Source organism: Sciurus carolinensis, chromosome 2 (genome assembly GCF_902686445.1).
Source record: "Sciurus carolinensis chromosome 2, mSciCar1.2, whole genome shotgun sequence".
NCBI classification, from domain to species: Eukaryota; Metazoa; Chordata; class Mammalia; order Rodentia; family Sciuridae; genus Sciurus; species Sciurus carolinensis.
Window position 1 is genome coordinate 20,922,021 of NC_062214.1, and position 246,242 is coordinate 21,168,262.

The window sequence follows — 246,242 nt, forward strand, 5'->3', positions numbered from 1 at the left end:
TTATTTTATGGTTTCAAAACTTACTATAAAACTATGATAATCAAAAAGCATGGTAGTGACAGGAAAAGACATTTGGACCAATGGAATAAGAGTTCAGAAATAGGGCTGGGGATATAGCTCAGTTGGTAGAGTGCTTGTCTTGCAAGCACAAGGCCCTGGGTTCAACCCCCAGCACCGCAAAAAAAAAAAAAAAAAAAAAAAAAAAAAAAAAAGAGTTCAGAAATAAACATTCACATGATCAAATGACTTTCTTTTCTTCCTTCCTTCCCTTCCTTTCTCCCTCCCTCCCTCTTCCTTTCTGTTTTCCTTGCAATACTGGGGATGGAACCCAGGAACACTCTACCACTGAGCTATATTTCCTGTTTTTCATTTTTCATTTACAATTTATTAGTTCATTTTAGGTACACATAACATTAGGGATCATTTTGAATAATTATACAAGCATGGAATATAATTTGCCCTAATTCAGTTCCCAGATACTTCTCCTTTTCTTCCTTTCCTCCCTCCCCCATTTTCCTTTTCTCTATTCTATTGATCTTTTCTTCTATTTATTTATAGTTTCTTTTTTTTTTTTTTTTTTTTTTTTGCAGTGCTGGGGATATAGTTATTTTTTAATTAGTTTCCTGTGGATACACATTAAAGGTGAGATTCACTGTGGTATATTCACATATTTTTTATTAGAGATAGGGTCTCACCAAGTTGCTCAGCTGGCCTCAAACTTACAATCCTCCTGCCTCACCCTTGAGTAACTACAATTACAAGTTCAACTAATTTCCAAAGAAGGGAGGAAAGATCCTTTCCTTTGAGTATGGACGAGATGATCTTTTCAAAAAATGGTGCTAGGAAATTGGATACCCAAGTGCGCAAGAATAAAGTTGGACCCTTACCTTGCACCATTTAGAAAAGTTAACTCTACCTGGATCAAAGAGTTAAATGTAAGATGCTAAAACTCAAACTGCTGGAAGAAAACAGGGAAATTTCTATGACACTGAATTTGGCAATGATTTCTCAGATGTGACATCAAAAGCTAACACAAGAAAAAAAAACCAGGCACAGTGAATCGCACCTGCGATGCCAGTAACTTGGGAGGCTGAAGCAAGTGTTGAGGACAGCCATCACAACTTCCTTGCTTCAAAAAAAGGCTAGGATGTAGCTCAGTGGTTACAGTGTCCCTGGGTTCAATCCCCAGTACTGAAGAAAAAGGTAAAAAAATTGAACTTCACATCAAAATTGAAATTTCAGAGCACGAGAGGCCATCATCCAAGAGAATGACAAAGACAACCTGCCAAATGGGATTATATATCTGTAAGTCCTGTATGTCAAAAGGGTCTAGTATTCAGAATACATAAACAACTTTCACAATGCAACATCACCACCAACACAACCCAATTTAAAATGGGCCAAAGGACTTGACTAGACATTTCTCGAAAAAAAGATATACAAAGACCAATAAGCACATGCAAGACGCTCAACGGTACTGGTTGTCATGGAAATGCACATCAAAACCACAAGACACGACTGTTTACCCATTAACATGGTTATTATTAAGAAACAAGGTAGGGGGATAACAAGGTCTGGTAAGGATGTGGAGAAACTGGAATCTTTATGCAATGCTGGTGGGAATGTAAATGGTACAGCTGCTGTGGAAGACAGCTTGGTCAATTCTTCTATAAGTTAAACAAAGAATTATCATATGATCCAACAATTCCACTCCTAGGTCTATACCCACATGAACTAAAAGCAAACACTCAGATACCAATATTCACAGCACCATTAGTCACAATAGCCAAAAATAGAAACAACCAAGAGTTCAACTGATGAACAAATAAACAAATGTGCTATACACATGTAATGGAATATTATTCAGCCACAAAAAGGAACAAACCTTGGACATGTGCTACAATATGGATAAATCTTGAAAACATCATGAAATGTGAATAAATGTATGTGAAATAAGTCAGACACAAATGGGCAATTACTGTATGATTCTATTTATATGAGGTTCCTATGATGGGGAAATCATAGGGACAAAGTAGAATAGAGGTTACCAGGGGCTTGCGTGAGGGAGGATGGGGTTTTGTTATTTTGCAGTGCTGGGAATAAGCCTGGGACCTTGCACATGCTAGGCAAATGCTCTACATCCCCAACCCAGCAGTTCTTCTGTAACAGGTATGGAGTTTTTGTTTGGGGGGATGAAGAACTTCTGGAACTAGATAGTGGCAATGGTTATACAACACTGCCAATACCACTGCATTTTATACTTAAAAATGGCTGAAATGACAAATTTATATACATTTACCAGGGTAAAATAAATAATTTTACCTATTTATTTTTAGTACTGGGGATTTAAACCCAGGGGCACTGAACTACATCTCCAGTTCTTTTTATTTTTTATTTTGAAACAGTGTCTTTTTAAGGTCACTAAGGCTGGCCTTGCCTTTACAATCCTGCTGGCCTCTGCCTCCCAGTAGCTGGGATTATCGATGTGTGCCACCATACCTGGCCTTCTATTACATTCCTGTGGGACAGCTGGGGGCCCAAGAGACTGTGTGAAAGACCTTCATTCCCCTTGGCTCTGCTGTGCTCTGCTTTGCCATGTTTTCCCAGCATGAAGAATGGCTGAAGGATAATAGAGTGGCCTACTAAGGTAAACGAGTGGGACTTACACAACTGTGTATTGCTTCCCTTTTAACCTGGTCACTTCAAAGGTTTGCTGTGTGGCCAGCAGGGTTAGCTACTTTGCACATCAGTTCTGTCTACTTTGAGAATGGCCTTCAAAGTCTGAGACTCATTTAGTTTTTTCCCCAGAATCCTCAGAGCTGGCAGACCTTCATCCTCCCAGGAAAGGATCTGACTTCTGGAAAGAGGCCAAAACCATCGGGTTCCAAATGTGGTGAATCAGGTGGGGCATCATGCTCAGGAATACCATTTTTGGTCAAATACAAGGTATCACACTCAGACTCCAGGCAGATTGTTTGGAGTGGCTCATAAACTGGCCCTGAAGTGAATTCCAAAGCAGCTGCCAGAACTTCACTGGGAGAACAGCACAGCCCCTCTGGGGCACCAGCACATGGATCCCAAAGTTTAAGAAAGTGGTCTCATTTCTCCAGTTGCACCTCATAAGTAAACTGTCCTTGGCCCCCAAGCTTTATTCTAAGGCTGTAACAGGTCTGGGCTTATCGATACTCAGTTTTATTAGTGTTACTAACAAGCAACATTATTATCGATATTTGGGGTGGGTCTACAGAAAGACAGAGCAGGCAACAGGAAATTGGAGGCACAGAGTTTGACTCTATCAGCAACAAGCTACACTTTGGGTGATCTCTTGACCTCTTAGAGACTGTTCTCATGAGCCAAGAAACATTATCTATTCAAAATATAATACATTAGGCTTTTTTTTTTTTAATGGCAACTAGGTAATATATAACAAGAGTCATAAGTGATATATCCTTTGACCTGAATAAACTTACTTCCTAGAATTTACAGAAAGGAAACCAATTCAAAAGAAGAAAAAGCCTTCAGGTACAAAAAAATTCATGGCTAGTGCTATTCATAATACTGGAAAACAGGAAGCCACAAAGTGCCCAACAGTAAGGAAGCAGTTGACCCAATTACGGCATATCATTGTAGTCCACTCTGCTAAAGTGACAATCTACTGGGGATTAAAACACTGTGTTAGCAGGTCAGTGAATCTCTGCAATATAATACTCATTGATGAAAGCAAACAATTGTATAAATAATGTAATTGCAATCACATCTAAACTGATTTTCCTGGCTAAGATCAAGAAACACAGGAAAATGTAAATAGTTGTTGCTAAGGTGAAGTACTCCTGAGCTTGAATTTTTTGGAATGTTACTGAAACAATGAATCAGTTTAAAGAAACACTTGCCTACCTACTTCCAGGACTTTTTGCTATGGTTGGTTCAATTATGTACTGCTCAATAAAACTTTCTGCAAGGATGGAAAAGTTGTATATTTGTTTTTCTCCAAATGGCAGCACACAGCCACATGTGGCTACTGAGTACCTGATGTGGTTAAAAAGAGGAACAGAATTTTTAATCCTGAATTTTATTACTTTTAATGAACTTAACTACAGTCAAACGTGGCTAAAAGTGCCCTACTGGGAAGCAGAGGTGCACCAGAGTTCAAAGGTCCGCAAAACAAAGGGCTCTAGTCATAATGCATGTGCTTCAAAGCTCTCACCAGCTTCTCTCCTCGTCTTCTTGGCACCTTGTGTTTTACTTCCCAGCCTGCCCACCATACTTCTGAGTTTTCTTTTCCTGATTACAGAAATCGAATGCGTCCTACTCAATCTTCAGATCTCATCTAGGAGTCGCTTACCCACCCCTGAGACTCTACTACCTGGGACGGGCTGTGATCCCCTGGAGCCACTGCAAATCGTTCGCCGGGTATTATGCACAGCACTTTATGAATCAGCTTCTCATTACCTCCACAACCACTCTGAGAGGTGGGAATTACTACCAAGGATGAGAAAACTGAGGCTTGGAGAGGTCAGGTGGCTTCCCGGGGGATCACTAAGCCATGAGGCAAAGTCAGGATTCAAACGGGCCAGCTCCTCCACAGCCAGAGCTCTTACCGCAAGGTCAAGGAGTGGCCCATCAGTGAGCCAAGGAAACCATTTGGAAGGCAACAACCAGCACTTTCTCTTTTTAACTTATTAGCCAGCATTTGATTTTATAAAATAAATGGCCAATAGGAAATATAAGAGTATCACATTGGTTAAGGGCCAGTATGGAATGTCTCAGATCAGAATTTTTTTTTTTTCTTTTTGTCCTAATTTTTTTATTATTATTATTTTTTTTATTGTAAACAAATGGGAACATGTTGATTCTCTGTTTGTACATGGCGTATCAGATCAGAATTTAAAATGTATTTTCTGTGTTTTAAGAAATCTTAGGGAACCATTCATCATTCTAAGGACTGGGGCTTCATCTCTGAGTGAAAGGGGAGCCACTGGAAGGTTCACTGCAAAGAAATTAGATGAATCCCTCTGGCTACTGTGTTGAGAATCGAATACAGAGGGAAAGAGTGGAAGCAGAGACCAGATGGGAGCCCATCGTAACAGTCAAAAGACAAGGCCAGAGCAGTGGGGATGGAAATGCTTGGTTATAGATATATTCTGAAAGAAAACCAACAGGACTGCTCAGGTGAAATCTGAAAGAAGTTAAAACAATCCCTGATGAAGGGGAAATGATCTGCATGGTACTGTAATGGTGGCTAACAGACATTAACATTTGTCAAAACCTATAAAATTGTCAGGTGCGGTTGGTGCACGCCTGTAATACTTGTGACTCAGGAGGCTGAGGCAGGACGATCATGAGTTCAAGGCCAGCCTGGGCAACTTAGTGAGACTCTGTCTTGAAACAAAAAATAAAAAGGCTGGGGATATAGCTCAGTGGTAAAGCAACACTGGGTTCAAACCCCAGTACTTGGTGGGTAAAAAAGCTGTACAATTTGTAAATTTTACAGCACAAAGAGCAATTTAATGTATTAAAATGCTTTAAAAACATTTTTAAAAAGGACAGGTCCAGAAATCTTAGGATGGAATGCAGATGGTGCCACTCTGAATCCAAATGTATTATAAACAACTTCACTGAAAGTGTGGAGGGAATAAGATGCTGACCTACATAACTTTAGAAATGAGAGCGGTCTATAAACTGAAGGCAAAGAAACATACATATGAATTATACTCTAGCTGATAAAGTTGCTTCCCACAAGGTTACGCAGGTAAACAAGTCTGAAACCACTATACATCTCTACCAGAGAAGCAAAGGGATGGTGGCAGTCAGGTATGTCATAGATGGAATGGAAGGTTACAGTTAAGAAAAGGAAACTAGAATAATCCATGTGGTAATAAAGATGAGAACTGGGGAATCAATATGCATAGATACAGTTACATATAGAAATATTTATAGACGTGTTAAACACATATGTCTCCTGTTCTGTCCATTTATAGGGCTTAGAAGCATGGCCAATAGCAATGAGCACAATTCAAGCCCACATATTAGTTTCCGGGCCATTTTCCAATAAAAGGAACCAAGACTCCTTGGAAATGGCTAATTCCAAGACTGGGGCAGAAATATACAGGATTGACCCTGAAGCACAAAAGTATGTACCGTGCTTAACCAAAACTAAAAAAACAAATGAACATTTAGGAGGTTACATCAGGAGAGCTCCCAATAGCAATACTTGAAACAATCAGAGCAACAAAAAGTAGTAATGGGTTATAACCCAAAATACAAATAAATACCCATGAGTCCATTACTGATATGAGTAAATGTTTCAATAAGTAAATAAATGGTGGAGCATAGAAAAATCACCCATGAAAGCCAGGCACGGTGGTGCACATCTGTAATTCTAGCTACTTAGAGGCTGAGACAGGAGGATCACAAGTTTGAGACCAGTCTCAGCAACTTAGCAAGACCCTGTCTCAAAATAAAAAATAAATAGGGCTGGGGTTATAACCCAGTTGTAAAGTGCTCCTGGGTTCAATCCCCATTACCAAAATAAAATAAAATCTCCATGGAGAAGCCCACATAATTTATGTAGATACTCCACTTTTAAGTGCATAATTCCACACTTCTGAGTGTGGGCTGTAGATAATTACTTTCTTCCAAGAGCATACATACAGTATGAAGATGGGGTGAGAGGAGTAACTTTACAGTAGAAAAATAAAACCCTGACTCCCGCCTCTAACCAAATGACTTGGATTAACTTCAACAGTGATAACTCACACTGGTTCTCTGCACTCTTGAGCACTTTCTCTCTGTGATCTTCCTCCCTAAAACCCATAACCCAGTCTAAACAGGAGAACTGACAAATCCCAACTGGTGAGTTACTCAGCAAAGTATCTAACCAGTAAACTGCCAGGATCACTCAACTAGGGAAAATCTGAGAAACCATTACAGCCAAAAAGAGAGAAAGGGGACAAGACTATTAAAGGTACTGTGAGAACCTAGATGGGATCCTGGTAAGAAGGGCATTAGGAAAAAACTGAAAATCTCAATAAAGTAGGGAGTTTAGTTAATAATGTATCAACATTTGTTTAATAATTTGGCAAATATACCATTTGAGAACTCCCTTCAGTATAGTTAGAATAATTTTGCAAATCTAAATGGCACACACATGTAATCCCTGTGACTCCAGAGGCTGAGATAGGAGAATGGCAAGTTGAAGTCAGCCTGAGTAACTTGGCATGACCCCCTCAAAAATAAAAAGTAAAAGGACTGGGGATGTAGCTCAGTGGTAAAGCACACCTGGGTTTAATTCCCAGCACTCACAAAAAAATTGGCAAATTATACTATAATACAAGCTTTACGAATGTGGTCTTTTTCTCAAAATATCATTTTTTTCCACACTCTTCTTGTGGTGAGGACACGACGCCTACATGATGAGATTAAGTGAGGTGAATGATGTAGGCACTGGGATGTAATGTTAGGCTACTATGAACTGTCATTTGCTTAAGTTGATCCTGATCCACAGGCCCATGACAATTGTGGATGGCTGGATGTCAGGAACAGGTAATGCTGATGGCTGGCTAGGGATTCTTGATAGTTTGTTTTTTGTTTGCAAAAACATTTCAAAGAACACTATAATCAGAAGTTATCTCTCTCTTTTTTTTTAATTAATCAGTGTGTAACCTCAGATGCTGTAATCCTTTGGTAATCATATAAGTGGTTTAATGCTGTATTCATCTAAGGACCATATTCATAATTTTGTTCTTTAGTGAAAACTCAAAACACTTTGGCAAACTTTGATAACATCCACATTGCTGGTTCTGCTTCAGTTTCTTCTTCCCCTTCCTTACTTGTCAACTTGATGGCCTTCAAAGTTCTCCCACATCTACTGGAAAGGTGGCAGTTGCAACCTCTTCAATAATTTTTATATTTTTCAGTTCAAATCTATCCCTGAGTCTGTGTCCCTGACCTGCACTAAATGACTTCATGTTTCAGGGGATCCCTTGCAGAAGTCTTCACACAGGCTCAATGCTTTCTGGTGCAACACACTGTGGACAATAGGAACATTTTCTCTTCACCTCTTCCACCCACAAATGCAATGCCTTTCCATCTTCACTAAGCAGTTATCACACACTGTGGCTGTAACTTTTGCAAGCTCGGTGTGACAGCATGACTTTCTTCTTTCTTCTTCACAATTTCATGGATAGGAGATTCATTCCTATCATAGATTTTAGCAATCTCGCCTTTTTTTTTTTTTTTTTTTTTTCTTTTCTTATTAAATTAGCTTAAAGGAAGCACTTTTTGGCTTGTCTTTGGCATATTCAAATTGCCAGGATCACTAATCTTGGGTTTGGAGCCTACTATTAAGTAAAATGAGAGGTGCCTAAACACAAGTACTGCAGTGCCCCATCTGATAACTGAGATGGCTGTTAAGTGACCACTGAGAAGGCAGCATGTACAGCATGGATTCATTGAACAAAAAGATGATTCACATTTAGGACAGGAAGGAGCGGGGTGGCGCGAGATCTCAGCACGCTACTCAGAACACACGATTTAAAACTTATGAATTGTTTACTTCTCAAGAGTTTTCCACTTGATATTTTCAGACCCCAGGTAAATGAAACTGCGGATAGGTGACAGAATACTGTATTCACCTCCCCCTTTCCTTAGAGAATTAATGCATCCTCAGACACCAGGCAGGGCATTCATGGTCTCCTGTAATCCTAGAACAAGCCTATGTGCCCCATTTACAGAGGAGCAAACAGAACCAGAGCGGAAACACGACTTGCCCACTGTTGCACAGCGATGCTAGGCACACTCGGGATCCGAACACCGGACAGACTTACTCCAGAGCTGAGGCTCCACCTGTTGGGGGAACGGCTGGACTTGAGGAGCCCGGCGTCCCGGCCCAGGCTCTGAACTTAAGCCCTCCCTGGAACTCCGATTCCCCACTGCCAGTCACTGGCCACCGCCCGCCCTGGGAGTTGTCGCGCCAGCACCCGCCTCCTCCCCCCGGCCGGGAGCCCCGGCCCGCCGCCGCTCCTCCGCACTCACCTCCCGCGCCGCCGCGCCGCCGCGCCGCTGCCCCGGAAGTAGCTCCCCGTGACCCCGGGTCCCGGAAGTGACGCGGCCGGAGCAACCCGCGGGCTCAGCTCCGCCGGCGTGCCCAGCGTGGTGGGGGGAGCATGGCCGCTGTTTTTCGTAGGGCTCTTCTCCATTGCTCCGTGAGCCTCGCAGAGGGGCTTGGGGAAGGAAGACCCAGACCCTCCCGATTCTCCGAGCCCTTTATCCCCTGGCACGTTTCAGGAAACGCTTAAAGAAGCCTTCATTCCGTGCCAGGCCCTGAGCTAGGAGCCCGCAGCGCCGACGGAGACGAACAGAAACACATCATTGACAGAAGCAAATCATAATTCATTGGAAAAACGTGCACCGGGCGTCTCTGCCCTCGGGGATCTCACAGTGTGTCGAGGGAGATGGAGTGAAATAATTAAATGAACGTGGGATCATAATACGCGTTTGGAAGGCAAAGGACATTCTGATTGGAAGGGGCGGGCCACATGGTTGGGGAAAAGGAGGCCTAGTTCATTAGACAGAGTGCAGTACCCAATCTGCCCCGAGGACCGGGAAGACTGACTCCGGATGCCCGTGCCCTTTGTCTTCTCCCACACGAAATAGGGCCGACCGTGTGACCCATAGGGCGTGGTGGAAATCATGGAGTAGACTGTGATGAAGTCAGAAAAGGCATTGCGAATTCCTCTTTGCTCTCTTTGATTACTCATGGGAAATCCCATATTGTGAGGACACTAGGGCAGCCCTATGGAGAGGTTCTCGTGGGTAGTCATCAGACCTGCCTACAGCCAGCTCCAACTCAAGTCAACTCAGCCAAAGGTATGAGCCCCCTTGGAAGCTGAGTCTTCAGTCCCAGTTAGATGACTGTAAGTAACCCTAAGAAAGATCTTGAGTATAATCTCATGACAGACTTTGAGCTGGAAACACCCAGCAAAACCACTTGGATTCCTGACCTACAGAAATTACAAAAATTGTTCAGGAATTATAAATCCTAAATTATTTCTAAGTTCTGGTTTCAGAATAATTTATCATGCCTCATATTTAACCAATACCCAGAGGATAGAGGAGGGGTTAGATGCTAGATATTCAAAGTAGAATGAGACCTATTTTACCTTCAAAAATATCTCTATTCATGACCTGTAATCCCAGCTATTCTGGAAGCTGAGGCTGCAAGTTCAAAACCAGTCTCAGAAATTTAGCAAGGCCCCAAGCAAATTAGTGAGACCCTGTCTTAAGATAAAAAGAAATATAAAAAGGGCTGGGATTGTGGTTCAGTGGTAAAGTGCCCCTGGGTTCAATCTCCAGTATCAAAAAATAATAATAATAATAATAATAATATTGAGCTGGGCCCAGTGGAACACACCAGTAATTCCAGCAATTTAGGAGGCAGAGACAGGAGGATCACAAGTTCAAGGCCAGCCTCAGCAATTTAGCAAGGCCTTCAGTGTCTCAAAATTTTTAAAAATAACTGGGGTTGTAACTAAAAAAATAAAGCGCCCTGGGTTTAATCCCCAGTATCAAAAGAAGACTCAATCTCCCCTGCCTCTCCCTCTGTCCAGTGTTGGGGATGGAACCCAGGGCCTCATCTACCACTAAGCTACACCCCCAACCCTAGGAGTTTGCTCTCTCTTGGAGGACACTGCAGAAATAAGTATAATTCATTCAAAATTCCCCACACTATGTGAGGTACTATGGGGAATACAAAGATGCAAATTTGTTTAACAAATTCCTATGGAGTTTCTGCTCCAGATCCTGCATGATAACACTAGGAACACAATGGTGGGCAGGTGGGCCTCTACCCTCACTGTGCTTTCAGACTGGGGAGTAACGTCAACCACCCCCCGGCTAGTCAATCCCACAGATAAATGTAGACTTACAAACCATGACATGAATTAGGAAGAAAGAAAAGAAACCATAAGAATAAATAAAATGAGAGATACAATCTAGATAGGGTAATCAGGGAAGGCCTCTGAGAAAGTAATGTTTAAGGTAAAAAAGAAGAATGAGTCAGAATTTGCCAGGCAAAGAGAGGGAGGAAGGAACATGGTGGGGTAGCAGGCGGAGGTTGGGCAGGAATAGATGGAGCAGGGAGATCTGAGGCTTGAAGGGAACAGATATTTACGATAGGACCTAATACTTGCCCTAAAGGAACCCTCTATGAGGTATGAATGAGAAGGGTGATTTCTAGATTGAATTATGTCCCCTCAAAAGGATATGTTGGAATCCTCACCTCAGGTACCTCAGGATATGGTCTTAGTTGAAGACAGGCTTTTTACAAAGATGATCAAGTTACAAGGAGGTCATTAGGATGGACCCTAATCTCACATAAAAAAAAGAAGCTTGGACACAGATGCACTTGTAAAGGAGGATGTCAAGTGACAACCAAGGCAGGTTTTGGGGTGATACTTCTGCAGCCAAGAAACACCAAAGATGGCCAACGAACTGCCAGAAACTAGGGGAGAGCAAGGAAAAGATTCCTTGCAGCCCTCAGACTGCCATGTAATCTCTCTAAAGCTCTGGGAAAGCTGCTTAACTTTTCCAGCCTCAGACTCCTCGCCTCCCAGAACTGTAAGAAAATAAATACCTGTCGTTTAAGCTGCCCAGCTCATGGTATGTGCTCTGCGCCATGGTGGCCCTGGTATATAGTTACGCAGATGCTGCTCTCTGTATCCAAATATAAAAGATCCCTGGTGTGACTGCTGCAGGCACAGCTACTTTCTCACCTTCCAGAAGTTTCTTGAGGTCTCCAGCTGCATTGTGCTCATCTCTGTGCCCTGCACAGCTCCATTAGCACCACAGCATGGTAGAGAGCTTTGTGGCATGTGCATTCCTATCCATAATATCTGGGCGAGGAGTGTTTCATTATGAAGGAGATAATGTTGAAAAAGAAATTATCTCCGCTCTGAAAAGAAAGTCTGAAGTAGCTGGTTTATAAGTATTAATTTTAGGTGTCATTTTTTATATATTCACTACACGCCATGCAGGTTACACATGTGACTGTTCTCCTCCCAGCAACCCTACAGGGTAGGTACAATTGTTCCTACCTCATAGGTAAAGGCTGGAAAAGTTAAGCAGCTTTCCCAGAGCTTTAGAGAGATTGCATGCTTGCAGAACCCAGCCAACCTGTGCAAGCCAGATGTGAGTCCCTAGGAAGAGGGGAAGGAAGGACAGACACTGAGGCATCTGGGACAACTTCATGATTGCTGTCCTCTAGGCAGTGGGGACAACTTCCATGTACAGCAATGCCAGGAACTTATCCATCTCAGAATCATTGGAGCCCAGTAGCAGTGGGGACTCACCAAATTCTGACTTTCTCTAGGTCTCTAGGAGCCTCTCAGTAAATAATGAACTTTGGTTGCTCAAAGCCTGTTCTGCTTTCTACTACTGGTGGGTCTGGGATGCTGGGCTGGATTTGAATATGGGAAATGGAAAGAGAGGTGCAAGACTTACTTTCCGCCTCCCAACCTTTGCCTTTGTTGGTCTCTCTGCCTGGAACACTGTCTTCTGGCTCTTCACAAAATAAGCTCATTCTCATTCCTTAGGGCTCAGACCAAATATCAACGCTTTTAGAAAAGGCTTCCCTGGTCACCAACATAACTGACTGTGTTTTCCAAAGATAGCTGCAGCAGTAGCTCTCATCCCATGTAGCTTGTCTGCCCCATGATAGCTTTGAGCCCCCATTTGTGGGAATCCCAGAGAAGCAAGGAAAGGTAGCTCCCCTCCCATAATGGCAGACAAGTGGGGTGGTCCCACTCTATTCTCAGTTCTCAATAGAGAACGGATGCTGTTTTGACCATGACCTGTTGGGAGTCCCTATCCTGGACTCTGAATCCAGGGGCAGAAATGCCTGCTGCAAGGGTCAGACTGTGCTGAGGCCAGAGCCTTGGGCCTTGTTCAGAGTAGGTGGCTCTTGGAACAGGTTTTGGCCACGCCTGGCCTTGGTGGTTCCTGCCTGAGCCTTACTGCAGTGTTCCCATCCGCTCCAGAGTGAAGCTAAGAACGTCAGCTATGGTAGATCCTGATCAATCCAGATTCTGAAAAAAACCAGAGACTGCTGTCCTCTAGGCAGTGGGGACATCTTCCGTATACAGCAATGCCAGGGACATCCATCCCAGAATCCGTGGGGCCCAGCAGCAGTGGGGTCTCACCACATTCTGACTCTCTAGGTCTCCAGGAGCCTCTCAGCAAATAATGAACTTTGGTTCCTCAAGGCCTGTTCTCCTGCTTTCTACAAGGTGTGAAGTCAGGACCATATCCCATTCCTGAGCTCTAGAACCTTCCAGTAGGTCTGCTACAAAGGAGGACAGGTCACATTTGAATGTTGGGTCATTAGAAGGGGCATTAAACAGAATTTCTTTCAGAAGATAAATCAACATCACAGAGGGTCAGCCCTTCCTAAGAAAATCCCAACACCTGCCCTATACTTGAGACCCAGGTTTTACAGTTCTGATACCCGTAAAGCTGCCTGAGCACTGACTGTATTTCTGATAGATACTGGGGATAAGACCTTGGGCTGTGGTGTGCAGAAACAGACATAGCAACAAACTAACACAGTACAATGTTTTGAGTTCAGAGTGATGTTAGTTTGGCAACTGCAGAAGGCTTCCTGGAGGAGAGGAAAGCCAATCCCCAAGAGAAGGGTATGACAGAGGCAAAGACCCAGCCCATGATTGCACCCCCACCACCACACCCATGCAGAGTCCAGAACTTCATCTCTCTGAAATGTTCAGTCATGGAAGCAGCACAAACTTCTCGCGTCCTGCATCTGGTTGGTATTAATTACCTCCACATTTATTAAGTGCCCCATTAAACTTGGCTCTGACAGCACAGTTGGCTCCCTGGGTTAAATCCACACTAAATATTCAATTATACACAGCACAAGCAGAATCATATCTGGCAGGGATTAGCTCACTTGTCCCAGGAAGGCGCTTTTCCAGCTGAATAACAATGGCGCCTTTTAATCATGTAGTGTTTTCCTCTTGAGGGACTTTAAGCTCTCCCAAGAGAGACAGAAACTGGGTGTCATCATCTCCATTTGTAGTTGATGAACTCCCTAAAGAGAACTGGTTCTTGCTGCATAAGCTGGAATTGTACTCCTCCTTCAGGGCCCAGCTCAAATAACCTCAGCCTTGAAGAATTCTTGGTTCCCCCATCAGAACTCCAGGCAGCGTCTGACCACAAAAGAAGCTCTGGCCTAAGAAAAATGGCTGGGCCCTCACTGCACACAGAACCTGACCTGTATTTGCTCTTTTGATCCTCCCAGCAATCCTAAGGGGGTGTTTCCATTTCACAGCTGAAGAAACAGAGGCACAGAGAAGTTGAGTGGTGGGTCTAGGATTAGTTGTACATGTTACAATCAGGCCTCAAAGCCAGGTCTCCAAGCCCGCACACAAGCCTGCTCCATTCACTCAGTAAATATGTATTTATTGAGCACTTACTATAAATACTCAGGGCTAGGTAGGAGTAAAATACTTTCCAGGGAAGCAGGAGTGGGGAAAATATGATCCCTCCCCTACCAAAATTATCATCTAGCAAGGAAGACAGATTTAAAATACTTCCACAAAGGATTTTTTAATTACTTGTCAGGCACTGTTAGCAGAAGTTTAACTGAAGATGCTAGTAGGGCCAGAAAAAAAATCAGGTGTCTAGTTGGCTCTTTCTTTTCTGTAATTTAGAAAGCAGTAACTCTTCCTTTTTTCTTATAACTTATAATCAAGCTATGCCTAAGGATGCCTACATTTGTTTTAAGTATGTCCACAACTCTCTTCCTTCTAAGAATCACAGTTTTTCCAGCTAGAAAGTGGGAATTGAAAATAGCAAAAGACTAGAAGCAACTCAAATATCCATCAATGGGACTGTTCAAATAGAAGATGGTACACAGATCTATGCCAGGGGATATGCTATTCAGGCTGCCAGCTCAGCTATTAAGAAGCTTGAGGGCCGGGTGCCGTGGCTCATCTTGTGATCCCAGCAGCTCAGGAGGCTGAGGCAGGAGGATCAGAAGTTCAAGCCCAGCCTCAGCAACTTAGCAAGACCCTGTCTCAAAAAATGAAAAGGACTGGGGATAAAACTCAGTGGTGGAGCACCCCTGCCTGGGTTTGATCCCAGGACAGAAAAAGAAAAGAAGAAGAAGCATGAGGCAACCCTAAATGCTAAAGGATCCCTAAGACGTATGAGTGAAAGAAACAAGGTATGGAAAGGCGAGGGTGGAGAGCTGCTGTTTCTGTATATAATAAAAGGGAAAGGAGGAAAGGGACATCCTTACGTGTGCACAGCCTGTCTCCGTAGGATGCACAAGAAACAGGCAAGGGCTGCCCAGGGAGGAGGCCTGGGCACCTGGAGTTGTGAAGAAACTTAATATGTGCCATTTTGTGCAAAACTTTTAAAAAATTATTATATATATATATATATTTTTAGTTGTTAATGGACCCTTATTTTATTCATTTCTTTGTATGTGGTACTGAGAATTGAACCCAGTGCCTCACGCATGCTAGGCAAGCGCTCTACCACTGAGCCACAACCCCAGTCCCAGGTGCAAAATCTCTCTTTTTTTTTTTTTTTTTTTTTTTTTTTTTTTTTTTTTTGCTGCTGGGGATTGAACCCAGGGCCTTGTGCACAACTTCTAAGTTTTGCATTCTGTGCACATATTTTCCCCCAAAATATAAATTAACACACCATTCTGAGGAGGATAAAACTGCAGTCCAATTGCTCGCATCGGCCTCCCTCTCAGTACTACTGTTAGTTTCCAAGGAGAGGTCAACTGGGAAGTCTCTTGGAAAATCTAAAACCTTTGGAATACATGTTGCTCATAATGAGATGAGAGAGGAATGAGGGGCCAAACAGAAAAGAGGAGAGAGGAGAAGGAAAAGACAGAAGAAGCAAAGAGGCCATGCTTAGGTAGACTGACCCGAAAAATAAAAATCCACAATCCACAATTACTTCAGTGCCACAGAGACTCCCAGGCAGTTATGCTACCTGCCTCTTTCTAGCCAGCTGCCAGGTTGCCATGGTAATGCAGTAGCCTGTGTTAAACTGATTTTTGATTCTGAAAACATTTAAAAAAAAAACCAGAAAGCTGCAGATGGACAATGAGCAGAGAAGGTGCCCGGGTAAGAGAAGGCATCAGGGTGACCTTGAGCTTCATATTTATTCCTCTTTGAAAACTGGTAGGGTGCAAACCTGGGAGTGCACCTGAATCACGTGGAGGCTAGACCAAACACAGGTTTCTGGGTCCTTCCCCCAGTCCCTGGTTCACACAGGCTTCTGGGTCCTGCCCCCAGTCCCTGGTTCACACAGGCTTCTGGGTCCTGCCCCCAGTCCCTGGTTCACACAGGCTTCTGGGTCCTGCCCCCAGTTCCCGATTCACTAGGTCTGGGGTGGGCCATTTCCACCGCGTCTCCAGGAGGTGTGGATGCTGCTGGTTGGAGGCCACGTTTTGAAACCACCGTCCTAAATACCTCTAAAGGGCTCTCCAACTGAGGAAGCTGCGAGCAGCGATCCAGCTCCATTCATCCCAGACACGTCTGTCCCTTCCATTGGCCTCCTTTATCAATCAAGTAGCTGCAGTGTCCTAACAGAAGGGCCCAGCATGGGTTGTCAGGTAGGCAAAGAACCTGGTGAGCCAAAGGCTCCACGGGCAGTTTCCAGGCAGAGACCAGTGCCTCATATAAGCAAGTGCGTGGGAAATTGACCAGCTTTCCAGCAGCCTTTGCCAGAACTCTCTCATGGCACCAATTAGTGGAGTGTGATGGTCAACAGGTGCTGCTGGGACAGAGGAAAGGTAACTGCCCAACAGGAATGAAGCAGAGCAAGGGCCAGGGCAGGTGAGAGAGGACTTGAAAATGACAGAAGCCAAGACTTCAGGCACTGTAGGGACCTCAGTGGGATCCTGATTCTCCCCTGCAATGGAGATGGGCAGACAAATCCAGACCCCAGTCCCATCCAACACACACAGCCTGCTGAACAAGAATGCAGTTAGCTGGGTAGAGTGTAATATCAATGACAAGATCCCCCAAGTTCAAGATTTCTTGTGCATTCGACATGTATGTGCCAGGTGATATGCTAGCTAATGCACTGGGTGTTGAGTAACATGGCCCAGTCCTCATGGGCCTGCCCTTTAAGGAAAAGGTGTTATTAAAAGAATCATGGAATTCAGTTGTGCTAAGGTTCTATAAGTGAATGATCTTATTCTTAGAAAATAATGTTTAAATGTTTAGGGGTAAAGGGATGAGCTGTCTGGAAATTGTTTTTAACTGGTTCAGGGAAAAATAACAATTTTATATAATATAGTATCTATATGTGTGTGATTGTAGCTATCACCATATATTTATACGTATGTATGTATTCATATAGGCAGAGTGACAAATATGACAAAATGTTAACAATTGTTGAATCCAGGCAAAGAGCATATGGGTTGTTTTTTTGTATTAATCTTGCAAACTTTCTGAGAGGTTGACATTATTTAAAAATTAAATAAGAATCACAGTAGTACATGAAGAGTTATAGTACTGGTGAGCACTAATTTTTGTTTGTTTGTTTGTTTTGTTTTATTTTGTTGTATCAGGGATTGAACTTAGGGGCCTTTAACCACTGAGCCACATCCCTAGCCCTTTTTTGTATTTTATCTAGAGACGGTCTCACTGAGTTGTTTAGCGCCTCATTAAGTTGCTGAGGCTGGCTTGTAACTCTCCATCCTCCTGCCTCGGCCTCCTGAGCCGTTAGGATTATAGGCATTTGCTGCCAGGCCCAACCACCAGTTTTTAAAAGCACACAATTGTAGAAGGACCTAGAATGCAGTGGTTTGTCTAAAACAGGGAAGTCAAGGAGGGCTTCCTGCAGGTGGCAGGTTTGTAGGAAGGTCTGAGCAGAAATTGATCAGGGAGAAGGAGCTGCCTTCCAGGAAGGAATTCAGTCCAACAAAGGCCGTGTCAGGGGAGACAGCAGGGCACACTGGAGGAACTGAAAACCAAAGTCCCAAAGTCCGAGCAGCTGGAGCTGAAAGCCTCCACGTCTTCTCCTCCATGCCTGATGGTGGAGCCTGATGGTGCAGCCGGTCAGAGGCAGGACTTCTGCCAGGGCTTCTCTTCTGACCAAGGGTGGAATCTACTCCGCTTCTCCCCTACCCAGTCTGGTTCCTCTCCAACCTCAGTTCTTAAGGCTCAGCTCTAATGCAGCTCTAGGCTAAGGTCCCAGGATCCCAGCAACATGTGACAACTTGATCTGAAGCCTTCTCACAGCCCCTTCCTTTAGCTCCATCTCAGCCCCAAATCCCTTGTCACCATCCACCAGTCAAACCCTTTACCTGGCAGAGGGAGGTGGGGAGAAAGTTGGACTGTCATTTCAACTTATTGGTACAATTTGCTTCCTGGGCTTCAGGCAACTGGCTCCATCTGTGGATGGCTCAGCGCAGCTTCCATGTGCTCTGCCTCCATTGCTGATTTCCTGAGAGCTCAATAGGGCTATCTTTCAATTTCCTGCAGGGGGTCGATGGAGCCTGCATAACGGAGACATGGTGTCTCCATGGCATCCTTCATCTAGGTTATCCAAAGCATTTTGCAGATGTAGAGTAACATTGAACCAAATCCTGGTAACACTTTCAAAACCATTTAGAAATGGAGATAAGTGCCATTTTATTAGGTCTTCTTTGAATCAGAGGACTCAGAACTCAGAGGGAAATTTGAGGTCTTGTAGTCATTTTATAGCGATGTGAACTAACTTGCCCAAGTTCACAGAGCAAGTGCAGGTTTCCTGATGCCCAGTAGGACAGTGTCTGTGTAACCAGTTAATACACAAGATACGTCATCCCAGGAAGCTAGCATTCTGGACAATGGCAGTATAATTCCTTACCTACGAAGTGAGCGATTTGTATAGCCTCGGTGGGAAGTGAGCCCCGTGAATCTGTCTTCTTGTATTTAACCACTCCCTGTTCTGTTATTTTTATCTGTTTGGTTTCACTTTAGACCTGGTTCCTATTTCACATTTATGACTAAAGTCCCTCGGGTTTGGAAAAGGGAAGTCAGAAAGGAGAATATTTTCTTTTATACTCTGTAAACCTTCCCATATTTCTCCCCCTTCTTCATAATATTTCCTTTCCTGGGCCAGAAAAGCTTTTCAAATCTCTTGCATTTCTAATCTCCTGTTCGCCTTGGCTGTAATTATCTTGGGAAAATTTAAATTCCTTATCACAGCTCTGTGACAGTATCAGCTCAAGTTAAACACGCCTCACTTCCATTCTGAGGTCTTGTCAAATTGCCCTCAATAGGTTCCCTTAATAGGAATTATTGTTAGATATTTTTAAAGGGACAATAATAGGATTGTGGCTATGTTAAAAAAGAGTCCTTATCTTTTTTTGAGATACATATTGAAATATTTGTGAACAAAATGATATGAAGTCTGGGGTTTGCTTCAAAATAATCTAGTGGGAGATATAATGGAAAAGAAATTTTTTTATAGTGCTGGGGATGGAACCCAGGGCCTCAGACATGCCAGGCAAGCACTCTACCACTGACTTCACCCGTCTCCCAGGTTCTTTTTTTGTATTTCACTCATCTCTATCTTCTCGGCCCCAGTCTTTGTAGGTTTTGGACCTCAGGATAGGATTTGCCTCCCAGAGATTCGGCAGAGAAGGAAGTGTGGGCCCTGGAGCCAAAGAGGCTGAGATTCAGATCCCACCCCCACCCTGGTGATCACAGGGACTTTTACTTGTCTAAGTTCCGATTTCCCCATCTGCAAAGTGGAAATAATAAACTGACAGCAAACACCCTAGTTTCCTAGCATTCTTCTTATAACGGGAAAGGGAAAAAAAGAGGTTAAAAAAAGGTAAAGAGGCAAGCTTTCTGAGGTTCCCCACTCCACATGCCCCTCTGCTCCTCAAGGGATCCTCCCCAGAGCCTTTCCAAGCTCCAAGCTCAGGACCAAGTTCAACCGTGTGTTACCCACGGCCTCCTAGAGGTGCAGTGAGTCCTGAGAATTCAATGTGTGCACATCAGAGCTCATCGCTCCTTCTCTCAGCCTGCTCCACCCAAGCATCCTGATCACCCCGCAGGAGCTCCCAGCTCATTTTCAACATCCCCTCCCTCACCTCCCCCATCCGGATACTCCAGGCCATGCTCCCCTCTTCCAGAGCCCACCCCAGGTTCTTCCCACCACTTCCCTGGTCAGGGCCTGGGCATCACAGGCCTGGACAGCTGTAAAAGCTTGCTAACAGGGCTCCCTCCTCCTACCTCTCGGCTCCCCATTTCTCCTTCCAGGTTGCCAACAAACACTCTCCTTCCAAAATCATTCCTTGGAGCTTTGAACACCTCCTATGGATTCTCTCCACTAGAACTGGAAAGACCCAGATAGATTTCTTAATATGACATTTGACACCCTGCCCAGCTTGGCCTTAATGTGTTGTTCCAGAATCATCCACATTTTCTGCTGATGAAGCCAGAGGTCTGGGCTTCTCAGTCAATAGTCCCTCACACCTGGGTCAGAATCACTTGGGTCTCAGTTAAAATTCCAGGACCCTGAACCCAACCCCCCAACACACACAACTGAACCTGGGGTCCAGGTCCAAAGCATACAAAGATCTGAGACCCTTCACTCCAGCCAACCCAAATGTCTTTGCTCATCTAGGACCTGCGCATGCTGGACTGATTTTTCCTCTTTCTGCAAGGCCCTGCCTAAATGCTCTGTAGAGCCAATTCCCCACCCACTCTTCTCCCAAGGCACCCTGTGCTCACTTCTAATATAGACCGCGCATCTCACTGTGTGTAATTATCTGCTTGCCCACCTGCCCGCTGAGCTAGAATGAAATCTTCGCCCGAGCAAGTCCACAGATGCCAGAAGTCCCCAACAGAGCGAACAGCACAGCGCGGGCACTTGAGGGGCATCGATTCATTTGACTGTGTCTTGCTTTTTCTTTTCCCTGAACAAGCACAACGCTTGGCACTGGCGGTGTTGCTACACCCATGTCTGGTGGATGGATTATCCACAGCGGGTTGCAGGCATGGATGAATGATGAAATATGCAAATAAAATGAGAATGACTTTTCATCCTCCATGAATATTGGAACCCTCTCTGAAGTGAAGGACGTGAAAATTGGAGCAGAGGTCAGACAGGAACCTGGGACTTTGGGATCCAGGTTTACCAGGGATACCGCTATACCAGTCACAAAGGTCACCGTCACCATGATGAGTGCATGAACAGTACTATGGTATTTTCCATCACAGCCTCCCTGTTATTGGCTGCAGGAAATCCTCACTTGTCACTCCACCTTGTAGGATTCGCGGAGACCCTACTGAGACTACTCAGTGGCAAATGTGACGTTGTAGGGCTGGCAGAAAAACCAGCCTTAGGTTGCTGAGGCAGGGGGTAGATGCTCCAGGGTAGGAGAGCTCGACTTGCTCCTCTGGCCTGGACATAGGCGAGCATCCCCTGTGATCATGGCTACCTCACTTATGGTCTGTGTGAGATTAAACACGTTACCCAGTATCTACAACTTTCAGCTTCTTCCACCACGCGTTAAGAGCACTCTGTGTTCCTAACCCTTACGGATGCTGAATGAGATCGTGTGTGTTGTACAACTAGCACACAGATGCTGTTATGCTGCTATAATTCAGGATAACAGGATTCCTGTAAGCACCTGGGTGCTGCAGTTCGGTGCTGATCCAGAATAACAGAAGTGGATTTCAGATTCTGGAGTTTAGACATGGGTTCTGGCTGCAACTGGGCTCAGTCCTTAGGGAACCAGAAGCTGGGCAGGGCTGGGCACGGGGGCTGTGTGACCTGGGTGTTCATGGACTAAATGGTGCGGGATGGGGGAAGGTCAGGAGGTTGGGAGCTTGGGGGCCTGGAGGAAAACCCCAGCAACCCTGCTTCTGGTCTCAGGGTGGGGGAACTCCTTGGCCCCGAGTCTGGAGCCCAGGTTTTCTGCAACTGGGGCTATTTGGGTTCCTCTAACTGTTCCTCTAACAGAGGGGAAGTAAGGCCATAACCCAGCCCTGACATTTCCTTGTCATTTCAGATGGGAAACTGGAAACTTGAGTCCCAGATAGGCCTTGAGTTTGCTCTGTAGTGAGAAAATACTCTCTGTGCAGGTCCCCTACTAAGATCCTCCAACTAAAGATTCAAAGTATAGGGACGTGGCGCCTTCCAGGACCTGCCCGCTCCTTGCTGGAGCGTGTCAAGGCCAGGAGGATGGGCTTTCTCCTTGGGTCTTTCACACAGCCTCTGCTAACTGGCAGAGGAAAGGATGGCATGACAGACCTGACCTAGACCACTTGGTAGTCCCTAGATTTCACAAAGAACAAAGCCTGTGTGTGGGGCCTCAGGTGTCGATAGCAATTCCGACAACGCCAACAACTGGGGAACAGCGACATCTCCTGGCCACCAGCAGCCATGACCCCCTCCCTGGTCAGACCCACAGGGCGTTTTGAGACCCCTGTGTGCTGGATAACCTTCAGAATCCTAGAACAAAGAGGTTTCAGCACCCGATTCCATTGCCGAGTGGCGCCCAAGCGCATTCCCTTCTGACCAGTCCTGGGTGCTACAGCCTCTGCTGCTCTGTGATCACACTCTGATTAGAATGCTTTGTGGGCTCCAGGGTAATCAGGTTTGGCCCCAAGCTATTCCAGGATTTTGAGGAAGGAGACGATTTTCCACATATAAAATCACACAAATTGCCTGTCGTGGTGGCGCAGGCCTGTAATCCCAGGGCCTCCGGAAGCTGAGGCAGGATTGCAAGTTCAAGGTCAGTCTTATTGACTTAGGCCCTGTCTCAAAACAAAAAATAAAAGCTGGTATAGAGCTCAGTGATTGAGTGGCCCTGGGTTCAGTCCTCAGGGGTTGGGAGGGTCACACAGTCGCAAATAAAGGTCAGAGAGGAGAATGCTTTTTGGAAGGTAAAGGTCAGAGAGGAGAATGCTTTTTGGAAGGGGTTTTTGAAGGGTGGTCAGCGGTGCAGTTTCTCCAGGAAGAGGTCGCCTGACAGGAATGCTCCCGAGAGAGCATGCCTGGCACCTGCGTCAAACTTATCTACCCAAAAACCAACCTGGTGAACATCCATAATTCACTTGTATCAGGCCCAGAGATTCCAAGCAAGGAGAATGGTGGAATGTCACCCACGGGGCAGTGTCTCCAAACCACCCAGAGTCGTTTCATGGATTGACTAAGAACAGTCCACTGCACCTCCTCATTAAGGAGCTCTTGTAATGACCTTCCCAATGCAGACTTTTCCAGAAAGAGTCGAGGAGGAATAGGAGAAAGGACCAGACCAATCCTGTTTCACAGAAGAGGAAACTGAGGTTCAGGGAAACCTAGTGACTTTGCCTAAGGCCACCCGGCAAGGCCACACCACCGAACCATGGTCTGCGGCCTCACTCTGACATAGCTCACATGTCACTCACTCCTGTGGCGTCTGCTGCAGATGACTCCATCGACAAGGGCCTGGAAGGGCAAGGGGAAGGTCAAGGGAACGTAGGAGTCTAGGGTCCAGGCCTCCCTTTCCCCACACAGTGGCCTGGGGCTGGGAACCCTGCCACGTCCAGCGGGCGGGGCAGTGATGAAAACAGCTATTACAAAGCAGGGTCTGAGGCCCTCAGACAGGCCCCTTTGTGGACTTCTCTTCCTCCCGCCCCCAGGCCGGCGCCCTCTTTGAATGGCTGGCTCACACACACGAAATTTGCAACACAAATGTCTGGCTTGTCTCCCTCACCGGGGAGTCTCACTGCCCCAGCCTTTTGGAGCCTTTTAAAACTTGCATTCTCTGGGGCGCTTTCTTCCCTCAGCTCAAAACCCCAGCCCCTCGACACAGCCACGATGGCTAATTAACGCTGGGTTAAAACACGTCCTGGGAAAGAGAGCCCGGCAGCAAGCTGGGGGTTCTCACCGCCGATCAGGACAAGGCCCAGGCGAGGCTGGCGGTGGGAATCGGTAGAGGGGGCTGGGCTCTCGTTCTCAGGACCCTTTCTGGTGTTCTCCCCACATCCTCTTTCTCAGTGGGCTTCCGAAATCCCCCACTCCCAGCTCTCCCCAACATCGCTGCCTGGCTTCCAGAGCTCAGCTCTGGACACCAACTATAATAACAGCTACCACCTGCCAAGACATTAGGTATCGGACGCAAATCGATTTCTGCTTCTTTCAACTACCTGGGAGGTAGGCATTATCACCCTCACTGAACAGAAGTGATAACTCAGACTCAGAGATATTAAGTGCCCTGCGCGGAATCACATAGCCTGCTGGTGGCTGAGCTGGGTTTCAAGTCCAAATCCATTCACCAGCCAGGGGCCTGTTTTAGGCTCCTGTCTGACGATGCACTCCCAGTTTTATGTGACTTCTCCCTTCCCCAGATGCTTAGAGCGCTTACGATGTGCTCCCTCTGGATCTACCTGCTGCGGATAATTCCTCAGCTTCTTCCCAGCCTCTGCCTCCAGCAGCTCTTTGAAGACAAGCACTGTGTCCACACATTCTAGGGCCCAGAAAAATGCCACCCACTCCCCTAGTGGCAGAAATGGGACCTGGGCACTCAGAGGTGGATAGCTAATCCAGCCAGTTCCACGCCTGTGAGCCTAATGAGGTATGTAACAGGAAATTTGCAGGATGAGGAAATAAATGTTTATTTCAGAACTGTCCAGGCAGCTCTCTACCACCGCTGGTGGCAATATAAATGGCACAATCCTGTTGGAAGAGAGTGTGGCAGTTTCTTAAAAAGGTGAACATTCACTTACCATAAAACCCAGCAATTCCCCTCCTAGTACCCACACCAGAGCCGTGAAATGAAAGTGTATATTCTCACAAAATCTTATAGACATTTTTATAGTTGTACTTTTGGGGGTGGCAGTTACCAGGGATTGAACTAAGGGGCACTCAACCACTGAACCACATCCCCAGCCTTATTTTGTATTTTATTTAAAAACAGGGACTCACTGAGTTGCTTAGTGTCTCACTTTTGCTGAGACTGGCTTTGAACTCACAATCCTCCTGCCTCAGCATCCTGAGCCCCTGGGATTACAGGGGTGTGCCATCATGTCATAGCTGTATGATTCCCTCTCTGGAATTAACCTAAATGTCCATCAAGGTGAATGGGTAAACAAACCGTGGCACACTCATACAATGGAATTCAAAGGAAGAAACAATGGAGAGGTGAATCAGTCAACTTGGGTGGGTCTCAACAACATGGTGCTGAGTCAAAGAAGCCTGACACCAAATGTTCACGTGGTCTGATTTCTTCCATGTGAGTTCCCAGCAAAGGGAAGACTCTAGAGACAGAAGGCGGAGGAGTAGTTGCCTGGGTCATTGGGTGGGAGTGGAGATGGACAGCAAAGGAGCTGGAAGAACCAGGCACTGTGGTCACACCTGTAATCACAGTGGCTCAGGAGGCTGAGGCAGGAGGATCACAAGTTCAAGGCCAGCCTCAGCAACTTAGCAAGGCCCTTAAGCAATTTAGAGAGACCTTGTCTCAAAATAAAAAATAAAAAGGGCTGAGGATATGGCTCAGTGGTGAAGATCCCTGAGTTTAATTCCTGGACAAAAAAAAAAAAAGTGGGGGGTGGGGCGCTAGAGGAAACTTTGTGGGTAATGGAAGCAGCCCAAATATAGGACTGTGGTTATGGTGGCTCATCTGCACATGTTCATGAGAACCCATGGGACCGTAGACTTAAAACAAGTGAGCTAGGACTGGGAGTGTGGCGCAGGGGCAGAGAACTTGCCTAACCTGCCAAGGCCCTGAGTTCAGTGCCTAGCACTGTGAGGGAAAAAAATGAGCCTTATGAGCCAGGCACAGTGGCACACACCTATGACCCCATCTACTCAGAAGGCTGAGGCGGGAGAATCACAAGCTCAAGGCCAGCCTGGGCAATTTATCAAGGCTCTGTCTCAAAATTTAAAAATAAAAAGGGTTGGGGACATAGCTCAGTGATAGAGCAGCCCTAGGTTCAACCCCCAGTATTGAAAAATAAAGTTAGCTTTATGATATGCAAACAATACATCCATAACATGTAAACATTGTTATGAAGGTGCTGAAAGAATTGACAGGTCAAGGAACATCCTCAGGAGAACCTTAGCTTGGTGTGGGGCACTGAACTTGGAAGTCAGGCTTGGGGTCCTGGTCACTGACCAGCTCTGTGACCCTGCTAGGCTTATGGAACCCCCACCCCCGTGCCTCATTTATTGCAATAAGAATAGCAATGGTGAACGTCAACTTGTGAGGCTTACTCGGTGCCACACCTATTTTGGGGAATTGTCAAAATAAGTCTCACCCAACAGCCTCATGAGGTGAGCCTACGGTTCCCATTCTACAGAGGAGGAAGCGGAGGTCAGACATGGGGTCTAGAACAGTGCCTGGCACAGAGCTACTGCTGCAGCTGATTCTGAATCTCATGGATTCTCAAGCCAACTGCCCTCCGGCCCAGCATTCGTTCTCGATGCCAGCTCTCCAGGGCCCCCGACACATCCAGTGCAGTGATCCCATACCTCCAACTGTACAGAGCCGGGGCCTGTGATTGCAGCCACACCATCTCCGGCCTGTGACCCGTCAGCCTGCTGTTTTGTTTTGTTCTTAGTAATATTTATTTTAAAGTCATCGTCCCATTCTTAATTGTTGGGGAATTGACCTGCCTGCCCACTGTGTCCAGACCAGCAGGGCGACGTTCCCCTTAGTCCTTGCTTCTGTGAGGAACACACCACATTTGCTCTGACTCTGTGCAGGCTAAGAAGCAAGATCACCGTATGTCTTTGCTTGGAAGGTCCTCAGAAACTACTGGCTTCTCATGGAGACCTGTAGAGATAACTCAGGGGCAGGCCAAGGGGGTCTCCATTGCCCCCTCTTCAACCAGAGAAGCCCCACTTCTTTTTCCAGTTGGACGGGGGCTGTCTCAGGACACAGGCCAGGCTGGTCTTGAACTCTTGGCCTCAACCTCTTGAGTAACTGGGACCATGGGCATGAGACACCTCTCCCAGCTAGCCCCATTTTAAAATCTGTGTTATATACTGTAGTTATATAGATTTCCAAAGAAAGGAATCTTTTTTAAAATAAAAGTTTGTAAGTTTCTGTTCTGTGCCAATACCCGAGTTTCCAAGTATAGACTTGAGGCCTGGAGTGTAGAAGGAACTTGCCGAGGGTCACAGAGGTAGTGACTGACAGGCATAGGAGAGGTGGCAGGCCTCTGTACTCAGGCTTAGAGCTCTTTCCACACCTCCACCAGAGCCACCTGGGGAACAAGAGCCTGGTACACTTTAATGCCATTCTTGAGGATTCCTTAGTTATGGACTAGAAAAATCTGGAACATAACAACTCTCCCCAGGTCTTCCATCTCTTTCCTCTCGTCTCACACTTCTCAGAGGCAAATGCACATTCTGCCGCCTTAACATGTGACTCCGGCTGCTCCCTGGGCTGCTCCCTGGGCTGGCTTTGGAAATGGGCCTGCGAAGGCTGCGGGTGCAAATCAAAGAGAGGAAAATTCTGATAATTGGACGACAAGGGAGGTAGCAACCGATTTTCCTCACTAAGGGAGACAGACACTTATTGATAATGTTGTCTAACCCAAAAGTGAAATAAAGTCACCCACAGACAAAACAGACACGGAACTTTTCCAAAGGCACATTTATCTCCGAGAATAAATGAACCCTTGGAGTCTCGCTGTTACGAGTCCCTCAATTATTAGAGTGGCAGTATTGTGCTCTCTGTTCCTCTCAGAAAAACACCACAACTTCATACTCTGCTCACCCCCGCCCCCAAAGATAAAGGGCAAGTTTGCTCTAAGTCCTGATTTGTAAGGGGCAACACCTCATCCCCCTGTTAGGGCATCCATGTGATGCTAAAAATGGTGCTCGGGTTGACTTGTGGGTAATTGATTCCGTGACGCTGACAACGCTCAGGAAAATGAAGGTATAAATAAATGAGGGAGCGCCACACAGCCGCCGGAGCGAACGCACAGCCCGAGGTCCGTGGAACTGGAACAGCACCTCACAGCAGAGGAAGGCCTGCCACCTGGAAGGTGAGAGCGGTGGCCCTGGGGGCTGGGCGGGATGTGGGCCAGAAAAGTTGACAATCTCACCAACTAAGAGACACTGAGTCAAAGAGGGCCATCGCCATCATCACTGAGGACTGGTGAGTACATCAGGTTCCAGTCTGGGGAAAATGACCCTCATTAGGGGTTCTGGAACATGCCTTCCATAGTTGGCACCATTTGGGGATTGGCTTGGATGTGTGGTACCTTGGCCCATGGAGAAGTGCAGACAAACGTGTTGCAGGAGTCTGTCGGAGGCAAGGGAGGTCTCCATGCGCCTTCCAGGGTGTGGGGCAGATTCTGGGGCAAGGCATGAGCTGGATGCATTCTTGTCCATAATGGGGCTCTGCCATGGATCAGAGAGGAGCCAAGTGGCTGTGCAAATCAATACTGTCCATTGATCGCTTGGAACCAATTCAAAACAATTGCTTGGAAATTGATAACATTTCCCTCTCTTGTTCAATAGCAGTCATGCGCCTTAGTCTAGTTTTTGGACACAATTATCTGCCTGTGGAGTCCTCTATTATCCCACGCCTGACCCTTGATCCTGGCTTGAATTGTCCTAAGTGTGTTTTGTTTGTTCGTGTTTCACCTTAAATCCTTTCCAGAAGGCAGTGGGTGTCATTCTTTTGAATGACAGTTCAAGGTGCTTCCTCATTAAAAGCTTAGATTTGGGATGCAGCTCAGTGGTAGAGCACTTGCCAAGCATGTGCAACACCCTGGGTTCCCTTCCCAGCACTGCAAAAACAAATTTAGATTTTTAACTTGGAACACTGTTGGTGGCGTGTGGTTATAAACTGGGTCAAGAGATCAATGCTTTGGGGTTCTCAATTCCAAAGCAGATATTTAAGAAAAGTAAAAAATAAAAATAAAAATAAAAAAATTCCCTAGGTTTTCAAAAGTGACTTTGCTAATTTGGGTATTTTAACTGTGAGCTAAAGGTATCTGCAAAATTCTCACGGCATCCATAGCAGGAAGGCTGGAAAACGTATCAGCCAGTGAGGATCAAGCACCTGAATTCTGAGGACCTCAGATACATGGAGTCACAGAATTAGCACTGCAGAAAGTTATTGATACGCAGAACGCAGAAGGGAAGTTTCAAACTCTACAATGGCCTTGAAGCATCCTTGTCCTGTCAGCGTGGTTGTTGGGTTCAGGTTACAGTCATTCAGTGAATTTTATCTCCTTAGATTGTGCTGTGGGGTGTGTCTGCCAACAGCTATTTTATCCTTTGTGATGCAACCTGTCTTTATTTGACTGGAGGCTAGATCATTCTTGTTGTTCCCATCTCTGTGCAGTGGAATTTGGCAAGCCCATGGATTAGGACTAGGCTTGCAGAGCCCAGGGGTTACTGCCTGTCTGGAAGGCCTCCTGCCTGGGCACATGGTTTATGGAAAATGTCGAGCTTCTTGCTTGACCAGAATGTGCGGTTCCTCAGCCTTGTTTTGAACAAGTGGGGTGTTCTTTACATTCTATGACTGGCTCCCCCAAAATCTGCCTTATCACGAGGTTATTTTCAACTCTGTGAAACCAGTGGGTATGCATAGGGAGGTGCCAAACAAGCAGGTGTCCCGTTTGATCGCCTTTTGACTTCCTCAGAGGCCCAGTGACAAAGAGCAAAAGATTTCCATTTCTTCAGACCCTTTCCCATGTGCAGGTGATGAGTCTGAAGGGCCCATGAATAGGGAGCTCTGTGAATAGGGTATTGTATATGCGAAGGCCTCGAGGAGCAGGAGGAAGTCTGCTGGCCTGGGAATTAGGGGGCCGATTCTGTAGTGCCCACTCCAAAGCTAATTGTGATGGAGGACCATGGAAAAAGGCCCTTCTCCTCTCTGGGTTTGTTTCTTCCGCTGTAAAATGAGGGTGGCAATACCCACTCCAGAGTCGGTGTGAGGGGCTGTGCAGGACAGCGGGGAGGGGGGCTGGGATCACTTGTGTCAGCCCTAGGCTAGGAGGCAGGGGCTCCAAGAGCAGGGGCCTGGGCTTTACCTGGGAAGGAGTCTGAGCAGGAAAAGTAGTGATCAGCCCAAAGCTTTACAAGATGGGCAGTAAAACACCAAGAAAGCCGGTTGTTCTGGGGGCAGAAAACTCGGTGGTTTTGTGAAGGGGGCCTCCGTGCTTAGAAATTCCACTTCTTGAGAGGCGGCCCAGACCAGGTGGGGAAAAGAGGTGTGATATGGTGTGAGGAGGAGGACAGAAGGCTGCAGGCCCTTGAACCCAGGAGCAAAGGCCTCGGTCAACTGCATGTGTATTCAAAGGGCTCAGCACATGGGTGCAGGTGCGGAATCTCTGGGTGGCACAGCAGGCAGATATGAAAGAGGCAGCCCTGGGGCAGAGATACCAGGTTCTCCTTTTCTCTAGCTTTAGTTCTGACCCATATAGCAAATGTCTAACAAGCAGTTATGAATCAGTGACAGGGATGTGTTCTGAGAATGCACCTTTGGGCAATCTCATCAGGGTGCAGACGTGATAGACTGCTTATATGATCCCAGATAGCGAAGATTCGATCACTAGGTGGTGTAATCTTGTGGGACCACCATTGTATATGTGGGCTGTTGTTGACCAAAACATGGCACATGACTGTACTGGGAGGCTAGCCACAAAGAGAAAAACATCCTCACAATAAGAACTGCCTGGAAACAAACAGACGGGAGGTAGTGAGTTCCCTGCTGATCACTGACGGTGAGTGCTCCCCGGCAGGAACTGGAGGCTCCCTGGAGAGGAGGGGTGCACCTCGAGGTTGGGTCTGACCACTGATGCCTGATGGCTGCTTCCTTTGGCTCTGGAGTGCAGGGGTCTTGGGTCACAGTGAGAAGTCTCCATGGGCTCTCCTCCAGAGCCCAAGGCGTCCCTGGCTTAGTGGAGACCACAGAGTCTGCAGAAAGTGGGGACAAGTGAGCCCAGGACTGGGGAGAGGGGAGGAAAGGAGCCATGTGAGGCCACTGTGGGAGTGGAAGGCTTGCTTCCAGACGGGGCTGCATCACCCTGAAGCAGATATCCTGCTGGGAGAGAGGGCTCCCGTGGGAGATGAGAAGACCCAGCTCTGTGGTGGCTGAGTCCCCGAGGTCGGCTCTTCTGGACCAGGGCAGGTCTGAGTTGAGAGCAGTGAGCCTTCCCCAGCTGGGGCGGCTCTGTGTCCTGCCAACTATTCTTCCCCTAATTGAAGAGCACCACGTCAGCAGGCTCCAATTAAGGGTAATTACGCCACCTATGTGAAGATTCTGCCACACTGGCTTTCTGGACTCTTAAGATCCTTTCCAGGACTAAAACTCCTTCCGGGAAATCTAAGCATCTGGAGAGAGATTTGTAAGTTTTCTCCCATCCCTCTGACCCCACCAAAAAAAAATAAACAGGTTGAGCTTGTCCTCCAAGTGGGTCAATATTAGGTGACCACAGCAAATGTTTCTAGAGAGTTCCTTATGTGCCACATTACTCCCTCGGGTGCCTCAATTCACCTGATCCTCACACAAACCTTATATAGGTGATAGTTATCATCTCCATTTTGTGGTTAGGGAAACTGAGGCCCAGACAGGTGAAGCCACTCATCTTGGGACACAGGTAAGTGACAGCAAAGCTAGGATTTGAATTCAAATTTGTCTGTCTCACAGCTGAGCTCTTACCCCTGCTTGCTGCTGTCACAGCCACACTGAACAGTGGCACAGTGGCACTCAGGGAAGGCGTTTTCTCCTCTGCCCTCCCTCAGGAGGCTGGGTTTTACCTCCTGTGCCTGAACAGCAGCGTGGATTTCAGCACTGTCTTTGGTTTTTCTGTTCTCCCTGGTGAGGTGGCCAGGGTGGCTTTATCATGCCCATTTGCCAGATGGAGAAGTCAAAGCTGGTGACTGGCAGAGGCAGAACTTGAACCCAGGTCTGTCTGACTTTCAGTGTCTGGGTCTCCTTCTTGAAGCTTCCAAAGGACGAAGACCAAGACGTGTCATGGCAAAGGGCATCCCGTGGCTGCTGCTGCTGTCCCCTGACTGTCCCCTCCTGCTCTTTGCAGGTGCCTCCCCAGGGTACAAGGATGCCACTCTGGGTGTTCTTCTTTGTGATCCTGACCCTCAGCATCAGCGCCCACTGCTCCCCGTCCCCCTCTCTGCCCCTCAGGTAAGCCGCTCCCGAATCTCCGCACCTCTGAGCCATCCCTGCCCATCTCAAGGAGGGGACCAGACAGAGTACCAGAGGTCATGCAGCCGGGTGTGTCTGTGGGTGAGCAAGACAGGGGCAACAGAAGGACCTTGCAGAGACGTGGTGAGTACAGCTCCCATTGTCCACTCTTCTGCCCCCACACCGACCTCCAACTCCTTCACTTAGGATGCGTCGCTATGCAGATGCCATCTTCACCAACAGCTACCGGAAGATTCTGGGCCAGCTGTCTGCCCGCAAGCTGCTGCAGGACATCATGAGCAGGCAGCAGGGGTAAGCAGAAAATTGTTCCCACACCGTTGTGCATCAGAGTTTGGGAGGCCTGATGTAGGAGACCAGGGACCAAGATTGGTCTCTTCCCTGAGTTAGCATCTGTCATTGCTGGACTTTGCGCAGCAGAGGGACCCCAATGTCAAGCCTCAAACTACCCCCGTGTGCTTCTCCCAATGCAAGGCTCCATCGGTACCTGCTGATGGTAGGCACCATTTGATCATGGCTCTGTGCCAGAAACAAGACTGCACAGGACATGTACGCCAGCACTGTACCAGGCGCAAGGGAAGCCCTGGTAGTGTAAGTCACTATTCTTAGTTTCTCTGATTATTGGAACAACCCAACAAAGTAGGGACTCAGATCCACTAATCTGTACCCACTGTACAGATCCACTAAAGATCTCTAAAGGACACAGAACCAAATCGCAGCAGAACTGGGATCCAAACAGTTGGATTCCACATCTTGTATATTTTTTTACATTTCATTTTGAAAATCTCAAACTTCCAAAAAGTCTCAGCAATATTACAATGGACTTCCATCTGCCCTTCCCTATATTCAACAATTACTAACATTTTTCCACATTTGCTTTTTATATGTCTATAGCTAGGTATAGATTTATACAAACACATACACATGTTTATTATTATTATTTATCATTTTTGCTGAACCATTTGAGAGCACAGTGCTGTCCTCATGACCCTTACCCTCGACCACTTCTGCACATGCCTCGAGCACTTATCACAGAATAATTTTCACTTACACTCCATATTCATATTTCACAGGTCATCCCAAATGCCCTTTATAATTATTTCTTTTTCTGATCTAGGATCCTGTCCAGGATCATAGGTTTCATTTAGTCATCAGGTCTCATTAGTTACTCTTAATCTGGAAGAGTTCCAAAGACTTTTGTGGCACTGAAATTTTTGACTAGTAAAAGTCGATGCTCTATATAGACCATCCCTCACAGTGAACCAGACAAAGGAGCTTCATAATTAGATTCAGGTTATGCACCCGCACAGGTGGTGGGTGTCCTTCTTAGTGCCCGGTATCAGGAGGCATTGTCCATTATTCATGGGTTATAGTGGATGGCAAATTTGATCATTTGGTTAACATAGTATCTGCCATTGGTGTCTGCCAGATGAGTTAATAATCGTGAGGGATTTTTGCAACTGTGTACATTTACATATCAAGTCAGTCATATATATATAGGTAGTATAGCTCATACTGTGGCTCCCTAAATGCTGAATTCAGTTGTGTGTAAGAATTCATATCAGATATTGAATTAGGCATAGGGATGCCTGCCCGCATGTCCCCATCCTACGTAATACCAACCTTAACTCTTTCTCCTTTCTAACCACAAAGAGAGAGAGAGAGGAACCAGGAACAAGGAGCAAGGGTTCGGCTTGGCCGCCAGGTGGACGGCATGTGGGCAGACCAAAAGCAGACAGCTCTAGAGAGCATCCTGGTGGCACTGCTGCAGAAGCACAGGTAGGGGTGTGTACGTGTGTGTGTGTGTGTGTGTGTGTGTGTGTGTGTGTGTGACCGCAGAGGCTCCTTCCCTGGGGTTACCAGGTAAAAGGAAAGAATCCCATTCTCTCCAAAGGTGAGGGGCTCAGCTTAGTAAACAAGCGCTTTCCTTACACACATTAAGAAGAGAAGAAGGACTGTAGTTCCAGCTGTTTGGGAGGTTGAGATGGGAGGATCCCTTAACCTATAAGTTTGAGACAAATGTGGATAGCATAGACTCTGTCTCAAAAAAGAACAGAGGAAGGAGAGGAAGGGTGTGACAGGTGACAGAGACTGCTGTATGTCCAGTGTATATCAGAGGCTAAGCTGGGCTGGGGAAATAGCTCAGCTGGTAGAGTGCTCGCCTCGTAAGCATAAGGCCCTGAGTTCGATGCCCAGTACCGCAAAAAAAACCAAAAAAACAAAAAAAGAGAGGCTAAGCTCAGTGTCTGTGCCCTAAAATGTCACTCACCAACAGGTTCCGAGCCAGGTCCCAGAAATCTGAGTTCAAACAAATGTCCTAGGTGATTCCCACATAGGTGACCTGAGACGTATGCCCAGGCTTCTCTGTCAAGCTCACAAGACTATAAAGTCAAAGGCAGGCCAGCCTCCCCACGCCCTGTGGTGTATAAGCGAGTGTGTACCAGCACACTGTCCTCAGTGGGAGAGACAGTCACAACAGTCACGACCCATCTCACTGACTCACATATTCCCACGGGGAGTCAGGGAAGATCAGGAATGAGTTATCCCATTTTACAGAAGAGGAAAAAGTGAGGCAAAAAAGAGGCTGCAGTTGGCCTCAAGTCAGAGTCTGGCAGGCCTACATCTGCTGTCCTCCCTGGAATGTCTTTACACAAAACTGCCATTTTGTGTGTGTATTTGGAGAATAACTGCTATCTTTTAGAGTCTGATTTTATTTTATTTATTCATTTATTTTTGTGATCCTGGGGATTGAATCCAGGGATGCTCTCTCCTGGCCCATCCTTTAAACTTTTATTTTGAGATGCTGAGGGCCCCGCTAAGTTGCTGGGTGCCCCTGGCTCCTGAGTAGCTAGGATTATAGGCCTGTGCCACCACACCCGGCCCTCAGAACCCGATTTTAAACGGGGAGCATAAGTGTGTCCCAGCATGACTCTGCCCAGGCACTGCCACGCCAGCCTCTTCAGCAGATCCGGTTCTGCAAGTCCTCCCACACCTTCTTCCCAAGCTATTGGACACTGAGCACCCAGAGATGGCACCAGCTACAGCCTGTGGAGATCCAGCAGCAGCAGGCCACAGGCAGACCTAGGGGCTAGAGACCAGCTCCCGGCCCACAGCAATAGGCGACGTCCTAATTTCTTCCTCCAAGGAAGGAGCAGGTTAGCGCGGTCCTAAAATCCTAAAGGCTGGGTTCTAAACCACTGATTCTAAGAAGGATGCTCTCCTAGGCCTCTCAGGTATCACTTACCTTCTGTCTCCTACTAGACCCCCTGGCAGGTCACAAGCCAGAGGCTTCATAGAGCTCTTGGAAGGCACAATTTTTGCCCCCGACCCCGTGTCCTCACGGCTGGAGGGAAGCTGAGGTTCAGGGCTGCACCCTCCACCTCTGCAAGGGCCATCCAGTGACTACCGCGTGCCAGGCTCCTGGCTGGGGATCCACAGTGAGCAGGACAGAGGTGACCCCTCTGGCATTCATAACACCGAGGCAGCAGGGCTTACCCAAGGGCTGCACAGTGGGTTATTCAACCGTGGCGGATGGACAGAGAGGTGGGGGCGAGGTGAATGTTTGGCTGGGAGAAGCTCTGGGGATTAGAAGTGGCTTTTTCAAGGGGAAGTGACCAGTCCAGGGTCTCCTTGAGAGCCAGTTGGTGGGGCAGAGGCTAAGAATGGGGTCTGCTTTGCTGACACGCGTGAGCATCCTCCTTTCTACCCTGTGCTGCCCGGGGCAGCGAGACAGCCAGCTCCTGGCCAGCAGCCCCACGGCCCTGGTTCCGGGTGTCCCTTCCTGCAGTCTCCAGACTGAGCAGCCTCTTTCTTTCTGCAGCAGGAATTCCCAAGGATGAAGACTGCCCCTGAGGCTTGGACCACCTGCAGCCCCAAACACAACTGGATCCAGTTAATCCTATTTCACTTCTGACCTACTTTTTCCTTTGTAAATATAATAAAGTTCCCCCATACTGGTCTGCATTTCAATTTTCTTTTATCTACAGCCTATTTTTTATGTCTTATATAGTTACATTTCCTAAAGTGGCATTATAAGGTATAACCAAAAAAAAAAAAAAAAAAAAACTAGGGCTGGGAATGTAGTTCAATGGTATAGTGCTTGCCTAGCTGTGTGCAGCCCTGGGTTCAAGTTCCAGTACTGCAAAAAACAAAAAAACAAACAAACAAACAACAAACTGAGAGGCCAGCTGAGCAGCTTCATGAACAGAACCACAGAACCTCTGCTCCTCACACAGCCTCATGGCAGGCAAGTTGGCAAGTACTGGGATCCTCCTCACTCCTAGACCAGGAACTGAGGGGCCGAACTGCCCATGGTCTCATCTGGCAAGTCAGAGAGCCTGGAAACAAACCCCAGGCTGTCTAGCCCAGTACCACACGCTCAGCCATAGGCAGCTACCCTGTGTCAAATCATCCTTCATCCACTGGTGACTGGCTCATCCATTTATTCATTCCACAAATATTTATAAGCCAGGTGTAATGGTGTGCATCTGTAATCCCAGTGACTCTGGAGGCTGAGGTAGGAGGATCGAAAGTTCAAGGCCAGCCTCAGCAACTGAGACCCAAAGCAACTTAACAAGACACTGTCTCAAAAATACAAAGGGTTGGGGATTTAGGTCAGTGACAAAGTGACCTGGGTTCAACCCCAAATACCAAAAAATAAAAAAATGAAAAACATTTATGCATACACCGTGGCACTGGGAAGACTCCTGTGAGCACAGCCTCCGACCTCACAGAACGTTATTCTAAGGAGGGAGGGGAAAGAAAACAAGGAAACACTTGGTGGCAAGTACAAAGGACAAGCCTTGCATGGGGTGGGAGTGTTAGAGGGTGTTAGTTTATCTCCACTGCACATATGTGAGGGCCTCATTGATGATGTGACCTTTGAGTAAAGACCTGAAGGAAGAGGGGGAATTGGCTTTGCAAATATCTAGGCAGGATGAAAAAAGCCACACCAAGGCCCCAGGCAAGATCCTGGAAGAAGGAATATCCAGGTCGAGGTCAGCGTGACTGCAGGGCTGCGAAGGGAGACTGAGCGAGTAGGAGGCAGCTCGTGGGGACCATAGGGGGGTTCAAATGTTACCAAACCAAGTTTTAAAGCTCGAATGGTGATTCTTCACAGCGACTCATGGATTGGGTGGCAGCCTGCAAGGACCTCCGATGAACTGAGTAGTGGTAGCCTGATGGGCCAGCCCGAAAAGGAAGAAAAAAGCAGGCTGGTCATTTCAAAGATACTTTCTTTATAGGGTTAAAGCACAGGGGACTTCCTTATGCCATCTCTAGTTGATTGGGCCCCTTTTATTGGTTACTGTGAATCTCCTGCTTTTTAAGGAAAACCACCCCTTTGGAAAGTTGCTTGATTACTGTTCTGGTTGGTCTGATCTGTTGAAGCCTAGTGTAGGAGCTTAGTCCCACACATTTTGATTAATATGGTCATTGTGGGAACTTGGATCTCACCCTGGGTGAGATGGAAGTTCTCATGGGAGTTTAAGCAGAAGAATATTATCTGACCTATGTTTAAAGTCACTCTCAGGGACCGACTGAAGAAGTGTTTCAAAAAGAAGGGAGTGGGGCTGGAACTGTGGCTCAGTACTGGAGGTCAAAGTCTGATTGAGTGGGTCAAGAGAAAATGGAAGAAGAGGAAGCAGAACTGGGAATCTAGACCTGGCTTTCGAATACGGTGGTCGTTACACACGTGGCTATGGAACCCTTGAAATGTTGCTACCACAAACTGAGATGTGCTTTACGTATAAAATAAACACTGGATTTCAAAGACTTAGTATGGAAGAATAATGCAAATATCTTAATAATATTCCTATATTGATCACACATTAAAATGATAACATGGCTAGACACGGTGGCGCACACCTGGAATCCCAGGGACTCGGGAGGCTGAGACAGGAAGATCAAAAGTTCAAAGTCAGCCTCGGCAACTCAGAGAGGCCATAAGCAACTCAGTGAGACCCTGTTTCAAAATAGAATACAAAATAGTACTGAGAATGTGGCTCAGTGGTTGAGTGCCTCTGAGTTCAATCCCCAAAACCCCATCCCCCCAAAAAAAGATATATTTTGGATATATTAAGTCAAATAAAATATATTAAAATTAGTTTTGCCTGGTGTTTTTGTTTTGGAGTACCGAGAGTAAACCCGGGGTCCATACATGCTAAGCAAGCACTCTCCCACTGAGCTCCATGACCCGCCTCTCTTTTTTTTTTTGGTGGACATTACAATATGTACCATCACCTTTGTGGCTTATATTATATTGCCATGGACAGCTCTGACAGAGGTAATTTCTGAAAGAAGTATAGCTAAAAAGGATGCTCATCCCGGAGACAGATGTTAGTGGTTACCCAGCTTTTTCTACTGACGAACCATTTCGTTTGGGCCATGTATCTGCACGCGTCACTTACCCTCAGAATCTGTGGGTTTTCCAGTGTGATAAAAATGTTCTATATTCTGATTTGGGTAGCAGTTTTCCCGGTGTTACACATAAAAATTCATTGAGTTGTACATTTATGATTTATGCATTTTACTGCAAGTAAATCAAACCTTTAAAAAATGATAACTATGAATTCTGGATGATGGGCTGTGTTTTGATGAGAAGGGCAAAAAGAATCACAGCAGCTTCAAGTTGATGGGACTCAGTGATGAGCAACTGTACACCCTTCATTTTCCAGTCTAGGGCGCTGTCACCAGGGAAGGGAAGGGCTGGACCCAAGTCCTGAGGGGCTGGCAGCCAGGTCGCCTGTCTCCCAGCACCAGAACAGAGCACAGAGCACAGGGTTCAGCCACCTGCTGTTCCTGGGAAAGAATATGAAGCGTGGGAAATGCTCGGCAGGGGGCCACTCAGGAGGGCAGCTCAGCTGAGGAGACAATAAGGACAATGGGAAACAAAAGTGCCCCCCAGAGGAGAAGGCCAGCCATTGAGGGCAGGCGGTCCACTTCAACCAAGAGAGGCACAGGCCTGGAACCTGCCAAAGCAGAACAAAGAGAGACTGGCTGAATGGGAGAGTGACAGCGGCGACCCAAGACCCCTTCTCCCTCCCAGGCCCACCTGCTCATCTCTTTCCCTGGCCTGTCCCAACAAAAACAAAAACCCGGGACCCTCTTAACTTCCAATTAGGTTTTCAAATGAAATAATGACTGCTGGGACCTGCTGCTACTTGTGGTTTCGAGGGAAAAACCGTGATGGCAACAACTCCAGCACTTTATCTCCATTAACTGTAACACTAATGGCGGCTGAAAAGACTTAACCTCTCTCCACAGAGATGCTGGAGCTTCCCACTCCCGCGGGGGTCCTACTTAAGACTGAGTGCTATTTTTTCTCCCTAAAGAAATGCTCTAATCAATGGGGGACTTGTCACTTTTAATGATAATCCCTTATGTTTGTATTAACTTAGAGTTCACAAAGAGGCTCCCTAGGACAGCCCTCTGGAGAAGGCAGTGCTGGCCTCACTGGCCAGTTTCCCAGGGAGGTCAGAAGTGGGTCTCAGGTCACACAACTAGGAGGCCAAATTGCTGGGGACCCTTGGGGTGGGGGTGGGGGACCCTGTGGCTCCAAGACTCCAGGCCCCTCAGGAAACACAAGCTGGGAATAAGAGAATGTGAACCCAGCTCTATTTTTCTGAGTGCTGTTAGGATCCTGCTAAGGGCACTCAGAAAAGAGCGTGAAAACAACACAGATGCTCTCTGACTTACAATGGGGACAGTGAAAGTAAAGAATGCATTTAATGCTTCTACAAACATCACAGCTTAGCCTAGCTGAACTTAAATGTGAGCAGAACCCTCAGATTACACTGGAGCAAAATCATTTAACACAAAGCTGATTTTATAATGAAGTGTTGAATATCTCATGAATTTATCGGATACTATTGTGATTTGAATCCAATCTCATCTGGTCCTTAGAAACCTCTCAGAGATACTATCTCCATTTTTACTGATGGGAAACTAAGGCTAAGAGGGTAAAAGAAAGGTGTACAAGAATAATCATTGCATTGGAAGCAGGTGCATTCAACTCTAAAACTGATGTGCTCTGCACTCCTTAGAAAAGGCCAGGCCCAGGCACCAGTGGGGTGAAATACTTGAGCCATACATTCAGTGAACTTTCTGTTATAGGAGCTAGGAATGCTGCCAACCCTGCCTTCCAGACCCACTCGGCCACAGCAACCAGCCTCTTCCCCGGCAGCCTCACTCAAGAGCTGAGAGCCCACAGTCCCAGCTCCCAGGGGGGAATTAGATGCTCAGCCACATTGCAACACAAGACCCAAGTTGCTTAAAATTCGCCATTAGTCCAAAAGAAAATTTGCCCCCTTTACCACAGCGCTTAAAGGTCGAGTTTGTTCTGGTTTCTCCTGCCTCATCCCAGGATGCTCTCCTTGCTATGACAGCCTGCCATCAAATCAGAACGCAGGGGCTGCCAGCTCTTGCCTCGGAGCCTGGAGGCCCCTCCCTGTTCTTCAGGTCTCAGCTTAGCCTCCCAATACCTCCCCCTGCCCGGGGAAACTGCTCCTGTTGAAGGCCTTCACACATTTGCAACCTCTCTGCTCCTTTGCCCCCACCTGTCTCCTTTGGGCTGCACTGAACCAAGGGCCGGATGGAAGCCACCTTGCCCACTGAACATAGCAGACAGCATGGCACAGGGCAAAGGTGGCCGGCTCTGAACCAGCGGTGGTGCCCTTAGCTCTGCCAGCCTCTTCTCGTTCTCATTATTGGCCCCTTCCCTTCGGTCACAGGCTGCTCTTTCCCAGTGGACACTCAGCATGCTTCACACTTCTATTTGCAGGCCCTTCTACCAGGCTTACTGCTCTATCTTCCAGGCCCGTCCAGGTCTCGTAGCAGATGTGGAAGTGACAGCTGACCAGGGGCCCTGCTATCATCCCACACACTGCTGGCTCTTACTACCTCACCGTGACTCACAGCTGCTGAGGCCTCAGTACACCTTAGTAGGGACTCTAGGAGCCATCTAAGAGCAATGGAGACCAACACTGCCCTTTCCCCTCAGGATGGGATGAGAAACTAAGATTAAAAGCAGGGGTCCCAAAGGCAGGAATCAAAGGAACAAAGATGACAGGCACAGTGGCACATGCCTGTAATCCCAGTGACTCAGAAGGCTGAGGCAGGAAGATCATAAAGGTTCAAGACTGGCCTCAGCTATTTAGTGAGGCTCTAGGAAACTCAGTGAGGACCTGTCTCAAAAAATGAAAAGGGCTAGGGATGTGGCTCAGTGGTAAAGTGCACCTGGGTTCAATCCCTGGTACCAAAACCAAAACCAAAACCAAACCAAACCAGCTGGGGATGTAGTTCAGCAGTTCAGTGGTAGAATGCCCTGGGTTTAAGCCTTAGTACCCCCCACCCCAAAAAAGGGAGCAAAGTTGGCAGGTGGATGAGCAGGAAGGAACTGTGAGGGGAGGGACTATAACAATCAGGTGAGTGCAGACCCATCCAAAGGGAGGAGCAGTTGGTCAGCTCCGGTCATTGTGGCCATTCAGTAATGGGGCTCTGATCCTCAAAAGGATCCAGATCCCAAACTCAAATCCAGATTTTTTTTATATAAAATCTCATTTTCAAATGCTAGCAACTGATTCAACTATTTAAACTCTACAGGTCAAATAAAACATATCTACAGGCCACTAGTTTGAAATCTCTTGGAGAGGAGAGGCCTGCTCCCCATCCCAGGGGCTGCCCTAATTGCCCATATTTTGTTTTCTCACCTATAGGATTCTTTTCAGAACTAGCTCAGAATTCTAGAATCTCCTTTCCCTATATCCAGTAAAAGCTCCCAATTTCCTTACTGTAGTAAAGTTCAGTTAGGTTGGAAAGCCATCCAATTAAAATGACGTAACTTCTGTACCCTGAATTCAGCAAACTCTGTGAGGACTACCTGCATCCGGAAAGGTAAATGAATGAGCCAGCTGTGGTGATGCACACCAGTAATCCCACAGACTCAGGAGGCTGAGGGCAGAAGGATAAGTTCAAGGCTACCTTGGGCTATTTAGGGAGACCCCATCTCAAAATAAAATTTAAAAAAGCGACTAGGATTATAGCTCAGTGGCAGAGCACCCCTGGGGTAACCCACCCCCACAACACACACACACACACACACACACACACACACACACACACACACAAGGGAAGAAAAAGAGGTGGGGCCTTCAAGAGGTGACTAGATCAGGAGGGCTGAGCCCTCACCAATAGATGAGTACCTTATAAAAGGGCTGAGGGAACTGGCCAGCTCAGTTTTTTATCTTTTTGCCCCTTTTGCCACACGAGGACAAAACATTTGTCCCTTTCTGCCACATGTGGATACTGACCCCAATAGACACCAAATCTGCTGATGCCTTGAACTTGGACTTCCCAGGTCCCAGAACCATAAGAAATAAACTTATATATTTATAAATTACCCAGTTTGTGGTGTTTTGTCACAGCAGCAGGAATGAACTGATGCAGTCAGCTCCCTCACTATGGGCTGACACCAAACTTTGAGGGCAAGAGCCTCGAGCAGGTCCTAGTTGTGGACCAAGGGGAGTCTTGAAACCAAAGGGGCTCCTCTGCAGTGCTCACTGCTGGAGAAGCAGAAAGGAAGCTGGCAACTTCTGCCCTGTTGGGAAAGGAGTAAGAAACACCTGGCCCAACCCAACAACCAAGCCTCAAGAAGTCCTCATGTTACACACTCCAAAAGTACCACAGAAAGTGCTCAGTCAGGCCTTTGCTCCTATTATCATCCTTTTTATTCCAAAACAAATTAATCACAGATTTCAGATTTCCAGTGCAGTCCCTGGGTAACTACGGGCACCCAGAGCACCTTGCTAGGGCATCGTGTCAGAGAAACAGGCCATCTGACTCAAGGCATCTGCTTTGTGTGGGGGAAACTGGGAAACAACAAGCAACAGTACAACCACATCTCAATTTTTTTCTTTTTAAATAAAGTTTGTTTTTTAATTCCTTTTTTCATATTGTGAATTGTTCTTGACTCCTTTTCTTGACATTCACTTCAGTTTTCAAAATTTCCATCCTTTTTCTGGAACTAATGTGCTGTTCTGAAAGAAAAATGAAGAGAAACCCAAAAATTACTGAAGGTTCTGACTTATTGTTATAGTTCCTAACTGGTGACAACAGAGATCAAGGTACTCTCCCACTGCAAGGTCCCATTTATAAGGGAATAATCATCGGTTCTAGTCATTTATGCCTCGTCTCATCTCACAATAGAAATGTGAGACAGTTAATTCATAACTGAAGCTGATGACAACTTAGAAACAATGAAACAAACTTCAGAACTAAGAAATTTTATGTGAAAATACAGGAGATGAGGTAATTCCAGGCACACCTCTCACAGTATAAGGCCAAAAAGTGCAAGTTCCAACTAGCAGAACAGAGGAAAGTTCAAAGAATATTCATTGCCAATCTCCCAGACTCCACATCTGCCAACCAACACGTGGCCCTTCTGCAGCTAGGAAGACGGCATCCTGTACCACATTCCTGACACGTGGCTGTGTTCTTACCTATAGTCAGACCCAGCATCTAAACACAGAGTAATTCTCAAAAATGGGACTTAGCTCACAGAAACATTTTAAGACAGGATAAAAATCTCTCTACATCTTTATTCCCTCTTTCTCCTTGGCTTTCCCTGGACTAGAAGTGATGGGGAAACACAGAAGTAAAAAGGGTAATCTAGACAGACCTGCAACCAGGCACTGATAGCAACAAGAAACCAATTGGTTTAGGCAGGTTCCAGGGAGGAACGCTGGGCACAGACACACCCACCACCCTTAGCAGGCAACCAGACCCCATGGTGAAGACTACAGTGATGTCACCGTCTTGTAGAATGGAGACTCCAAGTCAATCACCAAAGCAGTTCCGAAGGATAATCACAGGCATGAAAACTGATCCTGGGGGCCAGATTGTGTGCTCCTCACTCCTTAACAATGTTCAGAGGTTCCCAGGTACATTAAAATGTGTGTGCTTAGAAAAGTTTGCACAGAAGGGACAGCATGAGGAAGAAATAAGAACAGAAGAAGGGTAGTGGCTCACTAGCCTCAATCTCGGCTAAGAAATGATGCCCTGTGTTATGGTCACTCACATCAGTTGTCTGTCTTTAGATCAATCACAAGCCCTCAGCTACCAGGGGCTAAACCTTAACACCAGGTCCCAATCTCAGAAAGTCCTATATTCAAATCATCAAATGACTTTCCTCTCCCTCAAGCTATATGATTTGAGGATAACAGGTAGGAGTGGACTATTAAAAATCAAGGGAGAAATATCAATCCAGGGTAAAGAATTAAAGAACTCAACATATAGCAGGAAGGACTAGTTCTGAAAGCAAACTGCAGACAGAACAGATATAATTTAGGACAAAACCAAATGAGTAAGGCCAGGGGATAGTGGTGGAGATTGTGGCGGGGTTGCCTATAAAAGGGGCCAAAGGGAACTTCCAGAAGTGTAGAAAAGTATCTTGATTGAGGTGGTAGTTGTATAGCCATATATGCTTTATAAGAGTCATAGAATTACATACACACACAAAAGTGAATTTTACTCTATGTAAATTACACCTCAGTTAAACTTCGGGGGGAAAAAGCCAAAACAAATGCAGTTTCTTTCTATGTTGAGGACTACATAGAGGTGACCCAGCTTATGTTCACACTTCAGTGAAAGGGCTCTAAATCCTATCCTTTTGTTGATCTCTCCTATATTTAGAGGATTAAAAATTAGATGGCTTTGTTGCTTTGGCATAGAAAGCCATTTCCAAGGCAAGGGATAAGAGGGCATGATTCAGAAACCCAAATACCTCCCTATCCTTTGTTGGTCTGGAGTAGTGGGTAGCCACCTACGACACAGACCAAATCCAGCCCAGCACCAGTTTTGGTAAATAAAGTTTTATTGAGATAGAGCCACATCCACTTATTTACATGGTCTATAGCTGCTTTCACGTGACAGTGCCAGGACGAAGGAGTTATGACAGAGACCATCTGACCTGCAAAGCCTGACATACCACCTGCCCCTTCATGGAAACCTCTTGTCCACCCCTGATCCAGAGGATCAGATCATGAAGCAGCAGGCACCCTGTCCTTCCTTCCCTACACCTCGCCTCCACTGCGTCCCCATCCTAGGACCAACCCCTGGAGGGAGTCAGCACGGTCAGTCACATGGGGAGCAGCCCTGAACTACACTCTGAACTCTAAGAACTGGAACACTGCTGCTGGCTTTGATTTGTGGCCCTCAGTCCTTCGTAATTCAGAGTCTTACCAAACCACACTGTTTGGCTCAACTAGAGATCAGGGTTATGGAAAGGCCTAGAAATAGTGACAAGGTGTGCCAGGATTTGCCATATGACCCCCATTTAATAAATTTAAGAGTCTTGGATGGGGTCCCTTTTAAGAGTCCAAGGTTGGACTTGTTTTATCCTCGATTCTGCTCTGCTGAGAACACAGAGGGGCTGTTACATATAATCAATACCCCACGGGATATAAGGAAGGATGGCATCTCGTGCAGTGAGAGCCGGGTCAGACTTGCTCCACTGCAAAGTTAACCCACCAGTTGGGCTTCCTCAGGCAGCTTCTGCCATGGTCCAGTCACAACCTCTTCTAGCGGATTATAAAATGGCCTCAGAATTGGCTTTGGCATGGGGAGGGGAAGGGAGGAATGAGTGGGCTGAAAACTCGACTGAATAACTGACATGCATGAGGAAGGCAAGACAGGAAAGGGACCCTAGTCCTGGGAGGCATCCACCCTTCATCTTTACCGTAGTGTCCTATATTTTGCCAATCTACTGCTCTGCTCTGCAGCGATCCTGCCAAAGGAAAGAGGGTTTGAGAATCAAGAAAGGACAGTGAGAGGAGAAATAAGCTGAAGCAGAAAACGGCAAACACCCGACGAGAGTTTCTATTAAGGTCACTGATTTTTCAGGACTTATGGGATGCGAGTGTGTCTGTGTGGGGGAGTCACTGATCCTCTTGGGAGTCTGATAAAAACCATGGACTCGCTCTCCAGAAAATGCATACAAATTTAGGATTTCAGATTAGGAACTTGTAAGCAGCATCTAAATCAAATGGTTTCCATCCTGCTCTCCCCTGATTCTGTCTTGCGGGCAAATTCCACAAAAGAAAAGTTAGCAGAGCACAGTTGGCTCCCTGGAGGCCCAGACTGGTTGCTGCAAAGGAACAGAGCTCTGCTCTGGAAAATTTCGGAGACTCAGGCTCTTTCTAGCTGTACTGCATAGCCACCAAGTAAAGGCTGTGAAGGGGTCAAACAATGAACCAGCCGCCACTGCTGGTGCTAAGGGGAGTTCTGGGGGACCTGGATAACTGTGAGGAAGTCAAGGAGCATGCTTGTACCATTTGGTCTCTAGAGTGAGGCCCTCAAAAAGCTCACAGTGGAGACTGAGGGGAGAGGAGACCTTTCCTTCTCCCACCCACAAATGGTCTCCTTGAGAAAACCTCTCTCAGATCTGACCAACCTAATTGGCAGCCGTGTTGGAGGGCATGATATTGAGTTACAGTCTGCCAGCAGAAGTCTCAGAGAGGAGAAAGCAGGGCACGTCTGAAAATGATTTCTTCCAAAGGTGAAAGCAATTCTGACCTTTTCCTATTGGCCTTTGCGTGGTTGAAATCACCCAGGTTCTAATAAAGCCAAATCAATGAGAAACACCTATGTGACATTTAAATTTGCCTCCAATTCTGTTCTGAAAGTTGGGCTGCCAGCAAGCTGTGATCATGTCAAGGTCTGACTCTCGGGCTGTCTGGTTCTTGGGGCAGTGGTGTGGGCTCCTGGGTGGATGCTCCCTGCTGGGAGCCCCCTGCAAAACCTGGGGGGAGAATGCAGCCCTCACACACTGGAGAGGCTCCAGGTGTCACCCTTAGGGGTGTGAGGGAGGGGCAGGGCAGAATACTGTTATTAGAGAGAAGGATTTTTATACACCCAGATAGACTCTAGTCCATTTTAATCTACATAAAGCAAATATTTTCCTCTCTCATTCTAATGAGTAGAGATATAAATTATAGTGCTTTTAATATATCTATTGCTGGTCATCAAAGGCCCTTTACTGATTTAAATGTTCTTATGGCTTCTGTATTGAGCTGGATTAAGGAGTCAGAATTGCCCTTAAGGAAATGAATCTTGTTGCCACATACCCTTGGTCTAGATATGGACTAGCAGAGCTGACACCAATATGTCTAATCCTACCCTGGAGCCCAGGCCTGCCCTGGCCTTACCTCTTGACTGCCTGCTGGGCCAACATCCGATTGCCAGCCAGAAATGTCACACTGCCCAGGATGGCTAGGTACTTCAAGGTCTGGAACATGTTGAGCTGAGTCCAATAGACATACATGAGCCCCAGCATAGCTACAAGAGGAGTCAGGATAGCCAATTAATTAAAGCTGATAGTGCTCTGGGTGGAAGAGACTTGGAAACAGTGACTGCTGGGTCAGGAAAAGGACTGCTTGTTGACCAGCTTGTTTCATCCCTTTTATCTAATGCCAGAAAGTGGGAACTTTCTCAGCCCTGGCTAGCAAGAAATTCAGAAGTAAAAATCAGACTTTAACTATTTTATCTCAATCCACAGTCCTAGTCACATCTATTTCTCTTCTTCTTTAACACAGGTTTTTTTTTTTTTTTTTTTTTTTCTTTTCGTTTCCTTTAAAACTTTACCATTGCCTGGCACGGTGGTGCACTCCTGTAAACCCAGAAACTCAGGATACTGAGCAGGAGGATCACAAGTTCAAGGTCAGCTTTAGCGACTTAGTGAAGCCCTCAGCAACTTAGCGAGACCCAGTCTCAAAATAAAAAATAGGGCTGGGATTGTGGCTCAGTGGTAGAGAGCACTTGTTGTTTTGTTCTTTAATTTTATTTCAAGACAGGGTCGTCTTGCTAAATTGCACAGGCTGACCTCGAACTTGTGATCCTCCTATCTCAGCCTCCCAAGTAGTTGGGAATATAGGCATGAGCCACTGCCTTTATTTTAAATTCCGAATGAAAGTCTGCAGGATATAAACAAATGAATAATTCCTTCTTTTTAAACACATGTTAAGGAAGCTGGGCATGGTGGAACATGCCAGTACTTGGAAGACAGAGGTAGGAGGATCCTCTGAGGCCAGGAATTCAAGAGCACTGAGACCCCATCTCAAAAAAAGAACTTTAAGGATGATTTGCTACTGTGACTAGGAAGGAACAAAGAGCACTGGTCCAGGCTCCGCCCTCACCAGTCACTTAATTTCTCTGCATCCAAATTCTCTCACCCGTCAAACGGGATTATAATTCCTGTCCCATCACTCCCACCAGGGTTGCGACGAAAATCAAACAAGGAAATGTGCACACAAAGCATACTGGTAAGAAAAGCCATGGCTCTCAACAAATTTATATGCAGGTTTTGTTCTGAGACTGACCCAGGAGGACTATCATTCAAATTCAGTAGCTAAGCTGGAGAGAAAGGTCATTCTGTCAATTTTGCCCAGAAGGATGACAGATAACTACAGCAAGGATTCTTAACCATATCTGAGGTCATGCCACTGTGAGAATCTGATCAAAGTTATGGACTCTCTTTCCCCAGAAAAATATAGACACACATTTGTCTGGAATTTCAAGGGATTCATTCATGGACCCCTCCAGAAGCCATATATTATGGATATAGAGATGATGACTCCCAAAAGAGGCAAAGGAATTAAAAAATATTGAAAGTCTCAGTGAGATGCAAGGCAACACTGATCCAATAGTGTCAAAGTCTCGGAAATGCTTAACTGATTTGTGAATTTACTGTCTCATTATGTTCGAGCTGTTTAGGTCCCAAGTTCTCAAGAGAACAATGCAGGACAGCGTGTCTGACTACAGAAGAGACTGTTTTCTATTACTGTCCAGACAGAGCCGCCAGCAAATGTAAAGATCGATGTGGTGGGGAAAGATAACCTTTGGAAACTGCATTAATGCTCTTCATCCAGGAAGATGGCTCAGTGTAAAGATACGATAAGTGAGTAATCTCTGGAAATGAACAGGGCTATTAAATGAGGGTAAATGGCCTGCCAACAGCCTCCTAGTACAATGAAGCCCAATATAATGACAGCTGTTCTAAGCTGATGGGCCAAACAGGTTTATCATCATATTAACTGTCTTAAAAGGCCAGGAGGAAGAGGGAAATGTTATGCTATTAAGTCATTATAGTTAATAGGTTGTGGGTCTACTTAACAGGGGTTTGCGTGGGCAGGCAAAATGTCAGAGGAGGTTAAATGGAATTAGCAGCCTGGGGCACTTACCAGCATGTCCCAGGTGAAAGATAATCGTGCTAGGAGCAAAAGTGAAGTTGGAGACATTGGCACCAATCCGGATCCACTGAAGGATGGGGAAATAAATTAAAAAGACATTAGAACCTGAAAGAAAGGCTATACCTGCCATGCCAATGCAAATCCAATGAACAGTCCTCAGATCTTAAAAGTTCATGCATACTGGAAAGACAGGGAATTTTTCCAAGTGACAGCCACCCTATTATAAACCCTCAGGAAAAATGTTTCCTTTTTTGGTAGAAAGGCATCTCAGCACCTGCTCTCAACTGTGCCTGAACATCATTTTTAAAGCCAGCAAACCCTTCTGTTTTAAAACAGGTGGAACCATGAAGCTGGAAGGTCAGAGTTGCTTTATGATAAAGTAACTGACGCTTCCACCAAGTTCTGTGAGAACTGGAAAGATGAACCCGCTGACAGCTGGCAGCTGCATGCTCTTGCCTGTGGGTTCTGTGTCTTCTGAAATCCTGATGCTCAGATACAAGAACAGGTGCCCACACCTCAGGTCTGATTTTTGGAAGCTTGAGGCATGCTTCTAGATTTAGATTAACCAATAATTCTTTTGTTAAAATCAAAATTAATTAGGAACACAGGCAACTTTCCAAAAGTAAGATCTAATGAGTTTTTTTCCTCAAAATTCTCTGAACCCTGAGGATATGTACTATATTTATGATTTTAAAAGAGAAATAAAGAAGGCTGGAATGTAGCTCAGTGGCAAATCGTCTGCCTCACATTCGCAAAGCCCTGGGTTCAACCTCCAGTTCCCCAAAAAAAGGACAAAAAAAGAGAAACAAAGAAACACCAATGAATTTGTATATTAAAAATATACAAACATTATAATAGAGTAAAAAAGCTACAGGTTCATTCCTTTATATTCTCCACAATGTTCTCTCCTCAGGTGACCAAAATTTACATATATTTTTAAAAATTTTCCATAAAGAGCATCACATAAGATGCTATCCTATTCTTTGCCTTCCACACTCAACAGTCCACTTGCAGTATGAGTGTAAATGTATCCTTTCTGTTACTGAGCTGTGTTATTCTGTTGTATGGGCTAATTAACACCTGCTTTCATGAGAACCTTAGGCTGTTTCCAGTTTTACGCTCCAAACAGAGCTGGAATGCACAGCCTGTTCTCGATTCTTCACAGCTATGGGCACTGGGCCTTGCTTTTCCCACACTTGATCTCATCTGCACACCCGATGCAGCATCACAGTCCACACACTCGCTTTTCGTGGCTGTTAGGAACTTTCTCATGCCCCCTTATTAATGGATCAATTTATCTGGCCACTCTCCCACAGTGGGGAATTTGGGTTATTCTAAAATTTTTTGACCATCAGTTCAGGTCACAGCTGCTGGACCCCTCTGGAGCTGTGCTGAGGCCAGAGCACAAAGCCTCCTTTGGAACGGCTACATCTGCCGAGTCTGGCGCCAGACGCATGCTGCTCATGCTAATTATGGAGACTCACCAGAGCAAAGAGCAGGAGCAAGGGTGAGAGGATGAGGGCTGTGAAAGTATTGGACACCACGGTGGGAGGTCTCTTCTCAGGCTCTCGGAACAGGTGCTGCCAAGAGAAGACACACCAAAGAGACTTCAGAATGTGCTCTTCCCAGCAAGGGCTGCCATGTGCATCAGGGACCAAAGCATCACTGACCATGAGTAAGAGGAAATGCCTTCCACAGGCTAAAACCTCCTGACAACAAGTGGCCACTTGGCCTTTTGCCTCTTCTCGACGCTGGCTTCTGATTCTAGAGGAGTTCCTTCCCAAGACACTCTGTGGGCTCACTGCTTGGCCAACCCCTTTCCTGCCTCCAAATCTGACTGCCATTTATAGAATGGAGAATGCAACCCATAAAGTGGCATTTGGCTGTGTTAAAAAGAGTGTCCAGGTCTGTGGATGCTTAGGTGTCACATCCAAGTCAGGACTCTGGGTTTCTAGGTGGCACCTGGGTCCATAAGTCATATACTACTGCCTCACTTCAGGTGGCTAACTGCTGACAACTTCACCCCTTTTTAATGTTTCACACACCTCACTTTAGGAGGTTCCAACCCACCTCACCAGCCTCTCCCCTATCCCTGGCTCTGAGGATTCTCTCAAAAAAACTTCTCCTTCACTTGATTTCCAATGTTAAACCAGAAGGCTGAGCAAGCATTCCTCTGATATTTGTTTTGCCTGAGAAAATCAAAATGAATTCTTTGGCAAGTTCACCTAACTACATGACCTAACGGAAGTCGTGATGGACTGGGAGTCCAGAGGACCTTTACTTATGTCCAAATTGATATGTATGGTTGAGAGACCAGGGGCAAGTCACTTTACCACTCTTTGCTTCCATTTCCAGCAGAAAATTAAGGGTGGCTTATAGAAGTACTGTGAGGATCAAATGGAAAAGGGCTTTTGACTATGCTTCCTGAGCTGCAACACCTGTATACAAACTGAATTATTTTCTTTCTTTGAAAAATTTTTATCCAGTGAGTAAACTATGGCAGTCTTTTCTACTTATCTATGCTTAGCCAACCCAGCTCCGTGGTGAGTAGCCCACGAGAAGCTCCTGTTCCAAAATTTTTACCTCAGCTCCTCTTTTCATGCCACTGCCATTAAGGGGTTTCAAACACTACTTGCTGCCACCTCCTCCACTTTTAATATCACAGCTGTATCTTCTGTTAGCCAAGCTTCACATTCTTGAAATTGTGTCCTTTCAAGTTTTAGAAAGAATTCTACTACTCTACTCTTGTCTTTTTTTCAATAGTGAAATGAGGGAAAGTTGTCTGCTTTTAACACTTTGTGCTAATTCATATGTAGGTTTCCATGTTGGGCCATTTCTCCTGACTACAAAATATAGTCCACTGAGTGGATCCACCTATTTCCTTAACTGGTACCTAAATTGTTTAACTGTTTAATTGCTCAAGTTTGTACCGAAAGGAAGGGGTGCCCTGGAAGAGAAGGACTTGCCTGGAAGAAGCTGCTCCCCAGTGAGCTTTCCCACCTGCCAGTCTTGATTTCTGCAGAAGCAGAGAGGATGATGCTAAACCCATCTGTGCCTGCCCAGCGGTAGTCTAAGGGGCTGAGCCCCCTGCATGTCAGGAAACAGACTCAGGTTCTGATATCATCTCCAACTTTCTGGGAGCTGCACACTGTTCTCTGAACCTCTGCAGCTTGAGGATGAGACTGGTATTTGCCCTGCCTAATTCACAGGTGGTGAGGTTCAAGCTACTGAACACATCTAAACAGGTTAAAGGAGAGCCGAGGCAGAATCCAGGCATTTGTGGCCTATCTCACTGTGCTCATTTCTCCTCAGTGTCAGTGGAGAAGGTCTTTGGGATGTACCTGAATTTCCTGTTTCGGAGTGAAAAGATTCTGGGATAGGACAGTTGAGGGAGCTTCTTCTTCAGGGAACTTGATGACAATGTCAGCCTAAAAAATAAAGGCAGTCTTTAGAGGCACAGGGTGGAGAAGGAGGTGAAACAAGGAGGTCTAGCAAGGCCCTGACGAGGACCGAACTGAAAAAAGCTCAAGAAATCCAATCACTCCTGTTCCATTAATCAACAAAATGAGGCAGTGAAATTTTCAAGAACAAAACAAATATGTGTTGAAAACGCTTTTTAGAGCACAAGTTCTAATTTTCTACCAATATGGTAGAGAAAGTCCCATAGAGCCGCTTAATACAAAAATCCCAGCTGGTACACTGGGTGTTAGTTGCCATCAGAAGCTGCTTGGCATCCCTGGGAAGTGTGATTTAGAACACACACGCACACAAGAAATGAAAATATGCTCTCATACAAAATGCAGCCCAAAGTCAAAGAGAAGGAGGCTTGAACATAACACAAGAAAATACAGCTGTCCCTTTGTACTACATATGGATCAGGCACCAACTGAGGCTACGATCTGGCTTCTGTCACCTTTCCACTCTCTTCCTGACTGCTCTCTTCAGGGTTCAGGAGCTCTAAAAGCAGAACTGCTCACAAGCTTCTCTAGTAGCTATTCCCCATCAACCCACAACCCCCAGGCTCCATCCCAATAAGCCCTTGCCTTTCTTCGACCCCACGTTCTGTTACGACACCAAACAAAGTGAGGCATGCTAGGGACGAGGAGCACCGTGGAAGCCCTAATATCCTACACCACGGCTGCCCATCATTTACCAGCATCCTCCAATCCTACAGCGCATTACCTCGCACCTTTCTGAACTGTTATCAGAATTCAAATCTTCTCCTTCCCGTCAGGCTACACCCTATTTCGAAGGCCAGGGCCTCATCTTTGACATCTGTGTATTTCTCCTACCGCATTGCTGTAACCTTCTTCCAGGATCGACATTTATAGAAATTTTCAAATCACTAAAACTCATGAGGGCAAATTTACATTTCATTCATTCACTGAGACTATATTAAACACCTACCACTGCCAACCCATGTGCACAACCCTAGAACAATTTAGAAAGCCAGGACACAGTGCTTCCTCTTGTGATGCTTACTGTGCCCACCATAGGAGGCACAGGCGAGGCCAGGAAGAAGAGCCCTGTGCCCCTGAAAGGCGCTGTTTATGTCTGGCGCAGCCTCTCTCATGTGGGTTGGGGTGCATTCGGGCACATACCACATTCCAGAGGATTGGGTTCTTCAAAGTGGCATCTCCAATGATTAAGTAGAGAGTGTAGGTGCCCGAGGCAGAGTCAAACTCGATCTTTCTTTCAGAGGTGTCCAGTTCGAACTTGTACACATTCTTGTTGTCTGGCTCAGCAACAAACACCACTTCCTGGCCAGTCTTCTGGTTATGGAGTCGGACAAACGTCTAGAGGGAACAATAAAACCACTTTTCATCTGATCTTTTCAAAACTCTCTGGGGGTTCAACATCAAATCGGCCAGGCAGCAGAGTTAGCTCTTTTGTCACAGGGAGAGCCCTGGGACCTGCCAGATCTGCTAGACCTGCCTAGTAGAGTAAAAGAACTGGCCATCCCAACCTAGTTACTAGCTCAGGGAAAACTTTCTGGTATGAGGAAAGAATTAAACTTAGGAGTCCAGCCAATTCGTGATGACTTGGAGGCTGAATGCCCAGTTTGCGAATGATTAAGCCCTTTGCTATTGCAGCAATTTCTTCTTCCTGCAGTCTTTGGCCACTCTGCTGCCCAATTAACTCCTTCACCAGAGGGTGAAAAGAAGGGAAATGAGGTGGAACTGTAAGAGGCCCATTTTCAATTTCCTAGTGCCTCCAGCTAAAGATTTAGTAGAGGAGGCTCGGGTGTCAATGGCAAGGCAGAGTTCTAATCGAGTGAGCAACCTGGTGTCCTGAGAGTGCCCGGACTCTGAAGACAGACACATCTGGCTCCACTGCTTATCAGCTGAGTAGGTTACTTAACTTCCTTGCACCTTGATTTATTCCTCTTAAGGCAGAAAGATTAAGTTCTACATGTATTATCTGTGTGAAGATTTTCAATAATGAAAGCAAAGCATATAGCACAGGGTCCAGTATATACCAGCTGGTCACCAAACAAAAGCCAGTCATGTTCTTAGCATAATGATACTGAGTTTAATCACTTTATCCTCCCAATGGCACAAGACACTAAGGGTTTTTTTCCACTTTAGAATGGCAGCAAATTTTGATATTCACTCAAAACCTTTCATTCAAGGGTTTCAACATAAAGAATTCAACGGGGCAGGTAGGATGGTTCCAATGTGCAGATCAGAAGCCTAAGCATTAAATGAGTTGCCATGGTCACACAGCTAGTACTAGATCTAAAGAAAAGATAACTCTCATTTGTTACTCTACACCTGGGCAACAAAGAATAACCCTTGAATTATTTAGGGAAAGGAACCCAGTAATGTGAAGCATCCTGGCTGCAGTGATTAGTCTTGGCCAGGATTCCTGATCTTCCTCTTACTACAGTTAATAAGTACAAGTGGCTGTCAAGCTCATCTGCAAAATACCACCTCTACCTGGGAGGTCTCTGAGCCATAGCTCCTCAAACAGAACCATGAGGAAACTAGTACTCTGTTAAAAAGTCATGTTTCCTAACCAACTCTCCCTGTCCTAACCCTAACCTACCACTTTATCTTATAATTTCTTCTTTTTATACTCTCTCTTCTATTGTGCTGTTTGGATGGCACATGTCAATCTGGGAGAGAACTGGGAAATGCTAAGAGGTTGAAGTGACAATGTGTAGGGAGTTTAAAGATGGAACACAGAGGAGCAGAGAATTGCCAGGACCCTGGTCCTAAGGGCAGGTGCTCTGGGGCATATGTGCTGTGGCTGCAGTTATGAGAAATAGCAAGAATGTTTGCAAGTAAATCCACTCACTTCAGTGGTCTGCTCTGGTTTCCTCTCAGCATGGACACAAGTCTGCTGTTTTTGCTAAAGCACTGGTATAGAGCACCCAAGTCAAGCCTGAGGGGTCTCATTCTTTGTCTTTACGCACTCCAAGTATTTTCCTTTGTAACCATGCACATGGCAGGGCCAAGAATTCTTTTCAATCCAGGGGATGACGTATAGGGAAGTGCCTGAGGACAAGGGGGCTTTTTAAGTTCCTGGGGAAGGGCATATGGTTTGAAAATCTTTCAAATAATAATTTTCATTTTATATATGAAAAAAACAAAACCTACTGCTTTTATTATATTTTATTTTAGAACTGGAGAATGAACCCAGAGGTGCTTTACCACTGAGATATATCCCCAGTTCTGAGATAGGGTCTTGCTAAGTTGCTGAGGGGGCCTGAAACTTGTGATCCTTCTCTCAGCCTCCTGAGTCACTGGGACTATGGATATGCAGCACTAAGCCTGGCCTACTGCTTTTATAAGAAGAAGTAGGCAGAAGTTAAAATGGGCCATTCTTCAAAGTCCCATAATAGAAAATTTGCTTTGGCCAGAACACAAAAATGCTTTAGGACCTATGCCTAGGTTTTCTTTCTGTAAAATTATTTCTAAAAAAAAAAAAAAAAAAAAATCAAGCATTTAAAAGCCTCAATTAAATACTAATCTGCCTTCTTCATACCAGTTAATCTTTTTTCAAAAAGTGTATAAACTGGGTGCAGTGGTGCACACTAGCCATCTCAGCTACTGGGGAGGCTGAGGCAGGAGGACCCCAATTGAAACTAGTTGGGCAATTAACCTAACGAGACTCTGTCTCAAAATAAAAACTAAAAAGGGCTGGGGGGTGTAGCTCAGTGGTAGCGGACCCCTGGGTTCAATCCCTAGTACTAGAAACAAACAAACAAAAAAAAGTGCGTGTTCCAGGTGAAAGGTCATAATTCTCTTGCAGGAGAACTTGATGGACTATCAGGGCTCAGAGCCAAGAGCGAAAAGCAGGAAGATGGCATTTCTCTCCTCCAAGTCACACACTACATCAGTGCTCCAGTGTGCACACATGTTTCAGGCTGCAAGAGTGGTCTGGGCTTCTGTCTGACCTGGTGAGGGGTGAGTTCAGCACCAGTGTTCACATCCACCAGCTGGAAGAACAAAGCGAAGTTCTGGTGGCTGTCCGCGATGAATGTGCCCTTGGCTTTGGCTGGGTAGGTCACCCTGAAAGACATTACACAGCAGGTCTTCAGACAGGCTCTGCACATCTGAGAACAAAGAATGCACTCCTCCCTTCACGGTTGAACCCTCCCTCCCCCGTTGTCCCACTTCTGCAGTGGACAGATGTAGAGAAGTGTCTGTGGCTGGGGGTGGAGTGGACTGGTAAAGTCACGGCTTTCTATTGCTGTTTATCCTTTTGCCTTGCAGGGGACCAACCCAGGACTTTGCACACACCAGGCAAGTGCTCTGTCACTAGGCTATACCCCGGCCCCCAAGCTAGGACTGAGAAAAGCACAGAGAAAACTTCCATCAGGGTCTGGAGCAAATGCTCTGTGAAGATGTCTGGAGGTTTTTACCTTAAGGACTGAGCTCAAACACAACCAAGCCTGGTGCTGGTGGAGCCCATGTGTACCTCTGCAGGCACACAGGCAGACTGCGAGCTGGCTGCCAGAAGTGCAGGAGAAATAATTCCAGGATCGAGGCCAAAAGTGTGTGAGCGAGGTCGGAAGACAAGGGGGAGGAAGTGGGGTAAAGGAGAGGCGGGACTTGGAGTTTTTTCATTCTTTTTTTGCTGTAATTTTTCCTGGATACTGTTTCAATTTATTTTTCTGCCCTGAAACTGGGTTTTATTTCATTTTTAATTTTTTTTTTTTGGGTGCTGGGGATCGAACTCAGGGCCTTGTGCTTACAAGGCAAGCACTCTACCGTCTGAGCTATCTCCCCAGCCCCTGAAACTGGGTTTTAAAAAGTCACTTTCTCAAAAGGCAGAATTAATGAGGAAAACTGTTCAGATTTATCTCCTGGGATTTTAGGATAAGATGGTCAGCAGATAAACAAGCCTAATGGTTATGGAGCTCATACGTAGCTTTATTTTATTCTCTGGACTTGTATTTACTCATGAAGACAAATTTTTCATTTACATAGAGAATTAAATTTTGCAAATTACACTCACAGATGTTATTCTGTGAAGAATTCTGAAGTAGAATTCTTACCTTCTATACCACTATAAGGATAACTTAGCCAGACCCTGCCTCAAAAGAAAAAGGTTGGGCATGGTGGCACATGCCTGTAATCCCAGTGGCTCAGGAGGCTGACACAGAAGAAAGTCAAGTTCAAAGCCAGCCTCAGCAAAATTGAGGCATTAAGCAACTTGGTGAGACCCTGTCTCTAAATAAAATACAAAACAGGGCTGGGGTGTGGCTCAGTGATTGAGTGCTCCTGAGTTTAATCCTTGGTATACTCCCCAAAAAAAAGAAAAAGAAAAAGGATCTCAGGGTTCACTTACTCTTTTCTCACCCCAGCTGAGTCAAGTTGGGATCTGAACTATTCCCAGAGGTTCTGATCGCTACCTCCTAAGGATTTAGGGACGGCTGCCACAGGCTTCACACAGCACTCTGACCCAACTCTGATCAATTGTTAACGGTTCCCTGAGGCTGTGTCTGAGCTCAGTAGAAACAAGTGCTGCAGCACGGTGATACCTGTCATGGAGGGGAAGGAAAGTGGTGGCCCTGGTGCTGGATGGGGCTGAAAGCTCAGTTCTAAGGACCTAAGGAGGCTCCCACTGATTTTAGACCCACCACAGGCCGGAGAAAGTTGTCATGAGGCCACTAAAAGCAAATTCATTCCTGTGTAAAGACAAGATGATTGTACCAGAAGGTAAATGGATACAGCGCCTCCTTCACCGAGGAAGCTGTAGTGACATAGGCAACAGACTTACACTTTCATCCCGAGGTAATGCCCTTTGTCTCCTGGTGGACTGGCAAGAACAATTTGCTTATAAACAGAACACTGTTGTAGACAACACCCAAATCTGCTTAGGAGCTAATCAGATCCCTGGACCAGGACCGTTAGCATACAGCCTCTTGAATTTGGGATATAGGTGGATCACTACTGACACAGAAAAGCCACCAGAATGGTAAAGTGCCCAGGCACATTCTCAGCTCGGGAGCTTGGAGTTCCCCTGTGCCCACATGGCATCCTACCTACCGGGTGGTTTTGGGTGCAATGCTCTGATCCTTATCCACAGTGGACAGATCGACATTTGTGATGCCAACTTCAGTGGAGATCTTGACTCTGAGCTGGAATAAAATACAGAAGAAAATAGTCAAGTGGTGGGTATACAAAAAAATCAACTGTATATCCTATGTTTTCTACTCTTAAAAAGGTAAAGGCATAAAAAAAAAAATTCTAGGGTGGAGTCCTTTTTGCTTGCCTTTTTCTTTTCTTTTTTTTTTTTTTTTTTTGGTGGGGGCTGTGGGTGGGTTGGTTCTGGGATCTGGAGAGCAGCATCAAGGATCATACTAAAATGGGCTCAGCAAGGAAGTTTTTCCCACCTCTCCTATCCTGAGGCCTAAAAAGCAACTCCTATTTCTTCTTTACTTCTCTGGCTTTGGTTGGATGGAACATATTAAAAAAGGAAAAGAAAATAAGAGATCTTTTGTATACTTTAAAATAAAATAAAAAGGCAAAAATCTCTAAGCAATAACTTTTAAGTAATCAATAAGTACTCAATTCTATTAACAGCTAAGATTTATTGAGTGTTTACTACGTGAAAGGCATTGGTTCTGTAAGGACAATCTCATTTAATCTTCATGAGATTTCTGTAAAGTTGAGCTAATTCAGATGAGGAAATTAAGATTAGAGAGTTTAAGCTGCTTACTCAAGATTAGATCACTACTAAATGATGGTCAGAATTCAAGCTCAGGCACTCAAAACCCACCTGCTTAGGAGCCTTGTCATACGGCTTTGCGCCAGCATCACTCTGCACCGAGCAGCACTGTAACTGCCATGGAGACCTAGGAAGCTTGGTAGTCATCTGTACTGTTTACTAAGTACTTCTCATTCTCCTGCACATGGGGTAGAATCCTACCCCATGGAGTCAGGGAGGGTCATGTGACTCTCTTTGGTCAATGAATGTGAGCAGAAGTGATCTCTGCTGCTTCCGGGTGGAAGCTTTGAGTTCATGAGTGATTCTTTTCCTCTGACATGGACAGGGACAATACATAGGCTGAGGTATGTCCCTTTAGCCAGGGTCTCAGAGGAAGGACAACATGAAGCAGAGTCTCCAACTGACTAAAGACACAGTGTGGACAAAAAGTAAGCCTTTGTTTTAGGCCACTGTGATCTGGAGTTTGTGATAAGCACAAACTAGTCCATCCCAACTCCTAGTTTCTGAATTCTATATCTCCTTTATAAACATTTCCACAAAGAGCTACACAAGAAACTTAAAAATTAGATTGAAATAAACGTAAGTATCCAAAAGTGACAGGAAACATGTTAAAAGTCTATCTGTGGAAATTTTTTGACTTAAAATCTAAGTTTGAATGTGTAAATTAGACAAACCCAAGGCACTTTTATGCGCAAACATATCTGTGAGTCTTCTAAATATTTGATAGGTTTGAGTGTAACACTTAAGGAAATCCTTGCCAATTCCATGGTCTAAGTCAGGATCAAGGAACAAAGATAGAGGGCTGGGCAAATAAGTGAAGGACAGCTGCAGCATTTTCCTAAAATGCCTTATCGAGGCATAATAGTCTCAAATCAAGGGCAAAGAAGAAAATTTAAAAAGGGATAAAGATAGCTATCAATTAATTCTTTTGAACAGTTTTCCCTCCTGCCTTCATAATAACTATTTTGTGACAAGAGCCTCAATTATTAGGTTGAAGAGGGTGTTCTGTTTTGCTTTAAAAAACTGAATGTAAAACATGTATCACAGAAGCTGTAAAGTATTACCATCTACTTTTGAATATGTAGCCAGTTATCCGTTGGATTTTATTTAGCAGCACTGGCTGTCATTAAGCCTAGGAAGTGGTGATATGGCAGAGGAAGGGGCCGGAGTCCGCCATCAGGTTGAATAGTCCTCCCAGGGAGAGAGCTCGCAAGCCTCCACCTCGTTCTTGGGGTTCTCTAAAACAGCCTCCCAACTCACAGGACTCAGAGCTTTGCAGCACGAAGCTCAGCAGAAAGAAAAGGAAAAGTCAAGCATTTCCATTTGAAGACGGATGAAGAGTCAAGCAAAACACAGCCAAAGAGCTCTAATTAGGTTACCAGTTTTGGGCAAGACAGTCGCTGAGACCACTTTTGCCCTCCCTCCTTCTATCCTAGTGAAGCACCTAGGTACATGGGATGCAGGGGGAAGGGAACATGCATTTCCTGTCCCATGTGCGAACCATAACTGTGTGTTATGGTTATGTGTGACCCAGTGTTGCTTTAATAGAGGGGCATACAAAGTGCTATGGAAGCACGGGAGAAGGACCCAAGCCTGCCTGGGGGTGAGCCCGACTGGAAAGTAGGAAGCAGTGGATAGTAGGAAGACTGGAGGAGCATAGGCAGAGAGAGGGAGGAAATGAACAATACTCCGTGCTATAAAAATAATGTTTTCACAGTTAATTACCCTACAGTCTTCATCAACGTTAACCAGATAATTCCCTCTTCATCTTGTGAATCATCCTCTTAAGGACTCATTCACTGAATCTGTAAGCGTGATCATGAAATCATCATCTCATCTAAATGCCCATAAATAGGAGACTAGTTAAATAATGGTAATGCACTCTAGGAATTACCGTGGAGCAGTTAAAAGAACAAGGCAGATGCCTATGGACAGTTAGGGAGCTGTTACCTCTTGCTTTTGATTACACAACCTGTCTAGTAGCAGAATTCTATTTAGCATCACTGCCTGTCACTGAGTCTAGGTAACAGGGTGAATTAAGGCAGGAGTGTCAGTGGATGAAGCATGGTGTAGCCCTCGAGTTAACAGACCCCCCAAGGGTAAGTAGGGAACCTTGACTTTGTGACAAAAGTGAAGAATTCAGTTCTTTATGGAAGAAAGGACGCACCCATGTTCACTATTACATGCATCCTTTTGTTAAAAAGTACACAGGAAACTGTTAAGAATGGACTCCACTAAGGAAAACTGAATTGACAGGATGGCAGCAAGCCCTTATATTTCATTATATACCTTTCTGCACCTTGAAAAAAATTTAACCACTTGTATATTTCACTTCTGTTTTGAAAATATAGGGATTGCCTAGGCAATGAGACTGTAGATCACATATTGTCTTCCAAATATACTCTTCTGTATTAAAAAAGTATCGCCCAATAAATGTGATGTTACAATTGCTTTTCCTTTAGGCAGATGGATACACAAAAACAGCTGTTCGAAGAACTGCATTAAGCTCCTCGGTGTATCCTAATCATAGTGATAAGGAGGCCATCAACTTTTGGGTTTTCATTAGACTCCTATCTACTTTCAGTACTAACACAGCCACCAAGGCCTGCTAATTGACTCTGTGAGTGTGTTTTCCTAAAGACACGGAGACCATTCCTAGACTATACAGACACATAGCACAAGCACTGAACTGCAGTCATATGGGGTTTATTCTCACTCCAGTTTTAAAAGGCTCCCTAAGTAACGGCTTTCTTTGCTGCAGAGAAACACTGTAGGGCTGTTTGTGAAAAGGAAACAGTTTAAAACAAATCCTTCTGCTCCTAAAATCTCACTACAACCAGATCTCTGGAAACAAATGAAAAATGTTTTTATGCCACTCTTAAAGCAAACCGAGCAATAAAAGTCATCATAACTTCTTTCTTTTTTTTCCCTTTCTTGGATTGAACCCAAGGGTGCTTTACCACTGAGCTTCTCACACCTTTTTATAGTTTAGTTTGAGGCAGGGTCTTACTAAGTTTTGCGGGCTGGCCTTGAACTTGCAATCCTCTTGGCTCAGCTTCCCCAAATAGCTGGGATTACAGGCAAGTGCCAATATACCTGGCGCATCATAACTTTTTCAAAGGCCTGTCTTAAGAGTTCAGTTTATTCAGGTGTGGTGGCGCATGCCTATAATCCCAGTGACTTGGGAGGCTGAGGCAGGAGGATTACAAGTTCAAAGCCAGCCTCAGCAACTTAGCAAGGATCTAAGCAATTTAGTGAGAGCCTGTCTTAAAAAATTATAAAGGGCTGGGGATATGGCTCAGTGGTTAAGCACCCCTGAGTTCAATCCCCAGTCCCTCCTCCCCCAAATAAAGAGTTCAGTTTAGAGGCAGGTGTGGTGGTACACACCTGTAATACCAGCTACTCAGGAGACGGAGGCAGGAGCAGAGCAAATTCGAGGTCAGTTTTGGCAACTTAGCAAGAACCTGTCTCGAAATTGAAAAATAAAGATGGCTGTGAGTGTGGCTCAGTGGTGAAGCATCCCTAGGTTAAATCCCCAATACTCACCCCCCACAGAGTTCAGTGTAGGATCCTTGGCAGGATCCCTGTTGGTTAGTTGCTTCCTCCTTCAAACCCAGACTGCAGGATTAGTTTTCCTAAAAGGCAAAAGACTTATTTCTCCACTTTAAATGCTGCTAAGCCTGCTTCACGTGGGATCACACTAGTCCTTTCTTTATCCTATATGCCATGCATATCTCAAAAAATGTTTTAACACCAGGAATTGCAGTCTTTCTGCTCAGAGTAACAAACCTGGGTTTAGCTTATTACTGTCAAAAATGATGGCGCATTAGGGGCAATTAATGCTAATGAAAGCTTCCAAACCCACGCTTCCCCTGACAGTCCCATGTCAATGAGTGCCATTACAGCCTTCCCCACCAAACCACCATTAATGCACTCGGACCAACGTCAGGCATCTCTAGGGAGAGCAAACAGGACCCACTGACTCACTGAGGCTCTAAATGTGACTATTACAAAATTATCAAGTAAAGTTGCAAATATGGCAGGGTCAGGAGGGTGCATGTGCACGTGTGGGGGGACACGTATACACACACACACACACACACACACACACACAAGCTCTAATGTGATAGAGGGGGAGAAAGATTTTGTAATGCTTACTCCGTCACTGGAAAGGAAAAGGGCAGCAAATGGCCTTGATAAGGGCCTATTATCACTGCATGAACAACAGCCATTATCCATCTCTGCTATTTTGTACTTAGATAATTTTCCCAACAACCACAGAAACACTTGGACAAACACCAGATTTGATGTTACAAAAAGCCAAGCTGTTACAGTAATCAAGCAGTGTGGTATTGGCAGAAGGACAAAAATACAGATTAATGGGATAGAATTTTGAGTCAAGAAATTAACCCTTATGCTTATGGTCAATGGAGTTCTGACAAGAACACAGACAATCCAGTGTGAGCTGGTGTGGTGGGCGCTCGCCTGTAATCCCACCTACCTGGAGGCTGAGGCAGGAAGCTTGCACATTCCAGGTAGGCCTGGGCAATTAAGTGAGACCATGTCTCAAAATTTTTAAAAAAGGGGGGGATGGTGCCAGAGACACAGCCTGGGTTTAATACTCAGTACCACCAAAAATCAGTAGGGAAAGAACAGCCTTCAACACATGGGGCTGAGACAACATGCAGAAGGAGGCTGGACCCCTATCACACACAAAAATTAACTTAAAATAGATCAGAAACCTAAGTGTAAGAGCAAAAACTAGAAACTCTTATAACCACCTTGGTGTAGGCAATGGTTTCTTAAAAATATCACTGAAGAGGGCTGGGGAGATAGCCCAGCTGGTAGAGTGCTTGCTTCGCAAGTGCAAGGCCCCGAGTTCGATCCCCAGTACCGCAAAAAAAAAAAAAAAAAAAAAAAAAAAAAAAAATCACTGAATGCACACGCAACAAAAGAAAAAATAATCTTTTGTCTCAGAATTAAAACCTTGAGGGCTGGGGTTGTGGCTCAGTGACAGAGCGCTTGCCACACACACGTGAGGCACTGGGTTCAATCCTCAGCACCACATACGAAACCAAATAAAGTTAAAACAAAACTACTTAAAAAAAAAAAAAATTAAAACCTTGAAGAGCACAGTGGTGTATACCTGTAAGCTCAGAGAATCAGGAGGTAGGAGGATGGCAAGTTCAAGGCCAGCCTGGGCAACTTAGAAAGAACCTGTCTCAACAAATAAAAAGGGGAGAGGACATAGTTCAGTGGTAAAGTGTCCCTGGGTTTAATTCCTGGTTCCACAAAATAAGAAGAATAAAAAATTAAAACTTCGCCAGGCACATGCTTGTAATCTCAGCTACTGGGGAGGCTATGGAAGGAAGATCACAAGTTTGAGGCCAGCCTGGGCAACTTAGCATGACCCTGTCTCAAAATAAAAAACAAAAAGAGGGGTGACTGGGGTTGTAGCTCAGTGGTGAGCGCTTGCCTAGCACATGTGAGGCCCTGGGTTCCGATCAGCAGCGCCACATACAAATAAACAAATAAATAAGATAAAACCTTTTAGAAAGGGCTGGGGATGTAGCTTAATGGTAGTGCACCCCTGGGCTTAATCCCTAGTACCAAAAGGAAAACAAAACAAAATGCTTTGTACTTCAAAAGACAACATTAAGAAAGTAAAAAGACAACCTCCTCTGAGAAAATATTTATAAACCATATATCTGATAAGAACTGGTAGCCAGAATGTATAAAGAACTCACATAGGTCAATGATAGAGTAAGATAAATAAAAGGAAATAAGAGGTAGAGATTGGGAAAAAAATAAATAAAAAGGCTGAAATAGTTATTTTTTAAAAATGGGTAAATGATCCAAATAGATATTTTTCCAAAGAAGATACAGAACTGATCAACAGTACACAAAAAGATGCTCATCATCATTAGCTGTCAGGGATGTGCAAGCCAAAACCACAACAAGACACCTCTTCACCCCTGCTAGGATGGTTATAATCAAAAGACAGACAATAACAGGTGTTAAAGATGCAGAGAAATTACAAGCCTCACAAACACCTGGGAAGAATGTAAAATGAGACAAGCTATTTTGAAAAACACCTTATTATTTTCTCTAAAAAGTTACAATGACCATATGATCCAGAAATTCTATTCCTAAACATGTGCCTTCAAGAATTGAAAACAAGTGTTCAAACAAAAACTTATACACAAATGGCTACAGCAATATTATTCATGAGAGCCCCAAAATGGAAATACCCTTTCTCAGCACATGTGAGACCCTGGGTTCAATTCCTAGCATCAGATAGACACATGCAAAAGTGGAGAGAAGTTCAAATATCCAACAGCTGATGAATGGATCAACAAAATTTGATATAGTCACACAATAGAATATTATTCAGTCATAAAAAAGAACAAAGAACTGAAACATGCTACAACATGAATGAACTTTAAAAGTACTATGCTAAATGGGAAAACAAGCCAGACATAAAAGGCAATATATTATATGATTCCTTTTATATGAAATGTCCTGAACAAGAAAACCATAGAGATGAAGAGTAAATTAAGAGAGAATGCATAGGAACTGCTAACAGATGGTAGGGTTGCTTTTTAGGGTGATAAAACAGTTCTAGAATTAGATACTGGTCGGGGTGGCACAATTCTGTGAACACATTAAAAACACTGAATCAATTACTTTGAAAGGGAAATTTTATGGCATGTAAATTATCTCAATAAAGCTGTATTTAATAAATAAACAATAAAAGCTAATATTTACCCCTGGAAGCCCATTCTAAGGACCATGGAACATGGAAAAACATCTTTAGACTACTGCATCCTTTTCTTCTTCTAACACCCAAACTAAACAATAAAGTAAGATTCAGTCTCTACCAAAAGGGAGTCCCAGTCCAGTGAAACAGCAAAGCACACAACCAAGGATGGTCAGACCCACAACAAGCACAACCACAGTGGTGTAAACTCCAGGTAAGACCATAGACTTTAAGGAGACCCAAACCCTAAACATAAGGAGAAAAAATGCCTTAAAGAAAACAGAAAACAACCAGAGGACTTTTTTTTTTTTTTTTGGGTGCTGGGGATCAAACCCAGGGCCTTGTGCTTACAAGGCAAGCACTCTACCGACTGAGCTATCTCCCCAGCCCCCAGAGGACTTTCTTGACCTTGAGGTACCAAAGAAAATTTTTTAAAAACTTGTTTTTAGTTGTCAATGGATCTTTTATTTATTTATGTGGTGCTGAGGATCAAACCCAGGGCCTCACACATGCCACGCAAGTGCTCTACCACCGAGCCACAGCTCCAGCCCCACAAAGAAATTTTTAAAGATACTGAAAACAAAACCATCTTCGGAACAGTCTTCTAAGTTATGCTTCATTAAAATTAACTTTTGTGGATCAAAAGACACCATAAATTAATGTCAGAAGACAGCGGATACTCATAATTAAGGATAAGTATCTAGAATATATATCACTCTTAAAAAGCAATGATAAAAAGACTAACAAATGAAAAGAAAAACAAAGATGTATTATGACTTAGAAGAAAAAAACCTAAATGGACAATGAAAACAAGAATGTTCAACTTCACTAGGAACCAAGGAAAAACATTAAAACCAGTCAGGCATGGTGGTGCATGCCTGTGATTCCAGCAGCTCAGGAGGATCCAGAGTTCAAAGCCAGCCTTAGCAACTTAGCAGGACTCTAAGCAACTCAACAAGACACTGTCTCTAAATAAAATATGAAAAAGGGCTGGGGATGTGGCTCAGTGGTTAAGTGCCCCTAGGTTCAATCCCAGGTACCAAAAAAAACAAAAACAAAAAACAAAAAACAAAGAAGATACCATTTCATTGCCATCAGATTTTTAAAAACTGATAATACCAACTATTGCTAAGAATATGAAGACGAAAAGGGCAATTTGGCAATACCTAACAAAAAAACAACAAAAGACTTGGAAAAAACATTCAGAGCGGGGGATGAATAGGTCTTGGGGAAACCAACTAGAATTTAGAGTTGAAAAGAAAGGAAGTAGGTAGGAGTGACTGGGAGGAAGGAGCCTGTCACTGAAGCTGGACAGGGGCTTCCAAGATGAGGAAGGTGTAAGGAAGAGGTGCAGGGGAGAAAAGAGCTCTCTTTAATGTGTGAGGTTGCAAGTTAAGATCTCTTAATGCAGAACACTCACACTCAAAAAATCTGGATTTTAAAGGTTCAAGGCAAACACTAAAGTAGTTCCATTCAGACTGAGTGCTAGTGAGTGGACTAGGATCGTCGAACGTCTCAGGCCCAGAAGGTCAGATATGAGGCAATGACAAGAATTCCAGAAAACATCTCCCTTCCTGCCAAGTTTTAAAACAAGTGCTTAATCTACCTGTGTTAAGTAATGTCTTATTTTTGAAAAGGTCAAAACTGCCTACTCTTTTCACTAAAAGAAAGTGTCAAAGGAGCCATGCTGAGGAGCTCTTCGAAATGCCAAACTAGCAATAAAATAAATGACAGTAATGGATCCTAACCTCGATGGGCAAAATATATACCCACAATGTAAACAAGTTAAATAAACTACACATTACAAATATAGTAAATAGTTATATTTACTATATTATTATTATAATAAATTATTATAAATATTATTATTTATATATTATTATAAATAGTTGCATAAATAAACAAAAGGGACAGTTTTTCTTATAGTATAATTCCAATAAATAAATGCAGAAAGAATAAAAGGAAAAATTGCCTTCTGACAAACACCACAATGAAAACTGCTAATGGTAAGATCGTCAGGATATTTGCAGTGTCAAAGTATCACCCAAGACATGTCATTACAAAGCAGAAAGACAGCGTTAGTTGAGAAACCTAGCACATACCAACTTACCCAAAGATCCAGGTTAACAAGATCAGTAAGGAGACATAGCAACACCATATACTTCTTGTTCTTGTTTTTGTTGTTGTTGTTTGTTTGTTTTGGTACTGGGATTGAACACAGGGCTTTGTGCATGCTCAGCACATACTCTACCATCTCCAGCCTCCAAGATGTATACCCCCTGATATGATAAACTGAGAAGGACACAAGGTTGCTTTTGGAGTATTCGTGCCAAAAACACATGACTTGAATTCAATCATGAGGAAACATCAAACTCCAATTGAAGGACATTCTACAAAGTAATTGGCCAGGACTCTTCAAGAGTCAAGGTCATGAAAAAAAAAGCAATATCTTAAACTAGAAGAGACTGAAGGGAAGTGACAGCTAAAGAAATATGTGACTCTGGATTGAATCCTGCACCAGAATAGGGACACTAGAGGGACAGTGGCAAAATATGTATTAATGTCTATAGATTAGTTAATAGTATTGTGTCAATGTAATTTCCTGATACTGACAATTCTATTATAGTTTCTTATGATGTTAATGTTTGGGTTAGCTGAATGAAGTATATTTATAGAGAGAGGCATTCTACATTTAACATTCTTAATTTGCATATTAAGAATGAAATTATTTCAAAATTCTAGTCTTTTTCTTTTTCTTTTTCTTTTTTTTTTTGGTGGTGTTGAGGACTGAAGCCAGGGTCTTGTGCTTGGGAGGCAAGCACTCCACCAACTGAGCTATCTCCCCAGCCCTGAAATTATTTCAAAATGAAAAATAAAAAAAATGAATTAAAAGAAGAAAGATGAGTGGAAAATGACATCTGAATTAAAAAGAACACAAACAACACACATTTAATATCTCAGGAAAGACACAGTACCACACCAAGGTTATTATTCAACAAAGCTGAAAAACATGAAGATATCTTAGAACAGATGCAGCAATGACAGTAGCAGAAACACTGAGAAATGACAGGCGCAAAGGGTGGAAGAGGAAGGAAAAGGGGCATCCCAGAAAGGGAACGCGGGCTGCTGTGGCACATGCCATAGTCCAGTTAGTTACTCAGAGGCCAAGGCAGGAAGGATGGCCTGAGTCCAGGAGTTTGAGGCCAGCCTGGGCGACACAGTGAGACCATATCTCAAAAACAGATAAAGAAATGGGTCACATGCTGGCTCTATGTTCACCAGGATGCACAAAACTGATACCGTGTGGGGATCCACCCATCCATAATCCAGATGACCTGGGACACGTTAATCTACCCCCTTGAGCCTCACGTACAAAATGAAGATGAACCGCCCATCTCTCAGGGTTGCTGCAAGAGTGAAGTAACGCAAGCAGAAGCACAAAGGACTAAGCTTCTCAGGTGACAGATGTTCACTAAAGGGTTCCTGCTGATGATTCTCAGAGTAGGAAAGGATTCAACCACTCCGCAGCTTAAGAAGGCAGGAAAACGTGTAATTCAGCTTCAGTACTTTCACACCTACGACTGTAAATGGAAAGCCACGGGGCCTGCGGGTGCTAACTTCAATTAGCTGGGGAAGCACCAACATGAAATACCCCATTCCCACACAGCATCAGATAAATGAGAACTAGCTTTGTCTTTAAAGCTACTTGGGTCTTCCACCCAGATGGAGTTAGCTACGCATCTGAAACACAGTTCATCATGAAGGGTCACAGATTTCCTTCTAGCCTTTTACAGACAGCCTCATTACAGTGTCACGTGTGTCATGTGATGCTTTGCATCAACTAGTCAGCACCAAGCACTTTTCTAAACCTACCAAACAAAACACCTTAAGATTATTTATGTCTCAACAGCATAATGGGTGATTTTATTTTCTACTTCCTAGATTTTACGTAAGTCAGTAATGCAGGGATTGAGGGTGTGCCTCAGCAGACATGTATGAGGCTCTAGGGTTCAATCCTCAGCATAGGAAAGAAAAAACAGTCATGTAAAATTATAATGGAAAATAACTAACAAGAACAACAACAAAAAAAATTTGCTCTGATCAAATTCCTGATGTTTTGCTTTGGCTAGGTCTACCAAACAACATAATTCAAACCCGTTCCTCTCTTAACAGTCACATTAGCACAGTCCCAAAGAGAAGCCAACAAACACACCAGATGATAATGCTGTGCGCCTGGTCAATTCTTTGGCTGTACTAAAACTGCAAGGGGGGGCGACAAGAAAAGCACCTACCTCGACAGTGTTTGCAACATAACGGTTGTCACCTTCAACCTTGACGGAGAAGTCATAATAACCACTGGAAAATTTGACATTCACGAAGTTCAGTTCAAAAACATCCCTGTTAAGAACGACAGCAGGGTTAGAAGAACTCACATGGCAAAATCATGAACATGACAAAAAGGGGCTATAAAGGGTCTCCTTGAGACAGTTCAGGGCTAGCCCACGCCTGCTCACCACCCACTCATCCTGGGCAACCTGCTCACTCACAGATGACAGTGTGTGGAAAATGGAAAAACTATCTACCATCACCTCTTCTCCCAAGTTTCTGAAGTTTCTTTCCTTTGCGCCACCACCGCTTCTAAAATCCTTCCTCCCTCTGGTAGCATCGCACAATTTAATGCAAAACAGGTTAAGTCTACTACATGACCCCAATTATGTTTTATTTGTTTGTTTTTGCAGTATTGGGGATCCAACCCAGAGCCTCAAGTTTGCTAGATGAGTTCTCTACCATTGAGCTATGTCCCCAGCCCCAATTATGTTTAACAACAAACAAACACATAAAACTTTATGAGGGGACTGGGGTTGTAGCTCAGTGGTAGAGCCCTTGCTTAGCACATATAAGGTACTGGGTTCAATCCTCAGCACCACATAAAAATCAATAAAAAAAAAAAAGGTACTGTGTCTATCTACAACTAAAAATATATATATTAGAAAAAAAATGAGGAAACAATCCAAAATGTTCAAAGATGTTAGCATGCAATAGTACAACTGTGGGTAACTTGCTGGCATTATTTCTATATTTTCATGTTCTTGAATTTCCCCAAAAGGATATATGTATAGCTCTTATAAAAAAATATAAATAATTTTTGTTTTTATTTTTTTGGTACTGGGGATTGAACCCAGAGGACTGAGTCATATTCCCAGCTCTTTTTATTTTTTAAAATTTTATTATTTATTTATATATTTATTTGCAGTGCTAGGGATTGAACTCAGGGTCTCATGCTTGCAAGGCAAGCACTCTACCAACTGAGCCATATTCCCAGACCCAGATCTTTCTATTTTTAAAGACAGGTTCTCACTAAGTTATTTAGAGCCTCAATAAGTTGCTGAGGCTGACCTCAAACTTGGGATCCTCCTGCCTCAGCCTCCTGAGCTGCTAGAATTACAAGTTTGTGTCACTGTGCCCAGCTATGAATTACTTCTGTTTCAAAGAGAAAAAAAAGTAGAGAATCCCTAACTGCATAGAAAATCCCAATGTCTTTTACTAGTTCACTGATCATTCCTAAAAAATGATTTTGCTTTTTATTTTCACATGTTACCTAAGAAAATCCATTTTCACTTTAATATTCTAACCTCTTATTCTCAAATACTTACTAATTTAACACTTAACAAAGTTTCATTCAAAAATGGACCCTTGGGCTGGGGCTGTAGCTCAGTGGCGGAGCATTTGCCTAGCATGTATGCAGCACTGGGTTTGATCCTTAGCACCACATAAAATTAAACAAATAAAATAAAAAGTATGCTTGTCATCTACAAAAAACAAATTTTTTTTTTAAAAAGGGAATCCTTCATTTTTAAGTTTACACAGCAATAGTATGCAGTCATTACAAATGAGTGTAGAATACTTAATCCTGTGGACATGTTCATGTTATATACTGTAACAGAAAGTAAAATCCTAATTTAATTTTAAATATATGTTTATATGCATAGAAAAAAGTCCAACAAAAAAGACTATAAAATGTTGGCAATAGTTATCCCTGGGTGGTAGAATTGTGGGTGACTCATACACTTTTTTTCTCTGATTACTCTTACAAACATTCAGTACCCACACATCAGGAAAAAAATGAAATTTTAAAATAGTCATTTACACTACAATGACAAGACAGAGTCAACTAGAAATCAGGAAACAGTAAAATCAAAATTGTTTTAGTTTTTAAAATCCTTTTTTTATATTGAACTACAAGATTTTATCAAATTTAGGCAAATTCAATTTTGTGATCTTGGTAATACCCTTATTAATCTGTTACACTAGCTGCAGGCTAATTTCCCAAAACAAATAAGCTGATGCCCTACATAAATATTTATGCTCAGGACTTACCCTACAAGGGTGAAAAACGTCCTTTGGAGGACAACGGCTCTGGAAGCAACAGACTTGGCATGTTCTAGCTTAACAGTGGCCTGAGTCAGAGGCTGCGACAGAACATTGGTGACTTGCAACTGGAAATAAATAAGCAAATAAATAAACAAACAGCAACAAACACTGAGGAGTACAGAATTTTGCTTCAAGATTGCTTTATCTATAGGAAGCAAACTCTGCAGATGAATGTCTGACTTCAGGAATCTTCCCTGACCTTTGGTCTGCTACCTATTAGAGATCAAATACAGGAAAAACACAATCCAGTCAGGAATGGGATGGATTAGAGAATGCTAGAACTGGGCAAGATGACCTTGCCCAACTATCTCAGTTTTCAGAGAAGGAAACTAGACCCAGGGAAAGAAAAGGCAAATTTGAAATTGGTTCCAAATTAGTTATATTTCCTTTCTAATCTCCTATTCTATCCACTCTATTACAGTATCTTTAAAATATAAATATTTTTCTGATATATATCATATATGTGCATATATACATACACACATATATACACAAATGTATATGTGTATGTATTAAGAAAAATATTTTAGGTAGGGATCAGCAATGGTAAAATTGAAGAAACATGGGCAACACTAAACACTATCATTTGCTGAAAGCCAACTATATGGCAGATACTAGTCTAGGACCTTAACATATAAACTCTTGACAATTGAATTTGATTGGTAGTATGATTCCTATGTTACAGATGAAGAACCTGAGGCTTAGGGATGTGACCAGTTAAGTGGTTTAAGCCAGGACTCACACTCCAGTCTCATTCACCTTCAGCACCAATACTTTTTCCATGTTGTTCTCCTAGCCACAACACCCCCTCCAATAAACTATGTTAATCAAGTTATTTCTTATCACACTGTTGAGGGGATATGAGTTATATGCAGAGTGAGGATAGACGATTTTGAAATAGAGGGCGTTTCTTCAGGAGACTATCTGTAGAGGTCGCCAAAGAACTCATGGGACATACAGGACTACCCTACATGGAAGAACCCCAATATTTAGACATAAACAAAATGCTAATTTCTATAAAGATCTTATTTTATCTGTGGTTTCCAAACAACAGCAACAAATGCCTTGTTTGAAGTGAAATTGCTAGGTGTATTCAAGATTTGTGCACTTGTTCTGTTTAGAGATTAGCACAAAAGATCAATACTGATGCTGCCGGGAGCAGTGGTGCACACCTGTAATCCCAGCAGCTCAGGAGGCTAAGGCAGGAGGATCTCAAGTTCCAAGCCAGCCTCAGCAACCTCTCAAGGTGCTAAGCAACTCAGTGAGACCCTGTCTCTAAATAAAATACAAAAAAGAGCTGGGGATGTGGCTCAGTGGCTGAGTGCCCCCGAGTTCAATCCCTGATACAAAAAAAAAAAAGAAAAAAAAAGAGAGAGAGATTAATACTGAGGAGGGAGAGGGAATACTATGCTAGAAGAGGCAAAGAGACCCTCCATTAGCACAGAAGAGGCCTATGCTTATTTTAACAACAGTGAACACCAGAAGTACTTGGGAATTAAAACAGCTATCTTATAACAATGTATCTGGAAAATTCTGGCACTGGGAAATGTATTTTAGAAGCAAGACTTTTCTTTATATCTGGAGTCAAGGGTCCAGAAATGCAATTTTCTTATACTTAATTTATTGAAAGCCTGTACTATTTAAAATCTTCTAGGGAAACAAATGTTTTGTGATAGATTGGCAAGGTTCTATTACTAAGTCCCCAGGGGTAATGACCATTTCTAGGCTAAGGGAAATGAGCCTTGCCCTATTTTCCATGGGTATGTCCTCACAGGGGCTACAACTGGCTTTCTGAAATCTCTACACTAGAAATGGTACCAGAGTAGCACATCTTGGCATGGGGTCATACCCGCAGGATAGCCTGTTCGTGAGTGGCAGAAGCTGGGCCCTCAGGCACAACCACAACTGGTACATGGTAGCGATTCTGGGAGAGTGCAGCAGCAGCACAGGCCACACTGAAAGCTTCCGAGAGTGACTCAAAGTTCTTCTTGCTAAAGATTGTGTTCATCAGTTGGATGACCTGGTCCTGAAAGGAAAGGGAAAGGCAGTTCAGATCTCTCCCTGCAGGAAATAGCCTCTCCTTCCTCCCCACAAGATTTTAGTCATTTCTTATGTGTCAGGCATTCACATGAAAGTGCATCCAACTATTAAGCCAAAGCAGTAGGGGAGAAAGCAAATATGCTGATTTAAACTTAAAACTCTAAATCCACCCCCCACTCCCCACCCCCCCCTCCCAAGAACCAAACTCAGGGCCTTGAGCATGCTAGGCAAGTACCCTGCAACTGAGCTAATTTCCCAACCCCTTTAGTTTAATTTTTTTCCTATTTTCTATTATAAACTGAAATTGATGCATTTATTTATCAATCCTTTAATGAATATTACTATATAAACACAAAGTACTTCCAGATAACTCCTGAGATATGCCAAGTATACTATAAAATTTATATTAACAGTAACCATTTGTTAAATGCCCACATGTGCCAGGCATTATGATGAAGCACTACATGAAGTCTTGGGAAAAACCCTGAAAGATGGCTATTATCAATGTTTTCCAAATGAGGACACTGAGGCTAAAGCAGGTAAGTAACTGTGACAAGTTATAACAGAAAAAAGGAAAAAATAAAAAGAAAGGAAGGAAGAAGGAAGAAAGGATGGAAACAAATACCAAGACCAACACTCTAAAGCAGGCTTGTCTCCAGAGTCCTGCCACAAGAAAATCTGTACTTTGCTGATTTCCATTTCCCTCCGAGCTCAACTTCCTCCCCTCCAAACCAACCTCTAAGCAACAAATTAGGGTTAAGTCTGTTTCAGAAGACCAAACTTTATAGCAAAATGTACAGTAGAAAGAAACTAAAATAACTCTCCATTAAGTACTAATGGGCTGCTTAAAGGAGAAAACTAAAAGCAATTTTTAAAACAAGTGGAACCCAAAAAGCATGATTAAAATTCTGCAGGTTGTTTGCTTAGGAGGAAACATTTTCCACTTCAATCAGTTTTGTTTTTTTACATCTACCATCTAACAAAAGAGCTCCCTTGTTCCTGACAGTGTTATTCACAGTCGACATGAAATAATTTTCTTTAATTGTACCAATTACATTTTTCCATACTAGGCTGTTGACATGTTAAAATGGGTGACTGTTCACTAGAATTGTTGTGTCAAAAGCAGTGACAGCAAAATTACTCCAGCAACCTGGCTAGTAGAAGTTTGGAAATAAAGCAAGAAAAAGTTTCAGTTGTATATGTAGAATGTCACCAATTCATCTGCATTACTATGTATAGGAGAATCCCCCCAGAATTTGCATCTTAAGACCTTGCTTTCCTGCCCTTTTACACATAACTGGAATTAAAAGGAGTGTGATACTTCACACTTACGAGGAAGGAACTGAAACACTAAGAATGTAAATACATGAATGAACTATTAGATCATATCCTCTGGAGAAAATATGAAATTAATTCAAATCATCCAAGAAATATTTACTGTTTACTTAAAAGAAACTTGCCACAAAACTCAATAATGCATATAAAAAAAAGTAAGTTCTAGCTTCAAACCCAAACCACTTCTCTGAAAATTTAAATAATGGCAGTTATATTTAAGTACTTAAGATTAAGGGTTGGTAACCTCACACACAAGTGGTACAAAAAAGGTCCTACTCAAAAAGACTTTCCACGTACATTTCAACTAAAGGCTTATTCAGCTTAACAAGCTTCTGGGGGGTGGGGTGGGGGGTGAATAAACTCTTGAAGCATCTGGTAGACACACATGCCTCTCCATGAGCCATGTCAATCAGCCAGATTAGCTCAGATTCGGTCACCGCCAAGTAGGAGGGGAGAGAAGGGAACAGGCAGTTTTGAAGTCCAGGGTACTTCTCAGAGGAAGATTTGCAGGGGTGGCCAAAGTGGAAAACATTGAGGAGACAAGCTGGAAGGGGTTATCAGGAGGAAAAGGAAGGCGAGGCAAGTATAACACGCTTGGCCTTCTTGCCACTACTTCATGACAGGTGTGTATACCATTTAAAGCAGGTGTGACAATTTGTTTACATGTCTGTCACACTGAAAACCAGTTTCTTAGTTCAGGCATCCGTCTTTCTATTTCTCATCCTTAAGGCCCCAAGGTGTCATCTGAACATTCCTCTCTGAGAACATCTATCCTTAGCAGCTCAACTTGACAATGCCATTTGTTTCAAGCCTGCAATTGGCACCTCCTTAATGGATGGCGCAGTCCCCACGTGGTCCATGAGCCTGTAGGTGGCAGCAACAAATAACGCTGTGGTTTCCAATCCTTCTTCAAACTGGAGATACACACCTCCCAGTTCATCCAGGCGAGCAACGAGGTCCTGTGACAACAAAATGAAAGCATACTGGAAGCCACGTAATCTCGGAGATGAAAAACACAAACCACTGTCACCCAGCGCAGACAGTTTTGAGAAATCTTTCCTTCTAAATCTGAAGACCACCTCAGTCACTTAATATTTTATCAGAAATGGTGCTTAGGCAGAGGGTCAGATATATCAGATGGGATGGAGTCTTTGGCAGCTCTGAGAATGCACCTTCCCTGCCCCCTGTATTCCTACCCAAGCCCAGGAGTTGTGGTACTGATGACACCAGCCACTCTGGGTAGAAGGCCAGCAGGCCAGGCTGCAGTGCACCCAGGAAGCATTCCCACCGAGATGAATTCCATGGCCACCCATCCACCCACAACAACCTGTGAAGCACAGAACTTCCCTTTCTTGGTCAAGGCTCCCAATGAGACCTACTGCTCTCCTGGGCAACACATCTAGGCTGTTAATATGCCTGTGAAGCACCCAGTCATGACAGTGCCAGTAATAAATGTCATTGCTGCCTCTGCAGTCCAGGAGGGAGGGCCCTAGGAGCAAGACATTCTTACCAGAGCACAGAATAATAAAAACCATAGTGGTCACTTACTGTACTAGGCTCTATTTTTTTTTTTTCTTTCAATACTGGGGATTGAACCCAGGGCTACTCCAGCACTAAGCTACATCTTCAACCCCTTTTATTTTTATATTTTTAAATGTTGATATAGGATCTCACTAAGTTGTCAGGTCAGCCTTGAAATTATAGTCCTCCTGCCTCAGCCTCCCAAGTAACTGGGATTACGGGTGTGCTACATGCCTGGCTGTATGAGACTCTTTAGAACCTCACCTGTTCCTGCAATGACCACATATAGAAAGGAAGCTCAGAGTTATTAAACAACTTGCCATAGATTACAAAGTGGTAAGCGGTAGGAAAAAAGAATTTGAATTTTAGGTTTGCTGGGCTCCAAAACCTGGGACTATTAGATTATCTCTACAAAAGGCTAGAAAAAACAATTTGTTACCTGCTTTTGTTGTAACTATATCAGCTTAACAAATATTCCCTTGGACATACTGCTCCAAATCGAATAACATAAGCGTGCCATGGATTTAAAACGTAAGTGGCTATAACAAACCAGGCATGTATATGTGCAAAATTCTTTTTGTAAAGGGTGTCAAAGACAGGAGCCATTTGGAAAAACAGTTCTGACCTCAATCTCCTCCACAATGTTCCTCAGGTCAGCTTGCTGGGACAGATAGGATGCTGTCTGCAGAGCCTGGATTGTTCTGGAAGGTAAAGAATAGAACACTAAAATTAGCTAAGTTTATAAGGGATATCTCTTAGGGAGACCAGCACTCGACCAAGGTGTATCTGGCATCCCCAGTGTTGTACACGGCCCACACTGTCTGTCTGTTAAATCTTTTACTCTTCCTACTCAAGACCAAAGAGAGATTGTGGAATCTATTTGTGACTGTTGAGTAGAATCTGGGTCAACTATTCTGAAACAAGAATAATGCAAACTAAAGATGCATTCAGTAAATATGTGCTAAATGGTTAACACTTGTGCTACCATCATCCTGCTGGGAGACCCAAATGCCACTAATCCCTCAGGAATTAAATAAGAGCAAAGGCACAAAAGATCTGTTCCTATACTCGAGTTCATTCTTATTTTCTTTTTCTACCATTTATTTTTTATTATAAAAGTACATTATTTGTCAAAAATTCAAACAATACATTACAAAAAAGTTAAAATTCCTGTAACAGCTACCCTTAAAAGATAACTATTCCCCAATTTAGTTTTAATAATTTATGTATGCATTATTCCTTATGAATACATATAAATGTACCTCATTTTTACTAACAATAATATTATGGTTTGGATATGAGGCATCCTCCCCACCCAAAAAACTTATGTGTCAATGCAGATGGTAAAATGATGAGATTGTGGGACAATTAACCCAATTGGTGGATTACTGGGTGGTAACTGTAGGCAAGTGGAGCATGGAGGAAGTAGGTCACTGCAAGGATGCCCTGGGATCATAGATTTTTGCCCCTGGCTCCTTGTGCTCTCTCTCTGCTTCCCACCTGTCATGAGCTAGGAAGCTTTCCTCTGCCACACCCTTCAATCATTACCACACCCTTCCGTCTATCTCACCTCAGGTTCAGAGTAATGGAGTAGCTGACCATGGACTGAACCTCCAAAACCTTGAGCCCAAATAACCTTTCCTCCTCTAAGCTGTTATTATCAGGTATTTTGGTCACAGTGATAAAAAGCTGATTAACACATTTACACAACACAGCATTATATTGCCTAACATACCATAATTCACTCACTTAATTTCCAATTGATAAGTTGTTGTTTTGGTTTTTTTGTACCAAGGATTGAACCCAGGGGACTTAACTACTGAACCACATCCCCAGTCCTTTTTTTGGTTTTATTTTTTTGTTTTATTTTGAGGTTTTGCTAAGTGCTTAGGACCTCTTTAAGTTGCTGAGGCTGACTTTGAACTCTCAATTCTCCTGCCTCAGCCTCCCAAGCTGCTGGGATTACAGTGTGTGCCACCATGCCTGGCCTGATGTTTTGTAAACTAGGTCTCATAATTCATAACTTTTATTCACACATAAATTTTAAAAATTTATTGTGGTGAAATTCACACAACAAAATTAACCATTTAAAGTGAATAATTCAGTGGAACTTGCAACATTCACAGTATTACGTAACTACTACCTCTGCCTAGACCCAAACATTTCTATCTGTCCAAAATAAAACCCTATCATTAAGCAACTTTCCGGTTCTGGCTTCTCCAGCCTCTGGTAACCTCTAGCCTATGCTGTCTCTATGAATTTACCTATTCTGGATATTTCAGACAAATGGTATCATACAAATATGTGACCTTTTATGTCTGATGTCTTTGCTCAGTGTGTTTTTGAGGTCTATCCATGTTGTAGCAAGCATCAGTGCCTCACTCTTTTTTATGGCTTATTCATATATTTTTGTTGATTTGTGAGTATATTCCTGGAAGATAAACTTTCTTAGGTGGACGGTGACAGGTGTATATATACATGATTTTTTATTATACTATTCTCTTCATACAAATAGTTTGGAAAAATTAAATGGAGCTTCCAGGGTCAAAGGAGGAAAGCTGAGGCCCCCTGGTGGTCAGACAGACAGCTGCTCATAAAGTAGAGACAATTCTCTGGGTTTTACTTGTGAAAGTACTAAGGATTAGGTTTACGGGTGTTAAACAGCCCACTTGTGATGAAAGAGGTATAGAGTAGAAGGGTCTGGATTTGAACAAGTTCTATTTGATCCAAAGCATATGTTCTTTCTTCCTATAATTCCAAAAGGAATTATGAGCAGTGATCAAAATGTGTGGCCTGAAATCAAAGGACCACAAAGGCCAAGCATCAGGCAAATTGTGTATAAAATACCAGCCCAGGAAAGTATCAGCCTGAAGCCACTGAGTACTGACCATATGAATGTGAGTGGAATGTGGGAGTGACAGAGAATGCCAACAGACTGCCAACTCGGTCCTCAACAAAGCTTCGAGTTTAGAGACAATCTGGTTGTTAGCAAAAACTCTGGGAAATAATTTCGCTGTCCTGAAAGTGAGAACTGGTGTCACCAACCTCTTCCTATACAATTAACAGGACACCAGGCACTCCATGCACTCTTTTGGGGTTGCCATTAAATGGGACACATAGAAAACAACAAAATATTATTTTAAATGAGAAGTTTAGTCAGAGAAAAAAATTACACATCATTACTTTTAAGTTTAACAAATATCTTGAAGTCAGTGACCAGATACTATTTTAATAAACATGAGAGTTGCTCCAAGTACTTTTCCTATGAGGGGCTTCCTCTTCACCTTTGCTCTTGCAGAGTAGCAGAGTCTTAGTTCCTAGAGTACTCAACCCTCTGCACCCTCCAGGTGCCATCTCTCAAAACTTCAAAGGACACCTACCACAAGCCCAGCTGTCTCCCAGAGCTCCCATTGCCAATATCTCCTGTGCCCTGGCTGAAGCCCAAGAGAAGATTTCTGAGCTCACTGGCTCACTCTCAGTTTCTACCCAACTAACCTAAAGAGCAGGCAATGTCTCTGTGTAGCAGTGGGTTTATGCTCAGTTCTTGCCTTCTGCCTGAGCAGCGTGCACAAGACCATGTCTTTGTTAGCTCCACCAAGGACAGGCACCTGACTACTTAATTCAGTGTTGTGTCTGACATGTATAGCAGAACACAAGGCACAGAGCAGGTGCCCAGGAAATATCTGTTGAACCAAGAATGATCCCTTCTTGGTTCAGGGATAGGAAGCCTGAGAAGGCTTAAACTGACAACTCACGCCAGCACGGTCTCTTCCTTGCCTAGGCGAGCAGTGAGGGCCCCGAGTGCTTCCTGGGATGCCAAGGGAAGGCCAAAGCCACTGAGGGCTGCGACTGCATGGTAGATCTGGGCAACAGACGAGTCTTCGCTGACAGCTGCCAGAAGCAGATCTTTGGTCTCATTTGAAATAGAAATCTAGGAAAGGATCAGCAGACCCAGAGGTTTAGAACAGGTCCTGAATTTGTGGGAACTGCCAGAGTCACACCCACTTTGCACATGCTCACCACCCCCAATCCCCAGATGTCAGAATGCTTGTAAACCCTCAGCACAACCCCTTCTAAAAGGGGCTGACAAGTGACTGTGGTCTTGTTTAGTTATATAGTTTAGTGAACTATATTTAGCAAAATGATCTAGACATCTGGGGTTACACTGTGATTTTTTTTTAACTGGGAATTGAACTCGGTATACTTTACCACTGAGCTACATCCCCTCCCTGCTTCCTTCCTTTCTTTTTGGTACAGGGAATTGAACCCAGGGGTGATTAACCACTGAGCCACATCCCCACCCCTTTTGGTTTTGAGGTAGGGTCTCATTAAGTTGCTGAGGCTAGCCTCAAACTTGCAATCCTCCTGCCCCGACCTCTGAAGTTGCTGGGATTACAGGTGTGCACCCAGCCTCTTCAAATGTTTTAGATGTTAAAGGAAAATGGAAAGAAAAACTCAAAGCCTCCTAGAAGAAAGGCAACAACTGCAAGAAAAACTTACTTGAAACCCATGAAAAGTGAAAACTAAGGGGAAAAATAAACTATACATTTTTTTAAAGTTGTAGATGGACACAGTGCCCTTATTTTATTTGTTTTTATATGATGCTGAGGATCAAACCCAGTGCCTCATATGTGCAAGGCAAGCACTCTACCACTAAGTCCCAGCCCCAGCCCAAATTATACTTTCTTTAAAAAAAAAAAAAAAAAAAAAAAAAAAATCATAGAAAGAATTCCCTTCACATCACTAGAGTCTCATTGTTTACAAACAAACAATAAACTAGTGCAGTGGTACACATATGTAATCCCAACTATTAAGGAGGCTGAGGCAGGATTATCACAAGTTCAAGGCCAGCCTGGGTAACTTAGTGAGACCCTGCCTCAAAATAAAAAATAAAAAGGGCTAGGGTGAGTTCAATCGCCAGCAACAAACACACAGACACACATATTCACACACAGATTAATAATCTGACAAGACTCTCCCCTTTAAAAATGTGATTTACTGTTTAAAGCAATGTCAGTGTAAGAAGACCTGGACTCACCTCACACCCTGAGAGGGCCTGGCTGGACTGGGCAGCATAGAAGAGGGAATCCACGTTGCTGGGATCGAGGTTAGATTTGATGAAGGTGCACGCTTTCTAAATGAGAAAATCAATGTTAAGTGATGACATGCGCTGACCAGGAAAAGCAAAGATATTTGTGATAGTAAACAAATAAGATTCTAAGTTATCTATAGTAGCTTGCAGTATGAGCTACACAATTAAGATTCTTTTTTTTTTGGTGTTGGGAATTGAACCCAGGGCCTTGTGCTTGCGAGGCAGACACTCTACCAACTGAGCTATCTCCCCAGCCCACAATTAAGATTCTTAAATACTTTTTTCCATAAGACTCTGCATTACCCCAAACTGCCTACTTCACTCAAAACACAACAAGTCGGAAGGCACGCTAGTCCTTCTGAACCCCAAAGGAAGGAGAAGTCACTGCTCTGGCTATAACCTGTGCTGGGTGTCATGATGAGCCTCCCATCAATGACTATAAGACCCCTTCAGAGATATCACCATCACTCCCCTTTAACAGAATAAGAAACCTAGGCTTGCAGCTGATAAGTCAAAAGGTGACAAAGATAGTAAGCACAGTCTCCCCTGATTCCAGCTGCACTGAGGCCTCCCCTGAGATGTCTCAGTCAACTAAGACTCCACAAATCTGAAATGACCTTAAAACCTTCTCTTTCTTCCCTGGACTTCTGGTGTCACTGCCCATCAACCGCCAAACCAGAAATTAGGGCATCAGCCTTGATTCCTCCTTTCCCTCCAAGCCTGTCAAGCCCACCTCCTTCTCGCTTCTCAACCCAGTCCCACCCCAGGGCTCCTGTCACTGCCTTGGGGCAGGCTGTTGCCACTTCTTGCCTTGGTTGCTCAATCCTTTCCTAAGTAGTCTCAAGCTCTGCGATCCATTCCATGCACTGCTTTGAAACTGATCTTAACAACATACAAGCGTACCCATGGTGCTTTGCTATTAAAATCCTTCAGTGGCTCCCTATTATTCTCAGACAAGATCTAAATTTTCTGACACAGCATGCAGCACCCTCCACAAAGGACCCTCGCTCTCTCTGCCACACCCCATCTACAACTCCAAAACGTTACCCTCCATCTGTGCCATGCCCCTATCACTTGATGTTTTGGTCCTGCTACTGCCAGGGTCCCCTCTCTCTGTACCCTCTTGCCTGCCAAACCAGGTCCTACCTTCATCTCTGCTCAGATGTACCTTCCCCACAAAGTCCTCCCTGATGCCCACCCCAGGACAGGACAGGTGCCCTCTCTCTCCAGCACTCCCCAAAGCACTCACCAGGCTATACTACCTCCCTACCCATCACAGTGACTGGCACAGAGGGAACACATAACAAAACCCTGGCAACTTCTACTCCACTGAACTCCAGGAGAGATTATTTAATAGTTAGTTATACTGCTAAATGTTTTGGTCAAAGTAATATAAAATCCAGATATTTAAAATTATATTACAATAAAACCAGTCAGAAGTGGCTGCTTCTGGAAAACAGGATGGGGAACAGGGCAGGGTGGGCTGTTGCCTGGTTGGCTGCTTTTCCCCAGTGGCTATTCTACCTTATATGAAGTTTCTTTGCATGCATGTTACTTAAACCAAAATGCTTTTTAAAAATTGTATGAATAAAATTTAAATAAGTCTCAAAACGAACTAGTTTCAATCAGAAGTTTGAAAGAAGTCTGAAGGCGAAAGGAAGGAAACAAAATACTTCACCTTATATAAATATAATTAAGGTTCTGAAGAAGAAAACAGATAAATCCAGGAGTTGGTTCTTTTGGTAGAAGGTGGGTAAGCTACTACATGCTCTGTCGCCCTCTGGTGCTTTAACAACGGAATGACAACCAGAGACCCCACAGTGATGACACGGATTGTTATGTAGTGTGTCAGGGCTCTAAATGCTTCCTGTGCATTTCTCATCGATCCCCAACAGTCCTGTGCATTAGGCATTCTTATTATCCCCCTAAGTTTATAGACAAGAAAATGAGGCATCAGAGTCCTTCTCAGCTCACACCTGGGGGAACTCAAATTCAAACACAGGCGTTCTGGCTCCAGACTCAGCTGCACAACCACTACCTCAAAAGCCGAGGAAAATGGTCTGTTCTGGCTTAAAACTAGCTTAGGCCTACTCGAAAGTTTTATAAAGACAAACCAAGTCAATAGTGATAGTGTTCAATGACTTCAAAGCCTACAATGCTCAGAGCAGTTTTAAGAGCAGCAGGAGTGGGTGGACCTCACAAAATATGCTCCAGACTCTCTCAGCTCTCCGGGTCTGAGGCTGCGGTCTTCCCTTTTGGAGGGCATGTGGCTTTGACTCGGCCATCCCCCAGTGTTTGAGACCCACCTTCCCAACACAAGGTTGAGAACCATTCCCTGAATGTCCATCCCCATCTGCTCACTTACAGCTTTCTGTGCCCCGTGCTGATACTCCAACTGATCCAGCACCCTCCGAGCAAAGCACCTCCAGGCTTCCCTCTCCTCCTCTTCCCGACAACTCCTTGAACCTTATGAGGGACCAGGTCCACCAGGGAAAAAAGCTGGACAGCTGCCAGTTGCTGTCTTCTCTCAGATGTGCTTCACAACACCCTGGCTAGCACCCTACACCAGGCCCTTCATCACAGAGCCCGTTTCCATGCACACTGCTTACCGCGCTCCCATACCTCTGCGCCAGCAGCCCTAGACACCCGCTCCCAGTCCCAACAGCACCACAGCACTCTTCAGCCTCCAGGTTTTATATAGGACACGCTCTTCATCAGAAAGTCCCTTACCTCATCAGGTAAACTTCTCCCTCTCAATGAGTATCTGGTATATTAAGAAACTTCAGGATTTATTTAAAAATAAGATTTCCCAGGCTGGGGAGATAGCTCAGTCAGTAAAGTGCTTGCCTTGTAAGCATAAGGCCATGGGTTCGATTCCCAGCACCACAAAAAAAAAAAAAAAAAAAAAAAAAAAAAGATTTCCCTAGTCCTTCTTCCCCCCACAGTTGCTGCCTTCTCTCTTTCCAGAGCCACACTTTCTCTGCAGTTACCTCTACTTATTAAGTCTTCATTTCCTCACTTCCACTCATTCCAATATGGCTTCTGTCCCCATCATGCCACTCCAAATTGTCAAAGCCAAAGATGTTTTCCAGGGTTCATGCCCTCAAGCCTGGACAGATCGATTACCTCCTTATTCTGAAGTTAGTTCCTGTGGGTGTCCAGGATCCCATGCCCCCACCCCCACCCCGTTCTCTCTCCACTTCTCCAGCAGCTCCTTCAGTCTCAAGCCCTTGTGTAGATCCATCCAAAAATGGGGTGTCTCAGTTCCCAGGCCCACTTCTTGTCCCACCTTCTCTCTCTCCCCACGCAATTTCATTCATGCCCATGACTGCAACCAGAACCTCCACGAAGACAACTCTCAGGTTTGTACCTCCAACCCAGACTTCACCCAACGGCTGCAAACATGACTCAAAGGCACTTCAAAGCTCAGCATACTGAAGGCCAAATTCATGCTTTTTCCTGAACAAACCAGATTCTTTCCCAGTGATCCTGTCTTACAGAATGGCCAACCCTCCACCCATGCAGCCAAAGCTGGAGATCTGGGTGTCTTCCTCTGTACTCTGTCATCTGTCTTGCCCACAGCCCCTTGCCATAGTCTGTCCTCCACAAAGCAGGAGAGAAATTTTTCTAAAATGCACATCAAACAATGATACTATTTAAAATCAACTGCTCTTTGGATAAAGATCAAAACAATTCCTGTGGCAGCCAAGGCCCCGTGGCCTGGCTCCAACCTGCTTCCCAAGGCCCCCTCTCTCCCCGACACCGTGTGATATGCAGCCTCCCAAGTCTCTCCAATGCAACCTGCCCCCTCCCCACAGAGGCTCTCAGCTATTTCCTCTGCGTGCTGTCCCTTCCCTTTCTTCCCTCCCAGCTAACTCTTACTTTCCTTTATAATTTAGGTCCATCATGCCTTCCTTCCTTCCCTTAGAGTGCCCAACACATGGCACATACTGTGCTGGGCACCAGGGACACACAACAAATAAAATGGACATGTTGCTGCCCTCAGGGAGCTATCGTCGAGGGTGACACACAGTGGGATTTAAACTCAAGAGACTTCCTTGGGAGAGTCTGCCCTGACTGGATCAAAGTCTCCTCTTTCACACCTACAGAAGCCCTGTATTTATAAAAGACCGTACCCCACTTTTAGCCTACCTCCGCTTTCAGACTCCACATCCCGAGGGCACAGGGACTCTGTTTTGTTCAACACTGCATCTCCAGTGTGAGGCACCACACCAGTGCAGAGCAGAAACACACTATGTGTCCGCTGCCTGACTGAAGAACGGTGCAGCAGGACCCAGCAGATGGGACCCTGTGTAAGGCACTGGGCCTTGCAGTTTGAGGGCCAGTTTGAGGGACAGCTTCCTCTGCTGGGCTCCTGCGGCACTTTCCACAAACTACAATGTGCCTCTGCTCCACACAGTACCTGGCTCTCCCTAGATAAGCTCTATTGTCTTCTCTGCACTCAGCACAGTGCCTGGCACACAGCACGTGCTCCAAAGTGCTCACACGCCTCATGTGCAGCCATCCCCAGCAACCACCTCAGTACCTGGCCCACCCACACAGTGCTGCGGACTGACCCCAGGGGCTCACATGTGTGTGCAAGTCCTCTCCCACCAAGAACATCCCCCGCCCTGACACATTTCTACACGCACCCAACACATGCCAGGCACTATGCTAATTACTTTATAGTTACTCTATTATTTAATCTTCAAAATGCTTTGTAACGTAGGTATTATGCTCAGTCTACAGATAAAATGCTTGATATAACCTGTGAGCACTGTCTAATGTTTCCTGATTTCAGTTATCTGAATACTATCATCACTTTTTGCCATAATATGTATCCCATGTACTTTGTATTTTTATTAAAATGAATATAAAAAAAACTCACATTGTTCTTATGTTCTCAATCTTGTAAAAAGCTAAATGGTATCTATAAAAACCACCTTTTTGACATGCTTATATTTTATACACTTACACGGTACCCAACTATCAAAACAAAAGATGCCCCAAAACCAACTCTCACTTTCTACTGCTGTTGCCAGCGCTGCTTTCAAGTCTCTTATTCCCATTAAACCCCATTTCTTCCAGTTTTGTTGCTAAAACTTCTTGTGATGAAAACTCCAAAAACTCCCCTAAGGATCCATCTCTGAGAGAACCACAGCCCAGAGCATGCAGCAGGTCTAAGGGGATTCTGCTCAGCTAAAAGCAACAACAGCTGAGCAGGACAAACACCATGACATACAGTGACAATAACGAGGTGCTTGCTCTTGACAGATTTATGTAGCGTGCACATCTGAGGAGGAACTTAACAGCACCGAACCACCCACGCAGCTGCCTGCCTCCCATCACTCATAATCACTGCTGCACATTTCATAAGCGACTGGAAAAATGAAGTATGCAATTAACCCATTTGCTTCTGATTAGGATGCATATTTAGAGAGCCCTCATTTCTGTTAAGCTAAAGTTTAAAATTCATTCGTTCAACAAATATTTTGTTGAACACTCTGTGTGTCAGGTGTATGCTAGGCGTGGGAATGACATCTGTCAGTGGATACTAACTGCTACCACATGTAATCACATGTCACAGTTTGGATCTTAAATGTCCCCCAAAGGTCCACATGCTAAAGACTTGGTCACCAGCCAGTGGAGTTACCAGGAGGTGATGGGACCTTTAGAAGGTGGGGCCTAGTGGAGGGAAGTGGGATCCCTGGGGTGTGCTCTTGAAGGGGATTGTGGGCCCCAGCCCCCCGCCCCCGCTTCCTAGCCCTAATGAGGTAAGCAGCTCTGCACCATCATACACTCCCAGCCACCATGTTCTGACTCACAGGCCCAGGAGCAACGGAGACAATCAGCCGTGGACCAAAACAGTGCGAGCCAAAACAAATCTTTCCTATTTTAAGTTGTTTATCTCAGGTATTTTGTCCCAGTGACAGAAATATGACTAACAACCAATTCTGAAAGGTTTTAGGTAAGGTGCAAGGGTTACTCACTGTTTTTTAAGTCAACATCTTGAAGTCACACAGTCTGGACGATAAACCTAAAGGCACTGCTGGCCTAGTCATATGAGCATCCCAGGCAACCGCAGTACAGTTGCCTGGATAGCTCTTCAATCTACCTCTTCAGCCCTGACCAATATCCCCTCAAACTAACAACATCAGCAAAGAATGCCTTTAGGGGTATGCGTGCAACCAGAATCCTGTGTGAAACTCCATATCACGACACAGATAACAAGTCACTGCTCCGGAGGAAGTGAAAGTGCCTATTTCCCCTTCAAGCCCCTGGAACCAAATCCAACAGCTCCACGAAAGTTTTAAAAATCCCCAGGAGAAACCTTTCATCCTATATTCAAATCCCACCTAAATTTAATATGACTCTAATATTCCAATCTTAACTTTTGCAATTTACAATTAAAAAAAACCTCAACTAGCCAAGACTGTTCTACTCCATGTTTCTCAAGTTGTTCTTTGTCTCCCCCTCACAGGGCCTCTACAATAATGGAGAAAACCACAGCAGGGCTGAGGTACCGCCACAAAGGGCACCAGAAATACAGAACCTGTGCCAGGCATTGTTCGAACTCACCTGAGTGAGTCATAAACATAAGCAAAATGTTTTAATGATAAGAACGACAGCATTAGCTACCGTGTGAAGGGCTTTTGTGGGTATGACACAATTTCACTTGAGTTTTGTGATGGTGCACCGAGGGAGGCATCACAACCACCTTTTTACAGAGGGGAAACCATAGTTAAGAGCGTGGGGAAACTGACTCTGAAGTCTATGTTCTTACTTTTGAGCTAATTTTATTAGAAGGTACATTTACACTGAGGGTTCACAAGTATAATAATGAGGGAAAGTATTCTCCTTAATATGGTCACGCAGGAAGAAAAATTGGGCAGAAACAAGAAATGGTTGCGAGGAAAAAAACTAAATAAGTTGGGTCCCATAGAACAGTAGCAAATTTCATCAGTGAAGAGTCAGTTAGTAAATGTTTCAGGCTCTCAGGCCATTCTGTTTAACTACCACAGTTTTATTGTTAAAACACAAAAGCAGCCATAGACAACATGTATGTGAAGAGATGTAGCTGTATTCCAATAAAAATTTATTTACAAAAACACCTTCAATGGGGCTGAGGTTTTAGCTCAGTGGTAGAGCACTTGCCTAGCATATGTGAGGCACTGGATTCGATCCTCAGCACCACATAAAAATAAAGGTATTATGTTCATCTACAACTAAAAAAGAAAAAACTTTAACCCAGATTTGGCCATGGGAGCCAGAGTTTGTCAACCCCTCTGCCACCTGGAATTCACATAATGGTTGGCAGACATTAGGCAATTTAATTAACCTCTGAGGTTCACTTCCTTCTGTATCACGGGATAATGTTTCTGACCATACATACGTAAGAACATTAACTTACATATAAGGTACTCGATAAATAATACTGATTGCTGATCCAATCTGGGGCAGAAAATATAAAAGATATCATGCTAGTAAGTAAAAAAACTCTTAATTTTTACATACTAGATCGCACACTTACACGCACAAGATGTTGTGGCCTACTGGAGAAGATGGAACATTTTGTGCACTAAGAAGACTACAGCTGAAATAGTCTCAATGAAATCAACAGGGATTACCAGTTCTGGTTATAACAGAATTAAAAGAATTGAATTTACTCCTTCTACCATAAGTTACTATATGATAAGACAAATATGTGACATCAAGACATTGGACAACAAACAGCATAAGGCTGTGATCCTTGAAAGAAAGTTAACTCAAACTATACTGTGATAAATTAAGATGCATATTATAATAATATATAGAGCTAAGCACCAGGAAATAAAACAGAATACTAAGAAAAGAGGTAAGAAGAGGAAAAAACAAATAGAAAACTATGAGATACTAGATTTCAACCCAACAGTATAATTATATTAAGAGTTAGTGGAATAAACTCCCCAACTAAAAGGTAGAAATTGCCAGTCTGGATTTTTATAAAAGTCAGTCCCTACCAAGCACTGCATGTGTATACACATAGATTAGCTGGACATCTTTACCCATTCATTGGTCCAACTTTATCACTAAGAGATAAACAACCAGATATTTGTCTATTGACAGAAGTACACAGAAACACCTCTGAAATATTTTTGCTAAGAAAACTGACTCTGAATATAATTAAGCCGCAAGAGGTAACTCTCAAGGTAAAGGAATACAAGGAATAGGGTAATATGTTCAAAAACGTCATGACGATGCAAAGGCAGAATGTGGAAAATTCTCCAAGAAAAGTGACCAGCTTTCTCCACAAATGGAATGGGGCAGCAGGTGAGGTGGCTCACACTTATAATCCTAGCTACTTGGGAGGCTGAGGCAGGAGCACTGAAAGTTTGATACCAGCCTGGGCAATTTAAAAAGAACTGGGGACATAGCTCAGAAGTGCTCAGATGTGCGAGCCTAGCGTGGGTGAGACCCTGGGTTCAATCACCAGTACAACAAAAAAGAAAAAGAAAGAAATGTTATGGAGGAACAGAGGGAACAAGAACTATTATAGGTGAAAAGAGCCTTCAGAGACATCAACAAAATGCAATGTGTGGACGTTGTTTAGATGCTGACTTAAACCAACTAACTCTTCAAGACACTTTTGGGATAATTTGAGATAAATGAACATAGACTGAGAATTAAATGACATAAAAAAAAAACTACTGTTAATAGTTGATAGATAAGATCTTGATAGATAAAATAAAAAGACTGCTATTATTATTAAAATGAAAGTTCCCATGAAGGGACACAAGTACATCAAATATCTGCTTTAAAATATTCCAGTTGCTGGGCATGGTGCCCAGGCTGGCCTCAGACAAGTAGCTGGGATCACAGGCATGCAAGATCTTATCTTGAAAACAAATAAGACATTCCAGCAAAAATAAAGGAGAAAAAGAGTAATTATAATCAAAATGGCAAAATGTGAACAACTGTTGAAGCTAGCATATGGCACAAGGAGTTTCATATGTTCGCCCCACTTTTGTGAATGTTTGAAAACTTCCTTAACAAAAGGCTGAAACAAAAGAGTTGCTATTTGTATTAGTTGGGTTTCTGTTACTTCAACAAAATACCTGAGATAATTGACTTGCAAAAAGAAAAGGTTTACAGCAGTTTGTAGTTTAAGAGGTTTCAGTCTATGATTGGTTGGCCACGTTGCTTTGAGCTGATGGTGGCACATTATAGTGCACTGGCACTGTATGTAGGCCAGGGAGCAAGAGAAGGACAGGGCCCAAGAAGCAAATAGGAAGAGACCAGGGTCCCACAATCCCCTTCAAGGGCATACCCCAATGGCCTAAAGACCTCCCACTAGGTCCCCTCTTATAGTTCCCACCACCTCTATAGCACCATGGGGTGAGGACCAAGCTTTAACACATGGACCTTTGGAGAACACATCCAAATCACAGGCCTATTTTTTTTTGGGGGGGGGGTCGGTGGGGGGGGACCCAGGGTGGGAGTGTTGGGGGAGCTTGCTGGGGATTGAACCCAGAGGCACCTTACAGCTGAGCTACATCCCTAGCCTTTTTTTTTTTTTTTTTAAAACAGGGTCTTGCTAAGTTGCTAAGGGCCTAAGTTGCTGAGTCTGGCCTCAAACTTGCAATCTTTCTGTCTTAGCCTCTCAAGTCACTAGGACTACAGGTGTGCACTAATGCACCTGGCCCAGCACTACTCTTAACTTCCAGCTTACCATAAGTTCTCTGAGTGCAGTGATTATGACTGATTCACCACTGTATGCTCAGGGCCCAACACAAGTGCTCAGTGAACAACTGCTCAATGAATGAGTTCAGACTAACATGGCTACACTGTCCATCCAGTGGGTCAGGGTGCTTCCCACTCTCCTCAGAAAAAGAACTGTTAGACGAGAGCAAAGGAGGCCCATAGGATAGCACTGAGACAAAAGGATCTAGTTGGATGAGCTCCACTCACCAAAATGCACTGTCTCTCTACTTCCCTGACTTATTGAATCCAGGCAGGACCATGTAATTGGCATTAGACAACGAAATAAGAAAAATGAAAAGAAGAGACATGTGATGTATCTCTTCTAGGCAGAAGCTTTGGTTATTGTTGTTTTTCTTTTCTCTTTTTTTTTTTTTGGTACCAGAGATTGAACCAATGGATACTTTACCCCTGAGCCACATCCCCAGCCCTTTTTATTTTGTTTCATTTGAGATAGGGTCTCACTAAGTTGCTGATGCTGGCCTTGAACCTGCGATACTCCTACTTCAGTCTGCCAAGCTGCTGAGATTACAGGCATGCGACACTGTACTCAGCCTGAGCAGAAGTTTTAAGAACCATATACTCCATTTGCCTTCTGCAAATGGTTCAGATAGACTACTCCATCAGTTAAATCCTGGGCTGAAGAAGTATAAAGTGAAGTCTCAAGTGACCCAGGATGGCCATACAGTATAAGCAAAAAACAAACTTTTGTCACTGAGATTTGGAATCATTTCAATGCCAATATTAGATCTGGAAGGCAGAAATCTAAAGATGTTCACCCACCCGCAAGATTTCCATCCAGTAATTATTCACTTAAACACAAATCTAGAAACTGCTATGAAGGGATTTTTGCAGGTATATTTAAAACTTCAAGTCAGAACCTTAAAATTCAGAAATTATGCAGGTGGGCCTGACCTAAACAGGTAAACCCTTTAAGAGCAGTTTTCTCTGACTCATGGCAGAAAGGAAGTCCAGAGAGACCTGATGCTGGGGACTCAACATACTACTGCTGGTTTAAAGGCGGAGGAGTCCCAGGAGAATAAAGTTGGGTATCCTTGATGAGCAGAGAGCAGCCAGTGGCTAATAACCAATAGGAAAGTAAGGACCTCAGACTTACAATGATTAAGGAACTGAATTCTGCCAACATGAATGAGCTTGGAAGCAGATTCTTCATCAGAGCCCATAAGAGCTCAGCCTGGTGAATACTTTTTTCTTGACTTTAGAAGACACTACGAAGAAAGCCCAGGAAAACAGCCTGGATGACTTCTGACCTTCAGAATATCAGCTAAGAAATGGATGGTATCTTAAATCCCTAAATTTACAGCAATTTGTTATGTAATCATAGAAAACAAAGGTACATATGAAAAAACTGGCATAGGAAAATTTTAGACTAGCTATCCATTCTATTGTGATTAATAAAATGTAAAATTCCCTTACCACTGTTCCTGAATTCAGAAAAGGTTTAAATAATGATCCATTCACCTCATCACAGGTCCACAAAGTACACCGGAGTGGCCTGATGCAGTGACTGTCACTGCTTAGCAAATGGGAGTGCCCCGCCCCCACCTGGAACTCCTTAATCACTGACGAGCCACACACCCAGGCACCTTACAAGTGTATGTGGTACTGAGAGGAGCCACACACCCAGGCACTTTACAAGTGTATGTGGTACTGAACGGTCTCACTCACAGGGCCACAGTACCCATTTCTAGGGGACTGAAAACTTGTTCTTCTTTCTACTCCGCTAAGAACAACTGGCATGGTCCTAAACATACATTAGGCACTCAAAAAGAAAATCTGTCAGATTGAAATAAGTATTTCTTATGTTGGATTGACCTTGGTTATCCTCAAACGAGCAAGAGTTTGTTCTGAAGTACTCAAAAGGAACACAGGGAGGAGATAAGGTTCCCCTGAATCACTCTGGTCACCAAGACAAAAGTCATACCTTTACATCTGGCACCTGGGCCCCAAGGCTGCTGAGTCCCACAATGGAGTAGAAGGCAGATTCCAAACTTGTGAAGGGGCGGTCCAGCGAAGCTTTCAGTCTCTCCACGTCATGCTTGGTGAGGTAGTGAGTGGGCGTCAGAGCCTGGGTGCTGGCTATGATTGTCAGGGCCAACAGGAAGACAGTGCTTGAACCTTGGGGGGAAATGAATATTAAACACACTGCACACAACTCCAGAGTTTTATATGTAGTCCCAACAATGATGTGCATCAACATCTGGGAACCAAACCAAGTGAGGAAGAGTGAGAAACTAGGAGTAGGGGTTAGATCTGAGTGGTGAGCCAGGTCTTCAACTGTTGGAAGAAAAGTTCTCCCAGCAGGCTCTGGGCTTCTAAGGCACAGGATGCATCACACCACTTCATTTATTAGCAATGTGACTATGGCAAAGTGACTCAGTCAGGGCCTCAGCTTCCTCAGGACTAAAGTGGGATAATATCAATATCACCCACAGAGTTATTATGAGTTAACATAGATCTTAGAATGATGACTGGCACATAACAAGGGTTATATAATTGTCAGCTTCTACCTCTACTTCCATTATTATGGCTGTCATTATATCTACTCACAGTCATCTGTACTTCTATTTTTCTCAACCATGTTACTGAGGGGTCTGTTTTCTCTGCTAAACCACAAGTTCCATGAGGATAAAGACTGTTTCTCATGTTTGTTCCAGTATTTCCTTGTCTTGCAAACTGCCTGGCACAAGGTAGGTACTGAATAATTATTTCTCAAATAAAACGAAGAAAAATTAACCCACATCTATGATGCCCCAGGAAGAAGTTGTAGGAGTGGTATATTTCTACTTTTCATTTAAAAAACAAAACACATTGGCCAAACTATATTGTCATATTGTGTGCATGGACGAATATATAACAACAAATTCCATCATTATGTATAACTATAATGCACCAATAAAGAATGTGGAAAAAAATAAAGTGCAAGTATATATTTTAAAAGATATCAAAAAACAAAGCCAGGCACAGTGGCACATGCCTGTAATCCCAGCAACTTGGAGGCTGAGGTAGGAGGATTGTAAGTTCAAGGCCAGGCTTAGTAACTTAGCAAGGCCCGAGCAACTCAGCAAGACCCTATCTCAAAATAAAAAATATAAAGCACTGGAGATGTAGTTCAGGGGTTAAGCATCCCTGGGTTCAACCCCCAGTTTAAAAAAAAAAAAATAAGCAAAGAAAAACAAAAAGACAAAAACAAAAACCCACTTTTGAATGGACTGCTTCATGGTGAAATGAACTCTCTGCCACCCAAGTAAAAAGCGATAACAAGCAATCACGAGGCTAGCATTAATGGTCTTAAATCCTTTCCCCATAGCGTCAAATTTAGTTGGAACTAAAATTAAGAAAAAGACATTATATGCATTTTACAAGAAAACTGAGGACCAGAGTAGCTTGCACATAGTTTTAGATTCAAACCTGGATCTAACACTGGAGTTCACTCTTCACTGTTTTTTGGAGAACGATATAAAAGGGATGCTATATTTGGGGTAGGCAGAGAACTATTCTATGAACAGTCATTCCATTTAAGTATGTGTGTATTAACCTAAAAAACATGAAAGAAAATTCATTAAAACAAAACAAAACAAAAAAAACACAAACAGAGGACTGGGACGTAGCTCAGTGGTATGACGCTTGCCTAGCATAGAGAAAAATACAGTTAGACACCATGGCATATGGATATAATCCCAGTGACTCAGGAGGCTGAGAAAGGAGGAAAGTAAGCTCAAGGCCAGCCTCAGCAACTTGATGAGACAGTGTCTCAAAATAAAAACCAAAAAGGGACGGGGATATATCTCAGAGATAAAAGGACCCTGGGTTCAAACAAACAACAACAACAAAACCACAGAGATCTATAATGTGGAATATTCATCAAATATATATTGAATGCTACTATGTGACAAGCACTATTTTAAGTGTTAATATATAGGAGGAAACCCCCCACCCTCAGAGAACTTGTATTCTATTGGGAAAAGATTTCACATAAAATAATTAAGAAACATGATTTGTCACGTTAAAAGGTAAAGAGTGCTAGGGAGAAAACTAAGACACAGAAGGAATACGTGGGAAGGGCTGCATTTTAAATATGAAGTCTATGAAGAACCAAGAAAGAAAAAGCTATTGAACTTAGACCTCAAAAAGAAGGAGCAAGTCATTATGGTATTTGGGGAGAAAGTATTGCAAGAAGAAAAACAAGTACAAAATCTGAATCAGGAGTATACATGGTGTTTTTTGAGATCAGCAAGGTCAATATGGCCAGAGTGAGGTAAAGATGAAGTGATTGTTGGCAGAGGCAACTACAGAGAGCCTTGAACACCTCACAAGACTGACCGACACTGAACAACATGGGAGCCACTGTAAAGTTCTGAGCAGAGGAGTGATTTGACTTACATTCCAACAGGACTGCTGTGCTGACAACACTCAATACTGTGTTGAAAACAGAGTATGCAGGAGCAAGAACAGAAAGAGGGGGGAAAGTTACTGCCATAATTCAAGTAAATAGATCAGGGTGATCCAAACCTGGGCAACAGCAGTGGAGGTGGTAACAAGTGGCGAGTGTCTAGCTAGAATTCAAAGCTAAAGCCTATCAGATCGCTATTGGACAAAAAGATGCAAAAGAGAAGTCGAGGTACTACTGCTCAGTCTCCAAAGCCTAGTGTACATGCAGGTACTCTATACTGCAATCTACAGTGAATGACCATCACTAGCATTTTCCCAGCTAGACTGTAAATCCTCTAGCACAGCATCTGTGTCAGATCCTCATGTCCCATCTTGATAGCAGTAACTATTTTGGATAAGATTTGACACTGTAATGCATCAGGTAAGTTCAAACTATGCTAAGTACCCTGTGTGAATTGAGTCATTAAATCCTCACAACATCCAAGTAAGATGGCTATTTTCTGCCTTTTACAAACCAAGAAATTGAGGTCCAGAAGTGCTTACCTGCACGTGCCCTAAGTCACATAAATAACTGAGAATCATACCACAGGCAGTTTGAATCCAAATTATGACTTTAACGGCTACAGTACCCACTACTTCTCAATCAGTGAAGCTGTAGGCCGGTTAATGTTACCTTGGGTAAGTTACTTCCCTTCTCTGGGATTCCAGCCTCTTATCTGTCCCTCGGGAATAACAAGAGTTGTGAAGAGTCCATCTTGCAGTATCCACTCAGTAACCACCAATGCAGTGAACTTTACTGAGTGCTAACCAATGAGCTGTTCTAAAATACACATTATCTCACTTAATGCAGCAACTCTATGAAGCAACTCTATTTTACAGATGAGAAACTGAGGTGCAGTGTAGTTAAGTAACTGGCTTTAGGTCATATAAAGAAGACGTGGCAGACTACAAGTTTGCGCCCAGAGTATAACTTCAGAACTTAGACTCTAAACTCCCAGAGAGAGCGGAGGAGTGATTCTCTTGTCCCTGTCACTTAAGAGCAAACTATGGCCCAAAGGATGGACAGTTTGGCCAAAGGCTCAGACGAAATAGGAGGTGGCTCGGGGGAAGCGGGGACAGATCTTAGGCCGCCTGCACTTGTCAAATGAATGGAGGAAGCCAGGCCTGGGTTAAGCGCGGCCGCAGTTCGCCCACCCACTGGCTGGTCTTCGCGGGGACCCGTAGTTCCGCGTTGCACCCCACCCCACCCCCACCAACCCCCCGCTAGTCGCGGGCACTCGCACCAGCTCGCAGCCCTCGGTCAGACCCCCGACACCGCAAGAGCTGGAGCCCATGCCCCTGCCCCGCAGGGGAAGGGGCTCCCGCCTGGCCGGCTCCCGAGTGGCCGGCACTAGCCTCCCGCGGGCCAGAGCCCGCTCCCCAAGGCGTGCCGGCCGCGGGACCCAGTTGTTAAGCCATGCGCAACGCCTCACCCGGCGGCGCCATTCCTCCGAGCAGGTCACACCGGAGCCCGAGCAGCAGGCTGACTTCCGCTCGGAAAAGTGGCTCCAAGAGCGCGCCGGAGGGGACGCCAGGGACTCGCGGCAGGCTTTGCTTGCCGGGATGGGCTCTAGGCGCAGGTCAGTCTCCGCGGACCCGCTGGGCCCTGCCGCTCGTAGCACCCGCGCTGCGGATTCCAGCCCTCGCGCGCAGAGGGCCTCTGGGTTCCGGCGTGCGGGCCTGCCTCCCCCCCCGCGCCCCGGCGCACTTGGAACCGGCCGTCTCGCAACGGTCTTACTCAGGGCGCTACCCGGACGCGGTTGGACCAGGCCTCCGGGTGGGCCCAAGACGGGGCCGCCTCGGATTGGCCAATCGCCGTGATTGGTCAGCTGCTCTGTCACTCACCGGTCTGTCTGCAGCCCGGCCAACTTTAAAGGAACGGAAGGGTCCGGTGGGAGAGCAATATTCTAAGGATTTCTGTTTCTTTAGAAAATTATGCATTTTCTTTCAAAGATGGCCACTTTGCTTGTTAATAACTGATCCCCGTGAAGTTTTATTGATTTGCACAGCCGATCAGTGACTCCTCTCAGCAACTCTGCGGAGCTTATTAGCCTAATTTTGAAGATTTGACCCACTCAAACGTGGAAGTGACTCATTCAAGAACAGTACTGATACCTAGCTCCAATTATCAGCGTTTACAATACAGTCAGGAGGTGTACTAAGCACTCTACATACATTATTTCATTTATTCCTTGTCACCTCTCTGTGGAGTATACACTGTTACTGTTTACAATTTTAAAGAGAGAGAACCAGGCGCTAAGACTCCCAAATCTGCTTTTAACTTATGAATATTTAGCAGCATGCCACTGAAATAACCCCATAAAAAACATGTGCAAAAGATTTTAAGAGGGCCTTCATCAAAGAAGATATACAAATAGGAAATAGGAAATAAGTGCCTGGTCAACATAACCGCAAAGAGGTATCATTAGAATGGTTAATATAAAAAAAAAACTACAATATCAAATGTTGGCAAGAATGTAGAGCAACTGGAACATATACTGCTGGTGGAAATAGGAATTTGTACTGCCATTTTGGAAACAGATTGGCAGCTTCTTAAAATGTCATTTATACAACCTACAATACAACCCAACTACTCTACTAGAGGATTGGTTTGGTTTTAACTAGTTGTTTTTGAAGAAATATATATGCACACAATAAAGCTAAAACTTTATTAGTTTGGGCTTTTCACAAAATTGTTTTAATATTGACTAAATATAAAACATACATAGGGAAGAAAGAATAATGATACAGTGAAACAGCACACCAGTAATTCTGTTCCAAACTTACAGGACCATGACTCCATCCCCTCCCCTCTTCTCTAAGAAATTCCCATCCTGCAGTTTACCTTGTTTCCTTGCTTTTCTTTGTAGTTTTGCCAAATATAATGCCAAGAAGCATTTGTTTAGTTTTACATATTTCTCATTTGTTAAAAATTTTTTTAGTTATAGCTGGACACAATATCTTTATTTTTCTATGTGGTGTTGAGGATTGAACCCAGTGCCTCACACATTCGAGGCAAATGCTCTACCACTGAGCTACAGCCCCAGCCCCACATATTTCTTGTATGAATATAATTTATTGCATATTTTCCCTGTGATTCTTTTTTCTGTCAACATTAGGAGATTTATCTGTTTTGTTGCACATAATTAGAACTCTTTCATTGTCACTGCTATGTTGAACTTCATTGGGTAAACATACCACAGTTTATCTGTTCTACTCTCTCTTGCTGGGCCATTGGATATCTCCTGTTGTTTTTTTGTTTGTTTGTTTGTTTGTTTTTACCATAATAACTACTACTGTAAAAAAATTTATACATATTCCTGGTACAGATGTGTAAGAGTTTCTTTGAAATAATCAGCAAGGTTTTTGCTACACATCTTTGTCAACATTTAATATTCATGCCAATATAAAAAACAACAACAAAAAAAGGCAACTTGCTTTTTCATTCATTCATCTGTGTTAAGCATTCAGCCATTCGCTGTACCTGTATTTATTGAGCATTACCACATGCCAGGCACTGTTCTAGGATACTTTCAAAGCAGCCAAAGATCCTTGTCCTCATGAAGCTTTTTTTTTTTCTTTTTTTCTTTCTTTCTTTCTTTTTTTTTTTTTTTGTATTGGGGATTGAACACAGAGGTACTTTACCACTGAGTCACATCCCTAACCCTTTTATTTTTTATTTTTAGACAGGGTCTCACTAAGTCACTTAGGACCTCACTTAGTAGCTAAGGCTGGCTTCAAACTTGCAATCCTCCTGCCTCACCCTCCCAGTCACTGGGATTACAGACCAGCACCACTGCACCAGGCGTTGAAGCTTACATTGTAACAGGAAGAAATAGATGACAAACAATGAACATCATAACTAACTGAATTGGGCTGGGGATATAGCTCCATGGTGGGGCATATGCTTAGCATGTGCCAGACCTGGGTTTGATCCCTAATACCATAAATGATAGAATAGAGGTATTACTGTATTATGGAAAAGAGGAAAAGTATACAAGGGTAAGGGGGATTGAGGCAGCTTCTCACAGCGGGGTAGTGATTCTCACCTATCCCTTCAGTCCCCATGAGACTCACAGTATTGTAGTTGCTAGGGACACAAGTATGACCATGTAGACAAGGTTTCTCTGCTAATACAGCTTATAGTCTGATAGGATACAAACAAAATGAACAAGATAATTGTTGATGATAATTAAATATTGTAATAAAAAGATCGACTATGGACTGGGGTGGGGAGAGGCTACTTAATCTAGATTGATGATCAATAAGTGCCTCTCTGGAAGGGGATATTTAGGCTTCGGATTGAAGGATAAAATAAAAGCAGTTCTGAAAAAACTTAATTTTTCTTATCTCCTCTTCATTCCTAGGTTCTTCAGTCAAGAAGAGGTAGTGATCCCTTGTGCTTCTGACAATGACTCAGGAAGTGTGGATTTGCAGCTGAGCAACTTAGAGGATATTAAAAAAGGCGAAAGTAGCATTGAATTTACAGGTGAAAGGGGATAGGATTTTATAAGGGCAGGATTGGGGGAGGGAGTCAATCAATGTCTTTCCCTCTCCCTCTCGCTCCCTCTGTTTTGAAGAGCTAAGGGTCAAACCCAGAACCTCATTCATGCTAAACAAGCACTCTGTCACTGAGCTATACCCCAGCCTTCTCTCCATTTAAGTTATTCCAAGAGGTAGTGTTGAATACTTGCTGGGCAATCATAGCTTGACTAGACTTTCACAACAAATGGGATCCCTGACTTTGAGACTTTGGAATGTGGTTGGCAAAATAAAATAAGATACATTATTCTAGACACACAGAACACTAAACTTGGTCCTGACCCAGAGAGTCTTTCAGACTCTGAAGCACAGTGTGAGTTCTAGAAAGATTCTGGAAAGGGAAACGTAGGTCTGGGTCGACATAGAGTGGGAAGATCATGCAGAAGGTAGAACCTGCAGCATTACTGTATTTATCCTGCAGACATTTATTGAGCATTAGGTACTGGGCATACAACAGTGACCCTACCTGATGTGGTCCTGCCCTCATAGAACTGTGACAGTGCAGAAGAGAGACCCAGAAAAGTAAATAGACAGTAATTAACATGATTAAAAGTTGTAATAAACACTATGGAACAATTAAGCAAGAGGCTGAGAAAAAGTAAGGGAGATGGGGACCTGCTTTAAACTGTGGTTTTTGTCAGACACCACTAGGAGGTGGTGTTTTCAACCTGAAGGAGGCCTTAAGGTACATGACAGGGCATTTTTAGTAGATGGAGTTGCATGTGCATGAGCCCAGAAAGACCTTGACGTGTTTGGGGAAATACATCCACTTATTCACACTTTTAGATAAACAGGGAATTGGAACCCAGTGTCATCCATGTGATGGGACCTGGGGGTCAGATTGGATACAGAGAGGGTTATTAGTGGCTAGGAGGATACTTGGCCAACATGGGCAAAGAAGGGATTTAGGACAGGCATCCTGGAGCTGAGACCTGAGGAGTGATTAGGAGTTAGCAAGGCAGAGAGAGGTAAGGGAAGGGACAGAAATGAAGGCAGAAGAAACAGCCTAGGCAAAGATAGGGGTGAAAGAAAGCATGGTTTAATCATTGCAGGTAGCAGAAGAAACAAATGTGGCAGGGAGTGGGAGGAACTTTCAGAAGAGGCATTCAGCAGAGCAAAAAGAATACACAAATAGGAACCTGGGTGGTGGTGCCCGCCTGTAATCCAAGCTACAACTGTATTCCAAGTTACTCTGGAGGCTGAGGAAGGAGGATAGTAAGTTTGAGGCCAGCCTCAGCAACTTAACAAATCCCTGTCTCAAAATTAAAAAATTAAATAAGAAAGGGTGGGGTTATAGCTCAGTGACACAGTAGCCCTGGGTTCAATCCCCAATACTGCAAAAAAACAAAACAAAACATAAAACACAAGTAAAGTGATAGATATGTTAGAGGGGAAATAGGAAGACTTTTAGCCCAGTAAGAATAAGAGAATTTTTTGTTGGATATAGAGGATGTAAAGATGTAAAGAAACATGAATAGGAAAATGATGCCATTATCATCATTGTCACTTAGGGAGCAAAGGAATTGTATTTGCTGATACTTCTTGGTTCTAACTCTGTATGGGCCAGATGAGGTAGGTTCTATTATCCTCATTTTGGGAATGATGAAATCAGGGTAGAGAAACAAAGGTCACAGAGATCAGAATGGTAGAAACAGTCAGGATCTGAGCCTAGGCAAACCAGCTCTGGAGCCCATGACCTTACCAGGTGGAGAAGGAGACACCCCAGTGTTCAGTGCAGCCTGACCCAGTGGGAAGAAATGAGTGTCAACAAAAGGGCCACCACTGAACGTTACACTCTTGTCACTTCAGAGTGATAGATTTTTTTTAGTTTGAATAATAGCTCAGTGGTAGAGTTTGAGCTTAGCATGTGCAGGGCCCTGGATTCAATCCCCAGAGCGCATGCATGCGCACACACACAAAACCTACCATTAAGTGCTCACCTTGTGTCAGATGCTAGGATCTGTTCTTTGCATGTATTGCCTCTTTTAATTCTTATAATAATCCCATTTTACAGATGAGGAAACTAGTTCCCAGAGGCAAACTAAGTTGATAAAGGTCATGTGACCAATTCATTGTAGAGCCAGTATTCACACTAGTCTCAAACAGATTCAAATTCATGGTCTTCACTACTCTGCTGAGCTGATTCCCAGAGGTCCTTGTAGCTTAGGAGTCCTTGGAGAACATTAAATTTGCAATTGAAGAGTGAGACTTGGAGAAGGGAATATATTTGGTCTGGGTCACAGAGCAAGCAGGAAAACTGTCTATCCTGATGCCCGGTGATTCTCCCTACTAAGCCATATCACTTGACATGATATGGAAGTGTCATCTGGTATCTTTCTTTTGGTATTAGACTTGGACATCTCTGATATTCCTGGACTCCCTTTGGAGTCCTTCACAGATAACCTCAGACATCTGACCTACGAGGGGCCCCTCAATGAGGCCAGCATTCAGAGACTGATCCAGTCCATCCAAGAGGTGTTTGGTGGTCAGCTGAAGGTATGCACAACAATTTGTACAAGTTAGCCAATGAATTCCTCCATGTTAACAGATATTTTGAACATCTATTGTCTCTTATTCTATAAAGATTTATGAGTTACAAAATTTAGTTATGCTTTTGTATTTTATAACTTATTTACATATATTTATAATTTTGTCCTTTTAAGATTATAAAATTCATATAAAAACAAAGGAAACCATAACAAAAATTAAAAGTTAATCTTCCCTAATCTTATATGCTGGGAAGAAAAAAAATTCTAAGTCAATAACTACAGATCTGCTTTATCCTATTTACTGGCTACATGGTATGCAGGGCTTGGGTGATGTCCATTTATTCCTTCATGCATCCCATGAGAACAGGTGACAGACTTAAAGGAAGGACTAAAGGAAGGCGCCTCTGTGGAAGGAACCAGGAGCTCAGATCTGAGCAATAAGTAAGAGAAACTAGAGGTTAGATGGGGGACTGTTCCAGAAATAGGAAATGACATGCTTAACTACCTTGTGGCTGAAAAAGCAGAGCGTGTTTGAGGAACTTGAGCCTTAGTCTGTGTTTAAATCATGCTAAGGGGAGAGCGGTGCAAGGTGAGGCGGAAGGCATGGGCAGACAGTGTTGGGCCTTGCAAACCAGGGTAAAGAATTTCCATATTTAGCCTAATGATTAAATGAATTAGAAATACATAAGGAAATAATGTCCTAATTTACTGTAAGGTACCCCATTGTTAGTCATTTAGGTTATTGCCATTTCTTTATTATTGTAGTTCTTTGACAATTCTTCTTGTATTGTGGGTTTCTGTGTCCTCCTTAAATAATTCCCCTAGGGTCAATTCCTAGATGTGGAATCTGTGAATAAAAGAGTATATACTTTTAAAAGCTTTTAATGGATACTGTTACATTATCCCCCAAGGCAGAGTGTGGTGGCTCACACCTATAATCCCAGCTACTTGGGAGGCTGAAGCAGGATGATTGTAAATTCAATGCCAGTCTCAAACTTGGGCAACTTAGCAAGGCCCTGTCTTAATATAAAAAATAAAAAGGGCTGGAGATGTAGATCAATGATAAAGTACCCCTGGGTTCAGTCCCCAGAACTGAAAAAATGAAAATCTCCCAAGAATATTAAACCCATTTAGATTCTCACCAGCAAAATATATTAAATTCCAATTGCTTGTAGATGTCCAAAATCAGTATATATTTTGCTTTTATTTTTAATCCTTATTTAGTCTAATTGGCAAAAAGTGTACCCATTTGTTTTACTTCTGTGTCTTAACATCCCTCATCCTACTCTATGGTAATTTGCTTGACCTAGACCTTCATGAGAAACAGTTAGTACAATAACTTCTTTCTAGTTAGTGTTTCCAGTGATTTCCCCTCCCGTAGGGCTTTTAGATCCCATTCGGCCAATCAACAGAGAAGGACTGTGTACCTACTATTTATAAGACATCGTGCAAGATTCTGGAAACAAGTTGATGTGATAAAATTAAAAGCTTCTTCACAGGTCAACAAACTAGGGCACATCCTTAAAATGAAATACAGACTGCTACTCAGCAATAGAAGGAATAAACTATTGATACCCACAGCAGTCTGTGTGAGTCTCAAAGGCATTGTGCTGAATGAAAGAAGCCAATCACAAACGGTTGCATGCCGTATGATTCCAGTTATGTGATGGAATACCTATCAGTGCCTCCCACAACAGGGACGGGAGAGGGTGTGTTTCTAAAGGAATAGCATGTGGGAAACCTGGGGGCTGATAGAACTGCATCCTGCTTGTCGTGATGGTAACACGTAGGTACATGTGTGTTAGAGTTGATAGGACCATCCCTTCCCTCCCTAAAAGGTCTGTTTTGTTGCATGATTCTTAAGAGGGAAAAAAAAACCCATAACATCACTTGTGTTACAGGCAAGGGCCTGCCCGGGGCCAAGGCAGCCTTAGCAGGCCTTCCTCACCAGTTCTTGTGAGGATGACTACAGAAAGATTTCAGACGTGTTGCTCAGAGTAACAGGCATGAGTTTATCAGAAAGGAGAGGAAAAGGGAAAAGAGAGGAGAAGGATGGCATGCCCTTCCTGTCCTCCAGTTGATTACGGGTCTTGGAGAAGCTTCCAGAGAGTTCCACCCAGGTCCACCTCTTGACTTTTGACTGGCAGAAGATGACATCAGACTTTCAAGTCCCCACTTGCACATGGTAAAGGTCCAGGACAACTCTAGGTCACTTGGGTCGATGCTGACCAATTCTAATGAAATCTGTTCTTAGAGATTTTATGGTTAGGGAGAATTACTCTTATCCCTGAGTTCTGGGATCTGGTCTATGTAAGGGTCACAGAAGTCCCCCTTTCAGGGTAACTTGTGTTCTTATTGGTATTTGGGCCTATGTTTCTCCTGCAGATGTCAGGTTGTTGGCTGAGAAATGCAGCATATCCTATTGATTTAAGCCAGACAAGGATGTAGGTAAATTGCTTTATTTAAAAGAAAGCATGTGAGGTTAGTACAGTGGGCCCAGTTCATAGAATTATTCCCTTAACCTTGTGTTCCCACCACTCATGACTGTCTGTTACTTATCAGCTTTGTACTGATAATTATATACAATATAATAGTATAGTTATATACAAATTTATGTAATTTGTCAATTTACAGCTAAAAACAACAGAGCCTCCGCTAGAGAAGAGTATGAGGGAGGCCTCTGACCTATTGCTAATAATCTTTTCCTACTGGTTAAATGGGTGTGTTTGGTTTGTGAAAATTCACCAAACTCTACATGTTTTGCATGTATGGCTAATTAAAAAATAAAAACAACAAAGTACTTATAATCAGCTTGTTAGTCTTAACTTTTGACTTGGACCAATTCTCTGTTTATTTTATTTTATTTATTTACTTATTTATTTATTATTTATTTGAGACAAGGTCTTGCTAAGTTTCCATAGCCAGCTTCTAACTTACCAACCTTGGCCTCAAACTTGTGATCCTCTTGCCTTAGCCTCACTTGGGTAGGACTACAGGTGTGCACCACTGTGCTTGACTTGAACCAATTCCTTTTTTTTTTTTTTTTTTTTGGTACCAGGGATTGAACCCAGGGGTGCTTAACCACTGAGCCATATCCCCAGTCTTTTATTTTTATTATCACTTTTTAAAAATTTTGAGACAGGGTCTTGCTGAGTTGCTAAGGCTGGCTTTGAACTTGAGATCCTCCTACCTCAGCCTCCAGAGTCACAGGAATTACAGACATGTGCCACCACACCCAGCCCCAACCCTTTTAATTTTTTATTTTGAGACAGGGTCTCACTAAGTTGCTTACTTAGGCTTTAATAAATTGCTGAGGCTGGTCTTGAACTTGTGATCCTCCTGCCTCAGCCTTCCGAGTTGCTGGGATTACAGGTGTGCACCACAACACCCAGCAGACCAGTTCTTTAAATTTCATGTTAGGAAGTCTTTAGAAAGAATTTCTTTGTAATTAATAAAGAGCTTGGATTGCTGTAGTGAATTAAAACATAAAAGTTCATTACCTTAACAGGGGAATAGATGAGGAAGGTAATTATATCAGCATATCACAAATACCATGATAGCTGTGTACTCACGTGGCTTATGGATCACTTAGGAAGTGTACCTGGTCCTGCTCCAGGGAAAAAACATAATCCAAGTCTCAAAATATTATATTTTAATATATTTGAGTCAGTAAGTAAGAAGTGTAGAGAAGTCAGAAGGTACAAAGGCCAAGAAGCAAAAAAGGGCAGCGTGAAGGTTAATTTGACTAGAGCTCAGAATGCTGCAGGACAAGGCAAGAGATGATTCAAAGAGGGCAGTTGGGATCACATTGGGAAGGACCTTGACCTCCAGTTGAAAAGACTGTAGACAGGAAGTTATCTGTTCAAACATGCACTTGAGAAAAATGTGTCTGGCTGTAGCTGGGGAAATGAATTGGAGGGGGGGAAACTGGAACAAAGAAATCCATTGTTCAGTGACTGCTAATCTGTGTGAGAAATAATGAGCTGTGGAACCCACTTCTTTGTATGTACTGCAACTGGCTCTCCAGAGAGCGTGTACCAGTTTGCACCATCCACATACATGGGGAAAAGGGATGGAAGAGTTAGCTGAGGGTTGTGGAATTATTAGCATGTTTCATTTTCTTAGGTATTGTTTTTATGATCAGAAAAATAGAATGTCAATACAAAAGATTTTATTTTCAGATCAGAACTTGCATATTAATAGGCAACCTTAAGGACTGAAGTAATGTATCTTTAATGAAATCAAGAGAACTAGAAGTAACAGCACCAGAAGTCATCTTTAGGAAGCTTAATCTGGCAGCACTCTTCAGGGTTGGTAGTGGGGGAAGTAAAGACCAAAGGTAGAGAGAGCCATGGTGGGATGCATACTGATGTAGCCCACAGGGGAGGCAACCCCAAACCAAGAGGAGCCCCGGGGAAATGAATGTCACTAGAAACCTTCTGTAATTTATTCATTCTTGCGATAAAAGACCAATACTGGATTGAATGAGATGTCAAATGTTTAAAACATCCCAAGAAAAATTTTAAAAGCCTTCTACTATTGCCAAATAAGACTATAACATTTAATTGTATTTTTATCATTTTTCTACAAATTCAGAGTGAACTGGAAAAGCTGACATTCCTACGATCTTTGTCTTCTCTCAGCCAAAATTTACCTTATGATGAAACCATAGAATCATTCATTCACAGCCACATAGAAGACATTGTGCGTATCCTAAATGTAAGTATTGTGATCTTACCACAAATTATTGGGATCACACCAGTTGAGTAACTTGACTGACGAAGTTTTAGTAGTTCTATCCATGTTATCAGTTCCTTTAACTCTTTTTTTTTTTTTTTTTTTTACGGTACTAGAGAATCGAACTCAGGGCCCTGTGCTTGCAAGGCAAGCATTCTACCAGCTGAGCTATCTCCCCAACCCTCCTTTAACTCTTCTTCTTTTTAAAAAAAAATTTTGGGGTACCACTGAGCCACATCCCCAGCCCTATTTTGTATTTTATTTAGAAACAGGGTCTCACTGAGTTGCTTAGCACCTTGCTTTTACTGAGGCTGGCTTTGAACTCATGATCCTCCTGCTTCAGCCTCCTGAGCCACCGGGATTATGGGGGTGCACCACCACACCCTACTCTTTAATTCTTCTTATATCAGCCTTTCTGCATGAAGGAGAAACACTCAGATATCCCACAGATATGATCAACTTTGAAAACAAGTTTAAAAAGGGGAAAAAAAGAAGAGGAATAGCATTTAAATTTCTCAGTAAGGCCTGTACTCCTTTCTCATTACTTAAGCAGTAGTTTGGGGACAGAATCTATAATGGAATGCCTGGGCTCAGATGCCAGCCTCTTTATAGCTATGTGACTTCAGGAAATCAATTTCTTCGAACCTCAGTTTCCTTATCTAGAAAATAAGACTAGCTGTATTTACTTCACAGAGTTATTATAAACATTAAATTTAAAATAAATGTAAGCCATGTGTCCTGGTTCCTAACATATGTTATACATTTGAAAAACATGATTATATTATTGTCATTATTGTATTCTGTCCCATTCACACTTACCCATCTACACTCTGCCACCAGTTCACCCATTCTTTCCCTTATGAGTGGCAGTTCCAAGAGCTCTCTGTTCCTACAGCCAAACAAGGTATAATCCAGTGTCATAGGAACTGCGATAAACATTTAAAAGGGTATATTGGGGGCACAGAAGGGTGAATGAGTGATCAATTCCTTGTCAAAGGATCCAGAGGGGAGGGAGGTGAGGCATTTCAGCCTGACATAACTTGGTGCTTTGTTTTCTCATCTGTGAAATGCCCCTTTCAGTTTCTCAAAAGTTTGGAAGTTCTGATTCTGATGTTTCTTATATGTCCCAGAAATAAGAGCAGTTCTTTCTCAAACCAGAGATTTGTAAGGCTGATCGGATTGATAATTAGTTTTAACAATTGAAGGTTAATAGGCTAACAGTTTTGTGATGTGCATTATGATACTTTGATAAAGGTTAAACATTTCCTGGAAACCTTAATCCTGTCTTCCAAGGGTTTACAGCCCATTTGGAAATTACCACACTTTGAAAAGTAAGTAGGTTGAGAATAATTTCAATAGTACATCGAGAAGAACAGAATGATAGAATGCAGATTTAGGAATTACTGCAGCTTTCTACTTATAGGACCAGACAAAGTGGCTTGTTTCCAAAGTTCTGTTCCACCAGAATTGGCAGCAGCAGGATGCCACATGACTCAACCAGCCAGCTCAGAAAATTCACCAATGCAAATCTCAAACAGCAAAATCACACTGAATTACCCCAAATGTTGTACTTTTGGATCCTTCTAGTCAGTAATAACACCAGCGTCAGGTATCCACCAAGTATGGGTCCTCAAGGGATTCAACCTCGATAAGTTAGAATTATCTAGTGTCTGTGAGAAAACTGCACACTGTCAAGTCTAGAAAGTCCCTGCAGGCCCATGTGTGAGGGCTGAACAAAAACATGCCCAACATCTAAGAAGAGAAGCACCCAACAGAAAAAGCAATGCTGCTTTTTATTATGTTATTCTGTTAGTTATTATGGAGAAGGAACATGAAGGCATTTGCCCACTTTTTATGAGCCACATTGATGAATGACTCTGGGGGGAAAAGAGAGGCCTGCCAGGTGTGGTGGTGCACACCTGTAATCCCCACAACTCAGGAGGCTGAGACAGGAGGATCACAAGTTCAAAGTCATCCTCCTCAATTTAGTGAGCCTTTCAACAGCTTAGTGAGACCCTGTCTCAAGATAAAAAAATAAAAAGGGCTGGGGATGTAGCTGAGTGGTTAAGTACCCATAGGCTTAATCCCCAACACAAAAACAAACAAAAAACAAAAACAAAAAATCTGCCAAGGAAGCCAAGGACAGAATGTTAAATGTTATGACAATCCCACAAGAAGATTTATAATTAAGTCCATGAAAAGAAGTTCTGTCATTAGGAAAAGCAAGTTAAAAATCACAATAAGATGTAACTAAACACCTAAAAGAGAGGCAATATCGGACATTGAGGATATGAAAAAACTGAAGCTCTCATGCGGCTGGTGGGAATGTGAAATGGTGCAATCACTTTGGAAAGTAGTCTGGTAGTTTCTTAAGTGAAACACACATTTAATTAAGACCCAGCTGTTCCACTCTTAGGCAAAAGGAACCATATTTCCACAAGAAGATGTGTATATAAGAGCCAAATCCTGGAAGCGACCCAGATGTCCATCAACAAATGAACTGATGAACCAATTGTGGCAATATCCCTGTAATGAAGCACTGCTCAGGAATAAAAAGAAATGAATTGTTGATACATGATGCTATGACTTAGATGAATCTCAGGGTAGTTCTGCTGACTGAAAGAAGTCAGACCCGGGGCTGGGGAGATAGCTCAGTTGGTAGAGTGCTTGCCTTGTAAGCACAAGGCCCTGGGTTCGATCCCTAGCACCACCCCCCCCCCCAAAAAAAAGAAGTCAGACCCTCCCCAACGGATATATATACTGTATGATCTTACTAATATGAAATTCTAGAAAACACAAAACATTCTGTAGTGACAACAGATCAATGGTTGCCTAAAGGTAGAAGTAGAGTAGGGAGAAGGAGGTAGAAATTACGAAGTAGCCAGAGGAAACTTTGGGAGTGATCAAAATTTTTATTATCTCCAGGGTTTCATGGATGAGATGATTTCATGGATATTACAAACATACCCAAAATCATCTAATTGTATACTTTAAATAGGTACAACTTCTACACTTCTGCTACCAAATTTTTTCTTTTAAAAGATATTTTTAAAATGTTGTAGGCAGGTATGGTGGTATGTGCCTGTAGTCTCAGCTACTCAGGGGGCTGAAGCAGGAGGATTGCTTGAGCCCAGGAGTTTGGGCCTAGGCCACATAGTGAAACCCTGTCTCTTAAGCTAAAAAAAAAAGGAAAAAAGAAACAACAACAAAAAAAATGTTGCTAAAAAAAAATCTAGATCTGGGGATGTAACTGAGTGGTAAAGCTCTTGCCTAGTATGTGCAAGGCCCTGGGCCCAATCCCCGGCACCATAAACAAACAGAATCTACTAAGAACATTAAAAAGAAGAAAAAGAGAATAGTACGGCATCTGGAAAATAAATGACTGAATTGGAATAAAATTACTTCAGGTAGACCTCCTGATCCAAACCTTGAAAGACGTGGGTAAGATGGAGAGAAGAGAGGAAAGGAGGCCCTAGAGGGGGGCCTCAGGTAGAAAGCTGGAGGTCACTACCTGACTCTTTCAACACCAGGGTTCTGCACGCTGCCATGTGGTGGAGTGGCCAGACAGATGGGTTTTTTGTTTGTTTGTCTTTATGCTGGGGAATTGAACCCAGAGATGCTTAAGCACGGAGCCACATCCCCAGCCCTTTTTATATTTATTTTGACAGAAGGTCTCACTAAGTTGCTTAGGGCCTCCCTAAGTTGCTGAGGCTGGCTCTGAATTCAGGATCCTCTTGCCTCAGCTTCCCGAGCTGCTAGGATTACAGACAGGTGCTACCACACCTGGCCAGAAGAATGGTTTTTAGTGAAAACCGACAGAAATCAAGACCCATTGTAATAAAATTTCAATGTAACCAAGACTTATCCTTAGAGCCTCTTAATTCTTTGCCAGCTTGGGACTTCATCTCCATTCTTTTCTTTTTCTTTCTTTCTTTTTTTTTTTTTTTTTTTTTTTTTTTTTTTTGGTAGTAGGGATTGAACCCAGGGTTACTTAACCACTGAGTCACATCCCAGTCCTATTTTTATTTTGACACAGGGTCTCACTAAGTCCTTAGGGTCTTGCTAAATTGCTGAGGTTGGTCTTAAATTTACAATTCTCTTGCCTAAACCTCCCAAATCACTGGGATTAACCACTGAGCCTGCATCACTCCATTCTTTATTTTTTAAAAAATGTTTTGTAGTTGTAGATGGACAGAATGCCTTAATTTATTTTTTGAGGTGCTAAGAATCGAACGCAATGCCTTATACAAGCTAGGCGAGTGCTCTGCCCCTGAGCTACAGCCCCAGCCTCTGTGTGACTCCATTCTTATCCTGCATATTGGGTCTTCCACAAAACCCTGCCTACCTTAAAGCACATAACTTCTCTAAACCTTAGTAGCACCACCTATTAAATGGAGATGTTAATATCTGTCTGACTTTCATTAAGAACTTGGAGACAAAATGTCTATTTTTGTTAAAATTTAGTAAGATTCTTCTTGGAGCAAGCAACAAAAATCAATTCTGGCTCACTTAAGTTTTTTTAAAAAGTAAAAACAAAAAGGGTGCTGCCATCTCTCTCTCTCTCTTAGAATCTAAGGAAGGGGTATAATAATCCAGCCTCCAGAAGAGCAAGTTCCAGGATAGCTTCCAGGGTTTCACAGGCAAGGACTTCTTTTCTAGCAGCTCCTGGTCTGTATCTTTCACGCTAAAATTCCAAATTTTGAAAGAAAGAATCTGATTGGCCCAGGTGAGGTTATTTACCACCTGCATCAATCAGGTGTGTCTGGGCAAGATCATAGAGTAGTTTTATGACTGCTGGGATTCCCTGCCTGTATAATGGTGGCCTGCCCAGACAGTTGGGGGACATTGCTGTCATCTGAGCAGTAAGCCCAAGAGGTTCCTGTTGCACAGTTACTTCATAAACAAAAAATAGGCTCTTACTTCTGAATCCCTGTGGTGGTTTCCATAATTAATTATGAACAAATAACATAACAAGGCATTTTAAACAAATTTTTGGTACTAGGGATTGAACCCTGAGGTGCTTAACCACTGAACTATATCCCCAGTCCTTTTTATTTTTTACTTTGAGACAGGGTCTCACTAAATTGCCCCCGCTGGCCTTGAACAATGCGATCCTCCTGCTTCAGCCTCCCAAGTCACTAGGATTACAGGCATGTGCCACCATGTCCTCCTATAACAAACCTTTAATACCTGATTTAAAAAAAAAAAAAAAAAGGCCAGGAATGCTGGCGCATGCTTGTAATCCCACAGCTCAGGAGGCTGAGGCAGGAGGATCACAAGTTTGATCAGCCTCAGCAACTTAGAAGCCCTAAGCAACTTAGCAAGATCCTGTCTCAAAATAGAAAATCAAAAGGACTGGGGATGTTGCTCAGGGGTAGAGCACCTCTGGCTTCCATTCTTATTGCCAAAACGGAAAAGAGAACAAAAGATCTTTCTGGCTTAAGTGGATCAAATAAATTGAAGTCAGAAAGGATTGCAGGCCTCAGGGTTCAGCCCAGAGCCACTGCCTCCATCCTCAGGAGGTGCTTAGGAGAATGGAGAACCACATAAACTCTGCCACAACTGATGAGACATGGGCAGTGAACCAAAGAGAAAAAACACAGGTCATCTTTCTTTATGAGTCCTGAGAATGGGCACCTATGACAACTGTTTAAGGCTGGGAAGTTGTATTCTTTGGAATGCGAGGTCCTAGTGGTGATCTTAGTGGTGGTGCTCTTGAAATAACTAGACTTGAGTGACTGCAGCCCTGCGAGAGCTGCAAAGGCTGAGGATAGAGTCTTCTGACTTGTCCCTTCCAGGCTATAAAGCCATATAAATAACTGAGAGCAGTGAGGAAACAAAGAAGAGCAGCAGGCCACCAGCAAGGCCTGAGTCACAAAGTGAGGGGAGAAAAATTCAGAAAGGGAATCCTAACTTCTAACTTCCTAGTGATGTCTGTTTGGGAAGAAATCCACTACAGCCGCTGAAAACAGAAAACAGGAGATTGGTTCTAAAGATGAGAGTATTCCCCGAGCCCCATGATGGGAGGAGCACCCTGCCCTAGGAAGGAAAGGAATCTAGACAGTAGAAGGTTCCTCTTCCATTTGCTTGGAGAGAACTTTCTCTTCATCTCTTATCTTTGCTCCTTTGTATACATTTGGTTTCTTCTCCCATCCACCCCCTTTTCTTTCTTCCTCAGATTGGCTCTCTCTTTGGCCTTGGTCATAGGGACCAGAACTCCCAAATTTTAAATTTTCTTCTTTCAGAAGACCAGCCAGAAAGACTGACACTCTTGGTCCCAATTCCAGATCCCTGCAAGAATCTATTTGGTTTTGGTGTCTACTTCTGGACATAAAAACTGTGGCCAGGGGAACAAAATAACTCAGTAGCAACACAGTTGTGAGGCTAGGGACCAGAGATATTCCCAGAGAAGCAGGGTAGACATTTCAATAAGGTTTCCACAGCATTCACATTGACGTTACAGTACAGTAACTGCTCACATTCACTCCCTGAGATATGTCTCAGTTCTCCCATACAGATAAGGAACTCAGACATAGGAAAGTTGTATGATACACCCCAGAGTAAGTGGCAGAGGCAGAACTCAAACCCAGGGACCATTGAGTCCCCAAATCCCCTTTTTTCTCTCTCTGTCACTCTGTGGATTTTCCCAGCAGAGCTAGGCAACTCTCCTTTTGCCAATTTGCAAACCAAAAGTCATTTCCTTTTCCAGGACAAGTAACTCAGAATGACATTAGACATGATAATAGAGACAACTGGTTTAATAGAATTAGAATGCCTAAGTTAGAAATTATCTGTAGTTTTAAAAATACTGAATAATAGATACTAACAGTTACTGAGGGCTACTAGGTATTATGAACTTGTGCGTTCAGTACTCAGCAACCTCCATGGAGCTAAGTAGTAGTGTTATCTCTACTTCTACAGATGAGGAATGGAGACACAAGGAAGCTCAATAACTTTGTCAAACAGGTAATAAAAGGCAGAGCCAGGGCCTAGGGTCTGGTCCAGAGTATGAACTCCTAGCCCCTGCACTGTCCTGTCACCCATCCTGTGGAGCCCAGAGCAGGGTGCAGAAGAGCTTGCTGCTGTCCTTGCAGGCACCTGCACCTCTGATCATCTCTGGCCTCTAAAGTTTTTTTCCTCTCCCTGCAGGTACTGATACAAGAGGAACCCCTGCGATCTCTGTTCAGCCCTGTGCGCCAAGAAGTCTTTATTACCATTGCAAACCTCAGGTGATATCCTTGTGCTCTTTACACATGTATCCTGGTTCCTCACTCAGGGCCAATGCCAGAGGCCACTGACGTGTTCTCTATTTAGATAGGGAAAAGGAAGACAAATCCATGTTTTCGTGTAAGAACTTTGATTTCATGTACACTAACATCCATATCTCAAGGACCTTGTTGGAAACTTCTTGGAATTCAGTTTTGTCCAAAGTATATTCAGTGGAGAGTGACCTGCCCAATACATGTTTCATAACTGTAAATTCCAAGTTCTAAGGGGTTAAAAGGCTATCTGCTGTCTACCTGTCTTGGAGGTTTAAACTACAGTGATTAAAATGATTAAAGGTACTGAAAAGTCCTGTAGTTTAAAAAGTTTCCTCGCCAGGTGTAGTGGCACTTTCCTGTAATCCCAGTGACTCGGGAACCTGAGGCAGATCGATCTCGAGTTGAAAACTAGCCTCAGCAAAAACAAGGCCCTAAGCAATTTAGACCTTGTCTCTAGATGAAATACAAAATAGGGGTGGGGATGTGGCTCAGTGGTTAAGTGCCTGAGTTCAATCCCCCAGTACCAAAAAAAAAGGTCTTGTTGTTTTTGTGGTAATGGGGAGGGAGCCCAGTGGTGCTCTACCACTGACCTACACCCCCCAGCTCTTTTTATTTTTATTTTGAGATAGACTTTCATGAAGTCTCTGAGGCTGACCTCAAACCTGTAATCCTCCTGCCTCAACCAAGTAGCTAGGATTACAGGTGTGCACCACCATGCCCTTCTACATAGTTAAAAAGTGTTTGGGCTGAGGTTGTAGCTCAGTGGTTACGTGCTTGTCCTGCACATGTGAGGAACTGGTGTTCAATCCTCAGCACAACACAAAAATAAATAAGTAAAATAAAGGTATTGTGTTCAGCTACAACTAAAAATATTTTTTTTAAAAAAGGGTTTGCCGGGCACGATGGTATATGCCTGTAATCCCAGGGGCTCGGGAGGCTGAGGCAGAAGGATCATGAGTTCAAAGCCAGCCTCAGCAAAAGCGAGTCCCTAAGCAACTCAGTGAGACCCTGTCTCTAAATAAAATACAAAATAGGGCAGAGATGTGGCTCAGTGGTTGAGTGCCCCTGAGTTCAATCCCTGGTACCCCTCAAAAAAAAAAGTGTTTAACTTGGGATTGGGGCTATAGCTTAGTGGTAGAGTGCTTGCCTAGCATGTGTGAGGCACTGTATTCAATCCTCAGCACCACATAAAATAAATAAAGTAAATGTACTGTGTCCATCTACAACAAAAAATAAAAATGAAGTGTTTAACTTGCTATTCCCCAAACTCGCATTCAGCAGAACACACTTTAGAAAACTGCATGTTGCTACAAGTAGGCTATGGCAGACTTGCTTTGTGGCTGAGCTGGAGGAAAGCCTGAAAGGGTGTCACTCCAGTGACTTTTTGGGGGAAAGTTCATGTAAATAGATTGATGAGCCAGCCCATTTACCTCTTCCTTCTGAGATACACCAACCCAACTACCCTTTCCTTTTTAGTTACTTTGGATCCCTATTTATCAATATCAAATCAAATCCTCTTCCCAACTTGTTCTTCCTAAACTTTCTTTTCTTAGTTACCACAACGTCCATTTGCTGTTTGGCTCTGAGGAACGAACTGACTTGTTCGAGGTTATCACCAGAAGTATGATCACTCTGCCGCCGCTAAATATTCTTACCCAGCTGCAGGAAATCACGCCCTGTGGGCCCTACAACCCTGAGGTAACTAATGCTTTGCTTTATAACTTGCCATCATGGGGTCAACTGGTCTCTGCCCTTTAAGAGCATTTGGTTTTTTAAAACTAGCCAAAAACCATTTAGTCAAGTCTAGTGAATAAAATAGTCGATTGAATTACATGATAGCTTTTCTCCCTTAATTTTTGTTCTTTCATTTCCCCTTCACTCCTTCTTTCTTTTTGACTTTAAAATAAGGTGGGCATATTCATGCATGTATTTTTACAGATGTTTATTTGTGGACCACCATGTGCTAAGCATTGTGATGGGCAGTGGAAATACAAAAGTGGAACTTAAGTTCTAATGCAGAGGCAAACGGTTGAAGGATAAATGTGTCCCCTCGCAAGTTGTTAAGTGTTAGAGACAAAAAAAGGCAGTGAAAGAGGAAGAAAGGTACTATGGTTGGGAGGCACAGGGGCTTTTTTACGGAGGAAAAACCTTTCTGGTAAGAGTAAGACTTGAAGGAGGAGAGAGGGAGCCTCTTGGCATAGGGGAGGGTAAGTGCAAAGGCCCTGATTTTCTTCTGTGGCTGCTAAATGTTGACCGATAAAGCAGTTACTTACGAAGATTTACTCCCCTGTGTTTCAAGATATCAGAAAGAGTCACCTGTATCTTAAGGACCCTGATGTAGTTCCCCAGATGTAGTTACAATCAGATAATACTGAGGTGTCCATTTGAAATGAAGATTTATTCTGGCTCATCTCATGCCATAAACCACCTACAGTCACTTTTACACTGCGTTTGCACCTTGAGGAAAGCCTTAAGTGTACAGAGCTTGGGGAACTTGACGGGGAGGGCACATCGCTGATCCTGCCCCTGTTCAGTGTCTCTACAGGCAAACGTTCCAGGCATTCTCCGAGATGCTTCAGAGTTTGGTGGTAAAAGACCCACATTTGGAAAATCTTGACACCATTTTTCAGGTAAGCAAGGTATGAAGGGAGAACAGGGAACTATTCCTATTCACTGGGGAAAGTGGGAGAAGATGTGAAGGATTCATTGTAGGAGGCATGCAGTCATGGAGAGATCAGCTCTCTGTTTTGAGTCAGAGACTTGGGTTCATTCTCACTGCAGGTCCTTGGTTATGAGTCCTTAATTTCAATTCTGAAAGGAATTTGCTCTCTCAGCATCTCATTTCTTTTTCTTGACATGGAGATAATAAGTACTGTGAATGTTGAATAAATGGCCTTCAGCAAGTGGTTTAAATGGTTGCTATAATTATTCCTTAAATTATTATAGTGACTAGGGAACAGAATCAGCCTCTCATGAGTTATTAAATAGGCAACTTCCCACCAAGTTGGACTCAGGTCATAAGTGACCACCTGCTCTCATGTAACTGTTCCAGTATGTGCCAGTCTGTCTGTAGTGTGCATTTACTGCAGTTCAAGTCTGTTGCTCTTTTGCCCCCCACCTTTATTTGGTACCAGGGATTGAACCCAGGGGCACTTAACCACTGAGCCACATTCCCAGCCCTTTTTTTGTTTTTTTATTTGGAGACAGGGTCTCATTGAGTTGCTTAGGGCCTCTCTGAGTTGCTGAGGCTGGCTTTGAACTTGCAATCTTCCTGCCTCAGCCTCCTGAGCAGTTGGGATTACAGGCATGTGTCAACTTGCCTGATTTGCCCTTTATTAAGGGTGCTGATATCCCAAAAAGGAATACCCCTTTAAGCTGTTATTAATCATGTGCACCTAAGTACAGATGGGCATTTGTCCTTGCCATAGCTGACCTTGAAATTATTCTTATTCCTCCTCCATTTGTACATTAATCCACCAGCCAGATTGGGTTTCTCCCCTTTATCTCATTGTACTGTGTATTTTCTTGCCTTGGCAGCTTAATTTAAGCCATGTTTTCTACCTGAAAAGCACCCCCCTTTTTTGTGGGGCCGGGGGTTGAACCGAGTACCTTGCACATGTGAAGCAAGCACTCTACCAACTGAGCTATATCCCCAGCCCCAAAGCCCCTTCTGTATGAGCTCCTACTTGTGGATATTGTCTTCTCCGCCAGTCCTTCCCTGTCTTTGCAGGCAGATGCAACTTCTCCACTTCCAGAGTTCCTTACTAGCCCAATATTAACTTTATTTCTTTCCAAAGCAGATTTGAAAGGGCTAAAGACATAGAGAAAAATAATTACTGAAGAATTATGAGGCAACGTAGTAAGTCTAGAAAGTCAGCCTGAGCAGAAACCAGCCTGCCTTGCTTGTCATCGTGCTGCTTCCTCTCCATCTTAAGCCCATTTGGCATTTAGGGTGGTATTTGCAAACATCAAAATACTATGGGTCTTCTCTCTCCACCTTTTCTTCCAAAGAGAATAAAGATGTTATCCCAGACATTCCTGATAAGCCATTTTGCCTCCCTTTCTTTTTTTGCAGCACTTGGAAACCTGGTTACAGTCATCGAAGGACCATGAGCGGAAGCGGGCGACAGCCAGCATGGCCCAGGTTCTGAAGTGCCTATCCAGACATCTCTGCCTGAAGGTGAGCAACCCTCTAGTTGCAGAGGAAGAAGGATCCAAAGCCATCTTTCCACTGCCTGTTTCCCCTCCTCTTTAGGACTCCCAGCCTGGGTCTGTGTCCTCTTGGTGCTCATGGGCTATCACAGTACTCAGCCCCTCTCCTCAAAGATGAGCCAGGTACTGTGTGTTAATCTCTGTATCTCCATTGCTGAGCAGTAAATTGGAAGGAACCAATGATATAGTAATGCTTTTGAATGAATGAATAAATAAGTGTGATCTGAAAATGTCTCAGGGCACATGGTAGCCCAATGTCTGTGCAGATTGCTTTTGAAGAAATGAAGTCCAGCAGGTCAATTCAAGTCAATAAATTTAAATACCTCCTAGCATCTCAGAGCAAATGCATGCCTTTCTTTTTTTCAATCTCTCACCTCTCAATTGTTCTGAATCCTCCTCTGTAACTTCTAAAAAGAATTTCCCCAAACTAAACTCCTCCCTGGATCTATTCCACTCTTCTTTTGGAAACCTCTTTCCTCTTCCCCAAGCAGATCTTCCGGACACTGAAGCTGCTCCTATTCTCCACCTGTTGTTTCTAGGAACTGTGTAATAAGGCCTGGGAATTGGAAGATAACTTGGTGGGATAGTATTGTGGGGTCCTTATATCAGAATTTTCCTCAGGGAAGTTGTTCTCAATACAGATGTTCTAACAGTTGTGTTTAAAAACATTTCACCATCTTTCATATTTTTCACATGGAAAATATGTATAGGCTTTTCTCTCCCCCTGACTCACTTTCTTTCTCCTCCTCACTTTTCACACTCCCTTTCTCTTTCCTTTCTCTTTTCCTCTCATTTTCTCTCTTACCCTGCAGGGAGACACTCTGTTTGCTTAATAAACTCCCTTATGTGATTTCCTGTGTCAGGCGTGGTTTTCGTGGGTTTTCTTACATTGGTGCTGTGACTCAGGATGGGATCTTCCACTGTCTCTTAAGCAAGTGGAAACCCATCTTATGCCCCAGTGACCCCTGGACACAGCCTCACCTTCCATTTTGCCCGGATGCTCTGCTCTGCATCCATCACCAGACTTCAGATTAAAGCACCCATCCCCAGATGCCTTTACAACTTGCTTTTCCCCAACCAGACTTCTACCATGGACCCCTCAATTTACCCGATTTCTAAAAAGGGAACTCCAAACTGCTTGCCCCATACTGCCCCCTTCCAGCTCGAAGAAGCCAGAAGGGTCATCGTCCCCTTTCCCTATAGCAGTAAAGGAGTTAAGCCAGAATTGGGTATAGGTGGTTAGTGTAGAAATCGGGGATCATTAAATCGAAGAAATGAAGTCCATGAAAACGATCTGCCTCTGGAAGACTGGAAGTTGAAGACTGCCTCTAGGAGAATGGACTTTTTACATCTCACCTGCAAAACCAGCCCTAGTCACTTAGGCAGGAAGAGAGAGAAGGCAAAAAACAACTGGAGAACAAAAGATTTTCTTATAAAAACAGAAACAGGGGCTGGGGATATAGCTCAGTTGGTAGAGTGCCTGCCTCGCAAGCACAAGGCCCTGGGTTCAATCCCCAGCACCACGGGGGAAAAAAAAAAAAAAAACAGAAATGGGGGAATGTAATCCAAAGCTGCTCCCCACCTTTCTGTTGCATCACAACCTAGCTTGTCAGTCTGAAAGCTGCTCTCCCCGCCTTTTCCGGTGCAGCCATTTTCCCCACCTCCCAACTACTTATCAGTCTGTGAACATGCTAGATACCTATTGGTTCATCAGTCAGCTTGCAAGTATCCTTCTCCGTTATTGGTCCACTGTTAGCCCAGCAGAATTCAACTGCTTAAGGACAGCTACCCCGTCATCTTTTTTCTCTTGCTTTTCTCTCCCCCTGACTCACTTTCTTTCTCCTTCTTGCTTTTCACACTCCCCTTCTCTTCCCTTCCTTTTTTCCTCTCATTTTCTCTCTTACCCTGCAGGGAGACACTCTGTTTCCTTAATAAACTCCCTTATGTGAAAAAAAAAAAAAAAAAATATGTATAAACTACCCACCTCCTCATTGAAGTAAATTTGACCCCTTATTACTAGGGACTGGGAATATAACTTAATTTCTAGAGTGCTTGCCTCGCATGCACAAAGCCCTGGGTTCAATCCCTAGCACCAAAAACAAACAAACAAACAAACAAACAAAAAAACCCTATATTAGTGAAAGAAGATAAGTAACATCTGACACCACTGACCACCTACAGTTTCAATAACAACAATGCATTCTTCTTTCTGCATTCCTCAACCTCTAATTTTAGCCACAGATTAAAGAAGAAGAGAATCTCAAATAACTTCCTCCTACACACATAATTTCTCTCTAGGCCCTGCGTTCTTCCTTAGTATTTTTTCTTCCCTACAGAGTTGTTAATATTGGAGTGCTTGTCCTAGGTGTCTTGGGGGTCTATGAACATCCAGAAGTAGTACCAGAATTTTTTGTTGTGTAATCTTATGGATTTTTTAGAAGTTCTATAGCTTTTCTTACATGGAGTTATAATTTATATAGAAAATGAAATCCACCCAATTTAAGTATATATTTCAATGCGATTAGGCAAATGTAAATTCTCTGAGTCCATAACTTTTTTATATTCTCAAAAAAATGTAAAGAATAAAGATAGGGGCCAAGGACATAACTCAGTGGTAGGCCACTTGCCTAGTACCCTTGAAGCCCTGGGTTTGATCCCCAGTACCATCAAAAAAAAAAAAAAAAAAAAAAAAAAAAAAAAAGAAGAAGAAGAAGAAAAAGAAAGAAGAATAAAGATAAAGAATTAAAAAGACAGGGCATGTTGTTGGTGTGTGCCTGCAGTTCTAACTCCTCATGAGGCTGAGACAAGAGGATCACAAGTTCAAGGCCAGCCTGGGCAACATAGTAAGACCCTCTCCCCAAAAAACAAAATACAACAAAAAACAGAATACAAAAAGGGAATATTAAAGAAGGACTTAGTGACCAGACTAATTCTCCAGTGATTTTTTATGTGTGTTATAATAAACTTTGGAGTTTTTTAAGTTAAGAATATCAGTGCTCACTTTGGCAGCACATATACTAAAATTGGAACGATACAGAGATTAGCGTGGCCCCTGCGCAAGGATGACACGCAAATTCTTGAAGCGCCATATTTTGTGTAGCCTTTCAGAGGGCTCATAATTGTATATTCTCAAAAAAAAAAAAAGACTATCAGTATGCAGTCCTGGGACATAGCTCAGAGGTAGAGTGCTTGCCTCACACGTGTGGGGCACTGGGTTCCATCCTCAGCACCACATAAAAAAATAAATATTGTATCCATCTACAGCTAAAAAAGTATTTTTAAAAAGGAATATCAATGTACTCATCATAGAAAAATATTTAAGTTTTGTTTAAAAATAAAAGGAATAAAAATTATTCGTGGGGCTGTGGCTATGGCTCAGTGGCAGAGCATTTGCCTAGCGTGTGTGAGGCACGTATAAATAAGTGAATAAAATAAAAGTCTATCAACAACTGAAAATTTTTAAATAAAATAAAATAAATTATTAGCTTCTTGTTGTCATTTAGAGATAGACACCCTCAACATTTATATTTATTCCTTCCAAGCACTTTTTGTGCATGAGTACTGGGGTGAGGGATTCCACTTTAGTTCCATCTAATTTGTTCTCTCTCTGTAGCCAGAATTATCTTCTTGAGACTCAATCACTCCTTTTCTTTTTTTCTTTGCTTGGATTTTTTTGTGGTGCTGGAAACAGAACCCAAGGCCTTGTGCATGCTGGGCCAGCCCTTGTTTGTTTTTGTTTGTTTGGTTTTCTTATTTGCGTTCCTGTATTTTTTTCTTTTCCCCCCATGAACTCTTTTGATCTAGTGATTTGCAGCTGTTGTTAGAATGCAGGGTCTTGTGTGATCTGGCTCCTCCCTGCCCCTGATCAGCTGGTCTGTAACTTACATCTTTGTGTAGCTGTGGCTTTATTTACCCTAAACAGCCCCTAGAGGCTGATGCTCACAATATTTCTTGTCTTATTTCTGAAGAGCTGCAGAAGATATTTATTTCTGCCTCAATCTGAGGAAAAGTTGTGCTACTTCTGCATGGCTGTTTGCTTCTTATAGACAGTGGGAATCATATTCTACAGGACATTGTATGTATATCTCTGCATTAGCCACGAGAAAGTTCAGAGCCTAGCTCTGTGGCATGCCTCTTTAATTTTAATTTTTCCTATTTTCTTCACTATTCTAAAGTATATTCTATTTATAGTATGATTTTTACCAGCTTCCCTACATGTTTTTTCCATAATAAAGTAGGGTGTCAATAAACAATTTTTTTTTGTACTGGAGATTGAACCCGGGGCAATTAACCACTGAGCCACATCCACAACCTTTTTTTTTTTTTTTTGTATTTTATTTAGAGACAGAATCTTGCTGAGTTGCTTAGGGCCTCCCAAGTTGTTGAGGCTGGCTTTGAACTCATGATCCTCCTGTCTCAGCCTCCCAAGCCACTGGGATTATAGGCATATACCACTGCACCCAGCCTCAATAAACAAAATTTTTAAATAGCACTAAATGCTCTATCTCACTTTGTATCCAGCTCTTTTGCTTATCAGAATAGCATGTTTTCTAGTATTGTAAATTCCTCAGCTACTTGATTTGTAATGGTTGCATTCAGAAGGCTGTACTATAATTCTCTTTAGCATTATTGAACAATTATTTCCGAAAATGTGATCTTTAAAAACAGTACTAGAATGAACATCTTTATGCACAAAACATTTTCATTTTTCAGATTATTTACTTAGGTTATAATTGCCCTATTTAATGCCATCTACTGTCTTCATTGTATCTATACATGTTAAATGTTAACCCTTCAGAGATCTAAGGGCTGAATATCATCCTTGAACTTCTCTTGAGTTGGGAGTAGAAGTGGTTTGCTTCTCACCTGTATTCTGATGGCATTTTTCTTTTTCCTTCTTAATTAGCCTCCATTGCGATTCCAAAGACTTGGACACCTAGTGGCTGTGATGGCGCTGCTGTGTGGGGACCCACTGAAAGCTGTGGCAGAGGAGGCTGCAGAAGGCACACACTACCTGCTGCATATCACCCTGAGGCTGAAGTGTAAGGCAGTGCTGAGGGCAGCCAGGCCCTGTGCAACATAGCAGCAGCCTTCTGTGCCCTCCTTCCCCTTGTTCTAGAAAGCATTTTCACAGTCGTTCAAACAGAGAAAGGCACACAGTCCATAGCAGAGATGAAACAATACTAACTCAATCATTAGAATGAGAACACTGGATCAGTGTCAGCCATCTGTGTTGCCATGGAGTGATTAGTTTGTTCATAAGTGGGAGAGGTTCCTGCCATCATTTGGGCCTTCATTCATTTATTTTCCCATAAATATTTATTTATTATTTTTTCAGGATCCCACAATAACGAGAACACAAATGGTCCCAGTTCTTACATTAAACAAAGCCTAGTGGGGGTAATAGGCAGAGTCAGTGAATAATTATTATTATCAATAAAGGTAACTATCATGAAGGGAAATTGTAGGGGCCATAAGTAAGAATCAAATCTAGCTGTGGGGCTCAGAAAAGTCCTCTCTAAAGATAATCTGAAGAATAAAGAATAATTATGCAGGGGTTCAGGTAAGAGCATATCAGGCAGCACATTGAGATTTCCTATAGATAAATTTTCAGCAATGTGAGGTCACACTTAAGCATGAGAAAAACAAGGCACTGCAAGGACTTGGCAGACTCAATAACAGCACACATAACCAGATGTAATGGCACATGCCAGTCATCCCAGCAACTCGGGAGACTGAGATTGAAGGATTGCAAGTGGGAGGCCTGCCTCAGCAATTCAGTAAGAAACTTGGTGAGACCCTGCCTCAAAATTTAAAGAAAATGGGGGTCTGTGGATGTATCTCAGTGGTAGAGCACGTCTGGGTTCAATCCCCAGCACATACACACACAAAAAGGCCAGGAGAACTAGACTTCTAAAAACATCTGCTATTGAAATTGTCAAAATTTCAGGGGGGCTGGGCATGCCTATAATCCAGTGGCTTGAGATGATAAGGCAGGAGGATCACAAGTTCAAAGCCAGCCTCAGCAATTTAGCAAGCCTTGTCTCTAAATAAAATATAAAAAAGGATGGGGGATAGGATATGGTTCAGTAGTAAAGCACTCCTTGGTTCATAATTGGTTCAAAAAAATTTTTTTTTCCCTTGGGACCTAAGCTTCCTGGGAGACCACTCAAAATTCCTCACCAATGGTGAGATGCAGTAGCATGCCTTGTTTGAAATCACAAATCACTCAGAAACTCTGCTCTTACAAAAAGCCCTTTTATTTCTCCTTTGGCCCTTTTTATATATTGCTCTACAAGAAAGAGCAAGCAAATCAGCCTTCAGGTTGGCACTGCCCCCTTCCCCAGGCATTTTTGTTCAGTGAGCTCTTGGATCCAAAGTGGAGATCCACCAAACTGGTAAAATCAAGAAGAAAGAAAGAATCCAGAAAGTAATAGTATTTCATACTTTCTTCTTAGATGTTACTCATGACAAGAAAAACCACCAAAGTTTGAGAAAAGCATTGAAAAAGTGTCGTGAATTCCTAGAGCTCTACAGTATTAAACGGTTCTACCGTTATCCCTTCAAAATTGCCCAGGTAATTAGAATGGCAGCTTGAAGTTTTGGCCAGGATGAGAAGCAACCAGAAGTCTCATTTATTGGTACATGGTTTCCATTTTACTCATGTGAAATGGAAAAAATCACTTTGGAAAAAGTTCTGGTAGGTTCTTATACAACTAAACATACCAGCTGCATGAGGAACATGTTCTCTAAACATCCCATAGTTCAGAGAGGAGACACCATGTTTCTGACTCTTACATACTTGTCCTCTTGGTTTAGTGGCTAGGCCTACCTGTTAATGAGGCCAGTATCACTGTTTCAAAGTGGAACAGAAAAGGCTGGACACCCAGGAATTTTCAGGAAGCAGGTTTATTGACTGCATTCGGTCCAAAAGGCAATTGCCTAAATCATTCTCTGGACCAAGATTTTGGAAATTTTTTGAATTTTTTACCCAGTGGGAGGAGCTTGGAGGTTTACATAAAAATAATTCTTTTTTCTTTGAGTTCTCAGAAAGTGCTTTTTGTCCCATCCTCTAGACCATACAGAGGTTTCACAAGTTTTTTCTTTTTTTTTCTTTTTTTTTTTTTTCTGCAAACCTGGCAGAAGAAAGAGGAAACCACCAACCTCAATGCTTTCTCCAGAAGTTTTTTTTTTTTTCTGACATTCTGTGTAAAAAGCTTTCTGAGAAGAGGAACTTCTATGTTATAAATATGATGGGGGTTTTTGTTTCATTATGGTAAGGGTCTTCTTGGTGGGGTCTCTGGCCTGCTTTAGTTTGGATTTCTCTTGGGACTAGTTTTGCTTCCACAAATTGCCAGCTGCTTGCACATGTGAACCCTTGTCACACAAAGGAGCTGCAACGGTGGGGTTGAGCCAGTGAACCACACACTTTTTAATTAATTCAGATTTTCATTATTGTAAGAACAAATACTTATGCATCAAATGTGCCGACCAGGCATGTTAGGAATTAGGGAAAAAAGAAAACAGTTCTTACTCATGTAGGGTCAAAGGTAATTTAACCTCTTGTGCATCAGTTTCCTCATTTATACAATGGGCATCTGAAAAAGTTGGGATGACTCAGTTGCTGTGAGAGTTGAATGAGATTCGGTGTGGAACATGCTTGGCTTAAGGCCTGTCACATAGTAAGTGTCCAGGGTTCCTTGTGTAATCATGTGAAGGACTTTATGCACTGTCCAGTGCAATGCGAAGTTCACTGTCTCCTGATGGGACATTTTAGTTGGCCCGGGACACTGTCAGCTGTCTAATATTACGGTGTTTCTTTTCTCCTGCTCCTACAAAGTGTCTCTGTTTGAGGAACTCAAAATAAAACTGCTTTATAAAAGCCAGAGCAGTAAAAGCCCTGCACCGACATTAGCTGTAGACATTTGGGTTGCTTTCAATTTCTCACCTTTGTAAACAGGACGGAAGTAAACAGTCTTGTACATCACTGTACACTTCTCTGATCGTTAACTTAGTTCATGGCTCTGTCATACCATATTTACTGGAAGTTTATTTGTTCTAAATCATTTCAGGTCTTTGAAGTTTTCCTCAATTCAGATGAACTCTGCCAGTTCATAATGACCACGTTGGATGGCCTCGAAAATCTGAAACATCCCTACTCCCAGCAATCAGCCGGAGAGTTGCTGATAACATTGGTGAAAAACGCAGAGTCCCGATTTGAGAAGGTAAACACTTACCTTCTGCTCCTCAACTTCAAGGTATCTTCTGTGCCTGTTCAACCGCAAACAGCTGCTGGTGGGGACAGAGTCAAAGCCTTAATCCATTTGCTCACAAACATTCCTCCAGTCGTTTAGCATATACTAAACAACACCTGTGTAAAAACTAGGCAGGGAGAGTTAAAAGATTTAAGGTGTGGTCCAGGAGAGGATTTTTCTGGGGAGATAGAATTTTCACATGTGAGAATGGTAACTTCAAATTAGGCTCTTACCCAAGTAAAACAAAACCTATAAGTGACCCTAGAAGGAGACAGACTTAACCTGAAATCAAGAGAATTTATCTCAAGTTGATACATCAAGAAATAATAAGGAAAAATAAACCATCTACATCATCTAAAATACAGAAGGACATAATGAAAGGGCTGAAAGGGATAAAAACATTTGCCTCTGGAGGGTAGACCTGGGGAATAGGGAGGAAAGACCCAAGGGACCATAGGATTTTTAAATTGTGTGCATGTTGTACTTTGAGAAAAAGAAAAAGTAGAGGCTAGGGGATAAATCAGTGTTAGAGTGCTTAACTAGCATGTTATGAAGTCTTACTTCCAGCCCCTCCACACCACAAAAATAAAATAATAAAACATAATTTTAAAATGATGAAAACCCTAAGTGAGATAAGCCAATCTCAAAAAACCAAAGGACGAATGATATCGCTAATAAGTGGATGATGACACATAATGGGGGGTGGGAGGGGTTAGTGTTAGGGTTAGAGTTAGGGTTAGGGAGGTGGGCAAGAATGGAGGAAGGAAGGACTGTATAGAGGGAAAAGAGGGGTGGGAGGGGTGAGAGGGAAGGGAAAAAATAACAGAATGAATCAAACAACATTACCCTATGTAAATTTATGATTACACAAATGGTATGCCTTTACGCCATGTACAAACAGAGAAACAACATGCATCCCATTTGTTTACAATAAAAAAAATGATGAAAACCCATATTTTAAACTATTAACCCATGAAATCACAAGTTTTCAATTCTGCGAATATTTCAACAAAATTGACATGTGCATTAAGATAGGTTGGAAATCAATCTAGAACTTATGTATATTATGTCACAATTATATTTTTATTATTAATTACATAACATATTACATAATTATATACCGTATTTAAGTTTTTATAGGTGTTCCTCAACTGGGATGATGGGACAAAATGGTCTAAAACAGCAAAGAGGCACAAGGAGCATGCGGGAAGCAGGGAGAGATGGCACAGGGATCCTGTGGGTGCTCCCAGTGGCAAAGCAAAGACCAACTGCGGAAGCTTACCCAAAGGAGGTGCTACCGCAGGAGAAGTCTGAACACAGGGTATTTTCCAGGATGGGTTCAGTGACTCAGCAGTGTTATGCAAAGACCCAAGGGCTTTTCCTTCTTTCTGCTTTTCCTGTTCATGTGGTCATAAGGTGGTCACAGCAATTTCAGACTTCATGAGCAGGTCAAGACTATCTAGAAGGGAGAAACATGCTGCTTTCCTTTTTGTCCCTTTATTCAGGGAGGAAAATCTTTCCTAAAAGCCCCCATTAGATTTTTCCTCATGTTTCACTGGCCAGAGCTGTATCATGTGCTCATCCTTCACCAGTTCCTGGTGACTGATGATGGTAGTGACAGCTGTCTGGTGCAAGGTTGTTGAGGACTGCCTCTCTGAGGAGCTAAGAGTTCCACAGAGACCTGAAGCCAGGGGTCTGTGTGGGAAGAGTAGTCCTGCTTCCTTGACCTGGCCGGATAGATGTATCTGAAAGGAAGGCGGGTAAGGACTGCCCCCATAATCAGAGTCAGAGCGGAAAAAAAACAGCTTTCTTGTAACATATCTTAGTTCATTTTATTATAAAATCAATATGAAATCATTGAGAGAAAATTAGAAAAAATAGATAAGCAAAAAATAAAATCTAGGGCTGGGTTTGTGACTCAGCGGTAGAGCGGTTGCCTGGCATGTGTGATGCCCTGGGTTCAATCCTCAGCACTGCATATAAATAAATAAAATACAGGTCCATTAACAACTAAAAAATATTTTTAAAAAACCTAATATCCTATCACTCAGGCACATTAATAACATTGTATATACAGCCTTCCAAATTTTTACGTACAGATATATCTCATTTTATTTATTTATTTATTTATTTGCGGTGCTGGGGATTGAACCCAGGGCCTTATGCTTGCGAGGCAAGCACTCTACCATTGAGTTATTTCCCCAGCCCCAGATATATTTTGAATAGTTTTGATTTTAACTTTTTAATAACATCATTTTGTTTAAATGTCACTTCCTAGCTACTTTTCAGAAATGGACACAGTACCTCAGTAACCATCAGTATCTCACAAGATTAAGGTCTTCGTGAACTTAGTGCTTTCTTTTTCTTTTTCAGGTACCAGAAATTATGGGCATTATCTGTGCCCGGCTATCCATAATCAGCCAGCCTAGAGTCCGCCAACAAGTCATAAATACTGTGAGTCTGTTTATCTCCAGGCCCAAGTACACAGATATAGTGCTCAGCCACCTTCTGTGTCATCCAGTACCATATGACAGGTAAAGCACCCTGAATAGCCTCTGGACTAAATTGGGATGTGTGGCATATCACTGAGTATTTTTGAGGGGTGACCCTCAAAAAATCTAAAGATTCTCTTGTAGAGGAGATAAGATATAGTTACCTGGGAGATAAATCAGACTATAATGCATCAATATAAGACAATCCAACAAACCCAGAATGAAGAGCATTCTATAAGATAATTAGATTGAACTTTACAAAATAAAAAGTTAATGTTAAAACTGGGCATCGTTATGTGTACTTGGAATCACAGCAACTTGTTAGGCTGAGGCAGGAGGATCACAAGTTCAAAGCCACCTCAGCAACAAAGTGGGGCCCTAAGCAACTTAAAATAAAAAATAAAAAGGGCTGGGGGTGTGGCTCAGTGGTTAAACACCTCTGGGTTTGATCCTCTGCACCAAATTAAAAAAAGTTAATGTCGTGAAAGAAAAAATGATAGAAACACCATTCTAGATAAAAAGATACTAAAGCAACATAACCCAATGCATTATGTGACCTTGATTGGATCTTGGATCAAAAATAAAAGCCATAAAAGAAATTTTGGAGAAAATGTAAATATGGCCTCTACACTATATTATTAAATTAATATAATTTGCTTAGGTGTAACATATTATGGTTAAATGGAAGGATTTCCTTTCTGTAAGAAGACAGAGACTGAAGTTATTGAGTTGTGAAAAATGATGTTGGCAACTCGCTTGCAGAATGATTTCACCCCAAAATAAGTAAATAAATAGATACTTTAAAGGAAAGTATAAATATATACCTAGAGAAAAATATAATCATAGAGATAAACAGACAAAATCGGTTGTTTTTAATATTTATTTTTTAGTTGTAGGTGGACACAATACCTTTTCTTTTATTTTTATGTGGTGCTGAGGATTCAACCCTTGGCCTCACATGTGCTAGGCGAGCACTGTACCACTGAGCCATACCCCAACCCCCAAAATAGGTTTTGAGCTGGATAGTTTTTCTATTAGAGGCATCTGGCAGTTCCCAATATGCCCACAAGCCAGGAATCATGTTCAGCCATTTATTGTTGTTTTATTTTGTTTGTTGGGCTTTTGCTTTTTCAGTGTTGGATCTTGGCTTGGGATCGAACCCAGGGCCTCGCACATTCTAGGCCAGCCCTCTATGATGGAGCTCTGTCCCCAGCCCTCTTCTTCGTTTTTTTAGCCCTCCTTTTTTTTTTTTTTTTTTTTTGGTACCAGGGTGCTTAATCACTGAGCCACATTCCCAGACCCTTTTATTTTTTTATTTTGAGACAGGGTTTCACTAAGATACTTAGGGCCTTACTAAGTTGCTAAGGTTGGCCTTGAATTTGTGATCCTCCTGCCTCAGCCTCCCAAACCTCTGGGATTACAGGCATGCACCACTGCACCCAGCTAGCCCTCCATATTTTTAACAAACTCCCCAGATGATTTTTTTCCCACACTAACTTCTATGAATCATTGGCTTAAAGGCTATGTACTTCCTAATTCAGATGCACTTATAGCACTCTTTGAAATGTGCAGGAAACCAAAAGCATTTGAGAGTATTTCTTTCACAATAAATAGTTTCTTAAAGCATTTTATTTCGTCCTTCAGGAATTGAGAGAAAATAACCAACTACAAGTAAACATAGGGTTTTCTTAACATCTTCCCAGGATAAACATTTATGTTCTACCATCTACTTGTTTTCTCAGCCATGAGGCTTTTCATCTTCCCGCATTTCCTTTTAAGTGAAATGCTTAGATAGTCTCTAATGCCCTCAGTTTTAGAACGGGTCTCATGTAGATAGTTGGAAGATCATACTTTAAAAAACACTATCTCTAGCATACAAAAATACCTAGGTAGATTCTGAAAACAGGAGACTGGATTGGGTTGGTGGGGGTGTAGCTTAACAACAAATCTTGCCTAGCATGTCCAAGGCCATAGGTTCAATCCCTAGCACTGGAAAAAGAAAAAAAAAAAAAAAAAAAAATTAAAAGCATGAGTAACTCCCAATCTTCCCTCCCCAATCACCTCCACAATATATATATATAACTCTCAGGTCCCACAATAAAAAAGATTTTTTTTTGTAAGTTGAGGTCTCTGTGTTGCCTAGGATGGCCATAGCTATAATTTCAAATTGGTAGCTTCAATAATTTGAAAATTATTACATATTACTTTTCCTTAAGATTTCTTCTAAGAAGGATCAAAGCTTTATTTCAGGGCTTGACCTTAGCCAATCTGGGGACCACAGACTATATTGAATAAAAGTGCCTTTGAATACCTAGCATTGTGCTAGGCCCTAAAGGATCCCCAGCAGGGCCAGGCATAATCTCTTCCTTCCGATAGACACACACAAAGAGAATTGAAAATGGTACATGTAAGAGTGAGGCAACCTATAGAAAGAAGAAATTTTTAGAGTCTCCTGGGGCTAGGCGTGCTGGTGCACACCTGTAATCCAAGCAATTTGGAAGGCTGAGGCAAGATCACAAGTTCTAGGTCAGCCTCAGCAACTTAGTGAGACCCTGTCTCAAAATTCTAAAAAATTTAAAAAAGGGCTGAGGGTGTAGCTCAGTGATAAAGCACCCCTGGTTTCAATCTCCAATACCCCCCCCAAAAAAAAGTGTTATGGAAACTCACTCATTCATGAGAGACATGGTGAAGAAGAAGCCAACATTCACAGAAGAGGTGACACTGGAGCTGGACCTTGAAGGATGTTGATGGGCAGAGGAGAATTTTGAGAAGGAACTTCTGGTTTAAGAAAATGCTGGAAGCAGAGTTGGAGGGTTTTCAAAGTCTGGGGTTTGTTTGGCGAAAGTGAATGGTATGGGGTGACGACAGCACAGAGTGTGTGATGGGCACGTAGTGGGACTGAAAGTCACGTTAGGACCAGTTTGCGAATGGCCTCAAAGTCTGTGCCTGGGCAAAGGGAACTTGATTCATTGAAACCTTGGAAGTTAACTATTATGTACTCAGATGCCTTTGATACTCTGAGGAAGTGAGCAGAGAGGAAAACCTCTTATAGACTGGATCCCAAGCAGACTCCAGAAAGGTGGTTATGATAGGTCTTGGATGAGCCACTCTCCTGAACCTTCTTGTTCTGGGGTTTCTAGGCATCTGGCTGAGTTGTGGAGAACCCTGGAGGCAGAGCTGCCCAGCACAACCTGGATCCTGTGGAGGCTCCTGAGGAAGCTGCAGAAATGCCATACTATATGCCAGGAGAAGATGGCCTACGTGGGTGTTGCTGTAAGTCATCGAGCTCTTTCCCACTAACTTTTGCCCCCCATGCTTCCCTCCAGGCTGACCAATCCCACCCAGAAAATGTTATTTTTAGTCCCTCTCAAAGGTTGTTTTTGTCATCCATATTATATCTACAGTGCCTCTACCCAGGGATTGACATGGAGAAAGCTGGGAATAGTGTAGGAATCAATATGGTTTAATGTATTTAAAACATATCTTCTTCATTCTTAAAAAAAATATTTATCATCATAGTTAAAGAGTAACACAACTTCGTGAAATTTTTAAAATAATATGGATATGAAAGTGTGTAAAATAGAAAGCATGGGCTGGGGGTGTAGCTCAGTGGTAGTGGTAGTGCCTAGCATGAGTGAGGCCCTGGGTTCTATCCCCAGCACCTCAATAGATAGATAGATCGATAGATTGATAGATAGATAGATAGATAGATAGATAGATAGATAGATAGATAGATGATAGATGAAAAAGAAAGCAAAGGTCTCCTTGAGCAGTGGTTGTCAAGGATTGATGATAAATATTCTAGACTTTTCAGGCCACATATAATCTCTATTACATAGTCTTTGTCTTTTAAAAAAATAATCTTTTTAAAAATACAAAATCTTGAATCAGGTGCTGTGGTATGCACCTGTAATCCTAGCTGCTCTGAAAGCTGAGGCAGAACAATAGCTTGAGCTCAGGAGTTCAAGGGAGGAATGGGCTACATAGTAAAATCCTGTCTCAAAAAAATAAAATAAAATAAAATAAAATAAAATAAAATAAAATAAAATAAAATAAAAAGGAGCCATATAGTGCACTAGTGCATGCCTGTTATCCCAGGGACTCAGGAGACTGAGACAGCATGATCTCAAGTTCAAGACAAGACTCAGCAACTTAGAGAGGCCCTAAGTGACTTAAGGCCCTGTCTCAAAATAAAAAAAATTTTAAAAAGGGCTGGAGATATGGCTCAGGGTTAATGACCCTGAGTTAAATTCCTGGTACCAAAAAAAGCAAAACTATTCTTGACTCATGTCTGTGCCATCTCCCTGAAAATGAACTTTTTAGAACTGTTTATACATATATAAACATTCTGTATGTATATTTCATAAACTTTTTCCCATTTCCTTTCTTTTAAATATGTGTTACTTTTTAAAGTGTTTCATGTTCACAGCAAAACTGAGCAGAAAGTACAAAGTTCTCCCAAATCCCTGGCCTTTACACATGCACAGTTCCCCTTCTTTCAACATATACCTTTTACTGCATTTTCTCCCCTATCAGTTTTTACCTTTCTCTGATCTAAGTTATTATAGCTTTTTTTAAGCTTTCAAAATTCAATATTTCTAATCTGCTATTGTCTCTTACTTTCTCTGTTCTTATGGACTTGTTCCCTTTTTAAAAATCCATGTAATGTCATTTTAGTACAGTTCTAGAAGTTAGGACAGATAAATGTATATATTTATCATATAATTAATCAATAAAATTGTATATATATGCACATATATATTAATATGATTATATTACATACACTATTTGATGCCTTTTTAAAAAAATTTAACAAATGTATAAACTACTCTTTATGTCAATATGGAGAGTTTCCTGTTCTTTCCATGGATGGTTAACCATTTTTTTCTTTTTCTATATTTTTTATTGGTGCATTATAGTTGTACATACTGGTGGAATTTGTTGTTAGATATTTTTACATGCTTATAAAATAACAATATAATTTGGCCAATATCATTCTCCAGTGTTTCCCCTTTCCTTCCCTTTCTCCTTTCCCCTGGTCCTTTTCCTCTGCTTTACTGATGGATTTTCATGAGATTCCCCCCTTCTACCTTTTTTCCTCTCTAGCTTTCACATAGAAGAGAAAATATATGACCCTGGACCTTTTGAGTATGGCTTATTTCACTTAACATGATGATCTCTAGTTCCATTCATTTTCCTGCAAATGTCATAATTTTATTTTTCTTTATGGATGAATATATACATGTCTACTAAGTCCATTTGATTTATAATATCTTTCAGGTCCAAAGAGTCTTTACTGAATTTATGCCTGAATAACCTATATGTTGGCGAGAAATGTGTATTGAAATCATCCAGTATCATTAGACTGGGATCTGTCTGAGGTTTTAACTTGAGAAGTATCTCTTTATGTAATTAGGTGCATGAATGTTTACGGCATCAAATTTACTATGGTTTTATCTTCTTGTTGGATTGTTCCCTTTACCAGTATGAAATGACCTTTGTCTCTTCTGATTATTTTTGTTTGGAAGTCTGCTTTGTTTGATATTTGTTTGATATGAGAGTAGCTATGTCTGCTTGTTTTCTGGCCTCATTTACATGGTATATAAATTTCCATCCTTTCACTTTCAACTTGTGACTGCCTTTGCCTGTAAGGTGAGTCTCTTGCAAACAACATATAGTTGAGTCTTGTTTTTTAATCCATTCTACCAGCCTATGTCTTTTAATTGGAGTGTTGAGACCATGTATATTCAATATTACTATAGAGAGAGGTTTATTAATTCCTGTCACTTTAATTTATTTCTAATGTATAATTTGGTCATGTTTCTCATTTGCTTAGCTACTCTTCAAGTGAGATTTGTTTGTTTGTAAACTCTGAGGTGTTTTTCATTTCTTCCATGTGGAATATTTATTTTCTGTAGTGCTGGCTTATTAGTCATGAATTCTTTTAGTTCATCCTTATCTTAAAAGGTTTTTATTTCCCCTTTGATTTTTGAAGGATAATTTTTCTGAATATAGCAATCTTGGTTGACTCTTATTTTCTTTCAGGACTTAAACACATCATTATAAGCCCTCCTGGCTTTTAGAGTTTGTGCTGAGAAATTAGAAGTTTTTCTTATTGACTTGCCTTGAAATGTGATCTGATGTTTTTTTCTTGAGGCTTTTAAAATTCTATCCTTGTCCTGTATATTTGGCATTTTGATTATAATGTGTCATGGAGAGGTTCTTTTTTGATCTTGTCTATTTTGGTCCTCAATGCCTTCTTTATCTGGATGTCAATCTCATTCTCAAGGTTTGGAAATTTTTCTGTTATTATTTACCTGAAGAGGTTATCCATTCCATTAGCTCACCTCTCTCCACTCTCTTTAGTTCCAGTGATTCTTAACTTTGGTTTCTTAATGTTGTTCCAGAGTTCTTGTATATTCTGATCATGATTACATATTTTCTATTCTTTAATAATGTCTTAATGTTCAAGTGTGAGTTTTGTCTCTACTATTTTTGTATTCAAATATAGCTGAAGTTTGAGTGTGGTTAATTTATGTGTAGAGTAAGGTGCACTGTCTTTTGACTGGGTTTAGTTCAGCAACAAAGTCTCTACCCTGTGAACTTGTGTCCCTGTAGCTTCCCAACACCTCACAGGATAGGGGGAAACAAACAATAGCAACAATCAATGCAAACAAATACAGCATTAAAATAAATACTCGGTACCTACTACGACACCTGTCACACTACCACAAAACCAGAAATGGTGGGGTCAGCAGTTGCCAGTAGTAAAAGCAAAATAACCACGAACTAGATCTGACATTAAAGTAAACAGCAGGTGTTAACTATGTCATCTATAACAGTATTAATTGCAACAACCTGAATGGTGTAATAGGAGTTATATAAACCAAATAGTTCTAAAAGATGGTAAAAATAAAGTTCCTTATGAGAATAAGAAAGTTTAGGATATTTGAAATGTGAACAGAAAGAATGCAGAAGAGATGTAGCAAGAGATGGTTATAAAGAAAGAGGAGAAAAAATAGCAAAAATGAAGTAAAGGGAGAGAGAAAGAGAGAACAAGAGAATTTGTTAGTGGGAAAAGAAAGAAGAAAAAGAGAAATGAACAAAATAAACACAAATAAGCCCAAACCCTAACCTGCAAAAGATAAAGCAAGGAAAAATAACTAGTGTAAAAAAATGCTGAAAATGAGAAAAAATAAGCATATATGTATATATGTCCATGAACCACTCAGCACAGCAAGAACACCAAAAAAAGGAGGGAAGGAAGGACGGAAGGAAGGAAGGAAGGAAGGGAGGGAAAGAGAGAGGGAGGGAGGGAGGGAAAGAGAGAGAGGGAGAGAGAACAGAAAGAAAAAGCAAGAAAGGAAAGAAAGAAAAAAGAAAGAAGAAAAGAAAAAAAGAGAAAGAAAAAAGAAAGAAAGAGAGAGAGAGAGAAAGAAAGAAAGAAAAAGAAACGATTCTGAATGAAAAATAAAAGAATCATCTCCACTGAGGTGGTCAAAACAGTCAACAAGAGTGACTGGTCACTACCTGTGCCCAACTGTCCTTCTCTGTTTCTTCTTGGGCTATATGCCGAGAGAGAAAGTGTAAGGGCTGGGGGTTGGTAACCTCTTCTTCTTTTTGTGTTGTTCACCAAGCTGCCAGTTGGATTGCCTAAAACTGAAGCTCTCAGCTTCCCTTCTCACCAGTGTAAGGTAGGATGGCATGTCAATTGGAGTTTGTCTGCACAGACTAGATCCAGCACTCCCAAGGTAGGGCTGCCACACAGTTCTTTGAGGGAGTTCTGATGATTGGGGCTTAGGTCTAATCAAGTCTGAGGGGTTTTGTTGGGTGGTATCTGCTGTGGAGAGATTAGATCAGTATACCCCTAGGCCAGGCTGAGGCCTATTTCTGCAGGGAGTCAGGATCTTAGCAACCTCCCAAGAATTCTACTCATGGGACAAGGAAACCAATCTTCCGCAAACTTTGCTGCCTGTGAATACAGCCGTCCCAGGCTTCGTCCCTGAGTGCTTATACCCACCTGTTCATCCAAACCCTCTTCAGCTGGTCATGTGAACTGCCAGACTCACAGAGAAAGAAGTTTGACTCCCCTTCATTTTTCTGACTTGTATCTGCCTAGGTAGTCTTCTTTGTGCCTGTTTCACTCATGTTCTGCTAGATACGCCCTAGGCCACACATTAGGCACCTTCTGGGGCAGTACGACATTTGCTGTGCTCTCCCAGACTCCCACAGTAGCAAACTGAAGTGTGGCCTCCTCAAGATGGCTCCGGCCTCAGCTCTTCACTTGCCAGTTGAGAAATACAGATTTCCTGTCAAACACCAGTTCACTGTGCCACCTCTGAATCAGCTAAGTTTGGGCTGCTTTTCTGATCTACAGGTTTTTCCATGCCAGGTCTGTCCTTTGTGTTTCTCGCTCTGTTATCCCTCCCCTCTGTGGTGAACGGTATAACCACTGCTACTGCTGCTGCCGCCACAGCCAACTTGGCTCCAGTGTACTTTGTTCAATACACCTGAATTTCTGAGTCTCCAAGACACTATGACTGTCCAGTATTGAATTTTAGTGACATTCCTCTTTCACCCACCTTGCTGAGCGACTGTACTCCTGCTGCATGAATCCAAAGCCATGGAGCAACTGGAAATGGAGCCTTCCTCTAATTCACCATCTTGAATCTCCTGGGTAGCCATTTGTTTTTAAATACCTTTTTGTAAAATCTATTTTACATGGTATAGAATCTTCTCATTGTTGTTTTTCATGATTTGACTTTTGAGAGGTGGTCTCACTGTTACCCAGGCTGGCCTGGAAACCCCTGGCCTCCAACGATCTTGCTGCTTCACCCTCCTGAGTGCTGGGACTGTAGACACAGGCCTGGCTCAAAATCATTCTTAATTATCAAGTTTCCTGTTAAGTGAACATTTGAAAATTTTCAAACTTTGCCATCAAAACAGTGCTACAGAAAACTTAACCGTGTGCACATAAATGCTCTCATACATACTCAATGTTTCCCTAAGATGAAGTCCAGCGGAGGGGAATTCTAGTGCAAAGGTGTAAAGCTGCTGCCACATTCCCAGCTGGTCCTCCAGAGCACTGCCCTTCCACCAGTTGGCACAGGATGGCTGTTTCACCTCACCCTCACCACCCTGAGCATTTCCAACCTTGTCACTGTTTTCTCACTGTTAGGTGAGAAAGGACCATGTTTTAATAATTTGTTTTTTGCAAGGTTGAATGCATGTTTTTAAATGGCTATTGTTATTTCATTTGTGACTATCTGCTCATGTCCTGTATACCAGTGCTTCTCAAATTTAATATGCACACAAACCACAGTCACCAGGGATCTTAGGAAAAATAGATTCTGATGTAGCGGGTCTTGGGTGAGGCCTCCATTTCTAATCAGCTTCCAGGTGCTGCTGGTGCTGCTGGTGTGTGGCCTACACATGAATAACAAGCCTGCATATTTTTTCTTAATGAAAGAGCATTTTATATAGTAATAACAATACATTGAAACAAATGCTTTCCTGGGTTATTTGTCATCTAGCATTATGATCAGTCTTGCCCTGGTTTTTTATCTGTTTGTAGTCAAGTATGTGAATCGTTTCCTTCATACTTGTGGATTTCAAGTCTCCTTACTCTCTAGAAACTTCGACCCCTTTCCTCTCTGCCATCTCCCTATACTGATTACACTGCCATTCCGCCAGGAGGACAGTAGAACCAGAAAGCTTGTTCCAACACAAACAGAAACAGAGCAAAAATGAGGAGTAGGGCTAGCATTTGCTCAGTTCTGCTCTGTGCCTTTTCTACCACAGGCAACATGTGCGCTTTATGAGGTGTTCATGGGAAACAGGCTTCGAGCAGCTATGCTCCGACTCTTTCCTCAGCTTCTCATGACACTGCTCATCCAGATTCACCACAGCATCGGCCTCACCATGTCTGATGTTGCCATCCCAAGTGGCCTGCACATAGAACAGGAAGTGTCAACAGAGGTCACGCCTTTGTGGTAAGTCCTTTATGATTTCATTATCAATCACTGGGCACTGTGGTGAACACGAGGATAGCCAAGATGCAGTCCCAACTGTGAGGGAGCAAAGAGTCAGCAGCCCTCACGAGACAGAGATGAAGTGCCAGGAGCTGATCTGGGCATTCATTGTTTGTCTTTAGTTTTCCTGGAACCAGGGTACATTTGGTTATGTGAGTCCAGATGCCCTGAAAAATGACGTGTGATATCATGCCAGCCCTTTGCTGATAAATCAAGTAGAGACAGAGACAAGCACAACAGTTTGAACTTATCTCCAAACCTGTACTGATCCAGCAAAATGATTTTTCATTTCTGCCATATTGCATAGATAGTTTTAGTTCCCCTTCAGGGTCTCAGTAGAAATTTCTTAATGTTACTATGGGACATGAATTTCTTTCAGAGAATGTGCTATAATGTGAAATAAATAAGATCACCTAAGAGTCAGTTTACCCAAGTTCTTGTTCTCATTCATCCATTTAACCCAGAGCAGATCTGTTGTTCTGTGCCTCAACTTCCTTGTCTGTATGTGGTGTCAGGCAAGGTGGTCTCTGAGGACCCTTCCAGCTTTGAGATTCTCTGATGCCCAGGCCAGGATACCAGTTCAATGAGTAGTTTTTGTAAAAGCAGTGAGGATAAATGTTACAGAGTGTAAATTTTATCTCAATAAAGATTTTTTTTAGCATCCCAGTTCATTTGTTTTATCATAGATTTTCTTCCGAACTCCTAGGAAATAAAATCTAGTTAGATTTCTTATGCAAGAATTATCTTATGGGGCTGGAGTTATGGCTCAGTGGTAGAACATTTGTTTGGCATGTGTGAGGCCCTGGGTTTGATCCTCAGCACCACATATAAATAATTAAATAAAAGATCCATTGACAACTTTAAAAAAATTAAAAATAAGTAAATAAATAAAAAGAATTATCTTTTAATGTATCTATTCTTCTATTTTTATTGGTGCATTATAATTGTACATAATTAGAACATATTTATACATGCAGATAACATGTTTTGGTCAACTCCTTCCCTAGTACCTCCCCTCTCCCTTCCATCCTCCCTTCCCCTGGGCCCCTTTCTCTACTCTAGAGAATTTGTTTGAAGTGCCTTCAAGTTGTTAGAGCAGTAAGAGTCTCTGAGCAATCTAGCAGAGGAAGAATTAGGGTCCAGCATTCTCCAGGTCTAATCCTCCCCAGTGAGAACAGAGTGACTGTGTGCTTACGAACTAGTAGGAGCTGTTCTAGTCACTGCTTTGTTTGACTTAGCTTCGCAGTGCAGGCTACAAAGACTCTCCTCCTCAGAACATTGTGCTGGCAGGAATTCAACATCATGGAAAAGAATAAAGGATGGACTCTTCTGGAAGAAAAAGATTGCCATCTTCAGGGAATATCACTCCTTGCCAAGTATGACTCCCTTGTCTCGCACACACACAGCCTACTCTAAATCAGCATTGCTTTAGCTCTTGTGTGCCCTTTAGTTACCATAGCAACTAAAGCTGGACAACCTGCTCATAAGTCTGGGCAATATCCAGACTGCCTGGCATATTTTTTGGAGATCCCGGCCCTGCCATAGCCTCCTATATTCCTGAGCTAGGCAGCAAGTCCAGAGGGTCCCACCCTGAGAAAATGCCCTCTGTGTGGGAGCATGTCTGAAGGTCATTCTGTTGATGTTGTGGTTTGCAGTGCATTGCTGGAAAGAAATCAACTCCTTGCACATAAGGTCATGTACCTGTTAGTGCCTTTTCTAAACCGAGGGAACGATAAGCACAAACTCACATCTGCAGGCTTCTTTGTGGAGGTAAGACTCATTCCCTGATGCTGGGTTCATGAAGCCCATAAAGCAGCAGTGCCTACCTTCCTAGGCTATAGCCACCATAGTACCATGTGGGGGTCCATTTCATGCATGCAATAGAAACATTTTCAGATTAAAACACATTGAAATGTGTCTCCACACTTTCATTATTGGGTATATCTTATGTATCTGCAACATAAGCATCACCCTGTAGTGTGTGTACTGTATCGAAGAGATTTCAAAGTGAAACATATTTTGGAGTTGGTGGGAAGGTACTCCTTTCATTAAAAAGGGCTTCAAGATCATTTATTTGGCTGATTTTGAGTTTTTTTTCAGCTTCTCCAGAGTCCTGTGGCCAGAAGACTGCCAAGCACATATTCCACTGCCCGCTTGAAGGACTGGCTGAATCATGAAAATGACACCTTTAAAATTCTTGCCTTGAAGGGACTGTGCAATCTCATCAGATATCAGGAGATGGTAGGAGGGGCCCAAATCACTGATTGTTAAGTCATAAATAGAATACCCCCAAAAACATACCCAAGGAACTGAAAACAACTTAAGAGGAAAATTGGGAAGCCTGGAGACATGAGTGGGTGGAGAAGGTCTTTCTTCCTATACAACCTTTTTTACCATTTGAATTTTGTATTTAGGAAATAGTCTAGTACTGACTATTAGAAAATCAGATAAATGTTTTAAAGTCAAAGTCACATTTATTCATAGTTTTTGAAACCTGCAATTTGTGCAGAGGTGTACTCATTATTATCACACCCTGGACAACATTCAGGTGTCCCTTATGCCTTGTATCATGTTGCCCTGTGGAATAATGGGATAGGCCTTTGATGTGCTGTCAAGATGCCTGTCATCTAAGACAGATCACTGACATTCATGTTGGAAGAGATCTCATTTCCCATAGGCCTCCCTAGAAAAGTAGGCCTCACTCAGAAGAGATGAGTAACCCAGGAGACTTTAATTTTGTCACTCAAGTTCTGTTTCTTTTATTTCAAAACATATGTGAGCTGGGGTTATGGCTCAGAGGTAGTATACTCACCTAGGACACATGAAGCCCTGGGTTCAATCCTCAGCACCATGTAAAAATAAAGTAAAAAGGTATTGTGTCCACCTACAACTAGAAAATATGTATATTAAAAAAAAAGAATTAGGGGCCGGGATTGTGGCTCAGTGGTAGAGCGCTTGCCTAGCATGTGTGAGGCACTGGTTTCAATCCTCAGCACCACAAAAAATAAATAAGTAAAATAAAGGTATTGTGCCCATCTACAATTAAAAAAAAATTTTTTTTAAGAATTTTAAAAAAAGTATATATCTAAAGCAAAAACGACAAATGTTAATAAGGCTTATTCTGATTGATTAGATGCATTAATGTTTATTGTTTTATTCAACTTACTTTTTAAATATATATATTTTAAAACCGAGACTGCTTCCTTTTAGGAATATCAGAAAAGCAGAATCACAATTCAGAATAGAAAGGACCTCAATAAAATTCTGCTGAATTCCTGCCATAGTCTTTAATATTCTGTTTAGATACCTTCCACACTGCCCTGGACTAACATTCCACTTTCTGGCAGTGTTAGGAGAGCTCTCAAAAGGCCAGGGCCATGTCTCTGGACCTCCCCCACCTAGCCCCACTTCTGTCCTATGAGGTAGCTCACAACAGCTCCACCACCTCCTCTGCATATCAGGCCTGCTCATACTGAGGTAGGGCCATCATACTCCCTTTGCCTGAGTACTGAGTGAAGGTGACAGCCCTCTCCCTTTAGTACCAGATGGCATGTCACCAGCAGAGGTGGTGATGTTCTCCCTTTGGACACACAGAGTGAAGACATAAAGAGCCTGTTGCCGTGCATCTTAGACAGCTTATGTGAAACCAATGAAAAGATTGTTTTGCTAGCCATTCAGGTTCTCCTGCAACTCGTCAGGACAATGGATTTTACTACACTGACTGCCATGATGAGGACCATATTTTCCTTATTTGGTGATGTAAGACAATAAGAGAGGAGGGACTTTCCCTAGGGGGAGGGTAATTGGCATAACAGAGTAGAAACTGGGATAGTAATAGGTATGTTCTAGTTTATATAGAACTTTTTACTTTCAGAGCACTTTTCAAATCTCTCAGGACCCTTCCAGGCAACCCATGATGTTGGTAGAGTTGGAATTAATGTTAATTTTTCAGATTTAAAAAAAATTTGAAACATAGCAGCTTGCCAAGGTATTACCCTGCTTTGTGGGATGGAGAAAGAGTTTGTATAGGAGAAAACATTGTATTTGCCTTCAAGGAATAACAGGACTGGGTCAAGATGATAGACTATACTAATGTCCTTGTCTCAAATTCCAACATTTTTCCCAAAAGAAACACACAGAGCACATTGACTAGCATCCTTGGAACAGTAAAATGTGCCACGGCTGGGATTTTGAATGTTAGTAAAACAGCTTGTGTGAATGGTTAATGCCAGTATCAGACATAAACTCTAACAACAGGTAGGATTGTGCCCAGTTCCCATTGTGGAGTGAGGGGACAAGACAGAATGCAAATATCAGGTCTGACTCCATCCACATGTATTGCCTTCAGCTGCACGTAGCTAAACAGCCCCTGTTAAGACTGACATTTCAACCCACCTGCAATTCTTATAAGCTGAGCATGAACATGTTTATCAAGTTGTATTCCTGTGGTTGCTCCCTTCATAGGTGAGACCTGATGTTCATCTTTTCTCCATGACCCTCTTTGGAGCCTCCATAAAGTCTGTAAAGCCCACAGATAAGAAGGGTGTGGAGAACCAGGTCCTGGACAGCTTGGTCCCACTTCTTCTGTATTCTCAGGATGAAAATGATGCAATAGCTGAGGTAATGCCTGCCGTCAACTTCTTTAAGCCCCAAATAACTCTAAATTCACAGCCAACTCTGTAAAAAAGGACTCATATCTTTTTTAAAAAAAATATTTTTAGTTGTAGATGGACACAATGCCTTTATTTTTATTTATTTATTTTTATGTGGTGCTGAGGGTCAAACCCATTGCCTCACACATGCTAGGTGGACACATGACCCCTGAGTCACGACCCCAGCCCAGGACTCATGTCTTCTGAGGGCAGGGACTTTGTAGTAGCATCTTTGTTCTCCATTTTCTCTGATGCAGTGGTACATTTCAATTATTTTACCTAAGTGAATTGTGTGAAAACGTTTACTCCTGTTTTTTGTGTAGTAAACTGTGGTCCTTCATGGGTAAGAATGATGTATTAACCCTCACTGTAGCCTCACCCCAATTTTCAGCCTAGCACCAAGCTCTAAACACAGTGCTCAAATCAACAGGCTTTTTTTTTTTTTTAATGACAACAATAACATTCTATCATCTTTCTTCTTTCATTCCAAGAACTGCCTCATTATTGAGACAAATAACTAGGTTGGGGTTAGATCAGTGAGAGTAGCCTTGACAATCTGGAGAAGCTGTTTCCTCCCCTAAATCTTCCAAGGGTTTTTTTCCTTAAGAATCGTGGTTTTCCATGGAAGCCATCCTCTTAATTGGGTGGTGGGTGGGGAGTTGAAATGTCGTTATCTTTAGTTCTGTCACATACATCAGAAACCTATCCAGTCTGTGGTGCTAACCATGACCACCATTGCATCATCCCAGGGAGTTGGATTTAGACCACCAGGACTCTGGAAGAATGCTGGGGCTCCTTCCTCTCTGTGCTCCCCTTTACTGAAATGGAAGTCCAGGTTGCAGGTTCAGAAACAGTTTGGAAGATTGCGGTCCTTAGCACCTTGGAGTGAGGAAGGTTTATAGTTGTATACCCATAACATGAAACATTTCAGACCCCAAAAACAGTAAAGCAGAACTTGCTAACCGGGTGACAGGGAGTGTGTCCTAGGAGACTTGAACAGCTCTCTGGAGGTATTGATACCATACCCCTGCCCTTGGCAATTAGACTTAGAGCAGCCAAGACTCTGGGATTATTTCCCTTCAGACCTTGAACAACCTCTAGCCATTCTCCAAAGCTTGATGGTAGACTAAGCAGAGAGGAAGGGGTCTAACATAAATCAGGTCAGGAGTCACGGGCACAGAGATCATAATAAGCGCCCATAAAGCAACCTCCGTGCTAAAAGTAAAACAGGAATAAGTTCTACATCTTTCCCTTACAGAATTCTCTCAAAATTGTCATCCTAAATTTGTTTTTATAATTCCTGTGGTAATATCGTTCCTGGTTTAAAACCATGTACATTGTATCATTCTCTGTGTCTTTCAACATCTTGCTTTTTTGTTTAATGTTGTACTTATGAGATGTACCCATGTTGTATAGCTCTAGATAATTTATTTTCACAGCTGTATGGAATTTCATCAGATAAGTAACCTACAGTTTATCCCCTGCTTCAATTCCAGGACATTTAGACATGAAATTTTTCAAATTCCCATTATTATAGCACTGCAACAAGCATTCTTGTACATCTCTCCTAGTATATGTGTGAGAATTTTTTGTGGGCATAAACCCAGAGGGTTGTATCTGCATATCTTTGGTTTACTAGATTTTTACAAATTGCCAAAGTATCTGAACTACTCTGAACTATTGAGATGAGCTCTGTTGCATTCATGAAAATGAAAAGGTGCCATCTGGCTCCAGTGAACTAATTTTTATTCCCATCTATCCCCAAGGGAATTTTTGTGCCCAAATATCTGGTGGGCCTGGGATAAAATATTTGCTTGGAGACTCATCAGAGGTGTTGTGTGGTTCCTGAGCAGCATTTTGAGAGCAATGAACTAGAGAAGAGGCCCCCTTGCTAAATCAGCACTTGAGAGTTCCTTCCAAATCAGAGATGCCACAAAGCTGGCACAAAGTCAGGAGTTACACTTCCCCATGTAGAGTGATGGAAAAATGACTTAGGAGTAGCAAATAGGGGCGGGGCCCTGTCCTAGAGCATGGTAAGTGGGAATCCTGCTGGAATCTCTGATCTGGGTATCACGCCTGACACCAGGGATTTCTGCAACCTCCCCGCAACCCTGGAGGGTTTATGCCTCCCTTCAGGGACTTTTGGGGAAGTTGGAGGAGGAGGGCAGGGTTCTGGTTCCTTGGCATCCCTCCCCTTACTCCACATAGGGAAATCCTGAGCTTATCAACTTTCACATTAAACTTTGTTTTATTGAAGAAAGATTACTTCAGCTTAAAAAATGTTTGAAAATGCTAATCAATGATCATCTTTTTCACAGGAGAGCAAGCGAGTTTTAATGATCTGTGCTCATTTCCTAAAGTGGAAGCTGCCCCAAGAAGTGTACTGCAAAGATCCCTTGTATATCAGACCTACTGAAGCTGGAAAAATCTGCAGATTTTTCGTATGTGAGAATTAATGGCTTTGTCACCTCTTCAACGTGTTGACATACCTAGTATTTTTAATATTTATTTTAGTCAAAGATAGACACAATGCCTTTGTTTATTTTTATGTGGTGCTGAGGATCAAACCCAGTGCCTCATACGTGCTAGGCAAGCACTTTACCACTGAACCACAACTCCAGCCCCATACCTAGTTTTTCTGACATGGTTTTTTAATGGTAGAATGTGGCATTCAGGAAATATTGCTCAACACATTTCATACCAGCCCATGAATCCATGAAATGCTTTAAACTGTGGATCTATTTTCTATAGTTCTTTCCCAATTGAGTCACAAATTCACTTCCTCTTACCAACCTTCCTCACAAATTAGACTGGTACACTCTTGGGAGCCTGCTAATCTGGTTCCGGGGTTACAAGGTCAGGTTGATAGTATTGTTCAGAAAATTCCACATGGGCTTAATTGAAATGGAGTTATATATCACTATATATCACTAATCCTTTCCTTGATATGGTAGATCATCTTATTCCCCATGAAAGCATGTTTAGGGCACCCCACCCAAAGACTGCCATGCAGTGTGGCTGTGTGCGTGATGGCTATGGCAGTGGGCCCAGATAGCACCTCCAAGATTCAGCAGAGCTCATCATAGGGGCAGGCTGACCAGGGAAGTTCTGGAGGCCCATTCTTGGTTTTCTAGAAATTGTTTATAGAACTATCTGGATTCCATTACAAAGTCCCTAGGACTGACTGACTATTCCTGGAAATCTTCCATATGTCTAACCTGTGTAGGACCCAGAGTGGTTTCTTCTGATCAGACAGGAACCCCCATGTGCAGGCTTTCCACTGAGGATTCTCTCTGACCTGCAGCCAAGCCTATAGCTTAATGCACTAATAACAGTATTTCCAGCAAGAAATTTCAGTGCTCTTGATGGATGAGACTACAAATTGTTCATGTTAAATCATAAGCTCTATGAGAACAAATTCCTGTCCTCAACTTGTCTCTCAGGTGCCTGTCCTTGTAAGGGATCCACTGAGAGGTACATCCATTCACCCAATAAACAAAATATACCCAATGGGCAACAGGCCGTGGAGAAACCAAGGTTTAAAACCTGCAGTTGGAAGCTTGCAAGCTAGTAAAGGAGATAAAACCTACAGAAATGAATAGAAGCTGGAAGTGGAAAATAACATGCACCAAGAAAGGAACACCTGCGAAATGCTCAGAGCATCATTAGGTCAGACAGGGACGTGGTCAGGGAAGAGGTCAAGGAGGAGCTTCGAGAGCAGAGTCCAGGGAAGCTAGGATGCTTCAAAGGCATTGCAGGTGATACCCAGCATGAGTGGGGGTGGCAAGGGATTTTCAGAGGATTTAGCTTTGCACAGGGGCTTGTTACTTTGGCGTACTATTTTCATGTCCACTGATAGTATTCACTAGTTATATCAAGCTCTACTGTACTCTGCCTCTGTATCTGATACAGACCCTGACCCTGGAAACTCTGATGAGATTGATCAAAACAGTGCTGCTACTTTACTGCTTTGTACTTTTATTTTTCCCCCGACTTAGGGAATAAAATGCAGGGGGAAAATTGACATCCTAGCCCAAACTCTGATGTACTCCAAGAACACAAAACTTCCCATCAGAAGAGCGGCAGTCTTGTTTGTAGGTACAAAGAAAATTCTTTCATTTCTATAGTCACTTTTATCCTGTACTTTGCCAAATTGTGTTGTTGAGTATCCCCATTCTTTTTGAAGATGTCTTTGAAAATACTTCTAGGAGAAAGGAGCTGTGTTATCTATATATAAATATCAGACACTTGGAAGTCCAGTTTTTAGAATTTAACTATCAAAAAGCCAGTTCTGCCAGCTGCCTAGATGTTTTAATGATAATAACTCACTGATTTTATCCTTTCTTTAGGGCTGTTATCAAAATACATGGATCAAAATGAGCTCAGTATAAAGGGTACTGACTGGATACAGCATGGTAAGTGATAACACTCCTTGGATTTGGGATGTACCCATATTTTGGAAGGTATCTGAGGCCATGACTCTGGGCAGTCATAGCTCAGACTCTGTCATCCATGGATCCTGAAAAAGGATCCAGACAAAACCATTGGTAACCTCAGCTGAATGAGTCTCATCCCAGTCCAGTTCCCCCTTTAGGGAAAGACATGACCCTGTTTGTCTGGAAACTAGCTTTAATGAACATCTTGGGTCAGTTCCTAAATTTTTCTGCCAGGAAATAAGGCATAACCTAGAAAGACAATCTTTGTAAATTGATGTGATACCTCACAAATACCAGAGATGACTGCAGCTCTCTTTTCTACAAGTAGTCATCCTGTAAGGTGTAGGACTTGGCAACAGAAATGTTTTATAGTCATATAAGGCAACTACTGTCTGCAAATGTTTTTGGAATTTTCAGTGAATGAAAATTTTCTGTAATTGTACTGCTCTGCAGGGTTAGTACTCCAAGAATTATTTATTTCCACTTAAGAAGTAGTTCTACAATAGGAAAATGCCCAGAAATGCTAAGTCTCACAATCCAGAATTATTTTCTTGAAAACCAAATTAAAATCCTGAACAATCCACTACTTTTAAAATAAAAACATGTAAGTTGCCAAATGAGGTGGCACATACCTGTGATCCTAGCAACTTGGGAAGCTGAGGCAGAAAGATTACAAGTTTGAGGCCAGCCTCTACAATTTAATGAGACCCTCAGCAACTTACGAGAGATTCTATGTTTATATATATATGTTTACATTTTAAAGCAGCTAGAGGCTAGTCTATTTAAGAAAATCATGCCACTCTTCTCTAAGGTTTCCCATTTCTTCATAGATATCAGAAAGAAGGAAGAAAGGAACAAACCATGCAGATATTCTATGGGATAGAATTCTACATGGCTGATTCTAACCATTAAAAGGAAATTATTTCTAATCTGAAACATTGGGGAACCAAAGTTCCTTTTCCATTCAAAAGTTAATTATATAGGAGCTTTAGTGTATGTCTATAAAGTTGTATACATATATAATAGGATAAATCAAAGAAATCATCATTTCTAGGTCAAAAAGAGTCTAATATCAGCAATCTCATGTGGTTTAGCCTAATGGAATAACCCCACACACTCCTTCTTCCCTCATTGGGGCTTATCTGCTTTAGGAATAGGATATTTGGCAGGACGTGATGGCTTATCCTGTCATCCCAGCTACTCAGGAGGCTGAGGCAAGAGACTCCAAGCCTATAAGATCAAGACCAGCCTGGGCAACATAGCAAGACTCCATCTCAAAAAAATAGAACAAAGGAAAAAAATAGGGTATTCTTTTAGAAATAAACTTAGGTCATTTACCATTTTTAATTTTAAAGCTAAATTAAACAGAAAAAAAACAACATCAATTTAAATATCAATTTAAACTGATTTATGACAAATTAAAGTTTCAGTTCTTTAGATTAAAAATTGATGTCTGTTCTTTATTCTTTTTTATTTTTATATTTTGATTCATCGTACACAAATGGGGTACAACTTTTCATTTCTCTGGTTGTACACAATGTAGAGTCACACTGTGTAATCATACATCTACGTAGGGTAATGATGTTTGTCTCATTCCATTGCCTTCCCTCCCCCCTTCCCCCTCCTCACCCCTCATTTCACTCCACACAATCCAGCATTCCTCTATTCTTCCCTTACCCACTCCCTGCCCCTGTTATGTGTATCATTATCCACTTATCAGAGAAAACAAACGACCTTTGGTTTTTTGGGGTTGGCTTATTTCACATAGCATGATATTCTCCAACTTGCTCTTTATTCTTTCAAACATGTAGACACAGATCTAAGTGCAAAAAATATTTAGTTGTAGATAGACACAATAGCTTTATTATTTATTTTTATGTGGTGCTAAGGATCAAAGCCAGTGTCTCACACGTGCTAGGCAACACTCTACCACTAAGCTATAACCCTAGCCCTAAGTGCAAAATCTTTAAGAAACTAAAGACAGGTGAAATATTCCACTTTGGAAATAAACATGACAAACTTGAAGGCTAAAATGCTACTTAAGACATAAAAGCCATAAAAGCTCCAAACCATAAAGAGGACTTAGCTTTTTTTTTTTTTTTTTTTTTGGTACCAGGGATTGAACCCAAGGGCACTTAACCACTGAACCACATGCCTACTCCTTTTTATTTTTTATTTTAAGACAGAGTCTTACTAGGTTGCCAATAGTCTGGCTACGTTGCTGAGACTGGCTTCAAACCTGTATTCCAGGCTGGGGTGTGGCTCAGTGCCTAGCATGTGTGAAGCACTGGGTTCAATTCTCAGCACCACATATAAATAAAAGAATAAAATAAAGGTCTATAACATCTAAATATATATATATTAAAAAAAAAAACCCTGCAGTCCTCTGCCTCAACCTCCCAAGCCTCTGGGATTATAGGCATGTGCCACTGCACCAGGCTAGGACTTAGCATTTTTGAGAACTTGGAGAATTAGATCTTAATAAGGAGTCTGTGGGCACAGTGAAATACACCCACAGTGGTACACATGTATGCCAGTGACTTGGAAGCTGAGCAGGAGAATCACAAGTTCTAGGCCAGCCTGGGCAATTTCAAAATAAAAATTAAAAGGACTGGAGAGGTAGTTCAGTGGTAGATTGCCCTTGGGTTCAGTCCTCAGTACTGTTAAAAATAAAAAAGAGAGAGAATGAGAGGTTTTTCTAAGTAGATATCAAAGACAGATCCACAAAATGGAAGGTTATATTTGTTTACATATTTTTTGTTTGTTTGCTATACTGGGGATTAAACCCAGGGACTTGCTACAACAGAGCTACAGCCCCAGCCCTTTCTATTTTTTTTAATTTTGAGACAGAGTTTCCCTAAGTTGCTGGGGCTGACCTTGAACTTTATTCTCCTGCCTCAGTCTCCCAAGTCTCTGGGAGTACAGATATGCTCCACTGCACCTGGCTTCATAAAAAAATTTTAAAACTGACTTTGAAAAAAAAAAAAAACAAAAAGAAACAGACAAAACTGAAAATCAAATAACAATATGAAAGTAAAAACTTCTAATACGATAAAGAGTTAATATCCTTAAAACAAATCTGTGCCTTCACAAAAGCAGCAAACAAAATGAATAAGCAATTCACAGTGGAATTACAAATGCCCAATACCTAAAAAATATTTGATAATACTAGTAATCGGAAGTTTGTAAAATAAAGAGATGCCCGTATGTGCTTTTCTGTCAGTTATTCTCAACACTGATGTATTAAAAGGCACTGATAGTGTACACTATACTTATATGAACATAAATTGTTCAACTTTTTTAAAGAGAAGTTTGAGAGTATATATCAAAATCCTTTAAAATAAGCATATACTTTGATTTATCAATCTTCTAGGATGTTAACTTATGAAAATAAATAATTACAGGAACGTTCATTTTATTGTTATTTAAATTTTTTTAATATTCTTTTAGTTGTCAATGGACCTTTATTTTATTTATTTATATGTGGTGCTGAGAATCGAACCCAGTGCCTCCACACATGGTAGGCAAGGGCTCTACCACTGAGCTACAACCCCAGCCCTCATTTCGTTGTTATTTAGAATAACAAATGAGAAACATTCTAGACTAGAAAATAAATCATAGCATGCCCATATTGTAGAATCATATATAGACATGAAAATATTAAACAAGAATTTCTAAATGACTAAATAATGATTAGAGATCTTTGAGTAAGAATCAATTACAGGATCATATGGTTTCATTTGAACAAAGAATAAGAACATACATCTATAAATAATGCCTAGAAAAAAGACCGGAGAGATAAATCCTCAAGTAGTAGTGGTTAGTTGTAGGTGATAGGATTATGGGTAACATTTATTTTCTTTTAGTGCTCACATATATTGTCTAAATTTTCTACACAATGAGCATGTATTTCTTTTGCAATAAGAAAATATAAAAAAATAAAAATTTAAGAAAATATTCAAAAAGGACGCCAGGCCCTTGGTTCAATCCCTGGCACCATGAGAGAGAGAGAGAGAGAGAGAGAAAGATAGACAGAAGAGAGAAGGGAATAATGATTTAAGTTACATTTAGGACACAGCAGCCTAGAGGGTGACATTAGACATGGTTTGGAAGGACCAGATGAATTGACTTTAGGTGGACTACTTATGATGTGACTATTGTAGGAGTACACTTTGGAGCAACTCAGAAACAGTAGGTTTTGTAGGTCTAAATTGGAATCCATTCATCAATGTTTACACTTTCAGACAGTGTCTTATAAAAAGTTGGCCTCTGGACACAGAGGCTGTTATATCTCGAGCAGAGCTCCTTTCCAGAGACCTCAAAGGACTTTTAGGTCCAACCTTGGTTTTCTTGCCATTTAGATCTGAGAGAGATGCTACAGGACCCTGAGCCTTCTCTGCGCATCATCACCTCCCAGGCTCTGTTCCGAGTCCAGAAGGTAACGACTGAGCCAGAACCTGAGCCAACAGTTTGCTGGTTGAGGAAGCTCATGGGCTGTCTCCCTACCTAGAAATGCAAGGTAAGGTAAAAGCCAACCCTTTCAGATGCTCTTCAAGCAACTAACGCCTACCCGCCACATTTCCAAACTTCAGCCACTTCCACCTATTTAATTACCTCTGGCATATTTTTTTCTTCTGTCAAACTCTTTAAGTAATTAGAATACGCAATCCTAATTTAAATTATGCAGTCTTGATTTAAATTTTCAGATAACAGTGAAAAACATAATGAGTTTTTAAGGCATGCCAGAACATCCATAAACTTCCAGTCTTGATAAACAGGTGTCTAGAACCATGTCAAGAAAGAGATTCCAGCTGGGCACAGTGGTGCACACACCTGTCATCCCAGCAACTTGGGAGCCTGAGGCAGATGGATGGCAAGTTCAAGGCCAGCCTCAGCAACTTAGCAAGGCCCTCAGCAACTCGGCGAGATCCTGTCTCTAAATAAAATATAAAAAGGTCTGGGGATGTGACTCAGTGGTTAAACGCTCCTGGTTTCAATCCCCAATACCAAAAAATTAAAAATTAAAAATAGAGATTCCAGGGTTTGGGGTATAGCTCAATGCAAGAGTGCATGCACGAGTGAGCATGCATGAGGTCCAAGATTCAATCCCCAGTACGAAACAATTAAATGTTGCAATGTCAGTGTTGTTGGCTCTTTTGTCAAGGCTACTTAATTGTCAACAATCTTAAGACTAAAATACCAGTCCACTTTTGTGGTTTCATATTTAATAATTTATTTTTATTAAATCCCTATGGCTTTTCTCCTTCCTTTCTCTTTCTCTTAAAATCCTTCAAGCAGGCTAGGTGTGGTAGTGAACACCTGTAATTCCCACTACTCCAAAGACTAAGGCAGGAGGATCACCATTAAAAGGACTGGGGCTGTAGCTCTGTGGCAGAGCACGGTTGAGTTTAAACCCCCAGAGGGCCCCCCCAAAACAGGACAAAACAAAAACTTCAAGCAATAAAAAATTTCTGAAAGATATAATGCTAAACCTATCCCAATTTCACTCCTTTCTTCCCTCTTTTTCCTATTTCCTTATTTCCTCTCCTATAACTGCTGTCAGAATCTCAAATAGCTCTAGGATAGAAACTATTGCTGTTGAGTACCTACTGCCTTCTAAAAGCATAGGTGGAGAACATTTTCTTATAAGCAGAAATTTTCTAAGAAAACGATTAGTTTATGTTTGGTGAATACCTTCATAAGCCATGTGTGGAAGGGTGGGAAATCCCTAAGGGGCGCACTTAACTAATTAGAAAGGGTCACTGTTGGTCTAATTGCCAGGCTATTGTTTGGTTGAGGAACATAACCTAAGAGCCAGAGCTGACCTGTGTAGGGCAAAGGGAGGCCTCTTGGAGGTGGTATGGGAGGGAAAGGAAATGGAATGATTAGCAGATGAAGAGACACACCCAGTAGTTAACTGCATTGGTTTGGTTGTATAGTGAGCAGCATGGATCCTTGTTCACCCTATCCACCACCTTCCACCCCATCCCTCTGCCAGGGTATCTTGAGGAACAAATTTCTCCATGATTCATAGTGAGTTAGATTAGTTTTGAGGGTTGTGACAGTGGGCCAGGTGGGGCTTCAAAGGGGATCACTGCCCAAAAGGTCTTTGTATGTGGGGCCAGCAGGTGCTTGAGCTAAACCCTACTTGCTTTTGATGGATTAAATCTTCACCCTCATGCCATAACCAGCATGGCCAAACTCTTGGTTCTGGTGAGGGGCAAAGGGGGATTGGAAAATGAAGAATCACAGATTTTGAAGATGAAGCTGGGATCAGGTGGAGCTCTGCTCTCTGATGGAGCTGCAGATCTGAAGAGTTACACCAGCAATCTTTATTTATATATGTCTCATCAGGTTAAAAAGGATGCAAGCATTATTCTTTGTATTCAGGAAAGTTACAGAAACTAGGACATCTATGTAGCTTTTCCTCAGTTGCAACCCATTGCAAAGTGCAATGTTAGGAGCTTTGTGTAGCTCCCAAGAAAGTCCATTGTTAACAGTTACTGTAAAACAGGCAGGAACTGAAGAAGCAGAGCTGGTGAAACACTGTGGTTGTCTAGCATAAGAATTCCTTCCTTCCTGGGAGCTGTGTGCCTGAGATCAAGGTCAGAGCTGACAGGACTCTTGCACAGAGCCTCCTCATGCAGGGCATTGCCACAGCAGCTAGGCATCCTGTGCCCTTGCACATACACATTCCCAGGCATCAGGCATGCCACAGTCATGAGGGCATCAGACCTCCAGTCTCAGTCACTGCTCTCCCATCCTCTGTCACCACTCTCCACACCCTGAAGCAGAGCCAGGAGTATACCTTGAGGGTGGTCACTAGATGATAAATGCCAATGCTGAGAGTACATTTCAGTCCATGCACCCCTTGCCATAATCTACTTGATCTCGTTACATGTAACCAATTCTCCACTTTTGAACTAGTCCATTTTCTGAATTATCCAATAAAAATGAATAACATTTTATTGAGTGCTTATAATGAGCCTAACTCTAAGTAGTTTATATGATTAGCTCTTTTCATCCGTGTAACCTCTTCATCTATTATTATCTCCATTTTGCAGATGGAGAAGCTGTGGAACCAAACATGAAAGTGACTTGCCCAAGGTCACACAACTAATAAATGGCAAAGCCAGGATCCAAACCCAAGTAGTCTGTCTCCAAAGCTCCCATCCTTGACTGGTCTCCTCCACTTTTCTTCAATCTGTCCTTTCCCTTGAACAGGAATAAATGCAGATCTGCTCTAGAACTAATCTCAATTGCTAAACTCATGGTCCAAAAAAACTCATGTAATCAAATATTGTAAAGTAGTAGTATCAAAGTCATCAAATGCAAAGGTTGAACACTTTTTACCTAAAAGTTAGTGTACTTTATTTTATTTTTTAATTGGATGGAATATACATCCTCTACTTTAAAAAAAAAAAAGTGGAATTAGAGCAAAAGTGGTGGTTATTTCTTAACATTTTCTGGATCCTTGGTTTTTTTGAACTATTCTAGTCTCACAGGAGAAACAGACCGCTAGTGACAGCAGTATTGTCTTTTGATTTATTTATTTAATAATGAAGGAAGAATTTCCTTTTTCAAATCCAAAACAAAAGGGGCGTGTCCTTTCAGAGACTGGGTTTAAGATGGCAGTTTTAATCTCTAGGGATGTGAGAGATCAAATAAATCCTTTCTCTTTGCTCATATTTATGCTACCCTTTCTCTCCAAGTATATTTTTATTTTCTGAGTAATACCACCAACAGGGAATAGGAAGTACAACAATGCTTATTGTACTTTATTTATACTTTATTATGTTAAAATTCACAGAGAGAAGCATCCATTAAGAGACAGAGGACTACTCTTTACTGAACTACCTCAGCAATTGGGAAGGCCTGAGAAGTACCTAATAATAATTGTATTATTATTATTATTGATTCTGTTTAATCTGAAGAGCTGAATTATTTTTATATAAGGCTCCTCAAAGACAGGTTTATGGTTTTATGGATTTTTAAAAAATATACAAAACAAAAATTTCTGGACATTTATTTTGTTATGCTGAAATAAAAGTTCAATATAATAGAATGTCATTTTGGTTTAATCTTTATGATACACTATTAAAATGTATTATTCATCATCTATTACTGATCCATCTGTCTTTATTATTTTTAGGTTCTCACTTTTTATGTTGTTTTGCTTTTTTTCTCCTTATACTGAAACATCTATTTTTTTTAAAAAAATATTTTTCCCTCGTATTGTATTTTAAACTACCAAGTACAGCCTGGAGTGGTGGCTCAGTGGTAGAGCACTTGGCTAGCATGTGTGAGGCACTGGGTTCAATTCTCAGCACCACCATTTATTTATAATAAATGAATAAAATAAAGGTTCATAAACATCTAAAAAATATTTTTTAAAAACTACCATACATATAAAAGGTAGGGTTGGGGAAGGGAAGACTCAGGCACTAGCCAGAGCAAGTAAAACTACATTAGATAAAATTGTAAAATTGTTGAATCTCTCTGCCTCTTCCAGCTCCCCACCTTCCTTTTCCCATATTCTTGCACCTTTTCCTGTCCCTCTCAGGAGATGTGATGAACTGGTTAGATGTGAATGATTAATAATGCATGGCCTAATGAAGGGATTTTTTTTTTCCTGGTCTGACAGGAACCATGATTCAATGCTCCAACTTGGGGCTAATTTGTTGAATGAGGTAGTTCCATCCCAACCTCTCAAGACAGGATTGATCTGGGAAGACAGAAAACAGGCCTTCCCAAGACTCACAGGGATGAAAAGTGGCCAAGAAAAGTCAGATTTGGGCTCCAGAATGCAGTGAGAAAAAAAGAGAGAGACTGTAAAGGATTCTAGGCACAGGCTGAGCTGATGGCACCTTGTATCCATGATTCTGATCCTGACGTTGGCTTGGAGGCAGAGAGAGCCCTCTCCTGATCTTCCAAAGCCCTGGAGATAAAGGGACCAGCTGGAGGATGGGCCTTGGGGCATCTAAGAGCACAAGTGTGTGACGGCCACCCCTATGGAACTCAGCAGGGACCAAAAAGTTCCAGCCTTAGTTTGTTCTCAGAGCAACAAGCAAGGCATGGGGTTTGGGGGACTTCAGTCTTGGAGACAAGGGCAAGGTTACAAGTCTGTCTTCTTAGCCTGGGAATATTTGGGATCCCCCAGCTGGGCCGTTCAGACCACCCTTTTGGAGTCACCAGCTCTCTCCTCTCTCCTCAGTGGACAGGAGAGTGGGTGGGAGGGCAGCTTCATCCAGCGGGAGACACCGTCTCCTCTCCGTGTGACACCTAGCCCTTCTCCTGGGCAGGACCCTCTGGGGCTGCACAGGTGTGTCTAGATCTCCATGTCCACAGGACAAATGTTGCCTGTTTTGTGCCCTCTGACCCACAGCTCTCTGTCTTTGGTTGGGAGTCCACTTTTCAAAAAAAGTCTACTTTTCAAAGCAGTTGGTCCACAGGCTCAACTGTGCTTTGGTTGAACATGTCCATCTCGTGCCGCAGCTGTGTGTACTGGTACAAATGTTGCTGGATCATCTCCACCCTCTCCACTTCCAGCCACTCCAGCTCCAAAGTGGTGGTCACCATCTCTTCAAACCACTTGGACTGGGCCTGGTTGTAGAGGGTCCACACAGCGCATGAGGTCATCACCAGCCTGTGGACTTTCTCTGTGCCTTCTTGATGTCCTCCTCCATCCTGTTGCTCAGCTTGATCTCCAGCTGCTGGGTCTTCATCTCCAGGACTCTCTGCCACTCTGCGAGGGCTTTCTGGGTCTTCTCCACTGACACAGTGACTGGCGAGTTGCTTGCGGAGGTCAGTGATATGGTGGTCACACTTTTCTCTTGTCTTTCTTGAAGTTCTCATGAAAGTTCATTAGGGGCTTCTCTACCTCGTTGTGAAGCTTGGCGGAGAACTTGAGATGAACTTCTGCTTCATCTGCCAGGCTCTTCTCCTGAGCCCATGCTTCTCCCAAGGAGCCTTCCTCCTGTGCAGCCAAGGAGTTCTGAGAGAGCTTAGCCTAGATCTTTGCATATTCTTCTTCAATCTTTATCCTCTCTCAGACGAATTCAGACATTTCTTTCTGCATTTGATGGCCTTTCAGTTGCTTTTGGAGTAGCAGTGCGGACCCCACCACGGTGCCATTGCCATGGGAGTCCTTCTTATCAGCCCAGAAGTAGTCAGAGCTCCACTCTGTTGGCTTCAGCAACTACTACTGTTCAGGCATTGTATGTGGGTGAGGGAACGTCACACAATTTATCACCTTCTCTATGTGGTCAGCTTTATTTTCAAGATTATATATTTTGTCTTCATTGCCTGAGGTTCTGTCTTCCAAGTGGTCTCCTCTGTTGGTGGCTACTTTCCACTGAATTTTTATTTTGGTTTATTGATTCCTTCATTTCAAAGATTTCTTCTAGATTTCTTTTCAGGATCTTCATTATTTAAGTTATCTTTCATCTTCTGAAACACATCTCTAATTTCACTCCTTAAGTCATGGTGCAATTTCACTAAGTAAATTCTGAACTCCTCCTCTGACATTTCTTCTACTGTGTTGTCAATGGATTCTATAACTGGAGCATCCTGGTTTGTTTGGAGTGCTTTATTCCCTTTTTTTCCCTCATGTTGTTTGTGTGTCTTCCCATCTAGCCATGGGGATCTGAGGCAGTACAGTTTCTACCCTGTAGACTTATAGTGTCCCTGAAGGTTTCCAGTACCTCAAAAATCTGGGTTTCAGTTTCCGGAGGCTCTGCCATGCTACAGTCCCAAGATGGCTCCTGGATTGAGGACAGTTGATCTAATGAAGGAATTTTTGCTTTTAATCAGAGTTCTTAAGTTAAAGGCATGAGCCTATACTCAAAAATTTAAAGTATCACTGAGCAGAACAGACAGGACGAAGTATTTGATGGTAGGGTCTGAGGTAAGAGTAGGGAATGGAGACTTCCTGTCATCCCTGAAAACTTATCACATATGCTTTTCCTATCTCTCCTAAATCTGCTCAGAAGCAGAGGAAAAGGATGAGACAGAAGGACAAGGATAATTAACAACTACCTCCTAGTATGCAAAACATAAAGGGGAGTAATGGCTTCCACCCCTGCTGAAAAATGGTGATGAATTCCCTTAAACATCAGCCCCTGCCGCCATGATTCACTTATCCTGCTAAACTCATCTGATGTCCAAGGAGGATAACACTGGTTTAAAATGGTTCCTTTTAAGATTGGGGTGTAGCTCAGTGGTGAGCACCAACTTAGATGCGCCAGGTCCTGGGTTCAATCCCCAGCACCCCCCGCTCCACTCACAAAAAAAGAGTTCCCTGTGGACACCAAAGAATCTTGATGAGGGAACTGTCATTCCGCCCTCTTTTTTTTTTTTTTTCCAAACAGTGGCATGAATATAAAAAGGGAATTATATTTTTAAAGGAGCAGGTATTCAGAAAGAGGTTAGAAGGGATGTGGAGCTGAGAATCCAGAGAACAGGTCCACATGTGAACTAGATGAAAAGGTGGGAAGGTAAGACAATACAGAAGATGCATAAAACAGGGTCCAGTCTTTTGTCCATTGGTCCTTAGGGTCTTGTTTTTCATCTTCCCCCAGACCACTTCAGAAGACAACAGTAACCACTGAGCCACAGTCCCCACCCTTTTTATGTTTTATTTTTGAGACAGGTCTTTCTAAGTTGCTTAGAGCCTCAGTAAGTTGCTTAGAGGCTCACTAAGATGCTGAGGCTGGCTTTCAACTCACAATTCTCCTGCCTCAGTCTCCTGAGCTGCTGGAATTACTAGCATCCACCACTATGCACAGCCTCTCCCCTCCATTTTTGAGTCAGGTGGAACATCTGCCTCCCCAACCACTCATAGGTTTCAAAGAGACACAGTTCCACCCACGCCGGCTGAGGATACAACTCCCACGTCTTTGAACCAAATACCAACTGAACCAAACCAGAGCTACTAAAGCAGGCTGAAGTTAAGCTCTGATAGTGTATCAGTTGTTTTTAGGACATCACTTGTGATGTATCAAAAAGGACAGGACTCTGCAAAAGAAAGGGGCTTGTAGTCTGTACAAATACCATGACTTGGGGCTAAGGAGATAGCTCAGTCAGTAGAGTGCTTGCCTTGTAAGCACAAGACCCTGGGTTCAATCCCCAGCACCCCCCCCCCAAAAAAAAAGAAAGAAATACTGTGACTTAACAGAAATGTATTTTTATAGGCAAGCCCTCAAGCCTTTCCACTAACATGGCTACTTCTAGAGAGCTTTTGTGCTGTGTTACTGTTCTGATTATTTCAATACAGGACCCCACAGAATTTCAAATAGTGGGTGAGCAACCCAGTTTTACATTTTAGTGAACTGTTATTTTTTTTTTTTCATACAGACTTTAAGCCAAACATAGTCCACAACTTCCTTTGTGGTAACCTGTTTTAAAGCTTTAAATAATCTTGTGAGAATTTTGTTTTCTATTTCGAAGACGAAAACCTTTTGTAAAACTATTTCCATCAAATGCATTATTAAAGTATTTGAGGCATGGAGTTGTGGCTCAGTGGTAGAGCACTTGCCTAGCATGTGAGAGACCCTGGGTTGTCCTCAGCACTGCATATAAATAAATAAATAAAATAAAAGATTCATTGATAACTGAAAAATATTTTTAAAAATATTTGAAAATAGATTTTTTTTAAAGTTTATAAAAGTTTCCTCTAATTTATGGCCTTCAAAGTTTTTACCTTTTAACAATAAGGAAATTGTGTCCTTGTTCCCGAAAGAACTTTTAAGATGTCTGAAATATTAATATAACACCACCCAGTCCTTATCACTGCCAATAACAAAAGAAAAATGTAAACTGGATATTAGTTAAGTGGTCTCACCTTGAAACCAAATCATAAGTGAAAATCAGCTCAAGATGCTCATTTCTACATCCTTTTCATGGAAACCCTATACCTCTACATATTCTTTTGTTTTAAACCAGAGTAGTAAACCCTATACCTCTACATATTCTTTTGTTCTAAACCAGCTAGGGTTTATTCAAAATTAAAATACAGTATTTTATTTTTTAAATTTATTGTGGTGTTGGGGATTAAACCTAGTGAGTGCCTCATGCATGCTGGCATTACCACTGAGCTACACTCCAGCCCAAAATACAGTAAAAAGTGGGGAAATGAGTTCAGGTAATTTTTGTTTCTCTTGACTTATAGATTTATTAAAGAGGTAATACATATATATGTCCAAAATTCATAAGTTACAAAATATCCCAGTCACCCTCTTTACTTCCTGTAGGTACCCATGTTACCAGCTTCTCACATCTCCTTCAAGACATAATTACACGTTGATGAACAATCTATATTATTTTCCCATCTTTTTCACAAATTATTCTCTACACATTATTCTGTACCTTGTACTTCTTAAAGTGTCTGAGATTTTTCCATATTAGTCCAAAAAAGTTTTCCTAATTTTTTATTCCTACCCAATATTTCATTGTGCTTATTATATGAATGGGCAGTCAAGTAATTTCTAGACTGATATTTAAGTATGTTTATTTTATTTTATTTTACTGTTTTTGTGGTGCTGAGCATTGGACCCAGGGCCTCTTGCATGCTAGGTACTCTACTACCGAGCCACATCCCCAGCCCTAGTCTTTGACATTTAAAAACATATCATAGTGATTAACTATAGACAACATATCTCACCCATTACCAAATGCATTTTTAACATAAAATCCTAAAAGTGAAATTCCTAGGTTAAAGGATACATGATTTGCAATTTCAATAAGAAATGTTGTCAAAGACAATATTTGACAAATTATTGTCAGAAACAAATTATTGTCTTATTCCAAGGAGACAATAAGAGTTTACATTTAAAAAATAATTAAATAAAGAGTTTACATTCACCCTGGCAAAGTAAGAGTGTGCTTGTCTCACGATATCCTTGCTGGCACAATGTGAGATTCACTCTACAAACATTTATTATTGAACTCTTACTATGTGCCAGGCACTATTCTAGATGAATCAGACAGACCCAAATCTCTGTCCTAGTGGGGTTTATATTCTACCAGTATGAGGGAAATAAAATGTTATATGGGTAAATGTAAATAAAAATAATGTGAAATCATATAATAGAGGCTGGACCATACTCCAGAACAGAGATGAGGGTACAGGGTTCAGGAGTGTGGTGTTCATGGGGAAGAAAGGGCATAATTGTGAGTAAGATGGTTAAAGGTATAATTCATTGAGGTGCTATCTGAGTAAAGGCTTAAAGGAAGTCAGGGAGTTGGGCATGCAGAAATCCAAGGAAAGAATATACCAGGTAGAGGGAATAGTCCTAAGACACCAGGGTTGCCTAGTGTATTAAAGAACCATAGAGAGTCCTGGAAGATTAGGATACATCGAAAAAGGGGAGAGCAGCAAATAAAGGTGGTGTTATACAGGGGTATCAGATCTTTGTGCCTCGTAGGCATAACCAGGAATTGGGCTTAACTCAGGAAGAAATGGAGAGTTACTGGGGCATTTTTCAATCTTCAGATTTTTACCAACTGAATCGGTTAAAAAATGGTTTTACCGGTGGATTAAATTTGCATTTTTTTTTTTTTAGAAAGATGGAACATCTTTTGTGTCTAAAGGTCATTCACATTTCCTTTTGTAAGACTGTATTCAAACTCTTTTCCCATTTGGGGGGATTTGTTAGTCTTTTCATGTTGATTCATAAGAGTTTTTTTCTTTTCTTCTTTTTTTGAATTTTTTTCCAATACTGGGATTGAATCCAGGGGTGCACTGAACTATATTTCAAGCCCTTTTTATTTTTTATTTTGAGACAGGGTTTCATTAAGTTGCCCAGGCTGTCCTCAAACATGTGATCCTCCTGTCTTCACCTCCTGAGTCAAATGAGATTTATTTACAGGTTTGCGCCATTACACCTGATCTTTTGATGAATTTATCCTTTTATCTGTTACTTTCGTTAAAAATTCAGTTAACATTGGAAATGGTCTAATGGACAAATGGTCTAATGGGTCAGAATTGGTCACCTGGATATTGCTTTTGTTCACGGTATTTCAACTGCAGGGCTTTACCAATAATGGTATTATCATGTATAAAAATTAGTTCATGATTCTCTACCCCTGTGCTATATTTTATTTAAAATTAAATATTCAGAGAAAATGGTTTCTGAAATGACAAAATGCTTACAAATTCTTATGTGCAGTTTTAAATAGATTGAACTTATTAATAAAACCAGTAAAAATATCTTAAATATCTTGGCATGCACATGTAATGATCCTTCATTTTTTGGTATACATTTTAATTTTTGGACTTCGGAAGATTAGGTACACAGGTAAACTCATTATTTCTATCTTGTAATTTAGTGAATTCCTCTCCCATAGGTAACACTTGACCCAGTTTCTTATGTAATTCCAGGGATATTTTATGCAGTACTGGTGTGTATATAATCTTTGGTCTGTTTGGGCTAAATGGACCCATTCTTAATCTCAGTTATTCAATTAAGTTCATGCATTTAAGAATCAGTTGCATTGATTGAGACAACATGCTTCAAGATGTGGAAATAGGGGCTGTGGTTGTGGCTCAGTGGTAGAGCACTTGCCTAACCTGTGTGAGGTACTGGGTTCGATCCTCAGCACCATATAAAAATAAATAAATAAAATAAAGATATTGTATTCATCTACAACTAAAAAAATTTTTTTAAAAAGATGTGGAAATAGAATAGATTTGCATTGACTGGAAAGGAGCCAGTTGGTCTTGGTACAATAGAAAATAGTAGAAGAGATACTAAGTTATAATTGTTATTTGAATAGAACTTTCATGTTTACTTTTCCTGTAATAATTGTATAATTTAGATATTACTGTTAGATTCATTTTACAGAATTGAAAACAGGCTCAGGAGATTACATAACTTGCCAGTGATCAAAAATCACAAGTATCAATGCTAGAACTTAGACCTATGATTTCAATCCTCTCTACCTTCTTCTTCTTCTTTTTTTTTTTTTTTTTTTTTTTCTTCATACTGGAGATTGAATTTAGGGGTGTTTTACCACTGAGCTACATCCCCAGCCCCATTTATTTATTTATTTATTTAGACAGGATCTCTCTAAGTTGCTTAGTCTTGCTAAGTTGCTGAGGTTGACCTCAAACTTGTGATCCTTCTGCCTCAGCCTCCCAAGTCCCTGGGATTACAGGTATGCACCACTGCCCTGGCTCAATCCTCTATACCTTCTATCATGCACACCTCCCCTACATGTGTAATAGTCTTAGCTGTTTCAAAGAAGGAAGAAAAAATGTCAGTTTCTCCAAATTAAATGAAGGAACTAAAATAAGGGGAAAAAAGCAACAGATAATCTCACAACACCATTTGCTGTTGCTTTCTTTTGGGTATTATATACATCCCTCCCATAGGTTTGCTTTTCCCACTAAGACCTTCTTCTCAAGGGCTTCTAATAATGTTCTGTTTTCCAGCTTCCCTGGGATTGCAGAGGGGGATGATTATCCCATGTATGTAGGGATTTAGGAAGAAAAAAAGATCCTACGTTTTGGTCCTAAGTAGAACGAAGTCTGTGTGTCAGTCCCAGTTTCTCACGGGGAGCCTTAAAAGAAAATGCTATTCTGAAATATCTTGTGACCAAATTGGAAGGTTTGGGCACAGATTTTGAGGGATAAAGACCTTAAAATTATATTTCTAAGTTAAATTTTGCTTTCCAGTTTCTCCTTTCCTGATCCAGTTCTGGAGGAGTTACAAAAGTCACTGCAGTGTTCCTGAGTGTAGGACCGGCAGGACTTTCCCTGTAGGGACCCAGCTCAAGGACCATCACTTTTTCCTTTGAGGAGCAGGAACTGTAGGAGTGGTGAGGTCAGGTCTTGCCCCTCCCCCACAACTATCAACTGCTTTTTTTGACAGTTGGGTTAGATGACTAATGTTTCCTAAGAGAGGCATGTGTGAACAGAGCACCTGCCTCGAGCATCGCAAACTAGGGAACAAAAGAAAAACATTTTTTTTCACAGAATTTCAAAAGGAAATAAGCATCTTGGGAAACTATCAGAACTTTGTCACACTTTCTTTTATTTATTTTGTGGCTTAGAATTGCTTATATTTTGAATTACATTTGGGAAGGTGTGCACTAAAATCATCTTTAGTCTTGGAGCCTCTGAAGGTCTTAATCAGGCTCCAAGTACATGCTCTGAGGGAACTCTGAGATATTAAACCACAAGTCTAACCATAAGTGTGATCACACAGTGGGACAAAAGTAGAAACAACTTTCACATGTATCTGGATCAAAAATAAAGGGAGGGGCTGGGGAGATAGCTCAGTTGGTAGAGTGCTTGCCTGGCAAGCACAAGGCCCTGGGTTCAATCCCCAGCACCCCAAAAAAAAAAATAAAATAAAAATAAAGGGAGCCAGGCTTGGTGGCACACACCTGTAATCCCAGCGATTTTGGAGGCTGAGGCAGGAGGATCACAAGTTTGAGGCCAGTCTCAGCAACTTAGTGAGGCCCTGAGAAACTTAGCGAGACCCTGTCTCAAAATAAAAAATAAAAAGGGCTGGGGATGGGCTGGGGTTAGCCTAGGGTTGTGGCTCAGTGGTGGAGTGCTCACCTAGCACATGCGAGGCACTGGGTTCAATCCTCAGTATCACATAAAATAAAGTTATTGTGTCCATCTACAATGAAAAAAAAATTTTTTTTTAAATAAAAGGGGTCTGGGGATGTGGCTCAGTGGTTAAGCACCTCTGGGTTCGATCCCCAATACCAAAAAAAAGAAAGGGCACAGTAATACTTCATTATACTTCATTTTGTATTCAGAAGAGCTCAGTTTTTTGCTAAGTGGGCACACCTGGGGATAATATGAATAAGGAAGAGCATATTGAAGACTGTAGCCACACACATGTACACACACGAGCAGGGGCTGGGCCTGCTGGTATCCCCAAAGCTTATCTTCCTGAATTTGTTTCAACTGATAATAGTGAACTGCTGAGGGGTTTTGAAAAGGACAGTGACGTAACATAAATGAGGTTTGAGAGAAATTAGTAAGTGTAAGACAGATTGAAGGAGAAAGTATAAAATCAGGCCTCCACAGACTTGGTGAAGAGGTGGAGGGAATGGAGGAGTAGGGAAGTCATGAGGAGATGGCCACCAAGCCTGGGTTGGTTTGGTTTTTGTCTCGAATGGTTTTTGTTTGTTTTGGTGAGTGTGACTGTACTGTTTATTGAAAAGCAGTGACATAATCTAGTTATAGTTGAAAGAGTATTATTTAAATTGACCTTATTAAGGAAATAGGAAACTCAAGAGTATTTTCCTTTTATTTTTGACCTCTATTCCAAGGCCTGCACTTCCAATGCTTGAATTTGGAATAGTTTGCAAATCATAATATGGCAAAAGGAAAACCCATAGAAACAAGTTACTGCCTGGAGGTAGAGAGTGATAGATCAGGAGAATCAAAAAATAGATGAAAACAGAGGGCATTGTAACCATAGGCAGGATATGATTTATTGAAAATGTTAAGTCACAGCCCAAATCCAGTCTCAAAGAGGGTGGACAAAAAACAGGGTTCTCAGTTTGGTTTGTTTAGTAGAGGACCTTTAGAATCATTGCTTTTGTTCTTAAATCATTTCAAGCCATCGATGCCCCTTAGTTCAAGTGGGGATGATCTAAAAGACACTGCCTTTGAAGAAGAATCAGCGTTGTGCACCTAGCAGGCATTCAGTAAACATTTGTGGAATTTAGAAATCAAGAGTTTTGAGGAATTGGTAAATACGTGATATAGAGAATCAAAACCAGCACAAAGAGATGGGCAGAGTTCACAGACAGTGACTCACAGGGATCCAAACTACAAAGAGATGAGAAATGAGGCAATGAATTTCTGGTTTTCTTATTTTGGCTTACAAGTCCTGAGAGCCATTTTTATTTATTTATTTTTTTCTTTTTGGTTCATTTTTATCAGCATCACCTTCAATAGTTCAGATCTGGATACAAAAGTGATTGACTAACTATAGGAAAGACCAAACGCTTGAGGCTTCTCAGCTGTCTCTGCAAGCCAAGCCAAATCTTGGCCACTGAACTCCCTGTTGAATGTTACTGTTTTCCATTCAGCCGGGAACCTAGCAGGTCCCGTTTAATCTAGATGTAGGTTCCAGGCAGGAGCTATGAACAGAAGACTAGGCTCTTAATTCCCAATTTAGCCACGTACTCCAGGGCCTGGTTACAGCATTTGTCTTCAGTCTCCCTCTGCTTGCTCCTGCCCCTAATTATTTACATGCTTAAGTTTCTCCTATCTTAGAAAATACCCCATCCTTTGGCTCTCCTCCTTCAGACTGTTTTGTTTGTTTGTTTGTTTGTTTGTTTGTAATGGGGATTGAACCCAGGGGTGCTTGACCACTGAGCCACATCCCCAGACTTTTTTATTTTTTGAGACAGAGTCTCACTAAATTGTTTAGGGCTTCACTAAGTTGCAGAGGCTGACCTCAAACTTGCAATCCTCCTACCTCAGCCTCCCAAACTTCTGAGATTATAGGCATATGCCAGACCAGGCCTGGCTCCATCAGACTTCTTAAAGAGAAATTTTTACTTTCTATTTCAGTTTTCTGACTTTTCTCCTTTTAGTTCCTCAGTCACAGTAATCTGTCTTTTACTCCCCACTGTGTGATAGAAAACTGCTTTGACAAAGGTCACCAATCCCCTAGGAACAATAGCAGCATATGCTGTCTTCTGTGAATTTCTTGACCTTTGTGAATTCCCTGCAGCATTGGACTCTATGCATAGAGTACTTCTTTCCTGGCCTCTAAGATACTGCTTCTTTTTTTCATACTTCTCTGGCCAGTCTTTCTCATTCACTCCTTAAATCCCACCATCCTTTAATGTTGACGTTTCTAAGGTTTCCTTTTGAGTTTCTTCTCATGCCAGTGTGATCCCTGAGTGGTATCCCTTAGCTTCAGGTATCACCTAAATATTTCCAGGCCCTTCTGTCAAGGTTCCCTCCACTCCTAGAACTCTGTGCTACACTGGAAGTTCTCTTAAATAAGCACAGTAGGTTAATTAGAAAACAGATGAACCCACCACAGGAGGATCTTCCTCCATCTCACCTCCACTAATTCTGACATTTCTTCGTTGGCAATAAAGTTAGAAGGAGGGACAATAACCTCTGTTACGGACCCCTTGGCACTGAAGATAAACCTCCCTCACTGTCTATAACCAATCCTCTTAAGTAAAAATTTATGGGACAGTCTCGGTTCGAATCCTTGTGTCAACATCCCCTCTAGAGAAAAACAGAGTCAGGTGCAGCAGTACCTTCTAGAAGGAAGTAGAGTTGGAAGTACCACATGGATGTTCCAGTTTGAGTTTGAGTTTTTTATGGAGTTTTTGCTCATTTGGTCCCCTAGTCCCACCCTCTGTGTGTGTACAGAAAGTAAAATCGGAACACTTCCAGGAGGGAAGGGGCTACCTTCTGGGATCCGACAGCCTGTGCTTGATCTTCTTGCAAGCATCCCAAACTCAACAGCTCCGTAACTGCCCCCGTTCCTCTGCTTGTTCTCACATCTTAGTTAACAGGATCATCTTTTATCCACTTGATGCAGATAGAAACCTATTACTGGGGAGACCCTCCTCTTTAGATCAGCTCCTTCCTGTGCTGGAAGCCCCCCTACCACCACCAAGCCTCTTGTCTCTATCCCATGTGATCCATGCAGCCAGAATTGCAGCCAAAGGAAACTGCCCAAAACAGAGTGAGGATCATTCACACCAACTGTGTTAAAACTTACTGCCCCGAGGACAATGGCCAGGCTTTTAGTGGGGCATCTGAAGTCCTTCACAACCTGCGACTCCTTCCCTTATTCAAGCACCAAGGGGCACTTTGTAATTTTTCAAACACACCATGATGAGTACCCAGTGCCAACCGTGTGCCAGGCCCTAATCTAAACTCCAGAGTACAGTCAAGGCAAAGGTCCTTCGCTCACTTAACTCATTTTATTAGGAAGAGCCAGTCAATAAACAAGATAATTCCAGATAGGAATAAGGTGCCATGGAGACAATGAAATGGGTCCTGGGAGGGAAGGGCCAGCTACTTTGGTTACAGTGCTTGGGGATGGCCTGAGGAGGTGACATTTAGTTAGATTTGAATGATGAGGGAGAACCACACTCTCCAAGATCTGGCGAAGAGCATTCCCAGGCAGTGTGATCAGTATATGAAAAAGGCCTTGAATCAGGAACTAGCTTGGCAGGTTGGCCTTTTTGGGGGTTAAAAACAAAATTCTGTGAATCTTATATCTATCTAGGGCGAGGGTGGGGGTGAGGTGGGGCCAGATCGCCTGCAGTCTTGTAGGCCTGGGCAAGGAGTTTGAATATTAATAAGGAGGGATTAAAGGATTCTGAGTGAAGGAGTGATTGAGTCTGATTAACATTTACAAACACATTTCTGGCTTCAGGCTAATGCTCAGGTCTTCCTACATCTGAAACTTACTTACTGGGTCAGTTCCCAGATCTAGGCAGGGGAGAAAGAGCCCCCTTCCTCTGGCCCTTTCAGTCAGCTTCTGTTTGGTGATTAACCCCTTTTGTCCCATAGCCCCAGATGTGGAACACCTGTAAAAACTTAAATTGAGCAACAAATATGCCACTTATGCTAACTTCAAATTACGTTTTTAAAGGTCTACTCTTTTGAAACAAGTGATGGGTGAATGCTTGATGGGTTTGAAAACTATTTCCTAATTCATTGTGAATAATGAATGAACTTCGCTGAGGAAGTTACTTCTACTAAATGTTCAACAGAACAAAGTATTATGAGAAATGTGTAATATAAGAAATGCATTCGTGAAAATCTTTTCTAGAACTAGGTTGTCATTTTATTTCAAGGAATGCACTGCATTTCCAATTACCAGTGGTGGAAAACAGCTGTCCTCTAAGTAGAACACTGGGACAATGTATCACTGCATAGTGTGTAGTGCATCGCCTGGACCACGAAGTCAGAATGAGCCAGCATGTGGGAAACGGACAACATGGTGTCAAAAGTGTAATGCAAGCCTTTGAAGTGTTTTGATCCTTCCCACCAGAAGGAACTGTTGAGCAGGTCATGATAATCCCTTCTTTGTATATTATGTAAGATGTGCCCAATGTCCTATCTATAGGGCAGGCATATACATGTAAAAGATACTATGTTGTCCCAGTGTCCTTTTCATAGGACCATCTGTATTTTTGTTCTTATAATAATATATAGACCACAGATTATGATTGTGATTCCCAATTTATTTTAATGCACCTATGTCGTTGAAATATTTGCAGAACTCAAAACTTGGCATTTAATGGGTTAGGATGGCGAGGTGGCCCCCAATATCCTTGCCTCACCAGTCCTTTCGTTCATTCAGCAGATCACTCTGGGGACTGGGGACCTTGGGAGCATCTGACACGGAACTCCCACGTCGAGAGGTTACTTTTATTTTTCTTTTGTAAGGATTAAACACAGGCACTGAGCTACATCCCCAGCCCTATTTGTTTTTTGAGGCAGGTTCTCGCTAAATTGCTGAAGCTGGCCTCAAACATGCGATCCTCCTTTCTAAGCCTCCTGGGCCGCTGGGTGGGACTACTGGTGAGCGCCACCGCGCCCGTCAAGGGGCCACTTTTTGCTGCTTGGGCCCCATCCTAACTTAAGGGGTGGGGCGGACTACAATTCCCAGCCGGCCCCGCGCAAGGCGCGGATCCCTCCGCTCCCGCGCCCTCGCCCCACCGGTGGACGCCCGCGCCCGCCAAGGGCCAAAGCCAGGACTTCGCAGGGTTCGAGCTCGGTCTGATTTTCACGTTTCCTGAGAAGGGCGCCTGGGAGCTCCGGAGGAGCAACGGACTTCTTTCGAGGCGATAAGCGGAGGCAGACTGCTAAGGGGCGCTGCTCTGAATGGACGATTTTCGCGCGCTTTGCCGCGGGGGGTTGTGGGTAGAGCGCCCGGGAGGGAGAAAGGAGCCGGGGGTCGAGGCTGGCCTCCCGCAGGGCCCGCGGGGATGTTCGAGGACGAGCCCCACGCCGACGGGGCGGCGGTGGTCGCCGCGGCCGGGGAGGCGCTGCAGGCCCTATGCCAGGAGCTGAACCTGGACGAGGGGAGCGCGGCCGAAGCCCTGGACGACTTCACCGCCATCCGAGGCAACTACAGCCTAGAGGTGAGCGGCGGCAGGTGGGCTGCCGGCCCAGACCCTCGCCAGGCCCCACCCCCGCCCCGCCCCCGCCCGGCCCCGGCCCGAGGGGTGGTGGGAGCTCCGCTCCCGGAGGGTCGCAGCCCAGCTCAGCGCCCAGAGCGAGCGGGAGGGTGGTGCCGCTCGGCCAGCCCTCCCGTTTTGTGCTGAGGCGGGAAACTGAAGCCCAGCGAAGGAGCGGCTCGTCAGAGGCCCCGCGCCACTCAGCGGCCCCCAGACCCCAGGCTGCAGACCGGGCTTCCCTGCCAGGTGCCACGGGGTCGTGGCACTGCTGTTAAGTGGACGCAGCGAATGTGATGCAAAAACTAAAATGATGCGGGCCACGACACCGCTTCCCATATGTCACCTCGGTTCTCCTCGAACACGCTCAGTGACTCCGGTTCGGTGGAAGAGGTTAGCGATGGAGCCGGACTCGGGAGCCTGAGCCACTTAGCCTCCCACCCTCCTGCCTCACAGGGTGCAGGCTTGAGCTGCCCTCTTCGTAGCCCAGCGCTGTCCCGGGAGTGTGCTCAAAGCCAGTATGCGTGCCTTGTGAACGTGGCAGGCAGGGAGCACTGTACCTACTTCCAGTTGGTAATAGCAAGGCTCAAGGGATTATATTACCCAGGGTCGTTCTAATACAGAAATCCAGAGAAGCATAAATGCTTAGTGCACAGAGAATTGTGATGGAATGTACAGTGGGCTTCCATAGCTGTGGGTTCAGCAGATAAAAATATTTTGGGAAAAACTCGCATCTATACTAAGCATGTTCAGACCTTTCTTGTCATTCCATAAACAATACATTATGAATATTTATATACTATTTATGTTATATTACATATTGTAAATGACCTGCAGATGACTTAAAGTCTACAGGATGATCATAGATTATATACAAATACTATGCCGTTTTATATCGGGGACTTGAGCATCTGCAAATTTCGGCATTCTCTGGGATCTGGAACCAGTTCCTCCAGAGGAATACTGAGGCAAGATTGTTTCAGCATATTGCTCCAAGGGCCTCAAAGGCTTTCATGAGGCAAAAGGGCTGGGCTCATACACCGGATGTTCCTCTGACTCAACACCCAATGAAATAATAATAACTGGGTTCAAAGGCATAGAGTTGGAAATGTAGAGTTGACTGTGTGTTTGTGTATGAGGGGGAAACTACCTGAGAGAGAGACATATATCTCCAGGTATTACTCATTAGACTGGAAAAAGCAGTGATCTGCATCTGAGTGGCATGATTGCAAAACTGAGGGGAGGATAAGTAAAGGTGATTATGAATTAATGGTCTGTCAGTTGAAAATACTGATTTTTGAAAGCCCGAGAAAGCATTTGTCATATCCCAGGGCTTCATTTGTCTCTCACTGAATAAGCATTTATTGAGTGCACACTATGGCCAAAGGAACTAAACTAGACACCTGCTTCAGATTCCCAATGTGACAAACTCATTTGTGTACTATTCTGCATGCCATTGACTTTACCTGGAGCCTTTCCCCTTATGCATAAACCCAGGGGAGGCTGAAGATCTAAATTTCTGGTTAGGTAGAGTTGATCAACTCTAAACGTTTGCTTTGGAAAGCACAAATGTGTGAATTGAGAGTTTGCAAGTGTTTATTCTTCCCAGTATTTAATTTTTCCTTCTTTCTCCTTCAGTTTTTGGTGAAAGACACTTAGACATTTTCCTATCTCTTTACTGCTTCCCAAGAATCCTCTCCCCAGCTCTTACCCCTTTTTACTCTACCTAACAATCTACTTCCATTTTCAACCTCACTCGCCATTTTTGGTGATTTAAACTTAGCAATTTAAAATCTTCTATGAAACCTTCTCTGATCTCCAGTCACACTCAGTTACTACACTCTATTTTCTCTAACTTTATCTTTCATGCTTCTTACATCCTGTATCTCACCAATTGAGGATAATAGTTTCTGTTGCTTTTCTTAGTCTAGACTTGAAATTCTGTGAGTTCAAAAACCATCTTTGTATTTCTAAGGTCTAGTGTCAAGGCCTAGAAACTGGAATAAACAATACAGTTAACTCTTTTTATTTTTTATTTTTTTTAAGGAAAAATCAAAATAATTCCTATACCTTATTTTCTATACCTTAGTAGTAATTTCATATAGTATCCTGTATCCAAAGACTCTATGGTACTTGAGTATTATTCCCAAACAATTCATTAATTCAACAATAAATTTACCTGCCTCATTTAGTGCTTTGAGCAAATAAAACCCCTGTGAGGATTGTGGTAGAACAAAATGGGAACTTTAGCAGTTTAACAGCTGACAGACTGCGCTTTGCACTGCTGACACAGCAGCTCTGCTTACTGACATTTATCCATGGAGGCCAGCAGAGGCTAACAGTACCTGGAGCAGATAACCACAACCACAGTAGCAGAAGCAGGAAACAATGTAGCTGGGACAGAACACTCCCGCTTTAGCCTTAGTGTAATAAAAGTCCCTAGGTCGTTGACAAACTTATACCTATTATAGGGAATGTAGGATTCACTCTCCAATAAAATTGAACCAACTCTCTTGCCTTGATGCACTCAAAACTTGCTTATATATAAAATTAAAAGCCCTGCTGTGTGAGGGACTTAGACTGTGGGAATTATCCCACTGGACTGTGGTGTCACTAATAAAGTGTTACTTCCAGATCTTGGTGTCTTGGCCCCCATTTCCCACTCCAAGATAGAAATAGTGAGTTTTAGCTTTATTGATGACTACCCATTTCTATCTGCCCCTTTTAGATCTTGTGATAAATGTTTTTATCAATCTTTTCATCTTTACAGAGTGTCTTAAATAGGATCTACAGAATAGTGAATAAGAGCAATATTATGTGCTGAGATTTTTTTTATTGTAAACAAATGTGATACATGTTGTTTCTGTGTACATGGAGTAAAGGCATACCATTTGTGTAATCATAAATTTACATAGGGTAATGTTGTTTGATTCATTCTGTTATTTTTTCCCTTCCCCCCACCCCTCCCACCCCTCTTTTCCCTCTATACAGTCCTTCCTTCCTCCATTCTTGCCCCCCTCCCTAACCTTAACTCTAACCCTAACACTAACCCCTCCCACCCCCTATTATATGTCATCATCCACTTATCAGCAAGATCATTCGTCCTTTGGTTTTTTGTGATTGACTTACCTCACTTAGCATGATATTCTCCAATTTCATCCATTTGCCTGCAAATGCCATAATTTTATCATTCTTTGCTAAGAGATTTTTATCTGTGATTTTATGTGTGTGTGTATGTATGTGTTTGGCACTGGGGATTAAACTCGGGGCCTTTTTAAAAATTCTTTTTAGTTGTAGATGGATACAATACCTTTATTTTCTTTATTTTTACGTGGTGCTGAGGATGGAACTCAGTGTCCCACACATGCTAGGCAAGCGCTCTACCACTGAGCGACAACCCCAGCCCTCCCCAGGGCCTTTTTTTCATGGTGTGCAAGCACTGAACTACATCCCCATCTCTTTTTAAAATTTTTTTATTTTGAGACAGCATCTTGCTGAGTTGCTGGGGATCTCAATTTGTGATTCTCCTGCTCAGACTTGTGACCAGTTGGGATTATAGGCACGTGCCACTGCACTGGCTTGTAATTCTTAATCCTTAAATGCCACTTATGTTCTTAGCAATTAAGTCATAAAATGAGTCGAGCTTGGAGATACTTCAAGTCTAAAAAACATAAAATTAAGTGTCGAATTTCCAGGTTTCACCTTTTTTGTAGCTTTGTAAATTGAGTTATCTATTAAGATGAAAGATGTACTATTTTAAAGATAATATGTTTCGGGGTCATTAATGCCCCTAACTTTTCCCTTACAGAAATCATAGTCTCCTTTATATTGTACAAGATGGGTGCTAATTTTTTATCTGTGACTCACCAACATCCTACTCTGTTCTTTATTTTCTCTGTCAATCTGTTTAAAAGAAATATAAAGCTAAAATGATAGAAAGTAACTCTACCATCATCAAAGCCATGACTGGTATTTTAAAATTGAGAAAGCTAATTCTGAAAAATTTTTAAAGGACTCTCAGTAATACTAGATTGGAATATAGAGATCTATTTTGAAATTAGTACTGATTTGGCGTGTTATAGTTGTTAGAACACAGGACTAAGTAAGGAGTTTTATATCTATTAGTGTGACTTACTTTGATGGGAAATACCTTCATTTCTTTGGCCTTTTATCTATAGGAGGGGATTTAGACCAGATAATTTAAGATCGCTTCTGGTTCTTGAACTCAAGCTTCTTAACATATCCATTTTGCTGTTTGTCTCTTGCCTGCCAGGGAGAAGTTATGCATTGGTTGGCATGTTCATTATATGTTGCATGTCGCAAAAGCATTATTCCCACAGTTGGGAAGGGTATCATGGAAGGAAACTGTGTTTCACTTACCAGAATACTACGTTCAGCTAAATTAAGGTAAAGCATTTTGATTTTTTAAGTGTTGTTTTAGAAGTCCTAAATTTAACTTTAGAATTTATTTTAAATCATTTGATTTAATCAGTTCCAATTTTGTTATTTCATAAATATCCTTTCCCAAGTCTCAGATTCTTCCTTTCTTCTGTAAATTCAACCAAGGACCTCTGTGCTAAATTTTTAGCTGTAAGTTTTTCCTTAATGTTTTCATTTGTAAATAATTTTAAGCTTATAGAAGAGTTGCAGAAATAAGAAAATACAAGGAATACCCATATAGCCTTGACCCAATTTTACCTGTGGACATTTTACCTTATTTGCTTTGTCATTTGATCTTCCTCTCTTAAATATGTAGTTCTTTCTCTTTTAAATAATATTTTTTCCTCAACCATTTCACAGTGAGTAGCATACATTATACATCCCTTTACTTCTAAGTACTTTAGTGGTATTTCTCAGTAAACTATGGTACAGTTATCAACTTCAAGAATGTTAACACTTAAAAAAGAAAGGGAACAACACTAACAGATTAATTTTATCCAATACGCCATCTCTATTCTTGTTTTTTTAATTGATCTGATAATATTCTTTATAGAATTTTTCTTTGACATAATTTTCAACCTACTATCCAATATTACATTTGCTCGTCATGTCTGTCTATTCCCTTTTAAACAGGAACAGTTCCATACCCTTTTGTCTTTTATGATATTGACATCTTGAGAAATAAAATCTACAAACCTTTTTTGTTTATTGTTTTGTTTTCTTCTGTAGTGCTGAGGATCAAACCTTGGACTTTGCACATGTTTGGTAAACATTCTACCACTGAGCCACATCCCCTGATCTCTACCCACCCCATTTTGATAGAATGTTCCTCATTTTGGATTTATCTGATGTTTTTTATGATTAAATACAAATTGTACATTCCCAGATAGAAAACTACACAAGCGATTTTGAGTCTTCAGGCTATCACACCTGATGGGACATGTCCGTTTGCCTTTCATTAGTGTTGTTAATTTTGGTCATCTGGCCAATGTGTTATCCTATTTCTCTACTGTATAGTTAATTTTTTTTTTTTCACTTGCAACTAGTAATTGCTCTGTCGGTCTTAGCTACATTTTACTTAATCTTGTGCCAACCACATAGAATTATTTGCCTGTTTAGGAAACAAAGAAATGGAGTGTTTCAGGGCTGGGGATATATCTCAGTTGGTAGGGTGCTTTCCTCACATGCGCAAGGTCCTGGGTTCAAACCCCAGCACCACCAAAAAAAAAAAAAAAAAAAGTTTGGACTGGGGACATAGCTCAGTTGGTAGAATGCTTGCCTTGTATGTACAAGGCCCCGGGTTCATTCAGAAAGAAATGGAGTGATTCAGATTTACATGCTGATGTCTATTTCGGTTTTGTTTTTGTTTCTTTTTTTTTTTTTTTTTTTTTTTGTTTAGTACAAAACTATTTGAGGTCATTGTTTGCTCTTTCCCTATTCTCTAGTTATCCAGGGTAGCAAGAGAGGCAAACTTTAAACCCCTGTCCAGGGGATGGCAAATTGATTTTAGTTCATGCTAAATTAAAACAAACAAACAAAAATCTCAGAACAATTTTGTTTCTAGCAATGGAAAATTTAAAAGTCAAGATGATTTTTAAAACTTTAATAGATACCAATTTTGTAACTGGTGATAAAAATAAAATGAAGGGGGCTGAGGAGATAGCTCAGTCGGTAGAGGCCCTGGGTTCGATCCCCGGCACCCAAAAAAATAAATAAAAAAAATAAAATAAAATGAAGATTGTTAAGTACAACATCCTCAGCCCATTTGTACCAGGGTACTGGGATAAGTTGTTGAGAGATCAGAGAAAGTTCCCAGAGATAGCATATGAGATATAAAACTTTATGGAGAAATATATACAGAGATGGTCCAGAGGCATAGACTGAACTGATAGAACCTCCATCCCTCACAGCATTTTTCCAGAGGCGGCCTGGTGAATGAGTGACATGTGTCCTTTCCACAGTGCCCTCAGTTCTTCCCCAGTTGTCATTGAGAAAGGGATTCTATATTATTAGGCTACAGAAGTAGTGACATCATCTGTATTAGCTTGCTTGTGTGATCAACATTCCAAGGTACAACTGTCCTGGAGTATGTATAAAAAGAAACTTTCTATAGATAACATTAGCTTGCCCCAAATCTCCAGTGTGTACGAGAGAAAGCCAGTCTCCTTCAAGATAATATGGATTTGGACATTCCATCCCAGGCTTGCCCTCATTGTTCTCTTAACTTGGCTAGGTTTTGGGGAACAAAAGGGGGACATTTAGGAACACTTTGTTTTACTGTTTCTAAGGCTAATACAGTAGGGTCAAGGTAATTTTTTTTAATTGAACAAAACCTGTCCATTATAATAGAAAACAATCTGATATTTTTCTGTCAGTGCTTTTCATCACTGACCATATAATTTTTAAAATATTTGTAATAATAGATTATTGGGGAAACTGAGCAAAAAAGAATTATAACTTTAAAAAATTTACAGCAGCAAATGCTCATAAGAAAAATTCCATAATGAAATGAGTTCAGGAGTTGGATGGTGGTGAGGGTTGACTGTACTTAATGCTACTAAACTGTACTATACATTTTATGTATTTTACCATAAACACACAAAAATTTTTGTGTTTCAAATTTTTCAAGTTTCAAATAGTCTGGGGTAACCAGGCGCATTGGTGCACACGCTTGTAATCCCAGCAGCTCCAGAGACTGAGACAGGAGGATCATGAGTTAAAAACCAGCCTCAGCAAAAGTGTGGCACTACGCAACTCAATGAGGCCCTGTCTCTAAATAAAATACAAAAAAGGGCTGGGGATGTAGCCCAGTGGTCAAGCACCCCTGAGTTCAATCCCCCATACCGAAAAAAAAAAAGCCTGGTGGTGTAATTCTGTGTAGTGCTAATCCTGTACTATAAGGACCTAAGTTTAATCCTGAACGCTACAGAAGAAAAAAAGAAAGAATAATACAGAAGAGCTTAAAGTAAAAAGCACTTTCTTCCTTTTTTTCATGCTCCAGAATTAAACCACCAAGACCACTTTTCTTTTATGTACAAAAACCAAAAGTTTTTAGTGGGTATTGTTTTGGTTTTTTTAGACATAAATGATTCATACTACATGTATGGTTCTGAAGTTCTCACTTTATATTTTGGAAATCTTTCTGAAGATAACTGTTTTTTAGATGTAGAGTGATATTTTCAAATTTCATTTCAAAAAAGTTTTTTAAAAAAAATTTTTCAGAATTGGAGATTAAAGCCATTGTTGCTCTTAGTATCTGGGAATCCTGAGCTATATTCCCCCCACCCCCAACTTTTTTTTTTTTTTTTTTTTTTTTTTTTTTTTTTTTTTGTGCTGAGGATTGAACCCAGGGCCTTGTGCTTGCAAGGCAAACACTCTACCCACCCACTTTTTTATTTTGTATTTTGAGACAGGATCTCACTAAGTTGTCCAGACTGGCCTCAAATTTGTTATCTTTCTACCTTATCCTCCCAACTAGCAGGAATTACTGTCATGCGCCACCATGCCCAGCCAAAGAAGTGTCACATTCTTAATACTGTAGTATAATTGATGAGCAGCAACATGTTCATTCGGACAAAAAGTAATTGAAAGTGACATTGTTATTATGCATTAATAATTTGGACTTTTTCCCTGGTAGACAGGGACTTACTATGTTGCACAGGCTGGTCTTGACTCCTTCCTCAAGTCATGTCCTGCAGTCAGCCTCCTGTATAACTGGGACCACATGCACGTGCCACTTTCTACTGACAAAATTTCAACTATACATGTAATATTACACATACTTAAGCAGATTTTTATAGCCATAGGAAAATGCTCACCAAATATTGTTATCAAATCATACTGGAAAATAATAGATTCATATACATTATAGATACATATATGCACAAGCAGCAAATTTTTACTGAGTACTTATCAGTGTTCCAGGCATTTATTATGTGCTAATGTTTTGCATGTTTTTATTCATTTAATCTTCTCAGTAATGTCATAAAATAAATCACATTTTACAGATGAGGAAACTGAGTCACTAAGAGGTTAAATTGCTTTCCAGAAATAATAAACCTACTAGCCCGGCAAGGTGGTACATGTCTGTAATTCTAGGGACTCTGGAGGTTTAGGCAAAAGGATCACAAGTTTGGGGCTAGCCTCAGCAAGGTAGGGAGGCCCTAAACAACTTGGTGTGAACTGTCTCAGAAAATAGAAAGGGCTCAGGGTTAAAAAAAGAAAAAGAGAGAGAAAGAGAAAGAAAGGAAGGAAGGAAATATCTACTAACTCCAGGTCTGTTCTGTACTACACATCTATACATGAATCCTTTTTAGTATGTCTCTGTCTTAAACTATGTTTCGTTTTGGAAAAAGAAAAAGGAAACCTTAACACCAAAGCAACTTCCATCTTAAAAAGACGTTTCAGGGGCTAGGAATGAAGCTCAATAGTGCAGTGTTTATATTGCATGCTCAAGGTCCTGGGTTCAATCCCCAGCACTGGAAAGAAAAAAGTATCACATAAAAACTCATTTGCCATTAACTATACTATTATAAAGCAGTATCTGTTGTGAAATATGAATTTTTATTTCACCTTAATAAAGAAGTTTTATCTCATTTTTGTAGTTCTAAGAATTTATCCACATTTTTCACAAGTATTTTTAGTAACAATTTAAATCACGATGGCTTTTATACATTGACTCACAATTCTTTTCAAATTATAAAACTAGAATGAAAATCAGTTCATCAGAAACTTTTATACATTCTAATTGTAACATTAATAATATTAATTTGTTTTAGTTTTCTTTTTGAATGCCTATAAAATTCAGTTGTGTGCCACTGTTGGAATATGTCAAATATTTACTATCTAATCAATCTAATATATACATCAATGAATTTGTCTTTCTGAATATTTCATATAAATGGAATCATTCAATATGTGGCATTTGTGTTGGCTTCTAAGGTTTATCCATGTTGTAGAGATAGCACTACTTCATTCTTTTTTTTTTTTTTTAATATTTATTTAGTTGTATATGGGCACAACATCTTTATTTTTTATGTGGTGCTGAGGATCGAACCCAGTGCCTCACACGTGTGAGGCAAGCACTCTACCACTATGGCCCCAGCCCTCATTCTTTTTTATAACCAATTGATATTCCATTTCATGGATATAGTACATTTTGTTTATTTTATCAATGAATGGAAGTTCGGGTTAGTTCCACCTTTTGACTTTTATGACTAGTGCTGCTACAAACATTTGTGTACAATTCTCTCTGTGGACGTGTTTTCATTTCTTTTGGGTGTGTATATGTAGGAGTGAAATTGCTGGATCTAATGTAGAAGGTATGTTTAACCTTCTGAGAAACTGTCAGGCTGTTTTCCGAAGTGCCCATACCAGAGTACATTCCCACCAGCAGTATGTGAGGGTTCGTTCCACTTTCTCCGCATCCTTCCCAGTACTTGTTATTATCTGTCTTTTTTTTTCTGGTCATGCTAATGGATGTGAAGCAGTATCTCATTGCAGTTTTGATTTGAATTTCCCTGATAGCTAACCGTGTAGGGCATCTTTTTATGTCCTTATTGGAACAGTATACTCTTTGTAACAGAATCCCAATGAGTAGGATTTTTTTGAAAACTCTGAAACTACTTTGCTTAGTTTTGTTCTAAAAATCGCAATCAGGCTTAGAAAAGGGACCAGGAACAAAAGGAGACTGACTGCGCAGCCAAAAAAACATGTCTCAGAATTCATTTACCATAGACACAGCTTGCATGACCAGCAGTGTTGTCCCTGTGCCTTGCTACTGTTCCTTCCTCCTACTCGATGAATATTGCTATTGATTCTACTGTAAGAGTTTATACTTCCTCATTTCTCTGCACCACCAATTTAAGATTGAGATCTGAAGCAGATGTATCTGATAGAGTATTCCAAATTATGCCTCATCCTAACTTCCAGTGAAGCCAACATTAGAGAAAGATAAGACTCAAAAGTGGGATTTTTTTTTTTTTTTTTTTCCTATTGCTCTGGGTAGAGTTTCAAGAACGACCCTTGAATATTAATTGTGAGAGTGGACATCCTTTTCTTTTTCCTGATTTTAGAGGAAATGATTTCAGTTTTCTCCATTCAGAATAATGTCTTTGGGTTTGTCATACATAGTCTATATACCATTGAGGTAAGTTCTTTCTATTCCTAGTTTGTTCAGTGTTTTTAACATGAATGGGTACTGGTTTTGTTGAAGTCTTTTTCTGCGTCTATTGAGGTAATCATTTGATTCTTGTCCCTAATTCTTTTTATGTAGAGAATTACATTTATTGCAAACCTGGGATGAAACTCATTTGGTCATGGTATACAATCATCTTAGTGTGTTTTTGCATACACATCCCAATATTTTATTAAGGATTTTTGCATCTATTTTCATCGGAGATATTGCTGTATAGTTTTATATCCTTGATGTGTCTGTCTGGTTTTGGTATTGAAGTGATACTGGCTTCACAGAATGAATTTGGGAGTATTCCTTCCTTTTTTATTTCATGGAATAATTTGAGGAAAATTGACATTAGTTGCTAGGCATGGTGGTGCATGCCTGTAATCCCAGCATCTTAGGAGGATGCTGGAGGAGGATTGCAAGTTCAAAACCAGCCTCAGCAACTTAAGGAAACCCTAAGCAACTTTGTGAGACCCTGTCTCTAAATAAAATATAAATAAGGACTGGGTGTGTGGCTCATAGTAAAACACCCCTGGGTTCATTCCCCAGTACTCCTCCCAAGAAATGGCATTAGTTCTTTAAAGGTCTGGTAGAACTTGACTGAGAATCCAACTGGTCCTGGGCTTTTCTTCATTGGAAGGCTTGTGATTGTTGCTTCAATCTCATTGCTTGATATTGGTCCATTTAGGTCTCCTTTTTTTTTTAAACTTTATTTTATTAATTAATTAATTTATTTATTTTTATTTATTTATTTATTTTTGTGCTGGGGATATGAACTCAGGGCCTTGTGCTTGCAAGGCAAGCACTCTACCGACTGAGTTATCTCCCCAGCCCTATTTATTTATTTTTATGTGGTACTGAGGATCAAATCCACTGCCTCACATATGCTAGAGATTTTCATTTGTTGTATCTCTGTTGTTCTTTATGAAAACTTTTAAAATTTCTCCCCTGATTTCTTCTATGACCCATTCTTTGTTCAAAAGCATGTTATTCAAGTCTCACATCTTTAAAGGGTTTGTTTTTTATCTTGTTATTGATTCCTAACTTTTTTCTATTATGACCTGATAGGATGCAGGGAATTATCTCTGGGTTTTTTTGCATTTTTGCTGAAACTTGCTTTGTGTTCTAAAATATGGTCTATTTTAGAAAAGGTTCCATGTCTAGCTGAGAAGAAAGTGAGTTGGGTTGTGATAAACTATTCTGTAAATGTCTATTAAGTCCATTTGATAAAGAAGTAGGATATAAGATTAACAAATATCAATAATTTGCTTTCTGGGGCTAGGTCTATAGCTCAGTGGCAGAGCACTTGCCTAGCATGTGTGAGGCACTGGGTTCAATTCTCAGCACCACATATAAATAAATAAAAATCCATTGACAACTAAAATATATATATTTTTAAAAATTTTGCTTTCTGCCCGTGGACACCACCAAGAAGACATTGTTAAAGTCTCTCTTTCTACTGCCATCATGTCTAAATCAGAATCACCTAAAGAGCCCAAACAGCTACGGAAGCTATTCGTCAGAGGGCTGAGGTTTGAAACAACTGATGAGAGTCTGAGAAACCACTTTGAACAATGGGGAACACTCACAAACTGTGCAATAATGAGAGACTCAAACACCAAGTGCTCCAGGGGCTTTGGGTTTTTCACTGTGGAGGAAGTGGATGCAGCCATGAATGCAAGACCACACAAGGCAGATGGAAGAGTTGTGGAACCAATGAGAACTGACTCAAGATTCTCAAAGACCAGGGGCCCACTTAACTGTGAAAAAATCTTTTTTGGTGGCATTAAAGAAGACACTGAAGAACATCACTTATGAGATTATTTTGAACAGTACAAGAAAATTGAAGTTACTGAAATAACTGACAGATGCAGTGGAAAGAAGAGGGGCTTTGCTTTTGTAACTTTCGACAACCATAACTATGGATAAGATTGTCATTCAGAAATACCATACTGTGAATTGAGCAAAGCCCTGTCAAAGCAGGAGATGGCTAGTACTTTATCTAGCCAAAGAGGTTGAAGTGGTTTTGGAAACTTTGATGGTGATCGTGGAGGTGGTTTTGGTGGAAATGACAATTTTGGTCATGGAGGAAACTTCAGTAGTCATGGTGGCTTTGGTGGCAGTATGGTGGTGGTGGATATGGTGGCATTAGGGATGGCTCCAGTGGATTTGGTAATGACAGAAGCAATTTTGGATGTGGTGCAGTCTACAATGATTTTTGCAATTACAACAATCAGTTATCAAATTTTGGACCCTTGAAGGGTAGAAACTTTAGAGGCAGAAGCTTTGGACCTTACGGTGGTGGAGGCCAATACTTTGCCAAACCATGAAACCAAGGTGGATGTGGCTGTTCCAGCAGCAGCAGTAGCTACAGAAGTGGCAGAAGGTTTTAACACTGCCAGGAAACTAAGCTTAGCAGGAGAGGAGAGCCAGAGAAGTGACAGGGAGCTACAGGTGACAACAGATTTGTGAACTTAGCCAAGCAAAGTGGTAGCAGGGCCTAGCTGCTACAAAGAAGGCATGGCTTGGACAATAATCGTGTATGGCAAAAAAACTGGAGGATTGTATTTGTGAAAAATTGTATAATAGTTATTTTATTTTTTATTATGTGGAAAGTGTAAAGTATTAATGTAGCCTTTTTTTTTTTTGCACCCATGTTATTGATTGCTAGATGTAATAGTCTGATCATGACATTGAATAAATGTATTTTTAAAAAGGTGGTGTGTAAGCTACACATTCTGTCTGTATACATAAATCTACCAAGTTTACCTTTTCTGTCTGTTACACATCAGAAACAGCAAAATAAGAGACCCTGGAATGTGTTATTCAAGGCTAGTGGGAAAAAGGCAGATTGAGAACCTCCAAGAATAACGGTTGACCGCGTGGAAAGAGAAAAATAAGCTGTAAAACTCAGGTAGAAGATCTTCAAAGGCATAACAATGTTTCTTAGGTCACAGTCTCAAGAAATAGATTCTAAAGAAAGGATTCAATGGTAAACACTTTATTAAGGAAATGCTTCTGGAGAAATGAGCAAGGGAATAGGAAAGCAAACTGACAAGGTACAAAACCAAACAAGGGGTGATTTCAAGTAAAATTCCAGCCTCAGCCTTAACACTGGACAAAACTATAAAGAATTCATTTTGCATCAGTGTTTGCCTTATTTCAAGGCAAGGGAACTGGTTTTCTTTTGTGTTCCTTTATCAGTCATTCTTTGGCTTAGGGCCATGCATAGGTTGACATGTAGGGGGATATACCAGGAGTCTGGCAAATACTAAATAAATGTACCTACAAAAACATAAGTGGATTTAATTAACTACATTTACATTAAACTGAGTGATTGTTCTTTGAATTGCCTGTTTATTTTATTTTATTTTATTTTTTTTTTTTTTTTGCGGTGCTGGGGATTTGAACCCAGTACCTTGTGCTTGCAAGGCAAGTACTCAACCAACTGAGCTATATCCCCAGCCCTGAATTGCCTGTTTATTTTAAATGGGTCAGTACTTAGAGGTTATATTTTTTCAGATAAAAGTAAATCTCATAAAGACAAAAGAGGTGCTGTGTAAAGTTAATCTACTCTGAAGTCATCTTGGTAAAACTTCCCCCACAGTGTGAAGTTAGAATTATTCAGGATAATGCCCGGTTCAGAAAACTTGGTGTAGTTGTTGTGACCTTCTGAAGTTCACCATCGAAGCGTCACAGTCATGAAATTATTTGGTTATAAAAATGATTGTTCACACATCCTCTACAATATCTAAATTGAATAATGGTATCAGATAAATAATAGATGATACTGAAGCTTGTGTATCATCCATTATCATGTATAATCAATAAATGATTTAATTCTCTTGAAAAAAACCAATAGTTTTCCTATACTGTAGTGATAAATCTGCTAAGAAAGAAATCAGGAAAACTGTTTGATCTATAGTGACCTCTAAAACAAAAGAACAAAACTTGGGAATAATTCTAATCAAAGAGGTAAAAGACTTCTTTTTTTCCCACCTTTTTTACTGGTGCATTATAGTTGGACAAACTGATGGGATTTACTGTATAGTCATACATGCACACAATAAAGACTTCTATAATGAACACTATAAAACACTGAAGATTGAAATTGAAGATTTTAGAAGATGGAAAGTCCTCCTCCTTCCATGTTCTTGGATAGACAAAATTAATAATTGTCAAATTGACTATATTTCCAAAAATGATATACAGATTCAGTGCAATCTCCATCAAAATACCAATGACATTCTTCACAGAACTAGAAAAAAAGATACTAAAAAATTCATATGGAGGGACTTGGATCGTGACTCAGTGGTAGAGAGCTTGTCTTGCACACGTGAGGCACTGAACTCAGCACCACATAGAATAAATAAAATAAAGATATTGTGTCCATCTACAACTAAAAAAGTTTTTTTTTTAAATTCATATGGAAGAATAAAAGACCAAGAATAACCAAAGCAATACTGAGCAAAAAGAATGTTGCCAGAGGTATCATAATACTTGATCTCAAATTATACTAGAGTCATAGTAACAAAAACAACTTGGTCGTGGCGTCAAAACAGACATGAAGACCAATGGAAGAGAAGACAGAGACAAACCCACATAGATGGAATTATCCGATATTCTGATAAAGTTACCAAAAACATACATTGAAGAAAAGATAGCCTTTTTAACAAGTGAAGTTAGGTTCTGTCTTTCACCCTGCACAAAAGTCAACTCAAAGTGGATCAGAGGCCTAGGAGTTCGACCAGACCTTGCAACATATAGAAGAAAACATAGGATTAAACACTCGCAACATACAGGTGCAGGCACCAACTTCTTTAACAAGACCCCTACAATTCAAGAAATAAAACCAAGAATCAGTAAGTAGGATACCATCAAATTAAAAAACTTCTGCATAGCAAAGGAAATAAGAGCATGAAGAGAGAGCCTACAGAATGGAAGAAAGTCTTCGCTAGCTTCTCCTCTAACAGGAGATTAATATCTAGAATATACAAAGAATTCAAAACACCAAAAGCAAAACAAAACAAATAATCCAGTTAATAATAACTAAACAAACATTTGTCCAAAACACAAATATATTTTTAAAATGTTCAACATTTTTAGCATCAGGAAAATGCAGATAAAAACTACATTGAGATTTCATCTCATTCCAATTAGAATGGCAATCATCAAGAATACAAAAATAATGATGGTGAGAATGTGTGTAAAAAGGTATGTTCATATATTGTTGGTGGGACTGAAAATTAGTAAAACCACTTTGGAAAGCATTATGGAGATTACCTTCCAAAGACTAGGAATGGAATCATCATATGACCCACCTATCCTCCTTCCTAGTATTTATCTAAAAGAATTAAAATGTGGTATTTAGGGCATTTGCCTAGCACTCATGAGGCACTGGGTTCGATCCTTAGTACCACATAAAAATTAACAAATAAAATAAAGGCATGATGTCCATCTATAACTACAAAAAAATTTGTTTACACTAAAATCAGAATATTTAGTGATACACATATATCAGTCTTTAAGGCGGTACAATTTACAATAACCAAGTTATGGAACCAATCCAAGTGTCCATCAACAGTCAAATGGATAAAGAAAATGTGTATGCATACAATGAAGTTTTATTCCACTGTAAAGAAGTATGAAATTATGACATTTGCTGATAAGTGGATAGAGTTGGAGATAAATGGATAGAATTGGAGAACATCATGCTAAGTCAAGTAAGCCAGACTTGTAAAGTCAAAGGTGGAATGTTTTCCCTCGTATATGGAAACGAGTGAAATAAGGAAAGTGGGGAATGGGGAGATCCCATGAAAGTAGAAGAGATCAGTAGAGTAGAGAAGGGGGGTTGATGAGGAGAGAGGAGGATCAGAGAAGGCGAGCAACTGCAGAATGAAATTGACCAAATTATCCTATGTATATACATGAATATACCACAGTGAATTCCACCTTTATGTATTAAGCACCAGTTTTAATAAACAATAAATAAATAAATAGAAGGAATGGAAACAAGGAGAGAGATAGTGGAGTCCTAGATTGCCATGGAACAAATTATATTCCGTGCATGAATGAATATGTCAAAATGAAACCCACTGTTATGTATAACTATAATGCACTAATACAGACATTTTTCTAAAGTGGGAAATTTCTTGGAGGAAAGTATTTCACATGCTGAGGATCCTTCCCCCTCCTGCCACTCACTCATTAGTCTATAGGGACTAATTTGTGAGCTAAAACAAGTTTAGTAACTTCGAAAATTATGCTGTTGGTAAGAATCTTTTAGATCTTAGATTTTAGTGTGTCCAGAGTTTGACATGTCAATTAGTTGTTGATATCTTCCATTAGTTTTAAAAAATTACATGTATTATTCTATATATATTACTAGACACTTAATTGTGCTTTGATTCTACAGTGTTTTCAAACTAAGATTATACTAACGTAGAGAATGTACCCATAATTGAATAAGCCAGGGAAGGTGGAAGAATAGTCTATTAAGCAATTTTCTTTTTTCTTTTTTTTCTTTTTGGTACCAGAGATTGACTCAGGGGCACTCAACCACCAAGCCATCCCCAGCCCTATTTTGTATTTTATTTAGAGACAGGGTCTCACTGAGTTGTTTAGTGCCTCACCATTGCTGAGGCTGACTTTGAACTCCAATCCTGCTTCAGCCTCCCAAGCCCATGGGATTACAGGCGTGCACTAACGCGCCCGGCATGATTTTCTCAGTACACATTTACCTACTTTATTTTTAGTGGTGGAACCATACATTAGAACTCAAATACTTGAATTTTACTACTAACCTGTAACAGTCTGGAGCTTTGTGATCTTTTTTTTTTTTTTTTTTTTCTTTTTTCTTTTTTTTTTTGGAGTGGAGATCAAACCCCAGGGGTACTCACCCCTGAGCCACATCCTGACCCCTTTTTATTTTATTTTTTTGAATTTCAATACAGGATCCTAGGAAGTTGCTTAGGGCTTCATTAAATTCCTGAGGCTGACCTCAAACTTGCAATCCACCTGCCTCAGCCTCCCAAATTGTTGCGATTAACAGACATGTGCTGCTACTCCTGGAGTGATCCACTTCTTAAAGGGGAAAAAGTCTTGACCATTTGAGACACTTGTTTTTCTTCAAACTAATATTGTAAACCTACCAATCTGTTAATTAACATTTACTCTGTAATTTATATGCAGAACATCATTTAGGTGCTGGAGAGAATAAAAGAAGTAGGTAGATGCTGTCACTGCATAGAAGACACTGTGTTAGGATGACTAACTTAAAATCTATATCCCAAGGTGATCCTGGAAACCAGACTTCATGGCACTTGGGAGTAAAAGTTTTTATTGTTGTTTGTTTTTTAATAAATTCAGGGTTTTAAATAAGAATTCTTAGTCATGAATAGACTGTGATTGTTTCCAGTCCATTGTATGGACTCATTTTAAAGTTGTCTTTTTTCCTCCTTTTTTTAGTTTAATACAGTTTTTCAGTAAAATGAAGAAGTGGATGGACATGTCAAATCTTCCACAAGAATTTCGTGAACGAATAGAAAGGCTAGAGAGAAATTTCGAAGTGTCTACTGTAATTTTTAAAAAATTCGAACCAATTTTTTTAGATATATTTCAAAATCCATATGATGAGCTACCAAAGTTACCACGAAGCAGGAAACAGAGGTGAGATCCTTAATCCTTATGTAATTAATGTAAAGGTTACAATATAAACATGTTAGGAGATTTTACTCTTTGAAAAGTCTGCATTTGACCAAAAATATCCATCTGCAAAGACTTAATATTTCTTTTTAAATCCATGTACCCATAACTGGAAATTCATGGTAGTACTTTTACTTATTTTTCTATATTATGATTTTTTAAATGCACATTAGAAAGGTTTACTTAATTCCACTTCATAAGCCATAAAATATCTGTTGTGAATAGAATTTACATGTAGTTTGACCTTAGTGTGTGTGTGTGTGTGTGTTTGCTATTTCAAAAAAATGGTATTCAGTATCAGACAAAAAACAAAACAAAAAAACACTTTTTTTTTTTTCTCTTTTTAGGAGGATTCCTTGTAGTGTTAAGGATCTCTTTAATTTCTGTTGGACACTGTTTGTTTATACTAAGGGTAAGGTGACACAGTGGTTTTACATTTCTTCTGTGAGAACTTTGGTATATTTGACATGAGAGGTATCTGGGGTTTTTTTGTCTTTTTTTCTTATAAAGGTAATTTTCGTATGATTGGGGACGATTTAGTAAACTCTTACCATTTACTTCTCTGCTGCTTGGATTTGATTTTTGCCAATGCCATTGTGTGCCCAAATAGACGAGACTTGCTAAATCCATCTTTTAAAGGTAAGATCTTTTCTTTTTTGAAAACTAATTGTTACTTTTTGGAAAAAGAGTTTTAAAATTTAACTGTTGGACTGGGTTGTGGCTCAGTGGTAGAGCACTTGCCTAGTATATGTGACACACTGGGTTCCATTCTCTCAGCACCACATAAAAATAAATAAATAAAATGAAAGTCCATCAACAACAAAAAAATTAAAAAGTATTAAAAAAAAAAAAAAAAAAACTTAACGTTTCTCCTCCCTCTCCCTGTTTCTCTTCATACTCCATCAAACTAGGTTTACCATCTGATTTCCATACTGCTGACTTCAGGGCTTCTGAAGAACCTCCCTGCATCATTGCTGTACTGTGTGAACTGCATGATGGACTTTTAGTAGAAGCAAAAGGAATAAAGGAGCACTACTTTAAACCATATATTTCAAAACTCTTTGATAGGAAGGTACTGTACTTATCATCAAGATGTTTAGAGGTCAGCCGCAGCCTCAAAGGAAAAAGTCTTTTCACCATTGTAGGACTCAGGGACAAGATTCCCACATTTTAGTCTTTGCTGTAATTCACAGTTACCCCCTGTCTTACATGATGAGAGAAACTGAGCTTTTGAAAAATGTACTGTCAAGTAAGCCACTGTCAGGGACAACTCTGGGAGATTCTGCTAAAGAATTCTGAAGAATGGAACATCAGAATTGTCCTGATAAAGGAATTATGAAAAACAGGAAGTCAGAGTACACTGGCTAATTTTAATGCCATGATTTGAATAACTGCCATTTACTCAAATTAGCATAATATGTAACAACTGTCGCTTTAATTCCACATAAATAGACAGAAAATCCAGTATATTTTACAGCCATTTGCAGGCTGCCTACCTATGTGCATACTGGAGTTTTTTTCTTCACTAACTTGACTTAGTTATTAACTTAGCTATTTATATATATATATATACATATATATATATATATATATATATATATTTTTTTTTTTTTTTTTTTAATGGTGCTGGGGATTGAACCCAGGGCCTTGTGCATGTGAAGTAAACACTCTACCAACTGAGCTTTATCCCCAGCTATTTTTATATTTATAACTAGCTTGTTTTGGGAGGAATCTCAGTTTCTTATTTCTCCAACATCAAGCCACCATATAAAATCAAAAGCTAGACCTACTGATTTCTCTTTGGAAAAATGAGGAATTTGAATTATGGCATCTCTGTGGTCCTCCACTTGGGGAGTATTAGGAGATTTTTATTTTGTTAAAGCATGAAGTCTTCCCTAACTGGTTTCTTCTTTGCCACACATACTTTTGTTATTTAGCCTTAGTTTTCATCCATATATTATGGCTCCTTGTCTGTATGTTAATTATTTCCAGCAAGATATACTTTTAAAGGAACCAAGAATTATGTCCAATTGCTCTGCTGAAACAGTACACTAGTCCTCCTAGGTACAGTGACCATACATTTTGGTGTTTGACTGTTGTCTTGTTATAATTATTATGGCATCTCTTTTCATCTGAAAAGTGAAACCATTATCCAGTTATTATGCTGTTTGGATGATGGTCCTCCTGCCCTTGGGTCACAGATGTTTTGCTTGACCTTTGTAGGATTTCATTTTTGTTTTGTCTAATTTTCAATTTAGATATTAAGACCTTTTATATGAAAAACAAATCAGGGAGCTGGGGTTATGGCTCAGTGATAGAGTGCTTGCCTAGCATGTGTGAGGCCCTGGGTTTGATCCTTAGCACCACATAAAAATGAAATAAAGGTTTTGTGTCCATCTACGACTAAAAGATATATTTAAAAGAGAAAAAAAGCAAATCAGAAGCAATGGCAATACTGTGTTAAAATTTCTACATGGCTGTTATCAATTTAAATGATGGCCACCACTTTTAGGATGATCAGTGTGCATTCAACTCTCTCAATTCATGTATATTGAACCCTGACCCTTGAAAGTATCTGAGCTTTCAGACTCTCATGTATAGAAATATTAAGTATAGTGTGAGTACAGAAAATGTTAATAATAATGTAGTTTTCCTTTCTCATCAGCCAAAGGAACCTATATTTCTTTTGAATCTTTTACTCACCTAAAACAATTAATCATTCAACAAATGTTAATTTCCAGTCTCATAATCAGTGTTTGATAATAGACAGCTTTCATCAGAATCACACGGGGAATTTGTCAGAAATATTACCTCAGTTGAGATCTTAAGGCCCATCAATTTCCATTTATAAAAAGTTTTCCCCTAAGTGATTCTTATATCCCTGAAATTTAGAAAACACAACTATAAAGTATTTATAAAACTTGACTTTATTTGTATATGTTTATTCATGTATTTATTTTACAGTGTTGGAAATAAAATTTGACTTTATTTTTTAGGAGGGGAGTTACTGGGGATTGAACTGACTTTAAATTTTTAAAAAATATTTGCTTGCTTAGTAGGTCTTACTGAAATGTTTGGTAATTCTCTTTGTGTGTGTGGTATACCATAATTGATTATATGATGTCCCAAAATGATTTTTTTTCTTCACAGATTTTAAAAGGAGAATGTCTCCTTGACCTTTCCAGTTTTACTGATAATAGGTAAGTATCAAGCACTAATGGCTAGATATTGGATGTATAACAGCCTTCCAGGAAAGATTTGTTAAAATTTATCAAATGAAACATCATATATCAAGGTCACCTCCAGTTCAAATTCCTTCTGCTTTAATGGCATTGAATGGTGGTGCCACTAAACCTTGCTGACTTTAAGTACATTTATGAAACCATTGACATTTATAACAGTTGTACTCTGCTGAGAACCTCATGAATGTGCCCATGACTTCCATATCTGATTTTACATTCTTCCATTAATCAATGTTAGCAAATTCAGAAGGACAGTGTTTCAAAGTCTCTGTTGTTTCTTTAGTGATCAGATATAATTTTCTTTTCCTTTAACTAGTTTCATTTAGCCTCAGCTGGTCTGCAGATTAAGTATATAGTCTCTTTTCACTCATTTTTCAAATTAATTTATTGCTATCAATGTGAAGAATGTCTAAAATTAGATAGGAACCTGTAAGATTGTTTGATGGGCAGAGTTTATAAAACCCAGAAAGTCATTAGCTCTCCCACACTGTGATCTGTAAATCTATCCTTAAGACTAGATAATGTATTGTATAACTTAGTTTTATTCTAGCAGCTTAAAATAATTCTCTTTCCAGCAAAGCAGTGAACAAAGAGTATGAAGAGTATGTTCTAACTGTTGGTGACTTTGATGAGAGGATCTTTTTGGGAGCAGATGCAGAAGAGGAAATTGGAACACCTCGAAAGTTCACTGGTGACACCCCATTAGGGAAACTGACAGCACAGGCTAATGTGGAGTATAACCTACAACAGCATTTTGAAAAAGTAATATAACCTAGCCTGACCTCAGTCTTGAATGATCTTTTTCTTTCTCTGTGTGATTCTACTAACAGCAGAAGCATCTTTCAAGTTAAATCTTGAATTTTTTCTACTAATTCATATTTCCCATGAAAGCCTTAAAAGGTAATTTTAAAAACTATGCCATTTAGTATTTTTGCCTTGTTTCTTGCTATTAATCATGTTTTGGATACATTGTCCCAGCATACCTGGGTTTGTCATTACATTGTGTGTCTTTTGACATAAAGAGAAATTTATGCTTTCTTACCATTTTTTTCCTTTGCTTCAGCTTAGCCTCTGTCACGTTGCTTTAAAATTTATTTACTTTCCTATCTGTGATACAAATATGCTTTTCTCTGATTTTACCTGTATAACTCTAGAATTGATTGTTAATCACCAGGGCTTAATTCTTTATTTATTTGTGAAATGGTGGGAGGATGAAGTCTGATGAAAAATTCACTTATCTAGAAGATGAAAACCTAAGTTTTGGTCCAAATTCTGCTTTTAACTTTCTTAGCCTAAACAAATTTTTTAACTTCTGTGCCTGTTTCCTCACATATAAAATTGAAATATGTGTGTGTCTATTTCAAGTGAGTTGTTTGAAGATAAAATATTATAGAAAGTGCTTTGAAAAAGTATTGTTTAAATTTCAAGTGTATAATTCAAACTAAGACAGTATGAGCATAGTATGACTAAAAATTTGGTGGATAAGCAAAAAAAGCAAAAGTTAGCCACCACTAAGTGTGAATAATAAAGATGTTATATGTGCTGATTAAATGTATAATAAATTAAATGTATAATAAGGGAGAAAGTAACTCTTTAATCTCAGAGATTTTTATTTTTTACTTATTTTTATTGACAGAAAAGAACATTTGCACCTTCTACCCCACTGACAGGACGGCGATATTTACGAGAACAAGAAGCCATTATTACTCCTGTTGCTTCAGCTACCCAGAGTGTGAGCCGCTTACAGAGTACTGTGGCTGGACTGAAAAATGCACCAAGTGAACAACTTATAAATATTTTTGAGTGAGTATCATACTATCATTTTTCTAAATGTCTTCTTAAAAATTAGATTCTTTATTCCATTCTGTTTTTAGTATACTCAGAACTCTTGAGATAGTGAATATACCTCTGGCAGTTTTTACTTTTATCATTTCAGTCTGAAAATATGTTAACCTAAAACCAGATAGATGTACCTATTAAAAATTTCATATGAATATAGCTGGCCCAATGGTGCATACTTGTAATCCCAACTACTCAGGATGATGAGGCAGGAGGATTGCAAGTTCCAAGCCAGTCAGGGTAAATTAGCAAGACTCTATCTGTCTCAAAATAAAAATTTTGGACTAGGGATTTAGCTTAGTGGTAGAGCATTTGCCTAGAATGTGTGAGGCCCTGGATTCAATCCCCAGTACCCCTGCTACCCTGCCCAAAAATAATGAATGAATTAATTAGAGTTTTTTTTTTTTTTTTTTCTCACATAAGAGGGTTTATTAAGCAAACAGACAGAGCATCTCCCTGCAGGGTAAGAGAGAAAATGAGAGGAAAAGAGAAAGGGCATGCTCAAGAGAGAGTGTGAAAAGGGAGGAAGAGAGAGAAAGGAAGTGAGTAGGAGAGAGAAAGCATGAATGTGAGAAGAGGAAGAGAGAAAATCTAATTAGAGTTTTTAAGAACTGAGGATGTAGGACTGGGGAGATAGCTCAGCTGGTAGAGTGCTTGCCTCACAAGCACAAGGCCCTGAGTTCAATCCCCAGTACCGCACACACACACACACCAAAAAAACAACTGAGGATATAGCTTAGTGGTACAGTATTTGTCTGGCATCCGCCAAAAACAAGAACAACAAAAATATCTGTTTATATATTTTATGTGTATGTATAAACATTATTTCATACAATTATAGACTTTTGAGTGTATTTTTTTTTAATTTTTGTAGTTGTAGATGGACAGCATGCCTTTATTTCTTTTTTTTTTTTTTTTTTTTTTTTTTTTATACAGTGCTAACGATCAATCGAACCCAGCCTCACACATGCTAGGCAAGCAGTCTGCCACTGAGCTATAGCTCTAGCCTCAAGTATATCTTAAAGTTTATTTAGCTCTGACATTCTACTCTAGTTAACTACCTTGTTATGTATATTTTTTCTAATTGACTTTAAATAGGTTCAATTTAAATGTCCATTAAAGTCAAGACTGATTACATATTGGTGGTACAGCTATAAAATGGAAATTTGGGTAATTTTTTAAAGATGTAAAGATGGATGTGATGATTTGGGGACAGATCTTCATAAAGTAGAGCACATCCCTGATTAGGTATAGGGAATTGTGGAATGGAGAAATTTAACTAAATTTCAGAAGAGAAAGCAAAGCCCTGGTCCTCCCAAAGTTTAACATAGTACCAGTTGAACTCTTCCCCCTGTTCCCCAGACCTTCAGGTTATAGGAAAAAAGACAGAATAATCCCCAGTCTCAAAAAATAGCTGAGAAGATAAGATAAGCAGTTTGCAGGTAAGGTAGAAAGATTGTCTTGTAGATCTGCCCTTCATGGCAGTTGGTCCATGCTGAACTACTCACTTAAGCAATAGTAAGTTGAAAAGAAGTGTCAAGGCAACTATATGAACATTTTGTAGCAAAAAGTAAAGAAAGGAATGAAGCATAGAATGCAGAAGAACCTAGACAAATATATGAAAAACTGTCTTGTGTCGTTGGAAGACATAATGCTGTTTAAATATCCTACTACTCAAAGTGATCTATACATTTAGTGCCGACCTTATCAAAATCCCAATGGCATTTTTTGCAGACATAGAAAAATCATTCAAAAATTCATATGGAATCTCAAAGGATCACAAATAGCCAAAACAAGGTTGAAAAAGAACAAAGTTGGAGGCCTCGTACTTCCTTATTTCAAAATATATCGTAGGGACTGAAGAAATAGCTCGTTTTGGAGAGTGCTTGCCTAGCATGCGCAAGGGCCGCAGTTCAAATCCCCCACACCTCAGGGGGAAAAGCAAAAAGAAAAAAATATATTGTAAATCTGCAGTAATCAAAACAACATGGTATCAACATAAAGACCTGTAAACCAGGAGACCAGAACACAAAGTTCAGAAATAAACCCTCATATATATGCTCAAATGATCTTTGACAAGGGTACCTAAACTATGCAGTGGCGAAAGGAGTCTTTGTTTCAACAAATGCTTTTAGGTAAATGGAATATCCACATGCAGAACAATTAACATGATACAGTATTTGAAATTTAATAAAAATGCATTAAAAATCTAAATTTAAGACCTGAAACTATAAGACTCCTAGAAGGAAATATGAGGGGAATGCTTTGTTGGAATGAACAGTGATTTGTGTGTGTGTGTGTGTGTGTGTGTGTGTAAAAAGCAAAAGTAGACAAATGGGACTATCAAACTTAAAAGCTTATGCAGCAAAGGAAACAATCCACTGAGTGAAAAAGCAACTTATGAAATGGGAAATAAAATTGCAAGCTAATTTTAATTTAAGATCCAGAATATATAAACAATTCCTACAACTCAATAACAACAACAACAAAAAAAAACCCGATTTGAAAAATGTAGAAAGGACCCAGATATTTCTCCAGAGGAGATAAACAGGTGGCCAATAAGCCTATGAAAAAAATGCTGAACTTTACCAAATGAGGAAATGCAAATCAAACCCACAATGAGAAGTCACCTCATATCCATTAGGATGGCCACATCTCCCCACCCCCATTACCAAAAATAGCAAATGTTGGTAAGTGTGTGCAGAAATTGCAGCCCTTGTGTATAGTTGGTAGGGTTATAAAATGGTGCAAATGTTATGGAAACTGAAGTTGTTCAGAAAAGCAAAAATAGAGTTAGTATAAACTCCTGCAATACAGCTTCTGGAAATATATCCAAAATAAAATAGGATCTCAAAAGGATATACACCATATTCAATGCAGCATTATTCAAAATAGCTAAGACTTGGTAGCAACTGAAATTTTCATGGACAAATGAATAAAGAAAATAGTTTGTACATACAGAGGAATATTATTTAGCCTTAAAAAAATGAAGGAAGTCTTGTCATATGCTACAGCATGAATGAACCTTGAGTACATTATGCTAAGTGAAATGAGCCAATCATAAAAAGACAAGTACTGCATGATTTCATTTATATGAGGTACACAGAGTAGTAAAACTCACAAAAACCAAAGTTTTAATATGTAAAAAATATATGAAATTTTACATATCTTTATGTTATTTTATATATAAGTAAAGCTTTGTTTACATTTATAGGTTTACAGCTGAGAATAGAACTTTGGTCATTAAAAAGCAAACTAATTTTTTTATTTGTTCTTTTTAGATGTACATGACAGTAGAGTTTATATTAGCATATTATACATACATGGAGTATAACTCATTCTAATTAGTATTCCATTCTCAGGGTTGAACATGATATGGAGTTTCACTGGTCGTGTATTCATATATGAACATAGGAAAGTTATGTGTGATTCATTCTACTGTCTTTCCTATTCCCATTCCCCCCAAACTAATTCTTTATTTTATGTATTTTTTTCTTTTTTAGTTGTAGATGGACACACCACCCCTACTTTATTGTTTTTTTTTTTTGTTTTTTTTTTTAATTTTTTGTTGTGCTGGGGATTAAACCCAGGGCCTGTGCATGCAAGGCAAGCATTCTACCAACTGAACTAAATCTCAAGTCCATATTTATTTATATTTTTGTGGTGCTAAGGACCAAATCCAATGCTGCACATAGTGCTTTCTAGGCAAACACTATACCATTGAGCCACAACCCAAGCCCCTCAAACTAATTTGTGAAAGAAAAATGTTAATTGTCTGGGTTTTTGCTGGTAATTAGGTTCCTGTTATATTTTGTAGATCTTGTACGCGGAATCCTAAGGAAAATATTATGAAAATAGTAAAAGGAATAGGAGAAACTTTCTGCCAACACTATACTCAATCAACAGACGAACAGCCAGGATCTCACATAGGTAAGAAAAGTAAAGTTGGTACAACATTGAAAATAGATTGTTCCCAAAATTAGAAATTCGGATTTGTTTACTTCTCTTTATTTTTTTTCCTTTTTCTTTTTTAAATTTTTTCCTTTTTTGCAGTGCTGGTACCTCTTATATGTGAGGCAGGTGCTCTCTTGCTGAGCTATACCCCTGTTTTAGTCAGCTTTTTCGCTGCTGTGACTAAATGATCTGACCAGAACAATTGTAGAAGAGGAAGTTTATTTGCGGGCTCTCGGTTTCAGAGGTCTTAGTCCATAGAAGACCAGCTCCATTCCTCGGGGCTGGAGGTGAGGCTGAACATCATGGATGAGTATGGCGGAAGGAAATAGCTTACATGTTGGTCAAGAAGCAAAGAGAGTCTTCACTCTCCACATACAAAATATATAGCCCAAAGCCACTCCCCAATTCCAGTTTCCTTCAGCCTCACTCTACCATTTCAGTTAACCACTCAGTTCATCCCTATCAGGGGATTAAATCACTGATTGGGTTAGGACTCTTACAACCTGATCATTTCTCCTCTGAACCTTCCTGCATTGTCTCACATGTGAACTTTGGGGGACACCTCACATCCAAACCATAACATTCCACCCCTGGTTCCCAAAAGCTTGCACTCATCTGACAATGCAAAATATATTTAGTCCATTTCCAAGAGTTCCCATAGTCTCAATAGTTCTGAGATTGCTCAGAGTTCAAGTCCAAAATCTTTGAGGCTCAAGGCAGTCTCATACTGTGAGCTCCTATAAAATTAAAAGCAACTTACAAATATCCAACATATAAAGGTACTGAGTAAACATTTCCATTTACAAAAATAGGGGCATAGAAAGAAAGGATGGGACTAAAGCAAGACTGAAATCTAGCTGGACAGACAGGTCCTATAGCTCCTTGTCTGGCATCTGGGGCATGTGGCATCGTGATGTTCTCTCAAAAGGGCTTGTGTAGCTCCACCCCTGTGGCCTTGTTGGTTGCAGCCCAAGTGGCCTTTCTGTTGGCTTGTCTCTGCTCAATATCCTGCAGCTTTCCTAGAACGATGTCCCACGTTATTGGCATTTCTTAATCTTGAGGGTCTTCATTGCAGCTCTGGCTTCCTCTTCAAATCTCCACACTTTGCCTTCCCAGGGGGTGCCTGCAGGGACTCTAATAAAGACCCAGCCCTTAATGTACTTGTACTAGATTCAAGTTTATGTAAGTTTTATTCTTCAGTTCTTAACTAGATTGTAATAGCACATGCTCTTCCTTTGTTTCCCTTTGTTTAGACTTTGCTATAAACAGACTAAAGCTGGCAGAAATTTTGTATTATAAAATGTTAGAGACTGTAATGGTTCAGGAAACACGAAGACTTCATGGAATGGACATGTCAGTAAGTAAATCTACTCTCCCACCTTCTGCCAAGAACCAAATGCCCTAGTCTGGGAACAGTGTTTCAGGAGACCCTGTAGGAATGTGGGGTCAACAGTTCATAGCAAATTGACTGAGATGACATTGTAATTCTAGCTTTAGTTGACTTTGGCACATCTGGAGCTAGCCATGTTTAGGTAGAAACATGAAATACATAGAATTTATCTTTGGTATACCATTAGTAGTCTTTCCTTTCCCTTTAGGTCCTTTAAGGGTTTTTTTTGTTTTGTTTTGTTTTGTTTTCTTTTACTTCATTCTCAGCTATCAATAATGAACCCCACACACATACACCTACTATTAAGCTAATTGATAATTAAGATATCTGTTTGTCCATACCTCCCAGAATTTTTTGGATTATGAAGTGGCGGTATTTTTTCTTAAAAAAAATAAATAAATAAATAAAATTACTTGGTTTTCTTTGAACATTTGACCAAGTCTCACCACTTTATCCAAGAGCTACATAAAAGAATTTTGCTATAGCTGGGCCAGTGGTGCACAGTTGTAATTCCAGCAACTCAGGAAGCTGAGACAGGAGGATCATAAGTTCAAGGCCAGTCTCAACAATTTAGCAAGACCATTAGCAATTTAAGGAGACCATATCTCAAAAAAAATTTTTTAAAAGAATGAAAGGACTGGGCTACAGTGTAATGGCAAAGTGCCCTTGGGATCAAGCCCCACTACCCAAAAAAAAAGAACATGAAAACACATTAGGTTTTAAACTCAGTGGTGAAAGAGGACTTTATCTTCTCTGTGAAATATTTTCTCCTCAGAACTTTTTTGTCTTAGCTATTACATCATTTTACCTTCCATTTCAGTGTTTCAATTATTGAATACTTAGCTGATGAAACAATTAACTGTCATTGAAAAGAAAAAACAATCCTAATGCTTTTATTTTGATGGAAATATAAATATTTTATTGTTTGTTCAGATTTCACAGTAGATTGTTATGCACACCTCATTCAAATTTAAAATCTTGTCACTGAACAAGATTAGATGTAAGAAAACTTTATTAGTTTAGGGACTCTTTTTTTTTTTTTTCCTTTTTTAATGCAGTGCAGGGATTGAACCCAGGGCTTCAAGCATGCTGGGCAAAGCTTTATCACTGAGATATATCACCAGCCCAAGAACTCTGACTTTTATCTCTGTAATCTAGCATATGTGTTGCTGTTATAGTTTTCTTTACAGAATGACAGAGACTAAAATTGCTGAGAAATATTAAACTGTGGTCATTTTCTTCCCGAAGGTTCTTTTAGAGCAGGATATATTTCATCGTTCCTTGATGGCTTGTTGTTTGGAAATTGTGCTGTTTGCCTATAGCTCACCTCGTACTTTTCCTTGGATTATTGAAGTTCTCGATTTGCAGCCATTTTATTTTTATAAGGTGAGATAATAGCAAAGTTCTTTTATAGTGTGGCAGCGTAAGCATTATATTTATCTTAGTGCTAAAGAAACATAGTCGTGATTTCTGGAATTTATTTCTAGAGGTGTTCTAATGCTTTTGAGTGGAATAAGAATAAATGGGAGAGGATGAGGGTGTTAGTAAATTAAGCCAACTTCACAACTTCAGTTTTTTTTTTCCATCACTACTTGCAAATGTGACCTGGTACTAAGTACTTAACTTTAAGGTTTCCATATTTATGAATGAAAATCATAATCCTATTAACCAGATGTGCAATGAAGAATAAAAACACTTTCTCCAAGGAGAAGGAAAAGGTCTAAAGTTGATTGTGGTGGGCTGGGGTACAGCTCAGTGGTAGAATAGTTGCCTAGCATGCACAGGGCCCTGGGTTTGATCCCCAGCACTGCAAAAAAGAAAAAGGAAATAAAGGAGGAGCAGTAAAACTGATCATGATTATTCCCTAGAGTTGAGCTAATTCAGTGTGGGTGAGTCTTTCTTACCTTACCCTTTTATTTCCTGTGAGGAGTGTTAGAAAAAAAGAAACCTTCTCCAGAAACCTTTTTTGCTAGAATAATTAGAAAATGTTAACATTTCTCTTATAAACATGTCATTGCTACTGAGCTGTGTCATCACAGTAACAGCTAATGATATCTTGTTTTCAAATTTAGGACTAATGATATTGATATGTTTATTGGCATGATTTAGTTAATATTTAGTCATCTGCGCTACTTTCAAACTATTAATGATAAAAAAATCAGAGTTATGTGTGTGTGTGTGTGTGTGTGTGTGTGTAGCTGGGGATCAAACCCAGGGCCTTTTCCACATGCTAAGGCAAGAACTCTACCACTGTGCTATGTCCCTAGCCCTGGAATTAACATTTTATACCTAAAGTTTGCCTGCGTCAGTTACAGTTGTAGAAAAGAAACATCATGGGAAAGCTTATCTGTTTGAATTGACTGTGATTAAAACATTCTTAGGTTTTTTAGGGGAAATTGATTCTCTATGCTAAACGTACTTTCATGTGTGTATTCAGACTTTTCCATAAGAAATTTAGTTTTGCCTACAATCTAAGAACATGTGTGTGTTTTGTTTGTTTTTCTGGTGCTAGGTATTGAACTCAGGGCCTTGAGTATTCTACCACTGAGCCACCTGTCAGCCCAATAATTTGTTTTAATTTGTAACATTCGTATTTCATTCAAGAAATTAGGCTGGGCACGGTGGCAAACGCCTGTAATCCCAGCGGTTTAGGAGACTGAGGCAGGAGGATCTCAAGTTCAAAGTCAGCCTCAGCAAAAGCAAGGCACTAAGCAACTCAGTGAGACTCTGTCTCTAAATAACAACAATAACAAACTAGGGCTGCCAATGTAGCTCAGTGGTTAAATGCCCCTGAGTTCAATTCTAGGTACCAAAAAAAGAAGGGAGGGAGGGAAGTAGAGAGGGAGGGAGAGAGGGAGGGAAGTGAAAGGAAACTAAAGTCTGATTTTTTTCAGGACTCTTTTTTTGTGTATGTGTGGTGATTAGGATCGAATTCAAGACCTCACACATGGTAGGCAAGTGCTCTACCACTGAGTTACACCCTCAGCCTTTAAACCTTTGTTTCTGTTTTTTTACCACATAAATAATACACGCCTGTTGAAAATAAATAGAAAATACACATAAATGTGAATATTTAAATCACACATTATAATCTAGTTATTAGTAATAATCAATATTTTTCGCCTATACACAGATTTTGTTCTAGCTATTTTCCCTTATTAAAGTAGAACAATAGTATATATAAAGTTCCTTTTTTTTAAAGCAGGCCTTCTTAGTTTATTTTTCTTTTGTAAAAACAATACATCCTAGTCATAGCTACTGCCTGGGTCTTCTGCACGGAGGCTCTGGTGTGGATTTTTATAAAATGGTCAGTGAACTCCTGATAAGGATCCTTGGTGAACACAGTCTCTTTCCAGAGGTCAGAGTTCAGGGAGCTGTAGGTGTTTGCAGTGGAAAGGCAGCCTTGATGAAGTTGCCCAGGGTGTCAGGGAAGACCCTGACTGAGATGCAGCTGTTGTCAGTTCCTACCTTCAACTGTAGCCTCTTGGGCATACAGGCTGATAGGATGCCAGTGCCTCTGGGTGCAGGGATGAGGTGTACCAGCATAGAGCCACAAAAGCCTGTCATCTTGCAAAGAACAGTGTGAGGATGGTGATCTTGTTTCCCCAACCTGCCCCATTGATGTCTCTGTAGACCACTTAATACTCAGACTGACATGGGCATTATAGTCCCCAGGGGACTAACGTGTTGAACCTGAGTCTGCTTTTGTACCAGCATCATCTCTAAAACCTCATTCTTGAGGGAAATACTCTCTAGAAAAAGTCGGTGATCTCTGATTTCTTAATGGGTAGAAAGTTAGATCTCAAGGGATTTGACCTTTATGTCTTCGACTAAACAGCCCAGATTGACTCCACAAGCTTCCTGACCCCAGCCTATCTGCCATGGCCTCCGATTCCAGAACTTCAGGGTCCTCTCCCTGAACCACAGTCATTCACCATGTGGTGTTTTCTTGGAGAAGAAGCATAGTTACTTTTCAATAGTTCATTCCTTCTGTTCTTTTGAGATATTGGAAAGAATAGTTGGGGAAGGGACAATAAACTAAAAATTAGAACTAAACTGGAAACTCAATACCTAACTTCTACTCTTAGGCTGTTGAACATTTTCTGTGTATCATTGCCTCAATTTTTCATGTGTTTAGTAAGATGTGAAAAAAGTGTGTGAAAATATTAAAGACTTCAAAAACTTCTTTGTAAATTAAAAAATATTAGCAAGCCACAGAATTATGGCCCAAAGATGACACAGGTTCTCTGACACAGAATAAGGTCAGAACCAGTCATGCTGCAAACCCAGACTAGAACTGATTGCTTGAAACACATTGCCTTCCCAACTTTCTCCTCTCCAGGTTATCGAGGTGGTGATCCGCTCAGAGGAGGGGCTCTCCAGGGATATGGTAAAACACCTAAACAGCATTGAAGAACAAATTTTGGAGAGTTTAGCATGGAGTCACAATTCCGCTCTGTGGGAGACTCTCCAGGCTTCTGCAAACAAAGTTCCTACCTGTGAAGAAGTGAGTCAGGGCAAGGTTAATAATCCCATCATTTTTTAAAATTATAGCTTTATTGAGATATAATTTATGTATCATACAACTCACCAATTTAACATACAGTGGTTCTTAGCATATAGATATATGCAGCCATCACCACAGTCAATTTGAGAACATATTAATCACTTCGGTAAGAATCCCACATCCTTTGGCTATTGCTTCCTCTCCTGCTATCTTCTCTCTAACCAAAGTTGCTCTGCTCTCTGTGTCTAATACACGTTTGCCTATTCTGGACATTTCATATAAAGTGATTCATACAATGTGTAGTCCTTGGTGACTGTCTTCTTTCACTTGATGTTTTTAAAGTTCATACCTCTTATAGCATATATCAATATTTCACTTACTTTTGTCAATTTTTTATGTATTTTTTAATGTTGATAGACCTTTATTTTATTCATTACATCATATGCAGGACTGAGGATTGAACCCAGGGCCTCACACATGCTAGGAAAGCACTCTGCCACTGAACCACAACCCCAGCCCCTATACCATTCTTTATTCATCCATTTATCAGTAGATAGACATTTGGTTGTTTCTGCCTTTTGGTTCTTATTAAAGATGCTGCTATGAACATTCAGGCACAAGGTTTTGTGTGGGCATGTTTTCATTTTTCTTGGTTGTGGAATTGCTGGATCAGGTGGTCACTGTTTAAGCTTTTGGAGAACTGTCAGACTGGTTTCTAAGTGGCTACAATTTTGCTCCCACCATCGGTGGGTAAAGATTTCAGTTGTTCCACTTCCCTACCCATGCTTGTTAGTATTTGTGTTTCTTTTTTCTTTTTTTGTAAGCTATATTTAGTTGTAAATGGACACAATACCTTTATTTTATTTATTTTTACATGGTGCTGAGGATCAAACCGAGTACCTCATACATTCTAGGCAATCGTCCTACTACTGAGCTACAACCTCAGCCCAGTATCTGTGTTTCTGGTTCTGGCCTCCTAGTAGATATGAATTGGTATTTCATTGTGGTTTTGATTTGCATTTCCTCAAGTTCTCTAGGTTGACTTTTCACTTTCTTAATATGGTTATATATTGAAACACAAACATTTTTAGTTTTGATGATGCCCAGTTTATCTGTTTTTTCATGTATTGTGCTTTAAGTTTTCAAATGTTGAAAGATTTCATCAATGGTATTTAGAATTAAAAAATCAAAAATTTGTGTGAAAAGTTCTGTGAAATATATTTAACAGCTCCATTTCATGTGAAAAGGGGTTTTTCCCTTCATCTCTGTTATTCTTTTATAATTCTGATCTTTTGATACCTCTTTACTTTTCTGTCTTCTTTTACTCTACTTCTTGATTTTTTTCCCTAATCCATACTAATGGAAGAACTGTCCAAGAGCAGGAAGAATTAAAAACAAGATAGTTTCTTGAAATTTCTCTTTCAGCTAGGCACAGTGGAAATCACTTGTAATCCTAGTGATTTGAGAGGCTGAGTTACATCCCCAGTCCTTTCTATTTTTTATTTTGAGACAGGATCTCACTAAGTTGCTTAGGACCTCACTTAGTTGCTGACACTGGCCTCAAGCTTGTGATCCTCCTGCTTCAACCACCTCAGCATTGAGGGTTATAAGCATGAGCCACGGGGCCTGGTGATTTTTTTGGTCTTTTACAGAAGGTCAGCTTTTGATATTCATCAGTATATGTCCATTAGAAAGTGAAAAAAAAAGCTATGGGAGGTCAAGAAATATAGTATGATTATGGGCAAATTTCACATTCTGAGTCTCAGTTGTCTTGCTCCCAAATGAACGATGCAAGTGTCTACATCATAGGTTTACTCAAAGTAGTCATTAGCTTACATAGATAGTAAGAGTCAAATGAACTCTTATGTTTAACAGCATTAATTGAGCATTTTATTAAAGTTTTTACATTTTGCAAAGAAATAAGTAAAGGGAAATAAAACAGTAAAAAGTTTAAGAAAACTTTTTTTTCTACAAAAAAAAAAGTCAGTGGGTTTGGGTTTATCTATTTGTAAGGCAAAGGGTTTTTGTTTTCTACAGGTTATATTCCCAAATAACTTTGAAACAGGAAATGGAGGAAATGTACAGGGACATCTTCCCATGATGCCAATGTCTCCTATAATGCATCCAAGAGTCAAAGAAGTTCGGACTGACAGTGGAAGTCTTCGAAGGGGTAGGTTCAATGTTGGTAAAATAATGGAAAAATAACAAAGATCATTTTTGTCAGAGAAAGTTTTAAGTCTTGATAATATGTAATTGAGAAATCTAGTTTTTTTTGGCAGGGAGGTACTGGGGATTGAACTCAGGGGCACTCGACTGCTGAGTCACATCGCCAACCCTATTTTGTATTTTATTCAGAGACATGGTCTCACTGAGTTGCTTAGCACCTTGCAAGCACCTTCCCTAATCCATACTAATGGAAGAACTGTCCAAGAGCAGGAAGAATTAAAAACAAGATAGTTTCTTGAAATTTCTCTTTCAGCTAGGCACAGTGGAAATCACTTGTAATCCTAGTGATTTGAGAGGCTGAGTTACATCCCCAGTCCTTTCTATTTTTTATTTTGAGACAGGATCTCACTAAGTTGCTTAGGACCTCACTTAGTTGCTGACACTGGCCTCAAGCTTGTGATCCTCCTGCTTCAACCACCTCAGCATTGAGGGTTATAAGCATGAGCCACGGGCTCATGATCCTCCTGCCTCAGGCTCCCAAGCTGCTGGGATTACAGGTGTGTACCACCCTGTCTGGCCTCTCCCACGTCATTTTTAATAGTGTTGGCACGCACACCACCATGCCCAGCATAAATTTAATTTCTTCATCAGGATTTGAGAAGGGGCTTAGTGCTTCCAACACCTTTATGTGTCATGTTGTATTTTTTTCTATTAAAGTAAAAGGATTTCCAATCTGATTTTTTAAAAATTGTTTATTTTTTAGTTGTAGATGGACACAATACAATACCTTTATCTCATTTTTTTATTTTTGTGTGGTGCTGAATATGGAACCCAGTGCCTCACATGTGCTAGGCAAGAACTCAACCACTGAGCCACAACCCCAGCCCTAATCTGATTTTGAATATGATATTTTTTAAAAATTGTAGTATCTGCTAGGCATGGATATTGCAATTTTTAAATTGCAGGCACATACTTATAATCCCAATAACGAAGGAATCTGAGGCAGGAGAATCACAGGTTCAAGGCCGACCTCAGCAACTTAGTGAGACCCTGAATTAAAATAAAACTATTTTTAAAAAAGGCGGGGATGTAGCTCAATGGAAGAGCACACCTGGATTCAATCTCCAATACTACAAAAAATAAATGCAATATAATATAATATAGTATTAATTGTTGTAGAAATAATATTTTGAACTTCTAATAAGCGTATTTGACTTTTCCTAAATGCTAATGGGAAATAATTTAAATAAGCTCATAATTACTTTTCCAAATTTGACAAAAGTTATATTCTTCCTATGTCTCTGTATGTTTCTGTAGAAAGATAAATATTAAAGCAAAACAACTCATATTCTCTTTGGGATGCTTAAGTTCATCTAATAAATGACTTACCTTGGGGCTGGGGTTGTGGCTCAGTGGTAGAGCACTTGCCTCACCTGTGTGAGGCACTAGGTTCAATTCTCAGAACCGCTATTAATAAATGAGGGGGGCTGGGGAGATAGCTCAGTTAGTAGAGTGCTTGCCTTGTAAGGACAAGGCCCTGGGTTCGATCCCCAGTGCCCAAAAAATAAATAAATAAGTAAGTAAATAAGTAAATAAAAAAAATAAAGATACATCAACAACTCAAAAAAAAATTTTTTTAAATGACATCTCTTAAAATTGTTCATTTTGAGCCTTATCAATGGAAATATTTTAGTGCATTCTTCATTGTTTTCTCTTCTGACATAACAAACTGACATGTGCATCTTTTGGATTATATTACTCTTTAATTTTTGAAAATGAGTTAAAGAAATCTGTCCCCACAATATCTCTGAACAAGTCTCAGATGAACGGGTATGCAGATTACATAGAAGGTAGATCTGCATTCGTTTTTGGACTCTGTATATGTGTCTGCAGTCTACAAGCTGTGTAGGATGTTAAAAATGTGCATACTATAAATGCAAGTCGATATTATATCCATGGGGATAATTATCCTGTTACAAAATGTGCTGCTCTTCTTGGGCTGGGGTTGTAGCTCAGTTGTAGAGCACTTGCCTAGCATGTGTGAAGCACTGGGTTTGAGTCTCACACTGCATATAAATAAGCAAGTAAAATAAAGGTCCATCAACAACTAAAAAAATTTTAAAAAAAAAACTCTTCTTACTTTCAGTTATTAATGTTTAGAGAGGTGGAATTTTTTTTTTTTTTTCCCCAGTACTGGGGATTGAACCCAGAGATGCTCTAACTTGAGCTATATTGCCGGCCCTTTTTAATTTTCATTTTTTTGATATTGTCTTAGTTGCGTGGGTGGCCCTCAAGCTTGCAATCTACCTGCCTCAACTTCTCAAGTAGTTTTAATCACAAGCATGCACCACCATGCCTACCTAGTACAAATATTTTAATACAGCATGATTTGAAACATCAAGGGTTATTTTCTTCTTAAAAACCTTACCAGGCTGGAATGGTAGTGTACTTCAGTGGTAAAGCACTTACCTAGCATGCAAGCGACCCTGGGTTTGATACCTACCACTGCAAAACAAATTGAAACTTACCAACAATAGTTTAACTTACAACTAAGTATCTTTTCTGTTCCTTAGCATATTTTCATGTTTCTAAGTTTGGGTCAATTTTTCAATTGTTATATTCCTTAAAATTTTTTTTAGTCTCTACCATAGCTTTTCCAATATTGTGCTGAGAAAAGAATATTTCAAAAGGAGTTTACAGCTAACTTCATGCCTGTAACTCAAGTCTCCTCTTTGAAATATCACCTTTGAACATTCCTGTCAGATTCAAGGACCATCTTGGATTTTTTTATCTGTAAAACATCATCTAAGTAGACTCTTGTAAAGGTTCATGAAAACTACAGTTGATATTTTTACTTGTTCACTGAGTACTGAAGAAGTCAGGACTATTTTCATAACCAGAATAATGGAAAGATTTTTATTAAACCATGACTATGTTCCCAACATCTCACTAATACCAAGTTTCCAAATCATTGCAGAGGTAATTTTTGTATTTTTAAACATTTTGAAAATAGATTATTTACTGTAATTATCTAGTGAATGAAAAAACAAACACCAAAATGCCTTCATTTATAAGTGAAGCAGGGCTGGGGATATAGCTCAGTTGGCAGAGTGCTTGCCTCACAAGTACAAGGCCCTGGGTTCGATCCCCAGCACCGCAAAAAAAAAAAAAAAAAAAAAAAAAAAAAAGACCTAGAGAGGCTAGAACCTGTGCACCTAGTGGGTAAGAAATGGAAAGCAGGATAGGTCAGCAGAGTCCTAGCACCTTTACTGAGGACTTTTGATGGATCTGTTACAGATGATTTTGGGACCTGCAACTGTGGCTCAGTGGTAGAATGCTTACCTAGCACGTATGAGGCACTAGGTTTGATCGTCAGCACTGTATAAAAATAAATAGATAAAATATAAAGTTATTGTGTCCATCTACAAAAAAAAAAACTTTTTTTAAGAGATGATTCTCTATCTACTAAATCAGAAGACCACAACTACTGCTTTAAACAGCTCGAAGCATGGGTGGAGGCAAAACTGTGACCCACACCACTGATTTCTGCTTTCCTATCCCTTTTTCTCAGGTGCCATTTACTAGGTGCAGTTGTGAGACAAATGCTAACTGGACTGTTTCTTTAGTGGTCATGTCATTCTACCTATCAACTTCTATTTTATCCTTAATATTTAGCTCCTCTAATATAGTCAGAGGTTTAAGAATCTAGGAAGATGAGCTATAATAGTTTTCACATTTTATTCTAATAACTTACTTTATGCCTCTGTCAACCAACTAGACAGGATATTCCTTGAGGTCCAAGGCCACATTAGTCACTGCTACATCCCTAGTACCTAGTATATAAATGAGTGAACTTGATTTATTATTTTGGAATGTATTTCAAACTGTTTTAAATTTGTTTTTGTCTTTATTAGATATGCAGCCATTGTCTCCAATTTCTGTCCATGAACGGTACAGTTCTCCTACTGCAGGGAGTGCTAAGAGAAGACTTTTTGGAGAGGACCCACCAAAGGAAGTGCTTATGGACAAGATTTTGACAGAAGGAACAAAATTGAAAATTGCTCCTTCTTCAAGCATCACTACTGAAAATATATCCATATCCCCTGGGCAAACTCTTCTAACAATGGCCACAGCCACAGTAACAGGGACAACAAGACATAAAGTTACAATTCCATTGCACGGTAACATTTTAATGCACTTAAAAATCATATTTTTTCTGATCTTTTCTCATGCTTCTCTCTCTCCTACTCACTTTCTCTATCCTCCTCGCTTTTCCACTCTAGTGCACGCCCTTTCTCGTTCCCTTTCTTTTCCTCTCATTTTCTCTCTTACCCTGCAGGGAGACACTCTGTTTGCTTAATAAACTCCCTTATATGGAAAAAAAAAAAAACATATTTTTTTCTGAGTTAGGAAAAAATCTAAGCAATGTCTTACTGGATTTGGATCACATCATCTTTCTAACTTAGCATTTTTTTCCTCAAATCTACCTTTTTTTAAAAATAATAGACTTGATTTTTAGAGCAGTTTTAGGTTCACAGCAGAATTAAAAGGAAGATGCAGACCTTTCCATCCTCACACACACACCTCCCCACCATCAACATCCTACATTAGAGTGGTACATTCGTTAGGTTGATGAACCTACACTGAAACATCATCCAAAACCCATAGTTTACATTCAGGTTCACTCTTGGTGTACATTTATGGATTCTAACTATATTGACATATATTTACCACTATAGTATCATACATAGTGTTACTGTCCTAAAAGTCCTTTGTGTTCCACCTTTTGTTTTGAACCTGTACTGTTTTTTGAATTTTCACATTTTATAAATTTATTACCCTTTTTTTAGGACTTGTTTTGTTGTCTCAGCTTTCCAAATGAGTGTATTGAGCAAGAATTTTGTATTTTGATTAAAAACTTAAGTCAAAACAGAACAAAATTTGCCTTTCCAAAATAAATTTAAAGTATGAGAACATTACAGACACGTACAAAAAAGAGAACAAAGTTGTTGGTTTTTTTAAATTAATTTTTATTGTACACAAATGGAATACATATTGTTTCTCTGTACATGAAGTAAAGGCATACCATTTGTGTAATCATACATTTACATAGGGTAATACTGTTTGATTCATTCTGTTATTTTTCAAAGTTTGTTTTTTTAATTCCAGTATAAGTAAAAGAAAACAGAATATTCTCATTTCAGGGGAGAAATGAAAAAAGAAGAATAATTCAGTTCTAATTGCAGTTATTATTTTGTAGTCTTCCTCTCCTTTTCTAACTTATACTAACATATAGTAACATACTACTATACACAGAGACATATATATGTTTGTGTGCATATAATTTTGTTTATATAATTGACAAACTGTATGTAATTGACAACTTTCGGAACACATGCCTCATTTCTAAAACTGAGAACTCTTGCTCATACATTCAGGTGTTGCAAATGATGCTGGAGAAATCACACTGATACCTATTTCCATGAATACAATTCAGGAATCCAACATTGAGAGTCCTGTATCAATTACTGCTCACTCGTTAATTGGTGCTTCTCCAAAACATATTCATCTGACTAAAGCACAAGAGGTTCATCTGACTGGAATAAGCAAACCAAAGAGAACTGGGTCCTTAGCACTCTTTTACAGGAAGGTACGTGTTGTTATAGTGTATGAAAAGAGCTCATTTAATCAATGTAAGATGAGAACAAATGTTGCCTTTTACAATTTAAAAAAAAATTTTTTTTAGTTGTCAATGAATTTTTTATTTTATTTGTTTATATGTGGTGCTGAGTATCGAACCCAGTACCTCACACGTGCTAGGCACATGCTCTACACTGAGCTACAATCCCAGTCCTAAAATTTGCCATCTTAGCTGTGAGTGGCACACAACTGTAATCCCAGTTATTGGGATGGCTGAGGCAGGAGGATTGTAAGTCCCAGGCCTGCCTGCGCAATTCAATAAAATTAAAAGAATGGACCAGTTGCCCAGTTGCCTAGTGGTAAAGCATTTGCCTCACATGCATGAGGCCCTGGGTTCCATCCTAGCACTGCCAAAAACAATAAATTGAGATCTTAACTTTTTTTTGATACTGGGATGGAGCATAGGGAAGTTCTATCGCTGAGCTATATCAGCCCTTTTCATGTTTTATTTTGAAAAAAATCTCACTTAAGTTCCCAAGGCTGACCCTCAAACTTCAAATTCTCTGCTTCAGACTCCCAAGTCACTGGGATTACAGGTGTGCACCACTACACCCAGCCATCTTAACCATTTTTAAGTGTATAGTTTAGTGTTAAATACATTCGTATTTCTCTGCAGTCATTTCCACCATCCCTCTCTAGAACTTTTCATCTTCTCACTCTTCTCCCTTCTCCCCCAAGCTCCTGGCAAACACCAATTTATTTTGTGACTCTTTGAATATGATTACATACCTTATGAGTAAAATTATATAATATTTTGTCCTTTTTGTGACTGGCTTATCTCACTAAGCATAATACCTTCTGGGTTCATCCATGTGGTAACATGTTAAAATTGTTAAAATTGCTTTCCTACTTAAGGATAAATAATACTCCATTGTGTATATATATAACATTTTCCTTTTTTTTTTTTTTTTTTTTTGGCGGTGCTGGGGATTGAACTCAGGGACTTGTGCTTGCAATGCAAGCGCTCAACCGACTGAGCTATCTCCCCAGCCCTAACATTTTCTTTATCTGTTCATCTGTCATTAGACATTTGGGTTGTTTCCACTTTTTGTCTAATTGTGAATAAAATGCTGCTATGAACATTGGTACTGTTTGAATATCTGCTTTCAGTTCTTCTGGCTATACTCCCAGAAGTGAAAAAAGAATTCAGTATTTAATTTTTTTAATAACTTGCATAATGTTTTTTACAGTGGCTGTACCATTTTATATTCCTTCTAGTAGTACACAAGTTCTCCTTGCCAATGCTTGTTATTTTCTGGATTTCTAGTTTTTTTTTTTAAAATAATCATCTAATGGGTATTAAATAGTATCTCATTGTAGTTTGGATTCTCATTTTCCTTATTGATGTTAAGCCTCTTTTCATGGGCTTAGTAGCCTTCTATGTATCTTCTTTGGAGAAATGTCTTTTCGAGTACTCTGCCCAATTTTTTTTTTATAAGTTTGTCCTTTTTTGGTTTGTTTGTTTGTTTGTTTGTTTGTTTGTTTGTTTTGGTTATAGATAAGACACTATTTACTTATTTTTATGTGGTGCTGAAGATCTAACCCAGTGTCTCACATGTGTTAGGCAAGCTCTCCACCACTGAGCTACAACTGCAGCCCCTCTGACCAATTTTTTTTTTTTTTTTTTTTTTTTTGCGGTACTGGGGATCGAACTCAGGGCCTTGTGCTTGCAAGGCAAGCACTCTACCAGCTGAGCTATCTCCCCAGCCCCTCTGACCAATTTTTAATTGGATTTTTCAGGTTTTGAGTTATAGGAGCTCTTTAAATATATTCTGGATATTAAGCCCTATCAGATACATAATTTATGATATTTTCTTCCATTCTGTGAGTTGTTTTTTCATTTTACTGATAATATCCTTTGATGCACTAAAAAATAAAAAGGACAAGTGATGTAACTCAGAAATAGAGTACTGCTGTGTTCAGTCCCCAGGACCAAAATAAATAAATAAGTAAATAAGAACCCAGTTTCCTTCTGGGGTTTTTTGACTCTTCTCAACACAAGGTTTCTGACTCAACCCAAAATAACTGCTTCTACTCTAGTGTATCAAATCAGCATTCCAGGGGTTGGGGATATAATCAGTTGGTGGAGTCCTTGCCTAGCATGCCCTAGGCCCTGGGTTCAATCCCCAGCACTACCAAGAAAAAAAAAAAAAAAAAAAAAAAAAAACATTCTGGCCAGCAGGAAGTAGAGCCTGCCCTTTTACCTTTAGAACCCTTCCTAGAAGTTAAATACACCAGTGCTGCTTAGAATTTTCAAGAGGGCAATTGGCAAGAGTTTTGTTACTATAGGAAAAAGAAGAGACCAGACACTAGAAAACAACTCTGGTTGTAGGAACAACAAATATTTGTTTTCTTTTGTTGCTTTCAACTGTAATTTACTTATTTTCATTTTATTTGTGAATTTTGGGGCAGTTGATTCTCCAGATAATTTTATTTTGCACAGAAACCCTTTCTTTGAAGCATTCCACAAAAGTCTAAATAAAACTCATGAAAACAGGGCTGCTTCAGTTGGTAGGTGGGGTGATTTAGGGAGACTTACCTCTTTCTCCACCTCCTATTGCCTTTTCTCCTGTACACTTCACGCCCACCTGCCACCTGTGGCTATCTAACTTATTTGCAAAACTGAGTTTTGGGCTAGGAGTGTGGCCAGCAATAGAGGCCCTTGCCTGACATGTATGAGGCCCTGGATTTGATCCCCAGTACCACAAAAACAAAATAAATGAGTGAGTTTCCAAATGCAGCATTTTTCCTATCTGTTTCACATTTTAAATTTTAGAAACACTAAATCAGGGCTGGGGTTGTGGCTCAGTGGCAGAGTGCTTGCCTAGCATGTGTAAGGCACTGGGTTTGATTCTCAGCACCACATAGAAACAAAATAAAGGTCCATTGACAACTAAAATGTTAAAAAAAAAAAAATCACTGCCTCTAATAATGAATCTAAGACTGACAAAAAAAATAAGACTTGCATTTGTGAATTATTGTTGGTGGGGGGATAGTACTAGATATTGAACCCAGAGGCATTCTACCCCTGAGCTGCATCCACAACTCTTTTTAAATTTTTTTATTTTGAGACAGGGTTTTGCTAACTTCCCCAAGGGTGACCTTTGAATTTGTAATCTTCCTGTCTCAGCGTCCTAAATCACTGGAATTATAGGTGTATACCCCCTTTCCTCACTATTTGTGAATTCTTAATTCTAAAATTTGTTTGAGAATCTAGCTTTTGTTTTTATTCTTATCTATTAGATATGGATTAGTAACTAAGACAATATTTTCTACTAAAAGGGAATTGAGGAGCTACAGGTATAAATCAGTGGTAGAGTACAAGCTTATTTAGCATGTTTGAGGCCCCAAGTTCAATTCCTAGCAACAAAAACAAGAAGAAAAAGAGAAAGAATGGGGGTGTGTGTGAAATGACTGAATCTATAATAAATTCATAATAACCTTTACTTGAGTAAATTGTAGCTATTATCCATGCCAGACTCAGTGATGCCGGTACTTTATGCCTGAATAGAATTTATTATGAATTTTTTGTTAGAATGAAAAGTCTTCCGTTTGTGTGTGTGTGTGTGTGTGTGTATCTCTACAACATTAGATAAGCACTGAAAAGATAATCACATGTTTCTTAATTAGGTATTTTTAATTTTTCTAGCTAGGACTAGAAAACATTCTCTCATGAATATAAAGTTCTGGCATCTTTCCTTTCGCTCTAACCCACTGGCTCCTGTTTGTCTCATGGCCAACTGGACACGAAACAAAGGGATAGAATGCAGAAAATTATTTTGCTATAAAATGAATCATTGTTTCCTTTGGAATCAAGTACTTGTTTCTCTTTGTATCAAATTAGCCTATGGAAGCCAGGCTCAGTGGCACACCTGTAATCCCAGCTGCTCTGGAGGCTGAGGCAGGAGGATTGCAAGTTCAAAGTCAGTCTCAACAATTTAGGCCTTAACAACTCAGTGATACCCTGTCTCTAAATAAAATATAAAAAAGGGGTGGAGACTTGCCTCAGTAGTTAAGTACCCCTGAGTTCAATCCTCCATACCAAAAAGAAAAAGAACAAATTAGTCTATTGAGTAGCTTTAATTAATTTTCAATTTGTAGATTTTTTTCCTGCCAAAGATAATTTTCTTACCTCCTTTACAGGGATGCCTTACTCTCTTTCTCCCCCCGCCCCAAACATTACAATTTAAAGATTTAGTTTGAACAGAGTAGTCCAGCTTAGTAATATTACATCAGGGTTATCAGTTTTTAAAATAGTAAAACAACGAATCTTGCATGATCTTAGGGTCATTTGCATTAACATTAGTTCATATAAAGACTGTATATATAAAAATCTCAGGGCATTGAATTGAATTGAATGTACTTAAAAAACAAAAACCACCACCAAAAAAATAAGCCCTTACCTCATTTACTTTAAATTTTCCTCTTGTATTTATGAAAACAGTGGAGTATCTAGGAGAAATTTTTCTAATTGTTTTGCTTTCTGAGTCATTTTTGGAGCCAAAAGTCTTATCTTGCTGGGAGTAGTGGCACACTCCGGTAATCCCAGCAACTTGGGAGACTGAGGCAGGGGAATCGAAATTTTGAGGCCAGCCTCAGCAACTTAGGCAAGACCCTGTTTCAAAATAAAAAATAAAAAGGGCTGGGGTAAAGTGATAAAGTGCCTCTGGGTTCAAACCCTGATACCCAAAAAAACCTTTTTTTTTAAATATTTTCAGTTGTAGATGGACACAATACTTTATTTTGTGTGGGGCTGAGGATTGAACCTACTGTCTCAGTTAGGCAAGTGCTCTACCACTGAACTGCAAACCCAACCCCAAGTTCTAGTTCTTTACTGTCTGGTGTATTAAGTTTCCTAGCAGTTTTACCTAAACACAAAGAAAACAGACGTAGATTCCTGAACACTTGAAAAATTATGCATTCATAATGGTCATGATGCAGGTAAACCCTACATTTTTAGCATTTCTTACTTTCTGTAGTTGGTGACCTAGAGTAACAAGTAACATCTTTAAAAAATGTTTTTAGGGGCTGGGGATGTAGCTCACTTATAGAACACCTGCCTAGCATGTAAGAGACCCTGGGTTTGATCTCCAGCACTGCAAAAGAGGGAAAAAAAGTACTTTAGAATACTTTTTTTAAAAAAAAAGTACTAAAGATCTGCTTCCCTGTAATACTAGAGACTTGGGAGGCTAAGGGAGGAGGATTGCAAGTTTAAGACCAGCCTCTGCAACTTAGTGAGACCCTGTCTCAAAGTACAAAAGCACTGGAGTTGTAGCTTAGTGGTAGAGCATCCTGGGTTCAATCCCCAGTACCAAGCTGGTGAGGGGGAGTATTCCAAAGAGAATTTGCTTTAATCAATATACTCTTGCTATAGCAGTTAACTAGTATTATTGAACAGAAATTTTAAGTAATGTATCAACAACCTAGGGTTTTTTGAGTTTTTTTGTTGTTATTGTTTTTTATCTTGGTTTATAAGCACATGTTCAATGGTAAAACATAAAAATTTGAGAAATGACTCACTTAATTTTTTAGTATCAATGTGTTATCTTTTATCTTAGGTTTATCATTTGGCAAGTGTACGTTTACGTGATTTATGTTTAAAACTGGATGTTTCAAATGAATTACGAAGAAAGATATGGACATGTTTTGAGTTCACTTTAGTTCACTGTTCTGATTTAATGAAAGACAGGCATTTGGATCAGCTCCTTCTTTGTGCCTTTTATATCATGGCAAAGGTAAGTATAGATTGGGGAAGGTCTTTGCTCTAGTTACTTTACTTGAAGTGTAAGGCAAAAATTTGTTGAACTTGATCCCTAGTTGACTTTTATGCTGCAAGGCAACAGTACTCACTGTTATTAACTAGTAATTTTAAACTGCTCTATTCTCTGGTCTCTTAAGTTAGTTTCATCAGAATCAGCTTTTCATTTCATAAGAATACATAGGTCAGGGCTGGGGTTATGGCTCAGTAGTAGAGCACTTGCCTACTGCATGTGAGCCCCTGGGTTCAGCCCTCAGCACCACATAAAAATAAATAAATAAAATAAAGAGGTTGTGTCCATCTACGACTAAAACCAAATATTTTTTAAAGAAAGAATACATTGGTCATGAAAGGGTTAGAATATGTGAATAATGCCATTTCCATCCCTACTCCTTGATATTTCTGATGTGATACTTTTAAATGAAATAATCATTACATTTTAGGTGAGTAATGAGGCCCAAAACTCAAGATAATTTGACACAAGTTACATAATAAGTAGCAACCTATCTCCTCGTTCATAATCTGGTGTAAAATACCTTCTATACTAGCAGGGTGTGGTGGTACATGCCTGTAATTCCAGGAACTCAGGAGATGGAGGTAGGAGGATCACAAGTTTGAAGCCAACCTCAGCAATTTAGCAAGACTGTGTCTCAAAATAAAAAGGGCTAGGGATGTCACTCAGTGGCAGAGTGCCCCTGGGTTCAGTCCTCAGTACTGTTAGAAAAAAGCTTCTGTATTACCTCTGGTGATTTATTTGTACTGCCTCAGAAATGCATTTTACTTTCAGTTGCTATACTATGTCTTAAGTCATAAAATAGCACATCTTACTTGTTTTAAAAAATTTTCTATCTGAAATTTTTTTTTCTAACTTTGTATTAGCCAAACTGTCAGGTCTAGCTGATGCATAGCCCCCCACACACACATTTTTTATTGGTGCGTTATAGTTGTATGTAATGGTGGGATTTATTGTTACCTGTTTGTACATACACACAATATAACAATATAATTTGGTAATACCACTCCCTAGCACTTCCTCCCTCCCCTTAAATATAGTTTTAAGGTTTGGGAAATAAAGGACATATTTTCAAACTCCTTTGTGTGCACCCCCTCCCATAATGCTTCTTTAAAATCTCTGTACAAAATGTGTCTTTAATAAATGTTAAAAACTAATCATTTATGTTTTCCAGAAAACAGTCAGAGTTCAGGTTTTTGTCATTTCTAGCTCATTATACCAGTTTAGTGCTAACAGACTGTGTAACAGGGAAAGGAGTACTTTTAGGGAATGTTGTGTTAACAGATAGAACCAAAGGGGTTCCCTTTTAGATCACTAAGCCATTTCCTTTCTGTGGGCCACCTCTTGACTTCTAAGTATTAAAAACCCTAGTCGGTCCTGAAATGTTAAAAACCTACTCCTATAATAACTTTTCAGTTTTATTGTGAATCACTGTAGGACATTTTGTGTTCTTTAATATGTGGCTAAATCACTTTTAAATAAGTACATAAAACTAATAAAACTGGAGACTGCATATGGGGTTCAGCAGATCTGAGTTTTCTTATCTCATTCTTTTTATAAAGAAATGCATTTTCAGTAGATTTATACCATAACAATTTCAGTGCTTTTTGATTAATGAAACTATTAACTGAGTCCCCATTGGCCACAAAACCTGAACTTTAAAGGTAGTAAAAATCATGAATGTTAGTGGTTTTTAGTCATGGATTGCCCTTAGGTTAATGGCTTTCTGCAAGGCTACTCTTAGTGCCAACCTGTAATTGAAGTTTTTGTTCAAACCATTTTTCTTTCAAAAGCCAGTTGATAAATGTAGTTTTTAAAATTTCCCTTAGGTAACAAAAGAAGAAAGAACTTTTCAAGAAATAATGAAAAGTTATAGGAATCAGCCTCAAGCTAATAGTCACGTGAGTTCCATTTTTCCTACTACCCAAAAATAGATTTGAACTGTTATTCTGCTAACAAGTTATATTAAAGATAAACATCCTTTATAGTTTTACTGTTCTTTAGGTTCTCTGGTTTAGTGAATACCATTAAACTCAAGAGCTAGTTTCATTAAAGGACAGTTTTAACAGAAGCTGAGAAGTCTGGCTGTTTCTGACTCATCCATATGCTTTTATGCCCTTCTTGCAAGAACTGCCATTCTGTTTGTTCATTTCTTGTGGGAAGATATTTTGCATAAGGAAGTCTGATGAAAGATATGTATTATAATAATATTCCTTCTTTGTATAGAACTTGATTCTCAGACTGGGGTTGTGGCTCAGAGTGCTTGCCTAGCATGTGCTGGGTTCGATCCTCAGCACCATATAAAAATAAGTAAAATAAAGGTATTGTGTCTGTCTACAGTTAAAAAAAATTTTTTTTTAAAAAAACTGATTCTCTGATGATGTTTAAATCTGGAGAAATTTGAGGATTGATTTATTTAACTATTAACTTCTTCTGCCATTTGTGGAAAATCTTAATGTTTGCATCTTTGATTAGATGATAAGCATCTCTGATTTCTTACAATAGCTGTGGTGAGAATCCAGTAAAACCTTTCTAGCATGGAAACGTAAAATGTTAGCAGAGTGCTCTGGTACACAGAAAGCATTTAATGAACTTTCAATTCATATTATTACTCTTGCAGCAGAACACAACTTAAGGCTTTGGCCATTCAAGAATCTATTTGCTTTGCTCTTAAGTAGTATAATAGCCTCCTCTTTGGCCCTAGAGGTCACAGACAAAAAGAGAAAGTTAGGGCAGGTAGTCATATCTCCTTCTAAGACAGCCTAAAAATAGTTTTACTTCTTTCCTTATGTACCAAAATAGACCAGTGGTAGGTAATATAGAGACATTAGAAAGGCCAAGTACAGGAATTTAAGTCTTTTGACAAACTAAAAGTTTCTTGGTCTCTTCATCAGGAAAAATTCCTGAGGAACAGAGCCTAGAGAGGTTCAGAGTGTCCATAAAGGTGTTTAGGATGAGGTTAATGTAGGTTTCAAATGGGTCTAGCCACTACTTTTTGAATATTGTCTCAAGACCTATAGGATAAGGGGAAATGGAGCTTGTTCTTCTAGCTATCTTGGAGATAGAAAAGTCAGGGAGGGGAAAAAATTTTCATGTCTCTATCAGAAAGGAGATGGAAATGTGCTAGGGCCAGCCCAGTGAGATCAAACTATCCTTGTGTAACAATTAAAAAGAAGAATGAGTTCTTATCTTTGAGGTTGTTTTTATTTCATAAGAACCTGCTCATCAGGGCTGTGGTTGTAACTCAGTGGTAAAGCACTTGGCTAGCACATGTGAGGCACTGGGTTCAATCCTCAGCACCACATAAAAATAGATAAATTAGCCAGGCATGGTGGGGCACACCTGTAATCCCAGCAGCTCGGGAGGCTGAAGCAGGAGGATAGCCATTTCAAAGCCAGCCTCATCATCAGCGAGGCGCTAAGCAACTCATTGAGACCCTGTTTCTAAATAAATACAAAAACTAGGGCTGGGGATATGGCTCAGTGGTCTAATGCCCCTGAGTACAATCCCTGGTACCCCAACCAACCAACCAACAAACAAATAAACAAGTAAATAAAGGTATGTTGTCCATCTTCAACTAAAAAAACAGAACCTGCTCATCAGACTTTAGTTACTTCTTGATTTTTCTATTTTATAAACTAAGATGATACATTTTAGGTAATAGGCTCTGCCTCAGTATTCCTTCTTCCATGATGTTTGCCATAGTCTACACTTAGAAGAGTTAATAACATTTAACCTTGATTATCACCCATGTGACACTTCTTTTTAATTGGCTTGACATTTTGCTCTTGCTATTTTGATTTTGCTGAACATGTGCCTCTTTATGACTCAGCAGTCCTTTTTTCCCCCCCTTTGGCCTATAGGTATATAGAAGTGTTCTTTTGAAAAGTGTTCCAAAAGAAGTTGTGGCATACAATAATGACATAAATGGTGATTTTGAAATGACAGATGGTGGTAAGCTATCCAATTTGACGTGCTATATGTAATATACCTTTGATTACCTTGTACATAATGTAGTGGATTCCAGGTAACATGGAGTCATGATGTAGATATGATGGGAAATACACATATTTTTTAAAAAGAAATAAACAAACTAGGTGTGGTGGCACTGGCCTGTAGTCCCAGCTACGTGGTAGGCTGCGATGAGACAATCACCTGAGCTCATGAGTTCAAGATCAGCCTGGGCAACATAGTAAGACCCTGTCTCAAAAAAATAAATAAATAAATAAAAAGAAATAAGTTTGAGCTAAGAATGTGTCAGGTGCTTTCTTCCACAAAGACAGTATTGAAACATTAAGTTGCCCTCTGTAAATTGTGTTTTAGATGGAGTTTTCTAGTCTGACCATTGATAAAACACATCAAAAACTCTGAATAAAATTTAAAAATCTGAATGACAGGTAAAACAAGGTAGTTGTGTGTGATCTTCTTGAGGTAATTAAGGAAATGCCCTGTTTATAAGTCCCTAGGTGTTTCTGCCACCACAAGCAAGATTGCACCCTATTGCCACCATCATGCTAAGATTTATATCCTTAAAAGAGCTATTATTCCAGTGTCCAGGTCCACAGTATCTTTATTTTTGTGGACAGTGAGCAGAAATCCAGATAACTCATCTTAGGGCAGGAATATCTTCCTTCTCCCATGGTTGGGAAGGGGAAGAGGGAGAAGAGGAAGGATGAATAAATACGTCAGTTTTAAAATAAGCTGCCTGTGGTCTAGCAGCAAGGTTTATATTCAAAGCATGAAGTGAAAGGGACCCCCTCATGTTGTGAAAGGGACCCCTGTTACAGTCACACTTAATAAATGGTCACTGTTTTCATCACCAAAAACCCATTTCTGATGTTGATTATATTAATTAGCAAAGCATTGTTCATTGTTTGAGATATGCCCAAGAGCAGCCCTTATGGTAGCCACCTGTGGAGAAGAGTGTCCTGATTCAAATATTAACCCCCACTCATGGACCATGAATTCTTCACTGCCATGTTAGTAGACCTCCCCAGGCTGCACTCTTGATTTGAATACCTATGAGGCCTAGATCATGACTTAAATAACACAAACGATATTCAAGTATATATAGTAAATTGAAAATTTTACAGTACTTGCTTAGGGACTTGTTAAAAATAATTATACACAGAGTATTTAACATAAGGCTTGCCTATAGTAATATCTCAGTAAATAGCAGCTGTTGTTTACTGTTTTGCTTTTAAACAGTGTCAAATTTATTGTATTTTATTAATGAAGATGGTTTGTTGTCCTCTGTCCCCCAACCCTTTATACAGCTAGGTAAGTGCTTTATCACTGAGCTACATCTCTAGCCCTTTCTATTATTTTAAAGGGTAATTTAAGTGTGGTCATTATCAAGGCTTTTAGAATGCAGTTTCTCTTTTGCTATGGACATGACTATCTATAAAAAAGAATTCCCTCTCGGTTTTCTATCTTCTCCCTTGTTAGCAATCAACCTATTAGGAACATTTTTATTAAAGTGTATTGGTTTTATTTCATTGCCTAGATAGACACATTGCTAATCACATGGGATTATCTAATAGGTCACAAAACTTTCAGATTCTCACCATGCTTGATACTTAGCTTTCCGGAGCCGTGCAAATGTGCTTTCCCCTAGTTAATTCATACAACAACCCCCCCACACCTTTTTTTTGGTTGCTAATAAACAGTGTGTAGGGGAATTAAATCTGAGATGGCTGGCTGCAGAACTCATTCTGGATCGCTCTATGATTCTCTCTGGTACGTTCTTATTATATAGGGCATATGAGACAACTAGATTAGGCTTCAGTTCTTTTTAAAAGGGCATCCTTGGGATGGACAGCAAGGAAATTACAATGGGAAATTTCTTAAATAAAAATTTATTGACTTTAAAAAAAATCCTTTAAGTGCTGATAAAGTAGACCAACAAATACAGAAATTGTTTTCTTTTTTCTTTTTTTTTTTTTTTTTTTCCCTTTTCTTTTCTTTTTTGTCTCCTCAGAGAATTAGGATCAAACCCAATGGCTGAGCTGCATCCCATCCCTTTTTATTTTTTTATTTCGAGACAAGGTCTCACTAAGTTGCCAAGGCAGGCCTTGAATTTGCAGTCCTCTTGCTTTAGCCTCCTAAGTAACTGAGATTACAGGCAAAGTACCATTGTGCCTGGCTAAAAATTGCTTTCATGAAATGTGTGCGTTGGGTATTTGCAAGTTTATAATTAGGTGACTATTGAATTATACCCGTTATAGTCATCTGATAGATAACCATAATATCACTAGAGCACATTTTTAATTGGTTTTAGATTATATTGATGTTTTTAGAGCTCACAAGAACCACCAAAATACCACTGAAATGGTCTAAAACCCTGAAGTTTTTCATTGGTATGTGATCAGTGGCTTTTGTACAATTGACACTGAATGCCACTGGCCTCTCAGTCAGAAAGCCAAGCTGCAGTGTGTCTTGCGTGCCATTATGGTGCAGAGCAAGGACAGGGAAGTGGTGTGAAACAAACCCTGAATGCCTGCTCCAGGGAAGCACTACTGTGCTGGTGACACCCATCGTATCTCAGTCTGACTCTTCATTTATGAAACAGTTCTGATCGTGCGTCTTAAAATAAGACGAAAGTTTACCATCTCTCTTTCTCAGTGGTAAGGATCACAGTATCTGACGTTTCGCAGTCTGAACACTAATGACAGTCTGAGCAAAGAAACTAGCTGCACTCAGCTGAGCCATTCCTCGAGGAGTGATGGGTGAGGCTTTCACCATTCACAGTTTGGAGGTGCCTATCCTGGGAAATGAGTTCTCCTAAGAAACAGATATCCTCTGTTCTCCTCAGTGTCTTTCTTTTGGATGTACATGTATTGTTCTGAAATATGAAACTGACCACCTACAACCCTGGGATAATTTTACTTCTTTCCCACTTGCACTTTAAATCCTGGAACATGCTCAAGTCAGAGAGCCAAGGTAGGGCAGGGGTTGTAACTCCGTGGTGGAGCGCTTGCCTAGCATGTGTGAGGCACTGGGTTCATTCCTCAGCACTACATATAAATAAATGAATAAAATAAAGGTCCATCAAGAACTAAAAATATATATAAAAAAATTTTTTTAAAAAAAGAACCAAGCTAAGAAATATAGCATGTCTTTCTGAAACTCTGCAGGTAATACCCCATTCTCCTAAGAGCTTGTCTCATTCACCAAGGGTTTATATAAAAATACAGTTTAATTGCTTGAAAATAATATATAGTAATCAATAAAAGATGTTCCTGAGTTGGGGATGTGGCTCAGTGATGGAATACTTGCCTAGCATGCGTGAAGCCCTGGGTTCAATCCCTAGCATCTAAAAAAAAAAGTTTATTTTATTTGTGGCAGCAGTAGGGAGAATTATAAAGCCATAATACTTCACCAGTTCATTTCACAAATGTGTTTATCAAACATATATCATGCATCTCAAATTATATCAGATAGAGGTCCCTACCTTCTGAGGGGAAAAATATTTGTAACACATGTATTTTAACACTTAAAGCACCGTGCAGGCAAACCTTGGATCACATTTTCCCAGTCTTTCTAAGTTGATAATCACTAGGCCTGTGGAGGCTTTCCTTTCAGAGTACAGTGGTCCTTAAGGAGGTGGGAAGTAGAGATCATTCTCCTGCATAAAGAATAACTGATATCTTGCTGTTTTGAAATGAAAATATAGCTAAACAAAATTAGGTTTTTTTAGAATCCACGGTCCCAGAGAATTTTTATGTTTGGTTTGCTCAAACAAAGTGTAGTTCCTTACCTTATGTAAACATTAACAACTGGAACTGTTGAAATTAGAAACTTCTGGATTAGAAACCTCTGTTGGATTAGAAACTTATAATCCAAGAGGACATTAAATGATTCATATAATGAGATTAACCTACAATAGCTGTCACTGAGTGTCTTAGTCCTTATTCTGTTGCTGTGACAGAATAGCTGAGACTGGTTAATAAAGAGAAGAAATTTATTTCTTAGACTTCTGGAGACTGGGAAGTCCAAGGTTGAAGAGCCACCTCTGTGAAGTCCTTCTTATTGGTGGGGAGGATTCTGCAGTCCTTTGGTGGTACAGGACAATCTCATGGCAAAGGAAGCAAGAGTCAAACTGGATATATATATTTTTTCTAACCCAGAGGAGCTTAACACTGAGTTACATCCCCAGCCCTTTTTGTTTTTTATTTTGAGACGGGATCTTGCTAAATTGCTTAGGGCCTTACTAAGTTGCTGAGGATGGCCTCGGACTTGCAATCCTTCTGCCTCAGCCTCCTGAGCCACTGGAATTACAGATATGCACCATGGCACCCAGCTGAAACTGGCTTTTATAACAAACAAACCTACTCTTTTTTAAAAATTACATATACATTTTTTAGTTCTAGGTGGACACAATATCTTTATTTTTTAATGTGGTGCTAAGGATCAAACCCAGTGCCCCACCCATGCTAGGCAAGTGCTTTACCACTGAGCCACAAGCCTACTCTAGAGATAACCCATTAATCCATGAAAGGATTAGTCTTTTTTGTATGTAGGGAAAAAACAGAGCTCTATCTACCACTGGGCTCCTCAACCCCAACTACGTCCTAAATGTCCTTCCTGTTCCCATCTCTTAAAACTTTATAATGGGCATAATGTTTCAATATGAGTTTTGGTGGGGATATTCAAATCATTGCCCCAAGCTAGTACGCTTTCAGTGTTCCCAGGATAGTAGTATAAATGTTATGGAGGAGAAGACTACTGGGGAGGGGGTTGGGGAATGAGAGAAGAATGGGGGAACTTTAGAATATGTAGAAGGAAATGAGAGGGAGCGGGGTATGGTGGAATGAGACACATCATTACCCTATGTACATGTATGATTACACAAATGGTATGAAACTACATTGTGCACAACCATAGAAACGAAACGATGTACCCCATTTGTGTACAGTGAATCAAAATGCAGTCTGTAAAAAATTAAAAGCTACATTAAAAAAAAAAAAAAGACTACTGGGGAAGTATGGAGTTAAGTGAGCATTATTTTTCTAACTTCACTATTTCCCAGGGCCCGTAATATACCAACATGCATTTTAAATTTCCAACATATCATTTGCCTTTTTTTTTTTTTTTTTTTTTTTTTTGGCGGTGCTGGGGATCGAACCCAGGGCTTTGTGCTTGCAAGGCAAGCCCTCTACCGACTGAGCTATCTTCCCAGCCCTCATTTGCATTTTCTTAACCTACTTAACCACATAGGTTCTCCACCCTCTATCATATCAAAGGCAAGATTGCCAGGCACAGGTGGCCTGCACCTGTAAGCTGAACACCTCAGGAGGCTCACAAGTTTGAGGCCAGCCTCGGCAACTTAGAAAGACCCTGACTCAAATAATAAAAAGGACTGGGGATATGTCCTAGTAGTAAAGTGCCTCTGGGTTCAATCCCTAGTACCTGCCCCCCACCAACAAAAAAGAAAAAGAAAAAAGAAAAACACCAAAATTGAAGTAGACATCCAGGGCTGGGGATATAGGTCAGTGTTAGAGGACTTACCTAGAACTGACAGGGCTTGAGTTGGATCCCTGGCACCATGATGGGTGGGTGAGGGGGTATCCAAATTAGATCTGAGACCCTGTTGGAGATTCCAAAGGTTGCTTGACCCTGGACTGTTTGAGTTTTCTGGTTTTCCTTGGTGAAGGCATGTTTCTACCCAAGTTCTCAAGTTTGCAGGCCAGTGTCTTGAAAATGAGAACTTTTGTTTCATATGCTGAATTCTTTTTAATTGGTAGTGGTTTTCTTAGCTCCTACAAACAGATCATTCTTATATGTTCAAGTAGACTATAGTTCCCTAAAAAAGGGTAGGATAAAGCTCTGCCTGGAGTCAAGCTATCCCAGAGTGACTCCAATAAAGAGAAAAGCTCCTTGAGGTAAACGGTCATTTTACACCTGAGGGTACTAACCAAAAACTGAGCACAGGGCTCCTGTTGTGCAAGGGAAAGTAAAGCTTTTAGACCACCTACCACTTACCATGTATTTGCAGAAAATAATTCATTTTGCTTCTTCCTTAACCTGTGAGGATGTACTTTACCTTTTAGAATCTTTCTGCCTTTTTCAGAGAGTCAGTCAGAATATCTGCAGGCTTTTTGTTATCTTGCCATTGCCACCCATACTGTGAAGCTTAACCCCAGACAAGGCTGGTACCCCTCTCAGGGCACCCTCGATGGTGACTTCAAGGCTATGACTGTGACAAATGCTTGCTGAAGTGGCTTCTAGAGAAAGGACACTGCCTTCAGTTGACACACTTACGTTTCTCTAGATTCCAGTTTGGTCTATAAGTAGATGGATTTATGTACCTTCTCTGCAACTATTAATTGCTTTTCATAAGGATTTGTGGGTTTTTTTCATATCATAGATGACTATAACTCAAATCACCAGCTTGTATATTAAAGTAAACCTATCACAACACTGGATTCTTTTTAATAGACTTGGAAAATGCCACAAAAACACCTAACTGTCCCAATGGACCAGTGAAAGAGGAGAGAGGCGATCTTATCAAATTTTACAATACAATATATGTAGGAAGAGTGAAGTCATTTGCATTGAAATATGACTTGTCGAATCAGGACCATGTGGTACGTTTTACATTTTATTACTATATTAATAACTGTAGTTATAGTTAGTATACTTTGCTAGATAAGTATTTCAAAGTTTAAAGCCTCACTGATGTTTTATGTAGTAGCACATTTGCTAGCAATTAATTAGAGAGTAACTAGGAAATCAGTGATTAAGGCAGTTAATCCTGTGGTTTGTTGCTAAAAATTAGGTATACATATTGGCAAGGGCTAAATGGGAACATGAAAATATTAAAACAATTAATTTGGGTATTTTTTTTTCTGTTGTTTTGGTTTATCTTGTTATATTGTGACTTGAGTGTTTTTCTCAAAGGCAATGAGTAGGCCTGGATCTTTAATAGAGATAATACAGAGAAATTTTTATGTAGACCCCAGTTTGGGCAGTAACAGTAAGTCTGAGAAAGTGTTACCAGTGTTCAAGCTGAGGTAAGTTCCCAGAAGACCAGGCATTGACTATAAAAAAGAACCATAACTGGGCATATGGTGGCACACACCTGTAATCCCAGCGGCTCCAGAGGCTGAGGCAGGAGGATCACAAGTTCAAAGCCAGCCTCAGCAACTTAGCAAGACCTTGTCTCAAAATAAAAATTAAAATGTCTGGTGATGTGGCTCAGTGGTAAAGTGTCCCTGGGTTAAATCCCCAGTACAAAAAAAAAAAAAAAAAGATGGGTTCAAAGAATGAAAAAATTTTTTCTTAAAAATTTAATTTTTGGGTTACTTTAGATGGATGCTCCACCACTCTCTCCTTTTCCACATATTAAACAACAGCCTGGCTCACCACGCCGAATTTCTCAGCAGCATTCCATTTATGTTTCCCCACACAAGAATGGGTCAGGCCTTACCCCAAGGAGTGCTTTGCTGTACAAGTTCAACGGCAGTCCTTCTAAGGTAAGGTGCATATATACACTTGACTCCAAAACAACTTAGATACATGTACTTGTTAAAATTGGATTTCAAGCTAAGATCATCATATAACTTTACCAGAAAAGTTGATTTTCTAGTAACTTTACAAAAAAAAAAAAAATTCAAAGTATCAGTCAGTAATCATTGATACTGTTTTTGTTTTTTTTGTAAAGTTACTACTGATAAAATATGAACTGTCAACTGCGGCATGTTTACTGTGATCAAGAACAGTGTACTCAGGGCAAAGATGTAGCACAGTGGCGTAGTGCTTCCTAGAGTACATGAGACCCTGGGTTCAGTCCCTAGCACTGAAAGAAAAAGTGGAAAATAAAAAGGAGCAGTAAATTTTGTTGAGATAGTTTGATCTATTGCTATTCATGTGTTATTTGAAGAGTTCAACTCAAAAGTCCCAGTTCAGAAGGGACCAGTAAGGCAGCATCTAAAAGTGATCACACATGGGGGATTTTTTTTTTTTTTTTGGAGTGTTTTTTTGAGACAGAACCTCACTATACCCAGGCTGGCCTTGAACTCTGGAACGTAAGTGGTTCTCCTTCCTCAGTCTCCTGAGTAACTAGAAATATAGGCACATATCTAGTTGGTGAATCTTAAGTTTAAAGAAGGACTTGTAAGTGAAAGTGCGTTTGATGGATGACAACACATGGCAGGCAAGCGCTCCACCACTGAGCACAACCCCAGCCCGTATGTTATGAAGATATTATCTCCATCTCCAGCCCCATACAGTGATGAAGATACAGGGATATGATTGGTGTTTTCAGATACTTATTTGGCTCTCAAGCAGATATATTCAGTGTGTTTCCAGAAAACAGAATACGTATTTTTTTTAATACTTTTAGTTTGTTTATTTGTTTATGTGTAGGGCCAAGGATCAAACCCAGTGCCTCACACATACTAGGAAAGTGCTCTACCACTACTGAGTCATAACCCCAGTCCCCAGAATCAGTACTGACTGGAATAAATTCTTGGTCCAAATGCAATGGCAAGCTACTAACCTCATTAATTTCCTATTCATTTCCACAGACACTGAGTTATTACTTTACTTGGCAAAAGTAAACTAAGTTGACTAAGAAAGTATAAAAAAGGGCTGGGGATGTGACTCAGTGGTTAAGTGTCCCCAAGTGCAATCCCCAGAACCCCCCACCCTGCCAAATAAAAAGAAGGTTGACTAAGATATGAACTTGTACCTCTTCCTCATAGAAATTGATTTCTGTGTTTAGAAGAGATCCTTGCAAGGATTAGACCAGTTGATTTCTGAGAGAGTGATTCTAAAATCATAAGTCAGAATCACCTGGGAAACTTGTTGAACACAGATACCTGTCCCACAGACCTTCTGAAAAACAAAACACTAGCAGGCAGTTCTGGGACTGTACCACACTCCCAAGATGACTGCAGTGCACTTCCCTCTAGCAGTCACTCCTCCGAGTCCTTGCTACTCAGGGTGGTTCATGAACCAGCAATATCAGCATCACCTGGGAACTTGTTAGAAACAAAGAATCAGAGGTCCCACACCAGCCCTGCTAAATCTGAATCTGCATTCCAACAAGATTCCCAGGTGATTGGTAAAGACCTTAACCTTTGAAAAGCATTACTCTAAGGAAGAGAATCTCAAACTTTAGACAGCATCAGAATTACTGGGAAGCCCTATTAAAACATGGATTTCTAGAGCCCACCCCCAATATATCTGACTCAATTTGTGTTTCTAATAAGTTCATATGTGCTTCTGCTTCTTTGGTCAGGGGACTGCACTTGGAGAACTTCTGTTATGAGGTGCATCTACTTTTAAAACCACCCAAAAAATTAGTTCTAGCTATCTCTATTAGGTTGGTCTAGATTCAAAAAATAATCTCTACCCCAGTGTTTAGATTTGAGTAAAAGAGCGTAGGAAAAAACAGTTTTTCTTACTATTTCCCTTCCCCACCCCTTTCACTCACATATGTTCTCTACTTTTTTATAGAGTTTGAAAGACATCAACAACATGATAAGGCAAGGTGAGCAGAGAACCAAGAAGCGAGCAATAGCCATCAGTGGAGATGCAGAGTCACCTGCCAAACGCCTCTGCCAGGAAAATGATGATGTTTTACTTAAACGACTGCAGGATGTTGTCAGTGAAAGAGCAAATCACTAACAGCGTTCCAGTTTCTGATGAAAGCACTTTTCAGGTTATTTTGCAGAAAGTTGGGACTCTATCCTTCAAGCCTTTCTGCCTTATAAATGGTAAATATCACTGGGTTATATGAAAAATTGCACCAAAATTTAATGTGTTTTTAACATTTATCAAGAATGTTGACAGATGTATTTTGAGTTAGATTGAAAAGGAATGTTTTAAGTGCCTTTATACATGTTAATAGTCATAGGATTTTTTTAATGTTTATTCTTCAAGTTAGTTTTTTTTTAACGGACACAATACCTTTATTTTATTCTTTTTTATGTGGTACTGAGGATCTGAACCCAGTGCCCCACACGCACTCGGCAAGCACTCTACCACTGAGCCACAACCCCAGCCCTCAAGTTAGTTTTTAAGATGAACTAAAGAGATGGGACTGGGGTTGTGGCTCAGTGGTAGAATGCTCACCTAGCACGTGTGAGGCACTGGGTTCAATTCTCAGCACCCCATACAAAGAAGTTAATTAATTAAAGGGTTTTTTTTTTAATGTTGCCAGGCGTGGTGGCCCACACCTGTAATCCCAGTGGCTTGGGAGGCTGAGGCAGGAGGATCATGAGTTCAAAGCCAATCTCAGCAAATCAGCGAGACCCTATCTCTAAATAAAATATTTTGAAAAGGACTGGGGATATGACTCAGTGATAAAGCCCCCCTGGTTCAATTCCTGATACTAAATAATAATAATAATAATAATAGTCAAATGCTGCCTGGCATAGTGGTACACACCCATTATCCTGGACTCTAGAGGTTGAGGCAGGAGTTTGAGGCTAGAGGTTGAGGCAGGAGTTTGAGGCTAGCCTTAGCAACTTTGCAAGACTCTGTCTCAAAATAAAAAATAGTAATAATTTTAAAAAGGGCTGAGAGGGCTGGGCATATAGCTCAGTTGGTAGAATGATTGCCTCACATGCAAACGGTCCTGGGTTCTAATCCCCAGTGCCACAAAAAAAGGGGGTGCTGAGACTGTAGCTCAATGGTAGAGCATCCCTAGTTCAATCCTCAGTACCAGAAAAAAAATCATATGTCTCCTTCTGTGCTTTGTTATATGAGCATAAATAATCTATTCTTGATAAGTATGCTTTTAAATATTTGTATTTTCAATTTACTGTTAAAGGTAGGGATTGATTCCCATACTACATGGGCCAAGGCTGTTGCAGCAGCCTGTCTCTGGCCCTGTGTGGTAACTGTGCATCCAGGTGTGCGGCCATCCTGAATTGTCTGGGTGCCTTGTGTTCTGTCCTTGAGCATAAGTAGCTTGGTACCTGAGCCTTGCTTTCCAGTCCTGACCCCTCTCAGCCCATTGTTATAACCCGATAAATGGGGTACTTGCTTCTTTTAAAAACTAGTATCATTTTTCTTTTTTTAACATTAACTTAATTATACATGACTGTATTGTCATGTAATTCAAAATAGGAAACTGCTTCTCAAGCCAGTGGAATAAAATTCTGATGACGCTATTAGAAACTAAATTTCCTTAGTAAGACAGCATCTTGATAATGTGTGATATACTATTTTTGAGGTCGTCACAAGATCATTTGTTCTCTAATTTTGAATCCTTTTCAGAACCCATTGAAATCATCTCATGTCTTTTATTTCTAGTGCAAGTCAGTGAAACACTCGCTTATTACCTCTCCTCTTTGTCCTGAGTGTTATTAGTATATCCTGAATTTCCCTGGGAGTTTGACCACTGGGTCCCCCAAAGATGTTTTGCAGTACTAGGGGTACATTCTTCCCAAGAATCAAGTCTTCAACTTTTACTTTCCCTAATGTGTTTCCAGAATCTGGAAGAACATGAATAAGCCATTCTTAACTTTTAGAAGATGTATTTTTAAACTACAAACCTTATTTTTAAATACATAATGTTGGACGGAGGTGCAGCTCCATGGTAGAGAGCTTGTCTGACATTCCTGAGGCTCTGGGTTCCATCCCTAGCATGGGGTAGGGTGGGGAGCATGATGTTTAATCACGTAACCCTGGCTGATTTGAATTACTCTTAAGATTTGACTTTCTGTTGGTGATGTATTGCAGCAATTTTATTTTTAAATTCTAAGAAGAGGAATTTTGGTCACATTTTCCTTTTCTGAAAATTATAATCTCAATTTTTGTGTAGTATCTACACTTCTTATAATCAGATAATAAAGTTTGTCTTGTATCCTTGTACATATTTTTATGTAACTATAACTATTGTATCATTTTCACCTTCATTATTATGCAAAATATAAATGAGTATTTGTACATTAACTGTAAGAAACTGGACATATTTTTATCAGTTTCAGGATTTAATAAAAACTGAAAATTTTGAGATTAATGAAAGAAACTATACTTTTGCTCTTCTGTATAACTAAAAATAAATAAATGTGTACCCCTCTAAAATTGGTACCTTTTAAAATATCTACTTTATATCTTTTAAATTAGTACAACCTCTGGGGGATGTGATGCATGCCTGGAGTCCCAGCAACTGAGGAGACTGAGGCAGGAAGACTGCAAATTTGAAGCCAGCCTCAGCAATTTAGGGAGACTCTGTGTCAAAATAAAAAGAAATGGGGATGTAGCTCAGTGGTACAGTGCCCCTGGGTTCAATCCCTGGTTTTAAAAAAAAAAAAAAACTGAAAAGGAACTGTTACAAAGCTAGGATCTTCCAAGAAACTGAGGCAGTGTAGAGACCAGACCCCCCCCCCCCCGCAAACTTCGATTCTTATGACTAAGAAAGATTTCAGACATGTCACTCAAAGTAGTAGTAGGCATGAGTTTATTGAAGTGATAGGAAAAGGGAAAGGGGATACTCTCAAGGGAGCCCCAGCCCTATTTTGTATTTTATTTAGACAGGGTCTCACTGAGTTGCTTAGTGCCTGACCATTGCTGAGGCTGACTTGATCCTCCTGCCTCAGCCTCCCAAGCCACTGGGATTACAGGCGTGCATCACCTCCCCAGCTCTAATTGGATTCTTAACCATACTTTCTTAGAGATTTATGGTTATCTTCCAGAATCTGGTCTGTAAAAAGGGTCACAAAAGTCTCTCCCTTCAAAGTAATTTCAATTCCTCTTATCGACAGTTATTTCCTGCCTGCATTTCCTTGAAGATAACAGGTAGTTTTGACATCAGTCACCAAGGCAAGAGGCAAGTGTAGAAGTTATTTTAAGAAAGAGACAGAACAAAGACAGTAGACTTCTCCAGAGAGAAGTCAGGGCCCAGAGATGGTTGCCTGTGGGAGAGAGTGTGTCGCCCTTTTTATAGATCTGATTTCCTTTCCCCCTCCCCACATCCTTTTTCTTCCCTGAAGGAGCAGCCCAGGGGTAATCCCTTTGTTGGAAAGTGGAACTTCCAAGGGGGACCTCCAGAGGTGTTAGGAGCTGTTGGGGGGGCGGGGGACTGGGCAGAGTGCTAGATGGAGTTGTTAGCAACCCATTTCCTTTTTCTTTGATAATCAGCTACCTGTCAATTGCCTGGTCTCAGTTTGCTGAGAAATGTGACATATCCTGACCACTTAGGTCAGGCAGGGCTATAAGCAAGTTGCTTTTGGGCAAAGAAAGCATATAGGGCCAGCACAGTGCTCCCATTTTACAGAATTATATCTTAGCCTCGTTTTCCTATCATCCTCATCTGTTGTCCCCTAACAGAACCACAACCACAGAAGGTCACCTAACTCGGGACATATGTCACCTTACTTGGGACATATGAGGTCCAAGTGAGGAAAAACTTTATAAGGAAGATGACTTTCTAGAATCTACTATTTTCCACATAGGGTAACTAATGCACATGTGAGGTTATTTGGCAACATTGACAATCTCTTATGTTAAGTGAAGAAAATGCCCTTTAGGTTTCAGATCCTATATCTAGGCAGTGCTTCCATCAGATTTCCCTCTGGTGAGAATCACCTTTGAGGACTTATTAACTGTTATGGTTTAGATCTGAGGCATTCCCCCAAAGCTCTTGTGTTAATTCAATAATGTTTGAGGAGAAATTATTGGATCGTAAGAGTTGTAATCTAATCAGTTCATCCTAGTTTGAATCAAGCAGTGGCATGGATTTTGCTGGAAGCTTTTACCCACATTTACTGTGAGAATTGGGAGCAGGAAGCAGAGCTGAAGGATCTTAAAAAAATCACAGTTTGAGACCAGAAAAGTGCATGTAAAATTGGGACCTAGGAAGGTGTTGTTAAATACCTTACCACAACTAAAGAGAAGTGAAGTAAAAGACAATGGGAAAGATGCCTTGAGGGCATCTCAGAAATTTGCAAGAGCACATCCATTACAGTCTCAAGGGTGTAGAAGGAAAGACTCTTTTGAGAAGTGGAGAAACCCGGCCTGCACAAGGGGCCTTGGAAGTTGTTTCATCTGCTCAGTCAAGTACTCAGAGGCCTTCTCTGCTTTGGTCTGTTAGGCAGTAGCTAGCAATGAGCAATGGAATGCATGGTAAGGTCATAAAGTTCTTTAACTTTCTTGAGTTGTTAGCGCAAAAAGACCAGGACAGATGTAAACTTCACAAATCAGCCAAAAGCCTCTACTCAGGAATGGAGTCGTGGTTCTGATGGACCCATTTTCCTGGTGGAAAATGAGCCACTGAACAAAGAAAGGGACTGATTTTATATAAGTTATTTTGAGGGGTGGTCTAGTGAACATATCAGTTTTCTTGGGTACTCAGGAATTTGAAATTTTGGGGGCCAAGGATCTGCAGCCAGCATCTGGAAAACATTTGTCTTGGTACATGGCCTTTTTCATTCCCTTTTCCCAGGTCACATTATCTTGGAGATTTTTCCTTTTCCATATCTAATATTAGGGTCCTTCTTTAAACTAGCTTAAGAAATTGAATGCTGGCAGTTAATCTGTAGAAAATGAACAAAAGCAAGACATAAGGATTAATGGAACTAACTTTTTTTGGGGGGGGGACTAACTTTTGACTAACTTTATGTCATTGATGTTGACATAAAGCTAGGAATTATAAGTGTCTCCAACTGTCTGGGAAGGAAGATTCCTTTAGTAGCAGAGGTGCACTAAGGTAACTTCTGACCAACTATTAACCCCAGTGTCCACATTAACTTGGGATTGACTTGTAGATGAAACCCCTTAGATAGGATGACCACCATTGACAGTTCTGAAGTGGACCAACTAAGGTCAAAACTCCACAGCCCAACATGAAAGAGGAGTTGAACATTTGATTGGCAGAGTCCAGAAGGTGACCCCAGCTCCCCTAGTAAACCTCAGACAGTGATGAATTTGGAGACAGTGTTGTCTCTTTTGTCATTCTCTGCTTAAAGACAGCCCACTCTTTCTTGAGAGTGCTTTTTACTTAAGCCTCACTTTGCTTTTACTTTACTTTCACCTATAATAAAGTTCTCTTACATGACTTTTGGTGTCTTGACTTTAAATTTTCTTTTGTCAGAACCCAAGAACTGAGGTTTGGAGTTTCAGCTCCCTGCTTTCCTGTGACAGGTCCAAGGTGGTCCGACTACTGTTCCAGCTGGAGGCAGATCTTGACATCGTCCTTATGGGCTGGTTCTACAGGAATGCAGGATGCTGGAGTTAGGGGGTCATGGCAGTTCCCACCCAGATTTCAAAGAAAGGCTTGGGAGGCCAAGCAAATTGTAGCAGGGTTGGCATCCAAGAGGGCAATGCATAAAGCTGTAAAGGTGAAGTGGAAACTGGAATGGAGGCCCTAGGAATAAGAGGTGCCAGAAACATGGCCTGTCTGCCAAGGAAAGCTGGTGGCTGTGGAGAGAGCCATGTGGGCTGCAACCAGCAAGGCCAAAGGGGCCCAAGCCCTGTGGAGAAAATGTCTCCCTCCATGTGCCCCTGATGCTGGAGTTGTAGCTTCAGGAAATGTTGGCCCTGCTAATTTCCAGTCATGCTCTGATACCATCCCTTCTTTCTATGCCCCGATACCATCCCTTCTTTCTATGCCCCTGTTCCTCCCTTTCAGAACAGGGACGTTCACTCTGTGCCACTGAGATAGGGACAAAGGTCAGGCAGTCAGTGTAGGTAAGAATGAAGAGGATCCGATAATGAGAAAATTGGCTAACAACAGTTTTTTCAAATCAGGCAGTCAACATGGGTAAGAATAATGAGGGTTGAGAGGGTGGCGATTGTTTTTCAAAGAAAGAACAAAGAGTTGCTGACGGTTATTTTTCAAGAAAAATTCAAAAACATCCGTGTTCTTGCTCCTAGGCACAGATGCAGGGGGAGGGGAAGAAAAGAAAGAATGATTAATGAGAGAGAGAGGTTCTGAGGGCTATAAAAAGGCAAGTCACCCGCACCCCCAACACACAGGTTTGTGCTCCAAGGCCCCCTCCTCTCCAGAGGAGTCTGTTCTCTATCACGTTCTTAAATAACCCTTTCTATGCTTGCTCCGTGTTTGCGGTGCTCATTCTTGGCTCCATGAAACATGAACTTGATCCTTATCTCCACAAGACTGGTATCTGCACTGTGTATCAGATATATGTAATTTGCTTTTGATCTTTGCAGGAACTCTACAGACGAGTTTACCTTGGGTCTCAGATGAGACTTTGAACTTGGACTTTTTGAATAGTGCTGAAACTGTTAAGACTATGGGGACTCTTGGAGATGAACTAAAGGCATTTTGCATTGTGACATGAACACGAGCTTTGGGGGGCCAGGGGTGGAATGTTATGGTTTGGATATGAGGTATTCCTCAAAAACTCCTGTGTTAATGCAGGAAAGTTCAGAGGTGAAATGATTAGATTGTGAGAGCTGTAACCTAATCAGTGCATCCTAGTTTGAATGGACTAATAACTAGGTAGACGGGGCATGGTTGGAGGGAGTGGGTTACTGGAGGCATACCCTGGAAGGGTTGGTTTTGCCTGCTGTACCTTCACCCTCTCTTCCCTCATCACACCCTTCTGCCATGTTCCGCCTCATCTTGGCCCAGAGTAATGGAGTCAGCCCAAATGGACCAAACTTTTGAAACTGAACCAAAATAAATTTTTCATCCTCTAAGTTGTTCTTGTCAGGTATTTTGGTCACAGCAACAAAAAACTAACACAGTAATTATACAGATTACTAGCCCTGTTCCCTGGAATCTCTGATTCAATAAGTGCATCCCGGGTGTATGGGACAGCTTTCCATTACTCTAACAAATACCTGAGATAGTCAATTTATAAAAAGAAAAACTTTTATCTTGGCTCATGGTTTCAGAGGTGCCAATTCATGACCAATTGGCCCTATTGTTTTGGGGCTGGGTCAAGATAGCACATTGTGGTGGAAGTGCATAGCAGAGCAAAACTCTTCACTTCATGGCCAGAAAGTGAAAGAGAGAGAAAAAAAAAGCTAGGATGCCACTGTCACCTTCAAGGGAACACACCTGTTGACCTGAGGCCCTCCCATTAGGCGACACCTGTTCTTTTTTTTTTTTTTTTTTTTTTTGTGCTACTTATCAAACCCAGTATCCAGTGCCTTGCAGGTGCCAGGCAAATGCTCTGCTACTGAGCTACACTCCCAGCAACCCTGACCCCACATCTTAAAAGTTCCACAGTCTCCCAGTGGGACCAAATTTTCAATATATAGGCCTTTGGGAGACTTATCTGATCCAAACTGTACCATCGGCCTGTTCATATCAGAGAAACTTGGGAAACACCTGTTTAGAGTTCAGCAGAGTGTGATGACCAAGGGTATAGAAAGCAATATTCAAGTATCCACCCTGCCATGGCTCCAGCAAACCAAGTTGGATTTCAAAATTGACTTAGTTATCAACATTTCAGAAAATATTTGATAGTAGAAAATTATATTTATTGTAGAAAAGTTAGGTATATGTAAACAAAACTACCAGTATTGCCATCATTGAGGAGTTACCTTTTCAAAATATTTATTTTTTATTTTTTAATTTTCTGGCAGTGCTAGGGATTGGAAACAGGGCCTTTACAGACTTAATAACTGCTCTACCACTGACCAACATCCTCAACCCAACAATTAGTTTGTACATGAAGAAAATCGTGCAAATCTTGTTTTTCTTTCTTTTTCTTTTTTCTTTCTTTCTTTCTTTTTTTTTTTTTTTTTAATGGGGGTACTAGAGATTGGACCCAGGGGGTACTCTACCACTGAGATACACCCCTGGCCCTTTTATATTAACTAACTTATTTTGAGACTTAAGTTACCCAGACTGGCCTCAAACTGGGATCCTCCTGCTTCAGTCTCCTGATTCACTGGGGTTACATACTTGTGCCACAGTAACCAACCTGCAAATCCGGGTTTTTTTTTTTTTTGGTACTTAACCAGGGGTGCTTAACCATGAGCTACAACTCCAGCCCTTTAAAAAAAAAAAAAAAAAAAAAAAAAAAAAAATATATATATATATATATATACACATATATACCTTATATATATATATGTGTGTGTATATATACATATATATATATATATATATATTTAGAGACAGGGTCTTGCTGAGTTGCTTAGGGCCTCACTAAGTTGCTGAGGCTGGCTCTGAACTCTCGCTCCTCCTTCCTCAGGCTCCCAAGCTGCTGGGATTCAGGCATGCACCACCAGGTCTGGCTGCAAATCTTAAATTGTATAGTGTGATGAATTTTTCCAGATTTATTGAAGTATAATTTACATACAATAAAATTCACCATCTTCAGTATACAGTTTAATGGATTTTATTATTATATATAGTTGTATAACTACCACCAAAATACATAGGACATTTTTTTCTGACCTCTTTCCCTGCCCTTTCAACATTTTGTCCACCACACAACCAAGCAACAATTGATTTGCTTTATGTTGCTATGATTTTTCCTTTTCTAGAATCTCATATAAATGCATGTATGCACAATATATAGTCTTTTCAGTATGAGTTTTTTCACTTAGTATATACTTTTTCTGCGCTTTATCTATGTTGTATGTATTTTTTTATTGCTGAGCAATGTTCCTTTATATGAATATGTAATGGTTAATTTGAATTGTCAACTCGATTGGATTAAGAGATGCCAATGATTAAGAGGCCTCTGGGTGTGTCCATGAGGGTGTGTCTAGAAATGATTGAAATATGAGTTAGTAAAAAAAATAAAATAAAAATAAAATTTAAAAAAATATATATGAGTTAGTGAACTGAAGTGGAGCTCCTCCCTTTGAAAAACAGCTCTTGGCCTGCTACTGGGCCTTAGTGGAAACTGTACACTTGACCATGGGCTAGTAGGTTACTATGCAACCTGAGCTGCCCATCATGAACTGGGTGCTATCTGACCCACCAAACCATAAAGTTGGACGTGTGCAACGGCACTCCATCATCAAGTAGAAGTGGTACATACATGATTGGGCACAGGCAGGACCCAAAGGTACAAGTAAATTGCATGAAGAAGTGGCCCAAATGCTCATGGTTCCTACTCCAGCTGCAGTACCTTCTGTCCCTCAGCATGAACCTATGGCTTCATGGGGTGTATCTTATGACCAATTAACAGAGGAAGAGGAGACTAGGGCCTGGTTTGTGAACAGTGCTACATGATACACAGTTACCACCCGGCAGTGGACAGCTGCAACACTGCTGCCCCTTTCTGGAACAACCCTGAAGGACAGTTGTGAAGGGAAATTGTCACAATGGGTGGAACTCTGGGCAGTGCATCTGGTTGTGCATTTTATCTGGAAGGAAAAATGGCCAGATGTGCGACTCTACACTGACTCATGGGCCATAGCCAATGGTTTAGCTAGCTGGTCAGGGAACTGGAAAGAACATCTTTGGAAAATTGGTGTCAAGGACATTTGGGGAAGAGATACGTGGATAGACCTATCTGAATAGGTAAAGGATGTGAAGGTATTTGTGTCTCACATAAATACCCACCAAAAGGTGACCTCAGCAGAGGAGGATTTTAATAATCAGGTAGATAGGATGACTCGATCTGTGGATAGCAGTCTGCCTCTTTCCCCAGCCACCCCTGTCATTGCCCAGTGGGCTCATGAACAAAGTGGTCATGGTGGCAGGGATGGCCGTTATGCATGGGTTCAGCAGCACAGACTTCCACTCACCAAGGCTGATTTGGCTACAGCCACTGCTGAGAACCCAATTTGCCAGCAGCAGAGACCAACACTAAGCATGGCATCATTCCCTGGGGAGATCAGCCAGCAACCTGGTGGCAGGTTGGCTATGTTGGGCCACTTCCATCATGGAAAGGGCAGCGATTTGTCCTTACTGGAATAAATACTTATTCTGGGTATGTATTTGCCTTCCTTGCATGTAGTGCTTCAGCCAAAACCTCCATCAATGGACTTACAGAATGCCTATCCATTGTCATGATATTCCACACAGCATTGCTTCAGACCAAGGAACTCACTTCACAGCCAAAGAAGTGAGGCAGTGGGCTCATGATCATGGGATTCACTGGTCTTACCATGTTCCCCACCATCCTCAAGCAGCTGGTTTGAAAGAACGATGCAATGGACTCTTGAAGATGAAGTTACAGTGTCAGTTAGGTGGCAATACCTTGCAGGAAACTGGGGCAAGTTTCTTCAGAAGGCTGTCTATACTCTGAATCAGCATCCACTATATGGTATTGTCTCTCCTATTGCTAGAATTCATGGATCTAGGAATTAAGGATGGTACCACTCACCATTACCCCTAGTAACCCCTAGGAAGGTTTTTGCTTCCGGTCCCTTTACACTCTGCAGGCCTAGAAGTCTTAATTCCAGAAGGAGGAATGCTTCAGCCAATTGATACAACAATGATTTCATTAAACTGGAAGTTAAGACTTACCCCTGGCCACTTTGGGCTCTTCATGCCTTGGGTCAACAGGCTATGAAGGGAGTTACGGTGCTGGTTGGGGTGATTGATCCAGATGACTAAGGGGACATTGGAATGTTACTCCACAATAGAGGTGAGGAAGCATATTCCTGGAGTGCAGGAGATCCCTTGGGGCATCTCTTGATATTACCCTGTCCTGTTATTAAGATCAATGGGAAACTACAACAACCCAATCCAGGCAAGACACCAAATGTCTCACACCTCCAGGTAGAGTCAAGACCTGCTGAGGTGCTTGCTGAAGGTGGAGGGAATACAGAATGGATAGTAGAAAAAGATAGTCATAAATACCAACTGCAGTCATGTGACCAGTTACAGAACTGAGGATTGTAATTGCCATGGATATTTCTTCCCTATTCAATTAAGAATATGTTTTTGCATACCTACACATGCATTAAGAGGAAATGTTTGTTACTCTCCTGTTATTCATCATGTAATGTAGTATTGATTGACTTAACATCAGTAATGTTTGTTTTTTCTTCTATTCTGGGGCGAGAACTAGTATGTTTTCAGTTGTATGAAGGATAGTTAGGTGGAATTATGAACTGTTAATGTGTTGATTTGGATATTGAGTATGATGTAAAGAGTCATGTTTGAGTATCAAGTCAACAAGGGGTGGACTTGTAATGATTAATTTGAATTGTCAACTTGATTGGCTTAAGAGATACAGATGATTAAGAGACCTCTGGGTGTGTCCATGAGGGCGTGTCTAGTAATGATTGGCATGTGGGATAGTGAACTGAAGTGGAGACCCTCCCTAAGTGTGAGGCAATAGGATGGAATAAAAGTTGGAAGAACAAGGAAGCAGATGAAGATGCAAGTTCGGCTCTTCTTGAACGGGTGCTTCTATCGTCTGAGGACATCAGACTCTCTATCCTTCACTCTTCCAGAGCAGACTCTGCCAGTGATTCTCCACGTAGTTTCCAGAAGCCCTGGTCTTGGACTAGGGTAGCACTGTTGATTCTTCTTGTTCTGAGGCTTCCTTGTCTTGGACTGCAAAGCAGCTGGTTCTTCCACATCTCCAGCTGCAGACGGCCATTGTGTATAAAGAGCTTCTGGTCATGTAAGCCAACCTAATAAATCACCTTTTATAATCATACTTCCTGTTGATTCTGTTCTTCTAGAGAACCCTAACTATAACAGAAAATGGTACCAAGAAGTGGGGTCATTGCAGTGACAAACCTGACCATGTGGTTCAGAAGCTTTTGGAGCTTCCTGGAATTGGGAGGAATTCTGAGATGCATAGCAGTACAAGCTGGAAATGCTTTAGATTGTTGTAAGTGGAGACTACTGGCCAATTCTGGTGGGAGCTCAGAAGACCAGAATGGCAACAGGGCTGTGGTCAGTGAAGACAGGGCTTAAGGTGGATTCAGAAAAGGAGGACTCCATTGGAATTTGGAGTAGAGACCATTCATGTGTTCTGGCTAAGAAGTTGTCTGCATTTTGCCCATGTCCTGAGAATTTCTGTGAGGCTGATTTTAGAAGTAATGGATTTCTTAATCTGGTGGAAGAAATGTCTAGGCAGCATAGCATTCAGGGAGTGGAATGGATTTTGCTGGCACCTTCTAGCCAAACATTGTGATAATCGGGAGTAGAAGGCAGAGCAGAAATATTTGAAAACATTGAACTTGAAAGGCAGGAGTAAAACTAGGGCTAAGGAAGTTGCAGTTGTTAAAGACATTACTGCCACTAAAGAAATGCTGAAGACTGCCTAGAGATAATAAGAAAGATGGCTTGAGGGCATCTCAGAA

At 41.1% G+C, this 246,242-nt stretch overlaps 4 protein-coding genes and 3 non-coding genes across 17 annotated transcripts; 6 read left to right on the plus strand and 1 right to left on the minus strand.

Annotated features, from left to right (window-relative positions):
• The first annotated feature begins 9,148 nt into the window (after positions 1 to 9,148).
• On the plus strand, positions 9,149 to 36,106 carry Ghrh (growth hormone releasing hormone). 3 transcript variants are annotated; one of them, XM_047542257.1, is made up of 5 exons: positions 9,149 to 9,867; positions 32,034 to 32,137; positions 32,345 to 32,449; positions 33,809 to 33,934; positions 35,976 to 36,106. In XM_047542257.1, exons 1-5 carry the CDS (start codon positions 9,796 to 9,798, stop codon positions 35,992 to 35,994), a joined length of 426 nt encoding a protein of 141 aa, XP_047398213.1. In that variant the 5' UTR covers positions 9,149 to 9,795; the 3' UTR covers positions 35,995 to 36,106. The 3 variants fall into 3 exon arrangements, with proteins under 3 accessions (XP_047398213.1, XP_047398214.1, XP_047398215.1); XM_047542258.1 differs by having other exon boundaries at positions 35,979 to 36,097; XM_047542259.1 differs by lacking the exon at positions 9,149 to 9,867 and adding an exon at positions 27,980 to 28,022.
• A 6,755-nt stretch (positions 36,107 to 42,861) lies between these two features.
• Rpn2 (ribophorin II) lies at positions 42,862 to 98,629 on the minus strand. 2 transcript variants are annotated; one of them, XM_047540584.1, is made up of 18 exons: positions 98,381 to 98,629; positions 94,441 to 94,634; positions 82,704 to 82,799; positions 81,421 to 81,596; positions 78,291 to 78,366; positions 76,969 to 77,103; positions 74,619 to 74,795; positions 72,716 to 72,834; positions 70,630 to 70,735; positions 58,896 to 58,987; positions 56,798 to 56,912; positions 53,997 to 54,191; positions 52,737 to 52,823; positions 50,880 to 50,975; positions 49,387 to 49,462; positions 47,356 to 47,485; positions 45,888 to 45,935; positions 42,862 to 43,188 (listed from the first exon to the last, which is right to left on the minus strand). In XM_047540584.1, exons 1-18 carry the CDS (start codon positions 98,391 to 98,393, stop codon positions 43,176 to 43,178), a joined length of 1,944 nt encoding a protein of 647 aa, XP_047396540.1. In that variant the 5' UTR covers positions 98,394 to 98,629; the 3' UTR covers positions 42,862 to 43,175. The 2 variants fall into 2 exon arrangements, with proteins under 2 accessions (XP_047396540.1, XP_047396541.1); XM_047540585.1 differs by lacking the exon at positions 45,888 to 45,935 and having other exon boundaries at positions 98,381 to 98,628.
• Positions 98,198 to 158,090, plus strand: Mroh8 (maestro heat like repeat family member 8). Of its 4 annotated transcripts, XM_047540580.1 has the most exons (24): positions 98,198 to 98,527; positions 101,315 to 101,436; positions 103,840 to 103,985; positions 108,575 to 108,697; positions 115,865 to 115,944; positions 117,531 to 117,675; positions 118,512 to 118,607; positions 120,053 to 120,157; positions 125,096 to 125,231; positions 126,648 to 126,766; positions 128,262 to 128,414; positions 130,818 to 130,978; positions 134,077 to 134,209; positions 140,738 to 140,928; positions 142,206 to 142,343; positions 142,623 to 142,737; positions 143,068 to 143,208; positions 144,562 to 144,726; positions 145,432 to 145,587; positions 147,938 to 148,060; positions 149,618 to 149,717; positions 149,969 to 150,034; positions 154,417 to 154,574; positions 157,866 to 158,090. In XM_047540580.1, exons 1-23 carry the CDS (start codon positions 98,241 to 98,243, stop codon positions 154,563 to 154,565), a joined length of 3,150 nt encoding a protein of 1,049 aa, XP_047396536.1. In that variant the 5' UTR covers positions 98,198 to 98,240; the 3' UTR covers positions 154,566 to 154,574; positions 157,866 to 158,090. The 4 variants fall into 4 exon arrangements, with proteins under 4 accessions (XP_047396536.1, XP_047396537.1, XP_047396538.1 ...); XM_047540581.1 differs by lacking the exon at positions 144,562 to 144,726; XM_047540582.1 differs by lacking the exon at positions 157,866 to 158,090 and having other exon boundaries at positions 149,618 to 149,713; positions 154,417 to 154,552.
• Positions 123,183 to 123,286, plus strand: LOC124978352 (U6 spliceosomal RNA). The gene has a single exon (XR_007107387.1). It is a non-coding gene; the product is annotated as a U6 spliceosomal RNA (small nuclear RNA).
• A 9,230-nt stretch (positions 158,091 to 167,320) lies between the features above and the next one.
• On the plus strand, positions 167,321 to 167,394 carry Trnaa-ggc (transfer RNA alanine (anticodon GGC)). The gene has a single exon. It is a non-coding gene; the product is annotated as a tRNA-Ala (tRNA).
• Positions 167,395 to 172,783: 5,389 nt separating this feature from the next.
• Positions 172,784 to 234,060, plus strand: Rbl1 (RB transcriptional corepressor like 1). Of its 5 annotated transcripts, none has more exons than XM_047539748.1 (22): positions 172,784 to 173,158; positions 177,465 to 177,598; positions 191,280 to 191,480; positions 191,864 to 191,928; positions 192,027 to 192,155; positions 192,428 to 192,588; positions 194,667 to 194,716; positions 195,334 to 195,520; positions 196,395 to 196,561; positions 200,415 to 200,527; positions 201,805 to 201,908; positions 203,190 to 203,327; positions 206,284 to 206,463; positions 208,486 to 208,618; positions 212,529 to 212,795; positions 214,053 to 214,264; positions 219,873 to 220,049; positions 221,915 to 221,986; positions 223,949 to 224,039; positions 230,526 to 230,674; positions 231,398 to 231,562; positions 233,550 to 234,060. In XM_047539748.1, the coding sequence occupies exons 1-22, from the start codon at positions 173,003 to 173,005 to the stop codon at positions 233,718 to 233,720; spliced, it is 3,222 nt and encodes a 1,073-aa protein (XP_047395704.1). In that variant the 5' UTR covers positions 172,784 to 173,002; the 3' UTR covers positions 233,721 to 234,060. The 5 variants fall into 5 exon arrangements, 4 of the variants coding, with proteins under 4 accessions (XP_047395704.1, XP_047395705.1, XP_047395706.1 ...); XM_047539749.1 differs by having other exon boundaries at positions 206,284 to 206,448; XM_047539750.1 differs by lacking the exon at positions 231,398 to 231,562.
• Positions 225,431 to 225,556, plus strand: LOC124978517 (small nucleolar RNA SNORA32). The gene has a single exon (XR_007107497.1). It is a non-coding gene; the product is annotated as a small nucleolar RNA SNORA32 (small nucleolar RNA).
• Positions 234,061 to 246,242: the final 12,182 nt, after the last annotated feature.

What these genes read in the sequence shown, in the direction of transcription:
- Ghrh (XM_047542257.1), top strand. Translation starts at nt 9,796, where the DNA reads ATGGAGAGGTTCTCGTGGGTAGTCATCAGACCTGCCTACAGCCAGCTC. An exon ending in TCAAGTCAACTCAGCCAAAG is followed by an intron (nt 9,868 to 32,033) that starts GTATGAGCCCCC and finishes TGCTCTTTGCAG; the next exon opens with GTGCCTCCCCAGGGTACAAG. An exon ending in TCCCCCTCTCTGCCCCTCAG is followed by an intron (nt 32,138 to 32,344) that starts GTAAGCCGCTCC and finishes TCCTTCACTTAG; the next exon opens with GATGCGTCGCTATGCAGATG.
- Mroh8 (XM_047540580.1), top strand. Translation starts at nt 98,241, where the DNA reads ATGCCCCTGCCCCGCAGGGGAAGGGGCTCCCGCCTGGCCGGCTCCCGA. An exon ending in AAGTAGCATTGAATTTACAG is followed by an intron (nt 101,437 to 103,839) that starts GTGAAAGGGGAT and finishes TTTTGGTATTAG; the next exon opens with ACTTGGACATCTCTGATATT. An exon ending in TCATCAGATATCAGGAGATG is followed by an intron (nt 143,209 to 144,561) that starts GTAGGAGGGGCC and finishes TTGGACACACAG; the next exon opens with AGTGAAGACATAAAGAGCCT.
- Rpn2 (XM_047540584.1), bottom strand. An exon ending in ATGTTGCAAACACTGTCGAG is followed by an intron (nt 58,988 to 70,629) that starts GTAGGTGCTTTT and finishes ATTTTATTCCAG; the next exon opens with CTCAGAGTCAAGATCTCCAC. An exon ending in ACCCAATCCTCTGGAATGTG is followed by an intron (nt 52,824 to 53,996) that starts GTATGTGCCCGA and finishes TTTATTTTTTAG; the next exon opens with GCTGACATTGTCATCAAGTT.
- Rbl1 (XM_047539748.1), top strand. Translation starts at nt 173,003, where the DNA reads ATGTTCGAGGACGAGCCCCACGCCGACGGGGCGGCGGTGGTCGCCGCG. An exon ending in CCACGAAGCAGGAAACAGAG is followed by an intron (nt 191,481 to 191,863) that starts GTGAGATCCTTA and finishes TTCTCTTTTTAG; the next exon opens with GAGGATTCCTTGTAGTGTTA. An exon ending in TCCAGTTTTACTGATAATAG is followed by an intron (nt 194,717 to 195,333) that starts GTAAGTATCAAG and finishes TTCTCTTTCCAG; the next exon opens with CAAAGCAGTGAACAAAGAGT.